General features: G+C 38.9%; 19 protein-coding genes across 52 annotated transcripts; 4 read left to right on the top strand and 15 right to left on the bottom strand.

The window, feature by feature from the left end:
- Positions 1 to 101: 101 nt before the first annotated feature.
- LOC130545748 (calcium/calmodulin-dependent protein kinase type II subunit beta) lies at positions 102 to 32,669 on the bottom strand. Of its 10 annotated transcripts, none has more exons than XM_057320466.1 (20): positions 32,384 to 32,668; positions 28,759 to 28,853; positions 25,102 to 25,161; positions 24,799 to 24,853; positions 24,246 to 24,311; positions 22,806 to 22,878; positions 19,329 to 19,431; positions 19,132 to 19,215; positions 18,507 to 18,601; positions 18,305 to 18,427; positions 18,083 to 18,166; positions 17,034 to 17,076; positions 15,740 to 15,832; positions 12,769 to 12,806; positions 7,138 to 7,206; positions 5,088 to 5,132; positions 4,287 to 4,335; positions 2,466 to 2,546; positions 1,953 to 2,060; positions 107 to 1,043 (listed from the first exon to the last, which is right to left on the bottom strand). In XM_057320466.1, the coding sequence occupies exons 1-20, from the start codon at positions 32,443 to 32,445 to the stop codon at positions 847 to 849; spliced, it is 1,623 nt and encodes a 540-aa protein (XP_057176449.1). In that variant the 5' UTR covers positions 32,446 to 32,668; the 3' UTR covers positions 107 to 846. The 10 variants fall into 10 exon arrangements, with proteins under 10 accessions (XP_057176458.1, XP_057176456.1, XP_057176449.1 ...); XM_057320465.1 differs by lacking the exon at positions 22,806 to 22,878 and adding an exon at positions 20,771 to 20,843 and having other exon boundaries at positions 112 to 1,043; positions 32,384 to 32,666; XM_057320467.1 differs by lacking the exon at positions 22,806 to 22,878 and adding an exon at positions 20,771 to 20,843 and having other exon boundaries at positions 112 to 1,043; positions 12,769 to 12,803; positions 32,384 to 32,666.
- A 504-nt stretch (positions 32,670 to 33,173) lies between these two features.
- On the bottom strand, positions 33,174 to 35,627 carry nudcd3 (NudC domain containing 3). Its single transcript, XM_057321552.1, has 6 exons — positions 35,305 to 35,627; positions 34,827 to 35,089; positions 34,529 to 34,661; positions 34,274 to 34,417; positions 33,922 to 34,110; positions 33,174 to 33,760 (listed from the first exon to the last, which is right to left on the bottom strand). The coding sequence occupies exons 1-6, from the start codon at positions 35,500 to 35,502 to the stop codon at positions 33,650 to 33,652; spliced, it is 1,038 nt and encodes a 345-aa protein (XP_057177535.1). The 5' UTR covers positions 35,503 to 35,627; the 3' UTR covers positions 33,174 to 33,649.
- A 502-nt stretch (positions 35,628 to 36,129) lies between these two features.
- On the top strand, positions 36,130 to 37,568 carry mrps24 (mitochondrial ribosomal protein S24). The gene is made up of 4 exons (XM_057321553.1): positions 36,130 to 36,202; positions 36,389 to 36,457; positions 36,572 to 36,683; positions 36,815 to 37,568. The coding sequence occupies exons 1-4, from the start codon at positions 36,152 to 36,154 to the stop codon at positions 37,096 to 37,098; spliced, it is 516 nt and encodes a 171-aa protein (XP_057177536.1). The 5' UTR covers positions 36,130 to 36,151; the 3' UTR covers positions 37,099 to 37,568.
- A 32-nt stretch (positions 37,569 to 37,600) lies between these two features.
- gnsb (glucosamine (N-acetyl)-6-sulfatase (Sanfilippo disease IIID), b) lies at positions 37,601 to 47,722 on the bottom strand. Its single transcript, XM_057321551.1, has 14 exons — positions 47,589 to 47,722; positions 46,986 to 47,175; positions 46,325 to 46,384; positions 46,032 to 46,235; positions 45,306 to 45,371; positions 44,833 to 44,931; positions 41,766 to 41,933; positions 40,877 to 40,959; positions 40,684 to 40,802; positions 40,503 to 40,606; positions 40,315 to 40,416; positions 40,040 to 40,150; positions 39,847 to 39,954; positions 37,601 to 38,541 (listed from the first exon to the last, which is right to left on the bottom strand). The coding sequence occupies exons 1-14, from the start codon at positions 47,594 to 47,596 to the stop codon at positions 38,392 to 38,394; spliced, it is 1,572 nt and encodes a 523-aa protein (XP_057177534.1). The 5' UTR covers positions 47,597 to 47,722; the 3' UTR covers positions 37,601 to 38,391.
- A 905-nt stretch (positions 47,723 to 48,627) lies between these two features.
- Positions 48,628 to 53,751, top strand: polm (polymerase (DNA directed), mu). 3 transcript variants are annotated; one of them, XM_057320974.1, is made up of 11 exons: positions 48,628 to 49,047; positions 49,169 to 49,346; positions 49,433 to 49,531; positions 49,614 to 49,784; positions 49,861 to 49,932; positions 50,154 to 50,259; positions 50,377 to 50,509; positions 50,584 to 50,686; positions 50,768 to 51,031; positions 51,241 to 51,324; positions 53,352 to 53,751. In XM_057320974.1, the coding sequence occupies exons 1-11, from the start codon at positions 48,866 to 48,868 to the stop codon at positions 53,487 to 53,489; spliced, it is 1,530 nt and encodes a 509-aa protein (XP_057176957.1). In that variant the 5' UTR covers positions 48,628 to 48,865; the 3' UTR covers positions 53,490 to 53,751. The 3 variants fall into 3 exon arrangements, with proteins under 3 accessions (XP_057176957.1, XP_057176956.1, XP_057176958.1); XM_057320973.1 differs by having other exon boundaries at positions 48,634 to 49,047; positions 50,154 to 50,274; positions 53,352 to 53,737; XM_057320975.1 differs by lacking the exon at positions 53,352 to 53,751 and adding an exon at positions 52,125 to 53,197 and having other exon boundaries at positions 48,643 to 49,047; positions 50,154 to 50,274.
- Positions 53,752 to 58,393: 4,642 nt separating this feature from the next.
- Positions 58,394 to 60,336, top strand: ved (ventrally expressed dharma/bozozok antagonist). The gene is made up of 3 exons (XM_057320877.1): positions 58,394 to 59,149; positions 59,617 to 59,876; positions 59,991 to 60,336. The coding sequence occupies exons 1-3, from the start codon at positions 58,882 to 58,884 to the stop codon at positions 60,333 to 60,335; spliced, it is 873 nt and encodes a 290-aa protein (XP_057176860.1). The 5' UTR covers positions 58,394 to 58,881; the 3' UTR covers position 60,336.
- A 1,352-nt stretch (positions 60,337 to 61,688) lies between these two features.
- Positions 61,689 to 63,363, bottom strand: LOC130545942 (histone H2A.V). Its single transcript, XM_057320878.1, has 5 exons — positions 63,223 to 63,363; positions 62,618 to 62,695; positions 62,316 to 62,429; positions 62,108 to 62,237; positions 61,689 to 61,986 (listed from the first exon to the last, which is right to left on the bottom strand). The coding sequence occupies exons 1-5, from the start codon at positions 63,223 to 63,225 to the stop codon at positions 61,925 to 61,927; spliced, it is 387 nt and encodes a 128-aa protein (XP_057176861.1). The 5' UTR covers positions 63,226 to 63,363; the 3' UTR covers positions 61,689 to 61,924.
- Positions 63,364 to 63,918: 555 nt separating this feature from the next.
- purbb (purine-rich element binding protein Bb) lies at positions 63,919 to 69,023 on the top strand. Its single transcript, XM_057320876.1, has one exon. It carries the CDS (start codon positions 64,452 to 64,454, stop codon positions 65,496 to 65,498), a length of 1,047 nt encoding a protein of 348 aa, XP_057176859.1. The 5' UTR covers positions 63,919 to 64,451; the 3' UTR covers positions 65,499 to 69,023.
- Positions 69,024 to 74,258: 5,235 nt separating this feature from the next.
- On the bottom strand, positions 74,259 to 76,769 carry il1b (interleukin 1, beta). Its single transcript, XM_057320415.1, has 6 exons — positions 76,636 to 76,769; positions 76,435 to 76,492; positions 76,171 to 76,348; positions 75,115 to 75,273; positions 74,869 to 75,011; positions 74,259 to 74,773 (listed from the first exon to the last, which is right to left on the bottom strand). Exons 1-6 carry the CDS (start codon positions 76,671 to 76,673, stop codon positions 74,558 to 74,560), a joined length of 792 nt encoding a protein of 263 aa, XP_057176398.1. The 5' UTR covers positions 76,674 to 76,769; the 3' UTR covers positions 74,259 to 74,557.
- Positions 76,770 to 79,266: 2,497 nt separating this feature from the next.
- Positions 79,267 to 88,651, bottom strand: LOC130545716 (metal transporter CNNM3). Of its 4 annotated transcripts, XM_057320412.1 has the most exons (10): positions 86,900 to 88,651; positions 86,550 to 86,693; positions 86,318 to 86,476; positions 85,118 to 85,287; positions 84,848 to 84,944; positions 83,502 to 83,632; positions 83,287 to 83,413; positions 82,974 to 83,038; positions 81,899 to 81,916; positions 79,267 to 81,274 (listed from the first exon to the last, which is right to left on the bottom strand). In XM_057320412.1, the coding sequence occupies exons 1-8, from the start codon at positions 88,254 to 88,256 to the stop codon at positions 82,989 to 82,991; spliced, it is 2,235 nt and encodes a 744-aa protein (XP_057176395.1). In that variant the 5' UTR covers positions 88,257 to 88,651; the 3' UTR covers positions 79,267 to 81,274; positions 81,899 to 81,916; positions 82,974 to 82,988. The 4 variants fall into 4 exon arrangements, with proteins under 4 accessions (XP_057176395.1, XP_057176396.1, XP_057176397.1 ...); XM_057320413.1 differs by lacking the exon at positions 81,899 to 81,916; XM_057320414.1 differs by lacking the exon at positions 82,974 to 83,038 and having other exon boundaries at positions 79,268 to 81,274.
- A 240-nt stretch (positions 88,652 to 88,891) lies between these two features.
- LOC130545715 (metal transporter CNNM4) lies at positions 88,892 to 105,219 on the bottom strand. Of its 2 annotated transcripts, XM_057320408.1 has the most exons (8): positions 103,440 to 105,219; positions 101,756 to 101,899; positions 101,522 to 101,656; positions 101,263 to 101,432; positions 97,216 to 97,312; positions 94,998 to 95,087; positions 92,405 to 92,580; positions 88,892 to 92,309 (listed from the first exon to the last, which is right to left on the bottom strand). In XM_057320408.1, exons 1-8 carry the CDS (start codon positions 104,866 to 104,868, stop codon positions 91,911 to 91,913), a joined length of 2,640 nt encoding a protein of 879 aa, XP_057176391.1. In that variant the 5' UTR covers positions 104,869 to 105,219; the 3' UTR covers positions 88,892 to 91,910. The 2 variants fall into 2 exon arrangements, with proteins under 2 accessions (XP_057176391.1, XP_057176393.1); XM_057320410.1 differs by lacking the exon at positions 94,998 to 95,087 and having other exon boundaries at positions 103,440 to 105,218.
- A 950-nt stretch (positions 105,220 to 106,169) lies between these two features.
- On the bottom strand, positions 106,170 to 109,679 carry sec14l7 (SEC14-like lipid binding 7). The gene is made up of 12 exons (XM_057321492.1): positions 109,626 to 109,679; positions 109,366 to 109,441; positions 108,486 to 108,529; positions 108,259 to 108,321; positions 107,992 to 108,180; positions 107,781 to 107,876; positions 107,588 to 107,648; positions 107,412 to 107,495; positions 107,226 to 107,332; positions 107,016 to 107,155; positions 106,653 to 106,822; positions 106,170 to 106,456 (listed from the first exon to the last, which is right to left on the bottom strand). Exons 1-12 carry the CDS (start codon positions 109,677 to 109,679, stop codon positions 106,350 to 106,352), a joined length of 1,191 nt encoding a protein of 396 aa, XP_057177475.1. The 3' UTR covers positions 106,170 to 106,349.
- Positions 109,680 to 111,509: 1,830 nt separating this feature from the next.
- Positions 111,510 to 116,153, bottom strand: vps37bb (VPS37B subunit of ESCRT-I b). Its single transcript, XM_057320957.1, has 4 exons — positions 115,961 to 116,153; positions 114,807 to 114,978; positions 113,772 to 113,842; positions 111,510 to 113,226 (listed from the first exon to the last, which is right to left on the bottom strand). Exons 1-4 carry the CDS (start codon positions 116,063 to 116,065, stop codon positions 112,804 to 112,806), a joined length of 771 nt encoding a protein of 256 aa, XP_057176940.1. The 5' UTR covers positions 116,066 to 116,153; the 3' UTR covers positions 111,510 to 112,803.
- An 831-nt stretch (positions 116,154 to 116,984) lies between these two features.
- slc4a5b (solute carrier family 4 member 5b) lies at positions 116,985 to 134,959 on the bottom strand. 2 transcript variants are annotated; one of them, XM_057320956.1, is made up of 26 exons: positions 134,923 to 134,956; positions 133,002 to 133,069; positions 132,688 to 132,888; positions 129,638 to 129,764; positions 128,375 to 128,535; positions 127,648 to 127,797; positions 127,463 to 127,546; positions 126,786 to 126,841; positions 125,764 to 125,921; positions 124,884 to 124,971; positions 124,641 to 124,795; positions 124,431 to 124,559; positions 124,182 to 124,356; positions 123,668 to 123,801; positions 122,964 to 123,235; positions 122,629 to 122,693; positions 122,211 to 122,402; positions 121,964 to 122,077; positions 120,205 to 120,366; positions 119,804 to 119,982; positions 119,660 to 119,732; positions 119,426 to 119,494; positions 119,098 to 119,271; positions 118,713 to 118,883; positions 117,896 to 117,989; positions 116,985 to 117,775 (listed from the first exon to the last, which is right to left on the bottom strand). In XM_057320956.1, coding segments are annotated over exons 2-26 (3,252 nt in total). In that variant the 5' UTR covers position 133,069; positions 134,923 to 134,956; the 3' UTR covers positions 116,985 to 117,773. The 2 variants fall into 2 exon arrangements, with proteins under 2 accessions (XP_057176939.1, XP_057176938.1); XM_057320955.1 differs by lacking the exons at positions 116,985 to 117,775; positions 121,964 to 122,077 and adding an exon at positions 120,487 to 120,600 and having other exon boundaries at positions 117,888 to 117,989; positions 134,923 to 134,959.
- Positions 134,960 to 136,651: 1,692 nt separating this feature from the next.
- gltpb (glycolipid transfer protein b) lies at positions 136,652 to 139,261 on the bottom strand. Its single transcript, XM_057321418.1, has 5 exons — positions 138,744 to 139,261; positions 138,243 to 138,301; positions 137,989 to 138,122; positions 137,622 to 137,772; positions 136,652 to 137,451 (listed from the first exon to the last, which is right to left on the bottom strand). The coding sequence occupies exons 1-5, from the start codon at positions 138,844 to 138,846 to the stop codon at positions 137,269 to 137,271; spliced, it is 630 nt and encodes a 209-aa protein (XP_057177401.1). The 5' UTR covers positions 138,847 to 139,261; the 3' UTR covers positions 136,652 to 137,268.
- A 73-nt stretch (positions 139,262 to 139,334) lies between these two features.
- git2b (G protein-coupled receptor kinase interacting ArfGAP 2b) lies at positions 139,335 to 151,842 on the bottom strand. Of its 3 annotated transcripts, XM_057321414.1 has the most exons (21): positions 151,676 to 151,842; positions 150,337 to 150,470; positions 149,749 to 149,861; positions 149,555 to 149,660; positions 149,364 to 149,450; positions 148,340 to 148,470; positions 148,159 to 148,253; positions 148,019 to 148,064; positions 147,766 to 147,817; positions 147,622 to 147,694; positions 147,117 to 147,214; positions 146,913 to 147,024; positions 146,688 to 146,830; positions 146,462 to 146,614; positions 146,180 to 146,389; positions 145,741 to 145,830; positions 144,723 to 144,799; positions 143,915 to 144,073; positions 142,954 to 142,977; positions 142,207 to 142,270; positions 139,335 to 142,096 (listed from the first exon to the last, which is right to left on the bottom strand). In XM_057321414.1, exons 1-21 carry the CDS (start codon positions 151,725 to 151,727, stop codon positions 141,917 to 141,919), a joined length of 2,199 nt encoding a protein of 732 aa, XP_057177397.1. In that variant the 5' UTR covers positions 151,728 to 151,842; the 3' UTR covers positions 139,335 to 141,916. The 3 variants fall into 3 exon arrangements, with proteins under 3 accessions (XP_057177397.1, XP_057177398.1, XP_057177400.1); XM_057321415.1 differs by lacking the exon at positions 142,954 to 142,977; XM_057321417.1 differs by lacking the exon at positions 145,741 to 145,830.
- Positions 151,843 to 153,453: 1,611 nt separating this feature from the next.
- Positions 153,454 to 203,588, bottom strand: gramd1ba (GRAM domain containing 1Ba). 16 transcript variants are annotated; one of them, XM_057320643.1, is made up of 22 exons: positions 196,807 to 197,030; positions 190,410 to 190,954; positions 189,217 to 189,294; positions 170,071 to 170,287; positions 169,217 to 169,237; positions 167,743 to 167,763; positions 163,442 to 163,526; positions 163,017 to 163,120; positions 162,833 to 162,928; positions 162,679 to 162,759; positions 162,482 to 162,597; positions 162,058 to 162,241; positions 161,663 to 161,861; positions 161,448 to 161,594; positions 160,822 to 160,940; positions 158,961 to 159,103; positions 158,771 to 158,874; positions 158,437 to 158,631; positions 157,625 to 157,715; positions 156,975 to 157,070; positions 156,769 to 156,889; positions 153,454 to 156,694 (listed from the first exon to the last, which is right to left on the bottom strand). In XM_057320643.1, the coding sequence occupies exons 2-22, from the start codon at positions 190,757 to 190,759 to the stop codon at positions 156,605 to 156,607; spliced, it is 2,658 nt and encodes an 885-aa protein (XP_057176626.1). In that variant the 5' UTR covers positions 190,760 to 190,954; positions 196,807 to 197,030; the 3' UTR covers positions 153,454 to 156,604. The 16 variants fall into 16 exon arrangements, with proteins under 16 accessions (XP_057176626.1, XP_057176623.1, XP_057176625.1 ...); XM_057320640.1 differs by having other exon boundaries at positions 156,963 to 157,070; positions 196,807 to 197,029; XM_057320642.1 differs by having other exon boundaries at positions 156,963 to 157,070; positions 161,448 to 161,591; positions 196,807 to 197,029.
- A 2,684-nt stretch (positions 203,589 to 206,272) lies between these two features.
- LOC130546608 (CXADR-like membrane protein) lies at positions 206,273 to 253,031 on the bottom strand. The gene is made up of 7 exons (XM_057321972.1): positions 252,761 to 253,031; positions 216,360 to 216,517; positions 215,236 to 215,434; positions 213,339 to 213,506; positions 211,941 to 212,063; positions 209,916 to 210,057; positions 206,273 to 209,573 (listed from the first exon to the last, which is right to left on the bottom strand). The coding sequence occupies exons 1-7, from the start codon at positions 252,789 to 252,791 to the stop codon at positions 209,225 to 209,227; spliced, it is 1,170 nt and encodes a 389-aa protein (XP_057177955.1). The 5' UTR covers positions 252,792 to 253,031; the 3' UTR covers positions 206,273 to 209,224.
- A 15,707-nt stretch (positions 253,032 to 268,738) lies between these two features.
- On the bottom strand, positions 268,739 to 271,271 carry smfn (small fragment nuclease). The gene is made up of 7 exons (XM_057321333.1): positions 270,997 to 271,271; positions 270,280 to 270,363; positions 270,101 to 270,178; positions 269,895 to 270,006; positions 269,685 to 269,793; positions 269,352 to 269,405; positions 268,739 to 269,246 (listed from the first exon to the last, which is right to left on the bottom strand). Exons 1-7 carry the CDS (start codon positions 271,252 to 271,254, stop codon positions 269,120 to 269,122), a joined length of 822 nt encoding a protein of 273 aa, XP_057177316.1. The 5' UTR covers positions 271,255 to 271,271; the 3' UTR covers positions 268,739 to 269,119.
- Positions 271,272 to 271,796: the final 525 nt, after the last annotated feature.

Raw genomic sequence — 271,796 nt, 5'->3', positions numbered from 1 at the left:
GAGGGGGTTGGGGGGCACACACACACACACAGTACATAAATCATGCTACATAACTCACTCAAAACTGAGGACTGTCAAACAGTTAAAGATGATTCATAACTTTGCTTCTCTGATATAAAATATAAAATTGCAGGTTATTTACACATTTTAATGTACTTTTCAATAACTGATTTGTATTTTTAATCAAGAAAAGTTACAGATAGCAGCTTTAACAGAAACTACTTCCAAACTTAGACAATTTCACTCATTACATGCAGAGGAAAAAAATAAAGTTTTGTGGTTTTTAATAAGCATTTGAAAACAAACCTTTATTTGCATTTAAATAATTATCTTCCTGGTAAATGGATGCAGGGACAAATACATGCCCAATAAATTAGTCAGACTAGCAATTTGTCAAAGCACATCATTTGTTTAAAAACCCCCGCCAATTTCTCCAAGTTGTTTATGACAAAAATGACAAACTTGACACTGAGGTCAAACATGGGCAGAATCAGTGAGAGTAGTACTGACTCTAATCCTGAACCCTCAGATAAGATGTTCTCCACGCTTCATTCTCTCTCTCTTCTAATGAAAACACTCATCTCTTTCCCTTCATTCACAGCTTTCTGCTCCATTTTCAAGGAATCATGACACGCTCTTCATTCTCTTTACCAATCTGACAGCGCATATGCATTAAAGAAGTCAAAGGTGGGATACGGCTCACCCCTGCCGATATGCAAGCAGTGAGGTCATTTCAGCCTCCCACGACATGCACACAAAACTGAAAATGGGACACTCCAGCATGATTGGCTGCCTTTACGAAGTATACTAGAGTAAGAACGCACAAGTTTTAGTTGTGTTAGTGTTTCAAGACTTAATTTCACACACACAGGCACTCAGCACGCTGTACTCACTCTGTACAGACACGGAGGGACCGGAGGGGGGCAGGGTCAGGGGGAATGAGGGCTGGGGAGGGGGGGCACAAATTCGAGAGGTAGTTGACTCCACCTGAGGATGCTGGGTGGGTGTTCGACCCACACCACTCACCAGATCTGTGAACCGGGCTGAGAGGGTCAGGATATGGACATGAACGCAACATGAGGGGAGAGATGGAACGATGTAAAAAATATAAAACAGACATAAAATGATACAATACAGGAGACATCTTCTGATGGGGAATCAAAAACAGCGGTGTTCAGACCATCAGACACACTTTAAACATGGTCCAAAATAAACACTCACCAATTACTGTACAGTATATCTATATACAGTACTACATTGTAAATATATTTAAATGATCTATTTCTTAAAGTCCCAGTGAAATAAAAAATTACAATGCCTACTTTTTCATGAAATACTGCAGCGTTTATTGTAAATACTGTAGTTTAAAATTCGCGTGCAGACATAATCTGAAAATGCACTTCCGTCCTGTAGCGACTATTCATCCTTTAACTCCGCCCCTTCAACTGTCAGTCTGATGCCAGTTCCATTTCAAAATGTAACGGCTGTTTTTATACATCCAATCAAATCGCAGAGAAAGACAAAAGCCACGCCCACTATTTTTCTCATTCGAAATTCCATTTCACTCGGAAATGCGTCAAAATACTTGAGTAAAAACGATCGCAACTTCCGGTTCACGGGAACTTTAATTCTGTTTTTATCTTGCTCTTTATACCTTATTTTGTTGATTTATTAGTCTTTTTATTTTATTAAACGGTACTGAGCCACACATTAAGCATTTTACATTTTCAAATTGTCACTGATATGTTCAATGCTCTCTCATTTGTGAAGCATCTTCTAAATGAATAAATGAAAATGAAGACATAAGACTTCAATTAAATTTAACAAACAAAAACGTAAAGACAAAAATAGTTGACTAAGTCAAAGCAATATTTACAGTTCATTTGGACCATGTGCACGAGTGTGTGTAGGTTGGATTGGTTGATGAGTCCTGCAGGGGGCGCTGCACTCACTCTGCGTGACGGGGGTGTGTGGAGGGGAGGGAGTGACTTCACTGTCAGACGCGACCGCGGGTCCCGAACCCCTGCGAGCGCAGCCCAGGATGTCTGTCAGTTTGGTGGCTGGATACACGTGAGAGGAGAGGAGTAATAATAACTGAAGAGAACATGACGTTTCATCAAACCCATGCGTCTCAAGAGAGCTCTGCGTGCAGGTGAAGTGTCCAAATACATGCCAAACCATCTCTTATTGTGCTTTGGCTTTGGAATAACATGACAATGAGTGAACACTGACAATTTTTTGGCTTGACTGTTAAAGTTACCTAATCCTGAGCTTTAACCACTACACCACAGCGTCATAGCGCAACAGTTAATAAAGCAAAAACCAGACAGATCAGGGCGTTGAAAGATCAAGCATATTTACTCTGCTGATGTTGTGTTTTGTTCTGGACTGTGTTGGGATGTTAGTGATGGCTAAAAGATGCAGCACACACCAAACCAAACCTGTGCACATCAGTCAAGACTTACAGAAGACGGGAGGGGCGGAGCTTAGAGGTGATTGGCTGACCTCAGAGGGGGCTTTAACTGAACCACTATCTAGGCTTTTCCCTATTGAACGGGAAGAAGAAATTGAGAAAGTAATACTGGGGCGAAGAGAGGTTGACCACAATCTGTTATAAGGGTTAAAACAATAACAAGGTTAACAAACAGTCCAGCACAGTTTTGTCATTTTTACAAATGCACAAGAAGCGCATAAAAAAATAAACTATGCAAAGTGAAGTGACATGACACACACGCACAGCCTTAGTTCACATCTCCCACGCTTCTCTTGTTCCTACAGGTAAAAATACAGTCAAGGTGCCTTTGGAGTGTTCTCAAATGTATCTCCCAGAAGAGCAGGTTGAGAGAGAATTGAGTGAACACTAAAACTAAAGCACTGAAAGGAATTCATGCGGCCTGCTGATCACTGTAAAAAATCCAACTCGAATATGTTCATCTAACAAAGGTAATTACGTTACTTGAACAAAAACATTTTTGTAGAAGGAGCCACTATTTTGTGTGTACTGAACAAAATTCCACAGCGTGTTGCTAACGAAGATTATTTTGTTGACTAGACTTAGATCCTCAAGTTTTTGTCCAAAACTTGCAAAATTATGTAAACGCAACAAGCAGAAATGTTCCCAGCATGTAATGTGGCATATTTCGTTCGGTTTTGAATCATTTTTTAAAAAAATGTGTTTTAGTGTTTCTAAAAATTATCTAAAAATTAAATCTAGTGTTTCAAAAATTCCTGTTTTAGTGTTTGCTATGGCAAGCCGAATTAGCTTTTAATCAGGATATGAATTTTTGACATCAACAATTCAATTTTTACTAGTAAAAATTATAATTCTTGATATCAAGAATAGAATTTCTACTAGTAACAATTGCTATTTTTGATATCAGTAATTACATTTTCACTAGTAAAAAACGTAATTCTTGATATCTGTAATTGCATTTTCACTAGTTAAATATCACAACAGACTGCCATTCAAATTCAATTTCAGATATCAATAATTCATTTCTTACATGTTAAAAATCTTATTTCAGATATCAAAAATGCAATTCTTACTACTAAAAACCATACTTTATAATCAACAATGAACTTGTCACTAGAAAAAAAAGGAAATTCCTGATATCAAGAATTACATTTTCACTAGTTGAAATGCTCATTCTTGTAATTTTTTACACTTCAGAAATATCAGCATATCCACATTTTCCAAGTTTGCAGTAAACACAGCAGCCCCTGCGGTTCAAAACATATATTGCGATTCGTTTTACATCTCAACCGACTTGAATCGTCCCATATTATAATCGATTTTCAACCGGCTCATGGTGATTCGTTACATCCCTAGTAAGAAAACTTAATATTTTGAGTTGGGTGGACTTAAATCCATAGTTGAGTGAACTCACGAATTTGCTTGTTGTCCAGTTATTTCAAGTTGGTTTCAATTGGTTTGTCTTTTTTGTAATTAGTAAGAAAATTTTGTTGAGATAAGCTACTTGATCAAAAGTTGAGTAAACAAGAAAAAGCTAGGGGAAACTGGTACTAAGATTTTTTGTTGTTGTGTGGGCTAAACATTTTTTACAGTGGGGTTAACATTTCAGACACAATGAAATGCATCAGGTTTTTCTTTTTTGTTCAAGTGTTTTCATCAGTGTTTTTTATACTACACTATTTGCAGGTTTTGTAGCAGGTCTTCTTTAAAAAAATAATGGATCTCTATGTCAAAGCACATTACTTGGTATAGCTGATCTAACGTCAGCTTCATAAAAAATCGAATAAAACTAGAACAAGGCAACTTCACTCACCTTTGACATCTTCATCCTCGATTGTTGTGTTGCTGCTGTCTGAAGATTCCTGCAAGCCAGACAAAACAAATTACTGACCAATCACACGCCATCACAAACACACACATCACTAACACCACACACTCAACGTACGGTCACTAACTCCACTATAACACAACCGATACTGCCACTGACATGAGTGTAATGTAACCACAAATGAAGTCGTACATAATACAGTAACAGATCCAGATCCACACCAGAGGCTTTATTCCCCCATCAGCCACCTGGTGAGGCTGTAACACTGAATATTACACCTCAATGCTTTTCTGTGCGTCTTCTTCATGTCTATGATGCAGGTGGCAGCACAAAGATCACACGGCCGCCCACATGCGCACGCTAAACAGCTCTCATTTAGCTTCTGACGCATTAAAATAATGCACGCGAGCCCACCCCTCACTAATAATCCCTGCCCCCTCTCTTTAATATGTAGAAAAAAAGTAAATGAAAAACGTAAATGAACGAACAGAATAGAATTCTATTCCTTTCTATTCTAGAAAAGTGAAAAGTAAATAAAAAAATGAACTTCAACACTGAGAATACTGCATTACACAAGCATTCTTTATCACTTTCAACTCATGTGAAAACCCCCTTTCCTCCTGTCTCAATCTGAAGAACACGCTCACCCATGACACCAAAACATCATCTCGCCCGCATCCCAGAATAAAGAGACTGCTGGCACCAGAAGTGCAGAGCAGAGCAGAGGAGAGAGGGGTGAGCATGTGAGACAGAGGGATGAGACAGGAGGGATGAGAGAGAATGTACCTTGGTCCCATCCACTGGGTTATGGATAACAGTGGTCTGAGGTTCCTACAGAGAGAAATAAAGAGAAGAAAACCAGAGAAAGAGAGAACAAAGAGAAGCAAAATGAGATGGAGGTGAGAGATGGCAAGAATAAAACGAGAAGATCGTGTTAGCCAAAGGAGATTAGAGCGAGATGAAGAGAGAGACACTCGCAGGGTTTGAGAGACAGGGCAGGAAGTTATTGGCGGATATTAGTTCAGGGCAGAGAATTGCTGAAGATCTGAAGATGACGGTCCACGGCTGTAAACACTATCTGATTCATGTAGAGCTCAACAGATATGCATCCTAATAAAAACTACATAAAGTCATATAACTGTTTTAAAGTGATTTGTTGAAAAACAAGCTCATTGAACTGACAGGAGAGTGCTTTATCTTCCAAAAAGTCACTCTGTGTTCCTGTATTTTAAATCCTTTGTGATTTAAACAGATAACATAAAGCTTTGTTTGTCTGCTGATGCTAATGGACAAGGCCGGCCTTTTGTTCTCATATTTTTGAAGCTTTTAAGAGGAGCTTGACTCTTTAAACACAACAAACAGTCAGATGTTGAAAGCCCAGAGCTGCAGCGATGCTTTTTTGACAACAGAGGCTTCAAAGATGTTAAAAAAACAATGAGAATTCATAGATTTATTTAGACAATATCCTTTTGATATTCTGTATATTCTGCTTCAAAGACATTAACCAAATTTAAGTTCATTTATCTAAATTTAAGATCTTTAGAGCTTAAGACTTATGTTTTAATGCCTATGTTTAGTGCTACATGACAAAACACTATTTAAATATTTACTATAGTTCAAAAGCACTCCGTATACTACCGTATTTACAACAGTTTACTATAGATGGTTTCGAAGTGACTGCATAAACAAAGGTTACTGCGCATGCGCGCGTTCGTGACTGCCCTTAACTTCCGGTACACATTCACAAACAATAGAGTGCCTGTAGATTATTTCTGATAACAATCAAAAGAAACCAAGAAGAACCGTTACATGGCTAAACTTGCCTCTCCAATATTATGAATGTAGACTGCGATACCAAGCTCAACCACTAGATGTCAATGTACCATATGGTATCTTAAAATGCGACTGAACTACAGGACCCATTCAACAAATTGTTTAATTAATAAAATGAACATATAACAAAATTCAACAAATCGTTTGTTTAATACAATTATTATACAATAAAATAATAATATCAATTAATATTATAAATTAAATATATATAGTTATATTATTAGACACTAGCCAAACAAACCGGAAGTTAACCGGAGGTTAGGCATATAAGTAAATTCTAAAGTCTACTAAATACATGTTGTTGCTATGGATGACTCTTTTAAAAACTTTTTAAAGTTTAAAGAACATTAAAATTTAAAGAAACACATAAAACTTGTTACAGCTACTCTGACCGAAGCAAAACATAAATTTATTTCACATTATTTATAGTTTCTATAATTCTGTTGCTATTTTAAAGCTCTAATTACTTTTTTTGTCATATCTGGTTCTGCACATTATTTCAGATTCAACAGAAAACCAAACTCAAGCATGCCAATACTTTGAGATCAAGTATTGTGTTTATTGAGAAGGATGTATTAGGAAGCACAGACACACACAGACAGACACAAACAGAGACACACAGACAGACACACACACACATATATTCAATGAAACTTTCTAACACAGCACAGTCAGAGTCGATCACAGAGTAATAAACAAGTCTGACCAGAAAAAAACACGGCAAAACACACACATTCATGCACAAACACTCACCTTCTGTATCAACACGAGAACTAAAACATGACGCTGACTAAAATGACAATCTAAACAACTTAAAAATCGGAACTGTGACAGAGGACGCACAGATTCCAGCTGTCGTTCACAAACACACAGAGTGTGTGACAGGTGGTCTTACACAGCCGGAGGCTTACACAGATAGACACTCGCGAGACAGGAGAGGGAAGCCAAAGTGACAGACGAGTGGAAGGGAAAGATGGACAGAGAGAAATAAGGAGGTAAATACCAGAGCAGGAGAGGGGACGGATCCTTTGGGACTGGTGACTATGCTGTTTTTGGTGCTGTTCGACTGTGGCTGTGCGGAACACAAAACAGGGTGTTAAAGGGTGTCTGTGGGGCAAAAGGGTGAGAGACAGAGAGAAATAAAGAAAGAGAGAGAGAGAGAGAGAGGTGATAATGTGCTCGGAGGCGTGGGGCAGTTCTGTATTATATATGTAGCACTCAATTATAGTCTGTCCTCAAGACCATTTCTTTAAGTGAGCTTTCGGGTGAATGTCAGTAAAGTTGTCTGACTCACATTCTTCCCCACAAAATCGAAAAAAAAAAATGAAATTATAGTTTGAATAGAGACATAAGGATTTTTATAGCATGCCCAATTCTTGAAACCAAAATGTGCCTGGATGTTTTTAGTTTGAAGAATTATTTTTAATAGCGACTCTCACTTCATTCTTATTTTCACTTCAATGAGTTTGAAAGTTAAAACAGAATAAAGTGCATTATAGTAGTGAGAACTTTTAGGAAAATGTCCATATTAAATTAAAAAAAAAGTTTTTAAAATGGAAATATATTGTTTTTGCTTGGGAATAAACTGTGACCTGAATAAGTTTTTTGAGAGAAATTCATACATTAAGTATTTTAAAATAAAAAAATCATCACAAATCAACCTGGGTAAAACATGACTAAGCTGGAAACCAAGTTCTGGTTTATATCGTTTGTATCCTGTCTAGATGGTTACTAACCATTGTAGTCAAGGTTGACCTGGTAGACGATCTAGGTTATAGACTTGAATCACCACAGACCACCAACGAACCATCTATCAAGCAACCTGACCACCTGAAGCTACTTTACTCTGTGTTCCAGCAGGATAAATCAGAGAAATGTAAATGAGAGTCCAGAGGACAAATGCTCACAAAAATGCCATAGGATATCTCATCCATAAAGAAAATAATTCCCAGAAAAACTACACAAGGAACAATCATACAAAACGTCCAAACAGACACAAAGCAGCACCAAAACGAAATCCAAACGCAGAGATCACCACCAATCTCTGTTCTGACAAAACACAACATTTACTAACTACTGTACACCCTCACCTGCGTCTGAAGAGTCATATAATGCCCCCTTTAAAATCAATCACTTGATATTTGAGCATAAAAGATAACAAACAACCCCAACAGAGGAAGCAAATGAAGGAGTGGATAATGAGACTGGAATAAACCGATAATGAAATGAAGATGGTAAATCATTCTCACCATGTATTGAACGGTTGAACTGGATTTCCGTTTCTGGGTGGGTGGGGATGATGGAGGGATGGAATGAGAGTGTTAAAACATGTTATGATGAACATTCGTTACACAGAACATATAATGAAGGGGGTGGAAAGTTGAGAAACGGCGTGTGTTTTGGTAAGAAATTGATCTGCTGAAAGATAAAAGACATGAATAAATGAGGTTAACGTACACAAAATATCCTCTAGGGTGAGATCAGGTTGATTGGGACACATTTTGACCCAATTAACTCGAATTCACCCCTATGTGAGTTTTAGTTTTCCCAAAATAGAAACTGTTGTCATGTCGTGCTAACCCCATTTGACTTTTTGCATGTAACGTGCATGTTTGCATGTAATAAAAATGTGAAGGAGAACTGGGGATGTCGAGCTCCAAAATGACAAAAAAGAGCCAGCATCTGTACATTAACAGAAACTATTAAACCATTTCTGATAATTAAAATCAATTCAAATATAGGCCTAAATAACATATGAAAAACTTAAACTAAACAAAATTATTAAAACGTTTAAGTTGAGGCAATAAGATTATTAAATTAAAACTAAACTAAAAATAGAAATAAAAAATTAATTAAATGTGTAACAACATTTATAAACAAATAAAGAACAAAACGACCAAAAAGTAAGCAGCTAAAATGAAACAAAAATCAATAAAACTGAAAACTAAAAATATAAAAAGTTAAATATAACAAATATTAATAACTAAAATAAATAAATGACATAAACAATAAATAAAATAAAAAATATTCAAATACACTCCAAATGTATTTAAATCCTCTGTAATAGTCTTTCCATATCAGGATATTTCTTAAAACCATCTTTACTGTTTTCAACAGAAGAATAAAGTCATTTGGGTTTGGAACGACATGAGGATGTGCGATTTATAATTTCAAGTGCGCTGTCTCTTTAAAGGGATACTTCAGCCAAAATTTCCCCATGTTTTACTCACCCTCAAGGCATCCTGACTGCATATCACTTTCTTCTTGAAGAATAATGCAGTCAGAGTTATAAAACTACGTATCCTTTTTCTTCCAAACGGTAGAATGGGCGTGAATGGGGGGCAATTTTTTGAAGCTCCAAAAAGTGCATCCATCGATCAAAGAACTGCTCGACATGGCTCCGTGGTCTTATCAAAGGTCTTCTGAAGGAAATCGATGAGTTTGTTTAAGATAAATATCTATATTGACAACTCTATTAACGATAATGTCTAACTTCCGTTATCCCTCGGCTGCGCATGAACCTGAGGCTTGTTTTTTTGGCAAATGACGGTGACAAATGTTCCCGCACAGAGGAGACGGTACCCTATTGGAACAAAACGAAAAATGCAGCTATACGTGGTATTATAACTCCGACTGCATTATTCTTCAAGAAGAAGGTCATATTCAGTCAGGATGCCTTGAGGTGAGTAAAACATGGGGAAATTTGTTTCTTGGCTGAAGTATCCCTTTAAGACTTTCCCCTCACAGTTTTTCTTCAGTATCTCTGTGTAAATGTATTATTGTGACTCGTGACCTGTGCAGGTGTTTCAGGTGAGACCCTGCGTGACTTTCAAGTTAACTTGTATTTGTGAGGGTCTGTCAGCGATAAATCACTCTAAACCACATCCTCACAATTTCTCCTGCCGTGATGTTCTGCGTGACACTGCGGTGCGAAAAGCAAGACGTGAGAAAACGAGAGCACAGAAAAAGGAGGGAAATGTCAGAATGGAGGAGTGCGGCGAGCCAGTTGCTAAGCAATGAGCGAGATGCAGCGGAGGTGTCTATTTCTGTCTCTTGGTTCCCTGGGTTCAGACTGTCAGCTATTCCTGGAGCGAGAGCTACATTCCCTACTGAGGTGGCCCACCCTCCTCTGTCATCACACACACACGGAATCGGTATGGAAAGATGTCATGGATAGAGAGCGAGGCGTAGGCGGGGAAAGCATGGCATGATTGGTGATGAGAGAGGGAAAGCGGCTCATTACCGCAACCGACTATCACAGGCCGATGAAAGTCGCACCTGCCTGAAAAGCTAATGAGAACGGCAGAAAAATGAACATTACTGTCGAAGGTGCCTGTGGGGTGGTTTTTGAGTGAATCAGTGGTGGAGTTACAGGAAGAGGGCAGAGGGAACGTTGGGAAGGGAACACAATCGGACTAAAATGCTGACAGTGGGCGGCAGGCGGTGCTGATTCAGACTAGGCCGCACAGCGCGAGAGAGAAAGAGATGAGAAAGTGTGGATGTATCAGTAACCATATCAGCATCAGGGTATATTGCCTATTGTTTATTATTGTACTGAATTCAGAATAGCGCAGAGTATCTGAATAAATCATATTTGTCAGGCTTCAGAAGCTTCTAAATCTTTTCTACATTTAAAGGCTACCATGTCTATTGTATAATACCATGAAAATAAAATATAGAAATAATATGCTCATCAACCTTCATAATTATTAACAAAAGCTGGCTGATAACGGCCTAATTTCCAATATAAAAACACGTCATCCATCACAACAAAAATTGGTATCACCAATAGGTGCATCCTCAACATCCGCTTCTTTTATTGGACATAGAAAGTGATCTAAAAACTATTATAAAAACTGGTCATATTATCTTATTCCTATATCAGTGAGAGAAGACTATGAGACGTCTTTAAGAAAGATAACTGATCTATGTAACAAATGAAAATAACCTTCAGGACTGAAACATCTGAATGTTACAAATATACAGTGATGCTGGAGAAATGGACGGCAGGATTTTCCTCCCAGTGCTTTTTAGCACCGGCCTCATAAAAACGGCATGCTAAGAGATTACGTAAAGTATGATGAATACTGGGAGAGAGTCTGTCCCGACCGACTGTAGAGGATTATTCCACAGATTATACTTCTCATCCAATCCTGAACGCACAGAGTTTCATTTCTACTTCTGCAGCGGGATGGAGGTATAAACCGACCTTTACTCTGTCTGAGAGGATTACGTGTTAACAGAACAAATGCACCTCTAAAGTGCACTTTCTCTACCAGCTCATTAGGGGTCAGAGGTCAACATCTGTCCCCGTTCTCTCCATCAAAGACCAACCTGCGTTACTTTATATCGAGCGCTGAAATGCTTAGAATGGGAATGCAAATGGAGGTACTGGGTCAAGTGATGAAAGAGGCATTATGGGTAAATGAAGTATGAGACAAGAAATTTAAGAAAGATGAGGGTGGAATGCAGGAGGTCAAACTAGTAATAAATCCAATGATAAAAAATATATAAACCACCAGACTACTGGGCACATTGTGCAATAGTAAGTTATATAAAGTTCACAATTCAGCATATATCGATTTATTTTGCAATTTACCTTCCAAATGTACACGTGAACTCTATTGCAGCGTGTTTGTTTTTGTGTGAAGCTGCGCTCGTATCTTTAGGTTTGCATTTATCAACCTCTACATAAATAAAAAAAACATTAAATCTAGATGATTTGATTTAGATCAGAACATTTTTAAAGCATTTTATACACTGGTTTTGGCCAAAAAACAAACATTATTACGGCTAATAAAGTGATGTCCAATTTGGGGCTTTTAAAAGATTATTAAAGTCATATTTAACATTTTCTATGTATGCTGAGTTTGTAGTGAGAATTGACTTTTTTTTTTAAAGAGAATTAACAAGAATTTAAGGAGGTTTTACAAAAAACACAACACGAGCAAAAGGGTCAAGGGTCAGGAGAAGGACTGCTGTAGTCAAAAACAAGAGAATCAATAAAATATTAATAACTAATTCAATCTTACTCAATGCTTTGTTTACTCTCAGATTTTTATTTATCTTAGTTTTTTTGTTTATTAGAATAAAACTCATATTCCCTCATATGCTTTTTTTGTCAATTAATTTTATTCAGTGAACACCTTAAAAGTTCAGTGTTCTCTTCATTGTGTATACCATACATCTTAAATTTTAGTTGTTTTTAACAAAGGTAAGGGGGAATTAAAAAGCAAAACTGTACAAATATGCCCTCCAGACATTTTTGGCCACTACGGGTTTTTTTTGTTTGTTGAAATTGTACACAAAACAAAAAAAAAGTATTACTGTGTTTAGAAACTACTCATACCTCTATCTATACAATTTTGGTCATTACTGCCAACCCAGTGACCAGGTCACCACAAAGAGCCCATCTATCTAATCTTACAGAAGACACAAACTGCAACCGACTGCAAAATTAACAACAAACACACATCAACCCTGTAGACATACTGTACATCAATTTGTTACCAACGCTCAAAAGTTTCAAGAATCAGTCTGCTTTATAGAATATCAAGCTAGTTGGAGGAGTATGAGGACAGAAAGAGAGAAAAAGAGCAGAGGAGAGGTATAAGAGGAGTGGAGGAGGTCTTACCTTGACATCGGCCTTCTTGTTGAGCAGACTCTTGGCTGCTGCAGATGGAGAAAGAGGAAGAGAAAACATCAGCACGATGGGATGGCAGCGACACTCAACATTAATAGAGCGTTAATGGTGCTCGGCTAAACATGTCACATAGCTGTCCGAGCCAGCCGGGAAATACCCCTCCCCTCCCTTCCCACATCCAGAGGATTAAAGCCATCAAAAACATTACGTGAGGAATCATAGTCAACAGCGTCTGGTTTGACTCCAACTCAAAGAATATGATTTAACATCTGGTACAAGAGCGAAGGGGTTAGAGACTAACATGCATGTGCAGGAGATGCACTGGTGTACATGCAAATGTCTGGAATGTGTACGCGCACACGCAATTATTTGAATTAGGTCATACAAACTCAGACTACTGATTTGTTTATTTAACGCCAATCATAATCTTTACTGACTACACGTCAACAAATCACTTTCTAATGATGACGATCCTGTTTTACTGTAAATATATCTAAACAGCCTTAAAGCAAAATATATGTACACAAAATTCAAAGTTATATAGGACAAGACATTAATTTTTTAAATATGATATTAATGTTTATAAAAAGTGTATCTTATTTTTCTTATCCGATGGCCAGTTATTAATATCTTTATTAATTTTACACATTTGTTAAACTATGACCTACATAAAAACTGTAGTATACTTTATAATTGACAATAGTAAAATTTAGTGTAATGTAGTATTTAGTATAATTCATAAACTTTAGTATATAATTCAATAATGTAGTATACTATAATACATTAGTATATTACTAGTAAGGTGTACACACTATACTATCCAGGCATTTTACTATAAGTTACTATAGTAAATACTAAAGTCTACTACAGTATTTCTTTCATGTGAGGAGGTAAAAAACTAAACTTAATTCAAGACATAATCTCAGAAAACTAGTATTCTTTTTTAGTACTTGAGAATGCTGGAAGTATGCTTAACAGATTTAAAAACTCATTTTTTAGCAGGTTTTCTTAAATTAAGCGAAATCATTGGACATTTTTCTCTGAACTTCAGCTACACACGCGCACGCACACATATCAATTTAAGTGTAATATGTTTAATTAGTGAGCTCATGCGGTAGCATGCACCTGCTCCTGTTCAATACTACATCTCTCTGTCATGAGCGAGAAGGCTGAAGTTTGTCAAACTGACTAAAAGCCTTTTAAGGCACCAGCAGGAGATTCTTACTACACTACAATGAAATCAAATGAAATGAAACTGTCAGCAAATCCGATTTTCAAACGTTCAATTATTCACATCCTCACTGCCATGGCAACACAGTGGAGAAGAGATGGAAATATTCTGTTTCTTAAGCAGTCAATTGACTTGTGCATATACAGGAGGTGTCGTGAGGAGGACGGGAAAAGCGAGAAAGAGAACCTTACCTTCCACAAGTTTTAGAGCCAGAGAGGAATGAAGAGAAGGAGAGATGGAGAAAGAATAGATTAAGATAGAGAGATAAAAGAGGTTTTCGTTCAGTGGATGAATGGCAGGGGGTTCCAATGTGTGCCAAACTGACAAAGTTTGATGTTTCTTTTCCATCTTTGGTTTCATTTACAAATCTTTGTTTTTTGCCACAACACGTTTCAAGTCTGACACTATTATAGTGACATCTAGAGGTCACAACAAACCCGATTCACCTAAAATAACAGACCAACACAAACACAGAAGAAAAACACAATCATGAAAGATCAGCGGTGTTTAGAGAATCACTATTACTGCTCATCTGTGGGAGGAGAGATACAAAACTGTGAAGACCTGCACTGAAAGTAAACCAGACCACAAACTGCTACACATACTTACACCTAAAATAATGTCGAAACATTATAGAAACTTTACCAAACCAATCACACACAGAAATAAAAACACATCGAAGTAGTGTTCGACTGATATTTTTATAAAATGGTGTGATGTTTTAGACAATTTTCTTCCTAGGCTTCAAAATGATCAAATTAATTGGCAATTGACATCACACCACAGATGTAGCCCCTAGACACTTAGGTAAAAAAACAATAATAGTACTACATTTCAAATATCACGGTAAATGAATTTCAGTACCAGAGTAAATATATTAAAGTGCCACTGTACTCCATCACCACCACAGAACTTTCTGTAAGGATATTTGGTCACACTTCAGTATAAGGGGCAATTCTCCCTATTAATAAACCATTAACTATGACTTTTCCCCCAATTAACTCTTAATTTGTTGCTTATTAACAGTTAGTAAGGTAGTTATTAGGTTTAGGTATTGGTTAGGATTAGGGATGTAGACTATGGTCATGCAGAATATGTGCTTTATAAGTACTAATAAAAAACAGCCAATATGCCAATAATAGGCATGCTAATAACAACTAGGTAATAGTGAGAATTGCCCCCTATACTGAAGTGTTACCGGATATTTCTTTGAAATCTGCTCTATACATTCATCACAGAATAAAAATGAATATAGCTTTTAAACACTGAAGGACATTGAACCCCCTTCCTGAACACAGACACACATGCACTCAGATCACGCCACACTCTTCTGCATCACAACACATCGTGCAACGGGATGCAGGCAAGAGAGAGAAAAGTAAAGAATTCAGAGATCATGGTTGAGAGAGAAAGAAAGAGAGAAAGAAAGAAAGAAGGAAGGAAGGAAGGAAGGAAAGAGAGAGAGAGAGAGAGAGAAACCAGAGAGAGACTGGTTTTTCCATCAGGGTAGAGAAAGAGAGAAAGTTTGGTGTGGTGTGCTAACTGCAAGAGAAACGGAGGAGAAAGAGTAAAGATCTAACAGCCAGCGGCGTCCACCGTGCAGAGCTCGAAACCCATGATACCGCTGCATGCTGGAAGCTCCATGCTAAATATGAACGTGATGTATGACAGAGAGAAGCGTGAAGAGTGACGGAAGGTGAGCTCCAATAGGAAGTGAGGGGGCGGGGCTACCTTGTTCCACCAGACCAGCGGTGGTACCAGCAGCAGCGGCGGCTGCGGCTGCAGCCGCAGAGACTGAGGCGGGGGCCGTGCTCTGTCTGCCCACTGCCGGACACACATAGACGGACGGGGCACATACGACGACACACAGAAAGCAAGAGGCAGAGAAGAAGAGAAGGACATCAGCGGGTTAGTGTGGAGAGCGTCTGACTGCTGTCATCTGCAACCTGAGGGACTTTCTGAGGAGTCTTATGAAAAAACCCATTACGAACATGAGAGGGTGTAATCCCCGTCACACTTTCTCTGGGAGACAGTCACGGCAACACACAGCCTTTAATACGAACTCAAGTGTCAGAGAGAAGAGAAAAACAGAAGAAGAAATCAAGGAAGAATAATGTCACAAAACAGAAGGAAACTTATCTGGATGAAATCTGTTAAAGAGGCCATAATATAAAACTTGATTTCAATCCTTGCGTTTAAGTGGCTTTGAAGATAAAATGCAAGGTTGGTAAATAAAACTTAAACTTTCTACGGAATGGTAGAATACAGCCCCTTTAAGAGAGTGAACAGAGAAGAGAAATGACACACGGAGCCAAACGCGTGGAGTGACGCTCGGACACTCCCACGCCTCCTCTACCACTGAGTCACTCCACAGGATGAGGTAATTACAGTAATGAGACCAGAGACACGATGTGTGACATGCCACGGACAGGGACAGAGAGAGAGAGAGAGAGAGAGAGAGAGAGAGAGAGAGAGAGAGAGAGAGAGAGAGAGAGAGATCTAAAATGTTCCTCAAACAAGAACACTGTGGCTTCCACCCACCAGCCTGCTGTTGAAGTGAGAGTGTGTGTGTGTGTGTGTGTGTGTGATGTGAGAGAGCAGATGCTTCATTACAGCAGAAATAAATCACATGTTATTATAAATGCCAGCTATCACATGCGGCGTTTGGCACAGCCGCACACATCCAGAATTCTCCTTCTCTCCAGACGAGACTTCCTACTGATCTGTTCATCCCTGAATCAGTCTGTCAGGAGATGACCCAAACCCAAACGACCAACTGCTCTTAAACGTGTTCTTGTCCAACGTTTTACAAACCAACAGAGCAAATGGTTTTATGTACAGTCGTCATGTTTACACTTCAGCAGAATCAAACATAAAGCTGTCTCTATATATAGAGGAGAGTATTAACATTACAAAATGACCTTCCTTTAGAACAAACATCTGATTATTTTAATGCTTTTGATTTTTGTTTAATCCTGGAGTCAAATAGGGAGTCAAAAATGCAGTAGTTTTGATGTTAACTTACCAGAGAAATTTCGTGACACCAGCATCGTTGTCAAAATCGCACCCTGTGCATGTTGAAAAGACGTCAAACAGTTACCGTCGTGTCCAGCAGCACCAACCATAGATATACACACACACACGTCTCATTATTGTAGTACATTGGAACAGTCAAAGCCAGTCTGTAAATCCTTAAAAGCAAGTTAACTTTGCTTCTGTAACCCTAGTTATACACATGTATGACTATCAAATGTGCTGTTGTGAAGACACAAACATGATCAAACTAACACAACAAAAAATAGGTGTTAGATAAGATGGCATTAAAAAGTGACCGTAATGAAAAAACCTGTAAAACTGAAATGCAAAAAGAAACACATGCTCTCTTGTGAAAAGGTTTCCCATAATTTTGTTGAATTTAAATTTGGTGTTTTTTTTAAAGAAATAAAGGCTGTGAAATGTTGCAGGTTTTTGACTGTGATTGACAACAGAACTGTAAAGTTGACTGTTCCAAGATGGCAGACGGGTGTCTGGAGCGGATCATTTCAGAGACTGTTTATCTGATTTTAAAATGTACTATTTATAGGTATGTTTTTAGGTCAAATTTATTTTTTTGTTTCATTCTGTGAACTACTAATCATATTTCTCCAAAATTTCAACTAAAAATCTTGTTTCTATTTGCAGAAAATGAAAACTGGAGAAACAGGTCAAAATAACAGAAAAGAGGCTCTCAATTTTCTCAGACCTCAAATACTGCAAAGACAACAAGATTAGATTCATTTTTAAGCAAAACAACAGTAATATTTCTACATGTACTTATAATTTTTTTATGTGATAATCTGGATTTTAATCACAGTTTTCATGCGTCTCGTCACGCTGTCAGTCTTTCACAATGCTGTTAGATAACTTTGTCACTCCTGAGGTTTGATTTGGTTGAAATTCAACAAACACTGGACAGGAACGACCACAATACATCTAGAAATGATGATTAAATAACATTTTTGGGATGGTCTATATCTATTCTGCCAACTAACAATCATATGACAAAACAACCAATCAGAGAAGAGATCTGCAGACCTTGAGTTTCCTCCTCGCGTTAAATTTCTTCAAGCACTCGACCGTTTCTTGTCTGTGCATCATGGATGCCACGGTGGATCGTTGCTGCGGTAGAAATGAAGATCAGAGGTCAATCATTTGGTTTCAGATGTTGCGCTCTGGTGTCTGTATGCGATGATGTAACTTCATAAACAAGTCTGAACCCTCGTTCAAAACATAGAACTTGCGGCTGGAGATACTTACGCAGACCCACGGGTGCTTCAGGGCCTCCTGGGCTGTGATTCTCTTCGCCGGATTGATGGTCAACATTTGATTGATGAGGTTTTTGGCTTCAGGCGTGACCGTGTCCCACTCTGGAGAGGGAAACTGCAGGACACACGGATGCACGGTCACATATTTGACGTGACAACAGGAAGTTCAATGGCGTAAGAGAGAGAGGACTCACGTCATAAGCGCCGGCTTTGATCTGTTGGTAGAGTTTGTGCTGGTCTTCATCCCAAAACGGAGGATAACCCACCAGCAGAATATACAGAATCACTCCTGCAATGACATGATATTTCACTTCTGTGCTACTCTTTGGACACAATTCTCCAGCAGATTAACACGCAACGCTAAACGTGGAGGGGTTAAACGTTTAAACAACAGTTTCAGACACAATTTAGACTTAATCTAATCCAAAACAACACCTATTGGAACCTATTTGATTTAGCACATTTATTTTTTTAATTACTGATCCGTAGAACGTCATTTATTTAAATGGCTTTACTCTTACTCGACCTCGGTTCGTTTTAAAAGTGTTAAAAATAGTTTGACTGATTGAATGAAATGATTCACTTAAACAAAAGGCGACGTCTGACCTTCTGATGTGTACAATTAACAAAAAACTAGATGATGTATGAAGCAGTGGACGCAGAACAGGGCCGTGACAGCCGAACACTCCAGAGACAGCACCAGAGATAAGAGCCCTCAACATCTGAGAGGCGCGTGTCTGAAAGTGCGTGGGGCGTCGAGAGAGAAAGAGCGTGAAGATGGAAATAGATGGACGGATGAGGGGTTAGCGTGTGACTCACCGCATGCCCAGATGTCCACAGGTTTACCGTACGCTTCCTTTCTCAGCACTTCTGGGGAAAGATAACCTGGCGTTCCGGCAAACCCTGTGTGTAAACACATCTCAACTTCAGACAGGTTAACTTGACCAAACCATCTCCGCGTGCTTGTAAAAGCCATGCATACCAAATTTGAAAGAATACAGAGGTTGATCACGTACCGAACCAGGCCTGCTGGTCTCCCTGCACCTCGATGGCCAGGCCAAAGTCGGCCAATTTGACGGCTGCGTTCTTGCATTTACTGGCCAACAGCAGGTTCTCAGGCTGAGGGGGAGATCACACTCATATTACTAAAATCTGATACATGTCACCTTTAAACACGGAACACGTGACAACCACAGCTGCTCGCAAGCTTACAAACACTATCATCGCCCAAAATATATATATACGCTGTCCTGGAAATATAGCCGTGTTCTGTCACCTGAAGAGTTCACTAAAAGCTAAAGAAAGTAAAAGCAAACTGGACCAATTTCAAAGGCTGCGACGCAATTTATGATATAAAAATGTGCACGTTTATACTGTACAAAATGTACATTCTATCCCCTAACCCTCACAAAAATTTTTTCTGAAATTTCACTTTTTTTCATTTCAGAAGGAAAATCCATATTGATCAAGGCGGAAATGCTTTTGAACTTAAAAATAAAATTACACATATTTTACCCCAAACAGAATAGACAATTTGGGTTAAGAATCTACTTAAAAAAGTAAATGTTTTGTCATTGCATATCTTCTATACTTTTATTTGTCTCAGTTATAATGTTGATGACTTTATCATTGTGGATAAAACGATCCGGACCCCAACGTGTACAGTATCTCTTACATGTAGGACGTTCAGATTGTACAGTATATGGTTGAAACACTTTGTGCATTAAGTAGGTTACATTCTCTCTGTTCTGGCGCAAGTGAAACCAGGTGGGAAATCAGGTCCAGAAGAGCAAAGCATCATGGGTGTTTAAATAAATCTCAGACGTCTTTCTTTCTCCGCTACAGCTGCTGCCCTCCAAAGACATGAAAACTGTCAGCGTTCTGTCGCTCAAGCACCGCCGTCACCTGCCGGAGCTATTCACGGATCTCAGATGTGGCATGATTTGGGTTGAGAATCAGTAGGACGGTGTCGAAACATTCAATAACCTTGAGCTATATCTGGGAAAAATGACACCAGAAACGCAGCCCGACAGGATGGCAGAGATTTTCAAAACCTGATTTAAAAAAAATGTCACAATTGACTTGAATTAAACAAGATTAGGAGGGGAACGACATCAAAATGTTCAAGTGACTTTTTCTTTTGTCTTTTAAATAGCTTGTTGCTGGTAAGAATGTGTATGATTCTTCCCAGTACAAAATAACATAAACATACATAAACATCCATGCACAGCACTGCCCCCCCCCATGCCAAACTCCAAGCTAATCTCTTCTTCATACTGGAGTAAGCCACGCCTCTTTACTTTTCCTCTAACTCTCCAAAATCTCATCATACTGTGGTTGTATAATATATACAACACATTTTGACAACACAAACACACACACACACAAACAGAATATGCAAGCATGCTTAACACAAGCACAGACAAACGGAGGAATCTGAATGACACCTGTCACTCACCTTGAGATCTCGGTGCACCACACCCATTTGATGACAATGAAGCACCGCCTCCAGGATCTGCTGGATGCAGTGACTGCATGCAAACACCAGGGGGCGCACGTTAGTGTGAGCAATGCATCATTCACTCGTGCACAGGCACAGGCGGAATATTAGGAGGAGCTCATTTTCATTTTGAATATTTTTAAGTGTGAGAGTTTTGAGTAAAACTCATGAAACATGTGCTGGTCATTATTCACCTCAAAATCTTTAGAACATTTTTATTGAAGTAAATTAAACCTGCTTTTAGAACCACTTTGTGACGTGACACACACATTTTAATTTCTCATTAGCGGTTGTTTTATTCGTGTTCTTTGTCATTTAAAGTTTTCTCAGTGCTCAATAGATTTATTATTGGGAAATATATTTTTACTGTTTTTAATTACAAATGCACAAATTAATTCATATTCAATTCAATATTTATAATTAAATAATAACAACATGTATGAAAATATATGCTCATTACAGTAATACAAGTTATTTTCTGCTGTAATGCGAGTCATAGGGTGTTGCTGTATAATTTCACCAATACAAAAAAGCTTGACGTTATTCCTCGTGTTCATATCATTTTATTTAGATTTGGGGTGAAATATGAACCAGACATCATATTTTCACATTTTATCTTTAACTAGTTTGCACTTAAACATTCACTGAAAATAAACAGCACATCAGTAAAAGGAACTACATGGGGCCTAAGGAAGACTGATAATGACACCCCGCTGGACATTTACTATCTTAAAGAGACAGTTCACCCAAAAACATTCCTCTTACATCATTCCAAACCTGAGTGACTTTCATAAACGAAACACAAAAGACGATGATTTTAAAACAGTCATTTTTAATACAATAAAAATGTCCCCGTGTTCCAGAGAAAAAGAAAGTCATATGGGTTTTGTTAAAACTCGACTGAATAAAAGGGTGAACTGTCCCTTTAAGAACTATAATAAAATCCGTTCTTTCGAGATGATAAAGTCAGTACAAGTATTCAAATGTGCACTGTATGATGACGTGGAAGCTGGTTTACTGACATAGGAAGCTCTAGCTGTAACACTACAACACTTAAAAACAACTCTCAAGGGTGAGACCATCTCACCACCCACCACAAGAGCGACAGGAGAGAGAGAGAGAGACTGGAAAGAAATGAGAAAGAGAGACAGGACTGGCAGACAGCCCTGGAATCTGCGCAGACACTCCAGCGAAGCGCAGTACGTGATGTGTGTGTTTTGGCAGTGGTAGCAATTGTGTGGTGAGATAAGGCTTGAGGAAATGTAACTCTGTGTAACTATGAGGAGAGGGAGGTGGACGGCGTGAGTCAGTCTGTGTAGGCGTCTGCTGCTGATCTAGAGAGAATGGATCTGTGTGTGCGCGCATGTGTATGTCGCAAAACTGGAACATACAAAGTCATTTTCCAGTTAGAAATAGAGATAGAGTTTTAGTGGTGGTACGCGACCCTGTTTTCTGTTTTGGTGAAGTAGCCGTGTGGCCAAACGCTGTGTGTGCAATGAGCCGCTTTTCTCTGACAACAGGCTGAATCAAACTCCAGAAGAACCCTTCAATCAAATGACGATTAAACAAAACAACTTGTCTATCCTCCAGCGGTCTGTCACGCTCAATATGGTGTCAAATAAAACAACATCTTCCACAGCCGAGAGCTGCCCAATGACAAAGATAAATGACATTGTTTTTAAGCAAAAGAAAGAAGATATTCCCAGTGTTCCAGACGGTTGGAGTACTAGGGTGAAAAACACGTGAACGGTTCACAATAGGCGTACTTTGCATCTCTTGCTAATGCGTCCTAAAACGAAAAAACAAGACAAAAAAACAGCGCTTGTCATTTTTGCAGAAAAGAAACCTGCCAGAACGAGGGTTGTTAAGTCGAATCCTAATTCAGACCAAGCAATAGAACCAAACCTGGACAGCCACAGAGTGCAGAAACGGTTTGGAAACAAGCAGGAGTCACATGACACATGCAGTAGCCCCGTGCACTTCCTGTACTGACCTTCAGGTCCCTGTGCACTATATCATGATGGTGAATGTGACTGACACTCTCGAGAATCTGATGGATACAATGACTGCAACGACAAGAGGAGAGACAGGGAACAAGAAAAGTTGAGGGAGGCGAGCCGAGACGGAGGAGGTGAGTTAGTCACAGCGTGTGAAAGGACAAACAGCGGTAAGACAGGGGGCGTATCATATAAGACACTGATGAAATGTGATAACGCCGACCGTCGCAGAAAAACCTGATGTTACACGACAATAGATAGTCGGGCGGGCACGGATGGTTTCCTGCGAGGGAACTGACACGCACGCGTGTGGGATGGAGAGATATGGAGGGAGGTGGATTAAACGGAGCAGGTGAAAATATGGAAATGATTTGTGTGCGAGAGCATTTGAGCTGGCTTCTGACTTGCTAACAATCTCGAAATTATACAAAGAGTGTGGATGAGATTGTTTAGCCAAAGGTCAGAAATCTACTTTTTAGTAGAATAAACCCTAAAGTTATAACTTAAAAAACTTTCATCCCACTGTTTGTGTTACAAAAAATGAATTATACCTTAAAGTTTTAAAATCGCATAGTTAATGTAAGTGCTTAATTTTTTCCCCACCTGACAATTAAACTGGAAAAAGATCAATTTCATGCAACGTGATACAGTGGTCAATGAGCATCCCCTTAGCAACCGCATGGTGACACCCCGGCAACTGCATCAGAAAACATTATAATCTAAACATTAATCCTGTTTCTCTCTGTGGAAACACACAAAGCGAGTAGAGGTGTGAGTATGTGTGCATGCCGGAGCTGAATCTGAGTCGACATCATTATGTGTGTTAATGAGAGCCCTACTTTCACTCATATGGGGGGCAGGTGGAGAGGCTCAGGACATCGGGGACGGCTTCATTTCACCATCTTGAAGGGGGGGTGGGAGGCATCGCGGCGAGTTTGCACCCACAGATACGGACGATGAGCTCTCATCACTCGGCGGCTCTTAGTAACCGTCTCTCTTTCTCCACTTCTCTCTCTATTTCTCACCGCGTCTCACTCCCACGTGCTCGAAAATCCACACAGTCAATTTGATTAAAGCTTTCTCCGGAGGGCGACTGCGCTGTGTGTGCATGTGCGTGATGGAGAGAGATAAAGACAGCAATGGATGGATGAAACATATGAAGCGGATGGAGACGAGGGAGTGCAGACACACGCTCACACACAGGGTGAGGCAGAGCTCTGCTGCCCACGCTCAAACGGCTCAAATAAAAAAAAATAGCAAGCACAGGAACATTATGCTATAACAGTAGAAAATATATATTTTTATCTGGTTAGGGTGGGAATGGAAATGAAGGAGAGAAAGCTGTATGTGGGTGGGAGGGAGGTTTGGACGTTAATTGGCCACGGGGAGGATCTGACAGAGGAGACGGAGACGAGAAAACGGGGAGAGCGTTTTACCTGGCATCAGCTTCGCTGTAATATTCTCTGGCTACGATATCTTCGAACAGCTCTCCACCCGTCACACTGCAGGACGACACCAGAGAGACTTTCATGAGCTCAATTTACATCCCGAAATTTGCACTCGTTCAGTTTGTCGACATCTTGCATTCATATTGCACATATGCATTCAATGTGAATTGATGCGCGCAAAACATTTGCTCATACGTGTTTTTATAATTGCGCAACAGTTTTTCCACATGCGTGTGTATAATTCAACATGACAGAAAAATAGAGCAGTGCACAAAACAAGCGAGAGAGAGCGAGAGAGAGAGAGAGCATTATAGGATGGGGAAATCCTCAAGAAGAGAGATCACAGGGGCTTCGGGGGAAACCCCTGCTGCAGGATTTCTCTTCAGCTGGGCACCCCAGCTCTGTTGCTATGGAAACTGGCTCCCGATCGAGCGAGAGGGAGAGAGCGATGCTGGGGAAAGAGTGGGCGTCTGTGGCGAGCACAGAGGCAAAAACAAAGCACAGCGAGATATCATGCGCCACATTATAGAGAAGCACTTACAGGTCAAATATGAGGTAATGAAAGCCCTCTTCAGATATGCTGTCATGGAGCCGAACTGCATTCGAGATAAAACAGAGATAATGTCATCACGTCCATTCATTTCAACGTCCATCATGATGGTAAGAGCTCTGCTTGATAGAAATGAAATCAGTAGGAAGTACTTTCTATATAAATGTCCCGTGTGGTCCGTTCAGCTCATTCACATCCGGCCTGAGCTTTAAATGATGACTGAGAGTTCAGGTGGGTTTGGGGCTTTAATGCTCATTTAATATCATGTCCTATGTCACGCCGCCTTCAACTCACCGATGTTGGGATGCTTGAGCAGGCGACAGATGCGAGCTTCTCGTTCCAGCTTCTGGTGATCTGGAACAAAGAGAAATTCAGTTCATTTGGGTTTGAGAACGTTGCTTTTTGGTTGAGTTGACATGGGATGAACCTTCTGTGATGTGACGTATTTATGGATGAAACGAGAGAATCGTGTACAGTTAAACTAGCACTTTGCATGAAGAGAGAAGATATGCACATTATCACAACACATACATTTTGAGTGTTTAAATAAACCCATTTCACATCCATCATGCTGCATTCACATCCAAACTGATTTCGGTTCTTTTAAAGTACACAGTTTTCAGATCAAACATCAAAGCGAAGGTCACACTCAGCATCAGCCCGACCACACTGTTGACCACACAGTACGAGCACAACGGCCAACCGCTGGCTGAAGGTTTCACGAGCGCTGTAGCTGACTTCAGCTGTATTCTTGTTCGTGTGCTGCTCTGCATGATCTGCAGATATGAAGAGACAGACGCGTCCTGCCGACAGGCCCGAATGCTCCAGCGCACCCTGCAGAGGAAGCCTGCTGTCTGCCATGCGTGAGTCATACGGGAAAACGGACAGCTGGGAAACTGGACGCAGAACATCGCTGCCGTTTCTAAAGAGGCCTGTGCTGTTCTCCTATTGGCTGGCTGACAGGCCGTCTATCATCACAGCATCGTTTAGTCTTCAGTGGAACGGCATAGAACTGTAACTACAGTCAAACATTTCCATTCTGATGGATATTCTACAACTAACAAAATGTAAGCCTTGCTCGGGGATCCGACAGGGGTTGTGAAAAGTGGCTTCAACTAGACGGAAGGGTTGGAAGGGAGGGACTGGCAAATAAATAAAAATAGTTTCAGAATGTCATAAATGATGCATCTGCCAGACTCTTTTATTCAAAGCGACTTATTGTGCGTTCAAGGGATATCGTTTTTATCAGTGTTAAAAGGGAGGGAATCAAACCCACAACCCTTTTGTTGCTAAAGCAATGTTCAATGAGCTAAAGACGGGTTTTAAGAGAATTAGGAAAACAAATTGACTTAAAAAAACATGAGTCACCTTAATAAAACCCCACAAAATCACGTATACATCCACACACACACAGAGAGAGAGCTTGTGAAGTTGTCACATGAGCAGTGAGACTGGTGTGAAGTGATGAGAATGCTGACATCTAAACACCACAAGAAAAAAAACACCTCTGCAGCGAAAGAGACACAGAACCTCCAGAGAAAGAAACGCTGTCAGACCCACAAACCTCATCATCCATCTACAGCAATGAACACACAACTCTATAACCTGTCCACGAAACTTACATACATGAGCCTACGGTTACACAATTAATCGAAAAATGAATCAATTATGGGTAAAACACTACATAATTGCCAAAAGACATTTGCCTTCATTTCTGTTTCGGCAGTGTGTTTGGGCACCGAGTTCAGTGGCGAAACAAAGACATTAAAATTAAATGTCCTTCATTTTTTATTTTTTCTCAACAACATAACTCCCGTAATTATTTGTTTTCTTTCCATTATATTATTTAGTTTCGAATGTTTATAGAACGAATATGACATGCAGCTGCTTCACAGAACGTTATAAAACATTTCAAAGCTTCAATATAAAATCTATTAATCGGAAACAATAATCGTAATTACAATATCGAGGTGAATAATTGACAATTATTATTTTTGTCATAAAAAGCCCTACATGGGCCCAAATATATTAATGGAATATTAACAATTAAAATGTATAGATATTTATTTATAACCGACTAAACTGGCTAACATTCTTTACAACATTATCTCAAGAGTCCCCACATAACGCCCCAAAACATCAAAATGACACCGTTTGGGTAAACCGGAGGTGATTGCCAGCGTTCACTCGTTGAAACCGACTCCATGCGATCGAACATAACTGCGTTCCTGTTTGCATCCACAGAAGCATGGCAAGATAATGGGCCTGTCAGACACAATTACAGCTCAAATAATCACATTTATCAGTATTTATCACAGCAGTAAGCCGTTATAATTGGAAACAATTATGGAGTCAGTCGCTCCGAGCAGCCTGCTGGATTCATCCCTGTTAAACACTGAGCTAAACGTCTTTAAGTGTGTGTGTGTGTGACACTTTGGGTAAATCCAGGTCATCTCTGTGCTGCATTGCAGGTGCTCTTATTATGCACGTGAACATTTCACGCCAATCACAACCTCCCAAAAGCACCGCTTACATAAGAAAAAGATTCGTCCCCATAAACTTCATTTCTCAATATTGGACCATCAGAGGCAGACGGTGTGCATCACCTCTCTCTAGCTCCGCCCCCCTAACATTTGCTCTATTTTTCCACTTGCAACATGCAGCACCTCTTTCATAGCTTAACTGTGAACAATTTCTTTATTTAGTTTGATTTGTTGTGCATTCTAAAATGTAAAGGATGTTCGTTTTTGGTAACAAATGACTGTTTAATCTGTTAGAAATGTCAGATAACGCTGTTACAATTGATAAAATGGCTATAAGGAGGGATCATGGTTTACCTCTAAAACATTTATGGTTTTTAAGCCCCCCCCAAAGGGGGTATTTAAAATGCATGTATAAGATATGATAAAAATATCAGATAAAATATATTATAAATGTAATTAAATGGATGCGTGATGTACTAAAGATCATCAGTAAAGTTTCACCTATCATTCAGACGGGGTCCGCTACACACAGCCTTCACACCCCTTAGAAGATTTAACCATGAGAAGTTGAACATCACTCCACTCTCATGTCAGACTGAAAACAGGGTGTTCAGGGGACGGCGGGTGTCAGATGCGGTCGTAGGCTGAATCAAATCAAAAGTAGCGACGATGAAGCGTCAATCTGAACTTTTTCCACTTGAAGGTACCACGGCTGCACAAATGCAGTTCTTAAGCTGTCGAACAGAAAGTAGATCTGCATGCATGCTTTCGTTCTGCTGTTAAAGCCCCTCTGCACCGGTGTGGGGGTGTTTCAACCAAACACACTTTCACTTTTGACTTAAGCTTCATTCAAACTTTTTGTAATGCGACGGCGACATATTTCAAATAAAGTCAGTGTGGAGCAATGCTTCATTTCAATCAACATTATTGTCACAATGGTGATTTGGGATGTAATGAACAAATAAACAAATGAAATGATATCTATGACAGTTCAGAGACCCGTACACGCGTGTGTTTGCATGTCCCTGTGCTGGTCTCTGTGGGTGACATGAGCGTCATGCTCTTGGCATGTCGGATACACAGACATGCTGTCTGAACTGCACCAAATGGTCAGACTGCCTGTCTTGACCTGCAGATCATCTCAGTGCCGCGTGTGTGCCAACACTTCTCAAAACACACAAACATGCGCGCAGACCCTTCTCCTAAAATATCACACGGCACCACAACAAACATGTCAAACACTGATATCTGTATACTTCACCAGACTGATCCATTCAACAATAACATCTTTTCACCACAGCAACTTATTATTGTGTAGCTGTTTACAGTAATGATTTCACAGTAGTAACAAAAACTGTAGCGACTATACTATCTTGATAGAAAGAATGGTATTTATAAGGGTTATTCAGAACTGAGTTTCGATTCATTCCACACCCACCGCATTCCCCAAAACATTTTTGAGATTTACCTCTTGCCGAGAGCTTTTTGGTGTTTATGATTTTGGCAGCAAACTCCTGGCCTGTGCACAGCTTGACGCAACGTCGCACGACTGAGAAAGCCCCCCTGAGAAAAAAAAACACAAGAAGAAGAAGAAAAGCTCTGAAGATCAGCACACACACAGTGAAGATAAATAAGAAATAATACAGTTAAGGCTTGCATGTTCTGCTTAAGGTCTTATTTTGTGTTCCATGATGGCAAATAAATCATACGGGTTTGTAAGAACATACAGTAAGGGTGATTGATAGGGATGTAATGATTCACCTCGAGCCCGTTGAAAATCGATTATAATATGTGACGATTCAAGCCGGTTGAGAAGTTATTTGAATCGCAATACATGTTTTGATCAGCGGGGACCGCTGTCACTGCAAACTTGGAAAACGTGGATATGCTGATATTTCTTAAAGGGGTCATAGGACACGGCTAAAACGAATATTATCATTTGTTTTACATGTAATGCAATGTGTATACACGATTTAAGGTTAAAAAACGCTGTATTTTCCACATACCGTGCATGTTTGTATCTCCTCTTTGCCCCGCCTCTCTGAAACGCGCGGATTTTTAACAAAGCTCATGGCTCTGAAAAGCGAGGTGTGCTATGATTGGCCAGTTAACCGGTGCGTAGTGATTGGTCGAATACTGCAAGCGTGTGACGGAAATGTAACGCCTCTTACCATATTTGGAACATCAGGTTCCAAAGCAATTGTACTGACAGGTACGCCCACTTGCGTATACATTTGGGCGGTCTTAGTCAAATCATACCACGAACTGACGTGGATTTGTGGGGGTGTGGTTACACGAGGCGTTTCAGGCAGGTCGCTTTCGCATTCGCTTTTAGATAGAATGCATCTTTTGTTCCGACACTTTCATTTTTGCAATTTTACGTGTCTAATACATGCACGGGCAACTTATAACACACCAAAGACACAGAAAAACATGTGTTCGCTCCATATGACCCCTTTGAATGTAAAAAATCCAAGATAAGCACCGACAAAGCCTTAGTTCATTTATTTTAAAGAGATTTTTGAATTATTCATTTTTTATTTGATTTGGAATTTAGTTTTGTTATTTGACATAAAATATGTTTTGATTTTACAAAGAAATGTGCAGCATTTGAGAAAATAATTAAAAGGCAGTTGTTCATTTCTAGTTTGTCTCAACACATTATGTAAAAATAAATTGTGAGTGAATCATATCGTGAGATCAGTATCATGAATCGCATTGTGACCCGAGTTAATCGTTACATCCCTAGTGATTGACATTGCCAAGTGAATAAACTCAAATCAAACACAAATATAGGATCTTGCAATATTTTTGATACAGATACCAGAACAACAAATCAGATCAAAACAGAAAATCCAATAGGCACACACACACCTCCACCTGACAAAACACTAAAAACAAGCTTTCTGAAAATAGACATAAAGAGGCTCTAGAAAGAAAGAAGTGCATTATAAAATCACTCAAGACAGCCGTGACAATGCTCTGAGGTAATTCAATACAGGCTAATTTTAGCGCACCTTGTTACAGTTACACAATGCACTTGGCTGTCTTAAACAGCAGCGACTCTGTAGTGGATCTGTTACGACTGCACATGCACAACCCCCCTGAAGACGGGCACAGACCCACAGGCTCAAATGGCCTTGGAAACACCCATGCGATGATAACATGTGATAAAAACAGACATATGCCACTCTGTGACCTCGGGCAGATCACCTGCGCATCATTGGCTTGGCTAGCGGACAGGAAGAAGGAAGCCTCCGAGATGTTTGGCATCGCTCATTGAGTATCAGAGACTATTAACCTCTGCTATGCTTTTTGGATTTTTGGCTTGGGATCTTCTTTCGTTCCTGTAATTCAATCTGATAGAATTTTTTACCTGTTTGTCCACCAGGGAAACATCTTAACTCTGCTGCCTATGCAAGCACTATAATTTATTCTATTTTACGATTAACATAACATTAACATTCGTGAACATTAAACATCAGAATTATGTAAAACATTGCAGACAAGCAGTCAGCGTGACAGAACACTTTCGATACTCCGTCCAAAGTGGAACAGAAACTTCATCTATAATAAAACAGAAGGTCAAGAAAGGTTGCGGTGATTAGCTGTCACCACTGACCGGGTCAACGCTCGGAGCCGGCGAGACCTGAGATCTGTCTGCTAGTAAACGTGGAGATTCATTAACGTCTGAACCCGTCTCACAGGAGACATTGAGCTGATTTACTGGACTCTACCTGTCAGGAAAAAAATGCTTCCCTGTGCAAAGACATTCACTTCTTCACCATCACAGCAGCTTTTGTTGGCCACATCAGCTAATGTTCAGCCTTGTGTGGAGAATACTAACATCCTTATCACTGTATTTATAGTATAAATATATACAGTACATAAATACATAGCATATACTGTATATATATATATATATACCATAATGCTGAATGATAACCCAATTCAACTATCATGCTGTTTACATGGAACTCCAATGTACCTCATGATGATTTTCTTCCTCCATTTTTGGCTAGCAAGCCATCTCTCTCAACAACACTTACAAACTACACTACATTACTACACAACAAACAGACACATTTCTGAACTCTCCAAAGAAGCAATGACTATATCTGCATTTTGCAAATGAACAATAAAAATAAGAAGAAAATGTTAAATATGGTCAAGTAGATAGACAGTACGCTTGACTTCACCACAAACGGAGGATGTGGTGAAACATTCAGTATGGCAAAGATCACACACTGTGAAATGTCACACAAGCATAATATAAAAATGTATTTTTCTCCCTCAGCCCTACATTTACAGAACAGACAAAAGCACGTTAAATACTTTTTATTGAAAAATGTTGAAAAAACGTGTTGATATTTTTAACATGAACAGATGTTATTCGTGATGTTAACAGATTATTCGTGATCAATGTTTTAATAATTCAAGATTATATGCAAAAAGAAACGCAATACTGTCTGACTGTGAGGTGGAGGGAGGGAGGGGGAGAGATTGTAAAATAATGTCCTAACGTCAGGCTGCAGGCATGTTCAGCGCGCGCGCGCACACACACACACACACACACACACACACACACACACACACACACACACACACACACACACACACACACACACACACACATTAAAGACAGCAAACAGCCGCTCTGACAGCTCCCAATGTCACGGGACAGATTGACCCTTCCCTCGTGGCGGGAAACAGTTTGATACATTGTAGCGAGCGTCACACCACTGAGCGATACAAAGTATCAAACCCATCGGCACCTTTAAACTCCTAATAACAGCAGTGAACAGTGGCTACAGTGTATCTCTCTGCCCACTTTAAAATTATAGTCAGAGATGATGTTACAGGACGAAACGTTTCCTTATCTTAACTGATCTATGCATTTTGCATGAAAAGTGCCCACAAAAATATGCAAGATCCTCTCAGATTCCTCACGTTTACAATCAGAAACTGCATATAGTTACACTACTGTATTATATAGTTTCCTCGCGAGCACTCTGTCCACGTTTCATTTGAACCTCCATCGTTAAAGCAACATATGACATTAGGTAACATGCAAAGTAGAAACACAGTCGTACTTTCCAAGTTCTTCGTAAAGCTGGTACTCGTCGGTAAAGCGCGTACAGGTTGTCGTTGCCATTTCTCAGCCCTCCGCGTTTGCCTGCTTCGTGTCGATATCCGAGCCGTCTTCCAGCGCGCTTCTGTGTCTCCGAGTCCGAACTGTGGGGTTTGCAGGATAAAACTCAAATGTGGCTGTGGGTTCGAGTGCGGGAGAGGTTCTCCGACGAGCAGAGCCGACTGCCTTCCCAACCTCTCACCGAATGCGCCGTTCAGCTGCAGTCTGTTGGTTTTCCGCTGTGTGACGCGACGATGCCTCATCTCAACGGCAGAGGGCGCGGCGGAGCTTTGCACCTGCAACGTCTTGACGTTTAAAAGAAAAGCTCGTCCAAAAATGACCATCATTTGCTCACCCTGATGCCATTCAAGATGTATATGACTTGCTTTCCTTAATTTCGGCTATATCTTTGTGAGCACTGTGGCCACAAAGTTGAGCAAGTTACTGACATTATTTGCAATATTCTAATGTTGAAAGTATTAACACAATATTAGTCATCAAGGTTAATAATATGAAAAACTGAAAAAGTTGCGATAGCATCATAACATGTAAACAAAACGTGCATGTTAAATAAAGTTAAATGCAAGATGTCAAATATAAACATGATTGTGTCTTTATGTTTCACATACCTAGAACTTAAAAGTTTTTTATCTAATGCAATGAACATGTGGCTGATCAGCTTTTAAAAAGCATGTTATCATTTTACTCGTGGTTTCTCATAAGGCAAAAAAAGAAAAAGTCTCCACAAGCTCAGTGTTTGCAAAACGTTTTAATAGATTCAGGCACAGATGTTAAACAAAACTTTGACGCAAATGAGGGGAAAATAACATCTAACATCACACTTGAAAGAATTCTCACTCTCATCTGTGAATCTGAGCAATTGGCTAGAAGACAAAAGTCTTAAAAATCTGACAGACACCACTGAAATATTTCTGATGGTTTCTGTTCAATCTTAAGGAAATGCCTTTAAAAACAACATACAAATAATAAGGCTCTGCATCTCTTGTCAGAAACTGGGCAGAGTGACATAATTACTTTATTTCATAAAACACTCAAAATCGTAAATGAAAACTGGCCTAGCACCATACAGTAGCTGTAATATTTCAGACAATAGTTAAAGTGTCCATTATATATTGGCATGAGAAGGTTTGCAGTGGAAACAATGTTGTTGTTTGTTCTCTAGCATCGCAAGAAACTGTCACCGTTGATGTGTGTACTCGACTGCGTCTCAAAACTGAACAGCACTAGGTGGGATGTTAAAGATGGAGGGGTCAAACTCCTGTCCTTTAAACGGAGATCCTTCAGCGTCCCAGCCCTTCTTTAACATCTCATGAACTTTCTGAAATACAAGGAAAACCTCTATCAATGCAACATCTAGATTGTTATCTCATCAAAAAGGTAAAAAAAAGGAAAACTAGAAGAAAATGACCTAGAGAACCTTCAATTGAACCCTTCAGACGTGCTACACACACATGTATTTATTTTAAGTGATAAACTCACCATCTCGTGACTCTGTGGTTTCCCCTGGAGTTTTTGGTGGTAATCAAATGTGAGGCGGTCCAGCACGGCATGCTCTTCCTCATCCACGGTTGCCATGGAGCGCTCCCGGTTGATCTGGTTCACATCAATCTCTGTCTCACCCTTCAATACAGCGCTCCACCAGACCTCCCCGATTTTACTCAGAGAAAGCTGGGAAAAAAGACAACGTTACCACTAAGATTCTCTACAACTTCTGCTGAACACCCACAGCAAAGAATTAAAATGCACATCATTTCATTTAAGTTTGAAGGAGGTGTTATCTTTATCACAAAGGGACGGTCAATTGCATTGATGGGTCAAACAGATTCTGTACCAGCACACATTTGCCCGGCTCCAAACTCCACAGGGAATTCTCAGTGTTGATTTTGTGCGTGAATTCTCCCTCCATCAGGACCCTCTGCGATCCCCTCTCGTTCACCGCTACGCGAACTCTCCCCGGCTGCAGGTCTACAGTCACCTGCGCGCGAAAGCGGAGTGAAAAGACTTGTTTTTAAATGATGTTTGCGACCGTAAACACGAGTGCAGTCAGACTGTAATACAGTGAAATACGTGAAGAGGTAAATCACACCTGTCTGCCTTTAATGATGTCAGGCTGGACGTGCACTCGAACCTCCACGTCTGTGTAGTCCTGCGACCAGGTGTAACTTTCCCTAACCGCACCATTGTAACTGTCTGGGTCGGCCTGAAAGGCGTCGTGCCCTCTAAACAGTACACATAAAAATGTACAAATACAATTCAACAACTGCACGGTCAGACAGATGGATAGATAGTGAAGTAACAGTATTCTTCAAAGGTGTTGATGTAGTCTGTATCAAATAAACCTAGAGAGTAACTTTTAGGGCACATGGTCTGAAAAACACACATACGATGCAGCCGTCGCTGTGTCTCCCGCTGCTTGCATGTCTACCGTAGGTTCAGCGTGACTGCTGTGTGGCGTCTCTCCATCGGTCTCTGGTGCTGTGGCAGCTGTGGACTCCTCTGTGCTCCTCTCTTCTACAGGAGCTTCAGCCTCCTTCTCGGATTGAACCTCCAGCTCTTGTACCTCTGGAGGAGCTGATTTGCACTCCTCCAGACTTCTGCTTGCCCTCTCTCTGTCCTCCTCTGCCAGCTTTTCAAATAACTTAAATGTCTGAAGAAAAAAAGAAGAAATTTGCAAAAGTACAATGAACATATTAGTACCATTGTTAGAAAGAAAGTAAGTGTAAGTGTAGACTTTACAGACCCTTACTGGATAGGAAGCATATGACATCATCATGTACAACAGTACAGACAGGGTAACGTCACTTTACTGAATCAAAAACAAACTCAATCTCTCTCACCAGTCTCTACACCAGGTAACGTTACCTTGAAAACCATTTTTTCAGCGACTCCAGGTGGGAAGCCCATGCGGTCGTTGGGGCTGCTGAGGCGGCGATAAAAGTCCGTCTTCCTGTAGAGGAAACCAAAATAAACCTGCAGGAAAGTCTGAACGTTTCCAACATGCTGCAGGATCCCGAGCAGCGCGTTGTCGTACAGCTCCGTCATTTCCACTGGAGAAGACATGACGAGCAGCTCAAATCTGTCCTCAAGCTGCTTTATCTCACATCAATATAATTTCTAGACACATAAACAGCAAACGAGACGGGGGAAATCGTCTCGTACAATCGACCTTCGAGAAAACGCTTCACTTCCTGTAAGATCTGTACAAAACAAGAGTCCTTTTACAAACTAAAAATATAAATGTACAAAATCACCAAGGTTTTATTTCCGTAAAACATATTTATTTATTCATCTGTTTATTTGTGTTTTAATTATTTACAATTAAAAATGTATTTTTTACATGGCTACAAATCGTTTCTTTAAGTAGCATGCATGTGCTATAATTCGAATGCATGATGAAATAATATTAGTGTTATTTTTATTGCATTCCAATTGTGCTAATAATATCGTAATATTGTTTGTACTGAATATTAATTATTTACTATTACAAATTTTGTATTTTTAAATGACCCTACATTGTTCAGTTATATATACATATATGACATACTATAATTGTGAAAGCGTATAATATAATAAAGTTTCTATCATTGTATTTTAATTATATTTTACGTTATTAATATGTAAGTTATAATTTCTATTATTTTATAACATGTATGTAATATCGCCCCAGGGCTGTAGGTGGCAGTAATGCGCTAATACTCTCGTGCAGTTTATGGGAGAAAACATGGCGGCGCCCTTGACCAGACACACAAAATTCTTGTCGGTAAGATTTCATTTAATTTCTGTAACTTTTCAGCTATTCTGTTATCTAGGATCTTCCTTATCTTACGTTTCTGAGGAATATAACAAAATTGTTATAAAAATAGAAACAGACTGCGACCGAACATCAAGTGGCCAATGTGGAAAGCATGTTAAACTCAAATGTATAATGCCATTTATGTTTTTGCAGGCGGTGGCCAGCCAGTTTACTTCAGCTGCATGTCTCAGGAATATTCATTCCACTGCAGCTTGTTTAAAGGTATTTAATCCCAGTCACACTATTTATTGGGCTCTTTCAAGGTGTAATGTACCTTTTATGTATGCCATATGTATCTACCAAAACGTATTCTTTCATTTAACTTCTCTCTGGCAGAACCGTGCGGCTCGTATTCGAGTAGGTAAAGGTGACAGACCATTGACTTATGAACAGGCGTATCATCCTCACCACATTGGCCACAGAAAGGGCTGGCTCTCACAACACGCCTGTAAGAACCAGTCAATGTTTTATATCACATTCAGTTCCTGAAGGATTGATCTAACAACTATCACCATTGGGTGCAGAACAATAGGATTGTCCCTGTGGCAAGTTCATATGACATATTTTCTAATCTCACAGGTAATCTTGAAGGTGAAGGCGGAGCGGCAGAGAGGGTCGTGGAGGACGTCTTCATCAGAAGATTCATATACGGCACATTTCACGGCTGTTTGGCTGATGAACTGGTGATAAAACGCAGAGGCAACATCCTGGTCATTTGTGCCATGATGATACAGAAACTCTTTCCCCCTAAATTCTATTTTCTCATTGGGTACACAGAGGAACTGCTCTCTCATTTTTACAAGTGTCCGGTTAAAATGGAGGTGCAGACGGTGGAAGAGAAAGTAGTCTACAAATATCTCTGAGACAGTGTGCGCTGGCTTTCTGTAAAGTCATCTTTGTGTGTGTTTAAAATCGCATGTTGAATGAGTTTTGCATATTTGGAAATGTATGCTGTATGCACGTTAAAGATTCAAATGATGGTCAAACAGGCACCCTTACAATGTGTATATCTGTAAATTTCAAATTATACTATCAAAATACTAGTGATTGACTTGTTGTTGTTAAAGTTGTTTGTCATGGAATAAAGGTATTTTGTGTTTTTGACCAAATATTTTTAATGATTTTTATGCATGTTACAGCTGAAATTCAACAGAGATCTAACTTCTTGAAGTAAATTTAAAATCTGCAACCCACTGTATTTCCAAGTGAAAACGGATATTTCCGAAGAAATTTGTTGTTGGAATAACATCCACAAAACACAGAGAAACATGCATTTCATAAGGTCATTTTTTATTTCATCTTGACTTGATCTGTTTATCCAGAGCAGCACATTAAATAAGTTTAAAAGTGCAATAAATAAGATGATGTAAACCAAGTTTGTTTGTAAATTTATTGATTATTCAAAATTAGACATCTGTATTGTACAAAGGCACGAACACTGGTGTAGTGCAAAAGGCACAACCATTAAAGCTAAAATCAAAGACTGCAAAACGGGAAAATTCCCTTAAATATCAGATCATTCCCTTTTTGAAGCACAGTTCATTTAAAAACAATGACATCAGGTGTCGGGTGGTTGGATGTGAAGCTACGCTTCGATTCACAGCATGAAGAAAATGTAATAAACCATGCAACAGCATGGCAAACCATAAGACAAGCAGATTATTAAAACACGAGGTGAAATGTGTTTGATGGTAGTATATTTAGCACATGACAACATTTGGTTTAAGCTTTCATTGAAGGTAAAAGTGCTCAAAGAGAGACAACAACACATGCAAGATAGTAGTAAAGCGAGACTGATGACAAGTTCAACTGGTTCTCTGTAGCTGTATGACAGCCCAGAAATAATAAGGATGCATCTGAATGATCAGAATCATACTGTACGTACATTCACATTTAAAGAAGGGAAGTATGCATGACTTCACGAGATCAGGATCAACAGTTCACCCCAAAAAGAAAACACTAACTCACCCTCATGTCACTCTTAACAAGAACAACGTTTTCTTGTGTGGACATGAGGGCGAGTACATCAATGGCAACATTTGGATTTTAGGATGACCTAATGAATTTCAGAAGAATTATGTGCACAACCAGATAGATGACAGAAACACTGATCTCTCTGTTGGATTGGGATCCGGCCCGTCCCCTGACGCTGAGTTTTATTTGATGTTTCGACAGCTGTCTCCTACACATGACTGCAACTTGATCAGTCTTTGGTTCATGGTCTGTAAGAGAGCAGGGTCAACCTTCTTCACAATGTTCTCCAGCTGATGGGGATCGGCCGTCAGGTTGTACACCTCCACGAACGACTGAAAAGAGATCCAGAGACAAATGAGTGACGGTCAGTTTGATCGCACCAAGCATGAGACCATTTGAACTCAAATGGATTTTTAATTGACTGTCAATGTTTTATCATTCATTACCTGGGGAAAAATGCTATATATCATTCCTACGTTTCGTCATAGTTGTATAATATTTAAACAATATTAAATGTCTCAAACTAAATCCTAGAGTAACTTCAAAAAAAGTACGGATGAAGTTTCACAGCTTCTTTTGTTATTTTACTGTAGCATTGCATGTTTCTCCAGGACTGTGGTGCTAAGATGATTTTTCTAATACATTTTATATATATATATATATATATATATATATATATATATCAAATAATTAAATAAAGTTGAAATAAATAATAAATTAATTAGATTCAAATAAAAATGTTGTATTATATTAAACATTCAATTCAAGTAAATAAAAAGTACAAATTAAATAAATATTTTTATTAGTTAAATAATTAGTAAATAAACAACTGATAATTAAACATAATAAATACATTTAACAGAAAAAAAATCTATATTTTACTTAAAGGGGTCATATGACACGGCTAAAACGAATATTATCGTTTGTTTTAGTTGTAATGCAATGTGTGTACACGACTTAAGGTTAAAAAACGCTGTATTTTCCACACACCGTGCATGTTTGTATCTCCTCTTTGCCCTGCCTCTCTGAAACATGCAGATATTTTAAAAAGCTCATGGCTCTGAAAAGCGAGGTGTGCTATGATTGGCCAGTTAACCGGTGCGTAGTGATTGGTGGAATACTGCAAGCGTGTGAAGGAAATGTAACGCCTCTTACCATATTTGGAACATCAGGTTCCAAAGCAATTGTACTGACAGGTGCCCACCTTACTTGCGTATACATTTGGGCGGTCTTAGTCAACTCGTACCACGAACTGACGTAGATTTGTGGGGGTGTGGTTACACGAGGTGTTTCAGGCAGGTCTGGGTGAGCATTCGCTTTTAGATAGAATGCATCTTTTGTTCCGACACTTTCATTTTTACAATTTTACGCGTCTAATACATGCATGGGCAACTTATAACACGAAAGACACATAAAAACACGTAGTCGCGCCATATGACCCCTTTAATAGAATCTAATTGTAGATTTATAACATTACATCTACAGTCTATAAATTGGGCGTTTATAATTTAGATGTTTTTTTAAATTTGAAGATGGGCATCTCTCACATGAGGATGACCACCTAAAAGACTAAGAATATGTGATCTAATGCACAGAGAGGCAGTGAAACTAAACTTACACATTACTAAATGGCTCACCTCATTATCTGCAAACTCACAGTACTGCAAGTTTCCATCTTTCAGTGTCCTCACACAAGCATATGTGTTGTTGAAAGCATCTTCACACACGCAGTCCGGGAAACAGTGCTGTAGAGAAACAAAGCAGTGCTCAATACATCAGAGAACTCAGAGAGAACAATACTTTACATCAGATCATTCATCAAACACCTACAGCTAATCCAGGGCCGAGTTTAGGGCAGCTGGGATCTTCAGAGGTATATCCCTCACCGTTGTACTCCACCAGAAAGAACGGACGCTCGGTGCCGTTACGCAACGACGGAGCCTTCACAAAGAACACAAACACGTGACACTTTTATAAAAATACACGTATGGGTGTGTGTGTGATATGATGTCTTGAAATAGATTAAAAGCAACAGAAAAATATGATATGGCATAAAAATATAAATAACATAATATAAGAAACATGGGCTGTTCCAGCTCACTCACCATCTGTGGAAGAAAAGACTGTCCGTCCATATTGACGGTGGACAGATTCACTCCAGCGATGTCCAGGATGGTCACAGGCAGATCTATATTCATCACTGGAGACTAACGAACATTCAAACACGTTACACAGATATAGCACGCAAATCATGCGTGTTCATACACAAAGACATCCATCCGTGTGTGCTGACCTGAAGCGTTTGCTTGGGTTTGATTCCCGGCCCCCGAACCAAGAGAGGAATACGGATGTCAAACTCATAGAGCTGTCGCTTATCAATGGGCAGAGAGAACTGACCTGCAGACCGGACCAGACGAAAAACAATGTTATGAAAACAGGTCAGATTAAACCGTGGCATGATGATGATTTCTCACCGGTGTGATAGCCGTGGTCAGATGTGTAGAAGATGTAAGTGTTTTCTAACTCTTTCATCGAGTCCAGTTTCTTCACCAGCACTTCCACCATGTCATCCACAGAGAGAAGCGTCTGCCACCTGTATAGAGACACCACGTCATTATTTACTGCTTTCACAGCACGTTTAATGAAATGTACGAGTGCTCTCTGTACCTGCTGCGGTAAGCATTGTCAAGATATTCAATGGAGCTGTTGGGCATGGGGTTCACAGGCTGACGTAATAACCAGTGCTTGTCCTGAAACACACAGGAACCCTCAAGTTTACATGAGAAAATAATTACATCCACACATATTATAGAATACTACAGTAAGCATACTATAGTAAAAACTATAGTAAATACTGTAATATACTTTTATATTACATACTATGGTATGGTTTAAAAACACTATACACTCTTAAAAATAAAGGTGCTTCTTCAGAGGGATGAAACGGAAGAACCATTTTTGGTTCCACAGTCAAAGGTTCTTTAAATAACCATCTCTTTCTTACTTTTTTATAATCTAAAGAACCTTTATGGAACCGAAGGGTTCTTCTATGGCATCGAAGAACCGTTTGAAGTGTAGTTTCTAGGAGTTGCATAACTCTAAAAAAAAAAACCTTATGGTTCCATAGAGAATCTTTCTGTTTCACAAAAGGATCTTTGTGGCAAAAAAAGGTTTTTCAGATGATAAAAACGTAAGAAAGAGATGGTTCTTTAAACAACCTTTGACTGAATGGTTCTTCGTGGAACCAAAAATGGTTCTTCTATGGCATCGCTGTGAAGAACCTTTTAAGCACCTTTATTTTTAAGAGTGTAGTAAGTACGCGTAGTATACACTTACAAACATGAATCATGGTTTAACTACAGTAATCATAGTTTTTAGGTCCCATGGTAGCAAAACCATACTACCAAAAACTTCACTATTTAACCATGGTATTTGTAGTAACACTTTGGTAAAACAAAAGGGTATCAATCTGCCAAAAAAACATGATTACTACACGTTTACTATAACAAAACCATGAAGGCTATGATGTAAATAAATGGATTAAAGATCAAATGACCTTCCCGGGTTTGTTGAAGCTGCCGTCACGTGGAGCTTTGACGTCAATAAAGGACTTCTGATATTGAGGAGCGGCCGTCCAGGGGGAATGAGGGGACGGCGGACACAACATCATGAAGAACGGATACCTGGGGCTTCGCTCCTCCAGGAAATGCAGCGACCGGTTTAACTGATTTCAAAAAACAAGACTCGAGTTAACAACAACATGCCACAATATCGAAAAGATTCTTGATCAAGAGTAATGTGAGCATTGAGCTTCAGACGATGGAACGTGCATTTAAACCAGAGTGCAAAAAGATAAATGAATCTGTAAAAATATAATCAGGTCGTATTTTAAACTGCAGACACACAGTTTCAGTCATTTTAGATTGCATTAAAAAGAGATTAAATGTGAACAGTCACTATTGTCAGTGGACTAATGTTAATCTGTCTTCAGGACACCAGACCTTTGGTCAATAAGAGCGGTCTCAGTGACGGTTACTTTGTCTGACTGATATAAAGCAGCTGAATGAAAACGTGTCTCACAGCTTGACATGTTTTGACAAACACAGAATCTCCTACAACTGTCGTATTATAGTCATAAAGTCAAAGAAACAGTTGAAACTTGTCCTAAACATCCAACGGTAAATAATTTCGTCATTACGCTGTGCTGAAAAGTGAACGTTCAACACAAGAAAAACAAGTCTGACATGAAATCAGTCAAATGTATTGGCTTTGACATTTACCAGGAAGTAAAGAACTTAAAATGTATGCAAAAAAACCCCGTCTAATTCTCAGCATTCTCCAAAACTGTTTTCTCTTAAAGGGGTCATATGGCGGAAGTACGTGTTTTTCTGTGTCTTTGGTGTGTTATAAGTTGCCCATGCATGTATTAGACACGTAAAACTGCACAAATGAAAGTGTCTGAACAAAAGATGCATTCTATCTAAAAGCGAATGCTCAACCAGACCTGCCTGAAACGCCTCGTGTAACCACACCCCGGCGAATCTACGTAACTTCGTAACATGATTTGACTAAGACCGCCCAAATCTACACGTAGTTAAGGTGGGCGTAATTGTAAATCTCATTGTATCGTCTGTCAGTACAATTGCTTTGGAACCTGATGTTCCGAATATGGTAAGAGGCATTACATTTCCGTGAAATGCTTGCAGTATTTGACCAATCACTACGCACTGGTGAACTGGCCAATCATAGCACACCTCGCTTTTCAGAGTGATGAGCTTTGTTAAAAATCTGCGCGTTTCAGAGAGGCGGGGCAAAGAGGAGATACAAACATGCACGGTATGTGGAAAATACAACGTTTTTTTAACTTTAAATGGTGTATACACATTGCGTTACATCTAAAACAAACAATAATATTCGTTTTAGCCGTGCAATATGACTCCTTTAAACATCAACATGTCAATCAAAAATAATCGTACTGCTTTATAACCAATTCATCAATTTACATTACACCAATTAAAAAATGTTTTGTGATCATTTATCAAAATGTAATTACGGGTGTCACAATACAAAACTAAAGATGAATTTGAGCATTTTTTTATATTGTAGAAATACATATTTGTAAATAAACATAACCGTGAATTATTTTGGCCATGATAATCGTGTTGTGAAAATGTGATATCATGAAAGCTCTAAATGTAATAACTTTCTTGCAACAAATTTCAGTTTTTCTGTGACGTCATCGCCAGAGTCCACCATCCTCTGTCCTCACATGCACTTCAGTTATGGTACGAACAGACACTTGTCAAAATCCATCATCATCGTCTCGCTCTACATATTCTTTCTCCTTAAAAATACCCTATTTAAGCTGTTTCACAATAAATTTAGATTAAGAAGCATCAGGCATGTGATAAGCCAAGGACAAAAAAAGAAGGAAGACTGCACGCAACCTCGCGCAACCCCAATCCCCCCCCCCAAAAATAGTCTTTAATGTTACTAATTAAATGTTACATGATTAGAAACAGGCAACAACACAAAAACAAACTATTAAAATTACCCAGCAATAATGTATGATATTTGAACACAAAAAGTAAAGAATACTGTGGCCTCAAGAGACTTCCATACACAGCCACTAGATGGCGCATGTGATGTACGTCATTCGTACATCGTCTGTCCGCATTAATCCGCATGAAATAAAGGTATTTGCAAATGCTGCATGTTGTGGTTTTAGATCATTTTAATGTATGCATTCAGTAGAGACTTCAACGCGTTTATATATAGACAGTGACTAGATTGGCCATTTGTATAGTTTCAAGCCATTAAATTGCGGAATGGCCTATTTTAGTCTCTGTATATAGAGAATGTTATAATGTTAAAGCATATCATATAGACGTCTCAACTTCCTAGAGACGACTCTAGATTTTCTGTATAGAGAATGTGAAGCTGACGTCACGGCCTATGTTGCATGCTGCAGTGGCGCCGCCATCTTGGGAGGATCATACTCCACTGCTATTATTGTTTTTTTGATATGTACCGTTACTTGTTTTGTTTGATATATGGAGAAATCCAAATTGAAAGAACCAGGGCCTTTTCATGAACAACTCTGTGTAATGCTATTGCAGTTTTTAACACAGCAAGACCGACCTACCACAATATCAAACAAGAAAAACAAAACACTGCATTGAACGCACTAGCAGCCATCCCCCAAGATGGCGCAACATTCAACGTGGCATGACGTCGATTAACAAGCTCTATACGTTACAAAACGCTGTTCAGTCCCCCCCTTAATTAAAAATGGCGCTTTTTTGAGTACCAAAACAGCTGTGTTTGGTGTCTATTTTGCACGGACTCTCTCGATACGTAAAGATAACTCGCAAAATTATGTTCTGAATAAAGCGGTCGCTCTGCATTTATAACAAGCGTGTGCATTACGTAGACAGCGTAGAAAGGATCCTGTTGGCCGGCTGTATGATGACTACGCGCACATCCCCAAACCCCCCAATCCCGTCACGAATTAAAATAAATTGAATTTATGCTATTTACGCGGGTGATCCCAGCGAGGTCACAAAATACGGAAATCCGTATTTATACGGAAAAATCACATCCCTGAAGCATAGCAGACGTACCACCAGGTCCGTGAGGTAATCCTTTTCATAGCTATCGGCATGTTTCTCCTCTTTTCCATTCACAGAAAGTGTATAGTTGTAATATTTAGAGTTCCCCACCTGTGGATACACAATGAAAAAGACAGGTTTTTAGATCATGTAAATGTTTAAACCATCACATGCTTAAAAACTGGATCCGCTGTTGTTACATTTACATTTATGTTTTTGGCAGAGGCTTTTATCCAAAGCGACTTACATTGCATTATACTACACATTTGTTTCCAAGTATGTGCAATCTCTGGGATTGAACCCATGACCTTAGCGTTGCTAGCCCTATGCTCTAACCACTGAGCTACAGCAAAGCATGCAATGTGATCGCGTGACCAGGTAATAAAACACAGAGTTCTGCATTTTTGTTTGTCTATGGCTGCTGACAGTGTAAAACAACAATATAGAGATAGAGACGGGGGTCTGATGCTGTTCCCATGACTCACCAGAGCGTACCATTGATCCCAGCCGGGAGGAACATGAGCCACACCACCCGCTTCTTTAGAACCGTACTGAACACACAAACACGGGTTAAGTCAATTGAAAAAGCTCATACAGTCTCACAAAATCGGTCAAAAACATACGTTGACATTTGCATAATAAAAATGTATTTTTATTGTAACATTACTTCATGACATTTAAGGCTTTTAGTGTGAACATGTTATGTCTTGGTGAGATCTATAAGCTAGTCTGCTCCAAAATGTTGACAAAATTCATACTTCGAAGATAAATCCCTTCAAAACTTTTAGTATTTCACTATTCCCCCAAAAAGGATCGATGATGGTTCATTTAAAAGGGGGAGGAGCCACTCAATATGTCCCACCCTAACTTCCTGTTCCAGTGGAAATTGCATCAACACATCGAACAAAGCTGCGCATTTCACTTTAATAAATCATATTTATATGGTGAAAATGGTTTTGAACGATTTTTGCAAGCGTAGCGATTTCAACTTGAAACCCGCTGACCTTATAAGATCTTAACTTAGGACTTAAAATAGGACGTTTCTTTACTAAGAGATTTATTAAATTCATCTCACCAGTTCCCGATGACAATTTTTCTTGGCTGAGAACATTTCAATGGTTTGAAGGCTTTGCGAATATTTGACAAAGTTGTGTTTGCTTCTCATACTAGAGCAGACACATTTCACAGACCCACAGAAATGAAAGTCAAACCTGATTCAAGTATTTTCCTCCATAGAAGGTCTGGTAGCGCATCTTGCTGAGGTACACGGGAAAGGCCGAGGGTTCTGCCTCTTTCTGCCAAGATACACTGCTGCAGTTTCCAGATATAGAGTTATTTCTGACTAAATTATTATGTGGATATTTTCCAGAGAGGATGCTGCTGCGACTGGGGCAACACAGAGGACTGGCAGTGAACTGAACAGAAAACACAATGAAAAAATCTTGTTATACGTTACATGCAGATATTAGTTGTCCCCTTACTCGATGAAGGTTTGACCACTCACAGCATTGGAGAAGGTGACTCCAGAATCACCGATCAGAGCTTTGGTCTTCTTCATGGGTGTCTGTGAATACAGAAGAACTCAATGAGATGTTATACATCAAAATAATGTTTCACCTCTGACAACTACACTGCTGACAGGATGTTACAGTTCACACTAATATTAGCCCTGTGAAATGTTCATGTCAGAAAAACATGTCATATCAAACCTGTACGAGTTTCTTTCTTCTGGAGAACACAAAAGAAGATATTTTGAAGAATGTTGATAACCAAGCAACATTGAACTCCATTGACTTCCATTGTATGAACACAAAACCACTGAGACATTTCTCAAAATATCTTCCACTGAAGAAAGACTCACATACATGTTTAAAACCACACGAAGAGGAATAAATGATAACCTCAGGCTCTGTTGAAAAAACAGCATATGCTGGTTTGGTATGTTTTGATGCTGGTCTGCTGGTCATGTGCTGGTTTAAGCTGGTCAAACCAGCATCAAAACATACCTAACCCAGCATATGCTGTTTTTGTCAACAGGGTATACAATTTGAACTAAATGACTAATGCACCTTAACCCTAATACTATAGTACTTTAATATTTAACATGGTATGCCAAGGAATCCAACATGTTACTTTAGTAAATACTAAAGTATACTTCAACTTACCATTCCACCCATCTCAATATCCTGGTCATCGGTGAGAATGAGAATGATGTTGCTGGGGTTTGCACAGTCTGAACACCTGAACGTGCAGGTGAGCAACGTGACGAACAGACAGATGGTCAGAACACCTGCGCTGGACCTCCAGTGACCGATCCACGAGCTCGCCATGACCCGAAACCTGCGATCTACCAGCCTGCAGAGAACGAGTCGGACACGTGAAAGAGATTTAGAGTGGGATGGGCCGAGAAAGTTTGAGGAAGTGAGACACTAAAAGTCATATGACTGCAGCTGATCAACAGATGATACATCATACGACAGTAAAATAAATCTGGTTTCTTTTATAAACTCTGAAATATTATTTAACGGCTGAGAAGAGATATTACATATGGATAAGTTACACATTTTTATAAAGAAACAAAGTGGGGGAAGTATATCTCTCCAACTTTAACAAAATTAACAATTAACAGACACGACACGTGCTTCATTACAAAGGTCACTTTGTAACAAAAACACTTGCGTTTTTATAGTTTAAACATCATGTGTTACACGCGTCTAAAACTATTTTTTTAAAGTGCGTTGTTTAAACTGGGAAGCCATAAAACATACCCGTACATGACTGCTGCTTCTGTATGAAGTGCCACATTACAAGCGATAGAATGTGATAGTGTCTTAAGTTTCGCTTTTATGGTTTGTTTATTGCTGTAATCATGCAACTGCTGTAGGGCAGGCTAAATGTGGCATTTAGTCGGATCTTGTGAGACGTGCCTCTGTATCCAGCCGGAGCTGTTTTACAACGCACCAAAACCTTTCAAGCCGTGCCAAAGATTATAGATATTAACAAGACGTTGCAATGCTACTTCCATGAACGAGGTCGAGCGAAAATAGTTCTGTTTTTCAGTAAAAGAGCCAAAAAAGTAAAAAAAAAAACTATTGGTCGGGCTCTGTACTGAAACTTGTGAGGTTCTTGCCAAGCTTTGTGCATGCACAGTAGCTGGAGCAACCTGGGAATGGTGTTTTAGCGCAATTTGAGTTTAGGAAACAAAATATGCTACATTTTATGTCAGGCTTCATTCCTGGACGAAAGTATGCTGACATATTGTGGCCTTAACGAGCAATTTTAGAGTTATCAGTCTTATCTTAATTAAGTAGATTGGACTTGGTCTTGTTTTGTCAAAACCGCTACCCGGATGTGTTGCAAATACGGCAGCCGAGTGCGGAGACTTTCCATAGAGGGACTTCGTTCTAATCCTGCACGATACATATATTTCACAAGGGGGCGCTCAGCGGCTCAAAAAAACAAACATTCATGATGTGATCATCAAAAATCAGGGCCAATGCTATAAAATACTGTGCAATAGCGAGGAAATTAGTAATGATGCCATCCCTGTTTAATGCTTCAAAACCTACCTTACCAGCACATGCTGTTTTTTGTTTATGCTGTATCTTAATAGCATCTTTTTTTTGTCTACTGCTAAAAACTCGTTTCAGTGCGCTACTTTGCAACAATGTATAGCAACAAAGCGCTATAATAATACTTTTGAATCGAATCATAGTTTGAATGTACTAATTCGCATAATTGATACCTGATTTTTTTCGCCCCCGTCGCACTTGACCATTTAAAGATAACTTCCGGGCCAAGTCACGCGCGCTGCGCAAACCGTTCGTCATATGACATCAAAATATCGCGAGATCAATTCGAAAGCACAGATTTGAAGCTTAGCGTTCGCATGTTGTTCCTATTTCAAGAAATGTCCCACCCTCGACATCTTCAATGAGGTACAAGTGCAGATGTACGGGGGCAGGTGCAGAATGTGATTTTACCCGACATGTGCTGATAGACGAGAAGTGTTTTTAAGCACGCGGGGAGCTGAAATAGTTACACGATGATCCCATTAAAACGCAGGAAAGTAACGTTATCTGAAACTGTACAGCAGCCAAAACAACAAACCTGTAAGTTTCCTCATGTTTGTGTTTTCATCCTGGAGAGGAAGATGGGATCAAGCAGACGAGCGTTTCTCACGAGACTAGGACGAAGCAAAGGATTTCTCATTACAGACACGTACAGGTAGAAAAACGTTACGTTAAAGTTGTATTTAAAGTACATTAAAGAACAATGTAAATATCAGGGTATTTAGGAAAGTATAGAGAAGTGTCCTGTTTTCATCAGCGTGTGGTTATTATTCCAGTTCATCCGTCACACATGTGGTGTCAGAAAACAACAGTGGAGATGAAGTTCAGACCTGGCTGGACCACCAAACCGCACGAGACGTTTCCAGTTCAGAGCATCTGCTGGACATCAGCTGGTTTACAGAGAGCATGGAAGCTGGACAACCAGTTCCAGTCGAGGACGGACACAGATTAAAGGTGCTATAGCAGATCTCAGGTGTGGACTCTTGTTATGAACACCTTATCTTGTATCTGCCATGATTTACTTTACAGTGTTATTGCAGGTGACCCCAAAGCAAAATGTGAACGTAAATACAATTCAGATGAAAAGTTACGCCTGTCAGAGACGAACACCCTTGAAACACCACAATTCACTTCTGACCGTGAGTTTCTAAACGTGCAGCTGCTTTACTGTGCATTTCAGTTGGTCTTAAATGTTAACGTTGTTCTGTCTGTGTGCTGCAGGAAGCTCTCGAACTTCTGGCTGAAAATGCAGGATACAGTGAGAATGAGGGCAGGAGTGTGGCGTTCAGACGGGCAGCGTCAGTTTTAAAGGCACTTCCCTATCGAGTGCACACTATGGATGAGCTGAAGTGTTTGCCCTGCCTGGGTGACCATTCACAGAGAGTTATAAAGGTTCGACTTTCTGTCAAATCTACCAGAAGCCAGTGTGAACGCATTATTCACGTGTCACTCCCTGCGATTCTTTCAGGAGATCTTAGAAGACGGCACATCGAGGGAAGTGGAATCGATGCGACAGTCTGAGCAATTTCAGGCCATGAAGGTGAAGAATGGGCATGTGTGTCATTTTATGGATGTTAAAATACGATTCTAGCTTAATATGCAAAGACAAGAACAAGTTGTTTGCAGGTCTGTTGCAGCTCGTTTGGGTTTGACCGTTCTTTCCCATAAGCCATTCATTTCCAGTATGCAGCGTTGTTTGAAATATTGGTTATTGCGTATTGTATATGGTTTGTTTGATTTCGTATCCGTCTCTTTCAACAGGCGCTGACGGGGATTTTCGGGGTAGGTGTTAGAACGGCAGATCGTTGGTTTAGGGAGGGTTTGCGTTCTCCGTCAGATTTGATCCGTACTGGACAGCCGTTGAACCGTGAGCAGCAAGCGGGTGCTTATTTTGAAACCAGTTTGTGCGATACGTTCATTAATGTCTGTCTAAAATAATGAAATCAAACGTGAGCTGGTTTGAAGGTGAATTCCTTACTTTCAGGAGTGCAGTATTACGATGAGCTCAACAAATCTGTGACTAAACATGAGGCGGATCTGATCGGTGATATCGTGAAGGAAGCTGTCGGCGCGGTGCTGCCCGGGGCAGAGATTCAGCTGATGGGAGGATTCAGGAGGTGAAATCGCTCGTGACGCACGGCCATAACCCTGTGCTTCTAAAGCAGATCTTTACAAATGAATGTGCTTTTAGGGGGAAAGAAGTCGGTCATGATGTGGACTTTCTCATCACGCATCCAGAGGAAGGCAAAGAGGAAGAACTTATGCCAAAAATCATCAGCTGGTTGGCGGAACGGGTACTTGGATTTTTTTTTTATGACAAATGACTTTTTTTTGTCTTTTGAACTGTAATGATGCTTTTCATTTTGATTTTCCAGGATTTACTTTTATATCAGAAATCCACCAGAAACTCTTATTTAGAAAAGAAAGATGCCCCAGGACGGCCACCTAATAACATGGATCGCTTCGAGAGATGCTTTTCTATATTTAAGCTTCAGAGACCTGCAGAGGCCGCAGGAAGTGACGGCGTAAGACCCAGCGACCAATCAGAGGCTTCAAACTGGAGAGCCGTGCGAGTTGATCTAGTGGTCAGTCCTTACAGTCAGTTTGCCTTCGCTACTCTTGGTTGGACGGGATCAAAGGTGTGAAAAGCTTATATTTTGCAATTTGTTAGTTTTATTTAGTTTAATAAGTGCACTTGATTTCACTGTAATTTTGTAAATATTATGTTGTTGTTGGAAATATTTGCACTGGTTGGTTTGATTTACCGCCGGTCAACTGTGATGATGTTTTCTGTGTTGACGTGTGCTGTTTCTCTCGTCTCTCATGATGCGCTCTGTTTGTTTTGCAGTTGTTTGAGAGAGAGTTGAGACGGTGGGCGGGGCAAGAGAAACACATGTCATTGAGCAGCCACGCCCTGTACGACAGCGTTCAGGTGAGTAACGTAAACACTCAACATCCACTATTAATTCTATATAACTGTACATTTATACATTAATAACATGTAGGTTTATATTGATAATAAAATGCACAGTTCTGACTTTCTGAATTTCTCCACTGAGGAAATTAATAGTTAAGTGTTATTATTGTTTTCTGTCATCACTTTTGGAACACCTCTCATCCAATCGCAAGCACAAGAACTTACTGTCCAATAAATAAAGTTCAATAAGTGCAGATCTGTTTCTTGAGCGCTGCGCTAGCAACACACAGAGGTCATGGGTTTGAGTCTCAGGGACACATACTGATAAAAAATGTATTCCTTGCACTTTGGAGAAAAGCTATTATAGTTTTGATCTTGGTTTTATTAGTATTTTTAAATTAGCTTTTATTTTTATGTTAATTTTAGATACAGTTTTAGCAATCTTGGTATAGGCTTTTGTCATTTAGTAATGCATTTGTTTATTTTTTATGTTGCTATATAAGATTCATACATTTTTATTTTTAAAAGTTTAGTTATTTTAATTAAGTTTCATTTTAGTTTTTTAGTGTTTATTATTAAAATTTTAGTGCTTTAAAGTTAATTCAGTTTATTTTTGAGGCAACATTTAAATTTTTCATTTAGTTTAAGTTTTTCCAATAATCTTTCGGACAATATTTGATTTGATTTCAATGAACAGAAAGGTTTACTAAACTAAAATAACCTTGGGGAAAAGCTTCTATGAAATGCATGAATGTAAATGTAAATACATACAGTCATTCTCTCAATGTCTCTCTATCTCGTGCAAAATCATACAGAGGTGTTATGTCAGAGCTCAGTCAGAGGAGGAGATCTTTGCATATCTGGGTCTGGAGTTTATTCCTCCCTGTGAACGCAATGCCTGAATCTACAGATGAGCCTGTGTGTAGACTCTTCATTTCTGATCTCAAACCGCCTGATCAGATCATGTGTCCTCCATAAGCCTGTTTATGTAGTAAGTAACGGAACAAGACAAAGCAAAGATCAGATGTCGGACACTCTTTTAATGCACATGATCTGATCAGGATTCTTCAGCACTTCATGTCCGGTGCTTTAATGACTTTGTGTGAGGTTTTAACCCTTTTTGCAGGTAAAACTTCAACCGAGATACAAAAGAGATGCATTCTTTACCTTTTTAAAACCTGATTATTAAATTATTAGTACTGAAACCGTTTCAGAATAAAAATGTTTGTAAATGAAATTGTTTCTTCATGTTTATCTTCATATATGCACCGTAAAGCCGTTGTTAAATAGCTGTATTCTCTGTTCTCACTGGCACATCTTAGTTTGGTCTAACAACTATTTTATGCAACACATACTGTAAGTGATCATCTCACATATACAAAATCTAAATAAAGATACATCCACCAAAACTATACGTTTTTCAATTTATCAGCACGTGACATGTATATGAAGACCAACGTGAGTATTACGGGGTGGTTTACCGGACAGGGTTTATACTAGTCTCAGACTAAAATAAATTTTAGAGTTGTCTTAACTGAAAAGTGCTTGCACTTACAGATCTTTAAATATATCTGTGCCATCTCAAGATGCACACTATTAATGTTTGTTGCTAAGGAATGTTTGTAAAACTACCTAAATATCCTAATTTAACTAAGGCCTAGTCCTGGTTTAAGATGATCCCTGTCTGGGAAACCACCCCTACAAGTCTCGACCTGTTTTAAAATAACAAATCTTAAATAAAAACTTCATATGTTTAGTTGAGTCAGCTTGTGGAGTTTGAATGCTATCAGCAGAATAATACAATCGACATCGAATTAACAAGAATTATGAAGACATTGTCAGGACTCTTTCTGCTTCAGTCATTTATTTTTTCCAGTTCAGTATCATGTAGAGACATGTATGTACATATGTGTACATATATGCTCATGTCGGGTCTACAGGAAGCATTTGAGGTTAAATGATGCTTGACGTTGTTTTAACGTTCTGTGTTTGCACCTGGATGACTGTGACCCGTTTTCTTCAAGCACTGTGTATCTCTACAGGCTTTACTGTATACAGACACCCACCGCCTCACTGTAAAAGGCTGTCTCTGTCTCTGCTGGGGTTCTTTCACCTCTTTCATCGTCTCCAGCGGTGTTTGTTGTGTTTGCATAAGCAACAACTGTCTCATGACACAATGAATGTTTGTATCAGACCCAGAACACCAGCAACATGATCTGTGACGTTTAACATTGACTGTGCTTCATTGGGTTTAGTTTATTTACTGGTATTATAATTCTGATAAATATATTTGACCTGAGCTCTTAAAATTTAACACACTGGTGTACGTTCAGGTTTAGTCATAAAATGACTGTGTAAAGAAACAACTTCTCAGATTGCAAAGATTCATGTTAAATCAATGTTGAAAGTGACCAATTTAATTAATTGAGTAACATTAAATCAATTCTCTTTGCTATCTGGGTTGGATTACATCATTTTATGAAGATTATTACAATTTATAATATGTTTAAAAAGTCTAAATTATCCTAATAATCTGTTATAATAAAGGAATTTACTCATCTAAATTTGAAATAGTCTATGAAAGTCGATTATTAGGGTAATTTAGAGGATTTTTGGTAATGCTAATGACCATCTTATGAAAAAGTTGCAACAATACCATGTATTTTCCTGTTTTCTATCATTTTATCATCTATACAAATAAGTAAATAAATAATTGCACAGTTTTGAGTGGAATTAAACCACTTAATTTTTTTATTGATTCATTTATTTATTTTGGAAAAAAAAGATTGCTTGGAGTTCTCTGTTGTGTCTCGGATGTTTCTCCTAAAATTAAAATGAAATCAAATGAAAGTGTCATTGTTGAAACACATGAAGGGTATGGAGGTGTAAAGAAATCGATTATCGAGGTAAAATAATCTGGATTTGTGTAAATATGATGAGAAATGTTTGCATTCATATTGAGATCTTCAATAATATTGACTTTTGATTGCGGACTTGACAAATCTGAGCTCAGTTTGACACATTGCTGACATCTCTTCTGAAACTCTAATGACAGACACATTTCTGACTTGTTCTCAGGAGAAATATTTCAGACACAGATGAGATTTAAGCAAAAGTTTTGCTCTTCTTTTTTATGGAATAATTTAGATTTAGATCTCATCTGTGATGTAAATCATCTTTACTCTAGCCTCCTCTGGTAACTGGATGTCTAATTTCAGGTTAAACCACCTCTCATCTCATCCGTCTTTAAGTCGGATTTTACGCTGGTTTCAAGCAGCAGACGCCTTCTGCTAACAACATAATTGACCTCTAAATGTCATTTTAACTTCAAAGGGCGCACCTCTGGGTTCACACCTCACGCCGGCGTTTTCATGAGAGCCCTAACAGGAACAGGAAAGACCCAAATGTAGTTTTCCCTCCTCCCTCGTCTTTCTCTGCAGAGATGCTCAAGTGTCCATCATCTGCAGGCATTCACAAACATGGCTAACTGGCCCCGGCTCCTGCACGCCGAGCGTCGTAACAGACGGCTGTGGATGTGTGTGAAGGGTGGGTGGGGATCAACAGTCATGCTCAATAGAGTTTAATGTCGTCTTCACACCACAACAACCCCACCCCCCGAAACAAAAGTCTCCCGAATGGGCCGTCGGAGAGTACTGGACACCTCTGGGCCTGACGTTCTGCCAGGGTTCTGACGGTCCGAGTGACCCGTGTCTTCACAGACCTGCTTCACCGACCTTGCCGGTTCCACAGGTCTGATCCCTCTCTTTGGAGTGATCGAAGGGTTACTGGACGTGTTGCAATCAAACTGATGAGATTAACCGGATTAGTAGCTTTGATGGACGCTCTTTGCATAAGAAAAGAGAGAGAATGTTGCAGAAACACTTCGCCTAAATCCAGCGATTGTCCAATTGAGGGATAAACACATGCATGACTGTATTCTCTGATGGGACGGTTGTTGTTGAACACATAACACATGTCTGATAAGGTTGCTCTCGAATAATATTTATAATACTAAAGAAAGCTGTGTGTTTTGATATACAGATTTGTCCTTATGTTCAAAAGTTTTTTCGTATTTTCCACGTGTACTGTGGATTTAGCACAGCTGGTTGTGTTCGGAGAGACACAATACATCTGCCATCATAACAGAAGAGCAAACAGGCCTATTAGAGATGAAAGAGGCTCATTGAGGACAATCAAAGGCTGTGACCGTTGGGGGTCATTACTGTGAGAGACCGCCGTCTGTAGCAACACTTCAGACTCAATGTGAGGGAGGAGATGTCACTCGATCATCTCCTCAACTGACATCCCATATTCTACTAACAGCTGAAATAATGGATGCAAATACGTCTAACTGGACTCATGATCACAAACGCATACGGCAAAACAGAAAGTTCAGTTCTGTAAAGCGGTCCTGTTAATAACAGAGGACATAAGAGATGCACGGACGCTCGATTCATATAATCCATTATTGTTGTTATGGTTCATAATGGCTTTATAATACGTTTCAATTCATAGATCAAATTTAAATCGGACGTCAAATTATTATAATAAACTGTTTATAACTAAGACGGAGGACTGTTTAATACCTTTGAAATCTGCCAAAGAGAAAGAGAAAAAAACTGTCTTGAAGTAAATAAATAGGCACAAAAATAAATAATTTAGTAAGCATCAAAATTAAGATTTAAAGGGATAGGTCCCTCAAAAATAAAACTCCTGTCATCATTTTTCCTCCTCATGTGGTTGTAAATCTGTATGTGACCCTTGAGTGGAACACAGAAGAAGATATTTTGAGAAATGCCTCGGTGGTTTTGTGTTCATACAATGGAAGTCAATGGGGTTCAGTGTTGTTTGGCTATCAACCTTTTTCGAAATATCTTCTTTTTTATTCTGAAGAATGAAACTCTTGAGGATGATTAAATAGTGACAGAAGTCTCATTCTTGGCCAAACTATCCCTTTAAATGGTCTTTAATCACAGTTAATCCAAAACCGTTAGCAGTATTTTGTTTGTGTAATTCAGGGTTAATTCCACTGTATTGTTCTGGAATAAAGAGAGTCGGTGACACGCTGTAATCTGTGTATTTTAATGACAGTGTTGGTGAGATGAGAAGCGGCTCTGTCGTCTCCAACCCCTCCCGTCTGCCCTCCATAAAACCAGGCTCCTGTCTGCAGCGCTGCCTCATGCCTCCGCTGACACGCACATCAAAGTCACATATCACGGCCCGAGGAGAGCGGAAATGCAATATAGAAACCACACTGATAGATAGCACTGAGTGATAAGACAGGAATGAAATTGGCCTGTTTGTTTGGTGTCTCAGTGAATGAGAGAGAAAGATAGAAAAGAAGATATGATGAGATAGTGTCAACAAATGATCTGCCCTTTGAACTTCGAAATGGACTGAAGAGAGGAATAAATTCCGACTCAACCCTAAAGTTGAAAGATTTTATTATTGCCGTGAACGACAGATTATAGAATTTCAAATACGATTTCGATTGGAAGGAGCCATTGTGAAATTGGATGAAGTTTGTACGTTTACTTTTCAGAATTTGTGTTGTGGCAAAGTCTTTCCAAAGAAAGTACCGAGATAAATTATAAACATGAATCAACAAATACCCTGCAATACAAAACGTCAATAAAATAACATTGAATTATACTGATTTCTTTCATTCTTTCCATTTTTCTGTCTGTTTTCAGGTTTAAATGATCAAGAAAATATGCTTAAGCTGCATTTTATAATAAGCACACAAACAAGCATCAAATAAAAATGCAAACAAACAAATGAACTGTGAGCGACGTCTGGCGGACGTCTGCTCAGAAAATCTCCACCCGTGGCGCCGTCTCTCTGTTTTATTCTTTTCTTCAGTGTTCTCATAGGGGATCAAACCCTTCAGGTCTTTTAGAAACAATAACAGGACGATCTGTGGCCGTTTTATTGGCTTGTCTGCTCATCAGGAGTGTCTGACGGGCTTTCTTTAAAACTGCAACTGATCAACTCAATCTTCAACAAACAGCTGATGAATCAGATCAGATGTGTAATGATCCCGTTTGGGAGGGGGGTGAATGGATCCTGGGCCTGGAAGTTATCTCCATCAGTCTCTACAGACTACTGTCTCCATACTCGTGTTGTGTTTCTAAAACAGCCCATTAACTTCTACCTGCCACTTCAAAAGAGCCGCGTGCTTTGATACCAATACCCACTGAAAAGAGTATAAACAAAGACTGTATTACACACATTTACAGCCACTCACAGGAACATTAAGTGTCTATGAGAGAGAGAGATTTTAAAACAACCTTGTAATATTGTAACAAAATGTAACAATAAACCAGATACATTTCAATAAAAACAATACAATTTACTTTGTACTTTAAAAACGTTTTTTAAAAAAATGTTGTGCACAATCAATTTGGCTTTAATAGTTCTTCCCACATACTTTTGTCTTTACAAGAATGTCTTTACATTACCTCACAGCTCATCAAAGAACATTAAGTAATTTCAAATGATTTTAAGTTACATCAGCCCAACCACCTCACAAAGTCGAAATAGTACCTTGAATAAAAAAGACAAATTGATTGTACTTAAAAACAAGGCAGAAAAAATTGTTTTACAGGTTATATGTTTGTAATAAAAAAAATCCAGAGCATCTGTCAGTATAATATAAGTATTTAAATAATAATAATAATATTTTTAAAAAGTTTACAAATAATAGGATTTTTAGACAATCTCCTTTTAATATTGCATCTATTTTTGTATATTTGCAGGGGTGATAGATATAATATAAGATAGATGTCATGTATAAAATTATACATTTTTTTTACATTTCTTTTCAAGACAGAAGGTACAAAGGGACTATAAAACACTTTATATTTACTGCTATGCTGGAATCAAAGTCACTCTTTAAAATTGAGTCAAATATTTCCTTTTTTAAAGTGTTTTTAAAAATGTTGCTTTATTGAGGCTATGTTTTGTTTGACATTTTTGTTGTCGTTTTTTTTACATCAGTTTCTGTGGTTTACACTGGTTGTCCTGCAGCACTTATGAGAGAAATAACTCAAAACTGCTCAAATATAAGAAATGCAAAAAATCACAGCTGCTCGTGAAGTCCAGTTCAGTACAAACAGATTTTAACCTTGAACTTCAAGCATCCGAGTCCTCATGTGAATATATGAAACACACACACACGTCAGAGAAGAGGCCGGATCAGAGATGGGTTTGGGGGGGATTACATCTCCAGACTCGCTGGTGCCAGGAGTTAATGGGTTCACTCAAGGCCGATTGAGACGTCTTCATTACCACACTTGTGAAAACTGAAGGGGTGGAGATCAGGACAGGGGAGGATGTTTCCTTTGATCTCGGGCGAAGTGAATTGTAAATGAGCCGGGATTATCCCTATAAATACTTGAGCCCCATACTGAAGGTGTGAATCACTGAAGCCAAAGCAGAACACAAACACATCCGACACCCTCGCTCATCACAGACACATCCGCAGGAGTTTGGAAAAGCAGGACTGCTGATTCTCTCTGTTTTCTGCTGGATATTTCTCTTTCTTTGCTGGATTTGGACGTATTTGCGGAGATGAAGGGTCAGTTTTCCATCGAGTGGCTTTCTCAAAGCAGTCAGGCCTCGTCCACAAATGCTTCCAGCTCTTGGATGTCTTCTGGACAGGAGGGACCCAGCACGTCTGGCACGGCTTCTGAGAGCCTGCCCGGCTTCTACAGCAGACGGAGAGCAGAAAACATGGAAAACCAGACGCATGCCGAGCAGCCGACAAACACTTCTTTGTGTACATCTACTGAACAAACTGTGTCCAACAACAGCAACATCAGCCAACAACACACTCACGGTAAAACGCGGTCTTAATAACTCAATTCAATGTGCTATACTGTAAGATTTGTGAAATTATTATAGTTCTCTGTTGTCTTTTATTGAAGTATTCACTTAGTCTCAGATGTTTCTCCTAAAACGAACGTTGATTGTAGATGTAAAAAATCTGGATTTGGATCAATTTGACGAGATCTTCAATCATATTGACTTGATTGCAGACTTGACAAATCTGAGCTCAGTTTGTGAAATTATAGTGACATTTCTGACTCTTCTCGGGAATTAATATCTGAGACGTAGATGAGACTTAAGCAAACGTTTCCATTTGCTCTTCGTTTATTCTCATTGATGTCTATGAGAACGTATTGAGATAATAAAAGAGATCTCATCTGTGATTTTTTTGCCTGTTTATTAGAATCCTGTGGCTTTTTCTCCAACTGTTTTTCTTCTTTCAAAACACTATATTGACGTGTTTTTTGTTTCTCACAGCATCAGAAGTGGGTTTCAGCAGCAGTACAGAGGAGGAGGAGACGTCGGGGTACGAGAGCGAGGGTGGACGTTCCCTCTCACCTGGAGCACCGAAGGAACCGTCCGCTCCATCTGTTTCTCCGTCTATCGGCCGCAGACCTCGAACGGCTTTCACAGCCGAGCAGATCAACAGTCTGGAGAAAGCCTTCAAAAGAAACGCTTACCTCGGAGCTCAAGACAAAGCCGAACTCTGCAAAAGACTAAACCTGTCCGACAAACAGGTATGTGGCGCGCATTTACTATACAGCTACATCAGATGGGGAGTGGGGAGGTACTGCAGATAAAAGTGGCACAAAATGAAGTTTTCTAATTTTCCACATTCTTGTCTCCATCAGATTAGAAACTGGTTCCAGAATCGACGCATGAAACTCAAGAGGACGGTTCAGGACAGCCTGGCTCACGCGTGTCAGGTGAAGGTGGCGTCTCATATGATGCATTACCCTGAGCTGCACAGTTTCCGCCCCGCCCCGTATCACAGCTATTACACCGGGGTGCAGGAGAGCTCGACAGCGTACGCTCAGTTCCCTCCAGCGTTCCACTACAGTCCTGCTACAGCGGCTCTACCTGTGGAAGCTCTGTATCAGTACAGCACCCTACAGAGTTTACCCGTCCATCCCAGTAACCCGTCCATGCTGACACCGTACCAGCCTTACCACTCCCAGTACTACAACACACAGTAAGAGAGCGGACAGTCAAAGAGTTTTGTTTACATTTGTGAATACAGGGTGAAGTGCAATAATGAATGTGAAGAACCCTTTTCAGACTGTTTTAAGCGTTTGTAAATCTTGAGAAAATGTATTTCATTCATGTCTATTTGTACAAGAGGATTGTATAATAAATCATCATTTATTTGACTATACGAGTCTGATTTCTAGGGGGAATAAAGTATTTAAGTTCTTCTACTTTACTACGGAGTTATTTTAGAACTTCACTTAAGTAATAAGTTAAATGCTCTCACCCAATTTTGTCAAAAGCATGTATTTAACTCCATAAAATTTCATTTAGGCTGTTGCGCGCATACTTGATAGTCGTCACAACTTTAATCTTTCACCTCGATGTATATTGTAGGCAGGACTCATAATATTCACTTCAGTTGATTGTATTTCTAAAAAAACAAACTATTAGCATCGAGAAAACGAAATGGGTTGCTTTATAAAGTAAAAAAATAAAGTTTTATCAGGTTATAATTTTAAAGGAAAGGAAAACATTTAATCTTCAACGCAATGTGGAAATGTTTTCACTTCAAGCGTGTATTCATCTTGATACGATTTAGACACAATAGACGATACCGATTTTAACCAGAATTCCAATCTGAGCTTCTTACAGAACAGTTCTTCAGAATAGGGCTGTCACGATTATGAAATTTGGCTGACGATTAATTGTCTAATAAATCATTGCGATTATGACGATTGTCTGTTTTAGAGCTTTGACTTTTAATTCTCATACATTTTTTATTCAGCTTTGAAACAACCATATTGTTCTGAATATAAAGACTTTTGGGTCATCATACTTAAGGTTTAGGCTTTTACCTGTCAATAATACAACCGCCAAATACTTGTAAATTGATCAGGAGTGAATTGAAGCCACCATTAAAATGCTCAGTTATAGAAAAGCTTCTAGTCTGTTTTTTCTCTCACTTGCAAGACTACAATAAAAGTTTACTTCTATGTTAATGAGATTTTGGTAGACTGGTTTTCACACTGAAATAATATTAAATTGTACTGCAGGTTATTTTTATGGTATATGCTTTGAAAGTGATTGTGTTGTGGTGGTACATTTTACAAGTATTACCATGCTTTAGTTACAATGTATACAATAAAATATGCAATATGCAGATGCACTACAGCTCCCCCTAGTGTCTTCTATAGAGATGTGCATTAATTGCGATGATCTGAAACCATCGCGATGAGACGATTATTTAATAATCGTGACAGTCCTACTTCAGAAAGATAAATACAAAAGAAATGTGTCTTGTAAGACATGACATGAGTTTACAGAGTCATTATCAAACGAATCACAGAAAGGCATGGCATTTAGAAAAAGGTTCTTTTTATGTAAACCGATTTTCAAAAACACCTATTCCTTAACACACCTACAAAAAAAGATTTACCCCACAAGTATTACCCTCCCACTATGAACACAGTATATGAAACTGGAATCAAACTATTCTAAAAACAGAACCACAAAAAGAGGAAAAGTAACAAACAATTTCTGTCTCCATATTGACTGCCCCGTACAACACAGAGACCCGGTCCAGAAAGGATGCGTCTTAAACGGTTTTCTGCTGGCCCTTCTTTCCAATCAGAGACTTGTGGATGTGTGGAATCACGCCTGTAAGAAAAGGAAGAATAAAAAAGTAAAATGATTAAAGTTCAGTCATGAATACTACTACAGCAGTTAATCAATAATTAATTAATAATGCAGGTGTGTGTATTATCAAAATGAAATTCACCTCCTCCAGCGATGGTGGCTTTGATCAGTGAATCCAGCTCCTCGTCTCCACGGATGGCTAACTGTAAATGTCTGGGAGTGATACGCTTCACCTTCAGATCTTTAGAGGCATTGCCAGCCAACTCCAGCACCTGCAGATGTGACGTTACAGTGTAAGAGACGAGGGAACTGCACAACTACGTGAAAATGTGCTCATACAGACACATTACCTCAGCTGTGAGGTATTCCAAGATAGCTGCGCTGTACACCGCTGCTGTAGCACCAACACGACCGTGGCTCGTGGTTCGAGTCTTCAGGTGTCTGTGGATACGTCCTACAGGGAACTTAAATAGACCCGTGAAATTAAAATCAGATCTTATATATAAATAAAACATACAGTTCACAACTTCGAAGTAATGGCTATTGGATACATAAAAAAGGAGAAGAGCCCTTCCAGATGTCCCGCCCCACCTTCCTGTTTTAATAGGAAATACAACACAAGAAAGAACAAAAAAACAGCTTTCATACATACCTGCAGACCAGCTCTCTGGGATCTGGACACTGCTTTGGCTTTAGCTTTACCGCTGTCCTTTCCAGCCTTTCCTCCTGCCTGTGGAGACAGAATTACACAAAAATCACTCACACACAAAATCTCATGGAAACAACATGATGCTCACTGTAAGTCATGCACCGTTATACATATAAATCAAACCCAGAAAAAAAACAAGCAAATAGGTTCATCAAAGTTGTTTTGGTAGTTGTTCTCTGCCATTTTAAACGGAACTTCACACAGAGATGCTTTTATGTCTTAAATGTAACTCCACTCTGCTCACTTTCCATCTCTCAGTGCATTTAATAATGTAAATAGATAGAAATGCACAGTAATTAACAGAGATATGTTTAATACTAAATGCATAATGCATTTTCTGTCTCTTTTAACACAGAACGAAGATAAACTACATTCATTTTATTACCATGGTAGGCGCTCTTTCACCAAAACACAGCAAAAACACGAACACTGCGAGCCTATTAAAGTCATCGCGCGCTTAAACCTGCAATCGTGCTTTAATACAGTTTACACCAAACATAGACGCCGTACACATGATGATTATGAATAAAAAACAACACATATCTTACCATGTCGCCCGATGAACTTCTCTTTCACTCGAAACGGAGGGAAAACACAATGATGTCCACTTCACCGATAGCGCGGCACAGGGCAACGTACCAGCCAATCAGCAAGCTCCTTCTTGGTTTGAAAACTCACTTTCAACCAATCACTGTGCTTTTTGATGTGTGGTAGCTTTTTTGGTTTTTTTATTCTTTTTTGGATCACCAGCGCAGCGTTCTTGTGCGCATGCTCTCTGTCATCCCTACAGTAAAACCGATTACATGTGCATGCATTTATCATGTTTGATGTGCTTGCCTTGATCGTTCGTTCAAAATAAAATCTGAATATATTTAACACGTATAAAAGCGGCGAGGGAATGACAGGTAATTGAGGGCAAATTGAATGTCTTAATGATTTAATAAATTGGTTTCAGAAGTGATAGTTAGTCAAACATACCGTTTGTGACACAGAACAAACAATTATAAGATTACCATGAAATATGTTCGTCATTTCGAAATCATGTCAAATAATTTAGCTAATTTTTAGCTAGTTATGTTTAGCTAATAGTTGTACATAAATATATAATTATGCTACAATATTTATTTTCAATTCTGAGGCATGGCTGCCTTTATAAGATAACTAAAATAAATCTTTGTTATTTGGATTTAATCGTAATTATTCATGTGCGTAGTTCGTACTTCTACAATCACTATGGGTGGCCTGAGTCCACCTAGTGGACGAATATAGTTTATTTAAATGATATTACCATATTGACAGCTTTCAAATTAGTTTGTATTTCATTTTTTTATTATAGTGTGAACGAGTTAGGTATTTTGGAGGAACTGAAATACATCATGTCACAAAAGCTCATAATCTAGCGGTCAATGAAAATAGCTGTTCCTGAATCAGATCGTAAGTACGAGGATATATTGCGTATAGGTATTGTGCGCTTTTATAATTTTTTCTTATAATTCTCATTTTTCTTTTATGATATATAATAAATGCATGGAAGGTATGATTTCGTTACATTATTTGAAAAAGTTACGTTTTCACGAAATAATGATCTAGGGCTAGGTTATTGTTTATTATGCTTCTACATTTAAAATGAGCCCCAAATTATTTTGTATTGATTAATATTAATAAAATAAGGTCAGCTGTCATGAACAGGAAATGCACGCTCACGGGGCGGAAATGTCCTTAACCAATAGAGCCCGAGCGCACCTCCCTCACTGCCGAATGACAGGCGCCCGGACCTATGACCGACCCTCCGCGTCCGCATCCCCCGTTATTGGCAGACGCGAGGCCAATGCCGTGCCTCCGAGAGCCGTGTGCGCTGACACTCGGGCAGAGAGGAGCGTTTCTCTGCGGGAGAAGTTGGCTGGAGGTGGCGAAGATGGCGGATGGAGACAGCGGGAGCGAGCGCGGCGGCAGCGGAGGAGGAGGCGGCGGCGGCGGAGGCTTCCAGCACTTCCAGCGGGAGCAGGAGACACAGGAGCTGGCGTCCAAGCGCCTGGACATCCAGAACAAGCGCTTCTACCTGGACGTCAAGCAGAACTCGAAGGGCCGATTCATTAAGATAGCGGAGGTAGGCGCCGGGGGCTCCAAGAGCCGCCTGACCCTGTCCATGTCCGTGGCGGCGGAGTTCCGCGACTACCTCGGGGATTTCATCGAGCACTACGCTCAGCTGGGGCCCAGCAGCCCGGAGCAAATCGCGCAGTCGTCCGGCGCTGGTGACGACGGCGGGCCGCGGCGCGCGCTCAAGAGCGAGTTCTTGGTCCGGGAGAACCGCAAATACTACCTCGACCTGAAAGAGAACCAGCGTGGGAGGTTCCTGCGGATCCGGCAGACCGTCAACCGTGGCCCAGGCTTCGGGGTCGGCGGAGGCCCCGGGGGCGGCGTGCAGGCCGGCCAGACCATCGCGCTCCCGGCGCAGGGTTTAATCGAGTTCCGGGACGCGCTCGCCAAGCTCATTGACGACTACGGCGGGGAGGACGACGAGCTGAGCGGCGGGCCCGGGGCCGCGGGGGGCTACGGAGAGCTTCCCGAGGGCACCTCCATCATGGTGGACTCCAAGAGGTTCTTCTTCGATGTCGGCTCCAACAAATACGGGGTGTTCCTGAGGGTCAGCGAGGTCAAGCCCAGTTACAGGAACTCCATCACCATCCCCTTCAAGGCCTGGGGTAAGTTCGGAGGAGCTTTCTGTCGTTACGCGGAGGAGATGAAGGAGATCCAGGAGAGACACCGGGATAAGATGTACGAGAGGAGAGAGGAGTCGGAGGGCGACGATGTGGACGATGACTGATGACGTGATGATGAAACAAGAAGTTGCATGAACTCGACTAGCCTGTTAAAATGTTGTGGCATACTATTCATTTGAAAAAGAAATAGATATGTGAAGTTTGTATGTGCTAAGGGTTGGGGGGGGTTTCATTGGAGAATATTGGGGGTTCGATTTATTCCCTGTCCTGTCAAACCAGCAAGTTTAATAGTCTCCACCGACAATTACACCTGTAATACATCTGAGAGCGTGAGAAACGGGCTGAAAGGGTGTGTAATGATAATTAGCTGATATTTAAAAGATACATAAAATCTATATAGTGTCACAGATCTTCATGGTGTGTGTTTTCTGCCAAGGCAGTACGGGACTCCAAATGTTATCCAAGCGTGCATCAGAAGAACTTCATAATCATGTCGTAAAATTGTGTTTTATATTCTGATATTCCCATGGGGCTCTTAAGTTATTTTTTTTATTTCATTAGGACTCGATTGACAAGCCATGTGTCCATCTTCTGTGGTGTAGAAATGTTTTAATTCAGATTTGAAAAGTTTTGTCCCCTCATTTGTTTTGTCAGCAAAGAGATTTTTAAAAAATGAAGTCTGAATCTGTCTTCCATAAAGATCATTATTGTTCTGTAGACACGATGTAGAATGGAAGTTAACACTTTTCCAGTGTTATGAATTATAAACGTTATGGCTGTAAGATGGCCTGTGAGATGTTTCGGGGTCGACGTACAAAAGAGTTTTGTCTTTTTCTTGACTTGGGTCCAAATCTGTATGCCCTTGTTGGATTTAAGAGTGAATATTTAAGAGTTATAGAAGTATAGTGTAAAACACTCCATATTAATATAATATAAAGGACAGCGTTACATGGCTGAGTGTGTTTTCAGACTTTTCCCCTTGTGTGTGTGTTTTTGTTTTTTATTTTTTAACGCAAGCTTGTTCTTTATGAGAGAATACATAAACAAACCAGCATATTTTTGAATACGCAAAATTATATATCAGAATTATTAAAACTCAAGAAACTAATTTTGTAAAAAAGTCAGCTGGGGTTGAACAATTGTCCAGTGTATTTGTGTTGTGAAAGAGTATAGCAGAATTAAAACTCATTTATACGATGCATCTTCAGATTGGCAATGAGTCATAAACTCCGTTTACATCGTTTCGTGTTTTATTGTATTATTTTGCAGTTAATAAGTCTTCAGTGGTCCTGTAGTAAATGTTTTTGCACGCCCGTCCCGCATTTTCCTTTTAATTTATTGCTTTCTCTTGCATTGTTGCTCAACAATACCAATGCTCGACATTTATTTTAGCCTTTCACCAAACTTTATGAAATAACTTAAGTGGTCCAGTGGGTCGTGATGGAGATTGTTGCGGACATTTCTTCTGTGCACTTTAGCAAGAACAGAAGCGTTGTGGGTCAGTGTAAACACTGATCTGGTGTGACTCAAGAGCAGAGATTCAAACATAATTTTTGGGAGCAATCGTGTTTTGTGCTGATGTGAGGATTCTGTGTTAACTGTCAGCTCTGTGTGTGTTTCTGTGATTTATCATCTAAAAAGTCTGTTTGGATTTAGCACCGTCTATCCGTTGGTAGCGAATGCCAGCATCCTTATTTGTGAGCCAATCCAGACTGGTTTTCTGTACTGGCAGCAGCTGGTTTTCTGCCACAGCGAGCTGACTTAGCAGGCCGGCTATTTTAATGTGAGAAGCGTGAAGAGCATTCCTGCCCCGCTGGCCGTGGATTGATTCAGCTGTGGCTTTAACTCGATTTAGCTCGATTGTTTTCCACACGCTACTGCAAATGTTATCAGCAGAGCTCTTTCACTGTGACGGACACACGCCGCTGCAGCCGAGCAGAAGTAGAGAAACGTGTTGTTTGATGAGATAGAAATTCGAAGTTACTGAAGTGCTTTGGCTTTGCTGGTTGTGTTACGGTAATGTTTCCCGATTTGGCAGCCGTGGTTGAACGGCAAGTGAAAGTGTGACACAGCAGCTGTTGGCAGGACATTCTTGCGTCCCTCCCCCAAACTGCTGTTCATGTTCCTTCACTACATTGAGCGTTTGTACTGGAGCTTTACAACACAATGGATTTGTGCTTCTTTAGCACTTGTGTCTTTAAAGAGAGAATTCAGTCCAACATGAGAATTCTTTATCATGTATTCATCCTCATGTCACGTCAAACCTGTATGCGTTTCTTTCTTCAGAACACAAAGGAAGATATTTTGAAGAATGTTGATAACCAAACAACATCGAACCCCATTGATCTCCAATGTACTATGAACACAAAACCATTGAGACATTTCTCAAAATATCTTCTTTTTGTTGAGTCACAAACAGGTTTACAACCACATGAGAGTGAATAAACGATGACACAATTTTGATTTTGGGGTGAATAATTGCTTTAATGGCAGGTTTAAATCAATAACATTGTCATCAGTCACGTCTGCAGTGTTTACTTTTATAAGCTAAGTTCATGAAGACACAATGAAGAACAAAGATGATTTTTGCTTTGACAGGTTCTTTACAATAAGCCATGTGCCCGCATTCTGAGCGGTTTCTTCACTTTAATGTACATAACGCCGTAAAATCCTCTCTATACAGGCTGCTCAATGTCGGGACGGAGTAAAATATCGCAGCACTTTTTAACCGACCCGTCCATTTAAAATGGGCACAAGCGGTCAAGCGTAAGCTCTTGCTAACATTCTGTAGGACTGAACTTGGCTGTGTTGATTTCAGATGTATTTTGTGAGTATAGATATATAAATATATGTGTGAGAATATGTGCTGTAAAGCGTCATGTTTTTTTCCGCCTTATTATGGCTAAGAAACCAGGGACAGGAAGCACTTTTCATCCAGAGGGATGGGATGATGAGGTCATTTCCTGACCGATCGGTCTTCCTGTTTCCTGCGGTTGGGATTTCTGCAAAGTTCCGTGGGGTGTCGCCATGTGTCCGAGCGCTTTGAAATGAACAATACCTCTGTACCGAACTCTCGAAGAACTTTGGGAAGAATGTTGCATTGTTTCAGGTGATGCACCCGAGCTCTTTACAGCATCCATGTGCAAACCACTGTTTATTCAACCCCAATGGAATGCACAAGCGCAGTCACTCACTGAACAATCTTTTTTAAAAGGTAGCTATTTTTCCAATATATGTTGTTTTCGGCAGAGATTTTAATGTCGGGAATGCCCTCGTCTGGTTTCAACTCAGGTTCTTGGCATTCTCACAGTATATGTATATTTGTTCAGTTCATTTTTGATCTGTTACTTGATAACGACATTTCAAACGGAGAGAGAGATTACAGAGGATTTCACGGCTACTGCAGGACACTGTCAAGAGCTCAGGTCTCAGATACTCAAAGTATCTCCGCCCATCCCATCAAGCCCCGCCCACATGTCAGACTGCATAAGAACAGGCAGTCTTCCATTTCTCCCATGGCTACACCATTTGTTTTGGCTTTTTATTTTTTGGAGATTTACAAGTCTATATTTAGAAAATGCAATGTATGTTTGTAACAGAATAAAGGAAATTATAAATGATGGAAAGCACTTCGTCTTCTGGACTGATTTTTTTTGCTTGTATGCAAACAAGCATACAAGCTACGCGGAACTTATGTGAGTTGATATAACGTACTGCAATGCAATATATCTAAAATATCTTAAAATCAAACGATAATTTAGCTATTAAATTTAGGTTATTGTGTAAAATGTAATGATGATCATTGCAAATAATGACAGGTTTCAAACATTACTATTGGGATTCATTTAGATGTGTCCAAGTCTTTAAAATTATGTTTAATAGACCGGGCAGTTGGTCTACCAACAGATCTGTAATGAAATTTAACAATCCAAAGTTTTTTTTTTTTCGTCCAGTCTAAAATGTGTCACATTACAGAAGTAAGATCCATTGCTTTGTGTTGACTTAAATCAAGCCAGTGTTAAGTGAAGATTGCGGTCGCAGCGTCTCTGGTCACACAGATGTCTGCAGCATTTGTCTGTGACGAATGACTGTCATTCTCACAGGAGCTGATGGGAAAGTAAGGATTCAGACGGGGTTGAACTGCACACAGGAGGGGCATACGGGCACATAATACCAAAGCGAGACCTCTGCCAGATCATACTGAGTTTGTGCAAATGCTGCCATCAGATGAACCTTCAACCATAAAGAGTTTAAAGGAGTAGTTGACCTTCAAAATGAAAATTCTTTCATCATTTACACACCCTCTTGTCATTTCAAACCTGTATGACTTTCTTTCTTCCGCAGAACACAAAAGAAGATATGATGAAGAATGATTTTAACAGTCCCCCATTCACTTGCATTGGTTATGAATGGGGCGCTGTGCGGTTCTGTTACCAACATTTTTAAAAATATCTTCTTTTGTGTTCTGCAGAAGAAAGAAAGTCATACAGGATTGAAATGACCAGAGGGCGACCAGAGGACAGAATTTTCATTTTGAAGGTCAACTACCTTTTAGGTTTAAAACAAACCAACATTCAGAAACAAAACTGGAGGTTTGATAGAGGTCAGTTAAATGTCATCATAAGAGGAAGCCAAAATGTTTGCATTTGGTTAAACCTCAGACTCATTGTAAAAAAAATATTTTTATTAAGTGTACTTAAGTTCAAGTACATTTGAAGTACATATAGTATGCAGACTAATATGAGTGTACTAGTAGGCCACTTTGTAGTTTATAAAATAAAACCTTTAACTACATTTTTTTGTATGTACAGGTGAACCTTTAGATGTGTACAATAGTTTACTAGTTCGATACTTGTAGCAATTTGTTAGTTCATGAAAGTAGACTTTGAAGTACACTTTAAGTTTAGGAAATGTTAATTTTATTAGTATTTGGACAACTAATCCACTATTTTAAAATGTCAGAATTTCATTGCATTAAATCATACACTTCCAAACCAAGTGGCTTCTGCAAACAGCTAAACCTTCATTTATATAAGCGGTGTCAATGTGAGTTTTAGTATGAAGTGTGTTCTCTTCTCAAGCTCAGAGAAACCGCAAGTGTAGATCACATTAATTTGGAAACATGCGACTCTATATTTGAAAAAGTATATATTCTGATGTTGTTTAAAACCTATCAAAGTGTGGATGGAAGAATTTCTTCCAGAAAGAGGACACATGATCATTTTCCAGTGCACAGAATCTCATCTCGTTTTCAACATTACAGTTGTGGCAAATGAAGTCCTGAGAGATGCGTCCAGCTCGACTGTAAATGAACGTCTGCCTCTGACACTCAGATCGAGTTCCCCGGTACACGGGGGGGTGGGGGGTTGGGGTGGGGGGGCGTTACGTGATGGGGATTCTGCGTTCACAGGAAGAAATCCTGATCCCAGCATGCTGGGCTGGCAGTGGCAGGCTATATTTAGATGGTGTTGCCATGTGCCCGGAATGTGAGACATACATTCTGCAGCAGCCGCATGTGAGCGTGCAAACGCTTCGAGGGGGAGGGGTGTTCTCAAATATTACACCAAACACTTCACATTGTTCCAATGCTTCACATTGTTCCAATGCCATGTGCCAGATTGTTTTCATCTGTTTAAAATGATTATTTATAAAACAACACTGACTGTTCATTTTAAGATAAAAGTATATCTCTTACAGCTTTATATAACAATTTATATGTTACTGGTATAGCCCAGAGAGAAATGTTATTTCTCAGATCTTACTCTTTCATAGCTCAGAAGATTTCTTAGTTGAGTTTCATTTAAATATCAGCTTAGATGTTTCTGCTAAAATTGATCACGAAAAATAAAGAGATTCAAATGAGAGTGTAATTGTGTAAACACATGAAGAGTATGGAGGTGTAAAATGAATGTAGATTGTAGAGGTCAAATAATCTGGATTTGGGTTCTTTTGATAGGAAATGTCTGAGTTCCTATTGAGATCTTCAGTATTTAGAGTCTTTAATTGCATGACTCCTCTGCGCCAATCGACCTATCGCTAAGCCCCGCCCCCTTAGATACTGTCGCTAGCTCGGACAAACACACTGAGTTCGCTAATGTCTTACGATGTGAGCTGTCAGTGTGAAAGCCTTGTCCCAAGAGGTTTTTTTCACATATTTTGCACACACTCTCGTTGCGGAGCATTCTAATGGGACTTAAATATATCATGGAGGGATTTATAAAAGATTTTACAATAAATATTAATTTGGAAGCGAGGGTTTACAGATCACAATGCAAGTGGGAGAAACAGGTGTCCTGAAATTTCATGTATAGATTTTTTTGTATAGATTTGAACATGGCACGGCATCGTGATACTACGTGGTATCGAGATACTTCAGCTGGTATAGTACCGTAAGACCAGGGACGTAAACAGACATTTTGAGGGGCATGGGCTCAAGTGGAAAAAAGGGCACTTCTCATATTTGTTTTAATTTTTTCCAAACAAAATGTTAAATATATTAAAATAACTATTTTTTGAAGTCCCTCACACTCAACCTATTGTTTCATTTTTCAATAATGGTCTTCTGTAGAATTGACAAATTTTATCACAAGAACAAACATGAAATTAAGCCACATTGTGTATGTTTTCTATGCTAAAGTTTCAAGTATATATTTAGGATAAATGACTGCACAAAGGAAAATGACATATTTTCACTAATAATTTGTTTATTTTGCACACGCCAATAAACTGTTGGTGTCCCAATTACACCAAAATAATTAAAACAATGACCTTCACATTAAACTGAAAAAGGCAGTTGGTGCTAATTTGTTATTTTACAGGAAAAAAACCTGCAAAAATAATTAAAACACACTGCAAAAAATGATTGACAAAATACAAAAATACAGCTGCTTAACTAATTATTATTATTATTACCTATAATTACACTTACTGTACCACGCACGCGCACACACACACACACACGCACGCGCACGCGCACACGCACGCGCACACGCACACGCACACACACACACGCACACACACACACACACACACACTAATGGTGACAAGAACTTTGTTTCACTTTTGAGGGAGGGCAGATTAGATCTATCAGCATACACAACATATAAAATGGATAGTTATTAGATGAGGAGTCTGACATCAAACTTATCAAGTTATTGTTTAAGGCAGGACATTTTGAGATGTTGGTCTATTTTGCTTTCATGTCTTCTTTTGCTCTAATGGAAAGGACATTTCCAAAATACACAAAGTTGTTTGTTTTAAGCCTTCTATACCCTCGTCTGTTTGCTTCTGTAGATTTCTTCTAAATTATCTAAAACAAGCGGCATATACTGTATATCTGCATATGTAAACATAACATTTTAAGGGAAAAGACTCTTGATGTAAGTCATATTAACTAATAACTGGTGGTATGCTTTAGTTATTTTGTTTATCCTGTTCATCTGAATTGCCTGACAAATGTATGCAAGTTAGCACATTTTAATTATTTAATGCTTGGTTTACATATCAATGAGGCGATTCTGATGACGTTATTCATTTGACTGTGTTCAGCTGTCGTTTCTCCATCAAGTTAGCATGTAACGTCATGCCAATGATATAGCCTACTGCCTCAGCCTTAGCGAAACTTTAGCTATTAGCTTACTCGTTAGCTCATAAGTGATGGATGTTAGCAAAACAATATCTGCAGTTTGTCTTTTGGATAATTAGGTGTGAATTCGAAAGCACATGTAGCTAGTCTGCTCATCACCACTCACCTCCACACCAAGACAAACGCTACTGGAAAGGAGGGAGGTCTTCATTTCTGCGGCTCTCTGCCTGATGTGCCAAACGTGCAGCTGCGCGTGTGCGCTATGTGCGGCTGCGCGCCTGCGTGGAGACGCGGATGGGAGAAAGGCATCGGAACTCTCAACATTTCCCAACCTGACCAGACATTTTCTAATGGTTTGCCAGGGAAAGCCGTGCGCAAATAGAAACACATACGCACATACATATATCCATTAATAATAAAATCCCAGAAAAAGTTTCTCTCGAGGAAGAAAAAGGGCCTGGGCCCGGTTGCATAAAGCACCTTAAGTTTTTCCCTTAAGTATGACACTTAAGGGGTGATTTTCCTTTACCAAAGACAATAGGAGAATAACTTAAGTAAAACTTAAGGTATACTTAAGGACACACTTAAGGGAAAATTACACTTAAGGTGCTTTATGCAACCGGGCCCTGGGCTCAAGGCCCCCAAAGCACCCCCCTCTGCACATGCCTGCGTAAGACATGTTTATGGTACCGTGAGAACCCTAGTAGGTACTACGATCAAGCCAAATTTCGGACACTGCAAGAAACGGCCGTGTTTCAGTCTCTCTCACCACGTAGGAGCAGCGTTTAGGAGCCACGACCACAGAAATCGCCACGGTTGTCATCTTTCGTCTGGGACACCCCAAAATCGTACAATTTGAACCCGGCTTAAGACGAATAACTGAGATATTAAAGAGATATCATCTTTGATTTTACTTTCTTATGGGAGCCTAGATGTCCAAAGGGCAACATGAATCTGACATTTAAAAGATCCCAATGTGCGTGAATAAAAAAAAGCTTGTTCCTTAAGCTTCCTCTCCTATTGAAATTAGAACTATATGACATTTTGGGAATTTGTTAAACTATGATATGTTCACAATTACATTTAAAGCCACTTGAACATGACTTTAGAGTACAGTGACTCTCTTATGCCACACGAGGGCGCTCTCATACTTATCAACTCAGGACAAACCTCGTGTAAGTTTGTGATTCTTAACACTTGCAATGCTAGACTTGAATGAATCACTTTCCACTCTGAACTAGATCTTATGATCTGAAGTACTGATATGAACCGTGACAAGTCATGCCCATGTTTAAGTTTTATTTTAAAAGTACAAAAACAAAATACAAAACCAAGTGCAAAATAATTAAATAAAATAAATACAAAATAAATTACAGACAGATTTATACACGTCAAAGAATTCAATGTGAATTTACCATTACTACAATATAAGAAATAAAAAAATGGAGTGACACAGATGTCCATACATGACAAACCCTCGCAGGTTAGTAATAATCAACATATTCAGATAACTCACTGTACTTGGTACATACTCGAGGTTTCTTGAATGAGATCTGTTTAACAGCTCCGGATCAGGTCTTAAACGTTCAGCATGAACGAGCTGATGTGGTTAACAGATTGCTGACACACTTCCACTTCCTCAAAATCTTCGAACGTTGTGCTAATAAACCAGCCAGGAAATTTAACAGACTCAAAAGTGTTGTAAGCCACGCCGCTCTGTTTCCTGTAGAAGAGCAGGTGATCGTAGCCCATTGGATCATTGGCTTCAATGGTGTTCAGGGTGTCAGTGATCTCCTACAAAAAAAGGATTTAGTTTAATGTCTTAATTTCTGATGTCTGAAAGTATCTTTATGTGAAGGTTTTTGGAGAAAGTGATTGATTGTACTAACCCTTAACTCCAGTTTTGGAAGATTCGATGAGTCCGATCTGCTACAAGCAAGATAGAGACTGCTGTTAGAAATTCCCAAACACACGGGTTGGGAATCAGCCACGCTGGAACTCGGCGATACGTATGTGCATAGATTAAACTGAACTGGAAAAACAGGAAAAATGTTTAGGTAAACAATTACTGGCAGCTGAATTGGAAAGAAGGACATTTCTAAAGATAAATGAGAAATCTTGTGTTCTAAAAGTACCTTTCTGATGGATATTCCCTCCTTTCAGAGTTGCTGCCTTCAGACGAAGATCTCCGCTGCTCCGAATCAGAGTTTTCTGATATTGATCACACACAGAACATTGTAAAACCTTCGACTTGGTGTAACGTGGTCCTGCTTTAGCCGAACTAACGACCCGCTCTGTGGAAACCAAAACAGAGATCGATGAGTCTTGCACAGCATCAGTCAGGAGTACAAACTAATATTCTTCGATTGATGATGTCAGCACGTGACTGATCTGCTGGATAGAACGGGTCATGCCATATGGATTCTAGCTGGTCCAAGGTGGTCTAGCAAGTTATACCAAGACCACCACTGATTATCCTAGTTTGAACCAGCTAGAAACCAGCAAAGACAGCTCCCTTACAAAAAAGAAGTATTCTTGAAGTTCATTTTATTCAGTACAAGCATATTTTATGTAGCAGCCCCAAGTGTACTTTTAAGGCTACTATTTCAATACTATGTGCTACTAAATTGACCCACGTTTCAGGCGATAAAAGTATACTTGTAAGTGTTCTTTAGTTGTGTACTCTTATGTTAGACTTTTTCTTTGTTTGTACCGCCGCAACTGAACTATAAGTGAGATCTTAAAGGTTTCGGAGTTTACTATTTAAATACTTGTAGCGGATTTTACTCTCATTAAATTAAAATTACTTGATTTATACAGACGTCAACTTTCATTTCTGAGAGGTAAATAAAGTATAGGCTTGTTCAACTTTACGCGGCGCCGCTAGAACCGACAGGCGGATGACATCACGTTATCGCGAGAGTGATTCAAAAGCATATGGAGCAGTGGGCTCTCGACTCCCTCTCGCGGTAATGTGATATACCCCTGAAGATTCTTGCGGCGCCGCATGAAGTCGAACACACCTTATATTTCTGAGAAGCACATAAAAAGTATACAAAGTATATGTTCGTGTTTTAAACTTAAAACAAGCATACTAGCATAATACTTTAGGTTGAACAACTTGTTTGTTTAAAAAACAAAGGGTTTTAGCTGAAGTCTCCAGCATAGAGAGTAAAGGTTGTCAGTGGTACCTTCAAGCACATTCTCCATGATGAAAGTGTGCAGTTCATGACGACCACTCTCAGATGGTTGTTTGTAGGACTTCATCATCTTATGCATAACAATAACGATTTTCACCACCGGCTTCATGCTGTGATGATGAGTCCTCGTCTCCACTTTCACTGCTTTATGCAGGTCACATCTTCCATTCTGAAGAGAAACAAGCGTATATTCTCACACGTGTGTTTGCTTACATGTGATTGAATACTGAAACTTGAATCAGAAAAAGAACTCACCAGAGAGCAATCCATTTCATCAAACTCCAACACGCTGTCCGAGTGAAATGCAGAGTTTCTGAAACAAATCAAAAATACAATCAGAATAACAAGAAATTTTACCGCAAATAAAAGACAATAGAGATGTTGCGTGCACTATCCGGTTACTAAACTATTAAAATAATATGAAATAATAAAAGGCGTTTAATTTGGGATACTTACTCAAAAGACACAAACAGGCTAACTCCCTCGCAGTCCATCGTTATAAAATAAACACTGAGATGGTAAGTTAGTTTAAAGTGTTCTTTAGATGCTTTGCTTTCCCTGAATGAATGACAGTCCTGTGCCCGTGTCTGTTTTATAGACACCCGACCTCACGCGGGAATTTCCCTCGAGGAAGCGGAAGCGCTTTGAAAGAAGGAAATTTACACCGACGTGACGTCACGCAGGAGCTTTCCCTGCAGGCCAGGTGACGTAAAAAAAAATCTGGACAAAAGTTCTTGTTGAATCAACATCCAGATATTGCATTGAAACAGTAGGCTATTTCTTTTATTAGCTTTAGTTGTTTGCAGTATAAGTTTATGTGCATTTGTAAATGTGTTTTTTTCAATGTGTGCAATACAATGTTTTGTAATCCTGCACGAAATAAAAACTGAGTATAAAGATTTCAAAGAGCTTTAATAAAAGCAAGAAAATCTAATCTTTTGTGTGTTTATTTGACTATTGACCTCGAAACTGCAAACTCTTAATTATTTCTTTCACCATCACTTTTTTAATGCCCCTTTATTATTCCATATCATTCGAATGCATTAATATGCATATAGTTAAAGAAGGTCAAACTTCATTTCCATGTATAGAAGGCAACAGTTTTATTAATTTGAGCTTGTTAATTGTTTGTGATGGTAAAAATGGTTGTGTTACATTTGCTTTTAAGCATTTGTTTTATTAAGGGAAATAGCCTAATAACATATTCAAGCTTAATATAAAATAGATATAGCAGACTCTCATTTTCATAGTCGTAAACTTTTCATAGACTTTCTTTTTCATGGAGGAAAAAAAACAATAATGTTGTAGGTGAATTGATGGCACAATCCAGGGAGACAATTAGTGTATTATGAAACAAGTCCAAAATTCCTCAACAGGGCTTTTAAGGTCTTCTCTGTAGTTATGCAATCGTCGTTCTCGTGGTGTTTAGGCTACTGGAGTGTCCGCTGAATTTCTACACTTTTGTAACTTCCTCATTAGAGCCTTAGTAATGCTGGAAGCACTGCGGTAAATATCAACGCAACTCAAGCAGTTGCTCATTTATCTTAAAGCACAATAGTAAAGTATCTGTGCAGATCAAACTGGCCCGAGATCAGTTATGCAATCTGCTGGAATCTGTAAACCCAAGTAACACACAGGATGTGAGGCTATGAAACACGAGATTCCCAGTCCACACCCCTGCTCATCCAGTTTTTGTCTGTTGTGATACCGTGAGTCAGTGTTTCTGTGTCTCATGCAACAGATATAAACGTCGGAAGTGGTCGTGCTGCATCACTGAATTTCTTGTATGTCTCTTCCCTGTATCATTGCAATTTAAACGTGTGACAGAACAATAATAACAGTGTCGTAAATGTAATTTTATCTTAGTATTTAATGTAAATGGTACTGTTTTCATTTGAATTTGTTGATAGTTTGTGGGCACATAAACTCTGACATGTCTAATATGAACACTCTAAGAATCAGGGTGTGATGTTGTTCGCATTTCCTCTTTCATATATGGTCATTTGTCAAATCCACATAAACATGGGAGTGTCAATTAAAAAAAAATAAAAATAAAGCCAAGCTACAAACATTTTGTGGCGTCTTGTAAATGCAATACCACATTCATGTTTGATGAAATGCATACAGAAACTTGCATCAAGATATCACCTGATTTTCAGAAGTGACCACATGGGGATGTTTTCCAATACAGATAATACAAGAATATATAGAGAAAGTTATAAGTCAAGAGTCAGAATGATGACTGCTGTAGTGAGAAGAACAACAAAATATTACTAACAGATCAAATTCTCAATACTTTGTTTTTCTATGCGTTTCTTTGTTTATTAGAATAAAACCCATTCCCTGATATATGATGATGTTTGATTTTTATGCCAAATAAATTTGTCCAGTAAATATACTGTATTAAGTTTTGTTTTCTCCATTTTGTACCATACACCTCATATTTTGATCGTTTAATCCACAAAGGGGCATTAAAAGCTAATTTTGTACATATACAACATCACTTTGCTGAATATACCTACGTGTGAATATTTAAATCACAAATAACATCAGAAATGAACTCATGGTTTGGATGAATTTAGGTAATTTGTAAGGTGTGTTCTACTATAGATCTACAGGATGGGTCATAATTTCAGGAACGGTTGTTTTATACATGGTTTTTGAATGCGTCATAAAATAAAGGAACTTCATTAGAAAGGCTGAGAGGACTAAAATAACCATTATTACATAAACTACATTTGTAAAACAAACCAAACAAAACATCATGTGGCAGCTTTAAAAAAACATCAGGCTTAATTGCTTGCAGAAGTCAAAATGAATGTGAATTTTGAATTTAAGGGAAGTCACGAGAAAGAGTGGTACTGTTATAGCAGAAGAAGAAAATGAAACCGACATTTCTTCCAATTTAAGTAACAAAGACTCTAAATATTCACTTTAAAGTTTCTGAATATCATCATATTAGACAGCAAAATATAAAACTCTTGTCTCAAACTTCTGAATCGGATGTCAAAGTGATTTTTACTGCAAGTGTACTTGCAGTATAGGCACCTTCCACTGCACTGGAACAACAAAAAGCGACGGTTCACCTTCAATTATATTTAACATTATCGTTTTATTTTTGTTAAATATTTTCCTTGAAAAGTGTGCATGGTATCTTTAAAATAAATTGAACTACTTTGTTAAATAAAGCACTCATTTTCACTAGCACTATATTGAAGCCGGTGAGCAGAGTTTCCAAAAAATAAAAAGCAATCATAATTGTATAATCTCATTGACAAATACAGGATTAAACAGCATATGGATGCTTTGAAATGAATCTTTTGATAAAAATAAAACAGTGCAAAATATATCTTATAAATGTAATGAAAGAAACAATTACTTTAGCACTGAGTTGTGTTTATTTACTATGAAACAGTTGATATCAAGATCATTGAATGGATTTTGTGCAACAGAGCAGATCTGCACTTCTAAAGTATTTAGAAAACCTGGTAAAATATGTTTGTACCTGAAGAGCTGCTATCTATCCACACCTGGTCCCAGTTTACAGCTTATATATGATTTAGTTTCATATTAATGTAGTGAAGTTTAAACTATCTGAAAAAACCCACCATTTCTGATAAATAGAGTAAAACAAGGGATTTTATAATATACATTCATTATTTTATAGAAATGGACTTTTACAACAGAACAAACAGTACAACGTGTTTTTTAACGGCAAAATAATATTTACTCAGGATCACACGCTGTTCTGAGAGTAAAGGGTGATTTTTAGATGATTGGTAACATCATTTTATGGGTTATAACCACAGCAATAAAATGAGCACGCTTTACGTAAAGTTACGTAATTCTCTTTAAGTTAGGCATCAATAAAAACAAAATATAGAAAAAACTTGAAATTCTTATAGGCAAATAAATGTCTTTCATGAAAGTCACTCATGAATCTCATATCTCTGCACAATGAAACCCAAAATAGCTTACCTCATGTGGTATGACAACTCAAAAAAAGATCATAAGAAAACAAAGTCAAATTATAAGCATTCTAGCATCATATCCAATCTGAGCTAATGGACTGCATCGCTACAGTCATGCAAGACATCGAAGCACCCAAAATACATCCGAGATGTTAAATTTAAATGCGGGCATGCAGGGAACGTTAAAAGCAGATATGGTTTTCAAGATAAAATCGAAGTGCACGTATCGAGCGAACGTCAGTGCCCTCATTTGTCTCGCAAAACTGGACGGTTTAGACCTTTTCATCACATTCAACGTGACATTTTTGAAGCTCTGACTTTTTCAGTCAGGGGAAGAAGAAATAATGTGTGGGGACACATTAAGGCATGAGTCTTATAAAAATAATGCTAGACTCTGATAATCTCTGGGACCAATGAAGACATTTCTAAAAGCGAGAGGAACACATCCCATTTCCAAAAACACTCAAGAGAAAATAACATCTGCATGTGAAAAAATCCAGCTTTCCACATCAACCTCAGTTTCCCGTGTTTAAATCCACATTGGCACATACATACAGGGCCTTAAAAGACAACACCTCTGTTCCACAAAAACGTCTCGAACAACATGAGTGTGAATAAATAATGACCGACGCTTCATTTCTGGATGAATGATTTCTGTAGGAAGTGTCTTCTGTCTATTCTCCTCTATCTGCCTCTCTCCGAACACATTTTGGCACGTTAGGGCTCGACAATATTATAATACTGCCGCTGTAATATAGCAGAAATAATAAGAGCATGGCACATCGCATGATTCAGAAGCAAATATGTTCACGCATACACCTTAAGGAAAACTCAAATGAAGATGCTCGCAGGAAGTGACATCACGGGAATTATTATGAAAGTACATTAAGAATTAGGAATCACAGCGTTATCAGCAGTCTTGAAATGACATATTTATCACCAGTCCTTTGTCTGGCTCAACCGCTGCATTCCGGGAATAAAACATTAATTTAAGACGACAATAACGAATCAGTTGTTATAATAAAACCCTGGTAAGCTCTGGAGGAGTTTAGGAGAAGGTCAGACAGCTCCTCTCTGACTGTGAAGCTCCTCATCCGGCCTGAAGTCCTGACTCTTACCTGCACCTGCGGAAAATCCAAAGAAAAAAAGAATCAATCATTCCTCAATCCATATTAAAACATTCTGACATCATTCAAGAGGACGGGGAACAGAATGTGGATGGGTCTGCGATGCTTAATATGTGTCAGATGTTCCACATCCGATGCGTTGCAATGAATCGTTGAAATTCGTCAGATATTTCTGTCATCAGCATTTAGACACACAGTTTCTGTCTTATTTAAATATAATTAATCATTATGATGTTCTGGCTGAGAACAGATAGGATTCTCGTGATGTCAACAGTATTTTTTCATGTACCTTAATGGTTTTTGTAAGTGAGCAAAATTACTAATTGAACTATTTTTCATTCCAAATCTGTATGACTGTATGAACACAAAAGAAGATATTTTGAAGAACGTTAAAATTCAAACAACACTGAACCCCATTGACTTCCATTGTATGAACACAAAACCACCGAGACATTTCACAAAATATCTTATATTTGTCACATACAGATTTACAATGACACGAGGGGGAATAAATGACAGAATTATTTTTTTTGGGTGTACAAACACATCTATATTGGTTACACTAAGCAGTTAGTTTTGCAGCAGGTTGTACAGAGGAGAGAATGACAGATCAGTACTTACCGCTCATTTAAATCCTGTCTGAGAGTTTAATGTGAAGGTATGAACAGACAGTAATAATACAGAACAGGTTATTAAAGGTTAAGACGCTCCAGGCAGTCATGCAGTGAAATGCAGGTGTTATTCACAGTCATTACTAGGGTAGGGTATAGTTTCATATTGAGATATCAGCAGATCACAAGTTAACACTTGCACAATTCTGAAAATATTCATAAAGGAATTAAAGCGATATTTCAGAGGCAAAACAAAATTTCCCCATGTTTTACACACCCTCAAGGCATTCTAACTGTATATGACTTTCTTCTTGAAGAATAATGCCACGTTATAATACCACGTATAATTTTTATTCCAAGCGGTAGAATGGGAGGCAATTTTTGAAGCTCCAAAAAGTGCATCCATCGATCAAAGAACTGCTCGACATGGCTCCGTGGTCTTAGCAAAGGTCTTCTGAAGCAAATCGATGCTTTTGTTTGAGAGAAATATCCATATTGACAACGCTATTAACGTTAATGTCTAGCTTCCGTTATCCCTCGGCCTGCGCGTGAACCAGAGGCTTGTTTTTCCGTTAACATTAACGTTAATAGCGCTGTCAATATGGATATAGAAGACCTTTGTTAAGACCACAGAGCCGCATCGAGCAGTTCTTTGATCAATGGATGCATTTTTTGGAGCTTCAAAAAATTGCCCCCCATTCACTCCCATTCTACCACTTGGAAGAAAAATGATACGTGGTATTATAACTCCGACTGCATTATTCTTCAAGAAGAAAGTTACATTCAGTCAGGATGCCTTGAGGGTGAGTAAGACAAGGGGAAATTTTGTTTTGCCACTGAAATATCCCTTTAATAAGAGGAATTTAAATTTTAAGAAATTTGAAATTCATGTATCTGATTCATATTCTTTTCGATTCCGATCCGATTCCTAACCTTTCGATTCCAGAATCGGAATTGATTTTCGATTCCCAACCCCTAGTCATGAGATGATTTATAACACACACCACCTGGTGGTGCTCTTACCATGAGGTTTTAACATGTCTTAAACATCAGCGTAACATGCTTAAAGCTGCACTTGCATTTACCTCATGCAAAGTACACTAACAGTAGTTGTCAATTGCGTCAAAGAACGAAAAGTCAAGCTGAAAGTCTGAAGGAGATAAGAGAGGGGAAGAGAGAGAGAGAGAGAGAGAGAGAGAGTGAGTCACATTTCAGACACACGGATTTCCTCCTCTCATCTTACACAGTTTCATTGACCCGTTCCAGCACGTTTAGCGTTCGCAACATTCCACAGCTCAACATTGAACAAAACGCAGAAAAATACCAAAAAAGAGTCACAGAAACTTCTGATATGTAGTGGATGACATGCATGTGCTTTACGTGCTGTTCTCGCTTTACCTTGTGTTGTGTTTCTGTCGTTCAAGAGTTTGGTTTGACTGTTGGGCACGATCTTAATTTCAGGAGGGTCGGGGCTCTGTGCCGCCCGGGACGCCATCAGGGCATTGAGGTACTGAAGACGGGTCACCTGCGGCCAGATATAGGACAGAATACATGTGAGCATCCAGTGGTTTTTCTGTTCAGGATTGTATTAGTAACCCTGTGAAAAGACTCACTTTAATGAACTGAAGGTCCGTGAGCGCTCGTACTGTGTAGTCGGGACAGTAGCTGGACGGGCTGGTGGCTTCTCCCAGCTCAAATGGGTCTCTCGGGGACTGACGCTGCGTGGACACCGGAGACTGATGGACTGTTCCAAAAACAAATTACATTAAAGTCAATATATCAGCACTTGAACTGAAATGCAAATATAATTGGCCATTCATTGACATGAAATAACACCGGTTATGCAATAAAATAACAAATGATAAACCCTATCAGCTCTATAGATGATAATCAGAGATTCTGTTCTGATAAAGCACTACTGAGACATCAAAATATCTGTCGGCTGAGTGATTTCGATACAGCCAGTTAGTTAGAAATCGTATTTTCAAGCTATGGATGTGGCAGATGTTTTTTTCCAAAACAAACTGCAGTGCATTCAAATGTATTTTATAATTATGCGTGGAAACAATCCCGTGACCTCTACAGATGAAGTTACTCTAAAAGAGAATGAAGCCGCTGTTTTTAAAACATTCCTTACTAACATATATGTCCGTAAAAGTCCTTTTTTAGTAACTTAAAGGGACAGTTCACCCAAAAATGAAGATTCTGTCATCATTTACTCACCCTCGAGTTGTTCCAAACCTGTATACATTTCTTTGTTCTGATGAACACAGAGAAAGATATTTGGAAGAATGCTTGTAACCAGACACTTCTTCTTGGCCACCATTGACTACCATAGTAGGAAAAATGACAATGGTACCAGAACGGTTTGCTTTCCTACATTTTTCAACGTATCAACTTTTGTGTTCAACAGAACAAAGAAATGTATAAAGAAAATATTTCCTAATATATAAAGAAAATAAACAACAGTGACTTCCTGATGCACATCTGTGGTTTGACTATGTTGTGTAAAATTTAGGTTGGATTGTGTTGGGTATCGCCACAGTGCTTCTCTTTTCACACGGGCAGAATTTTTGTTTACACTTTATTTTACAGTGTTATTATACATTTAAGTACTGAGTAATAAAAATGAACTAGGATTGAGGGTTAGTTACATGAAATTATGCATCATTTATAGGAAATACTATAGTAAATACATGTAACATGCGTAACAAGGGCACTGTAAAATAAAGTGTTTTTTCTGTTGCTTCAAATCTCACAAGACTTTAAAGAGGAATGATACACTTTTGACAATAACAGTGTTGTGAGAATTCAGCTCTTCTCGTCTACAGCTTTAAAACAAAACACTGTTCTACACCGGAGTGACAATCAAGTTAACTTTTACTGTTTGTTTGTTTAAGTAGTATCATTAAAACAATAACACACGTGATTCAGATAAAGATCAGAGATAAAAACACACCCGAGGAGGGAGCCGTGAGTGCAGAAACACCGTAGTAAGTGAAAGCGCCATTCTCAAACTTTAATCCCTCTTTCCCGATCTCCACCTCCACACGACCCTGAACACACACACACACACAATCATCATATATACACACTACAGAAGAGTTACTGGTGCTCATTCACAAAAAAAACCCCAGACATTTTCTCACAAAAGAACCATTTTTAACCTGAATAACATCGAGGTGATGTGTGTTTGAGATGTGCTGGTTGTGTTAGTGATGTGTCACACCTGCAGCAGCAGAATGAAGTAGTCTACAGGATGGTTCCGTGTGTATAGGTAGTGATCCGGACAGAACCGGTTCCCCGAGTCAAACCTCACTTCTTGGTTGACGCTCGGGTGACGCAGCAGGTGAAATAGAACTCGCTCAGAGACGCGCTGCGGGGAGAAATGTTCCACCTCTGAAAACAGACAGGAAGGGGCGGAGTTTAACAACAAACATCATCGACCCAGCACAGAATTACTCTTGTCATTCCAAACCTTTATGATTTTCCTTCTTCCGCAGAACACAAAAGAAGATATTTCGAAGAAAGTTGGTAACAGAACAGCGCTGGCCCCCATTCACTTCTATTGTATGGACACAAAACCAGTGCAAGTCAATGAGGGCCAGTTAAAAAGATTCTTCCAAATATCTTCTTTTGTGTTCTGCGGAACAAAGAAAGTCCTACAGGTTTAAAATGACAAGAGGGTGAGTAAATGGTAACAGAACTTTCATTTTTGGGTGAACTCCAAAAATTTCAATTCTGTCAAGGGATAGTTCATCCAAAAATGAAAAATGTCATCATTTACTCACCCTCAGGTTGTTTCAAACCTGTATAAATTACTTTGTTCCGATGAACAAGAGAAAGATATTTGGAAGAATGTTAGTCATTTTCAGTTCTGGGACATCATTGACTACCATAGTAGGAAGAATTAAATGGTAGTCAAAGGTTTTCCAAAATTCTTCAAAATATCTCATTATGTGTTCAACAAAACAAAAATACAATATTTTTTTCCTAATATGGTAGTGGATGTTGTCCCAGAACTGAAAATTGCTAACATTCTTCCAAATATCTTTCTCTGTGTTCACTGGAACAAAGAAATGTATACAGGTTTGGAACAACCTGAGGGTGAGTAAATGATGACAGATTTTTCATTTTTGGATGAACTATCCCTTTAAGCCCTTACAAAATTAACCATGATTTTATTACAAAAAATTATGTTTATTATAGTTATACCATGGTAAAATCAAATTCATTTTGCAGCAGTAACTATAGTTTAACTATGATATTTGTATTAAAACATGTTTGCTACCCTACTTTTCCTTTAATAAACCCAGGCATTCTTTTTTCCAAACAACCTTTTTCTGTATGGTGACCAGACATACACAAACACAACAACCGATGTAAAGTGTGATTTCCACAACACACCACGGTAAACGGTGAAACGCACCTCTGGACAGAAAGCGATGTGTAGCCAGTAACAGCTGAGGAGACGTGCGTATCTTGGGCTCGCCCTCCGGGGGTTTGAAGATCGAGAACTCCTCGTGGACGCCGCGGGGCTCCAGCTGAATCTCCAGAGGGGCCGTCGGACGTTTCACCTTCATGTCCACTGAAAAACAAAACGGGAACATATTTTCAACCTGTTTAAATAATGCAAAGCTCAAAAACGCATCATAACTCACTGTAACCATCAGACTCGTCCAGGATCTCAGATTTGATGATCTCTTCGATGACGTCCTCCAGCGTCACCAGACCCAGAACCTCATAGAAGGGATCTCCGTCTCCTTCATTATTCACCTTCTGAACGATAGCCAGATGAGAGTTTCCTGAGACCAATGAGCATACGGTTATTCTGACGTTATCATGGCACATATAATAAAAACACATTACAATAATAAACAAATAAAAAACGTAGAAATCATTGTTGACCTAAGGGTAAGGGTTACTGATGTATTTACTGTAAGACAGATATGAAATAATACAGATTATAATAGACGGAATTTAAAAGGATTTGTAAAAAGCTCAAATTTGCCTTTCTTGAATTCCTCGAGCATGGCGTCCAGTTTGGTGTCATTAAAAACGAAGTGCAGAGGATGATTGTAGAACTTTGTGATGGTGGTCATGGGAGTGCGGTCCTCTGGATCCACCAGCGCCAAATCCTTCACGAACAAAATTTCCACAATATTGGACCTCTCCTCCTCGTACACGGGCACCCGGGTGTACCCGCTCTGCATGATCTCTGACATGGTGCTGAAGTCCAGCACGGCCGTGGAGGGGAGCATGAAACAATCCTTCAGAGGGGTCAAGATATCCTCCACGGTTTTGGTCCTGAGCGCACCCTTGCTGAACTCCACCTTGACAAACTCATTGTACGGGTCGTTCACGCTAGTCCTGATCATCTCCATGGTCTTCTCACGGACGCCGCAGGTGCTGACGTCCCGCCGCAGGATCAGGTCCAGCAGGAGTCCGAGGGGGCAGGAGAGGGGACACGTCAGAATCAGACAGATCTGGGCCAACCATATCAACCCCGGGGCCATCTGGAACCCGTAGCCTGAGCATATTATGTGTGGTACCAAGTCGGCCAGAAGGAACACGAGGAACCCACTGGTGAAGACGGCGGGCAGGATGGACCCGAACAGGCGGTACAAGAGAACACCGAGAACCGAGTGACCCAAGGCACAGATGAACAGAAGAGAGCACACCAGAACGTTTCCTCTCCTCCGAATGGGCTTCAGACGCTTGGCACTCCTCTTCTCATCTTCAGAACCGCAGCTGTGAAGGACATACAGCTCCAGCGGGTCCAACCAAAGCAAACTCAGATTCAGGCATCTGACCACGCCGCAAATCAAAACCAGCAACACAACGACCAAAACAAGACCCCATAGCGGAATGTAGTCTGGTTGGACATCGGTTGGCACATTTATACGGAACAAGTCCGACCCGAATGAGACCCACGTCTGGCCCTTTAAGACGCACACGTGATGGAACACAGACTCCGCATCCTTGCGCTCCGATTCGGATGCTGCGAGTTCGGTGTGGACCTCTACGATCGCGCTGTCGTTCCTGTCCACCACGAGCTCACCGCGCACCCGGAACGCAGCGGACGCGCGGCGGTCCTCCCGCAGGCACGCGTCATCCGAAGATGCATCGGCGGAAGCGGCGAACGCGACCCACGGCCAGGTCTCATTGGACAGGTGGGATCCAAACAATCTCAGCTTGAACCTGGAGTCGCGCGGAGCTTCGATGTTTCCTTTGCGCACGTGCACCCGCTCGTCGGCGTCTTCTAAGCGCAGAGCGTAAACCTGAGGTTCTTGTTGGCTGCAGGTCCCGAACCCGCACAATAACGATACGATTAACGGGAGACGCAGCTTCGCCAAGCTGACCACCATATTGGAACAGGGCAGCCTCCTGGCTTTGTGAGTCACGTGATGCCGCTGTTGTTGCCGCTACGGCCCTCCTACTTTTCTTCTTGTTAAAATGTTTTTTATATATTCTGAATCAGAAAAATAGCTGTTAAACTTGTGGTGAATCTTTCGATTTTATATGGTAAATTTCATAAACGTAATATTAAAAAAGCTAAGTCTAAACCAGGTTTTGAGGTCTGAATTTTTGTTTGTTAATTATCAGCGCTATTAAATGTATTAATAACAAAAAAGAACTATGCAGGTATGAGGTAAAGCTAATTGAAGTATGAGCAAATTTTGGAAAGTGCAATCTCTGTTTTTATTGGCTTTGTTTTTACTTTATTAAACCCACTTCAAAAGGTGTTAGTATCTATATGTGGATATCAGTGTTGTTAATGTAAAAGTTTTTATAAACATTCAATAAAAATAATTTTTTTTTTTTTTTCTCGTTTTCATGACGTTTCAACAATGATGGATAACAGTCTTGCGCCGCCCGCCATGGTGGCTCGAAGATATTTAAGAAACGTGCACAGACGTGCCACTGACGCTAGAGCCGCAATGGAGGTAGTTCCGTTTTTCAACGCTACGTCGTCTCTGTTGTCGGCCAATGACAGAGCAGCTGCCTCTCGCCTTGCCAATAGCACAACGGAATGGTCTGGAAGGCCACACCCACAATGGCACTCTTTCTCAAGAAAAACAAACGTCTTTACGTACAGAGCGCGATTAACTTACTTTCAAACATCTCGGGAGCAAATTAGATCGCATAAAGTTACAGAAAACGTGTTTATGATTTGAAAACTTGCCGTAATGTTGTAGACCTGTCAAAAGTTGATTTGTTTGTGACTACAGTAGTTCACCATTGTAATAAACATCACAAAGAGGCATTTTAATAGAGACATCTTTTAGATTTACCAACTCAAACAGTATCATTATAAAATACACACATTGCTTCTTTAAAGGACCAACAAAGTTCATGGAAATAAATACGTACAGTCCATAAGCTTTTTACATTTTCCCTTTTAACAGCAGCAGTCTAAAAGAAGACAAACACAAACATTATACATTAAAAACGCCAGTAATGTACTAACAATTATTTTATGCAAAATCCAAAATAAATGATGAAATCAGAACAAAATGGCCAGACAATCTAGTAACTGAGCCAATGAATTCCATGAAACATGACTTTAATTAATGGAGGACAAGTGTGTTTCCATTCATTATGCAGTGAACCCACAACAAACCTTTCGCAGGGAATGGCACGCTGCGCTAGACCTGAACTCTTGAAAGGTCAACCTATAGGTCATCATGGCCCTTAAAAGTAAATAATACACAGTGGAAAATATAAGCAATTTCTGAAAACACACGTTCACGATCTTGAACCTCCGCTGTGGTGCAATAATAAACAGAAGAAAGTTCTTCAGAAAGTAAAAAACTTCCCTCCTGTAGTTTCAGCAGATCATTAAAAGCAGATTAGTGAAATGGATAAAAACCCAACATCCCATTCAAAGGAATTCCAGTAGCCTAGTAGTACTTCAAGTACTACTAGTACAAGTCCCTGTGCAATAAGATAATGTGGTCACAGAGAAAAACGCAGGAAATAAAACAGACAAATAAAAGTGCTTAAGGCTTTGACCGATGCGTTTCTCTCAAATTTAATTTTCATGTAGTTTAGTCATGATACAACATCTTACGCTGCCGTACAAAGTTCGAGCTTGAAACGATCATCTCCATTTTTTGGTTTTTAGTTACTAAATATACGTGAAAATGTCAGTTGAGGTAAAAATCCAACTTATTTCATCTCTCACTGTGCAATAGTCCATTAAACATCTTTAAAAAAACAATTTATTGCTTTAGATGAACTCTCTTCAGAAGGCAACAAAATGTTTATAAATAATAGTACAGTATTGGACAAAATCAATTTCGTAGTGTTCAACAAGCAAAACATAAATAATAATAATCCAATGCTGCTCTGAATAAACCATTGAAATACTTTCTACATTGACATGTCATTGGGGTAATAATACAATTCATGAAATAAAAGAACACTTGTAATACTGAGCTCAGTGCATGCACTCGTGTACTTGCAGTGTAACTAAATCAGACGAGGATTTGAAGTTTAGTGCAAGAGGCTTTAGACTGTTAACTCGTGATCTTTTCTGTCTGAAATCGACAAAAACCGTAACAGTGTTCGAGACGTCAAGCAAGAGAGATTTCTATCGTGTGCAAACAGGAGAATCAAAATGAACGTACAATTTCACTTCAACTCACAGTATGTTGTCTTTAAGCACCAGATCTGTTTCTATGGACGGAAATGTACTTTTACAGTCTAGACAGATCTTTGGGATGAACAAAAGAAAGTAGGTGAAACATGCCATGTGACAAGTCTGGGTCACATTTAACCACATAATATTTGTATTATTTGTGCCTATTTTTGCTGATTTAAATAAAAAGTATTGTATTGCAGTATTTTTTTTACTTTACTACAAAAAGAAGTTTCTGAGAACTCAAAATAAAAACACACACATTTCAGCAGTAAGATTTTTTTTAAATGTTGTGAAAGCATTACAATGAAATGAATCGTAAAAAAAGTTTAATTCTGTTTGTGCAAAACAAACTTTATTATTTACTTTAAATGTTATGATGAAATATGACTCAGACGTGTTCTTTGCAGTGTTTGTGGCATCATTTAGTTCAACTGCATGTACAGTTCAAAAACAGACACTAATTTAAACGAAATAAATATACATTTAAATATATTTAATATATATATATATATATATATATATTTCAATAATATATTGTATTTTACTTCAGTGGCTGGTTTGGTGTTTTGCTGTGCTACAAATCTCTCAGTTTTGTTTATACTGTATATACAGAGCACATAAAGTTCTCCAAATCTTGTCTGTGTCAGCTAAGTTCACATCTCCAAACTATATTTACAAAGTTTCCCTTCATGTTTGTCACGTAGAAATAAAATTTTGTTACCTAACGTCACAGAAATGAACTTTGCTTTCAAAATAATATCTGACTAAACCAAACGGCACACAAACTAGACAGAAATCTCTCTCTGAAAGGAACATATAGTTTGTGCTAAAATTGAGTTACCCATTCCACGGCGTCCCCATGGCGATAGCTCATAAATGAGACTTAAAGTGCTCTTAAATGTCCCCCAAAAATACACCAACAGCATACACATGCATGCTTTCAGCTCAGACATTATCAAAAGTGCATATCGTACGATTATTCTGGGTTATATACTGATGGAGTGTATAATGCCCCGTTAGCTATGGGCATTGCTACTTGTCGCATGGCAAACACGCACCAGATAAACGTTAAAAGAGGAGGAGAATCTATGAGGTTACACGTCTACATGACGACCATGCGACAGAATGAAAAGTAACCTCCGGCTGAACCCGCAGCCCTCAAAAACCGTTTCACCAAACGTGGAGGAGAAAAACAAGCGTACACACACCCATCAGGAGTTTTGAGACACACCTCCAACCCGAATCAAATCATCAGGATGGAGACCACTTTAAAGTTTGGAAGCGTTTGAGCCACATCATCACGTGCAGTGTTTGTGCGTTGATGTGTGGCAGTCACCTCTGGAGCCCTGCACAACAGAACCCTAGATTATTTTTGTCAAATGGTACTCTCGGTGTGCGTGATCGAGTGGATGTGAGCGTGCTGGCGTGTTTGAGTGTTGGGGATGGACGTCGGGCTTCTGTTGCCGTGGTGATGAGCGTTGGGTTGACTGTGAGGGGTTGGGCTGGAGTTCGAGTTGATGTTGAAGTGTGTTTGATTCTGAGTGTGGCTCAGCCGGCGTTTGGACAGACTGTTCTTGTCGTTGAGCAGTGAGGTGGTCTCATCAGGACCGTTCTCTTTGGTCACCGGCAGCGCCGTGGTGTGGTTCGTCGTGATGGTAGGTGTTAACGGCGGGACGGGTGCGAGGTCTAGACGTGTATGGCTGCTCTCGGGGGACTGCGGCGTGCTGTCCAGCTTTGACGCCAGGAGACCGTTTTGGTACTGCGAGCGAGTGACCTGACGTTATGAATCAAGAAGATAAAGAGTCAAAAAAGGATGGAGGCATGTTTGTGTGAGATTATTTGAGTTTGATAAGTGTACATGTAAGTTACCTTGACAAACTGCAGGTCGGTGAGGGCACGCACATTAAAATCAGGGATGTATTGTGCAGACGGGCTGCTGTTGAGCTGACTGTTACTGCCGCTGATGGACACAGAATCAACTCTCTCAGTGTAACTCAGAGACGCCGAGCGATTCAAACCGCTCATGTGAGATGGAGAGCGAAACTCTGAAACGAACATCACAACTATGTCACATCATGCTGGAACATGCCTGACTACACACACGCATATACCAACACGCAACACACAGCAGGCCTTCCCAATAAACAGTAAACACCACAAAAAACACACACATGCCAAACACCACACACACGCACGCACGCACACACACACTACACATAAACAACAAAACACACACACGCACCCATGTCACACATATACAGTACTATCACACACCTAACACACACATTAAACACACACACACATTTTTTAAGCACTTGTTAAAACACAGATAAAAACATGGATGAGAGTGAGAAAGTGACAACAATAAACCACAAATCACTTCACATGTGAATAAAAAGGTTAAAGCAAATGATTGGATGGTCATTTATCAGTGTGTGAGGAGGATTAGTTCATGTACACGATACACAAAAACCTGAATGACATTATCCCCCAGCGTCATCTAGAGGTGAAAACACAATCTGCACATTTATACACACAAATGAAATGAAGCACAAACATCCAACAGACATATCAGATGCTCGGCGGGCACACACCCAGCGCTCCAGTGAGATGCCTGTGATGAACAGTTATTCTCTGACAAAACCCCAGAATGTTCCTTTCATGATCAACAGAGTCACACTGCATTCAAATACAGTCTGTCTATCACAACAGGAACGTTCTAGTGTTATTTATATTCCTTCATCCGTCAGTTTTCAAACAACACTGATACCATGATATCAGAGAACTCAGATGATATCAAAAGATCGTCTTAGCATCTAAATATACTGCTCAAACACTGCCCAGACACATCTGAAGGAATGATTCGCTTTAAAATAAGAATGCTTTCATCATCCCCCTCATGCTATCTCAGATTTACGTGATATGACAGAGGGAGCAGTCAGAGATATTCAGAGCACACGCGTGTATAATCTGATACTAAGACAGCTCTGAAGGTTTTCGGGTGGCATGAATGTTTTATTCAGTTGTACGGGGTCAGGTGAGATGATAATACTGTCATGTGGTCAGCGTATTAGGGGTTAAAGCCAAAGACTGTCCAGCAAGCATTTTGTTCCCATTATCACACACTATCAGTGTGCTAGAACACATGTAAATCTATGAAAGTTAATATTTACAACAGTAAGTCACTGCGTATTTTTTTGGGCTCTGTTCTAAACCCTGACGAGAGCCGTTTCTCTGTTTAATCTGGCTCACTCCATACTTTAATGAATTACAAAAAACACACCGCAAATAATCATTCATCCTTCAAACGGGCTTGTCCTCGCAAATATATCGCATTAAACGATAAATTCAGACAAGGACTATTTGTCAAATACTTTGCAATACTGATTAAAATATTTACTGTAATATACTAGAGTATAGACCATTTTGCAAAATGTAAACAACAAGTCCAAAAGCACTTCCTGTTTTAGTTTTTTAACATTACATGAACGTAGAACAAAGTACATTTAACAGAATATTTAGGACGGAATTAAAATGTTTAACTAATATCTTTAAGACTGAAACAGGAAGTGCTTCTGGACCAGTGTTGTTTACATCTTGCAAAATGGTCTACGCTACAAATATACCTCGAATAATACTACACCCTGATAGCACACATACATGAATGAATGAATGAGGCATTTATATAGCGCTTTATTGTGTCTTGCTGTACACCCAAAGCGCTTTACAGTCATATGAGGCATCTATGTGATGTCTGCAAGATGTGTTTTTTTAGTGTTTGCTCAGATGTACCTGTGCTATCTGGGTATATATTTAATAAAATATTTCAAACAGATGTTAGTCTAGACTTTTGTGATTCGCTAAGAAAGTCAAGTATTAGTAGATTGCAAAGTTTAGTCTTATCAAAAGGATACGTCTGTAAGATGTCTTCTGGAGATCTGGAAAACATCTGCTGTGTAAAACTAAAAACCTCTGATAAACATCTTAGAAACAGCAGTTTTACATACATTCTAGATCATAAACACCGTACAGACATCCTCTAAATATCTATCTGACAGGAAATCTCAGAGATGTAGTGCACATGAGCAAACACTCGAAAAAACAACATCTTGCCGATGTAAATGCATGGGTAAAATATGGACAAACCCAATCCCCAAAAACAATATACATTCTTTTTTTAGAATGTATATTTTACATACGTTTGACATCTAAAACGCTGTCTAGGCAGGGCACTCACTAGGGTTTGAAACAGAGCTTGTACACCAATTCATTTCTGTAGCTCTTGTGACTAACAACTTGCACTTTCGTCGCTGTCGGGCAGAAACCTGGTTTGTCCAAAACAGCGCTGATTTTCTGTTTAAACGTGTGATCTTGCTGAACAGTGTTAGTTGTTTTCGGGATTAAAGGGTATCGACTCTACTGACTCCACCCACGTCCCCTGTTTAACATGCAAGAGATTTACCTGGGAAACGAGAGAACAGAGAAAATCTCTTAAGCGAGAGGCGACGAAGACCGTGCGACACCACAGAAGGAGAGAGCGGGGGAGTGACAGCTGAGGGGACACACATCACACATCAACATCCAACAGACACATTAAACCTCCATCATCACTGAAACACTACAGACACGTCTCTTCCTCCAGTGATTGTGTTACGCTTCCTCTGAAGTCAAACATATTAGAAAGACATTAAAGCAACAGTTTACTCATAAATGAATGGGCTGCGATTGTTCACGTCATTCCAAATCCACATGACTTCATTAACAAAATTTTTTTTCAAAGTTTTCAAAATTTTCTTCAAATTTTTTCTCTGTCATAACATGCCTTTCCAGATGTATCCCAAAATGCTGATGTTTCAAAAAGCATCCATCATGAAAGTGGACTAATAAATATCTGTTAAATTGAAATTATAGGTGTGTTTGAGATTATTTATCGAAAAAACAAACACATATCTGAGCGCTAAATTATTGGTTCTCGTGTGTCTCGGGAGTAGTCCTAAATCATATTCCTTCATGAGATGCAAGACCCAATGAGATCTGAAGCCATCACCGTGTCGCCATATTTGAAATGAGCATTTTTATGTGCTATCTTTAGTTTCGATTTCACCAGATTCTAAATATGAATTATTTTCTCACACAAACAATAGAAAAGATTTATTAACACACTTTTGGATAACGGTAATGATGAATGGATGCTTTTTGGAGTGCCAAAATGTTGGGTTCTGCTTCTAAACATTACCCAGACAGCACAGGTACGTCTGTAAAATGTCTGCTAAAGATCTGGGGCCGGTTGTTCAAAAAGTTTAATCTGGATCAGAATGATCTGTATTTGGAAGTCCCATGTTTTGCTATCCAGGATCAGATAATTTTTCAAAGCAAAACTGAATTGGATCACCCTGATCCAGAAACACACTTTTTCAGATGACCAAATCTGGATTACTAGTGCTCTACGGAAGCCCTAAAGGGACATGGTGATGGAAAAAAATATGAGATGGGAAACAAGAAATGTATATATACTGTATATATTGCAATGCTTTGCGTTTACTCCGAAACAAATTAAAATGGCATTGTGTCCGAGAAACTTTGCGCTCAGCCACAAAGAGCTACTTTTGACTGGTTCACATCACTAATGGTTGTACCAGTGTAGTTTACAAACAGTGATAAAAAACACTTTAACTTTAAATTGGGATTATTTTATGCTGCCAACATCTGTTTTTCTTTACTGTCAGCTACTGAAAAGCTTAATAGGAAGCCTAATGTCTTTTTCTAATTTTTACTTTAACAGTTAGACTTATCAAGAGAAAAATAAAAATATAATGTCCCTGTGTATATTACATGATACAAATGTTGTATTTTTGTCCAGTTTTCAAGTTTTATTACATTTTTGGTTCCTGAAATGTTTCAGTATAATCCTGTTTTTTTTTATCAAAGGTATCCCGATTTGACAAAAAAGGTTTTGAACAACACAAACTGACGATTTGATCCAGATCAAAACCTAGATTGGATTTTGTGACCTAATCCAAATTCTCAACCCATTTTTAAGATTACTTTTCAACAACCGGCCCTAGATCTGATAAACATCTTAGTAACAGCAGTTTATATACATTCTATATCATAAACATCTTACAGACATCTTCTAGATGCCAATGTGACAGCTGACAGGAAACATCTCAGAGACTGTAACACTCCAAAGAATACATCTAGCAGATGTAAATGCAGACATCAAATAGACGTCTTCCAGATGTATGTGTGCTATCAGGAAAGTTGTCAATTGTTTTTATTTAAAACAATTCAGAAATGAAGTCAGAGTACGTACAGCTTTAAAAAGCTCTGAATATCACACTCAGCTTGTGTGGGTTTGGAACAACATGAGGATGAGCAAAATCTGTCTTATACGCAGCGGTTCTTAAAGCACACATTTACACGAGCTGAGCACATAAAAATGAGACGTTGACAAACTGTCCACAACCGGAGATGAAGGAACAGAAAGAGATGTTTATCCTCCAGCAGATTTCACTGCAGGTAAATGTGTCCCGTATGCCGCTGACAGACTTCATCATTTATACTATTGCTAGACAGCACAAACATTAACGCACATATACATCAACCTATAACAAGATTCAGAAAATTCAGGAGGTGCGTTTAAAACTGTAAAGATTCGATTATATCCAATAAACACTCACCCAGCGATGGAGCCGTCAACGCCATCACTCCATAATATGAGAAAGGACCCGTCTCAAACTTCATATTCTCACTGCCTGCCTCCACCTCCACCCGACCCTGAAGAACACAACAGAACATCTAAAACAACATCATCTGAAACGGAGGTTTCAAATGCTAAAAGACATGGTTACTACAATAACAAAATAAGTATCAAATAAATATTACAGAGTTAAACTGATGCTTTGGAATGAAAATATTTTTCTGGTGTAGCTTTCATGGGTTGATTTAATTCCTGTGATGTCCTGTAAGACACATGTTGAGACATGAAATAAAAGTGTTTTTTTTTCTAAATACGCTCTCGTTTTTGAGTTCTTTACCTGCGCCTCCATAATTTAAGACTACATGACAGAAAACTCAACCAGAACTCCTGCAAGCAGCGTGAGGTCGATACATTCATTTCTTCAAAAACCAGGACAAAGCGTGACTGGCTTTTGACTCTAGATCGGCACGTGCTTGAGCAAAATTTCCGAACGTCAAAGGGGTCAAATTCACACCATTTTCCACCTCAGTGAGGATTCAACCTCTCCTCTTCTTCTGACAAACATGTAACCAGATCACTGGAGCTCAGATAGCATGACACAACCAGACCGTCACTCGATCTGGATCTCCTCTGCTGCCGGATCTATATTCACATAACCACTAACACAACACAACAACACAACGACTTCTGATGTGTGCCAGAAAATCAGAGCCAAAACTGAGACCAAATATTCTTCTGTAGATCAAAGCAAAACAAACTTATACAAACCAAATCTTTATATTCATAAAAAATGTAACCGTGAAATCATGAAATGGTAGATGTATATTTCTGAATAATTTAAGAAAAAGATTTAAGACTAAGATCACAGCCACCTGTAGGCCATAAGGAGTGTTTCTACATCTGTGAGACCATTTCAGAATTATTTTCAATACTATTTTTAGGAATGTGTTTAAGCAAAACGATCATTTTTCTTTCACTCTGTGAACTACTAACAATATTTCTCCCAAATTTCAAATAAATTATATTTGCATATATTTGCAGAAAATGAAAACTGGAGAAACAGGTGAAAATAACAGAAATTCTGAAATATTTTTTCAGACCTCAAATACTGCAAAGAAAACAAGTTCAGATTTACTAAGCAATACAATAGTCATATTTCTACATGCGTTTAGGAAAAGTTCAAAAATTATTTTTATGTGATACAATTTTTTATGTAATCACAGTTAACATGTGTCTTGTCATGCTGTCAGTCATTCACATTGCCGTTGGATGACCTGAGGTTTGATTTTGTTGAAATTTAACCAAGCGGCAACCTTCCGGTCTCTCTCGTGAAACCAAAACGGAAATGACTTAAACTACAATTCGTCGACTGGCCGTTGAGACCGGCTCCAAAACAGAACAGATTCACAGTCAGCCCATGTTAAAACGGGCAACTTTACAGCAAAAAAACCCCAAAAAACATGTTTACAGCCTGGTAAAAAAAGATTTTGGTCTATATAGCTAATTTTACCCTTCATGACAACTTGAGGGGGGTGAATTTTATATAACTCCTCCATTTAGATTATAAGCCTTAAAATTCTGCATAATTAAGGGCGTGGTCACTCGAGTGACAGTTGATTTCAGCAACCAGGCACCTCATCTCCAACCACGTCCCGCCTCTTTGCCCATTTTCGATTATCCAGGAGTGACACGTGGTGACGCGCTGCTAAGATGGCGGCGACCGGCTCCGCCCACTTTAGGCTTCAAAAAGGCTCATCAGAAACCTACGGGTGATGTCACGGACACTACGTCCATGTTTTATAGTCTATGAATTCAACAGACACTGGACTGGAATGGCATCATCTAGAACAATACATCTAGAAGTGAGGATTAATGAAATTTTGAAATGGTCTCTCAATTTTTTTCCCAGAAAATATGGGTGATTTTTTTTATATTCTAAAATTATTTTTAACAAATGCAAATGCCTGAGGTTGAGAAATCAATTAACTGAACACCGCACAAGGGTTAGCAAACACCATGTCTTCATAAAAGCAATCTAGAAAGCAAAACTTCATTTCATAATTCATTTTTAAATCTTTCTTTTTCGACTCTAGAAATCAGCAGATGTTGTTGATGTAAATGAGCTCGAGGAGTTCGTCAGACATATGGTTGCTGGTATGATGTATTGCTCGCTGACATCACATAGTATTTGCGCTCTCTATGACACTGTGCTGAACACAACAGAAACTGTGAAGGGGTTAACTTTTTCCTGACTGACCCCCTCCCGCGCGGCACCGTACAAATCCAGGATGTGATTTACTGTTCCTGGTGCCCGAGCGTAACGTTGGCCCGCTGACCTGTCACAACTCATTCCACCTCCTCGCCTGTCTTCGGTCTTAAGCCGAGGTTTGAGCCTAGTAAGCCGCAGTGCTGATATAGGTCCAGATGAGTTGGAAGTATGCCGAGGGCCAAAGGTCAGTTGCTGTTCAGATCCCTGATGTACTGTACAAGTCAATATCTGATTGGATAATTTCTGACAGTGAGGACACAGCGCACATCTTTGATTGGTCGATTAGAGGAGCACGTGTGTTGCGAGTTGGCTGAAGCGGGTGGGATTAGAACGCAATGCACAGAATGCCTTTCTTATGTAAGAGGGATCAATTATAGTGAAGGACGAGGCCTGTCCGATGCCGGCGGGCCTCTGGTAGCTAAACCTACAGTGAGGTCAGAGACACTCCACACAGACCCGTCTGTGAAACTTTATATTGCCACGCGCCACAGCTGCTACGCCAAGCTTCACTCTTTCTATTCATCATACTTAAGGGAAACCGTCTAAAATACCCAGCGTTGTGACAGAGATCTTTTTAGTACATAAAAATCCAGTATATAAAACATGAAATTCTGACCAGTGACCGGCAGAGAGAGAAATGTGCATGACTGTCACACCCCGGAGCAACATCAGGAGGGCGAGTGACCCCCACAAGGTCAAAATGTTTTGATGGGAACAAATCACATGGTATAAGCCTCAGGGTGCACACAACATTTCAGAATCATCACTGAACTCTTATTCTCTACATCCAACCTCTTCCACATACCAAAAATCACTGTAGTATACCTTAGTATTTACTATAGTAAAGTATAGTAGTAAAATTCATAGATATTACAATGTTTTACCATAGTGAATATCAAAGTATACTGCACGATTTTTTCATGGGGGCTTTCTCTAGTGCAATGAAAAGAAAATGGCTGTAGCATAAGCCACATAAAAAACAATAGTATACTTTGTTATTTACTATAGTAAACTGTAGTAAACTATAGTACAGTATATTACCATAATTTACTATATAGTATTCTGTAGATTTTACTATAGTAATTGAATAAACTGTAGTAAATACTGTGGTATGGTTTTCAAGAACAGGTTCAAAAACACTACAGTCTCTAGGAATTTTACTACAGTTTACTATGGTAAATACTAAAGTATGCTTCTTGGATTTCTCTAGCGCAATGAAAAGGAAATGGACATAGCACATCTATATATAATATAGATCGTATAATATAGTATTTACAATACACTCTTAAAAATAAAAGTAAAGTAAGTTCAAAATAAAGGTGCTTAGAAGGTTCTTCACAGCGATGCCACAGAAGAACCATTTTTGGTTCCACAAAGAACCATTCAGTCAATTAGTCAAGTAATTATGCTACAGTAATCTGTAGTGTTAAGTATAGTAAATGGTTAAAGTGTAGTTTACAGTAAATACTATGGTATACTATACTATTTATTCATGGGGGATTTCTCAGTGGTTTTATTTTTTTATTATGCTAATGAGAAAGTTCATGTAGACTTACTTTGCTCATTTTTATTAAAATTTGACTCATCCATCAGTATTTTTTAATTACACCAAAACTTTGGTAAGGCATTTACAGTACAATAGACTTGTGCAAATACACAGCTAGTGAGGTACAAGTTTAAATTGTCTGGATAGAATTTTATACTGAATTTGATTTAAATGAATCTGAATTGATTCAGTATCATGTCAGCATCACCCACCTGAAGAATGAGGACAAAGTAGTCGACGGGCTTTCCGTGCTGATATAAATAGTGCTGGGGCGAGCGCTTGTCGTTTTCATTGAACTTGAGCTCTTGGATCACATCGGGGTGTTTGAGGATTCGCAGTAAAACCTTATCTGAGATCTGCAGCGGACTGAACGCGCATACTTCTGATGAGAGATAAAGATAAGAGAAACACACAGGTTAAACTGAGCGGATGACACGAGCACACGGTTCGAGATGATGATGAAGTGCTCACCTGTGGCCAGAAAGCGATGTGCTGCCAGCATCAGCTGAGGAGAGATTTTCACCTTTGATTCTCTCTCGTGTTTAAAAGCTGAAAAATCTCTCTTGTTCTTGTCAGGATTCACTTTCTTTCTGTTACGATTGTCAGCTAGGGAAAAACACATTTTTATCAGACAATGAACCAATCATTGTGGTAATTTATTTCATGACACAATCAATGAGAAAACAAACACAAGAATGAACGTACTGTAGAGATCAGACTCGTCCAGGATCTCAGATTTGATGATCTCTTCGATGACGTCCTCCAGCGTCACCAGACCCAGAACCTCATAGAAGGGATCTCCCTCTCCTTCATTATTCACCTTCTGAACGATAGCCAGGTGGGATTTACCTGTGAACACAAACACCCGAGTCAACAGGCACTCAACACGCTCAGCGCCGGACACTCAGAAATGTAATGACAATGAAATAATTCAAAGCACATTCAGATGTGTTTTTTTGTGATTATTAATGAGATCAAACAATACAGCAGAGTCTAAAAACTGCATCTCATGAATTTTTCATCATTTGCTCTTTTAACCATCAGATGGGTTGATGGGTCAATGGCAATGATCTGATCTATTGTGGACAGCACACTTTCACGTCTGGAGTCAAGTGCTACTAAACATAGATCTAAGAGCTTTACAGTGGAAATGAAGTCTGGAGTGTCTGAAAATAAGATTAGAAACAGAGAAAACAGACCATCACAGTGTTAAGTCACGTCACTGCGCCGCTGAACGCTCACAGACAGACGACTGTCCTGAACTGTGTTGAGCTAAACAGCATTTAAAACTATTTTGAGCAACACTGCTATACACGCACTTTTACAAAAAAAGTTTTAGATGTGCAGTTACACACTCGATATGTGAAATAAATCTGTCTGAATACAAAAAATCAGCTTGTTCACAAAAAATTAAGAACACCATGTCGACTTCCGTGATCTGTTTCCTTTGAGGTATTAAATAATTTCACATTTATATGTAAGTAAATAAATAATTTGTATTTTAATAAAGAAAACATAAACAGCTTGATTGCTTTTTTGTATACTTTCTGACACGTTCTAAAGCAAAAGGGCTGTTCAACGATTCATCACATCCAGAATAAAAGTTTGTGTTTACATAATATGTCTGTCATGCATGTATATATCTAAGAAATAATTGCATGTATATATATCTATATATAATTTAAATAATATAAAAATGTATTCATTCTGTAAGAGTATGTGTATATAAATACAAAAAAAATATGCGCAGTCCACAATACATATATTATGTAAACACAGACTTTTATTTTGATATGATTACTCGCGATTAAACGTTGAACAGCCCTAGCAAAAAGACAGATTTACTTATTCAAATATTCATATATGTTCATTTACGTGCAAACATTTCAGATGACGAAAACAGAACAACAGACATTAAAAACCGCCTGTCATCATCAATACTTTTCCACAGGACTCAAATCGTCTATTGATCTGCATGTTGTAATTTGCTTCAAAACAACTGGTACAAAATTATAAAATGAATACGTTAAAATGAATAAAACAAATCATTTTCTCGTGATGTATGAGCAGTGTTGAAACACTCGGGGTGATATGAGGATAGACATCTACACTACAGGAGGTGTGGCAGAAGCATCACAGCTTGAGGTCAAACTCTGAGCGAGCCTGTGATTGGTGGAACGGATGACGTTGTGTATTTTTCATGAGCGACAGGTGCTTTTGGCAGCATGACATTCCTTTGCCATTTCGGGAAGCGCTTCGTATCGATCGGAAGATGATACGGAGCATAATGGTTATTGATTCGGCCACAGAGGGGAGGCCGAGCACCCGCCATCATCTACAGATCGGTTCAAAAACAGCTGTGCACAAACAGATACACACAGAAACAAACCTTTCTTAAACTCTTCCAGCATGGCATCCAGTTTGGTGTCGTGGAAGACGAAATGCACGGGGTGGTTGTAGAACTTGGTGACCGTTTTGAGCGTCGTGCAGTCGTCCGGGTCGACGAAAGCCAAATCTTTGACGTACAAGACGTCTACGATGTTGGAACGTTCCGTGTCGTACACCGGTATCCGCGTGTAGCCGCTTTCCATGATCTCGGTCATGGTGTTAAAGTCGAGCACGGCGTCGACGTGAATCGTGAAACAGTTACTGAGGGGCGTCATGACGTCCTCTACGGTCTTGGTTCTGAGTTCTAGGGCGCCCTGTATGATGTTGAGTTCTTCTTTGACCAGGTCGTTATACGGCTCGGTGACCTTCAGCATCTCCACTAACCTCTCCCGGTTGTACACGGTGCCGATCTCCTGGCCGAGCACGAAGTCCAAGAGTTTGCTGACTGGAAACGACAACGGAAAGGTGAGAATCATGAAGAACTTGGTCAGCACGATAGTGTTTGCGCCCACCGCCAACCCGTGGCGCGAGCAGAGCGCCTGCGGCACGATTTCGCCGAATATCACGATGCCGACCGTCGACGCCGCCACGGCACCCAGTCCGGACCCGATCAAATCGTCCAGCAGAATGGTTAAGGTGGTATTCACCAACACATTTCCCAGCAATAAAGAGCACAGCAGGTAGTTGCCCTTGTTTCGAATGGGCTCGATCTTACGCGCGTACCTTTTCTCCTTGCTGGTGCCGCAACTCTGCACGATGCGAAGCTCCATCGGATCCAAAGCCATGAGTCCCAGGTTGAGTCCGCTGAACATGCCGGAAAGCCCCAGCAGGCAGGTCACTAAAATGACCTGGAGCCAAAGAGGCAGCAGAGATGCTTTCTCCTCCACAACCACCAACTTTCCATCGTGATCACCCAACCGGTACCATTTATCATCCGGACCCGTCCTGACACACAAGCTGTACGTCTTCTCCTGCTCACTTTTACGCAGTGGCTTTACGTTCACACTCACCAAACCCGACGTTCCCCAGCTGCTCACGTTCATTTGACTGCTGATGCTCAAGTCTTTGGTAAAATCCTCACAGGTCCCGTTCGGCGCATCGCTGTCATCATCCGTGAACCTGATGTGGGATGCTGCGTCCGGGCGCAGGTGTAGCCCGTAAAACCTGAGCAGGACGCTGCTCTCCTCCGTTAACTGGATGATGCCGTCCTTTGTCGTACCGGCCGCCTTGTCGCTGCGCTCCAGCCGCATGCCCAGGATCTGACTGCCGGAGTCGTGCCTCGTCGTCTCCGACCGTCCGCTGACAGAGCTCCAGAGGACAACGATGAAAGTTAGAAGACACCCGTGTCCGCTCCGCTCCGTCGCCATGTTTGTTGCGCCCTCGCCGCGAGAGCGCTCTTTCACGCGCGGACGCGCCTCCCTCGTTTGCATAATGCAAACGTGTACACGCCCATCGTGGGAACCTGTCAGGTGTAGCAGTTTTCGTTGCCCGTTTTCCGAAAATTCCCGAAGTCCCAAGGGACTGTGCGGAGGTAGCCTATGTTAATGTTTCAATATGGCACGTTTGCGCTTAAAAAAACACGAGGCATTATAATAACGAGGCGGTGATTTTATGATAGTTTTTATAACGAATATTAGAGACAATCAATAAAAAATTCTAAAAAAATAACATGCGTTTTTGCTCGGATGTTTTCTTGCTCTAGCGCGCGTGGTGCTGTTATGTAAACTCACGTGGCACTAGCGCGGTGGCTCCTAAAATGAAAAGAAATCATATCCTTTTAAAACATACATTTTTGCATTTGATTGCATTGTGAAATATTTGTAGAAAATTTTTCAAGTTTCCATTACATTTATCAGCCTATGTAATATAGGACCTACATTAAATGTTATATATTTAATATATTATATATATATATATATATATATATATATATATTGTATTATTCCTAATGATGCTTCTTCTTCAGTTTTCTGTGATTCACTAAAGAGAATCATTCTGTGCAAACACATGGGTTTTTAAAACCTAAAGCTGAATAAATCAGACATTAGCCAACAAATGTTAATATGATGTATATGATGTATTCTTGACTAAATGACATAATGTGATCAAATGTGTTTTAGAGAAAGAACCAGACAACATTATTTTGGTAATAAGTAAAGGTGAAAGGTGGATTTGACAATGCAGATTTTTTTATTTAATCACATTAAAAGAGTACATGTATTTATAACCCAACGGATTCGTCACTTTTGAAAGTAATAACTAGTAAGGAAGTAATAACTTCATATGAATTTACATCCATGATGTGTCCACAGACTGAATCCGAATGAAAGCTAAAGCAACTGCGTCCTCTAGTGTTACAAACAAACATCAGAGTTTGGTCATGTGATCATGTGTTCAATATATTGCTTTGATTTTCAGGATAATGCATATTTATACCCGCATTTGGAAAAAATCTTGAAAATACAAAATGTCCTAGACCATTTTATTAACTACATTACGAGTCTACTGTAAATGTGACCGATTAAAATGTCCTTTAACTTACAGTCCACTGTAACAGAATTACTGTAAATCAATGACCAGTTATTATGGGATATTCTCATTGGCTCATAATCAATATATCTGCAGTTCATCAGCCTGCATTTCATCATCTTTCATACACAAACATAGTTTCTCTTTTCAGATGCGTTTATTACCGCCTGCTGAGACAGGTTTGCTTTCCATTTAACGTTGACTTAAAAAAAACCTGTACATTTACATTCCATGTTCACATACTGTATTCCATGTACATGTTCACTTACCCGATTCTGAAAAGGACTTTTTAGAGCAATCTGAATTTACACTATTGAAACAGTGTGGTCAACATGAATACATTTTGGCTATATGAGTGAAGTAATATGAGGTAAAGTGTGATTCACGCCTGCTTGGTCATCATTTGTCCTTCAGGTAGAAGCACATCCACAGTAAAGCTGATCTTCTTTGAATGAATCACACTGTATGTGTTGTCAAATCGGACCACATCTGCAGAATGAAACGATCAACAACACAAAGAATAAACCAGTGACAGACGGCACATCAAGTTACTGTAAGATTTGTAAAAATCAAATACAAGAAATGTTGGCATACTGATCATAAAACCTCTCACATATCTGAGTCACACAAGCAAACACTATAAAGCCTTAAAACGTCAAAGTGCAGAGACAAAATAGAGACTCACAGATGCCTGCATCCTCACAGGTGTGAGATCCGTCCTCTGGAACCAGGTGGGAATTGTAGCGTTGGATGGGAATGATTTCCTGCACGTCTTCCCGTTTTTTTGTGTCATTCCCTTTGGTCTTCAGGAAGAGTCCAAAACCAATATCAGACCCTTCACTCGCAAACTGCCATCTATGAATTAAAAAAACACGACAACACAAATTCTTATTGATAACCTTCATTTGACCTCACAATAAAATAAATAAAAAGATGCGAAAAATACTATGCATTGTATACGAAATACGTTTTATCTTCAAAGATGTCCTAGCATTTCTAATCTAGTAAAACAGAAGATGTCAAACTGGAAATAAAAGATGTGACTTACCGTAGCAAGCAGTTGGGGAAGAGAACCTCATACTCCAGCTGGTAGAAGGAGCCTCGACTAACGGTGACGTTCTGGTCATACTGAACTTTTATAGATTCCCTCACGTAATATGATTTCGGCACTACTCCACCATAATTTAACTGAAAGACGGATGACAATTGAGAGAGGACAACAAGAGGTCATTTATAATGTCACACCTGTAAAACTCACCATGGTCTTACAGTAAGGGTTTCCATCGGTGTCGGTCCTGGAGCCTCCGTAAATGACGGGTAACTGATCTGCATCAATATAGTTCCTTAACACCTCCTTCCAGTTAGCTGTCGAGTGGAGAGAAATAGATTTGACACGTTTTGTATGGATGATGTGTGGATTGTGTGCAAAAGCGAAACTATTTACCGCCCAGTATGATGATCTTCTGTCTCGTTTCTTCACGCAGGAAGTGTTTCACCAGGTTGTATGCAATAGGGAAGAGTTTAGGGGCTGTGAAAGTGATTAGATTTTTTGGAAATGCAAGGACTGCCATTTTACTTCGGTCATGTCATGCATTTCAGAGTGACTTTCATGTGGCAAACCTTTGATCAGAAACAGTCTTTTAAGGCTCTCTGGATAGTTCTCTTCAAACAAGGTCAGAACCTGAAGGTGAAAAAGATGATTTAAAACTATGCTGGGGACCTTGTTTGTCTGTAGACGGTAAACCTAGAATCTTACCAATGGTTAACAATCTGTAACTAGCAATAGCCAGATGCTTGTAACAATAGAACGTACCTCGCCGTACAGCTCAACAGCAGGTTTCCACAGATGTTTCATACCAAGTCCCTCGCAGTCATAAATGATGGTGATGGCTTCAATGTACTTGCCGAGCTGAAGAACGAGAAACAAACAATAATACTCAACAACACATCAACACAGAGATTCTACACATCTTTGCTGAGGTTTAGTTAATAAAACATAAACATTCATTCAAGGTTTGAAACACCTTTTCAGACTGCTTCTCGCACTCCTGCCGTAGTATTTCAGCATCTCTGACTTTGGTCCTGAGACAGTCCTGTTTGCTAGCCGACAGTAAGAGACCCTTGGGGTCAAGAGGTCCGATGATGTCATACCAGACGGGACTTCCTTCACGATCATAACCGCACAATCCACCGGACACGTAACGCTCGATGACCTGAACGGAAGAGAACGATATCTCTTTATTCACACGGATGATGAGCGGCCATCGTGGAAAATCATTTGGGTGATGTACCTCTGGTGGCCTCCAGTTCTGAATGATTTTGTCGACTTTCATATGCTTGCAAAAGTCCAGGTTCTGGGATTTAAATGCATTGTTGTTTGATGTCATTTATGTTAATCATCATTCAAATAAGAAAACCTCAATGTTAAAAACCTTTGGCGAGGTTCAATTCTGTTTCCTAAAAGTGCATTTATGTGCATCCAGGTGCTATTAAAATGCTTACAATGCTGTGACGTTACCTTCCTAAGCATGGCCTCAGCCTTCGGGACATTAAAGCTTCGGGCTGCAAAAGAAAATAAATACAACTAATAAAAAAAACTAACAAAGAAAAAACATTCAAACTGATTTTCACGGTGAAGTCCAAATGTAAGCTTATGTGAATGCAGATAGATCAGAGGGTAAAAGCAAATAATTTTGCAACACAGATCTGAAGGATTTACAAGAATGTCACCTTGAACTAAACTCTCCAAAAAACAAACTCCGATGGTTTTGGGACGCCCTATCAAGAGGGAATATTGATTTCTAGATAAAGCAGCTGTCTGAGCTCAAAATGAAGTTCATAAAAAAAATGTTATCATTTGATGCAATTTTCTTATTATGAAGTCTATAACATTATCAACGTATAGATTTATGTCATGATGTCAACATGAGGGCTGCATTGTCACATCACAAGCTATTGTTAATTCAGTAGCAAGATTTTGCAAAGGCACTCATAAATCCAGGGTCAGAGGTCAGCACATGTAACCAATGTGACACACAGTTAAATGCAAAATGCTATAAATAATATTATAAATGTGATAACATGCATTTTAAGCATGAATGAGAACATTTTATGTAGAGTTATAACCTTCATAGACAATATACAGATTCATCAAAAGTATATTCTTCAAAATAATAAACAAATAATGCATTAAAAATATTTTTTCATTTGTATAAAAAATATGAGCCGGCACAAAGGACAGAGAGTTGTATATTAACACAAAGTATTTTTTTTGTCCAACTAATGTGATGTCCAGCAGTTTTAATGTAGATAAAACTGATCTTCACTTATTAATATGATTGATTATTAATAACGATGAATTATTACTGTCTGTTTGTATTGTACTATAGTCGAGTCACCTCTGAGCCAGCGGAGCAGATAATGATCACTCTGATTGGGCAGCTGGTTAAACACATCTTCTAATCTCTCCTTAAACTATTCAGAGAAATCACAGTTAAACACAACAGTAACGTGTGTCAATCTGAAGCCATGGCTTGCATCTCTATCTTTCAAAACAATTGCATGTTATTTAATATGACATCCAAACGGGATGCCTTTGACAATTCTAGACTAAAAATCAAACAAAAAAATGTCCAAAGAGAAGATTTGTTTTATTTACCTGTGTCAAGGCCTCGGCTTGTTTGGGACTGAGATCTCCTACTCGTCCGCTCATATTGGCCGTAATGGAGAAATGGACTCTTGTCATAGTGCACCTGTTATTTATACACGACCATGAGAGCGATCAATATAACAGATGACAAATATAGAGTTAAGGTGACAAATAACAGTTCTTTAGATCATACAGAAAATTAAATTAAAGTCATTCTCTCATCAAGAATATCTAATAAAAATGGGACTTTACAACAGCTATTTAACTGGAATATACTTATTCATATATAAAATATATTAATTATTATAATTATATTATTATGAAATTAATGAGCTGTATTTACCCAGTATCTGAAAAAACATATTCTTTTACTCTTTATTTATTGTATTAGTCATATATTGAATATTTGACAATATTTGGTGCTGGTCAATAGTGACTGATATTAATATTCTATTTGCTCCCAGAAATGAAAAGTAGATTTTTAAAAGGTCTGCTAAATAAATAAATGTCAATGTCAACTGATGTAGGTTAATTTTTTATTTTCAAATTTTTTTTGACGTTTTTGCCTTTATTTGTACAGTTCAGAGAGGACAGGAAGCGAAGTGGGAGAGAGAAGGGGGTGGGATCGGGAAAGAACGTCGAGACGGGAATCGAACCTACGTCGCCAATGCGCAACCTCACCACGTGACGGAGTACTGCCACAAGGCTATCGGATCCGACACAAAAGGTTCTTTGTGGCAAAAAGAGGTTCTTTAGATTATAAAAAGGTAATAAAGAGATGGTTCTTTAAAGAACCTTTGACTGGATGGTTCTTTGTGGAACCAAAAATGGTTCTTCTATGGCATCCCGTAGGTTTGTGAAGAATAAAAAGGCTTGTTCGACTTGATGCGGCGCCGCAAGATCTGACAGGCGGATGACATCAAAGTACCGCGAGAGCGATTCGAAAGCAAACTATTTATCGTTTTTCGAATCGCTCTCGCGGTACTTTGATGTCATCCGCCTGTCGGATCTTCGGCGCCGCATCGAGTCGAACAAGCCTATTATGAAGCCTAAAGTAGGCGGAGCCATCGTCATCGTCATCGTGCGTCACTCCCGGATAATCGTAAATGGGCAGAGGCGGGACGTGGTTGGAGTTGAGGCGCCCGGTTGGCTGAAACCACTTGTCACTCAAGTGGCCACGCAACTATTTTGCAGAATTTTAAGGCTTAATATAAGTTAAACGGGTGAGTTATAAAAAAAATCACCCTCCTCACAGTTGTCATGAAGGGTAAAATTACCTATATAGACCAAAATAATTTTTTGTACCAGGCTGTAAACATGTTTTTTGTGCTGTAAAGTTGGCCCTTTTAACATGGGGCTCAATGAGATTCTGCTGTTTTGGAGCCAGCCTCTAGCGGCCAGTTGATGAATTGCAGTTTTAGTCACTTCCGTGTTGGTTTCACGAGAGGGACCGGAAGATTGCCCCTTGTTTGTGCACTGGCGTGTTTGAGGTATGGAGGAGAGAGCTCTCGAGAAGGATTCTGAAGAGGTAAAACTTAGTCAATGAATAAATTATAAGAATAGTAATAAAAAATAGCAATTTATTCAAAAAAGTATTATGCAGTGCCTGTGCATGTAAAATTATATTTGAATAAAACTTCGAAATAAAATAAATAAAAATGAAATAAAACTTATTTTACCAAGTACAACTTACTAAAATGTCATCACGTTTTCGCAGAAGGAGATAACGTATTTACGAACAATTTATCCGTTTAGGGCTACTGTAGAAACAACATGTAAGACCCGCGGTGTATGTAGATAGAATAACACCTCTGAAGACATAGTTATGGATATTATATTGCATTTCTGTCAATAGATCCTACAAAAATGACACACCGCACCTTTAAATATAGCAATGACTGTTTTTATTAGTTTTTAGGCATTTATTAACAAGCAATACAAAAATCCAGCCACGAATTAAACAGATACAATTTACTTTACAATACTTTACAGAAGGAGTGTTACAGGATAAACACATCATACAGATGAGACAAAAAGAGTTTGCACCAGTAATCATCTTCACAAACAGAAAATATCCAGATGGCTTTGAAGAGTTCTCAAAGCATTGTGTGTGATTCAATGCTTCATTAAACGTTTGTTCTGTCTCAAGGCACATTAGATATTTTTACTCTTACTCACATCAGTATTAAGTGACTTTTGTTCTCTTACCCTACACACTTGCATAATAACATCCGTCTTATAAAACATGCACAAGCATCGTCACAGCCCGGCATGATAACATCTTCCATTGATACATCACAGTACCTGAACTTCTCTGAAGAGACAGAAAGTCATCAGAATGTTGTAAACGGTGATATTTTAACAATAAGCATTGTTTGTTTAGTGATTAGAAGTTAAGAGAGTTGATCACAGCAGATCTACCGTCAGACTGCTCTGTTAATGCCACAGGTTTATTCAAACACTTCATAAAGTTTAAATCCAACAAACTTTTCATTCCATTTCACGAGGGGAACAGCCAGTATGGAGTATTCATTTATAAGATGGAGTGCTTCTTTGGTTGTTGGTCACTTTTTACCCAGAAATCGAAACATGAATATTATATAATATATCTCATTATAACGACGATAGGAAAGGTTTTCTCACAAATACCAAAAGTACACAGTAAATTCTCAGTCTTACATGTGCATATGAACCACGTTTATGCTTTTTTAAGCATCGCATCCTTCGATCTATAATCTTAAGTCAACTGTAGGGATATTTACAGAGAAATTCAATGCCCCCATTGCTCATACGTAAGTGTTGTACATTACCATTTTCTATTCAATGGTTTTTTAAATAAAAATTCTAATGTAAAACTGATCGTTTAAAAACAGTACTTGAAGTTATGCAAACGCAACCAAATGCTAAAATTAATATTACATTGTAAACTAGTAAACAGGTCCAGACAGAATCTGCAAATATGCGGAATGGATTTAAATATGGTAGAATGTGTTAAACGCGAGCTGATAGCTTACTCAAATGAGCCGAAATGTTTAGTTTGTGAAAACAAACAGCAAACGGAGAAATCTGCTAGTGCAGATTCCATATGGACCTACAAAGGAGTCAGGAACTCAAACCTGTATTTGATCAAAGTGCATTAAAAAAAAAAACATTTCACATTCTAGCGGAAGTGTTTAAACTAAGTCCGTCACTGTATTATAAAACCGGCCTGTGGAGGAAGACCAGCACCGGGTCCTTGAGCGAGGGCTTGTGGGTATGGACATGAATATGAAGGTACCGTGTTTGGTACGCCTGCGCTCTGAGGCATGTAAGAACTGCGAGCATCAGGGTATGACGACAGCTGAGGCTGACCTGATGGTTGAGATGTTGGTGTGGATCTTACGTGAGCTGGAGAACCATTAGCAAGCCTTTGGAACGGGGTGTTGGGGGTCTCCTGAGCTTGAGAATGCTCATTAGAGGAACTCTGAGGAAGCTGAACACCCTTGAGCACCATCTCTCGTAGTTTATCGATCTTCACCCGCCTCAGGTGAGCCAGCTTCCTCTTGCTCTGGTAGTCATCGATGAAGCTGTCCAGAGTCAAGGATCCGTCCAGAAATGAATCAGCCATGTTCTAGAAAACAAGCGGGAGAATCTTTAGATGTCACAGCGGCAGTAACCAATGTGGTGTAACACTTCAAACTCACAATTCAAACCCAGGGTTCCCACTCGAAGCCAAATGTCAAATTCCCTGACTTTCACCGACTAAAAAGTTGAATTTCCATGACCTATAATGAATGAAACCCAGTCTTTGAAGTGGTCGGTTTTTTAGCCAAAGCTCTTGAAATGTACAATTTCCTGGCATTTTGCCTTAGTCAAGAGCTACAGGTGACTGCATTTGACTTGAGTGATTGCCAGGTGACAAGCGGGAAGGGAATAAAATGGTGCTTAAGATAACCATAACAATACACAAAAATGTGTAAAAAAATACAGTATAGAAAGATTACATTTTGATAAATGGAAACTAAAATTTAAAGTGACAAACAAAAACCCCTGATATTCCATGACTTCGACAAAAAACATATAAAATTCCATGACTTTTAATGTCTGGAATAGACCTTTTAAAATTCCAAGATATTCCAGATATTCCATGACCTGTGGGAACCCTGCAAACCTTACCTCTGTTTCTTCTTCAATCTTTGCTCCCTCTGTTTGCAAAAGAGCCAATAATGTGTCCAATGAACTGCTGCCTGAAAATGATCACATTTAAAACAACTTCAAATGAATATTCCTCTGTCAAACTACGAAATGCTTAAAATTAGGGCTGTGCAATTAATCGAAAATAATTGTAATCGTCAATTTTGGCCTTCAACAATTACAAAAACAAAATAATCGACGTAAAATGATTATTGTGCCGCATTCCATTTTGCAAGGATCATCTCTTTTCTTGTGGTATAAATCCACAGCGCACCCCCTTCCTTTACAGTTGTTCAGCTGTGCTATTTCTTTACATTTATTTTTCAGTTGAATTCACAGTTTAAAAGCCAAGTTTTTTAATTTTTCCATGTTGTTTTAAAACTTAGTGAGTAATCATGTTAAATAATCGGGATCTCAATATTGGCCAAAATAATCGTGATTATGATTTTTGTCATAATCGAGCAGCCCTACTTAAAATGGCAATCCTCAGAATGAAACACTAGCAGAGTTTTTGTCACTGATTGTAAAAGGTATAAAAACACCCCCAGCACCTGCTCTCTCTCGTGTTAATAACAGCAGTGTTGAGTTTCTCTCTTCTTTTGCCTTTCTGGACTCATTCAAGCAGTCTTTTGTAACCAAGTAACTCAACTCTATTGACTTTATTTACCATAACAAACAACAAAACTTGCTATAAAAAGTGTTCCTCACCTCCAGGTTATATTTCAGTCTCTTGATACAGATGTTCAGAAAACACTGGTTTTAAAGAGTATTTTAGTTTAAACATTTTTAAATGTCCTGATCACATGATCAATGGGTTTAGAGCGTAAGACATTAGCAAACTGGCACGATGAAAAGGAAACAGAACAGGTGACAGAACAGGTTCACCCGGATGTTTAACTATTTGAGTTCATGCCAAAGAGAGATGACAGAAGGAATTTTAATAAAATCAAGAGGTTATTATATACAGTATATGACATTATAGTGTACAGTGTGTAAACGATGACAATGCCAGCTCACCCATGGTGGATTTGCGGAGCTGGTAGGATTCATGTAGTTCTTGTAAGCTGCAGTAGAGTTTGGTCAAGTGAACCTTCTGATGGTCCAGATCCGGCTGTAGACTGAGATTCTGTTCGGCCAGACTGCGATTACTGGCAATGGTCAGCTCTTTATTCTGCTGCATTTCACTCATCTGTCATAAAAACATGAGTCAAAAACCATCCCCATCTCATTTTCATCCAACTTACTATCATTTTTGTATATGGCATTTTACCCGTACCCATTACTATTTTGTATTTTATTATTACCTCTTTTTTTAGTACGTTACTACTTGCACAGTCTAAGAAAGCTGATCTGGCTTACATTTCACCGCAAGCTGTTTTCTGCATAATATAATATGTATGTGAGAAATAAATGAATTGAATGACAGATTTTTGGGCTCTGAATGACTGTAAAATGGAACCCACTTTAAGAAATAAAACTTCCACGAACACATACACAAGTTACTATGAGTCATTCTTCTGACCAAACCCAAGTACTGATAAACCTTTGAAAGGTATTTACTTTAGTTCTCGCTTTTCTGTGCAAGTTTTGATTGTGTAAAACAAAAAGATCTATTTAACACAATACATTAAGTTTACTAAAGTATATTTTCCAAGGAATAATTGAGAAAAGGAAGAAATAAAGAACAACAGAGCTCCAATTTAATAAAACAATAATAAGAATATTATGAATACAATCACAACGCTTTGATAACACACAGATTAACAGATGTGTTTTCAAAACAATGCTTTACAACGATTTTATTTAAAACGTTTTAAGGTGTTATTGAGTAAACCCAGTCGCTTATTATCTAGACAATTTAACATGAATAAAAATAACAATAATCACATTAAAGTAATATCAGTAAATTTCGTAATGTAATGGCTGGACAGGTGCAGTACGTTAGAAACTGACATGCTGCAGTCTGTTCACATTAACTCCATCTTTACTCATATAAACTAAAATATTATATTGACTCTGTTTTTAAACACATTTCACTGTTTTTGACTCTCTATCCAGCTTTCTTCAGACAACAGCCCCATCTAACACGTGAACAGTGTTACAAGTATAAGCTTGAACAGCACAGTAAATAAAAACAGGCAGTGAATGATGACATGAGCTCGAGCACTAACCTCGTCCATTTCACAGATCATCTGATAAAGTTTATTATCGTCATCCAGAAGTTCATTCAGCTCTGTGCTGGTATAAGAGTGAAATCTGCTGTCAAACGTCGACATTTCTCACAAGTCTTTGTGTTATTGTGATTTCTCTCAGTTTCTGTGTGTCTCCGCCGCCGCCGCAGGGAAGCTCACTCGCGTCGGTCCAACACCGGAAGTCGAGTAATTCCCGTCAAATCAGCGCGTCAGAATGACGTGACGTCACTCGCGCGTCACAGACCATTCATGGATAAAGGATGTACTCTTTGTTTTACTTTAAATTTGATTATATATTTTTATTTGTCACAGTTTTACTTATTTTACACTTATAGTTTCATTTTCGTTCAAATTTCTTGTCAAATTCTTTGTAAAAACAGGCTAAAGAATGTTTTATTTGTTTGGCAACATCTATTTAATATTTATTTTATTAGGTTATCACTTTTCATGTTCAAGAAGAGATGTTTTGTAGCAAATATAAGCACATTCTTCATAAAACATGTAAAGGAGTAGTTGACCTTCAAAATGAAAATCCTGTCTTCATTTACACGCCCTCTTGTCATTTCAATCAATTCAAAAATGCTGGTAACAGAACAGCACAGCCCCCTATTCACTTCTATTGTAACCCATCCAAGTGAAGGGGGGCTGTTAACAACATTCTTCAGAATATCTTCTTATGTGTTCTGTGGAAGAAAGTTACACAGGTTTGAAACAACAAGAGGTTGAGTATGACAGAATTTTCATTTTGAAGGTGAACTACTCCTTTAATTCTTTTTTAAATGTCAGTTTTAAATTCATACATGTAAGTTTTCAATCTGTAAAGGCTTTTGTTATTGGTTTTACCGTAAAATCACACATATTTCTTTTGTATTGTAATTGTTGACTGTTTGTAAGTGTAGTCTGAAGGGTCTCATCAACAGATTCATGATCAAATGCTGTAAAGCTCAGCTGGCTGTTAAACATTTATAGAAAAACTGAAGAGAGAACATATGCATGACGTTTAGGCAACTTTCTTTATTTTAATTAAACTAATAAACAAACAAACAAAATCCACTGCTCTCGAATGAAAATTCTTCAAAAACTGTCAAATTACAGAAATAAAATAAACATTTTGCCATTTCTAAATTACTATTATCTGATTTTTAAAACAGAAAATGTTACTATATGAACCCAAAATCTATATCGACAATCCAACTGGAACGTTTAAAAAAATGTAACGCAACATTTCAATAAATTCTATTACAGTACCTAGAATCAGTTTATATCTAACTATAAACCAATTTATTTGTGATTGTCTCACTAGATTCTATGAAATGCACATTAAATATCATACAGTGCAAATTGTACAATATGATTATATAATATAATCATAAACATAATTCAATTCTCTCATTGCTTCTTTTCAGGTATTCTCTTAGTTTCCAAAACAAGTACGTACATCAGTCTTACTGTGTTTGAATCTGAATGTAGATGTGTGAATCTCGTGTACTGACACAGCAAATGTTCTGTGTGTGTTTGTGTGCCAGACTGGCATCAGCTCTGTGGAAGATTTAATTTAAGAATCTTGAGAGAGATCCAAAGTTAAAATGACTCACTTGCAACATGGCTGGTGTGGGTTTGAGAATGTGCGTCACTTGTTGCGTTAGTAATGTACATACAAATATCACACATTTGCTTGTGTGTGAGGACAAACAGACTGTGTGAGCATCGGCCGGAAGGTTCGGGCTGGTTCATGAACGTCATCCAGGTCAGGCTCGCATGCCCTCGGGTGAAATGAGGGTGAGACTTCTACTTCTACAAACAGTAAAGAAGATAAATTAATAACCGTGCAATATAGTCTTATGAGCAAGCGTTTGGACGAGAGACGCAGACAGAAACAGGCGTAAAGGATGGTGGTGTGTTAGTTTTACTCACAGTCAGACACTGAGGGATCTGAGTTGGGAGGGTTTGGATTCATGAGATCCAGAGGAATCTTCACTGAGGGTGGGATTTCTCTGGGTTTCTTTGACTGGGGGTAGAAGACACCGTAACAACAAACAATACACAAACTAGCTAGTGTATTTCAGAAGGGAATGTAACCAGGATCCAAAACTGATCAATTAAGAAAAAAGTTCCAATATTTGAGTAACTTTTAAAATGTTTTCTGGGTTTGGTGATATAACAAAACTGTGAATTTTCAAAACCTTTCCAAACTTTAACAGTAATCAATAAGTTTCTCCGCTTTTGCTCAAGAATAATAGTAATTTTTTGTACTAATTAAAAAAGCATGATTTTGATTGAAAATTCTAAATGCTTGTGGTGTAAAAACACAGCAATACACATGGAAAACATGTAAATTAACCATATAAACTTTATGTCAAATGTAAATAGTGAAGGCCATATTATCATTTTCACATCATGATTTAAAGAACTGATTCTGTTGCAGTAGCTTTACTAAGCAAAGCCACATTTCACTCACAATTGCTGTTATTTTTAGATCCTGGATGAACAAACATCATGCAATAATATGCAAATACATGAAGTGCGTAATAAAGGGAGACTGCATTCAAAAAACAACACAAGCATGCACGAAACTGCACACGAGCGACACACACATGCAGATAGAAGTGAAATGTATTACAGTGCCTTTTCAACAACACTGTGGAGGAAGAGGAAACGCATTTGATTGGTTAAGGACACCGCGTGTGTTATTATCACATGACCCGTGATGTCATCTGAATTCCCATCTCACCTCTTCATCACTGTTCTGTTCATCCGCCTTTGCTTTCTTCTTCTCTTTCTTTTTCTTCTCGTCCTCTTTCTTCTTCTTGTCTTTGTCAGGCAGGATATCATCCAGCCAGGCCAGATTGTGCTGCGAGAAGACCAGATCCAACATCTTCCGTACCACCATCAAACCCAGAATCTGTCAAAGGAACAACACAATCGCACAATGTGCATCGCAACAACTTTCACTTTAGATGCGCTTCTTTTCCCAAAAGTTTCCCAAAGAACCTTTCATTCTAAGGTTTTTATAAGATTCATTTCTTTCTCACAGTACATTTTTTAAGTATTTTTTACGCAAAAAGCGTGGATGTCAAAGGGTCCTCATATAAATCCCTTTTTTCAGAGATGCTCACCATGACGGGGAAAATGATGGCAGCCATAGTGGACTTGAGGATCCAGAGGACGGCCAGACAGGTGACCTGCACCAGCGTGAAGAGATGAACACGACGCAGGGGGACGTGACGCAGGAACGCAAAATCCGGCTGGTGTTTGGCCGGCATCAGGTAAAGCTTTATCCTTTCCCAAAACTAAACAAAACAGCGTCTGGTGAATTCCTAATTCTTCTTAAAGGAACATCCCACTTTTGTCAGTTGACTTTTAAGTTGGACATGATTTTCATTTTCAGATGAACTATATAACACAGCACAGAGGAGGTCAGATCGAACTCAGTGTTTCGTGTACCTGAATGCCATGGAGAGATGCAACACCCATATAGAGAAACACGCCATACAACACAGGCATGGGGATGTACTGCATCAAAACATCATACATCATGTGTTTAAAACAAACAAACAAACAAACAAACAAACAAACAAACAAACAAACAAACAAACAAACAAACAAACAAACAAACAAACGTAATCATATTTAACATATAGATGAAGAATATACAGTATATTATTCATCCAGTCTGACCTGCAGTATTGGTGCAAGAAACACTGAGACTCCAGTCAGGACAAACACTAATGTGCCCGTGAGTCTCTGCTCCCTGCGGTAAACACAAACAAACACATCAAAATCCAGAAGGAAAAAACATCCCGCTGTCAGATTGAGATTTACCTTACACCGAGAAACTGCGGCTGCTCTCCGGGAGCGCTGGACTCGCTCTCCATCTTTAGAGAGTCAATGTGTGCGATGGAGATGACGGTGGCCGCGACGTACCACGGCAAACCCATGAACGAGCAAACGGCCATCAGGATGCCCACCCAGAACAGATCCAGATGATAACCGCAACCTTTCTGCTCCAGCGGACGGTTTGAGAGAAAACAAAATATGAATGGGTCTCCTTCAACTTTTGAATTCTTCCAGGACAATATCATCTGTCATATTACTCTGAAATAAAACATCTCTCATCAACAAGATGCATGATTTGATGTAAATGGAAAAAAAATCTTGAATTATTTATTTGGAGGATAAGAAATAGTGATGATGGTGATTTTGAATATTGTGTTTTAATGCACCTTTAGTTTGTTTTCTTTACGGTTGACAATGACGGCAGTGATCTGCTGATCCATGAAGATCAGGATGGTGACCAGCATCGCAGGCACAAAGCTGGCAAGACAAATCCACCACGGGTTCTTTCCTAAAGGCATGACGATCCAACCACGATCCGGTCGGGTGGGCTACACACAACAGAGTTAACACAGCGATGATGAATGACAAAGAGGTTAAAAACACAATCAGTTTTGTGAAGTACACCGGATTGATTAGTATAATCATTCAGAAATATGATCAGAACATACCTTAAATTCAGTTGGCACAATCAGTTTAGGGGTTTTAAGGCCCATAAGCATATCGAGAGCAACAAATGTCATGATTGATGTGAAGATTGCAAAATCACTGATGAGTTTCCGAAGCTGCACATTTACAGGAATAAAGAAAGATGGAAACAGATGCAGAAAACTAAAAGACATTAGATTTTAGAAGGGACTGATGTCATCACAAACTCTTATGAAACACAAAAGTGAGTCAAAAGAAGAAAAAAGCTTATCAGACTGAAATGGTCTTAAAGCCACAATATGGAAGAATTTTGTTATGAAATATCCCAAAATCACTTGCACAGTGGGATATATTTCATGCAGTTGTGTATTTACATTATCCCAAATGTTCCCAAGAATGTGCAAATCTAGAGAAATTCCTATTTCAAATAATGGCCCGTCCCTTGTCTCCCTTGTATTTGTCGCATATCAGGGACTTAATATGCGCTGCTCCGCACTACCCTCAGTTTCCGGTTGTAGAAACTACGGCAACACGCAAATGCGGAAGTGGTTGTTCAGCATCTGGGACGCAGCATCTGTTGTTCTGTTATTGTGGATCACGATTACTCTTTGGCTAGTAAAGGAAACCCAAAAACGAGTAAACGTAGGCCAAATGAGGCAAGCAGGCTTATGGACAAACGAAGAAATAAAACGAGGATTAATATCGGCGTGGTGTTTTCTAAATGGAGAGAGCTTCGCGACCAATTTGGACTCGACAGAGACTCCGCTCTCGAATGTGTTTTAATAGACAGGTAAGCACATTTTATTTATTGTACACGAAATACTCATGCACAGATTATTTGAATAGTTATGAATGCAGTTACCCTATGAAATATAGTATATGTCACACAAAAATATGTAGCCAATAACGTTACTTGTAAATGCTGTGGGTTCGTTCCAATTTACTTTTCAAACCACGACTGTATGACTGTTTGAAACAGGTAAAACTGTGTAGCATTACGCTACCAAATCAATGGATAAAGTCCAATATCAGTCGCGGGCTAACGTAGCATTACATTCCACGTTTCTTGCAAGCTAATTCATTACGATGACATAAAATAAAATTCATTCATTACGTCGTCCGTGAACATGATGGGCGATCTCCATACGCCTCTGGATGGTGAAAACGACATGTCCCATAATTCCACTCTCCTACATAACGTCATTTAGCTTCGCCTTTTGTTGTTGTTTCGAAAGTGCGCCATCTAGCGGTCCAAATATTCCATATTGTGGCTTTAATTTTTATTTATTTTTTTTGGAGTTGGATGCTAATCACATTCATTACACTTTTGTAAAACATCTTTTATGTTGGAAGAAAACTTGTGAAAGATTTGTACAGGTTTAACATAACGTGAGTGTAAATTTGTGATGACAGAACTTAGAATAAAAGAGAAGGAAAGGGATGCAGATTCTATTTAACTGAAAAAAATGAAGAAGAACGAGAGGAAAACACATTATGGACCTTAATCTGGGTGGGCACATGCAGTTTGGGCGTCTCCAATGACATCACATAATCCAGAGAACAGAAGACCAGGATGGATATAACAATGGCAAAATCTCCTATCAGTGCACGACACTTGAGAAGAACACGAGAGGACATCACGATAAACACAACACAGATCATAAATATAGACTCGGACACACAGAAGGTGTTTTGTCAGGGTTTAAAAAATGTTTAACACAAGATTGAGGGAATTATCCCGGCTGACCTTTGTAGGAAAATATCGGCTGGCTTTGAACTTCTTGAGAGAGATGGTCATGGAGTACGTGCCAAAGAACAAGAAGAAAGACAAGAGCGCCAGATCAGGAACATATTTACAGGATTTGCCCACCAGAGACCCTCCAAACCTCACACAGTCTTTCTTATTCAGCTGACTCCAGTCCACAGCCGAGAAGTTAAACTGTGTGAGAAACAGATGAAACAATTATTTTTTATTTGTAAATTTTATTCACTGATCTTAAAGGTGTCATGCATTTTCTACACCCTTACAAATGTTTATTTAAGTGTGTTATTAGTATACTGCTATTGTACTTTTTTACATACTTATGACGGTCATAAAAAATAATAAATAAAGATGAGTTTTTTATCTGTTTACTGTAACATAAACCTATGCAGTCTCAGCTCACCATTGGGTAATCGGTGATGTTGTCTATGCCTAATCCAGAAGAAGCATTGTGAGCCAACGATGAGACTACAAAAGAAAATACACGTAATAACACGTTTGTATATTGGCAAAAAAATCATGCAACAACACATTAAACAGATGTTCATGTAGCTGATACTCACTCCATCACACAGCCCATCGAATCAAGTGTGAGCAATGAAAACGCACAGTGACAAATCCATGACATTAAAGTCAACGTAAAACATTTGCATAATTTTAAAAAGTAAATAAATAAACCCAGAACATGTATTAAGACATAAAACCGACATGGCTGGAGAATGCAGCATTCAGACTCACCTTGATCAGGTGGCAGGCAGTCACATCTGTATGTGGTGATGTAATCGGGTTTAAAGTCTCGATCGATGGGGTAATAGTTGAAGGTTGATGTCATTTTCTTGATGGCGTCAGATATGAAGATGAAGGAGATGAGACTGGAGAAGCCCTCCTCAGTGAAGCGGGTCATGTATTTGATGATGTAACTGGCGTCTGTGGCCACCAGAAGCAGACACTGTAGACATGAGTGAAGACCGATCCACAGCCGGAGCTCCATGTAGTCAATGTCATTGTTTCTGAACACAACAGCACGTTCAGATCTTTACACAGCATTTGAAGTGAATGGATGGATGGATTGACGGATGGAGGGAGGAAGGGAGTGATGGATGGATGGATCGAAGGATGGAGGGATGGATGGATGGACAGACGGATGGACGGAAGGAAGGATGGATGGATCGACATATGGATGGACGGATGGATGGATGGGTGGAGGGAGGGATCGACATATGGATGGATGGATGGATGGAGGGAGGGAGGGAGGGATGGAGGGAGGTAGTGAGTGTGTGAGTGAGGGAGGGAGGGAGGGATGGAGGGAGGGAGGGAGGGAGGGATCGACGGATGGATGGACGGACGGACGGATTGATAGATGGATGGATGGATGGACAGACAGATAAATAGATAGACAGAGAGACAGACAGACAGATAGATTTAGATGATATTGTCCTCACTTGCTGAATTCATAGAGCAGTTTCTCAAAGATCAATATTGGTCCTGTAGAGCTGAGAATGATGAGAGGTTGACCACCAAACAAACTGAAGACAGCACCAGCCAGAGCCGTGCCCAAAAAACTCTCCATCACACCCTGAACATCAACGACAAACACACAAACTTTAAAGAAAAAGAAAAACTGACAGAAATTTAAGAAAAATGCGAAAAAAATGATCGAGAAAGCAACGAGGGCAAATGTAACGATCAGCTGAAATCTGATGAACAATACAAAAATCTAAAAGGTCCATACGACATTATCTAAACCTGTATTAAAGCTTTAGGATATTTTTTAGGACCAAAAAAAGCTGTGGTTTAAAATGAAAAGAAATATCAATATCTACAGTATATTATATCATACAGTATGTGTATGTATGTATATTCCAGCTTGAGTGCATGCTGTTATTTAAACAAAGCACACGAAACACTAAATAAAAGTACATGTCTATATCATCTTCTCTTAAAAAACTAAATGACCTGGTAGTTATCTGTAGCGTCTCCCAGAAGTCCTCCAAAGGTGATGGCGTTAGTGATGCAGCCCAGATAGATGAAGAGCACAGCGGAGATGGACTGAATGTGAAAACCCTCATAGATGTCACTGAGTAACCAGGGCATCTTTCTCTTGATGTCCAGCCAGAGTCCACCACAGAATCTATCAGAAACACAAACATCATCCTTCATACTCAAACACCGTCCAGAGACACAGACGGGCGGAGTGATTATTACCGGCCGGTGAACGCCAGCTCCTCTCCGAGTTCATGAGGAGCAGGCATCTCCTCATCTTCAGCGGACGCCGGACCTCCTCCTGCATTTCCATTGGGCTGTCCGAGTTCATTCAGAGAGAAAACAGACTTCCTGTGAGAGAGAGCAGAACTTAGGTTTAAGCTTACTTGACCTAAGAAATGTGAAACGCAATGTAAATGAATGATTTAATACCTCATATCTGCTGAAGGCAGTTTTTTGGGAGGCTCAATGCGAATCTTTGGGTCCCATTCTCCTGGAGGAAGAACGATCACCTCATCTAAAAACTCATCGATACCTGCGATCAGATCCTCCCGATCTCTGGCTTTATAAGCAACGTCACTGAAGAGCTGAAGATGATGATTGACGCAAGTTCAGCTCATTCCGTAACGGTGATGCTTTTGAATAGAGTATGACATGATGTTTGAAGTGTCTTACATCATCAACCATAAGAGTAGCCATGGCACGGCCGATCTCATTGTAGGATTTGGTTTTGCCGTTTGGTCCCAGCAGCACAAAGAGAAACCTGAGACACAGCATTAAACATCCACCAGAGAGTTTTCCAATCATCCTTAAAATGTCATACAAATGTGACCCTGCCTGTGCAAATCCAGCTAAAGTCCTTTTTGGTCATTTTTCTACAGAATCCTACATAGTGCAAAGAACGTTCTGTGCAAATACAACCATGATTTCCTTAATGTCAAAAATTTAAATCATAGTGAAATTAATGGTTATCTCATAAATAGCCTGGATTTCATTGACAGCCTCATAAAAAGTCTATTTAATGAACTAATTAAAGGTGCAGTTTGTAACAATTTTGCAGTAACATATCAAAAAACCACTAGTACTTACAATATCTCAAATGTTTCCAACTACTTGTAAATCGTGAGAAAATCGCCATTCTAAACAGTGACACGGGGCTGTGCAGTCGCCTGTCAATGGCGTCATGTCCGCGTTCCCCTTTGTTAGCGCCTTCACTGACGTAGAAACCGCATGACAACAGTGTCATGGACAAATGCGGAAGTAGTCTCCAGCAAGCCACTAACTTGTTTCGAGCAGTCACTTATTTACAGTATGGACCACAATTATACGCAACATTTATAAAACTTTACCTCATCTGCTAACATTATTTCTCGCTCCCGTCTGATTGATGGCCATCGGCGGTGGAGTTGAAGACAACAGATCCCTTCATTTCACGCTCCTTCACAGCATCATCAAGCTACGGCATTGTTGTTGTTTTGATTTTTACAAACTGCACCTTTAACCCATTTTTAGACAGGTTTAACAAACAAAAGCATGTGCAGAGCAGGATCTTCACCTTGTTGGTACGGGGACTTCAGTGAGACCTCCGAGTGTGGCGGCTTGAGCCAGACGGACGAATGCAACAAAGGGTTTGTCCAAAAAATCCACCTCTCCGATGAGAACATTGGACGCCTCTGCATCTCTCGGGATCTTCTTCATGAACTTGTTTTTCAGCTAGTGGGCAGAATCGCACTGTTTTAGAGAAACTTGTGTTCACGCGACAGCAGAACATCATGCGGCCTCATTCATAAATGGCTATCGGTATTAACTGTAGTGAAAGATCAATAGCATACACAATCAGAGCCTGAGCATGAACACACATGCACACATACGCGCGCACACACACACGGACACACACACACGCGCGCACATGCACACACAAACGCACGCATACACAAAAATATGCACACGTGCACACGCACGCACGTGGACACACACACACACACACACACACACACACACACACACACACACACACACGCACGCACACGCACACACAAACACACACACACGCAAGTACACACATGCGTGCGCACGTGCACACACAAACGCACGCATTTACCAAAATATGCACACGTGCACACACACACATGCGCGCACATGCACACACAAACGCACGCATACACAAAAATATGCACACACGCACACACATGCGCGCACATGCAAACACACACAAGTACACACATGCGTGCGCACATGCACACACAAACGCACGCATACACAAAAATATGCACACACACGCGCACACACACACATGCACACGCACGAACGGACGGACACACACACACGAACGCACACACATATACACACACAGGAACGCACACACACCTCTCTCAGAGGACACGTGGCCAAGAAAAGTTTTGTGCTTATGCTTAAAATCACCTTTTAATCTTTTAATTTAAGTCACTTTCTAGTGAACGAGTCTTTCTATTTTGATTCTATTATTCAGACAGTACTGAATCTGTCAAACAAGCCTTTGAGTCGCCTCAAAATACATGAGAAAATAACAGAGAAAAAAAAGGCAAGAGACTGTTGCACCTGATCAGAGCTGGGCGTGACGGAAATATCATTCATACTGCGACACTGAGATGGATCTGAAAAACATAAATCACACACGTGAATCCATTTGTTCCAGCATTTAACAAGTGTCAAACTATGAGAAAAAGTTCATTCAGAAAGAAATGAATGTATGCTAATAATATCAGATGATAATACATTTACATATTTGACTCACACCTTAATTCAAAAGCAACAGTAAAGTCAACAAATTTGAATGGACTTTTATGATCCTAACACTGAGCTCACATGCATTATCAGTAATACCACGGTATTTTTTGTTTGAAAAGCAGTCGTTGGTTTAGTGATCGACAAACAAACGAACTAGCCACAGTTCAGAGCAAATCATAAGAAACAAATCAAGAGCTCAGGAATAATGTCTAATCCTCAGAACAATGACAGAAATTTCAATCCTGCATGCAAATCGTATTCAACACACATCAAACATCAAATATTCCTCGTGCTAAGGGTCTTTCTACACAGACAGAGAAGTAAGAAAAGTGCCGAGGTGTTAAAGAAGATGCAGATGAATACACCAGAACTCAAATGTTTAGACTGAATTTGTGTGTTTTTAACAAAAATCATCAGTCAGCAAGTGTCCAGTGTACATGAAAAAACGTTTGACCGCTGGTGTACATGAAGGTTAGTGAGAGACTCACGCAGTTTACTGAGACCTCCGCTCTGTCGAGAACGCAGGTCCTCAGTGGAGCGATGAACACCTGAAGCAGAGCGAGGACTGGGGTCTGATACACACACAAAGACAGAAGAAAAGATGGAGATGAGAATCAAGAATCGAAAGAGAATGGGGAACTCTGGGACGGGTGAGGTTACAGGGAGCGCTCACTGGAAGGACTGGATTTGCCGATGTCTGCCAGCGAGCGATGGATGGGCTTCTTGGTCTGGTGACGGTGCTTCCGCAGGAGAACGAAACTGATCTTCTCGCGGATCTCTGGAGCTACAAGACCCTTCTGCACCTGCTTCTCTACAATGTCATCTGGAGACAAAGAAGCACACGTGAACATCTGCGTTTAAAAATGTCTTATAGATTTCCATACAAACTGAAGAACAAACGATCAGAGACATTTGTAGCTGTATATTTAATGGAGTCTGTCTCATTTAAACCTTAAAGCGATATTTCAGAGGCAAAACTAAATTTCCCCATGTTTTACTCATCCTCAAGGCATCCTGACTGAATATGACTTTCTTCTTGAAGAAGAATAACTCTTGAAGAGTTATAATATCACGTGTCATTTTTCTTCCAAACGGAAGAATGGGGGGCAATTTTTTGAAGCTCCAAAAAGTGCATTCATCGATCAAAGAACGGCTCGACACGGCTCCGTGGTTTTTTGCCTCCCATTCTACCGCTTGGAAGAAAAATGATACGTGGTATTACAAGTATAACTCCGACTGCATTATTCTTCAAGAAGAAAGTCACATTCAGTCAGGATGCCTTGAGGGTGAGTAAGACAATGGGAAGTTTGTTTTGCCTCTGAAATATCGCTTTAAGAACATCACGTGATCCAGTAAATGAGCTATTGTAGAGCGTGATGAACAGTGAAAGAGAAACAGACCCACGATCTGCGGCAGTGAATATCCCTCGAGGTCCAGCAGAACGCAGCCGGTCTGCAGACACGTGCGCAGTTCAAACAGACTGTGCAGAGACAGCGTGGACACGTGAGGTTTACTCCATCTCTCTCCACCCTCCTCAACCTTCTCCTCAAACTTCACCCACCTGACACAACACAACACAACACAACAAGAGATGCAGCTGTTGCCATGACAACGCTCTTCACGTCCCACCGGCAGACGCAAGAAACTCTTTTGTTTGTAATGGATTAAAAATAATTGCAATGAGATTTTCGTCATTACAGTAAAGTTCACTGTGTGTGTTTGGGTGCGTATGCGTGTTCCAGTAAACTCTACAGGATTTGAGACAGTAACAGCAGTAATGTTTGACCTGTGGCCACGTTTTTAAGTCTAACTAAATGATGTTTATTTAAAAATAACCTGCAGAAAGGTTTGCGAGAGGGTCAGGGTTAGGGGATGCAATACAGTTTGTACTTTGTACAGTATTGTAATGTATGAAAACAAACACAAGTATGTGCGTGATGAATGTTGAGTCCTGTTGAGTGTGTGTGTAAGGTTGTGTCTGAGTGATGAATGTGTGTGTGTGTGTGTGTGTGTGCGTGCGTGTGATTAAGGTTGTGTGTGTGTGATGTATGTGTGTGTGTTGTTTTGAGTGTGTGAAAGAGGCTGTGTGTTGTGTGTGTGTATGTGGTAATTGTTGAGCATGTGTTGTTGTGTGTATGTGATGAAGGTTGTGTTGTAGTCGTGTGTGTGTACAGTATGTGATGAATGTGTGTGCGTGTGTGTCTGTGCGCATGCATGTGTGATTAAAGTTGTGTCTGTGTGATGAATGTGTGAGTGTTGTTGTGCGTGTGTGTGTGATTTAGGTGGTGTGTTGTGGTTGTGATAAATGTTAAGTGTTGTTTTGAGTGTGTGTGAAAGAGGCTGTGTGTGTGTGTGTTCATGTTTGTATATCCCGGTGGGGACGGAAACCTGAATACACACCAACACATGGGGACTCGTGTCACCGTGGGGACCAAAATTGAGGTCCTCATGGGCAAAAAAGCTAATAAATTGTACAGAACAATATTTTTTACAAATCTAAAAATGCAAAAAGTGTTCTATGATCTTTAGGTTTAGGGATAGGGTTAGGGATAGGGGATAGAATATACAGTTTGTACAGTATAAAAACATTACGCCTATGGACTGTCCCCACGGGGATAGTCAACCAAAGCGTGTGTGTGTGTGTGTGTGTGTGTTTGTGTTACCGGGCCGACTCTTTCCACTCCATCTCTCCGCCCTCATGCTGCAGTGTGTCCATCTCAGTGAAAAGAGTGGGTGTGGGTTCATCGTCCTCTCTGAGAATGTGACGCAGTCTCTCTGCAGCGGGGGACACTGACATGCACGCACGCACGCACGCACGCACGCACACACAGACACAGGCACACGCACACGCACACGCACACGCACACGCACACGCACACACACCCACACACGCGCGCGCTTCTTAATAAAATGCAGTCAAGCTGTTTACTTTCGGTTTAAGGTAAGAAACGACATTCTAATGGCACGAACAGGCAATTTGGTTTAATCATTTGTAAATATAATTTCATATATGTTAGTAAAAGACATTTATATTTAATTTGTCAAAAAAAACCTGTCAAAATGATTTGCTGCAATCCGGGTTACCGTGTGTTATTAGTTTTGAGAGGTTGTTATCTGGGACTAACGAACCTGCAAATGTCGTGACTGGCCAATCAGAATCAAGCATTCCAACGCTCCGTTTAATAAACAAACTTAATGAAACTCTGAGTTTTGGGATCGTTCATGTGAAAGCAGAAACACAGAAGTCTACTGGAGCACATGATGTGAACTGACCGTCGTCTGACCCGCTTCAAAATGAAAGGTGAATATGAGGCATCAGATCATCCACATCGTTCACATCTAAACTAAACCACAATCTGATTTCTTCCAGACGAATGCAAACACTTTCACATCATCTGAAATCACCTAACATCCGTAGCATCCCTAGTTTCAAACTCAATTTACACACAAGAACTGAATCTGAATGATCTGCCTCCAGATCATTGTGAATGTTGTAAATGTGTGATCATCACATATCAAACAAACTTATGAATTTAAATGTCTGATCATCACATATCAAACAAATTTATTTGGTAGATTATTTTAGAATAATCATGTGACAATGTTTTATTCTAATCTAATGAGAGATTCGATATTCAACAGATCTTTCCTAATGTCATCAAAAATATGTTGACTTTATATTTCACTGTGCTCTGTGCTCACGAAGTCAAACGTCTTGTTGTTCTCTCAGGATTTCAGGCTTTTCTCCGGATTATCAGCATGTGTTTTTCTCCACATAATCCTTCTCACACCAAAGGAAAATCACAAATATGTAGAATGCCATGAGTACAACACAGCATTTTATCAACAGATTATACATTTTTCTCACTTTGGTTGGTCGATCACAGATGTTCTTTTCTTCTGAGATCAAGAACAGTCTAGAAATAAACCATCTAACAAGGTCTGCACATTCTAACTACGTTCGGTTGCACAAAAAAGTTCTTTAAAGTAGGAAAAGGTTCTACAGACTAAAAAATAAAGAAATAGGTCTATTAGAAACCTTTCAATGAAACGTTCTTTGGTCAACCAAAATCAGCGTGCTGTGCTAGGCATCGCTTTGAAGAGCTCTGTATTTTAGAGTAAATGGACTTTGACCAAAAACTACAAAGAGAAAGTACAATGGAGAAGACAATGAGAAAGTTGTGAGAGAATAAGAGTGTGAGATGAGAATGTACCTGTACGTGTGCTCAACAGTGTGTTCTGAGACTCCAGACTGGACGTCAAAGACTGAATTGAGGCTTGAATATGAAAAGACGACCCAGAGTGTTCCTCGGCCATTCTTCACTTCCAGAAATATCCAACAGACTCTGAATGACCCTGACCACCTGAGCTCTGTGTCTGCTGTGCGTTTAAATTGAACTCATTTTGTTTTATGCGTGTTTTATGAAAGTCTCGGTTCTTAAACCTACTCACACTGACGTAGGGTAAAACAGGGTAAAGTACCTCACACATGAAAGACCTTACAAGAGTTTTTCCCCTCCTCCAGCTTTACTGAGCATACCTCTCTCTCTCTCTCTCTCTCTCTCCCTCTTTTTCTTTCTTTCTCTCACTTTACCGTTTAGTTTTATTTTTGGTTATCAATTCACAGCAATAAAAAACAGAATCAAGTGTACATTTTTAAACTTCATTATAGATGATGCAAAAACCGCGATATAAATAACCAGGAAGAATAAAATCAGAAGGATGTGAAGTTGTATCAGTTTAAAAACAAGATCAAAGCAAGAGGACGGATTTAACATTTTACAAGATGATTACACTGCAAAAAAGGACATTCTTATAAGTTCTAGTTAATGGTTTATTAATACCGAGAATTGGACCTTAAAATAAAGTATATAAATAAAGTATGTATTTTCTTTCATAAAACAAAACTAAATGTCTTAGGTCACTTATCTGGTCAAGAAAATGTATCTAGATTTAAGAATGTTAAGATATTTGGGTCACACTTTATTTTAAGGTCCAATTGTCGGTAGTATTAATAAACCATTAACTAGGACTTTTGCTTCTGTAAACTCCTAATTTGTTGCTTATTAGTAGTTAGTAAGGTAGTTATTAGGTTTAGGTATTGGTTAGGATTAAGGATGTAGAATACGGTCATGTTGAATATGTGCTTTATAGGTACTAATAAACAGCCAATATGCTAATAATAGGCATGCTAATAACAACTAGGTAGAATTGGTCCTTATACTAAAGTGTTACCGATATTTGTACTATAAAACAAGACAAAATGCTTAGTAAGGCACTTGCTGTTTCTTTCAACACAGTGGCTTATAATGATGTAATTTGCTCAACTGCTGATAAATCTTTATTTTTATCATTCTTTTGTATTGCAGTAATGTGACGCGTGTTGTTATGATTGTTATATTGGAATTGCGTATTAAAACTGTAAAATAAATGCTTGTTTAAAAAATACAAAATTCTTTCTAACATATTATGCATTTTATTTCAATAATATTTAGGATTTATGCTTTAGTATAATTTAGTATAAGCTATTTGAGACATAAATGAACAGTTAAGGCAGATTTATTTTGGGCTGTACGGGTTTTTAATTTGAGACACAGTACTGAAGTTTTATGGTGTAAACTTTCTCAGAACATGAGCAGTTTCTGTTTTGCTCGAGTTTGTTTATAACTCATGGCTGTGTTTTATTCTGTATATCAGTAAAGTATTCTCTTACTGGTGGAGTTGATGTCTGAGAGCAGCTCATTTGAATCCCGCTCATCATCAGGCTCACAGGCTTCCTCTCGATCCGTGTGCTCGTGACGATTGTGCCGTCTGTCATGACTGTCCCGGTCGTGTGAATGGCGTGATGTGTGCCGGTGATGCCTGCGCTTCCTCCTGGTGCCCTGCGACACCGGAACACCGATGTAGACGGACTCTAGAACAGACCGAGGAACATCTGTGAACTTCAACTTCACGCAGACACACAAAGACTTACAACATGCAGTACATCTGCTGAGAAACACATGCCAAAAACAAATCTTCCCTCACCGTCCTCATCCTCACAGCGTTTACCATGGTGAGCACTTCTTCTGCTCCCGTGCCAGTCATGATTCATACTGAGAAAAAACACACAAAAGAGTCTCAACTAGTATATCACATTTACATATACACATTTTTGGCTAAACAATACCTTTAAATGTATAAATTATTTGAATGAATGAAACATATTTGCATGCAGTACAAGAATCACAAATGACATAATTGAGCAGTTACAGTAGCCAATCAAATCAAGGTCTGAGGTCTTTCAATCTGCATACGGGATGTTATTCATGGTCTCAGTTTCAGTGACCGTGAGAGGACCTCAGAGGAACCAGCACATGAGATCAATGTCTCTATCGCTGATGGGGAAGGAAAACCCAATGCAGAGGTTTAATTCTCTCTCTCTCTCTCTCTCTCTCTCTCTCACACACACACACACGCACGCACGCATGCACGCACGCACGCACACACACACACACACACACACACACACACACACACACACACACACACACTCCTATGTCACATTGTGTAGGTCGATTCACATATTCAGAAACAGTAGCTGTGTCTCCTCATTTGCATGAACAAACTCAGAAATAGTCAAAGCCGTGGCACAGCGTTTGATGCACATGTGATTGTGTTCTGGGTTTAGAAGGATGCAAGTTTAACTCTACACTCTTTATTAAAGGAAGAAAAGTCAAATATAAAAGATATGGAAATACAGTTACTGATTATAATAAAATTGACAAGTTTATGCCTTTAATATACACATGACTCCCTCAAGATTGTTTACGCTATGATTTTCTGAAAATGACTTTCGAAGGTCTTGCAATGAAACACAAGAATAAATCAGTGCAGTACATCAACAGAGATATAATGCATCCAATGAACGAACTATAAAAGATTTCAGCATTAGACGACACATACAGTAACAGTATAATGACCAGTGTCCTTCACAGCAGTTTCACATAATCACATCTGACAGTCATATTGATCCACTAAGAAACACCACTGTGACTGTGGAAATATGGCAATGCGTTCAGAGATGACCACATTTACAATTTAGATCCAAAAACTCTATGGTGTTCTAGGGTGTTGCTATGGGGTTCTGGGTGGTCTCTGGGTGTTGATATGATGTTCTGGGTGGTTTCTAGGGTGTTGCTATGGTGTTCTGGGTGTTTGTTACGGGTTACTCTCTTTTAATGCATTTATTAAAGTAATAACGCATATTTCTTCAACAAGCCACACGTGCCAACATCGTCAGTACAAACTGTGTAATGCTCAGGTCCAGGGTTCAGTAAAAGTATTAAAGACACTTGTCTTTTACAAAACGTGTGCTATTATTATACATATAATAAACTTATGTAAACTAAAAATGAGAAAAAATATTTACAGTCTACTTTTTTAGGTATTTCTCAGAAAAATATGATATGTAATATGTACTTCTCAAGTTCACCACTACTACACTTAATGAATACCCAAAAGTACACTTAAAACAGGGCCAATTAGTATTAAAGTCGTATTGAAATAGTATACGTGTGCAAAAATATAGTTGTAGTACTTAATACATAAAATACACTTAAAATATGCTTTGCTTAGGTATACATAACAAAAATGAACTTAAAGGATACGTTCTGTAAGGGTTAAGAAACACTGACATTAAAAGCATCTTTGCAAACAAAAGCAGGATTCAATGTCTTACAGAAAATATATTCATTATTTCATTTTTCTATTTCAACTCAACACACAATGTATCACTATGAAAACTTTTAAGCAATAACTACTGAATACGTTTTTGCTATTAGATTTTGGATTTTTGTTTTGCCATGTCACATAAAAGGAACTGTTTAATAAAGTTGTTAATAAACAACAACTTTAGATTTCAACTACTTCTGCAACAGCCTAAAAATGAAAAAAGACGAACTCATACCTTGTTATAGAAGTTAGATTGAGATGAGACAGGTGCGATGAGCATTTGAGCTTAGATCAGGGTTTGAACTCATGGACGCAGCATCATATCACACTGGTCTCTCTCTCTCTCTCTCCTGGTGGACCGGTGAGATGCTGCAGGCCAGAAGCGCTGGATGGATCATCAATCACATCAATTACGATGCTGTTAAACGTGACACGCAGTTCCTGAACTGATATGAACACATTGAACGACCCGCTGGCTCTTTCAGACCTGATCATGTTGATATATGATCAATCTCAGTGACCAAATACAGTCACAGAATCAACTGTATACAGGACACACAAAACTCCTCCTGCATCACACTCTTCTGATTTATTTCTTCAAAGATGCTGAGGTATTTCTCATCTCATCTATGATTTTTCTTTCGTATAGGGAACCAGCAGATGGCAGCACAAACTACATGTTTCATCTTCAGGTGTTTGTACGACACAAATACGATTGTTCATTCATGCCAGTTCACAGAGGATCAACCCATGTAAACACATACAACTTTTGATTTTAAACGCGTATTAGTACTGTTAATGCTCAAATCCACTAAGTATTGTTCAGTGTTAAAAAAATTCAACCTTATTTTAAAGTGGTACCCATTTTTTAAAGATGCTGTTGCTTGCTAAAATGATCTTGGGGTTGCTATGACGATGCTAGGATGGTTTCTCGAACGTGAGTCCATCCTCAAGTTAGATTTGATTCTGATATATTTAAAAAATCAATAATTTTATCTGCTTTAAGATGCTCAGTTGAAAGTGTCACTTTCATAAACAGTAAAGGTTGAGTTTCACTCAGTTTAACATTCACTACAAATGTCTCATAGCTGATATTTCTTTCATATAGTATAACTGACAGGCAACGAAAGTCATGTTCTTACAAACTTTTGCTTTGATGGTTCATAATAAATGAAACCCTCGTAAGCCTGCGATGTCCTCGTGGATGAGTAGAGACGGAGGATAACACGACTCTTCAGAGAAACGTCTTCATCACCAGATTCTCAAATTTGAGATATAATAACCAGGGATTACATCAAACGGAACATCTTTTATCTGTCCGGTCACCATCACCTCACCAGGACCAGTCCACAGATCTGGCCAAATAAATACAGATTCAACACATACAGTACAGAGAGGTTCACCGGTTTAATATCATGTTTGACATAAAAACAAACATTTACTTGAGCTGGCATTGACCAAACCCAATGATCCATCCCAACATAACATGCGAATAGGACAGAAAGCATCTTGATGTCAATGGATAACAGCAGATCTGACCTTGAATAGCAACACAGAAAATATATCTTATTTCTTCTTTTTACATCACAACACTACATTAAGAATACTAAAAATAAAAGTATGCTCTTGACCCGATCAGCAATGAGGTTTGTTTGTTGATCTGTTTTGTTTTGCTGGTGGTGCTCATGCACCTGTCCAGTTAATCCCTGATGTCCAAATGTGACTAATCAGAATGGACAGCAGGGAAATTTTGAGGGTTAAATTGCCTTGAAGGCACGCAGAGAATTAGATGAAACTCTCCCTCGATGTATGTGTGAAGCAAATGTTTTCACCAGCGATGTCCTTAAACAGAATCAATACAAGCCCTACTTTAGATCTTTAAATTGATTTACATTTTAATTGATCACTATCAAAATTTATCGAAAAAGAAAAAAATGTTAATCAGTATTCACGTGTTCCATATATAAAACCTTATTACATAAAATGTTTTATTTTTTCTTCGTTAGAAACTCACAGATGAGATCTCTTGAATTATTTCTTCTAGACATCAATGAGATTAAATGGAGAGAAGCAGAAAGTTCTTCTCTGTGTCTGAGATATTTCTCATGAGGAGAGAAAGAGTCAGAAATCTGACAAATGTGTCTGTCATTTGAGTTTGAGAAGAGATGTCAACAATGTGCCAAACTGAGCTCAGATTTACCCCCGTTTGTAAACCCTCCTCTGTATGTGATCAAGGTGTGTAAACATCATTACATCAGTACATAAAACATCACAGTCATCAATCACAAACAGTATATCTGTCATATAAAGCGTCGTGTTTGGTTTATTTGTTCATCATTTGTGATGTATGATAGAGCAGGATGAGGATCAGGTGAACAGTTAACACATGAGCTTCATAAATAAAATGTCAATTCCAATATCATACAGAAATTGGATGTCCGTGCTCTATATCAGAGTTCACGTGAAGTAAACAGGATTTGAAGAGTGATCTGAACAGACCTCATTTAAGGTAAAAGGCCTTGTCAAAAATAGGCCTATACATAAATGTGTGCTTTAAAGTCCAACAGAAAAAAAAAACATTTTAAACCTGGTAATCCAGTTCAGCATTCATTGTATAATACATTTCGTAAATGGCATCCACAGTCGCAGTGAAGTTTATTAAAAACTGACGAACTTTAGATAAGCAATCCTCCTCAGCAACTTCTTGATTCTTGGATAAAGCTTTAAGAAAATCCGACCGGCAGGGTGCGGCAAATAATGCAGCCTACAGCAAAAGCAAAAATATTTGGTGAACTTGTTTGTCTTTTCAAAAGTTTCCACACGCTTTGATTAGTGAATTTCTGTGACTTTTGCTTGACTTCTGCAGTAGTTTGCAATAACAAGATTGAAATGCTGTAGACTCACAGAGTAGTTTCTGTAATGTTTTAGACCAACCTTGAAAACCTTCTGGACTATCCAGCCATGATAACTCTTGAGGGCTTGATCATACGCTTTAGTGATATTGATGCGGATAAGAATGGGATTGTTGTCATCTCTTTCTCCATCAGCTAGACTTTCCAATAAAATCTGAATGAACCGCAGACCTCTGAAACCAGATCAGTAAAACTCTTTACAAAACAGTGGGACTTGAAATAAATTGTGATGATTCATAAACTGCAATGGACAAGTTTTATTTTTTAAGAGCCAAGATTTTGTTATATAATTATCATTTTAAGAAGGAACTTCTCCCAAAAAGTTTTCAAAGTACTGTAAGACAATTTGTTAAATAAAATTAAATGAGAATTTTTTTTGTCTCTCTTACCTTTTTAACCACATCAGTGCCAGTGTCGCTCCAGCTTTAGGCCATTCTGAACCATGGATGCTTTTCTCGGCTAACAGGATCTGCTGAAGGGTCTCAAACTTCACCGGATCAGAGTCATAGACAGCTTTAATTTTCTTGTGGAAACGGGAAAGAATTCAAACACTGATCAGTTTGTGTTTGGTGGAATTAAATGAAAATGTCCTATACAAAAACAATTTAAAAGCATTTTACACTAAATTAACGTTTTGACTTACTGTAATGTTTCCATTTATGTCAGCCTTAATTGGTGCAAAAACTTTGGAACCGAGACAATCTGAAAAACAATTTTTACAAGTGCTAATCCCTGTCAGTCTGTGATAACAAAATAAAGAAAACCATTATCAATACGCAAAAAAAAGTATAATTGTAAAAAAAATCACTTTACAAATAGAAAAATGTTTAATCTTAAAAAAGTCCTTTATAAGATTAAAAGAAACACTTTGTGACATTGAAATTGGCTGCATTAGGCCTACACCAGTACAGTTATAGAAGTATCATTTGGCGCCACCTTAAGGAATAAAATGGTATTGCAAACAGCGGAATATCCGTTACGCCCTCTTAATATTTAATCAGCCATTGTAGCTTCCCTAAATCGCTTTCATTGGTGTCTATTTAAAAACCAAAAGATATTTGTAGGCCTTACTCTGCTCTTGTTCGTGCTCTTTCACAAAAATAATTGAATCGAGTGATTTGTGTAAATGAAGTTGACCACTCACCGAAGAAAGACGGCAGGTGAGAGACAGACTCCAGAAAGCCCTTCGTGTCGATCTCCTTGTTTTCCGGTATAGGTGGGAATTGGTTATCCAGTAAAAGTGTCATTGCTTAACTGTTAAACACGACTTTCTACAAGCGATGTCGGTTTGAAACGGCCTGTTTTTGTTTTATTCTCACCTCGTCCGGTGTGTCGTATTCAACAGGTGAGGACGAGTCGACCGATGTGATCCGACTTTAGATTCACAGTCTACAACGTTAATAAATCATGCCAGCAGTTTAAACAGGTTCCTACTGAAAAATAATAAGGGTTAAAAAAGCAATAATATGGTAAAGGCTATGCATTTTATATTGATATTTTTCTACATTTAAGTACTGACCAGTTCAGTAAACAATAGTAGCCTAATAAAGATTGTAGTAATATTTTAAAAATAAATAGAAAAAAGTTGCATGTTACATTATCTTTACACGGAGTCAAATTATGTGACGTTTTCTTACAAAATCGCACCTGACACATTTGAGCCAAAAAAATGTCATATGGCCTCTTTAATACCTTATTATTAGCCTGTCTATTAAAATGACACATGTAGTTCGAATACAGTTAAAATGTTGTTTTATTATATTTAGTAACAAGATCAGCTGCTTAATAGATATCAACATGAAGGTGAAAGTCAGCCAGCTGCAGGAGCAGGAAATACAAGGACCAGATTTAACTCCACCAGATTAGTTGTATAGCCTACATACAACCAGCAGTTTACATAGCTTTCATGTAAATACAATGTAGTAATACATAATAGGAAAAGGTATCACGAAAACACAATGGGCTATATGTCACGTGTGCATAAAGCCAATTAGTAGCACAGCAGTTGGTGGCCGGTGTTTTTGTTCGATGACCCTGATTTTGCCAAGTATGACATGTTGCCCGATCAACATCCTTGTTAGTTCTGCCAAAACATTTTTATCAATAAACCATCTGTTAAAAGATGTGGAGACTTTAACTTAACAGTATATAGAATACCCATCATGTTTTGGGGGGAGACGGAAAATGGTTAAGAAAGGTTTTTTGACAGGTCAAACGGGCATGTCACAGGTACATATGAAGAGTTTGGTTCGAAAACGAGATGACTCATGTTTTTGTTGTGTTTTATTGTGTTAGTTAGCTGTATTTTCTTTTAGATATTATGGCTTAAATCAAAATAAACCAACAGCAGTTTGATTGATATTAATTGGAATGCACAATAAAAAAAGATTTTTGAAAGAAATTTTAAACGGAGTTCTCATTTTGGAACATAACTGTTCATATATTACTTTGCAATATCACAATGACAATTTGTGGTATTGGTATTATTTCAGACGAGGCAGCACATGAACATATATTTTTTGGACGCACAATATACATCCTTTAAACATCACATAGTTTATTCACGCCAACAGCACGGTAAAACTTTACTGTAGTTTTGCAGCAAGGTTGCCAGTAACTTCCTGTAGATTTCTTTTACATTTTTGTTTTAAACAAACTTACCTGGTTCTCATATTTTCCTTAGTTAAATAAGACGAAATATCTTAGGTTTCCTTTCTTGTTATGTTAATGTATAGTAATTTATGAAGTTTTACATATTTTTACTAGAAAACATACAAAAATGCTCAGGAAGAATGTCATTTTTTGCAGTGTAATGCCAGTAATGAGACCAGTCTCTTCTTGCTCATTTTGAATATCAAAAGTCAAAGTGTTTTAATTTTGATTAAAGTACAGTTTAACTCAAATTAAGAACAGTATTAATAGGAAAATATTAAGTAATAATCAAATCTACAGTAAGTTACTGGCAAAGTTTTACAGTCAGGATTTTGCTTCCTAGTTGTCTATGAAAAAATATATTTTGTGATGACCTGTATAAATGAAAACCTGCACAGACCCCATCTTTCAACAAAAAAAAGCAATTGCATGTGGACGTCAATCTGGAATGGACAATGATGGGAAAAAATGAAATGATTACGTAAAATAACTAGAAAGATATGATTGTTATATTATAAATATATATATATTTGACATAACAATGTTTCCAGCCAAACTCACTTCTGACTCCAGAGTATTTTAAGATCTCTGAAATTTGAGCAGATAACAGCAGGTATAAGGAGAGTGTATCTTTAAAGGTTAAAGGAATAGTTCACCCAAAAATAAAAATTCTGTCATCGTTTACTCACCCTCGAGTTGTTCCAAATCTGTATAAATTTCTTTGTTTGGTTGAACACAGAGAAAGATATTTGGAAGAATGCTTATAACCATACAGTTCTTGGACACCATTGACTACCATAGTAGGAAAAATTACTTATTTGAAGAAAATATTTTGAAGAATGTAGAACAGTTCCGGGGCACTTTTGACTAACATTGTCATTTTTTCTACTGTGGTGGTCAATGGGGTCCAAGAACCGCTTGGTTACGAGCATTCTTCCAAACATCTTTCTGTGTTCAACCAAACAAAGAAATGTATAGGTTTGGAACAACTAGAGTAATTCCTTTTTAAGAATTTGAACTATCCCTTTAAATGTGTAATTTCTGTACCACTAGATTCACATTCCTGTTTATATGTATATAAACAAACAAACATATATATCATAGCTTATTCTCAGAGCTCAGAAAAAAAACTATCACTTGTGGTACAAAAATTACATACTTTACCTTTAAATATATAATAGACACCCAAGCGCGCGCACGCGCACACAAGGACTACATAATATGACTACACATTATTAACATCAGGTGGGTAATGTAGCATTTTGCAGGGCGACAAAATGTGGTTATTGCACAGGAAATGTTGTCCGTCACACTCACACCTTTTTTTTCTTACTGAAACTCTGGTGTAAGTAAATGACTAAAGTCCTAGTTCTGCTTGCACGCACGCACGCACACACACACAAGCAACACAGACGTTCTGTTCGGTTATTAGCACCATAGGAAGCAAAAATATTAGTCTCATTAAAAAAATTCACCACAAGAAATATGCCATTGATTATCAAGGCCTTGTGCCCTGAAAGTTGAAATGATGCATTAATACTCGCAATAAAGGCAAACCAAACCGTGTCGCATGAAGGAACACAACACATCACCAATAATACTGACATAAAAGCAACAACATAAAATGACATCGGACGTAATAAACAGGAGGCGTTGAGACGTAATTCAGTTACTGTCTTTGGTTGTTACAGTAACCAGCTGTTTAGCCGCTTTGGCGATGTCATAGGCACACTGAATGACCTGCTGCGAGTCGTGCGGCGATGCCTTTTGACACTCGCACTGCAGACGACTGGCACTGGAGGTCAGCAGACGCAAGGAGCCGCGGATGGTCTCGGAGGACGGTCTCTGTACCGGGTAGAAGGTGCATTTCAGAACATGTCCCTTAACCATTTACTGCACATGCAAAATTCTAAGGATTCTATTCTCCATTATGAGAAGGTGTTGTCGAGTCTTACCTTAGGAAATAATGTGGCCATTTCTGTCACTGCATCAAGAATTCTGTCTGAACACGGGACAAAGCTTGAAAAAAAAAAAAGTCATTATCGTATCAATAAGATGATATAAAGCAAGACATTGATTACAAAAATGCGAATGAATCATGGCATGGAAATGTAGTGCAACTAAAGATATGCTCAATTAAGAGACCATTTCAAAATCAGTTTTTCTATTTATAGGTAAAATTCTCATTTATGTTTCATTCTTTGAACTACTAACAATATTTCTCCCACATTTCAAATAAAAAGATATTCACTTTTAAGCAATACCACAGTAATATTTGTACAAAGTAGAAAAGTTATTTTTATGTGATAAACTTGATTTTTATCAGTTTTCATATGTCTTTACATTAACATTGCTGTTGCTTTATGTCACTCCTGAGGTTTGATTTTGTTCAAATTCAACGGACACTGGACTAAAATGGCCACAATACATCTAGAAATGCTGAATAAATGAACATTTGGAATGGTCTCTTAATTTTTTCCACGGCAGAAAACATTTAATATTCAGTATATTACTCTGTATTAAAATTCACCATAAAGAGACTAGAATATGGAGAATATTGAATATGTTTGAATATCTCAAGCAACAGCATCGCGACTAGATCAAAACTACAGTGGAAAAACGACACAACGCCCTAAACAGAGGTTTGCTTTTGAAAATGTAAATGTGTAGTGTATAGATTTTGAGTTTCAGCTGGCGCTTACATGGCAAGTGTAGATCTGGGTATTCTGAAACACAAAACTACAGTATCATTCTCTCATGAATGCATAATGACGGTCACTGATCTCATTGAATACCGGCACAAGTTAAGCAACAAAACCTCAGTGTTCAGAATATCGGATCCATTGTTGCTTATTTTGTGCCATATTGATAATCCCTATGCTGCGTAAGACAATGCAAAACACTATCATGTGGCTTTGGATAGAAAAAAAAGCTTTTTTTATAAAAGAAAACACTGTATAAGCAGTGTTGGGTAAGTTACTCTGAAAAAGTAATGAATTACTAGTTACTAATTACATATTCAATAGTGTAATTAGATTACTGTACAAATTACTCTCTCCCAAAAGTATTTAGTTACTTATTACTAATTGCTTTCTATATCCTACATCAACCTTGATGAGTTAAGTGATTTAAGGATAGACATGAAAGGGCTCTTTTAATTCATTCAATCAAATAATATTAAACTACATAAAGTACTCTTATTAACTGACCAAAGTATTACAAATGTGAGAATTATACATTAAAGCAAGGATTTTAAAGTTAGACTTTAAAATTCCACTATTGCACACACATTACACAAAGTATTTAGTTTAATTACATCAGAAGTAACTGTAATTAAATTACAGAAAAAATTAGAGTAATCCCTTACTTTACTTTTCAAGGGGAAAGTAATTAAATTACAGTAACTAGTTACACCCAACACTGTGTATAAGCCACTGAATCAACCTCATCTCGAAGCTAGATTTTGTCTATTATCAGCTCCATGGTAATGTAGTATTGCTCTAAATCCCAGCTGCGTTTAAAATCCATTCACTCAGCAAATAGACAAAAGATACACTGTGTCAACAGGATTGAGTGCTATCCGAACACTGAACCCCTGTTGAAGACGAGGCACTTTCATTAGCCAGAGTGCCTCAGTGTAAACCATTGACTCATGCTTCATACCTCTCGTGTTTGTTTTCCTGTGCGGCTCTCAGTAACTCTTGGATGTTCTTGGTGATGAGCTCCGTCTTGCTGATGACGGCCTCTGTGCAGGGTAATGTAGGGTCACACTCGCCCTCAGACGCGCTTTCTGATGACGGGACTGTGTCGTCGGCCACCCAGCTGTCAAAATGATGTCAATAAAAATATATAGCATGAATGAATGCAGAGAAAAATTGTCATTTTCAAAGGATCATTTTAAGGAAGGTTTAAATAAAAATATGGAACGCTGATGTTTCGGGTCATTAAAAGGCAAAGACACAATTAATGCAATTAAACCTAGCTACTTTTGTTACAATAATTAAATAATTTTATCTTTTAATTTATAAATGATTCATAAATAACAACAAAAAAAAAAAATGTATTTTTGCAAGACACCAAAGCGTTGTACTAGGGCTGTCACAATATCCGATTTTCACTATTATCAAACAAACAAATAACGATATTATCACAAGGAATTTAAATGAATAAATACATCAACCACATCCATATTTAATTTAGTTTATTTTGACAATGAATTACGCTCAAAACACAAGTTGTTTGTAACCAAATTGTTAAATTACTGAATTATATCATTTAAAAAATGATTTACAGTATTTTCATATACAGCATAATACACATAGATGTGTATTTCCACAATATCAATCATATTAATATCACGGTTACTGTCAGTACCAGTATATTGTGACACCCCTAGTTTGTACTTTAGTTTCAACGCACACACAAAAAATGACAAACATGTTTTTCAGACAAAGAGAACAGCAAGACAAACCAAGAATCTTCGTTCTCGACTTGGTTCAGTGTGTCATCTCTTTCAGACAAGCGGCTGGGAGCGTCCAGGCTGCAGCCCTGAAACAGGAGAAACACAATGAACGTCTATAGAAACATGAACAGCCTGTTATTGACCGTCAGTGCTTGCTCAACAAAGCTTGAAGAAACAGCAAACCTTCATGCTTGGTGTAGAATCAGAACATCAGCATAACAGAAATGAGGCAGAAACACACTCTACTCAAGTACGCAACTGCGGACATGAACACTTGGCCGATGTCTATACCATTTAACCACATATTATAAGATTTCATTTGGGTTTACATGTATGCATTTGGAATTCAAAGAGTGTATTTAGAATCGAACTCGCGACCTTTGTGTTGCTAGCGCAATGCTCTACCAATTGATATGCAGGAACACAATTCGAGTTTATGTTGCTCGATACATTTGCGTATTGTGTAGAGATGTTTCAGGCCTAAGTTATTAAAGAGGCAGTGATGGCTCCATACATTAAGCAGAGTTGTGAGTTATGTTATTGTTTTTCGCTGTGCTTGTAAAGGCCCGGTCACAATCACTCTTGCATGGTGAAAGAAACAGCATTTTGACCTAGGCCTTATAGGGATAGTTCACTCAAAAAGACACATTTTGTTATCATTTATTCACCCTTATGTCATTTAAAACCTACATGAAGATATTTTCAGAAATGTCCATACAATGGAAGTCGACGGGGGGCCGATGTAACCCAACATTCTTCAAAACACCATCTTTTGTGTTCAGCAGAAGAAACAAAGTCCTACAGGTTTGAAATGACACGAGGGTGACTAAATGATGCAAGAATTTTCATTTTTATCTGAACTATCCCTTTAAATCTAGATTAAAGTTAGTAATCCAGCAAAGGAACAATGAGGAACATGTTGTGCATTGGACTGTTGTATAGATCTGAGGTTCATGCATTGAGTAAATGTGGGACAGATAGAGAGAGAAGCTCTTCCAGCAGCCTGATCACTGAGCAGGTACTTCACCCTTTGGGTTCTCTCATCCCTGGACCAGGACAGAGGTGAGGGGAACGAGGGGAGAGAGGAGAAGGTGGTCACCGAGGGACCCTTCCCAATCTAGAAAGGGTTTAGATCGTCTTTAAAGTGGGCAAGTGGAATTTTTTAATCTGATATGAATGCAAAAAAAGGACAGGACCATCAAGCCATACCTGAGAAGATGATTCACCCGGGTTACCGACTGAGCTAGTAGAGCGTGCACAGCGACTTATTTTTACAAATCGACTAGTCATCTAATCAAAGTTCGCCTTATGAGAATGTCTGTGCAGCATTACTGCATCTATTCCTCATGCCGTCAAACATGAACGTAAACCAGCCGACACAAACCCATCGACCAGTTGGTGCAACCGCTACATGCTAACAGAATAACAAGAAAACGATGGAATGGGAAACTTCGGTTTGGACTTACATTAGAGAGCAAAGGTTGAAGAGTCAGAGTTGTGTCGCGGTGGGCGGTCTCTCCTCTAGGGGGATACTGCCTCAGAACTGAGCTGGTCTCGTACATCGACATGGCCCGGCAGCCACGTTGAGCCGCCCTGTGCGGGAGATCCTGCGGCCTTGCCAAACTATCAGGAGTTTGCCATTTCAGAGTGCTGTTCTCATTCTGAAGAGAGTTCAGCTGAAATATATAAACACCAATCAGAGACCGACTCGATTGTACCGTAGGGAATGTGGTAAATTTGGGTCTCACTTTGCTCTGCATGATTCTCAGCTCGTCACTCAGATGACAGTTGACTTTGAGAAGCTGTTGGATTTTTGCCTCAGAGGAGTGGAGGGCATTTTTCACCTCCATGAACTCCTGGACTGTTATGGGGCTGTCCGAGAGATCCGAGGACTCCGAGCTCTGAGAGAGGAGATGAACTCACAAGGCACAATTCTAGACAGCCAAACCAAGATGCAACGTCTTAGCAACGTACCTTGGTCCGTTCGTCTTTTCCAGATGTTGGTTCCTGGTCGTTTTCCTCATCAGATGCGACGCTGTCGTAATCGGGCTGATCTATTTCTGGACTTACACTGCCGTGACGGTTACCAATGTCCTTCAGAATTAACTCGACATTATCTGGATGTAAAACAACGTACAAAATTAACAACTTAATGTACAATCAATAATTCGCCCAAAATTCTTTCATTCTTTTCATCACCTTTCACATTATCAGGTGAGCTCCCTTGTTGACGCCGTTTGGCATCGGCTAAAATGTCAATAACTAGCGTCGCAAACTCATGCGCGTTGAATCTTGCCAGCTTCTGTCGACCCTGCAACGTATGACATATTCATGCTATACTCAGATGGAAACCAAAACCGTTTCCAACCCATCCAGGTGATGTGTGGGAATCTGTCGACTTGCCTGATTCCTGGTCGAAGAGTATTCAGGGTTGACGGGGAGGAAGGGTACGATCGTAGTGTCGGTTACAAACGTGCTGTGGTTCTGAGTTGCAAGCCACACTACGACAACACAGGACAGACATTATTAAAAACATTCAAAGCAAAGGTTAATGTGAAATCAGAATTTTTGGCTTTAAAGGGATAGTTCACGCAAAAATGCAAAATCCCTCATCATTTGTTCACCCTCTTGTTATTTCAAACCTGTATGACCTTCTTATTTTCTGCAGAACACCAAAGAAGATATTGTTGTTAACCGGCACCCATTGACTTGCATTGGTTTCGTGTCCACGCAATACAAGTGAAAGGGTACCGCCATTGTTCGGTTACCGACATTCTTCGAAATATTTTCTTTTGTGTGCTGCAGAAGAAAGTCATACAGGTTTGTAATGACATGAGGGTGAGTAAATGATGACAGAATTTTAGTTTTGGGTGAACTATCCCTTTAAAGTTGGTTATTTTTCACAGACCTCCATCCGTTTCTCTTCTGTCAACTTCGTCGTAGACGTCCATGGCTAGTTCTTCAAACTGATGATTACTGAGCTGAAAAAAGAAAAATCACATCAACAAACTTCAGGTGTCAAGGAGATGTTTCGATTGGGATACAGACTTACAGACTGAAGCTTCTTCTTCGCTGCTTTGGCCAGTTCGGACAAATCAAGACTGCTGTATATAAAAAGAAAGTTTGAAAACTGTTGTCATGTGGTTCTAAACATCTCATTGTTTTAAACAAACACACGTGAATGCCACACTTACACATTTCTTATCCATGCATAGCAAAGAAAACAAATGACGTGATTAAGGATTATATTAACAAAACAATGCAGTCATTAAATGTAAACACTACAAATGAAAGTCATCGCCTACCTGTCTGCTATTTGTGGAATGATAAAGTGTTGACCGGTTTTATGATCTGGAAAAGAAAAACTAATTTCTTAAGTCCTTTATAACAGACATAAATGATACATTCACATGTAAAATCCTCCCGCCGTAGCGCATCTACCGACCTGGCTTTCTCCCGCACAGATAGAACGCCAGCCTGTCTGTCAGCTCAAACTGTATCTCCAGCAGTCTGTCTGCCAGCTCCTGGTGTCCTGCTTGCCTGCGATGGGACGTTATTGACAGCGTTAAATCTCAGTATCGATTTCTAGGGGTTTGCCTGCAGTCCGCAGTGCGGCTCTCTCTCACCTGGCGTAATCGATGGCCGTCTTTCCAGAGCTGTCTGGAGATCCAGGATCTGCTCCGTAAACTGTAAGAAGCTCCGCCTGTAACAGCTGACCGGCTTTAGCTGCCACATGTAGAGGAGTATTTCCCTTCTCCTTAAAAACAAATAAATAACATTCATTAAAATAAGTAGCTTGACTAAGGCAAATCGCTTCAATGTTCTTCTATTACTATGAGCGTCTGCTAAACGTATGAATGTAAATAACTACCAATAACTTATCTGCAATCTGAAACTTTCTACACTTTTGTCTCTCTGTTTGAAATGTAAAAATTGCACGTTACTCTATGACTGTTTATGTCAAATAATGGTCCAGTGTGTAATTTTTTGGAGGATCTATTGACATAAATGCAATATAATATACATAACTATGTTTTCAGAGGTGTATAAAGACCTTACTTAATGAAGCGTTATGTTTTTATTACCTTTGAATGAGCAATTTTTATCTACACCACGGGTCCCCTTGCATGGAATTCGCCATGTTGTTTCTACAGTAGCCCTAAATGGACAAACTGCTCCACAGAGTGCATTTCATATAATTTATCTCCTTCGGCAAAGACGCGAAAACGTGACTACGAGGGAGGGGTGGAGTGAGCCATTGGTTGCAATTCGCAGCCTCACCTCTAGATGTCGCTAAATATCACACAGCGGACCTATAAACTTTCTTATTGATTTATTTTGATCGCGATATCAGCACTAAGGGCTATTCATGGTGTCATAACTTCACACCATAATACCAACAAAAACTCAACAATGCTTTTAGATAAAACTTGTAAAAAATAAAATAACAGTGAAAGATAAATAACATTTATAGAAGTTTTATTACTTGCTAAAAAATACTTGTCTTTAAGCTTTCTTAACATCTTAAAATACACCGTTGCAGCTTTAAATGGCTACTTTCAATCAAAGAAAGTCTATACATTTTGTTTAAATACTAAACGATTCATACTGTCTTCATAAAACAAAGAAGTGACTGCCGTGGGAACTTACTGGATGGAAAAAGTTGGCCTGTGCGCCTAGCGACAGCAGCCGCAGACATGTTTCCAAATTGCCAGTTCGCACGCTTGAGTGAAGTTGCTGAAATCAATGGAAAAGTGACATCATCAATACGGTTTTTATTCTTAATTCTATTGATTTCATTTTTCAAACAAATGCTGTGTACTTTTGAGCAGATTTCTTACCTTGCTGAGGTCTTTAGCAGTAATGCTGTCATCTTCTCGGCACGGCATTCGATGAACAAAAGCCAGCATTTGATATTTCGCTTTAATGAACTCTGTTTTATTGGGGCTGAGAGGAAAGCATATTGTAAGCATGTTTACGCCGAGAGACTCGCTTGGCTTTCAATGTCAATGATATATGAGGTGCCATAGCTCACTGGATGCGGTCCTGAGGGTTGGCTTTGCGTTTCCCACTCATGATAGAAGATGGATCTAATAAACTGTGTTCCCAGATTGAATTTGCTCCATTACTGTACAGGGATTTTACCATCTGTGGATAAACACCAAAGAAAAACTAATGAACCAAACTAGTTCAGTCAGTCCTCTCATCTCAGCTTTTATTATTACTGTCAATCGCTCAAGACAAAAAACGAACATATAAATTGACTTCCTGAGCATTGTGAAAGACACACGAACACAGAAATACACCTGAAAAAAGTGTGCTTCATTAACTATGAACACTTTCAACAAATGCCTAAAACAAATTTCAGGTTATCGTTTTTAAAAGTGGAAGTTCCAAAATGTAAATGAATGAGAAGTGTGTTGCATACAGTACGTTATGAATGATCTCTAAAGTCTAAAAACAGAAGCACAGGATGTCGATGAGGAAAGCTACGCAGACACACCAAGTTCTATTTCTGTTCTGAGGAACTGAGATACAATGCCTCACATTTCCTTCCAACAAAACACAGTTAACACGCAGCGCAAAACAGGCAGCAGTGGAGTGTGTTTGTGTGTGGCTTCACCTGCAGTTGGGACAGGGGCCATGCAGCATGGGTCAGGTGCCGGACCTGAGAGCTGTGTCGACCCAGCCCTCGGTGAATACTGCAGCACTCATCGCAGATCAAAACACCACGATTGATTGAAGCCCAACGCGGGTCTGAAGAGGAAAATTAAAAGCCCGGTGATCCACACTTCGTGATTATTAATACCACACATAAGTGAGTTTCTTTGAGCGGCACAATATACCTTGAAGTCTTGCTTGGATAAAATATCATTTTTACAGTTTTGTGGTAAACTGACATAGGTTTTCAATAAACAACACTGAATCCAATATCTTGAAGGCAGGTGATAGCAGAGTGTGAAAGAAATTGAACGTTTGAATGCATCCAAGTTTGTCTAAATGCAGCAGATTACTAAAGAGTTGATGCATTTAAAATTCGGGATGCAAAACGTATGGATTTAAATAAAATTTATGAAATTTAAGACTAATAATATTCTGTGAACCCAACAAGAAATATTTTCGATTCCAAGATCATTAATCAAACTCCTTTGCACCAAAGGTCAGATTGCAGCTCTTGCTTGGGTTGAAGCACACAAATCCTCCTTGGAATAATGACAAAGCAATCTGGATTAACACGGATGAACAGATTTTGCACAAACTTGTGAAACCCCCACGCAAGTCTTGTGTGCAGTCAGCAAAAAAAGAGACCAGATTTGTTACTTCATCATTTACTAAAAACACGTGAAACAGAAACCATTCAGAAGACTTTAAAACCACAACTTCCACATCTGGGAAGCAGACAACTGGGAGCCATTAACAAAACGATGAAATTGTAGATCAATATAGTAAGATTACTTTGCCTGGTTGATTTAGAATTACTTTCTTTCTTTTGGCTAATACCAAGTTATTGAAGGTTTGGGTTTTATTATTATATTTACAGAAACTGTTGCAACTTGTTATTTATGGTACATTTTTGCAAGGTCTCCACAAAAGATGCCGCTTCGGCACAGATCAATTCATTAGGCCTGAATATAATCACGATAATCAATGAATGCTATTTATCCATTGAAAATATCATTTCTACCGCTTTTCTTACACGCAAACATGCGTGTAATTTGTGAGGATTATCATTGCGTTTGCTTTACAAGCTTAAACAAACAGAGTTTGTAAATATCTGCTTCAATAAAACCCTGCAGCACAAACAAACAAGATCGGCCTTCAACTTTTGTTTTATCACGAATCCCCCTCACTAATAAAACAGCGGCAATTCGGATACATAATCAAAGCCGTTCCCTTTGCTAAAGTAACATATGATGTACCCGTTTGTTAGAATGTGTCGATGTTTGTCTGGTTTGTCTTACCGGATGCGCTGCAGTCGGCGCAGATCTCTCTGTTTCGCGCTTTCATAGACATGATACAGCTAAAACTGACTGATAATCTGAAATATTAATGTGATTTACGCATTAATGCGGGAAAGGAACAGATGCGAGAGGAGGATGTGTTTTCCTCTTGTTCCTCCTTTTTTTTACTTCCGGGAGGAGGAGGAGATTGGGAGTAATGGGCGGAGCGTAGACGTTACGCATTGTTCACTGCAGGAGAGATAAATGTGCCATTAACGTGTGAGGTTTAACATTTATTTAATAGGATATATAAGATAATATTGTATTATATATATATATATATATATATATATATATATATTGGTGTTTCTGCAACTACGGGCACTTTGAAGTCCCAGCAGTGAAAGTATATATTTATGTCAAATTTTGTCATATTACGCTATAATATATTCACCGTGTCATTACACAGCTTGACAAAGAATATAATTAATGATTAATGTGATTTAATACAAAATTATGAAGCATGTATAGGTCCAAACACCAAGTTTGTTCATGTCCCAAAAATTCTGGTCACGATGTTAAGATAGGTAAAATAAGCTTTAACTGAATTAAAATGTCACATTATTTCAAAGGCAATTGTTTAATATACATATTCATTTTCATTATTTTAAAATTATTTGTATTATTAACTGATCATTTTAATGATTTTTTTCAAGTAAATGTGCCTGTCCCACACTTTTGAGTCCTTACCGCAACAAACCGAAAAAAAAGCTTTTATTATGACATTTTATCAAAGAAAAAAAAGTGTAGTAATAGTTTCTATGAAAACAGAAATTAGCACTTGAGAACATTGCTGACAGATCGGGCCACCTCACTACCTCAATCACAAGATCCCAAAAATATAAGGTAAATATCATATTTTCTGTGTCAGTATTTATTGTGTGTCCTTACCATACAGCTTAATTCTGTACTTTGAACTACATTTTAAAAAACCATTTAAAATACTGTTTAGTTCGTGTATATTAAGATGCTAAGAGTCAAAACTAACGTAGTAGACCTTGCTAGCTGCCAATTAAAACTGCAATATTAGCAAAAATGTCATTTCCGCAACACGTCTTTACCACAGTCAAGGTTTACTGTATATTAAATTACAAATATAAAAACAAACATGTTCCAGATTAAAATCTTAGACTCCATGCAATTTTGTTGACATTTTTATGTGTATTACAGACTCTGATGATTAAAAGTAAAATTCACAGGGGTTTATATTTATTTACTTTGGAAAGTCAAAAGTGCCCGTTGTTGCAGAAACACCAATAAACAGCCGCTGAAAAAAATTAAGAGACCATTTCAATGTTATTTTCAGCTTTTCTAAATTTACTATTTATAGGTATGTGTTTAGGTCAAATTTTTGTTACATTTTGTAAACTACTAACAATATATTTCCCAAATGTCAAATACAAAATGTTGTTTCTATTTGCATTCATTTGCAGAAAATGAAAACTGGAGAAACCGGTCAAAGTAACAGCAAATATGCTGTATTTTTTCAAACCTCAAATACTGCAAAGACAACAAGTTTATTTTCACTTTTAAGCAAAACAACAGTACTATTTGTACTTGTATTTAGGAAAAGTTCAAAATTTATTTTTTGTGTGATAACCTGGATTTTTAGTCTTCTCCTGACTTTGTCACCTTGTCACTCCTGAGGTTTGATATTCAACAGATGCTTGACTGGAATGACCACAATACATCTAGAAATGCTGATCTTTGATGGAGACAAACACAACAAAACTGAAGCCATAAAACAAACATCATGAGAAAAATATCTTAAATAATTTTATTCATTCCGCCTATTTCTTGACAACACACTGGTTGGATATATTATTTTCTGAATGTTTTGTCAGTGCGCCCAGCGCATGTAGGAAGTGCACTGTACACGACATGTACATACATCGCAGTATACTTCTGTGTATATACATTTTGTGAAGTCACAATAAAAGCATTTTAAAACTCATTCTTGTAATGAAAACACTTCTACAGTTTATTACTATATATGTTGATGAAGTTCATGGGTTGAAAGAACATTTTCGTTTTAGTGAATGTAAAAAACGTTAAAAACAATCCAGTGGGTTTCTACTTCATGCCCCTGACTTCACTTGTTTCTGTTTTTTTGGCTGAAATCATTTAGAAATTAAAATGAGATCAATCATTTCACACTAGTCTGGACTATAACAGTCACAGCCATCAACCATTGTTTAAAGGTCCAGTTATGTAATTTTGCGGCATCTAGCGGCGAGGTTACGAATTGCAACAAACAGCTCACTCCTTTAGAAGCGCTACAGTGGCTGACACAGGACTAAGATGTCGTCACGTTTTCGCTTCTTTGCAGAAGGAGATAACGTACTTATGAAATGCGCTCTGTAGAGCAGTTTGTCCGTTTAGGGCTACTGTAGAAACAACATGGTGAATTCCATGTAAGAGAATACTGTATGTAGATAGAAATAGCTCATTCTCTAAGGTGATAAAAACATAACGCTTCATTATGTAACGTCTTTATACACCTCTGAAGACATAGTTATGTGTATTATATTGCATTTCTGTCCTCCAAAAATGACACACTGGACCTTTAAGCGCCTGACAGCGTACAATGTGGCACTATTGCGGTGGCCTTCAACATTACACATTGAAAACAGTCATAAAAATCTCCATTACTTCAACAATCAGACTATAAATACACACAATGCACATTTACTGCTGCACATTGGTGCTGTATAATAAATGAAAAATACTGTGGCTAAGACTTGCTAACAGAATAAAGAAAACTGAAGTCCAGAATCTTCATCAGTCATACACTGGGGTACAAACACATACACACATTTGCTTGTAAAATGGAAAACTATAAATGGAAACATTATTAGATGGGTTGAGTATACAACTCATTATTAGACTAAAATTGATCCTTGCAAGTAGATCCAGTCCAGTAAAAACACATCTTATTTTATTCTTGAGCTTCTTTGACTCTTTTATCCATAGAGGTACTAAAGAGAGGGCAGCAGGTGAAGACTCATCTCATTCGCCCACATGAGCACCACAGCTTAACGTGTTGGAGGTAAATACTTTCTCTACTCGAGCCTGTGATTTTGTTATTTATTACACTTTGCTTGTGGCACCTATGAATCGATCTTTTTCAGGTAACTGAACTGTATTTCCAAAAGGTTTAAATACTGATAAGTTTCATATTGTAAATTCAAGCATAACATAATTCACAGTTTGGACATAAAAAAACCAATGCTGGTCTGTTTAAGAAAGGATCAAAACACGAGCTGTGCAGCTCAGTTGCTGAACAAGCCACATCAAATATGTTCTTATGACATCAGAGCAGTATGTGTAGTATATTTGCCATCAAAACACAAACATACAACATGGACAAAGTCATGGAACGACTTCGAAACAAAAACACGTAAAAAAATTGGCAATATGAAATTGTTAACAACTCTCTGCAGGACATCAATTCCTGAGGCAAAACAAAAAAATCATGTACCTAAAACAACTCATTCACAAATAGATGCAATTGGCTGGAGAGGACCTGTCAAAGTTTCATCACTAACCACTGACACGCCCCAACCATCGCTGAGCGAGAGGTTTGGTTTGACCACAACTTTGAATCTCATGATGGCTGTATCACACTTTGCCAACTATCCACCCTTAATAGTACACAATGCCAAATCATAGTAAGCATGCCAACTCGGAGTGCTTTTAAAGGTCCAAGTATGAAATTTAGCGGCATCTAGTTGTGAGGTTGCGAATTGCAAACAACGGCTCACCCCCCCTCCCTTTCGAAGCACTAGGGTGGCTGACACACGACTAAGATGTTGTCAAGTTTTCGCTTCTTTCCCGAAGGAGATAACGTATTTACGAAACGCGCTCTGTAGAGCAGTTTGTCCGTTTAGGGCTACTGTAGAAACAACATGGCGAATTCCATGTAAGGGGACCCGCGGTGTATGTAGATAGAAATAGCTCATTCTCTAAGGTGATAAAAACATAATGCTTCATCATGTAAGGTTTTTATACACCTCTGAAGACATAGTTATGTGTATTATATTGCATTTCTGTCGATGGATCCTCCAAAAAATGACACACTGGACCTTTAAAGATGGCATGAAACAGAAGTTGTGACACCGTAAATTTAAAAACAAGTTTGTCCAAGCTTTGTGTATTAAAGTATATACTTTCCTATCACCGGCAAAGTAGTACGCAAACTGTAATGCAGCCAATGACTAGTTGCAAATCAACCAATCAGGGAAAGTCGCTCCTCCACACTGGAAAGTAAATACAGTATCAGTTGCATATATCTGATGCACCATGGCGCAAGCTATCAAGGAGCCAGCCTTGATTCTCCATGGAAACCTCTTACAAATATAACTCTACTTACAAATCATATAATTTCACGTATATATCATTCAGTTCCATATATATATTTAGATTTATAAATAAAGGTTTACATGTCCCAAGCAACGCTTTGATAATTTCACCTGGTCCAAGACTTCAAGAGGTTTAAAAAAGGATGCTGTTGCGTTTGAACACCAGCTCCAGTCTTTCAAGTATTTAAACCAGCCCGTGTCCGTTTGCAATGAGGATTCAATAGAGTCGCTTTGTTTTAGCCCTGGGTGTGAGGAATACTTCATTAAGATTTCACAATCAGGTTTGCACCGCTGCATGCCATTCTATTTTGGCTCTTTGTGTAACATTCCAGAAAAGGAAGAAGTGAGGATGAAAGAGCTGTGACAGCGTAGTATGTCTGGTGTCTGCTGTCAGAAGAGATTGACTGCACTTCCAGGTACTGCTGTCGTGAGCGTGCCGCCCACTTAACTTGCCCCACGCCACCCGGCCCAGCTCAACAAATCTCCTTCAAGAGAGATGTTTGCGTTCGCTGAGCCGGGAATCCGTTCGTCAGTGGTAATGATTCTTCCTGGCTTCAGCCTCGGATTCGTAGTCTCTTAATCCGACACTTTTCTGTAGCTTCATCAGAGACTCCCTCATCTGTAAACACACAAATAAGACTTTGAAAATTTGTCGTGTTTTATTACCCAATATCATCAATGTGATAATCTCACCTCGTCTAACAACAGCACTGACGATTTTATGATTTCTCTCCATTTCTCCAGCTCGTTCTCATGGTAACGCTGCTGAGATTCCAGAAGCTGGGCCCATTCGATCTGCGTCTGTGGAAGTTTGCTGTAACACAGACGTTCCTCATAACCAACATTCTGAGAGAACAAGTGGTTTTAAGACTGATATTTTAAGATACCTTTCCTGAGACCTGAGATTGTGCCAGGAGGTCAGCGTTTGAGCGGTGTACTCCAGCATCCAGAGTTTATAAAACAGCATGATGTTTAAAAAGACCAGCAGCACCAGACTGACAAACAGCAGAAGACAAACACACGTCAGTTAAATCACATCAGACACAAATAACAATCTACAGTGATACAGAAGAAAACACTGTATACCTTACACAAATTCTGCAGGATGCAATGAAAACAACAGAGAGAAAAGACATGAACAACAGAGACAGTGTGACCGACTGTATGAGATCAAATAATTCACCCCAAAACCAAAATTCTTTCATCATTTACTCTTTCCAAACCTGTATGACAGGTTGCGCAGAACACAAAATAAGCTTTCCAAGAATGTTTCCAACTTTGGCCTCCGTGGACTTCTATTGTATGGACACAAAACCACTGAGACATTTCACAAAATACCTTCCTTTGTGCTCCAAAAATAGGTTTTGAACAACTTGAAGGTGAAAACATGATGACAGCATTTTTGTTTTTGGGTGAACTATCCCTGGTCATAGATTTGATTCACGTGGACTGACATACAGATCAAACATAAAGCACTTAAGGTCAAAAGTAAGTTTGTGACAGACGACGGAGATTAAACTTCTGACCCGTGATCAGTTTGAATACTCACACAGAGCTGACGATGAGCAGGAGTTTGGAGACGCTGTAAAGAGCCAGACCTTCAGATCCCTGAACCGGCATGTGTCTGGTTTGCGTGGATCCTGCCAGAACACAATTTATAAACATTTCTGTTGATCATAGCAATGTTTCTTAGAAAAGGGATAGTCTTTCTTCCATGGAAAAGACATTAAATGCAAGTTTGTTTTTCTTTTATGAACATCTGCTATTGTGTTCCACAGAAGAAAGACACGAGGGTGAATAAACGGCACCAGAATTGACATTTTCAGATCAACTATCCCTTTAATATCAAACTATCCTAATCTTTCAGAGGGCCCGCTGCCTGATGTCACACCTGCCCAGTGTTGGGTAAGTTACTCTCAAAAAGTAATTAATTACTAGTTACTAATTACATATTCAATAGTGTAATTAGATTACTGTACAAATTACTCTCTCCAAAAAGTATTTAAGTACTTCCTATAATTATTTAATCCTATATCAACCTTGATTAATTAAGTGATTCAAGGCATGAAACGGCTCTTTCAAATAAATAATATTAAACAACATAAAGTACTCTTATTAACTGACCAAAGTATTACAAATGTGAGAATTATACATTAAAGCACAGATTTTAAAGTTAGACTCTGAATTTTGATGTCAATTCCACTATTACACACACATATACAGTAGTTTAATTACATCAAAAGTAACTGTAATTAAATTACAGAAAAAATAAGAGTAATCCCTTACTTTACCTTTTCAAGAGAAAAGTAATTAAATGACAGTAACTAATTACTTAGTAACTAGTTACACCCAACACTGCACCTGCCACGTGTTTGATGCGATGGACGACGCTCTTCTCATCCTCAGGTGTGGTGACGGGGCTGAGCGCCTGGTCCAGGTGCTGCTGTCTCAGGGGTCTCTTCCGACGCCTCGCCGTGGCCGTGCGTAACGCTTTCGATTTGGGAGACTGTGCGTGATGTTCAGAGAGTAGCAGCGGTACTTTACTCAACTCCAGCTCTGCACACGTACAATGTAGACAGAGAAAGACACATACATCACATTCATTGTTTCACGTAGTCTATTATTGGCGTTTGGATTATTATTTGACCTTTCTGTTAAAAGATTGTGTTCCTTCCCATTCAAAGTCCACACTCACCTAAATACCTGAAATATTCGTCCAGACCACTCCAGAAGTTTCTCTCAATGAAACCCTTGACCAGCCCCCATGGGTGCTTCCTGAAGCGCAGTTCAGCCGACACCCTGCGCACGACCCACGTTTCAATCCTTATGCTCTAAACTTTATAATGTTCACATTTTATTTATAAGATTATTCAAAGTGAGTTTACCTCAAACGGCACTTGTTCTTGGCGACCCTGGTGAGCATGTACCGGTTGAGTGTGTAAAAGTAGTCGTGATACGGGACGTCGTGTGTGATCACCTCAGCGTCGATGATGTAGCACTCGCTCACCTGACTGGCCCTGTGCAGAGTCTAGAGAGAACAACAAATACAGCACAGTTGCATTGTCACAAATGTGTTTGTGTCCTCTGGTGAGACCGCGTGTACAGTACAGTAGTGTACAGGGGGTGTAGATTAGGGTGAAAGAAGCATGTACAGTACAGTGTACAGAAGGGTGAAGACAGGATGTGTAGTAGTATGTAATGTACATTGTACAATAGGGTGCACTGTCGAGTGTAGGGTGTACTGTATGGTGTATGTACAATATGTACAGTAGGGTGTTTATAGGCTACATACACTCACCTAAAGGATTATTAGGAACACCATACTAATACGGTGTTTGACCCCCTTTCGCCTTCAGAACTGCCTTAATTCTACGTGGCATTGATTCAACAAGGTGCTGAAAGCATTCTTTAGAAATGTTGGCCCATATTGATAGGATAGCATCTTGCAGTTGATGGAGATTTGTGGGATGCACATCCAGGGCACGAAGCTCCCGTTCCACCACATCCCAAAGATGTTCTATCGGGTTGAGATCTGGTGACTGTGGGGGCCATTCTAGTACAGTGAACTCATTGTCATGTTCAAGAAACCAATTTGAAATGATTCGAGCTTTGTGACATGGTGCATTATCCTGCTGGAAGTAGCCATTAGAGGATGGGTACATGGTGGTCATAAAGGGATGGACATGGTCAGAAACAATGCTCAGGTAGGCCGTGGCATTTAAACGATGCCCAATTGGCACTAAGGGGCCTAAAGTGTGCCAAGAAAACATCCCCCACACCATTACACCACCACCACCAGCCTGCACAGTGGTAACAAGGCATGATGGATCCATGTTCTCATTCTGTTTACGCCAAATTCTGACTCTACCATTTGAATGTCTCAACAGAAATCGAGACTCATCAGACCAGGCAACATTTTTCCAGTCTTCAACTGTCCAATTTTGGTGAGCTCGTGCAAATTGTAGCCTCTTTTTCCTATTTGTAGTGGAGATGAGTGGTACCCGGTGGGGTCTTCTGCTGTTGTAGCCCATCTGCCTCAAGGTTGTGCGTGTTGTGGCTTCACAAATGCTTTGCTGCATACCTCGGTTGTAACGAGTGGTTATTTCAGTCAAAGTTGCTCTTCTATCAGCTTGAATCAGTCGGCCCATTCTCCTCTGACCTCTAGCATCAACAAGGCATTTTCGCCCACAGGACTGCCGCATACTGGATGTTTTTCCCTTTTCACACCATTCTTTGTAAACCCTAGAAATGGTTGTGCGTGAAAATCCCAGTAACTGAGCAGATTGTGAAATACTCAGACCGGCCCGTCTGGCACCAACAACCATGCCACGCTCAAAATTGCTTAAATCACCTTTCTTTCCCATTCTGACATTCAGTTTGGAGTTCAGGAGATTGTCTTGACCAGGACCACACCCCTAAATGCATTGAAGCAACTGCCATGTGATTGGTTGATTAGATAATTGCATTAATGAGAAATTGAACAGGTGTTCCTAATAATCCTTTAGGTGAGTGTATATATACATTATATATACATTATAAGTATATACATTATAGGCTACAGTATGCACTGTAGGGTCTACATATGTACAGTAGTGTGTGCAGTATGATATACAGATTGTGTACAGTAGGGTGTGCAGTATGTACAGTAGGTTGTCCAGGTGGTGTACATTATAGAGTACAGTATGTACAGTAGGGTCTACAGTAGTGCATACAGTATGTACAGTAGGGTGACCTGTAGGGGCTCACCTGTGTCTCTGTGACTGTGGCTGTCTTTGGGGCCAGTGGGTTGGAGAGAGAGATGGTATACATGATCTCTCTGGTCTGATTGCCAGCTTCCTCTTTCATCCAGGGGTGATAGACCACACCTGTAGAGAAATCACCATGTTAAAATGAAGGACGTACTTACGTCGGCCTAATTGAACCACGCCCGGGTGCGTTTGACACCTAAAGCCTGGTTCGATGAACTAGTGCGAGTTAATCGCAATCGGTTCACCTGGTTGGAAGAGGTTGGAAGAGGTGGGCTCGCGCGCAGTTTGGTTTGGAAAGGGGGCAGTATGAGGGCAAACTGAACTGAAAACATGACGTAAACTATGCGACTGTTTATATTCCTCCCTGAGATTCAGCGGTCACCCTAAAAAATATCTAAATCACGCAGCGCTATTACGTGCAGGCGTGTGTCACAGTGGCCAAAACTACTCCAGATATTAGGTTTGTCAAACATAATGCAACGCTGTGTGTAACGATCGGCTTTATGGTAATAAAGTATGCGAAGGGGATTTAAAAGCATATTAAGGCGTTTACTCTCATATTGCTATCTTATGACAATAATATCAAATAGCAGCCTCGGCCATTCAAGCCCTACAGGTGCTCACCTGAGAAGCGTCTCTGCTCCAGGAAGTCCCTCATGAATTGGGATTCTGTGAAGAGGATGTCATAGAGTTTGTCCACGCTGAACTTATACACTTCATTAATGTACAGCTTCCCATTCAAATCCTCCTGGAAGGCCTGCACTTCACCTGCTGAGAACACACACGTATAAGACCACGGCTGTAGTTTTCTTCTGTAGGTAATGTTTTGTTCGACATACCCTCGTCATGTGTTTCGGAAGAGTCGCTGAGCTCGGTGGGCAGGTCCTCGTTGTCATTGAAGTCAAGGGAGGGGGCGGGGGAAGGGGCGGAGACAGGGGCAGGAACACTTGTTTCTGACAGCTTGTTGTCAGGTAAAGGCAGGGGCAGGAGGTCTTCTGGGGCACAGCCAGTATACTCCTCCACCGGGGGCACATCAAACTACACAGATAAATACAAATATTGTATATATAAGTGTAACAAATAATTATTAGTGCTACACAGTGCTCACAGTCTGGCTGGCTAACAAAAAGAGATTTTTTCTTAAAGGTACAGTAAGAAATACGCCTGGAAATGGTTCACAATTACATTTCTGCTAAAACATTATATACGTTTTCTAAAGTGACCTGATGCTTACATTGACCGGTGCTTCTGTGCTGTCCGTGGAATTCAGGCTGTTATTGGGGAAAACTTTCCTGTGGAGCTGCGGGCTGATGTCCATTTTGGCATCCGGGGGGCAGTTTTTGGGGCAGTTGTCATTGGCCTCGTTGTCTTCGGGGGGAATCTCCTCACAGTACCTGCACCAGGGAGATGGGCAACAGCTGCAGGTCAAGATTACCAGCTCGGGCACCAGGACAGACCCTCTACCACACATTGCAATGAGAAACCTACGGCGATGACTGAATACCGGGTGTGATACGTTACCCAGAAACCCTCCTATTCCAGATACCCATAAATGACTGAATACCCGGCTCTTTAATCATAAAGCTGTGAAAGATGGTGGATGATGAATTGTGGACCTAGATGAAATAATGCTTATTTTATTACGGGGCGAGACTCACCCCATGGTGTTGAAGTCATCATCAGGAGGCACATAATCCTCATCGTCACTGGTTAGACCGAGTTCATTCCCGTAACACTGATGGACAAAATGCCACAGCTCTTTGGGACATAATGGCTACATTGGGGACAGAGAGAGACACCGAGTTAAAAGTTAGCAAGAGAAATCATAGCAACACCAGAAACAGTCATGTCTAACCTTGTCCAAGAGAGCGTTCTGCCAGAGTCTGAACATCATCATGTATGTCCGATCTCTTGCCCCAAATGAGGTAAAAAAGTGCTGTAAAAACCATGGTTTTCAGATCACAGAGTTCATTCCACTCATGTTTTAACTGGTTGTGTATCTAGAGTACCTTCTCACTGTCTGTGCAAAGCTGGATGGCATTGGGTATGAGTCTAGCCGTCTTTTCTTTCGTCATGGAGCAGACGTCTTTCAACCTTATGGTCAGCTACACAACGAGAAACAAAGAGAGTAGTTTTCAGCACTAAAAAAGTGCTTTTTCTCCAGATGTTATAGATAGTAATATGTTAACTCACCAGCGTTTCCCAGCGGAAGATGTTGCTATAGAAACAGATCCAGTTCTCGGAGAGGTAGAGGCGACCCTGGAGGAGAATATCTCTCTGCAGGGCACAGGAGTAGTCTGTCATGGGACAAGAGGTCAGAGGTCACGCGTTAGGATTTATTCTCTACTTTCATGATGAGCCTAAATTGCATTTTGTTTAAGACTGCATGCTAAATATAGACTTCAAGTGTTTTCAGGTCAAATACAGTATATATTTACCCAGGCCTCTCTTTCACATACAATGAAAGTGCATGGTAACTGGGGCCGTTAAGAAATGAAGCATTATAAAAGTATTTAATAGTATTTAAACCCGTCTTTTCCAACATGAGCATAAAGGTCTCCGGTGACGTGAACAGATGACGACAGAACTTTGACTATCATTGAGATTCCTCCTCTTACCCACGATGAGACGCTCCGTATCAGGCAGCTGCTTAAAGAGCTTCCTGAAGTCTTCATTCCGCTGCTTATATGTGGGGCTCAAAACCTGACCGAAAAAAAGAGAGAAAATGAAATCTACACACAACCTCACACAAACACAGGCGAAATATAAAGAATGCATCAGAAGTGCAACTTTACATCCAACTTTATATACTGGAGAAGAACTCTAAAGAAGTAAAAAGACTGTGATGTTGGTATTTATCTTTCTAATTTCAAATATAAAAAATGTACTCATTTGAAAAGCTAAACACACTGTTCCAAACGTATGACAATAAAAATGCTTTTCCTTTTGTTATTGGGTCCTTTAAATACAAACATAAAACTCACCCAAATTCACGCACATAAGGCCATACATCTGTTTATGATTGTGTGCTTTCTAAAACCAAACCCTAGTCAGACCCCCTCAAAGCATCCGGCATACACAGGTGGTCTCCAGACCTCCAAAAAGCCAAACATTCATCCCTGAACAATCCTGAAGGTCTATCATAATCAATAAAACCCACACAAGTTGCGCAATAGACTTAATGAAAGTACCGCCCCCTTTCTCATCTGCTCTCTGATTGGTTGCTTACAGCAGGAACTCTATCAGAATCCCAGTCCCAGTCGGTCCAATGATACCGGTCCCCATCATGCTGATGAACCGTCTCCCAGTCTGACAACCAATCAGATTCCATGTCAAAGCTGAGGATTTCCATCGCTGCCAGTCATGAAGCTTTTACGGAGATGTTTGCTCTGATCTGATTCTTTATAGCACGTGCGTTGCGCTCCACTGGGCCAAACTCCGAAGTGACCAGGAGTAACCTCTGCATCCCCCGAGGAGTCTTTGTCACTTAAAGAACGCAGCCTGAGCTCCCAAACGCTTTACATGTACATAAACAACAACCAAGCAACATCATTTCCTCAAGCTTCTCACATTGATAAGAGGCAGATGTCTGTTATCACGGTGGTGACATTGGAAAACATTTTCCTCAGGAAATGAGTCAAACACGAACAAGACCAACAGGACAGCGACTGGTCCGCTTTAAAAGGATAGACAAAGCATACGTTTGTCCTTATGTCCAGCAAGAGAAAACACGTCAGTTTTTTCTAGATATATCCAGAAAGAGACAACGGTTTTTAAAATCCAAAAAATTGAAAAGTTTAGGACTCCTAAAAAGAAGATGCACCGGTGGAAAAAAGCAGCTTCTTCATGTTTTCTCGTAATATATTTTTTTAATATCTCATCAAAGAAAATTAATTTATCGTTTGTACATAAAAGATATTCCAAGGTGAATTTCATCAGACATCCTGAGATCAGACAGCCATTGACTACAGCAGTCCTCGCTGAGACTTTCTACAAAACAATTCTGCAGAGAGGGGTGGGAGGAGTTTAAGAGATTATTTGCGTGTAAGGGGAGGGGCTTTGGGCGCCAATAGGATGCCCAGGAGAGGAGAGGGGAGGGGAAGTGTCAAATGTAGTGGGCTTTTGACTTCAAGCACAACATTTTTCTCACATGACAGAGCTGTAAGATTTATATCCGTCTCTTAAGGCTGTCATAACATTCCTCTCACAGATATAGAGTAACTTCTCTCCAAAACAAGTTTCCAATGTATTCTCTTCTCACCCTACGGTACAATTTAACGTTGTCAGCTGCACATACCCTGAGGGGCAGATGCTTTCAAAACATACTAGACACAAAGGCTTTCATTATATTGCGAAACTGGAAAAGCAGCAAGAGCAGTTTTTTTGTTTTATGAGATTGCCGAAAGAGATGAAAAACAGCTGGAGGTGAAAAAGAAATGAAATAAATAATGGATGGAGGGAATCACAGAGACCTCTCTTGTGCTCTGGAGCCGTGTTGAGATGTTGGTGTTGAAGCTCGGCCAAGGACAACGCCTCAGCCTTCCTATTCTCCCTCGTTCTCGCACTCTCACGGGGTGAACGAACTCCAGTAAACTTCCTGCACTGGAGGAGGGGAACGGAGAGGGAATGCTAAACAGTGAGTTATGGCTCTCCCTCGCCCTCTCTCTCTCTCTCTCCAACCTCACCCCCATCGCCTCTCCAGAAAAAAACAACTTGTGCTTTAGCACAGTTCAACTTTGTTCAACAAATAAAAGATTGAGCTCTTTCTCTTGCGGATTTGTGGAAAACATCAGAGGTCATTGAACCTAGAGGGTATAAATATGCCCTGAAAAGCACAAATAAACACGGTACTGTCCGGTTTGGTTCAGCTACTAAATCAGACATTAAGAGACTACAACGAACACTCAGGACTGCTGAGAGGATTATTGGTGCCCCCTGCCCAACCTCCAAGATCTGTACACCTCCAGAAAGAGAAAAAGGGCTAAAAAAAATCATTTTGGACCCCACTCACCCAGCTCACTCCCTCTTCCAACTGTTGCCATCTGGCCGGCGCTACAGAGCACTGACCACCCGGAACAGCCAGACACAAGAACAGTTTTTTCCTGCAGGCTATACTAAGCCTGAACAGTTAAAAGCTCTTACTACCCACAGTCCATCACATTGCACACTGCACATAGCATCTGGAAACTGTACATTGTAAGAAACAATAGGTTAAACCTGTAAATAACACATCTGTACACTTAAAAATCATATGTTGTTTTTTTGTCTATATATTTTCACTTTTTGTATATAGTGCATTATTGTTTTTATTTAATTTGCACTATGTTTGCACCATGTGTACACTTTCTTCTGCACTGAGCTCCTGTCGCCAAGTCAAATTCCTTGCGTGTGTGTAAACATACTTGGTAATAAAGCTCCTTCTGATTCTGATGTAGCAACATAAAATGATAAAAGCGCATAACAAAACTGCTAAAAATGTAATTAAACAACATAAAGACAAATAATAACAAAATTATAATAACTGCTCGTGTAGAACATTGACCAGCTGACAGCTTGAGGTCATTCCCCACCCAAGAAGAACAATGAATAAAAACATAAATCCTATTCTCCTCAACATAAACTGTGATCTGCTGTTTCCCACACAGCTGGTTTTCCATCAGAGCACAAACAATCATGAATCCATAAAGACCATATTGGGACATGTCCAAAAGACTGGAAAAGGTCAGGAACTTCGAAGTACAGTCAATTTTGCATTTCAAGTATCAAAGTGTACACAGGATCCATAGAAGTGAATAATCAATAAGATGCCATTAATATCTCAGTTATTCCTCTCAGGCAACAATGTGAATAAAAAATGCTCAGATTATGGTTCTAAAAAAGCAATCATATTAATCTCACAGGTCCCCCTCCAGAGTTTTAAAAAAGGTCTTTAACTGTGCTCAGATTTACCAAAATACCAAAGTTAGCAATCAATTGAGCTTTTAAAATAAGCTCCAAAAACTCTCATCAGATTTTTCTAAAACCAGATTATTAGTTTTATGCAATCCACAAGAATCTTATAGCTATAGGTGCTAATTACTGCATGTCAACAACTGCCCTGTTTTTGCGTATTCTAAGGAAGTTTAGAAAATTCTGTTTAGAGTTGCTGGTGGTAATGCTGGTTTGACCTGATCTGAGAAAGAGAGATGGTTTATTTCTGAAGAACAAAACATACGTTGTTATGACTGCAGTGCATACCGTATCTCTCAGGTGTAATTAAGAATCCCAGAGGACCAGAAAAAAATCGATGCTTTCCCATGGGAAAAGAAACGCTGTGAAATGTCGGGTCAAACGTGAAGCTGTCCAGGAGAACAGTAGAGGGCGCCACCCTGAGAGATTCACACGACATTGCAGTGAGAAATGAAGTTTCTCATCATTCTACAATGGTTAACATCATGTGGATGACTAATCTCACACTGACAATATCAGGAGATCAAAAGAGATTCTTAAACTGAAATAACGCTCTTCACACAAGACCAGAATCTTTAATCTGATTCAGAATATCAGAAAATAGCATTCTAGCCACAGAGCCACAACACTACATTTAAAGGGATAATTCACCCAGATCATGAATATTTCTTTCGTTTACTCACCCCCGTGTCATTCCAAACCTGTATGACTTTCTTTCTTTAGCACAAAATATATTTTTAAGAATGCTGGTAGCCAAACAACAGTGACCCCCATTGACTTTCATTGCATAAACACAAAACCACTAAGACATTTCTCGAGACATCTTCTTTCATGTTCCACAGAAGAAAGAGTCATATACAAGTTTAAACCACATGATGGTGAGCAAATGATGACAGAATTTAGATTTCTTTGGTGATCTATCCTTTTAACATGATCAAGAAGGACAAATGAAGAGTTAAAACAGACTTACGTTATACCAGCTTTGACTTTTCTGGACGTGGGAGGAATCCAATTTTCATGTGGATACAGAAAAAAAGACATTGCAACAAAGTGAGATTTAAAATTTCAGTCCGAGTACTTCAAATGTGTCACACAGATCCCACAAACCACAGGGTGTCATTTTAAATCTGCACTTATACCTGTGTGTTGTATAGCAAAATGTTGATCTGTCTGTCAAAAATGTGTAAGGTTCTTGACCAGCACAGGTATAAGTGCAATTCATTTGGGTATATTAAAAACAAGGGATTATGGGAAAGCTCTGCTTGTGTGTGGGATATTTAGCACAGACCAACATAACTTTTGTGCATGGACAATAACTCATATGACCCATACACAAAGCTACCACAAGAGGGCAGTCTTCGCACAAAATCAAACTTCAATTCTTTGTTTCTTTGGAATTACAGATACACAGCTTTGCAATGATACCATAGATTAGATCAGCGAGCACGCTTATCCTAGTGATCTTAATACGGTATTATGGTATAAAATCATATATGAAGATAAACATACATAAAAAGACCTAAACCAGTATCATAGAGAATTGGACAGTCTTATAACACACTGGCTTTAAAACTACAGTGGACGAATGGCATCGGAGGAGGGCACAAGCAGATATTAATATCTTACTTTAATCAGGTTTAGTCTGTTATACTAGAGAGAAAATTTATCAAGAGTGTCAAGTGAATGACGCAAATAAATAAACACATTATTTGGCTGTTAACCAAGACAGCAAATGGAGAGACTCGATCATTCGGAAGAAAACGTATAGCAACATACTAGAGGTGTTAAACAGAAATGAGTGGTTATGATGCACCCAAGTTTTTTGGTATTTTGTCAAATTTAGTGAAAACAGTACACACGTAAAGTATCATTTTTTCTCAACAAGTACCAGAATTCTACAGTGGAGACTGCACAGATCGAGATACTGTAAATGATGTCACAGATTAATGAGGTCACTCATAAATTCAGTTATAGTGTAATGAGGTCACAGATAAATGAGGTCAGCACTAAATCAGTATCTTGGTGACTTAACTAACAGCAATGATGCTATGATGTCAGCTTTTCATGACAAAATTAAATGGACATGGAAGGAAAATTGAGCTTTTGCATATAGAAAAGTAAAGTGAGGAAAGCACTGACAAAATACTGCAGCTGCTGTTATAGTTAATAGCTGTGGTATTTTATTAGGTGTAAAAACATAGTTGTCATTTTCTTTAATATCTTTACAAACTAAAACCATCATCATTATGGTATTTTGGTAAAAACTACAGTTACAACAGTATATTTTGTAAATAACTTGAGTGTAGGAACTTTCGTTAGGCACTGACACTATTTAGTCATTTCCTTTTTACTTAGCTAAACAGGTTAGTGCATGCAGGTGAAGCAGAGCATTGTGGGATATGTACAGGGAGGGCGCAGACAGAGCAGATAAGAGTGATGCTTACTTTAGACAGTCTCTTGAGTGACTAGCATGCATGAGGCAGATATCAGAAACAAACAAACAAAAATCAAGTTGAATTTCACGCAGAGACAAAGGCAAATTTCTCCACGTACTGACGTACAAAAGACGTTCTGCGTTAACAAAAAGTTTTATTGTTTTTCATGAGATGCTGATGAATATGGAATGGCAACAAATACTGACTCATAACATACAAGCTACACTAAAATGTCTTTGTGTTTTAAACTATCAAAATGACTTTTTGTGAATCTGTTAAATGTACCACAGAACCCCAGTATCCTGAAAAATATACACTATAAAATTTAAACATAAAATATTTCAGTTGAAGCTGCAATATGTAACTTTTGCCTCTTTATCGCCATCTTTGTTGGAAACACAAAATTGCAGGTCCTCATTTTTTTTTGTTGAATACAAATAAGGGCAAGCTGACATTTCCCCTGAAACTGTATCTGACAACTCATCTTGCGAATCATAATTTTAAGCTTGCTCAATTACTTTTTGGATGTTTTATCAAAAAAAGTTACAGAGTACAGACTGCAACTTTCTGCAAGCAAAATGATTGAATATGAAATAGGAGAAATATTGCCTATTTTATATTAAAATTGATTCCCAGAAATCTTCTCCTCCATCAAAAGGATTGTTTTCATGTAAAAGCCTGTTAGCTACTATATACGTGGGTGCAACTCAACTGAAATGTCGAATTTAGATTCGGAATTGAGTTACTCTGAGAAAAATAGTTTAAAAGTTATGAGAAATGTGATCTCACGGCAGCAATAAACATGCAGCTTAAAAAAGCTGAGAAATGTGAAGTGCACACACAGAGGCGTTACACGCGTGTACCTTTGAGTTCTTGCCCGTGGGACGGGTGGTGTGAAGCAACTGGCTGTAGGTGCGCTGGACAGCTTGTTCAGGGGTGGACGGGGACTTGTCTGAGGAATGATCGGAGCTTTTTTCTACCATGTTCTCTCCCTCCGGACTCTGGTGCGTTGGGGAGCGCGAGCGTTTACGCAGGTCGGGTGAACAGGCCGGCGTGCTGCGGTTCGAGTTACTTGCAGTGCTGAGGGGAATCACAAGGAAAAGGAATAATTATTATTTACAATTGAAGAGTTCCGGCTGACATTTTTCTTTAAAATGATCATTTCTACCAGGCTCAGATGTTTATATTAAAAGTTATTTTACTTTAATGGCAAAGAGGACATATTAAAATGGCCATTGCCACTGCCAAACATATAAGCCTAAAAAAACCGCTGATTTTAGAAGAAATTTTCAAATTGCAATTACAGGTTTTTGCATCTGAACTCTTCAATTATTATTATTAAATGACACAAATGACAATCTATATTTCAAATAAGAAGCATTTAGGGCACTGGCTTCAAACCTCTTGAGCCGTGGTGCTAATACAGGAGACAAAGTTCAGATATAGACTAGTATTCTGAATCTTAGAATTTCAGTTTCATCTGTCTACTTTTTATACAGTAACACATGGCAAATGGCCAAAGTAAAATACAACAAAAATAAAATGGTTTGAAATACTAGGTTTTAAAATACCAGTCATTAAATTTCAGGGTTTTTCCTGGCTCAAAATGAGGCGGAGGTGGTGCCATCCTGATCTTGTACACACACGCAGGCCTACCGTACCTTTAAGTGGCTTAACCAAAGTGACTTTGAGTTTGACATATTAAAAGTTCTAATAAAATTAGATAAAAAAGACAATTATTAAGTTATTATATTCAACCAAACAGAAATGTTTTTTTAATCAAATAAAGCTTTTTTATCATTTCAACTAACTTTTCAGCCCACAATAGCCAACTGACTTAACCAGTCTTTCTAAATAAGCAAAGCTCATTCACATCTTGCATTCTCTGTGGTTCACTTTAAATGATTCAAGGATCTCTTATATTCGCTAGTGACTAAAAAGTTCAATAGTTTAAATGAATCGGTTCAAATGAGTCATTCGTGTGCGAGTCGTTCTGAACGCAATGTGCGTTCATACTGGCGAACTCGCTGTGTACAGTATACGCTGATTCAACGATCCAACTGCACAGCAAGACATTACAATGATGTACGTCATGTTAATTTAAGAAATTTCAAGAAATTAAACGTACTTGGATACAAAACAAACAGCCATGAAACACGGGCTGGCTCTTGTTCTGCAACTCTTTTTAGCGCCTCAGTGTGCTGATAACGAAACAGCGCCTCCACTGTGGTGTAATGTCGCAACTGCAGTTACAAATGACAGTCTGTTAAATGCATGCAGCATTTCTTGTGAAGACTCGCAACATAATTTTGGCGAGAGCCTGAGGCGGCACGACATTTGACGGAGGCGGCCGCCTCCAATTTCTCTATGCAGGAAAAACCCTGGATTTGAGAAATGCGTCGTTTTTAAATGCATCATTAGATCTGAGATAATCTGAACACACACACGCACACGCGCATGCACGCACACACACAGGTCTTTCAACTCTGCACTGTCAGCTTCCAGGAATGCATTCAAACTGACATATGACCAAAACACAGCAGTGAGTTAAGGTGGACATTTCCACATCATTGATAAAACCTGATCAGCATTACGAGCAAAATCAGATTCATGGGAACGTTTCTTTTTTTCAGACATAAAAACTTCATGTTTACACTATCAATGTTAAGGATTCACTGTATTTACAAACAGGTGTAAGTTTTCAACTATGCAATATGAACAACAGAACACAGAATAGTAAATTAAAGGTTTAGTTCACCTAACAATAAGAGTCCTGTCATCATTTATTCATCCTCGTTTCATTCAAAACGTGTCTGTTTCTTCGTTGAAATACAAAAAAAGATATTTTGAGAAATGTCTCAGTGGTTTTGTGTTCACACAATGTAAGACAATGGGGGCAATGTTGTTTGGTTACCAACATTTTTTAAAATATCTTCTTTTGTGTCTTGCAAAAGGAAAAAATCATACAAGTTTGGTATACAAACACCGAAACTCTGAGCTCTTAAAACAACAAACATATTGGAAAAAATATGACAATCTCAAGCTGCGGTGGGAAAATTGAACAAAAAACACCCGGCACGGAAGAGCAAACGTCAGCAGCTCGCCGCAGAACACATAAATCTATCGGTTAACATGCTTCATTTGCTCACGGAAGTCAGGATGTGGTAGAGCTTTCAGAATGATTGGGAAACTCCTCTCTATCTATCATCACCTCTCTCTTTCTCTCTCTGTCGTCAAAGGCCACTGAACTATATCTTAATTATTAATGTTCTGTACCTGAGCTAAGAGCTTCTCTGTGGAAAAACAAACACGGTGTGACAAAAGTGTGACAGAGAGAGAGAGATAGCACAGAAGTAGCAACTCAAAAAACACCTCACAATCTCGATTGGCTCATGATATAAGCCTAATGCATTTGGGATTGGGTTCATGCATCCACACTCGAGCTCTCACACGTCCGCATTTTCCAGAAGCGGCTGTGTGTGAATGAATCACTGCTAATGAAACTGGCATCAGATTACCTGTGTATAGATCTACATCTGTCATTCTGTCTGAATATGTTAGGTCAGCTGCCCGTGCATGCTTTATGTATGTAAATGACAGGTAGAAACACATCAAGGGTAAAAGTTAATGGCTGTTGAAAACAATAATACAGCAATATAAAACAAAGCACCGAGGCACAGTTTATGGAATGCGATTTCCCACAATGCAATGCGCTCCACATGATTTTCTGGATTACGAATGAACATGACGTAATTGCAACCTGACATTTGATTCAGTATTTAATCATACAGGTCAAGAGATTTATTGACAAAAATGCTAAATAACTATTCGCAAGATTAGAAATACAGCCGCGGAAAAAATTATTTCAGTCCAGTGTCAAACCTCAGGAGTGACAAAGTCATCCAACAGCAATGTGAAAGACTGACAGCATGACAAGACGCATGAAAACTGTGATAAAAGTCAAGGTTATCACACAAAAAGATACATTTTTCCTAAATACATGCACAAATATTACTGTTGTATTGCTTAAAAGTGAATATGAACTTGTTTTCGCTGCAGTATTTGAGGGCTAAAAATACAGAGAATCTTTTCTGTTGGTTTCTCCCGTTTTCATTTTCTGCAAATAGAAACAATGTTTTTATTTGAAATTTGGGAGAAATATTGTTAGTAGTTCACAGAATAATTTCACCCAAACACATACCTATAAATAGTAAATTCAGAAAAATGCTCAGTCGGTAGAGCATTGCATTTGCAATGCAAAGGTTTTTGTCTCCCTATCGCCCTCTCTGTTTAAAACACAAAATTGCAGGTTACTTTACCTACAAGTCTGTACATGTAAATGCAACCGCTGTGTGTTTTTGAACACTGTTTTTTTATGTAACTCCTCAATAACTGACTTTTGTTGATTTTATAACCAAAAAGTTTACAAATGGCAGATTTAAATATTAAAATAGATGCAAACACACTTCACACAGAGCAGTAATCAGCAAGCAAATATTCAATTTTGAACATACAGTCTCTCAAAAGCATCACCCACAATAAGACAGCGTCTGATCTTCACATGAGATACGTGCTAAAAGCACACGCAGAGCTTTTCCTCCCGTCACACACCTATGAGTGATAAAATGGCTCGCTGTGGTTAACTTCTGACACAGCTCTATAACTCTCTTCGCCTCTCAGCTGTCATCTCAGTGCTTACAGCGCACAAGAGGACCAATGACAGGACTCAGAAGCATATTTGTGTGCATTTGGGTTTAAGCTGCATTATGGGAAAGATGACAATCCCTTTATTGTGATACCAATTCCACTGTACCTGCAATTCAAACATAATAACCGTAATAAACAATGTCTTAATGGAAATGTAAAAATGCCAAAAGGCATCAGGGAGGGGAAGGGATATCATATGTCATTAGCTCACTATAAACCAATGGAAAAAACTACAGAAAGACAAGACTATGAATGCGTGTTGCCTTGTACAGTATATTGAGAGAAAACCGTCAACCCACATCCCTTCTCACAATTATCTTGAGAGTCACACATCTTTCTCACACTTGTTTACACACTGAAAACGCTCCCTTGAGATGCAAAACGTTTACCATGCAAACCAAAATGTGGTGTGCTGCTTTGATCAAACCCTTCTTAAAGCATCACCAACCCATGCAGATATTTGTGTGAAATAAGATTATACATTCGACCAAGAACCAAATGTTGTATTAAAAATAACACCCTCACTGAAGAATCATTGGAAGTCAAATGGCAGACATGATATCTAACGCCCATGCCAGTATTCGGCATCACGCAAATGCACCAAAAATGACTTCTCATCACTAAATTGCATGCAGAAATCACACACGGACAAACCTGGAGGCCATGAGGGGCTACGCGACAGCTCGGCTTCATTCATTCATCCGCGGCCGCAGTGCGAGTATGGGGTGATGTGAGCGGAGCATCAGAGAAGGTGGAGCTATCATCTCTCCATCCAGCATCACAGCGCTCTCACACAAGCATGCTCCTTTCCTTTCAGCCTGATCTGTTTTGATGTATGTTTGTTTCGCTGTCTGCCTCGGCTTCTCAGGGTCAGTGGTCCGGCCGCCGGCGTGACAAACAGAGGCTGTGTGCTGCAGGGTAGCCAGTCGGCTGATTTAATATCAATGGATTTCTTGAATGAAGCTGCTCACGTCAGCAGATGAAACATCAACAAGCCAGTCTCTGCCTCGCTACCCCTCCCCCGTTCAACCACACCACACCTCTCTCTCTCTCTCTCTCCCATACATCTTCTGTCATGTATGCAGCATTACATACTATACACAGATTTTACACATACAGACATATATTTTAAATATATATAATCCAGACTGTTTCATTTAAATATTCAGTTTTTTAAATAGCTGTCAAAAGACGAAATTAATAAGTGGCGTTAGCTAATGTACCATTCACAGTGACAGTGGTTTTAATTATTGGAGGTCACACGGTCATTGAAGCGTCATTGCAGGTCATAGATTTGAAAAATCCGACCCCAAATGAGACGTCAGCCTATTTTGTTAAGGAATCCGTTTTTTAGTGCTTTAAAAAATCTGCAAGGTGATACACACCTGCATATAAATGTTATATGAGCTGAAATTGCGTTTAAATATATTTTCTACTTTTGGTAAAGTATTTTTAAACAACAAAACGCATTAAATGCATTTTAGCAAAGCACTATACAATCTGTTTTAACATTAGCTATAATGTTTATAGCTCTTGATGTATTTAAAGGAGCAATGTGGAGATTTTAACGGCATGTAGCGGTGAGATTGTGAATTGAAACCAACGGCTCACTCCACCCCTCCCGTTCGAAGCAGTACGGTGGCTGACACAGGACAAAGATGTAGTAACGTTTTCGCTTCTTTGCCGTAGGAGAGAACATATTTATGAAACGCGCTCTGTAGAGCAGTTTGTCCGTATAGGGCTACTGTAGAAACAACATGGAGAATCACATGAAGTGGACCCGTGGTGTATGTAGACAGAAATAGCTCATTCTAAGGTAATAAAACATAACGCTTCATTACGTAAGGTCTTTATACACCTCTGAACACATAGTTAAGTTATATTGCATTTCTGTCAATAGAAGCTCCTAAATATTACACACTGACTGGACCTTTACGTTTTTACATATCAGAGGACCTTTAGTGACCCTTTATGCTCTGAAAAAGCAAAACTTACTAAAGGGAAGAGAAACACCTCCCTTATTCTAAAAAAAAGCCTCACGATCATGTAAGCATGCTAGTGTGTTTTAAGGGCACTTTGGTCTTAGGTTAGTCTTCATGCAATATTTTGCATGAACAACAAAGTTACAAAATTGCTTTGCCAAAAACAAATGTAAATGCACTACAGAGAAGAATAAGGTATTTCTGCAGAGACACATTTAGTTTGATGAAACGCAGGAGTTCATTTAAAACCACAGTGCCTGAAAAGCCTGAATAGCTAGATATTGAGCTTTAACAGGAGAGAAGGGGGGCTTTTGGCCTTGTTTTATCCTGAACATGTGATATAACCGGGTCTGATTGAATCAATCAGATCAGACCAGAGTCTGATAACAGAATAATCAGATAAAAACAATAAGATGAAAGTCCAGAGTCCAGAGATCAAAAATCAGAGTCAGATCAGAAGCCGGTTACGAGGAGAGAGAGAGAGAGAGAGAGAGAGAGAGAGAGAGAGCAACACTTTGCTTAAAATAGGCCTGTAATCTGCCTCGACAGCACCGCTGTGTTATTGCTACTGCAACAATTATTGTCACATGTAAACAAATGTTAACATTCTTAAAACTATAGTCTGCACTAAAGTAAACAGTACATAAGTACTCCAATATAAACAGCCTTCGTCTGTGACACACTGGCGCAGTACAGAGCAAGTACACAACCTCTGTATAGGGTACTGTGACATGCTAAGAACTAAAGTAGGATGTAGACAACACACTGAACGGACATAAACCTAGATTAGTGAACCAGAGAGAGAGAACAGAGACAAAAAAACAATACAATCTCATCTGAAAGTAACTAAAACAGCACATTCTTCTAAAAGAGATTGCTGTCTCAAACCAATAGAAACACGCCTCTTGGTTTCAAAATAAACCTGTCCCCTCATCCGCCATTTTCGTAACATCCCCAGATAGTTATTTTTTCGAAGACACAGATATGTACATTAGTGGAAGAAATCAGAACGCTAAATATAGAAATTGATGCATTTTCTTAATTTTGCTTGATTGAATGGGAAAAATCTGTTGACAAATTGCACGCTGGAAATCTGGCATCACACAGATGAATACATTCACATTGTGGCCTTTCAGCTCAAATCATGCAAAAATCTGTTACTTCACTGGTCTTAAACAAACAGGCACTTTTAGCCGTTAGCGTTCGGATTCATCTCACCGATGTCCATACCTGTGACCCTCCTCTGCTGACACTGAGAAGGTGATCTGATCTAGGGACACACGCTGCACAGCCGCATATGTTGAGATGGTCTATGACAGGGGTCACTAACTAGCGGACTCCGGTCCGAATGCGGACCGCGAGATGCGTCCGTCCGGACCTCAAAGACTTTTGACATAATAAAAAAAATGAACGCCTAACATTATTTTCTAATGCAATCAAATTTATACCAGGCACATCAAGGTCTGCTCAGTAGCAGTTTGTGTCCTACGGCGCCACGGACAGTTAACATATGCGCACTGTCGCTAGTTCAGACGTCGATGAGCGAAGAGAGTCGAGAGAGACTCGCTGCACAGCGCGCAGACAGATGTAACAGTCAGTGACTGAAAAACAATGTCCTTTTCAAAAGTTAGAAAAGTTGACGCCGAAAACCATGTTTTCCGAGATGAATGGGTCGAGAGATTTGCATTTATTCTTCCTGCATCGACATGCACGATACCGGTTTGTCTCATTTGCTGGGAGTCTGTTGCGGTTGTCAAAAGTGGAAACCTTAAACAGCATTATGAAATTAGACGTGGACACTTTGAAGAAACTTACTCGCAGCGGTCCGAGGTAAGGACACGGAAAATATATGAGCTCAAAGCCCAGTATGAGCGATCTACACGGGTCCTCCCTCACTCACTTACCGCCCAACAACCAGCATATGAATGTTCCCTAAGAATACAGTGGATCTTAGGAAAACATAACAAGCCCTTTACTGATGGGAAAAAAGTAAAAGAGTGCATGGAGGCTTTTGTGAAACACCTTTAGAAGGATAATAAAGACATGAACTAAAAGAATATATTAAACAAACCCCCCTTTCAGCTGCAACAGCCACAAGAAGAGCTGAAATGTTATCAGAGGATGATCAGTCACAACTTGATGCTGCTATTTGTTCATCTCAGTTCAGCAGAAAACAACACTTTAGTTTTCTTTTAAAGTTGTTAATGTTGAAATGAATGTATGTTCAGTGCAGGTTTGGAGATTAGGGCATTTTGCACATGTTCCTTCATTATATTGTTGTCAGACATCGTTATGCCATCGTATAGATATAAAAAAAACATCTATTCATATTTTTAGGTATTTAATTGTCCGGACCTCGGCAGGTAAGGAGGGTTCGTTTACTGGACCTCAAGCAATTTTAGTTGAAGACTCCTGGTCTATGATGTGACCGCAGAGCAGCCAATCACCAGATACAACTACCTGAATGAAACAAACCAGTGCTGTGCTAACATCATATATAGTTATCGTTGATTGAAATGCACAGTTTTGTTCAAAGTATAATTTCCACTGAAACAGGAAGACAGGCAGGACATGTGGAGTGGTCCCGCCCCCTTTTAAAGTGATTGTTTACTCACCCTCTTGTCATTTCAAACCTGTATGACTCTCTTTCTTCAGCATAACACTAAAGAAGATATTTTGAAGAAAGTTGGTAAACGAACAGCGCCGGCACCCATTCACTTCTATTGTATGGACACAAACCCAATGCAAGTGAATGGGGGCCAGTTAACAACAGCTTTGAAATGACAAGAAGGTCATCAAAAAAATTGATCAGTGTTGCGTGTAACATTCTCCAAGATATGTTTTTTAAACCATATTTTCCTACAGATCATTGACCAGGACATTAGTGATGCCAGACAGACGTGTCTCATAATGACAAACACGCAAAGTTTGTATTTGAGGACCCTAATCCACATTCTTTTTACACAGCTGTGTGGTAAAGAGCCGCATGGACGTTCTGCATGACAACTCGTTTTAAATCTCAGAGGACAGCAAGTCACGCGGGCACAACACGAGGGTGAGTAAATCATTGTTGGGTAACCTATTCCTTTAAAACACTAAAACTGCAGCGTCACCTCGCTCCACGTCTAATCTGCATAAATCCCCTGGCACAAACTCAGGGCCCCAAAAATAAGCTTCCATTAGCCAACAGGGGGAAGTGATTCTGCCATCTACGAGGGCACCGTTACATAAGGAGTTATGCCATCTTTGCTTCACCTGTGTGCCCGCCGCTCACCAACATAAGAGACATTTAACGGTCTTCCTTCACATATTTAAATGAATTAAAAACATCAGAATAAGTCGATGTTGTACTCGGTTACGGTAAACACTAAAAATAACACTTTAGTATTCCGAAAGAGTATTTCAACCATACAAGAAGCAGAAAAAAAGGAAAGCACAAACAAAACAACGTCATGAAGAGGGTTTCAGATAGGCATCAGATCCACAAGCGACAGGAAGAGTCTGTCTGTTCGTATCTGTCAGACAGATCTTACCAGGCGAGCCTGAAGCCTTTCATTAGTGCAGTACGGGCTGTCCTGGTTCCATAGTGTCATCTTCCCATTTCACGGGCTGCCCTTCCCGAAGCATCCCGAGCGGGCAGCTGTTAATCTGTCCGAGTTCTGATGATCCCATGCACTGGCGATTAGCCTGTATCTGAATGATTCATTTAACTGTCCTCGAAAGTGCCGGGCGAGCCACACTTCCACATTCTGAATGTGTGTGGGAGAACACAGCAGTGGCTCATGTGCCCCAATCTGAAATGCAGCAGACTCTCTCTCTCTTCCTGCAGATGAGAGCGTGAGCTGCTCTTGTCACAATCTGGTACAAACTGAGCATGCTCAGTTCCCTTAAGCCCCTCCCCCTGGCTCGCCTTCCTGACTCAAAGAGATTTCTGTCCTGTGTCACTGCTGCAGTCCACGGAAGACTGAGTGTGTGTGTGTGTGTGTGTGTGTGTGAGTGGGGGAGACTATGGGCCTGTCGACAGCTGGTCCTCTAATCCGTTAATACAGGATGGACACAAAAAGTGTGCGAGTGTGTGTGGGGGATAAGAGGAATATGCGGTTTCGGGTGTTTGACCAGCTAAATGTCACAAACACACACATAAAGCTTCAACAAATCAATAGTCTGTGCTTAAATCACTATGCATAATATATCTTTTCATACCCCACAGACACACAGGCAAACATCCGCAAGCTGTGTCTGACCACATTGATGTCTGAATGTTAAAGGGGCAGTTCACCAAAAATGAAGAAAAGAGAAATTCTGAAAACTGTGCCGGTTGGTGTTTCACATGCAGTTGCCAGCACTGTAGTTACTAAGTACAGTAGCTTTTAAAAGCTTCATTAAGTTATAAAAGTGTTAAAAAACACACCTCTAATTCTATAGAATGAGGACTAAGGGTCTGCGAGACCTGAGAGAGATACAGAATGAGTTGTTTTCTTAAAGCAACTGTAGCAAGGACACAGTTTTGTCCCAGCGTCACAAAATCCCACAATCACGAACATATTTACATAAAACCCACAAAACTAGTCATATAATTCACTTTTGTATTACAAAAACAACCAATAAAACATTGAGATTACAGATGATTGGCCAATCAGAATGGGGCTGTGTTAAAGGGATACTTCACCCAAAAACGAAAATTCTGCCACCTTCAAGTTGTTCCAAATCTGTATAAATTTATTTGTTCTGATGAACACAGAGAAAGATATTTGGAAGAATGCTTGTAACCAAACAGATCTTGCCCCCCATTGACTCCTAAGTAAGAAAAAATACTTTTCCTTTTTGTTTGTTCTGTTGAACACAAAAGAAGACATTTTGAAGAATGTCTCAGTTCTGGGGCACTTTTGACTACCATTGTTTTTTTTCCTACTATGGTAGTCAATTGGGGGCTAAATCTGTTTGGTTACAAGCATTCTTCCAAATATCTTTCTCTGTGTTTATCAGAACAAAGAAATGTAAACAGATTTGGAACACCTTGAAGGTGAGTAAATGATGACAGAATTTTCATTTTTGGGTGCAGTATCCCTTTAAATGTTTTGCCCAATCAGGGCGAGAGACTGTCACAGTGGTGCTGAATGGACAGCTCCATCACAGACCTGTCAAAGCATTTGAATCCAACACTATTCATGTCTTCATATGCGCAGTTGTACATAGAACTAAAAGGGAGAAGGTAATTTTTTTCCACAATTAAAAAAATTACACAGAATTGGGAATTGAATTATAGACTGTTTCAGCAACAACAACGTAAACAAACGTTATTTGGTCCAAACTTAACTTCCGGTAGACCTTCGCAAAGAATCAGTAACTGTTGAGTCATTTTAATGTAATTACATACAATTAATACACAATAAAATATCCATATAAATGAATATTAATATAAAGAATTTGCTGATGATGCACGTTCAAATTGTGTTAGTTCAAAGTGAATTTCACAATCATTTCTTCATGACCTATTTTCAGCAACTCTATAGAGCCGACTCTTCTGAGTTGATTTTATCGGTTATTTGTAGGTTTTCAAAATCCAGTACCAATATCTAGACAGACAGAAAGACAGGTGTCTAGAGATGATTCAGTCTATGTAAGAGTCTGTTTAACTGAAAGTTAGCAGTGCGCATCAGCTCACTATGAGAGAATCTGGCAACTGTTCAGTGGAAGAAAGAGTGAGAGAGAGACATAGAGTGATTAAGCAAGAGAGTGAGCAAGTGAGCAAGCGACAGATCAAGAAGGACTCAAAGAGTGAGCGAATGAGAAAGAGTGAGAGAGTGAGCATGCAAGAGAGAAGGTGCTTCATGAAAGAGAGTAAGAAAGAGAGACATAGAGTGATCAAGCAATAGAGTGAGTGAGTAAAGGTGCGAGTATACCTGACTTTCCGCATCCGCACAGCTTCCTGCGCATACTCAATCTCGGACACATGCGCAGTACAAATGAGTATGAATACTCCACCACACCGTCAGAGGGCAGCGCTGAGCTGCGTTATTCACAAGCCCACTGCAAATTAATGATAGAAGAAGTGCGGCTCCACCATTGCAGACGACAGATATTACAATTAGCCGCCCTGAACACATCTTTATACTCTCTTATTGCAGTAATTGGAATTACATAAATGCAGAAATTTTCGAATCTCCTCACACAAACGCTCGTTGAATTAGTTCTCCATTGTACTCAAACTCCTTGTTGTAGTGTTTTGGCTCCTCCGCTTCGGCGTGTTACTTTTGTGTCGGTCTTCTTCGACAACTGCACACCGCATACACGGCAATACCGTGTGTGTATTGCCACCTAGTGGGCTCTTAACATTTTGTCGCGCATGCGATGTTATACGCGTTTCGTCCGCGTGGTCTCAAAATTTGGGCTTCGCGCGGACGCTTCTGATGGTGAAAATTACGTCATACGGACGGACAGACTATACCTGCGGCTTAAGAAAGTGCGCGAGCAAGAGAATGAGAAAGCGAGAGAGCAAGAGAGATCGAAAGAGTGAGCGAAAAAGAAACCGTGAGCATGCAAGAAAGAAGGTGTTCAGAGGAAGGGAGAGTGAGTTAGAGAGACATAGAGTGATCAAGCACAAGAGCGATCAAGAGAGATCGAAAGCGTGAGCGAACAAGAAAGAATGAGAGAGTGAGCAAGCAAGAGAGAAGGTGAGGGGGCCAGCAAGCAAGAGAACAAGAGATGGCGAGCTGTGAGCAAGTAAGAGCGTGAGCGAGCATCTGATTGGGGTGTTAGATAACATGGGTCTGCAGTTCTCTGATGAATCATCGGTTCTGGTAACAGGACACTGCCGCAGGTCTCTCATCTGAGCTGAAGGAGTCTGCGCATCTTTTACAGACATCTGGTGAATTCAATAATAACAAAGAAACAAGTGCGAGGCATCCGAGGCACATTAAGGTTAGAGATGAGAGACCTGCAGCACATTACAGGAACAACAGTGTGCTCGCTAGGCATGGGCCGAATACCGGCGCCAGGGTATACCGTGGTTTGAAAAAGTAACGGTTTTAAAACCACTAAAAGTTTATGTTATACCGATCCAAAGGTATGAGCTGTTTTATGCTGAATTCCAACAGGTTCTGTGCTATATTTTGTTTATGCTTAATTAGTTGTTTGCTCATCTGCATTTAATTTATTTATGTATATATTTATGGATGAATGCATGTAAGTTTAATTACTGGAAATGCATTTAAAAGAAGACTAGAAAGGTGTGCCATGCTTTCAGAATGTTTTTGACATACTGCTCATGTTTACTACAGTGCCAAATATTTTGTGTTGCTTAAAAATCAAATCTACTGTGTTCAATGTTTTTTAATCACATTTTAAATCCGCAACCGAAATACCGTGAAACCGTGTTAGTTTGGCTTAAGGTTACCATACCCATGCCCATGCCTAGTGCTCGCACATGTCAGCTTTTTTTCTAGATTTTGTCTCCAAATGTTGACTTTAGTTTTCTTCTGAGCTGTTCTTTAGTATAAAAAGACTAACTAAATTCAACTGCATAATAAATCAAAAGCTCAGGATTTACAGCTTTAATACTGTACTGTATGCAAGTAAAGCACATTATGTAGTTAAAAATACGTTTTTCTTCTTTTTGGAAAGAAAGCAGAGAATTGTGTGAATAATGTACGTGTGCAAGGAGAGCAGCAGCACTTTTCTTTTGCTGGGTAAGCATTCCCTAACAAACTACAACAAAAGGGCAACTCTGAATGTTGCTGAGTGTGTCAAAACAAGAGCCCTCTCAAATGTACACCGTCTGATTTCACCATAAAAACACAGAGAGAGAGAGAGAGGATGGTAGAGAGACCTTTCCTCATTCATAACGCTATGAATGACTGATAATCAGACAACAGGCACACATACGGACACATGTACACAGCATCAAAGCTTTCTGCCTGAAGAGAAACAGATGCGGTTACTGTGACAGGAACACAATGACCCTGAACTCGTGCTAACCAAAGAACATGAGATGACGTTACTCTCTCATCATCTCACTCAAGTGTGTGTATGTTCATCTGTCTACCAGCTGATCACAGTTGATTTCTCTGTCTTGTCTTGTTTGCAGGCTTTTTTAACTGGACAACAAAACTAAACTAATGCATTTTATCACATCATTAACAAATAATATTGGCTGTCGGTGTAAATGATTAAGTGTTCGGTCTCTAATTTCAATCTTTAACCTTTAATTTCAAATTTAGATTTGTTAAAATTCAATCTATGTCAATGTAATTTCAATTGCAATTTTCAGTCCTTAATTTAACATGTTTTTGTATTTTTTCCTAAAATTAACATTTTATTTGAAAAAGTTTCGTTCACACCCTATAGAGATGACTGAAATAACATTTCGCTGCAGATTATGTACAGTATATAACTGTATATGTGCCAAATAAAAATCTTGAATAATATATGCATTACACTCTTTAATATGAACAGTTATTGTAATGTATAACTGCTGTTTCTGTTGTTCAAAGGACACTTACAGTACAACTAATATAACTATAATTTGTTTAAATAACATGACGATACTATATATTACAATATAATTAAATATAATAATATAATATAATTAAAAACCATAAAAATGGCTGGCTATACATGCATAGATACTTCAAGTAAAAGGATAACAAAAATATTTGCAGAATTGTTTTGCCATAAACCCTCTTAATAACGTCTCTTCTTAATAACATTAAAAGATCCAGCAGCTTTAAGTCCAAAACCATATGACAAATGATTGCAATAAACATGGTATGTTTCAATAAAGTGAATAATCAGCATTTTTACTCAACTTCCTGTCCTTTCAGTCTCTGAGGATAAAAGTAATTCAATAGTAATTCGATAGATTACTACAGTAAATAACTGAATCAGCTGACCATTCATTTCCGTTCAACAATTACAGTCAGCACAAAACACACTTCTTAAAGTCTTGAAAGTAGACAAAAAAGTTTGTGTTAAATGACTCACTGATCCCGGCGGAAGTGGAGGCGTTTCCTGAGCGTGGACACTCGCGGGTGACAGCCCAGTTTGACGGGTGAGGTGCATAACAACGTCCTGCCCTGAACCATGATGTATTAAACGTCAGCGCCCCTACACGCCGTACAAAGACTCCTCGCTACTAAACTCGCCTCTCCCACTTCTCCTCTATTCTCTTTCTCTCTCTCTCTTTACATGGCTTGTGTCCTGCGGTGACCTAGATCTTACATCTTTCTCTGTGTGTGCTGCACAACAGTACAGTTTGTTTCCTCACCTGAGGTGTGGAAGCAGTTCCACCATCACTGGAAACACACATATTACCCCCTGTGGCTCATTTTCTTAATCTAAGTTGCTTATAAAGATTCTTTCAAAATTGCCTTTTTTGTGTTGCACAGGAAAAAAAATGCATATTGGGTGATGATGAATTTTGGGTTACATGTTCCCTTCAAATCCAAAGCAATATGATTGTGTGCTGATGGTCAAACAAACATATGATCATAATCAAAAGAAGAGAAAAATCTTGTCTCACGAGTGAATAATCTAAAGTTGATCCAAGTGTGTGTAAATGAGTGCTGTGTTTCTACACCGTGATTCAGTCTGAACATTCATCACCTGTGACAAGCATTAGCTGTTCTTACGTCACAACATGAAACAGATTTAAAAATAAGTTCAGGAACCAGCTGAAATCAGGCTGCTGAGCGCGCAAAAATGATGTGCTAGCTGCTGCGCGCATACAAAACCGATCTTGGCAGGTATAAAGATGCACTAGCACCCAAACTAAAGCAAAATGTGTTTTTATGAAGGAGTCTGTAAAGATCTCCTTTACAGAAGAGTAAGTGCTAAAGATCAATTTCATACACGTCGTATTATGTCGTTAAAATGACTGTACTGACTCCCACATCAGTCCAAACCTGCATTCTTTTTTAGAGGAACACAAACAAAGTTATTTATAGGAAAATGTTTTTCAAACAAAACTGAGGTTGTCTTAAAAAACATAAACGTGCCATTAAATTTGTCAATCTGGCTCATTCACTGAAGCCAGGAATACAGGAACAGAACATTTATAGTGGACAGACTCAATTACCTTTCATTGTGGCGTCAACTTTGCTTTAAGCATGTAAAGTCAAAATGCACAAACAGTGATTGAACCATATTTTATAGAAGAAAAGAACGCAGTGTTCTGACGGGTCTGATTCAACATCACCAATAAACGGCTAATGCCCAGTGGAAAAAGACTTGTGTGATATTCCGGCCGAGGATCTGCGTGTTCTCTGGACCAGCTGAGGACAAGAACATTTGAGCACAGCTAAAAATCTGAGCTTTCAGATATTTTCACTAAAATACTTGCTTATAGGGATGCACCGAAACGAAAATTCTTGGCCGAAGCCGAACATGATGTGAAACACTTGGCCGAATAATACCGAACACCGAACATGTTTTTTTGCATTTCTTAAGCTATTTTTTTCATGCACAAACTGAATAGTCAAAATGTGCTTTTTATAATTTGTCTTGCATTTCAATACAATACAACTTAATATAAAATTGAGCAAAACAAAGTACATTTTTTTAACTGGACATTTTCGGTGGCCGAACATTCGGTGCATCCCTACTTGCTTAGCTGATTTTAACCTGTGCAGCATCTGGTTTAACAACAGAAATTCTGCTAAATGTTGTGTATTACGGGAAGGTCAAAAACACACTGACCTTTTTTTGTTTTTGTGCCACAAAAAGCAGAAGACAGAAAGTGAGATCTGTGGTCAGACTCTCAAAACCAATAAGCAGAGGTGTAAAGAGTACCTGAAAACCATACTTAAGTAAAAGTACAGATACCTTGCAGAGAAAATGACTCCATTACAAGTTACAAGTCACCAATTCCAAAACGACTTCAGTAAAAGTCTTCGAGTATCTGATTTTAACAGTACTTGAGTATTTTACTCATACTGAATGTAGGCTCAAAGCAGCACTAGTCCTCAACACTTAAGAGACACGTCAGTGAAAAACTAGAAACAGTTGATTTGTGAGGAGAGCAATCGCATTTATTTTCTTAAATCATAATAAGACTGAACACCTCAAAATTGCAACAAATCATGGTCGACACCATAACCTACGTCATTACAAACACCCAAGTCTCATTTAAACTCAAGTGCTCATAAGTAAGCCAACATTCTTCAAAAAGGTGTCTTCAATATAACAGATAAATAAAATAATGTTAAGTAAAATTAAAAAGTCAAATCCTTTTTGCACTGGACATGCTGGTTTGGGCCTCATCGCCAGCTGCAGTCATGTCCTCATTTCACATACACTGTTAGCCCTTACCTGCCATTTCTACAGTAATACATTGGCAACACTGTTGCCAGCTAGTTACTGTAGGTGTTTTACAGTAAACTACTGCAATGGCTGTTTGAAGATACAGATGTAAATAACAGATCAACACAATAAATCTGTCAAGATTTCACCAGAGGAGAATTAAAAACAAACATCAATAACATCTTCACATATTACAGACACCACTTTCACTTTATTTCTGTCATCTGTGTAAGATCTTATTGAGATTTAACTCTAGTTCATAGTGGTTCAATTATGTTTTAAGTCACCATTATGGCGATCAGTGTTTGCTTTGGTTGGACTCTTTGACTTTCTTGTAGCTTTAAAATGTACACTTATACAATAACACTGAAAGGGACTTTTAAAGATTTTTAAAGATTTATTAAGATATGTTTGGTAAAGTGATTACATGTTACAATGGATAGATCTCTGTCAGAAAATCTTTCTTTGCAATTGAGACACAGTTAGACACTTGACATTCTATCCTCATCAATGGTGACAAACAATCATGAATGAGTTTTGTACTATGTACCCAGCATGCATTGCAGCATGAAGCTGTTCAGTTGATTGTCACCATTGTTGAGATTCATACGTGGATTGTTCATTTCTCTGTGTCCGACTCATTCTATAGGTTAATATTTTGTCTATATAGTGTGAGAGCACTTTTGAAAATTGAAATACTATACATTCTTTTTACTGGTGTACATCACTTCATGGCAATAGTCCCACCACATGGTCAAATTTTGAGCAAACATGTTTAGAGCACATTTAGGAAGAGTTAGTTTTAAAAATAAGAGCTTTTGTAGATGTGTGACCTACAGTAACTAGCTGGCAACAGTGTTGCCAATATATTACTGTAGAATTAGCGGGTAAGGGCTAACCGTGTATAAACCGCCAGCGATTGACTTCTACCTGATACTGCACTCATATTCATATAAAGAAGCCATGTTGACAAGTTTTTGTAAGTTATGGTAAAATCCACAAGATTGTAGTACCTTCATTGCCCTGTAAATGGCAATATTAATTATAAGATAGGTGCCATGCAAAATGTAATGTGTAATTGCATTAGTCATTACAAATGTAGTGGAGTAAAGAGTACATATACTTGTTCAAAAATGTAGTTAAGTAGAGAGTAAAAGTTGCTAATATCTTTAATACTCAGTACAACTACAAAGTAGCCAAAAAGATACTTAAGTAAAGTAACTAAGTACATTTACTCCAATACTTTACACCACTGCCAATAAGCAGATGCAGAACTTCAACTGCCATGAACCATGAAAACAGAAACGTTTTAACCACGCATGCGAACTCATTCATATCATACAGACATCTTTTTAGCCTCTATGAGAAAGGCAACTCGTGGACTGTTTACCAACTATCTGTCGGATATCAAAGAAAAATGGCAATAAAGTTGGCAAGCTCAATGAAAATTCTTTCATCATTTACTCTGAACACAACAGGAAGATATTTGGAAGAATCTTAGCAATTTTCAGTTCTGGAGCATCATTGGCTATAGTAGGAAAAATTTAAGTAGTAGTCAATGGTGCCCCAGAACTGTTGGTTTTCCTGCATTCTTCAAAATATCTTGTTTTGTGTTCAACAGAACAAAAAATACAATATTTTTTTCTACTATGGTAGTCAATGATTAGATGAGAACTCAACAGTGTTACAAGCTGAGCTCAGATTCGTCAAGTCTGCATTCACAAGCCAAAATGATTGAAGATTTCAATATGAACTCTCGTCAAATTGACAAAATCCAGGTTATTTACCGATACAATCTACATTGTAACTGCCTGGCCAACTGGGCTATCAGTGCCCTGACCACCAACATCCCCCTAGTGGTCACAGGAGAGAAGTGCAGTAAGATGCCACTAATGATGGACACAGAACGCCGGACCAAGAAAATATATTGAGATTAAGTCTAATAAATAAGCTGTATTTTTAACATACAAAATAGTGACAAACCAATAAAACCAACACACAGACACGTGTGTAGTAGTGTACCTGTCCTCGCGGGTGTTGGGACTCAAGTAGCGTGTGGATTCCTCCTCATGACTGCTCTGCAGGCTGCTCTGCTGACTGCTGTAAAACAGAGTGCAAGATCTGAATCAGAACAACAGAAATACACACACAGATCTGATGTTCTCACACCAGACAATCAGATACAGACAGTGTGGTTTAGACGCATACTAACATGTTTTAATGTCGGCACAGGCTGTAAAGGAAAACCTTGGTACACCACAGCTTCAAAATATTTTTTATCTTCCTACATTGGTGACATTTTAAGTCTTCTCACGGCCTGATAAGGAGTTAAGATGCTCAAAACATCACCACTGAGCTCCACTGACCATGGTTGTCATCTATGTGTGCATTTTTTCGTTTGTTGAATAATTACAGCAAGAGAAAATGTTGTTTTAAAGTTCATGTCTGACAGCCGCTCAAGACACAGATTGAAAAAACTAGTTACACATTTACACAATGAAATGAAACCAGATCTCAATATGATACACTGCCATATATTGAAACTTCTCCACTAGAGGGGAGCGAGCGAGTGTGCCATTTAGAATGAACGTTAACTATAAAACAATACATTTAAAGCTAAACATGATGTTAGACATCAGATCTTGACAAAGACTCGTCGGTAGAAGAGATATTGTATCTCGCCAGGACTTCTTCTGGATAAATCAATAAAAAAATAATAAAAAAAGACCTTTACTGCCCCCTGGTAAAAAAAGCAAGGTGTGCTACTGCCACTTCCTTGAGAAAATACATCACACACATTTAACCACAAAAGGTGGTTACATATCATTCAAGATGTAAAATTAAGTTCCAAACAGAGATGTACTGCATGCATTTTTTTCCCTAATCCATTAAAATAAAAATCCAGCTAGCTACAGTAGTGAACATTTAAGAAGTCTCTAGACGAACTTCTGTCTGCCTTCCTGGCAGAAGCAGGCGCCCGTATGTTCTTCCCTTCAATCTATAAATGTCACAGCTTCACTCCTTCCAGAGTAAACCGAACACACACACAAAGGCATCTCCTATGCCTAATGTACCACAGCACGCTCACACGCCGAAGACACAACTGAAATGATGCATTAATCATGACAGACAGTGAAAATGGATGAGATGCAGACATCAGGCAGTGATGGAGTCAGGGTTGGTTTCTAGGACAGGGTGGACGTGCTCATACAGACCTGCTTTCACTGCCATGCTCTTTTTTGTCGCCTCCCCGCAGCCACTTGCGCAGGAGGAAGCGTCTGCGTTGGGGAGAGGTGCTGGGGGTGGAACAGCTGGACCACGCCGCATCTTCGTCGCTGGATGGTGTGATCTCAATGGACGGAAGCTGCAGGTACTCCTTGGAGCCGGATCGCTGAAGCTGTTCCTTCTCGCTCATGACATTCTTCATACGTCGCATTTTAAAGCGCTTGCGCCGCAAAGACGGGCTGAGAGAGCTGGACAGTGCTGGATTCCCCTCCAACCCATTGCAATCTCCATCTCCCGGACCATGGATCTGCAGCGCGGGCAGCTGCAGGGTCTCCGACATGGTTCTGCTTCTGCTCAGTCTCGCATGAGTCCGGAATCAAACCCAGGTACGGATCAGAGACAGCAGGGAACTTAGTGAGTCCACAGCCAGGTTGGGCAGAGTTCAGCGCTTTCTGTGAGATGGGTCGGCGGACTCGGCGCTGACATGTTTGGTCAAATAGGTTTACCTCAAATACACTCCTTCCAGAACAACCCCCTAGAGGTCACAGGAAGGTCAAACGGTGTGCTTAGGGAACAAATCCAACATGCACACAAACATTTACAGTACAGGGAGGGCTTTATGTCATAAAACAAAAAGTAACTCAAAAACAAACCAGACCAAAAAAAGGCACATTCATTTCCTGCTCTGCTCTGGAGTTTTAGTGTAAACCCCTTCGATAATGAGGCCCAAAATGTGCTCATGCAACGTTTTAATGCTACTTTTAATGCAAACCAATTGCAAAACAAACAAATATGAAAGTAGCATTATTTATTATTTGTGTCTTCTACAGTCAGTTTCTCTTTTAGGCCAACTTTTGTAATTAAGGAGCAATAGTTTGAAGACAATCTTGTTGAGCGTTACAGTTAAGTAAACTGTTGATGCAATCCTGATTTGTGTACTTGTCTTGCATAGTATCTTTCCCAACAAGTGATCAATGCTGCACATTTCACCACATCAGAAAGGCACAAGCCTATTGCACATTTAATTAGGGTCACAACGTGAACACGAATCAGGCAAAATCCTTAAAATACTTCAGAGCCAGCAGTGCATGCCAATGCTTTGTGTACTTCAGGCGTCTGTGAGAAAGTCGGGCATAAACATGTAAACGTGTTACAGGAGGAAGCCGCAGCCCACTGAGAGCAGACACATGCTCACAGGATGCCCATCTGCCTGCTCAACACATCACACCTGCCAAATACTGCCAAGGTCGCTCGCTCCTGCCACCACTCCACTCAAGATTATTACTTTTTTATATTAAGGTTTTGACATGCTTGTCTATTGCTATAAATACCAAATGCAGCCGTTGAATGCAATCTGCCTATTATTAACAAAACAAACCTTAAGGTACCCAGGCAAGGGCTCTGAAATGCATGCATGAGTGCATGGATACACGGGCACGTGCGCACACACAGGCACGCACGCACGCGCCCAAAGTACACAGACTACCAACTGTAGTCTGACCTGTAACTTCCTGTAAGAATGTGTGGTTCTAAAATGAGGTCAACTTTCGCTTTCTTTCTTTTAACAAAAAAATTAATAAAAGTACATTGGAAGTAAATTTGAAATGCAGTAACGTTACGTGTACGTGTTTGTCAGTCAGTGACAATGAAATAAATAGCATTGTATGACTGCAAAAAACAAAACTGTAATGTCATTCTGCAACATGCAACTACATGACATTTAAAAAAAGCAATACATTATTAAAAACAAAAAAAGAACAAATGCTCTTTTTTAATTGTGTTAAATTGGTTTATAGCCGTGTGTGTGCACGAACGCTAGGCTTTAAAAGTAGGTAAAGTACGCGAAAGAATCCTACCTTTAGTGCATCCCGAATAAAGAGAAGTCGTTTTAAAATGCAGTCGTTGTCTTCATGTTTGTAACGGGTGGAGTGAATGAGGTACAGACAGGTCAGCGTTAATTCCGTCACTGATCCGTTATTATCATCTTCAAGTTTCCTTTCCCCGGACGAGTCCAATACGACGAAAGGGGTTGATTGATTGTGCGCAAAAGAAAGACCCCGAATGCAGTTTCAAGGCAGGACAAAAAATATTTTAAAAAATATTTATTTATAAAAACCTTAAAAGTATTTGTGATGATACTAAAGTATCTGTGTGCGTAAACGAAAGCGTTTTATCCACGCAGGTGGACGCTGCGCATCACCCCCATTTCTGCGTTTGAGACGCTTCGTCTCTTTAAAATATCCACTGTATGTAAAGCTGACATACTCGTTCGGGATGAACTATGATCGATCTTTAACGTTACAACATAGACAGTTTGTCATCTGTAAACACCAACCAGAAGGTAGAACTATGAAAATAACACGAGCAGGACAAACTTATCAAAAACGAATTTTATAACTGAGGTAAAATTACGGCTAGCATATAAGGTAAATCACGCGCCACTTAGACGGCTGTTTTAAGCGCACCACAAAATAATTTCGTTTTCATGGATTATAATGGTAAAGTTTGGCTATATCCTTGAGGGAAGCGCTCGAGCTCAAACCCTATCTGTACACAGCAGGACAAATTCGGTGAATTAGACGATAAAGAGAATGGTGTAGGAAGATTTTGAGATGATTGGCATGACCGCACGATCAAGCTCCTCCCAAATTTACATCAAAGGACTTTTAATTCAAAGTGTAAAATCAAAATGTTTGACCCACGCTCGTGTAAACGAAAAATATCGTCGTCAGACAATTTATGATCAAAATAACACTGTACATTAAATTTCGAAACTACAACAAATATGAGTGAACAAATTTGCTCACACAATTAAATAGAGGGTATGCATTGACGTCACTTTCCCACGTGAACAAGTCAGACATGCTCCCCTGGGTGGCAAAACACCCAGCAAAATGGCTGAGGAGAAAAGGAGAAACAAAGAAACGGGGACTAAAATACGCAATTATTTGGTGAAATTACAAGCAGCTGGACTCGACGGTGATGCTTACGACTTCCCTACGACTTACAAAGGAATCACGTGTTCCTGGACACTGAAATGGTGCGCGGAATAGCGTTTCCTGATATTAAGCATTCATTCTGCTGAGTGTTTTGCCACCCACGGGGCCGTGCTCACGTGGTGATCAAGTGGTAAAGTGACGACACGTCCTTACCCTCTCTATATGATATATGATAAAGGTTTGGCACGTCATCATTTATGAGCACAAACCCAAAAACACCAGTTAATCTAACTTCATTTCCCAGTTTGTTAATATATCCTGCATTTCATTATGTTGGCTACTCTGTTATGATCTGATTCTTGACATGTTTTTAGCACGGCAATATTTTATATCATGAGCTTAGTAATTTGCTTCAAAGTGTTAACTTTGGGAAATTTAAGGCACATCATACGTTGGTTTTATTTAGCAGATGGCTGTTCATTATAACAGATGAGGTTTTCCCACACTACAGCATTGCGTACTTTCCAGATGTCATTATTAAATAGTGAAGAGTGAAAGTATGTGCCAGCCAGATTGTGAATGAGACTGCTGCTCCATTCAACATCACTGAGGGGATATCAGCTGAGGCCGACTAAGAACACCGGAATCATGTGATATCAATTTGTGATTAACACCTTTGGCCATCTGCACTCACACCCTCTCTTCTGTGAAGAAAACACTTCTCGTTTCTGAGTGTAAACGAAACACAAAACTGGAACTGCTTCTTTGAGCCCACATCTAGACTGAGTATACTTCAGCAACACTGGCTTTGTCATCCGCCCGGTTGTTGAAACACAAAAGGACATAAACTGCATTTTTATGCTTGCCCACTGGTTTTGAAGGTTATATAAGGTCTTACATAAAACAATGTCCAAGTGCAGATGAAGTGGGTGTGGATTCATTCAATAGAGCGAACGGTTTGCTTACAGAATCTTCCATAACTACTGCAAATGATAAAAAAACCCAATGAAAAACAACATGTTCAGAGTAATGAAGCAGAAAAATGCCTTACGTATGTTTCAAATTGTGGCGTATAAATTAAAAGAAATGAATACATAAATTCCACCATTCAACATCAATCAAATTATTAATAAATCTAAAAATGGGAACACACTAAATGCAGCATTGGAATTAAGAAGGATCAGGTTTTGGAATAAATATGGAGATAAAGACTAAACACAACAACTGAGAACCTCCATAACTTTCATTTCCCAGGGCTCAGATTAAGAATTGGAGAAGTGATTTCAAAAGCCACTTTCACACAGATGAAAGACCCGCCAAATCAACCGTTTAGCTAACAAACTTTTTTAGAAAGTTCAACGGTTTAATTTTTTTTTTACAATTTACTCCTAAACTAATTTGAGGGCGACAGAACGCACACATGCAACGTCATGTGGCCTTTTAAACTCACTACAATAAAACCTGAGACCTTACAAAAGGGTAAAATGATGCCTGGAGGTATGTCTGAGTGCCCTTGAGTAAATCAAAAGAGACTCTTTACAAGTAAAGAGTGCCGGTCACCACATCCAGAAGAATCAAACACTGACAAAAAAACCCATAACTTATCATAACATAAATAAAAACTACAAAAACCTCACAACATTAAAATCTGCTTCGAAACAATGCAACATTGTAAAAAGCACTATATAAATAAATAAACTTTCTTCTATGGCGTGAAGAAAAAGATGAAAACTCTAATACGGTAAATGCTCCTGACAGCATGTGCATTGGATGAGAAGTCACTGCCGGTTCACATGTCATATCTTGTTGTGCACATGTCAGTCACCGTGTCATTATGTCATGAATGTGCCAGACTATGAAAATTGTAGTTAGACACGTTTCCACAGGTTTTAATAATATGTCTTACCTAGAGGGAGATTCCATTACAACAACTCAAAACATAGCCATCCACAATTTATTTTGATTTTGAAGAAATATATTTGCACGTCCTGCAAATACCTGCCTACGTATTCTGATCTATAATGACTGGTTCACCAATTTTTGTAACTCTGAATGTCAACCTCGCAACCGAGCTCTGTTCATGTAAAATATATATTCCTCAGCTCAATGTTACCATGACAACTATTCTCAAAATCGTTGGGATTTCTTTGGGAACTTAAAAAATGGTTTAAGCGTTGGGAGTTTGTAGTCATATGGATGAAATAAGATTAGGATCAAGAATAAAAAGAATGGATTAATATGCACCCAAAACTATATCCCAGATGACCTACAGTAAATAACATCCACATGCAAGGGTTTTTCAGCATTAAAAGTAAAAGTAACTTTTAATGAAAATGTATACGATACAGCACGTTCACAATCTTCCAAAATGTCATTTGTTTGAAGTTTTTCTAAATGAGCCAAGAAGAATAAAAGACAACATAGACAAATCATTAACTTGACTGTCCCTTCCACCTTAAGCTAAATTTTGTGTGTCTTTTGTGTGTATAGACCTTTTTTGTTTAGGTTAAATACAACATTAACTGTTGTGTACACATAATCACATAAAACATCTTATCTATATGTATATGAAATTAATTTTAGAACCTTTAAAAAAAAATTGTAGCTAAGGTTAAATGATGCTAGCCCCTGTTCGCTGCCACAATGCTAGGGGGTTGCTAAGGTGTTGCTATGTGGTTGCAAAAGTATTCTGACTATTATTCTCGCCATGCAAAACAAGCCTGATTGTGGAGAAAAGTAAAGGCTCAAGATTAATACCTAGGGCTACCAATTCTGAATATAAACTAAGGCTAAAGAACTAGGTAAACTAATCAGCATGGATACAGGAGCATCCCTGTCCATGACAGCTGGACTGTCTCAGACTGCTGAGATGTGAACACAATGACCTCAGTGGGAGGCCAGACGTTAGCTCACCATTCAGGGACGTAAACATGTGATCTGATGCATATGGTATAAAAAGCTACCAGAGGGTTTGAAATGTGTCTGCCCAGCATTATTCTGAATAACGCACCAACAGCCAAAGGGTAACAGGAAACGATAAACTCCATCAGAAATATGATGCTTTTACGGATACAATACTGTACACCGCAAGGCATTGGATGGACCCCTGGCAATGACTAAAAAAGAACACTATCTTCTCCCTCCACAGACTGGTAAACACGCTGCTGATTCTGTCAGGATCAGACCCAAGCTTTCGTTCAAAATATTCACTACATTAGAAATGTGTCTGACTTTTTACGTGTTACAAATTTGGTTACAGATTGAATGCACTCCAAAGCAGTGGAGGAATTGTTACATCACTTTTGTGATTCATGATGAAGTCATGCCCAACACATGCACAGAAAACTGAAAAGAAAACATGCACACCAACATCAAACAAAAAGGTTCGCATGCATTAACAAAGCAGCTCATGCACAACATTTTGGATAAAAAAATGTGTTACTGTTACCTGACCCCAAATCATGTGAAACAACAGCCAATGTGTCCGATACAAGGCAGCCTTTGCTTTTCTGTCCACATCATGAGAGAAACAAAGCTCTGAGAGGTCGCAGCCGAACCACACTGAGCCCACACGCGCTGGCACGCAGAGAAAAGAAATGTTGCAGCGCTTATTCATGAGGCATTGAGCACACGTCACATGACGCTCGGTCTGCTGCACACGCTCTCTCCCTCTCCAGGTATCCCATTCCACCCTAATCTAACTTGTCTCTCACAAAACACCATTCCTTTTGCTGATCTGGCTAAATCTCCATCATCTGGTCGCAAAGCAGCCTTGCTGGAAGTTGACAGACATCTGGAACTCAGAGTTCTGCGGTTTTGCAAGAGCACTGTAAGAACTCTTTCAAAAAGGGAAACAAACCTCCAGTGAACGAACACTCGGTCTCGGTCAGAGGCAGCGTGGCGATAAATTCACGTTACAGAAGCATTCTGTATAACTGCTGATGTCCAAAATCGTATAAAAAAAATATTCTTCACGCGCCCTCATAGTTTGGGCTGGAACTGGCTCATTTTTGTGATGTGGGTGGTTTGACTCTTCAGGGCGAGACAGAAATAAATCAGCACCATTTGAAAGTTTCAAGTATCTGGGGAATTGACATTTTCTGCCAAGCCTTTTTATTGTAGATGTGTTGAGTGAGAGCCCTCAAACAGATGTATCGAGAACACAGCATTAGGATGCAGCTCACACACCATCAGTGTTGAAAATAAAAATCCCTGATCTCAAAAATCTCCCAGCTCTCAACAAAACACAACAGCAAGATCGAGATTCTGTTTTTCTTTAAAGAAATATCTCAGCCACAAAATGTATATCGCATCATTCACTTTCCTTTATTTTCTTCCAAGCATGATTTTTACGTTTTTCATGGAACACAAAGGTAGTTTCTTTCGACGCCTCCACCCCCTATGATGCGCAAAAATAACAAAAAAACCAACGTAAAAGTATGTTCAATGTAAATGTACACAAACTCATATAAACACATGGAGGAAACAAAGTCATAACTCATAAGGCTCTGGAACAACATGAAAGCAACTGACGGGGGACAAAATTATTTTACACAAAATCAATGTGTTCTATGCTATATAGCTATTTTAGAACCAAAAGTAGTAATTTGCTTTCTTTCCTTATTATTAAATGCGTTCCTTACAATAAATGACTTACAGCACTACAACTCTTTGAAAGCCAACCCCTCTCTTTAACTACATTTCGATTTGAACCCTATACTAAAACACCATTTACTTTGCAATATATTATGACTTTTCGTTCTCAGGTTTAGAACGAGTTTTACTTACACTGTGCATCACCAAGAAGAGAAAAGTGTGGAGATGGCACTGCTAAGATGAAGTCATACTCTGAGACCTGAGAACATTAACTCAAAGAGGATTTTTTTCTGAAAACTTATTTTGGTTCAAAGGAGGATTCAGCCTATTTCCATCAAAGGAAAATATGACCTTATATTGTATATAAGAGATATTCTGATTACATGTCGACTTTGAGACCCACGAGTCGAGCACCACTTTGTACTGGAATGTGGTTCAGTAAAAAACTATTCATTCTTTGAAACGTTACCTTTAATTTAATGTTCTCCTCAGATGTCTTCTAGCAAGTTTGCTGGTTGACATTTCCATTGTGTTAAAGAGAAACTTTTAGATTTTAAGCAACCTGTTTGACCTTATTACCAACATTAGCATATTTCCATAAACAGAAGCCCACACAATGTTTCTTCAGCTGTACAGAGGGCGGACAAACCGGCCTCTGTCCCCAGTTCTCTTCTCATGGAGGCGATTTAAACTTCTGGCAAAAAATGCAGTTGGCAGGTAATTAAATAAGTATTTATTATGCACAAAAAGAGAAGCATCTCATTAAAGCATCACATAGTGTAGAAACTTCACAGTGGGTAGTAATCTCTCGGTTTCCTTCTCTCTTTGTCCCTCCCTGATTGGGGGAAAATAATAGGTTTGTCACACAACCTCTGCCGGGCAATTTTTACCAACATACACAGAAATAGATCAGTCCAATATAAAAACAGAAAACTATAGAAAAAGTTAAAAGAGCAGTCCATGACTCACGTGCTATATTTTTCATTTAAGAAGCTTGGAAAGAAACTTTAGGAAACTGAGCGCATAAACTTTTATGTCTTTTGCCCACCATCTTGCCGTGACAATTTAGCATTGAATACCTGCTGAGAGCATGGCATTATAACCCAGAGTTAAAACCGATGTTGATGCCTTTAAAATAAGGAGTGTGATGCATTGCTTAATCCAAGGTTAAAGAAATATTTAACCTGGGGATGTGAAAGGCCCATTTATAAGAGAGAAATGTGAAAATAAATACATGTTGTGGTCCAATGCCTCTGACCTAGCCCAGTGAAAAGCAGAATGCATCCAAGGCTCTGAAAAGCCACAGGGACTCACCCGAGGTCTTAAACTATATTGGATAAGACAGCATAATTGAATACATTAAACTCTCGAGGGGTGATCTGTCTAGAGCTTCCACCATCTTAAAATACTGTGAAACTGAAATGTGAAATTCAAAGTCAGGCACCGGCGGCATAAAGACCAATGTGTGCGATGGCGCTTTACCTTTGGTCACATTTAATGAACTGAAAACGAGAAAATGGCACATCACAGTGGGACGATTTTCTGCCCAGCTCAGACACGACACCAATGTATGTGCACAGCAGGAGAAAATCAGTGAGTAGAGACTCAAAGAGAGAGGATTAAAAAAATTAACTAATCAAAGATGATGTAGTCTATATTGTTGAGAAACATCACAGACCTGCACTCTATGCATACAAGGGTCTATGGAATACTTGATTGTGATTGGTCAATTGTGACATCAATGAAAAATAATCAAATCATTGATATCAAATCAATCAATTTAATGTCTTGTACTGATGACTTGAATGAGGTGAATTACAGAAGTTGTTCCTGAAGCTCAATTGGTAAATCAATGCATAAGGTCTTTTTGTTCAATCCCCATGGAACACTTTTGGATAAAAGTATCTGGAAAATGCATAAACGTATGCACAGAAATCTGCGGCTGATGTGAGAATGCATCAAGCTGTGTTCAAATAACACTGAATGTATGGGAATGTTACGAAACATTGTGAGGACAATCATAAAAAAGCTTTGCCTAAAACTCATCCACCCACTCAGCATTGTTCATGCAAGTTTTTACAATGACCTTATTTGGGTTTCGTGTGTAGTTTTAGTTCTGTCTAAGTTGCTTGCCAGATTTTTTGTTTGCATGCAAAACAATAAAATATGCCTATTTCTATAGCCTTCCATAATTAAATATTAGACAATAGTTTAGCTGTACACTAAAAAAACATAGGTTATTTTTAACACAGTCTTGAGTCAAAAAGGGACGAACCCAGCATAGGTTAATTCACAACCCAACAGTTATAAGGGGTTTGTCCCTTTTTGGCACAACATTGGGTTAAATATAACCCAGCATTTTTTAGAGTGCATTGACAAAACTTGCATGTATCAGTGCTGCCCTCTGGTGATTGTAAGCCGACCAGGCCCGTTAATGAAAGCTAAATAACCAAAAAACTGTTTCCAGCAACAAACTGCCATGAAAAAAAAGTTCTCTCTTCACGCTGATTTTTTTCTATCTATCACTATGCTGAAGGAATAAAGGCATCAAACATCACAGGCAAAGCAAAGAATTTATGGCGCGTGAGAGGCTGCTGTCCAAGGTGCTGATTGCTCTCTTATCTGTGTGGCAGTAAGGCTGAAGGTCCTCTGGCAGGGGTGAGCTTCTCAAGGCTCTCCGCTAAATCTGACTCACAAAGGCTTATCAAGGACACATTTCTGAAAGTCTGTGATAAGGACAATCAACGTGACGAAGCGGCTTGATCTCAGATTTTCCATCTTTGTGCGGTATGAAACGTAATCAGTCAGCTACATGCAACAAGAAGCCATTAAAATATGACAAATGGCCTAGAATAGTTCTAGAAACACAACACAGTTCATGTTCCTATTCCTTTCTATTAAAAACATTCAAAAGATGAGGATACTTTATAAATATTTGCACATATGGAGTTGCTTTGTGATGCTTTGATGGGACCAATCACAACACTGGAGTATATATATATATATATATATATATATATATATTGTCNATATATATATATATATATATATAAATGAAATATATAAAACATAATTAACATATATAACATATATAAACGTAAAAACTACTCTAACGAACATTTAACCAGAACTGGCTAAAACCACACGAACAGCCCCCCAAAATGGGACATGAGAAGTGTTTACAACCAACCTTTCCTAGAGCACAAAATATTCTCATTGTTATCAGGTCTGGCTCCATGATGCATTTATTATTTTCCAAAGCCAGTATAACTTTACTGCGAAGGATTTAATGCACAAGCTGCAAAATATGATATTGCTCCATTGCACTGCTACAATCTGTCTATACTCCAGGATCACATGTCTAATTTTGTCAGGACGTGTTGGGTGTCTCATAGAGGTCACAGGTAATGGACAAACAATCAATAATGTGCATAAGACTGTAATGGCCCGCATTGCGCAATGAGATCCAGAATGAGGCTTTGGAAATAATGATCCATTTTACTGTGTGTTGTTTATGCAGTTCAGTCACAAAGGATGACAATGTCATCTTCGCCCAAAGTGGTTAGATTTTGCTAGGTGGATTTAAGTCAAATGGCTCTACTCTCTACCCAAGACTGATATTCTATACCTGAACTGGGACCCTCTTCCAATGTAAATTAATTTTAGTTTACTGTATCCTCTGCTGAGTGAAACAACACATAGAAAAGCACATAATAGCGTACATCTTTTCAAGAAACCACAATTACCGTTTCATTCTGTAACACAAAAATGCATTAAATTTGACTTATATGAACAATATGCACAATAATAACCGCAATAATAATATGCAAGTCAACATATCAACACAAGATTATCCACGGACAATATGATCAAGCCCCGAACAGAGGGCAAACCAGGCATGGAATCGGTACATTCAGAAGGTCTTGTCATGATGTAACAGCATCAAAATAGAGATTCTCTGGAGAAAAGCCAAGAAAATGTCCTTTAGAGCCTCAGATAGAACGTCACGCTTTAACCGAACAATGTTGTCCTTGAGTTTCTGGCAATCTCAAAATCAAAGGTTACAGCATCTAAATGAGCTGCAAAACTACACACAATTTCCAAGTAAATCAATCGTATGATTTGGCAACGCCTCTGACCTACAGGTCACTTTAACTATGTGCAAACTCTACTGACTGTTCAGATTATAATGAAGAACTTCACTATAGATATCCTCCACTGTATCTTTTCCCGCATAACCTCCATCAGTCTTCACTGCACTAGTACATAGTCAGCAGCGTGAACATGATTTATATGGCAGGGTACAGTACAAGGGCAAAAAGTGGCACTAAGCCATTTAACTACAATTCCAGCTGCTTTGAGCATGTAGTCAACATAAAATTGCATTTAAAACCAAATTTACTTCAATGGCATAATGTATTTCAAAGTAAAACAAACCATTCAATTAAAAATGTGTCGGGTAAGGCATAATTTTATACTTTGAAATTACATTATAACATTGACATTAAAACAACAAGCATTATACAAAAACACAATAAATGTGGTTAATTATGATGTCATGTTGAGCTTAATCTTATTTCACTTTGAAAATCCATCTAAATGACATAATAACCTGCTTCAATCTTAAACATATCAATCAAACACACTTTAAATGGGTCATAAACGTTAACAAAGCATCAAGTCATTCAGACCATCGCAGCATCCACGCATGTCCATACAGTCGTAGTGAAGGTCAATCTGATACAACAGCAGATGGGCTCATTTCAGACAGATCTGATGTCCACGTCTCCTTCTGAAAACACTGCAGCTTCCATTCTCTATGCAGTGCCCTGTATATCTACTGCTCAGTGTTCAATCCATCGCTTCACCTGCTGGTCCTGAAACTATCACATATATGTTCCCTTTGGTGGCCATGCAATCTGTTCTCATACTGAGAGGTCATCCTAGAGCCCAAACTAGACTGAGAAATATGTGCTTACCACATGTTTATTTACAGATCTACTAAAAGCATTTAATTAAATAGCCGGCTAATGAGGTTTTGGAAGTCCTCTGGTGCATTTGCTATAATTGCTCGCAATCTAATTTCAGCAGATTGCTTTTGCTCTTCTGCAAGCACACAATGTTTGGACGCCCCGCAGATTTAATAAAGAAGCGCAGACTGAAATGACTAGATGACATGCAATATCAATTTGGAAAGCTTTATTCTTTTTCATTTTCCTCTTTGATGCTGAAATTAAATGTGAAGGGTGTGAGAAATGGCTTGTGTTTGAGGATGTTTAACCAAAAGTCTTTGAAGTTTGTAATTTCAGACAAATGAGTGGATGAAATTTCCCATGGTGATGCGCAAGCTGTCAAATGATTGATGTCAAAGATGTTAAACAAGAGACCGTTTAACCAATTATATCAATTTCATCAGCTAAACCAAGGCTTCACTAAGATCACCCGAATTCAACGCGTCGCTTACCTCTGATGTTTCCGTGAACTGAACGGGGAGAAGGAGCTTTTGGTCCGCCGCGAGGAGATGCTCCGGGACGGGCTGCCGTCTTCCACCTCCTCCACGTTTAACCGCGGTATGATCTGTCCGCCTACGGTACACGCCATTTCCCGCGATTGTGTATGTCTCTCTCTATCGTCCCGTGAGAACTGAGAAGTTCAGCTGTGGACTCGATGAGAACGGGGAGTGCTGTCTGTGGGTCTGGACATGGGCTGGACTGCGGGGGTTGAGACACAATAAGTTAAGAGGTGAAACGACTCTAGATATTTCGTGATATAGTCGTGACTCCTTAAATTACCTAAAAAAAACCATGGTCGATTATAACAACATGACACGTCTTATTCTAATAGAAAATAATCGTTTCTATGCATTACTACTTACCATACTCAACACTGTCCCATAATTCTTTTGATGCTCTTGGAGTTTCATCTTTTTGGCTGTAATCGTTTTCACTCTTTTAATAACTCTTGGAGCACTCCTTAGGAAATGACATACGTTTTATTAAAGTCTTTAATGGTTACAGTTAATGTTTTATGGTTACTATAAGGTAAACATGTGGTTGCTATGGTTTTACTAGAAATATCACAAACCACGGCAGATTTTCGTAAAGCACTACAAGTGTCAATGTAAACAGCGAATATATTTATTTTTTGTTTAGATGGCAGTATCACGTCAAGATAACATAAATTGTTAACTGAGTGAATGTTAAAGAACCAATGTAGATTTGATACCTGTTTAACGGATGAAAAACAATCTCATATAAGTCAGGTGTCTGGGAGTGCTCTTCGAGTCTCGCCATATTTGTGTTCTCCTCAATTATTTATTGTTTAAACGGGACATTGGCTTGACTAAATTCAGTCAAAACGTTGAAGGTTTCTCTAAATTCAGTATTGTTTTTTTCCATAAGTGATGTGTGTAAAAAACGTCCTCAACGGGAACCCACAACTCGCAACTCTGGGGGACTTTTAATTTGTAAACATACAACTATAAAAAGCGGTTCTTATGCAATTTGCAAACTCTGTTTATATATATATATTTCATTTATGATTCCCTTGTTGATTTCTGTTGTGCCTGGACCATAAGTGAAATAGTTTTAGTTTCAAAAGTCTATATAAATTGTTTAAACGTTTTATAGTATCACTTCAAAGATGATTGCGCCTCAGTTTTGTTTCTCACTTTATCAAGTCGCTTTAAAAAAGCATCTGCTAAATAATGTAAATGTAGTCTTTTTCTCGGCATACAGTAGTTTTCTCGGCTAGTTTCATTATGACTTTAAAGTCACCATGAAATCAAACGGGACATTTCTAAGTGTTTTACACAGAGTTGCAGTGATTATTTAAATGATTTATGAGTGCACACCATTATTTTTTCAAATTGTAATCTTTAATCAAAAACATCAAGCTCCTCTCTCCCTCTCAACAACAACTCTTCACCACATGACGTCAGCAACAAAAAAGAGGTAGGACTATACTGACTGCCCAATGGCCAGGCATTTTTAGCCCTCCTCTCCAGGCCCAACTTACAACAAACCAATCACAAAGGGAAGGGCAACATTAAGCCCCGCCCTACATTTTTTTCTAATTTCAGAAGCCGTTTCACTCGGATATACGTCACGATACGGAAAAGAAGTCAGTCGCAACTTCCGTCTCATGGTGACTTTAACAATAGCACTTTCTGTTCTATCATATCCATTCTTAAAAACATATAGGCTATATACCAGCTAAGTATACTGCGTTTTAGCAAATTGTGCTCAGTTTCTGAGACACTTGTCCATTTTGTCTTTGGCTGTCGTGATTGCATCTATTGTTCCTCATTTTGCAAGTGGCTTTAGATAAAAGCGTCTGCTATGATGTAAATGATTCCGAAGCAGTAAACTGTAAGTGCAGACATTGGCCGGTAGAGGGCACCGTTGCACTGAGACTGACACCACTTCGTGAGATGATCATCCTGTAACAAGTGATAAAATAAAGACGGCGCAGAAAGATTAAATATTTCGTCAAAGTATCTCTGAACCGAATAGGTAAAAAAGTTATCGATTGAAAAATGGATTACATATTTCTTTTGTTTTGCAGATCTGGGTCAGTCTTCTGTATGCCTAAGCTTTGCTCACGAGCTCTGCGTCAATCATTTGTTAGACTGCATACTGAAGAAACATGCCTGAATCACAATGAGAGTGAGAGAGAAATTACATCACAATGGGAGGATTAAGGAATGAACAATTAACTCTTTTTTTTTTATTCTTAGCTCATCAGACGCTTGAGAATTTCAGAAGCTTAAGCAAAACTTGCTTTGTAGAGAACATAAATCTTGGATGGAAATATGAATGTCATCATGTAAGAAAGGCAGTTTCCTGCTGCACTTGGCAATTGCCCTATTTGTATTAAACCCTATGCACAGATACATCTAATACATAGAAATATTACACAATAGTTTTTTTTATTTATGACAGTAAAACACCTGGTATTTACACTATCACTTCATAGTTTAGGTCACTTGACTGAAATTTTTCGCATGATCTTACAAATAGTTTCATCTGAGGTGTACACCTATTTTTTAAATCATTTTTGTAGACATAAATGTAATCATGCCTACATAATAATCTAATTTCTCTCTTTTGTTTTCTTATATCTCATCACAAAACAACATAAAAAAAGAAAAGCAGCCAATAGCTCAAAATAGATCGTCTCATGGTGATACCTCAAGGAGCTGGATGATACCCAGCCTGAATGATGCACATATTTCTGTAAACAACTCAAGTAGTAATAGATTGTAATGAAAACCCATGTTCTCTTTTTAATACAATATAGTATCCAAAACATGTTCATATGTGACCTTATATCAGATTGTTTTTGTCTGGGTGTCTTTGGTTTTTCTGAGTATATAGAAAAAAATGATCAAACTTCCAGTAGTTCCTAAAATTTTCATGGAATTAAATGAAGCACTGAGCACATTTCTCCACCAGTTGAGCTACTGTGCATGAACAAAAGAACAATATCTTCATTGGTTTGCCATTGAATGCTTTATTACAAACCAAAAGAAATTCATTAAGATACTGTACAAATATACATTTGAAATGAAGGGAAATATGTACAAGGCTTTTGTCTTTTGACAAACCAGTAACATTTACAAAAATACTGGTGGTTTCCTTACTCATGCGGTCTTAAAACATCAGACTGACCCGACTAAACTATAGAGAGCACAGCTGTGAAATCATTTCATTCAATCTTTATTCGGTATGTTGAAAGTTCTGAGAACGAAAAAATCTGTATTTACATCAAAAACATTTGAACCCAAAACCTTTTCATTATAAGACTTTTAGAATATAATGTACTGCTATAGCATGTAGCCAAAATACTCTTCTTTCTCTAGCTATCTGTGTCATGCAGGTCCATTGCCAATAATGTTTAGATGCACATTCTCTCAAGCAACTGTATGCGGAGGGTTTAACATTAGAGCTCAGCTGGAACTGACCAAACACAAACTCAGCTGAACCATGCGTCTCAGCACATATCAACAGCAGCACATTCACAGCGGGGGGCAAAGGAGGACTAATAAACATTAGTCCCTTCCGTACTTCATCTCCTCACTTTTCCTGTGCGCCGAAAGAGACTTCAAAGCCGGAGAATCGCCCGGGCTGTGGGCTAAATCAATGAAACTCGGTGCTCATCCATGTGTTCTTCTGCGCTGACCCTAAGAGTTCTTGAAGGATTTAGATAAATAAGGTCAGGCTTTAGTGCCTCTTCAAGCATAAAAAGCTGCGACAAGTCTTTTTCCATGCATAGAGCATCGGGATATTCCCAGGTTGTCTGGGAAAACAACATTGTTCTGTCCTTAAAGGCATTGCCCACACGATCTGTCACTTTGAATCAGGTCGGACATCTTGTTCAGCCATCTAATTCATTCTGATGAAATAAAAAACAAGACGGTCTCTTTTGGGGGAAGAAACCGAGGTTGTGTCCCCTGCTGTTGCTAAATGTGGTCTCAAAACACAGCTGGTTGTGTGTTCGTGGATTCCGGTACCCCTACAAGCACTAGAAGTCATTCAAACGTATAAAATATGAGAGGGTAAACTGAAAACAAATGATTAGATATGACATTAGTGAGCTGATCAAATTAAAGGGATTGTTCACCCCAAAATAAAAATTCTGTCATCGTTTCCTCACCCTCTTGTCGTTTCAAACCTGTATGACTTTCTTTTTTCTGCAGAACACAAAAGAAGATATTCTGAAGAATGTTGGTAAAAGAAAACCGTTGGTCCCCATTGACTTGCATTGGTTTGGTGTCCGTACAATAGAAGTGAATGGGGACCAACAGTTTTTGTTTACCGATATTCTTTAAAATATCTTCTTTTGTGTTTTTCAGAAAAAGAAAAGTCATACAGGTTTAAAACGACAAGAGTAAATGATGACAGAATTTTCATTTCGGGGTGAACGATCCCTTTAACCTGCTGGTTGAAAAATAAGTAAATGCTATTTAAACAACTGAAAGTTTCTAAGCTACTGCAGATACAATAATATATTGTTTGCGAAAAAGGCAAAAATCTTAAAAGAGAAAGAGAAATGAAAATCGCCAAAAGCCAGCTATATAATATTGAACACATTCAAAAGATAGCTCATTGATCGATCATTAAATTTTTCAGATATTCTTCACCTACTTGGGGGAAAAATCTGTATGCAATTAATATAAATGTCACAAAACGTCTTTAAATGAGCTGAAAGTACTACATACGTATCTAAAATATCATCAAATTAGGCAAAATTTTGAATAAACAAACATGCATGGGGAAGGGGATGCGGAAAACTTTGAAAACTGATGTGCGTTCCAATTCTGTGGCAATCTGCAACATGTTTTGGGCCCGATCGTTCAGTTTCATTTAGATCATTCAGACAGATTGAAAATGGAGCGATTCGTTTCTAACATACCGTTGCTGAAAAAGCCTGGACCGACCTCATCTTACTTGCATCCAATGGGATACACCAACAAGAGATATGATTTCAATTGCAAATACCAGACATCATAACCGGAGCCAAACATCCAAAGCATTTCCCAGTCGACATAATCAACCCCATTACTGAAGATCCTGTTTATATTATCATAAAGAAACATTTTCAGCTATAAATGAACGTTTTAAAGGGAACGAAACACATTACAAATGACTTAGATGCTGCTAGTTGATGCTTAAACACAATATTTATATGCAGTTTTTATAAATGCCTACTAAAGATGAACATTTATATCTCTATAGAGGATCAAACAAATCTACTGTTTTGTTGGTTCTCCATGTTTGGGGCCAATCGTAGCGTCTGTGCCCAGCGGGTGACCTGCCATTGGCTGTTGAGGTGTAATGCCCGCCGGGCTGCCTGGCAAATGGCGATTGGCCGAGGAAATGAGTGACAGGTGTGAATCCTTGTGGGGCGGATGAGCGGGTGCTGGAGAGAGTCCTCGAGAGCACTATATTTCTTCAGTTTTGAAGCTGTCAATTTTATCCAAGCGTGGACAGTACATGTTTGGTAAAGCCAGAGCTGTGTTTCTGCTTCGGTTTGTTCAAACATAACGTAACAAGTCACAGCCCCCCTCTCCACTTCAGGTCAACCTTAGCGTGACAATAGAAAACATGAAAGGGATTCGACGTTCAAAATAAAAAAAGGATGGTCTGATCCCTGCAAAGAATTTGACACGTAGAAATGAAAACTTTCCTGATTTCAGATCTGCGCACTGCAGTGTGTGTGTTTATCTGTGTGTTGTGTGTATTTGTGTGTTTGGTCCGCAGGTGTTCTTAAACAGTCTGGAATGCCTTGGTTTGGGCAGGAATCATCACAGGTGTGGCACCCATCCTTGCCAGGTTCCCTGGGTTGAGCTTTGCCGGGCTGGGTTTGGGGCTGCTGCCAGGCTCTGCAAGTTTCGGGACCACGTGGTTGTACGCAGGTGGTACCGGAGAGAATTTTTCGGGATGTCCGCCCTCCTTGACGGCAGCCACAACGGGCGGTCGAGGCCTGGGCACACGGGGGGCGCTGTTGTGCACCATAGACTGCGTGGAAGAGGCCCCAGAGCGAGAACTACCGGACCGGGAGGAGGAGAGCGAATTGGGCTTCACCAACTTGGCCTTGGGAGCCTCAGCATCCTCCCTGTAAAACATAGAGAGAGACTGTGAGATCACACACAATCACATAACTCACAAATGTGGCACTGTAGCTTTACAATAGAAGCACAAAGTTCATGAGTTTGAGTCCCAAAGTACACATACCGTATACTGATAAAAATGTACACTGTTAGTAACTTAGGGTCTGGAAAATATATAATTGTTATGTAGGCCTAAATATTTTAGCGTGGTAAATATTAAAGCACTTAATAATGTTCTGACATGTTTCCGAATGCAACAACACATCAAATATTCAGTGATAAAAGTGTGCATTGTGTATCTTCCTGTTGCTGGCTCTGCACTACTTTCTGTTTATTTATGCTTTTACCTTATTTCATTGGGGGCATCCTCCTCTTCATACTTCTTTTTCTCCTTTTTGCGGAAAACTAGCCAGATGATGAGGATAATGAGGAGCACGCCGAAGGACACGCCCACTATGGCGCCAGCCACCACGCCCATGCCTCGGACATCTGTAGAACAATGACTGTTTCAATTTTGTACTTATTCTAATTAGTGATGATTAACACATGTATCAATAAATTCTATTCTATTCTTCAGTCTTGTTCTATTCTATTCTATTCTATCCTGCTCTTCAGTCTTGTTCTATTCTATTCTATTCTATTCTATCCTGCTCTGTTCTGTTCTGTTCTTCAGTCTTGTTCTATTCTATTCTATTCTATTCTATTCTATTCTATTCTATTCTATTCTTCAGTCTAGTTCTATTCTATTCTATTCTATTCTTCAGTCTAGTTCTATTCTATTCTATTCTTCAGTCAAGTTCTATTCTATTCTATTCTATTCTATTCTTCAGTCTAGTTCTATTCTATTCTATTCTTCAGTCAAGTTCTATTCTATTCTATTCTATTCTATTCTATCCTGCTCTGTTCTGTTCTGTTCTGTTCTATTCTTCAGTCTATTCTATTCTATTCTATTCTATCCTGTTCTGTTCTGTTCTGTTCTGTTCTATTCTTCAGTCTTATTCTATTCTATTCTATTCTATTCTATTCTATTCTATTCTATTCTTCAGTCTTGTAATATTCTGTTCTATTCTTCAGTCTTGTTCTATTCTATTCTATTCTTCAGTCTTGTTCTATTCTATTCTTCAGTCTTGTTCTATTCTTTCCTTTCCTTTCCTTTCCTATCCTATCCTATCCTATCCTATCCTATCCTATCCTATCCTATCCTTCAGTCTTGTTCTATTCTATTCTATTCTATTCTATTCTATTCTATTCTATTCTATTCTATTCTATTCTAACATTTTAAACACTCAGAGACTTGGTACACACTATTATTGAAGATTCACAAAGAAATACAAAATAAATATCTCATGCTTAAAACAGCCTAACAGCCAACAAACAACCAGTAAAAAGCGAGTCCCTCTGCATTGCAGATACCTGAAGGAGTGTATTTCACCATGAGAATACTCCAGTAAACAGCCGAGCATTAATCAACGTACTGCACTCACTCTCTTCCTTTAATAATATGCCATTTTTTGCATGAATAAATTTCTGTTACAGCCACATAATTAATTATTTCTTCTAATTCCATCATCTGATATTAAATTATGCAGCGGAGCTGTCTGAGAGAGGAATTAAATCAGTGCACGCTATGATAAAAAAGGGGAATGTTTCTTTGGGAACAAATGGCGCTGAAGGATCGCGACGCTCAGCACAACAGGTTGTGGGTTAGTGATAAAGCAATGAATTGTGTTGACAGTAATTACTAAAAATGTTGAACTGAAGAAGATGAAGACAGACAAAAATATTTCATGCTTTAGAAATATGATTTGCATGGACTTATTTAACACACACAAGTATCACACTACCATACCATATGTATACTGTGCACAGTTTTACTGTATGTATGTACTGTATGTATGTATGCGTACATAAATATATGTATGTGTACTGTGTAGATGACCTACTACACTTGCCAACATGTGCAATACAACCAGAGCACACTTTGTATCCCTCTCAGCTTAGGCTTCTATTTCGAAGTGTGACGAATAAACAAGCAGCGATATAAAATGCAATCTTGTTTGTGACTCGCTGAGTAAGGCTGGCAAACGCTACAACACGTTTTTGGGGAAAATCAACATTAAAAAACAAATGTAATGTAAGAAAAAATAATGTAACGACAAACATTTCCTACATAATGACTAGATATCACACGCTGCATTAAACCTGCAATGCAATAAAATAAAATGACAATACTATGACATACCACTGAAACATTTATTGTTGCATACTGTGTACTGTGGTAACTATTTTTAGAAAACATCAGGCAGTCTTTACTGTGCTGTGTGCAGTATTATTTCAAACAGAACACATCAAACAGAGCGATAGATACTCACAGTGAACTTTGACCTCTAGAGTGCAGCTTTCCTCCCCGACATCATTGCTGGCCATGCATTTATAGACACCTGCGCTTTCCCTTGACAAATTTCTCAACGTCACAATCTCCGGGTTCTTTAGATCTGCAAAACATTAAGGTACTCATTATATTTGATATGTCAATATTTTACACAGATTTATACTCATTTGATCAAAACCTCATTTCCGACATGAAAAGGCCGCTGTTAGCGTTCAGGTGACTGAGCAGAGCGCGTTCGGGAAAATGATCTAAGAGGCTGGCGAGGAGCGTACATTACTTTCACATAAGTCATATCTCGTATCCGATCTCATAAGAGGGGCTAATTGAGGAGGTAGTGAAGCATGTGGGGTGAAAAGTGCTGATGGAATTGGTGTAAATTTAATTTGAGAATGCTTGCAGTGTTAAATTGGCCCTCTAGTGTCTTCATCTATTTTCTGCTCCTCCAGAGAGGAGACGTCCACATGATTTACTCCCCACGCTTGCGAGATAAACTTAACGCTGCGTTTTCTTTCTACAGGAGAAGAGGAGTATAAAGTGATCGGAGCAACACAAATTACATATGCAACAGGTCACACTCAAAAGATGATCTTTGGATTGATGCAAACATTAGGATGTGTGAATGTGGCACAGATGTGCTTCCATAATTACTAGCGGTGCTTGCTAAGGCATCATTATTATTAATGCTCATCATTTTTAGACGTAAATCATCTGGTTTGTTGAGGAAAGGTGTGCTATAACATTTATGAGAGATCTGACTTCTTTACTCCTAAAAAAACGTGCCACATCTGAGGACCAAAATATCATGTAGACATGAAAGCTGACTTTGGTCAGTATGCAGTCACTTAGAGCAACTACCAAGAGATGACCATGCAACCAAATGTGAGTTTTTAAAGACAAACCCCTCTCACTTTTCTTAAGAAATGTTTGAAATCTTGTAAATAACAGACGTAAAGTCACCCAAAAGCGTTGTGAAAGCCAGGACGCATCAAAGCTGCGACTGAAAATCAATGTTATTCCTTCAAATATTCATTTTCGTAAGCTCTTCTTAAATGCTGTACATCTAAAAATATTAGTTTTGTGTTGTTTTAATATGACACATTTTTCTTTGCAGTATGCAAGATCTGAAAAGATTGTATTTTTTTTTATTCTTTATTTGGACAGTTTGTCTGGTTGCAATTTTGCGCGACGTAAAAAATAATATTTTTATTTGGAATTTGGGAGAAATGTGACAGCATGAAACAAACAATATCAATCACACACCAATAAATAGTCAATTCAGACTGAAAACAACCGTTAAGTGGTTTCTTATTTTTTATGTATATTTAATGCAAGATGTCCATGTTAGAATCATTTTAACAGGTGTTTAACATGAGCTCACCTATGAGGGCCAAAGGCGGCAGCTTGCCAGCATATTTTCCCTTGTCCAACACTCTCTCCCATTTGTAGCTAATGGGGTCAGAACCATCTGTAGACTTGCAGCTCATTCTGACATCACTTCCTTCCAGGAGACGACCTTCCATCCAGCAGCGTGGTTTTGACGGTTTCACTGTATGTTAAAGAACACACAACACACATGCATTAAGATTAAAACGTGACATTTTCTGCAGTATGACCATAATCAAAATGTTGCATTTAATGAAACTGTTACTTTGAGAAATACAATAAAGCATTCAAAAATGTGAAGATGTTTTTGGATTAAAATTCCTTAAAAAAATGTTTAGGTGCCATTGTGTATTTTTACAAACAAGTGCTCACAACAATTTAAAGCAGTCTTGCCCGCTGATACATAGCATACAAAAATATCTTGCTCAGTAAATATCATTACACAGCATGAAGTGATGCACACACACACAAAGCAACAATGGCCATACGTTTTATGATGGATTATTATGTTATGTGCATTCGTAAGCAAAGACAGATCTCTACTCTCGCACACCAAACACAATCACACATGCACTTTTGCCCTCTCATTCATTCTTCCCCATGCAAATCAGTTTTCCCCACATTGAGAACCTCTTTAAACCCAGCGTGATGCCACCGATCTCTATAACATGAATCTGTACAAGAACCCGTTCACCGCTCACTTCTCGACCCCCCGCTTCTTCCCACCCCGGCCATCAGCATCTGCTCCCGCCGCCTCTATCTGCTGAGCCAGGACAATTCTGCCCCGGCACTCACGGGGGGGATGCAATTACAGTCGCTGAGTGGGATGCAGGTCCCCTCCATCTCCCGACACTGTCAGGATCACTTACGGCACGCCGAGGAAGCTGCAGTCGTCTGCCAAGCCATTATCTTTGTGTTGAACAAGACAAATGCTAATGTTTGTCCCTCGGAATCGAACGTGTCGTTTGGGAGCCGCGAGCCATTTGTACAAATGTATGCGTAAATTTGCGGCGCTCTTAAATGTCTTTGTATGGCTATCGGACGAACGAGGGAATAAAAAAACAATGGATAAAATGCAGAAGGATAATGTTTTTGCGCAGCGAGGGTTGTTTATTTAACAAGTCATGGAGTTTACAATGGTACGTGTTGAATGAGGAACAGCAAACTAAAAGTGGCAATTTAGGTGCATCCCTGTGCAGTATTTTATGAGTTTTGTGTAGGGAGATATTTGGTTAAATGTAGCACCACTGTTATTGACTCACGGGTGTAGTTTTACATCAGTAAGGTATTTAGTGTAAAATAATTGATTCCAGTTCAATGCTGTCGCAAATAATTAGGCAGATAAATTCTGCTCTAATTGTGAAGATAAATTGTTTAACAGTTTAAAAATAAAATTAATTTATAAACAAAACAAAACAAAACAAAACAAAACAAAACAAAACAAAACAAAACAAAACAAAACAACGAATGAATGAAATTAAAGATGAATTTACATTGTTTCTTAAAAAACATTTTAGCAGATATTGTAACAATTTACTTCACTTATGACAGTCTATAGACTAATTTACGTTTTTTTTCACAATAATTGTGTAGCGAAAATCTGATATTGTCACAGCCCTACATCAAATTGTACGTTTTTTGTAGCTATAGTTTCAAAGTGGTTTATTTAAACTAGATAAATGACAACTATCTTAATACACAGAATTATGATTATGTCACAGAATATTATTTCACATTAAGATTGACCGCAACTCTCACTCGATGCAAAGGGATGACGTCCTGGTGCTATTTTTGGACCCTTACTCCATGGCATAAGTATCTGTCATGCCTTTATCGTTTTCTGGGCCTACGAAGGCAGTTAATTAAAGTCAAGCCGCGGGCCAAAAACTCACGGAGCACGATGAGGTTGACCGTGTTCCAGTAGTACTTTCCTCCGTTTTTGACCTTGCAGATGTATTCTCCAGAGTCGGTGAGCAGGAGGTCGCTGATCATAAGCGAAGCGTCGCCCTTCAGGTAGTCGCCCGTCAGGGACAGCCGCCCCGCCTCGCTCTCGTTGGGGTTATAGATTCGACCCGCGAAGTATGTGATCAACTGCGAGGAGAGGAAAAACAGATTAATGTTGTGAAATTCTTTGCGCTGAGGGCACTCGGCGTCTGAGACCGAGAGGTGAGGGTTGAGTCACGGTCCATGCCTGAAGTAGGTGCTAAATTTTGTTGTCATTTTGAATCAGGCTTGGTTACATAAAGTCTTTTGGTTTCCCTGACTCATTTCTTTCCACAAAACAAAAGCAAAGCTACTCAGCTGGCCAGAAACTGACCTTTTAGCTGATTAATGTTTCTTGACTTTTTCTTCAACTTTTCTTACTTATTTCAAGGAGAATTTTGAGGAAAAAAATGATGTATGTTCTGCAAATTTAAAGGCAAAAGTACACTGTAAAAAGTCACGTCACCACACCCATATTTTGGTTTTATCTAACCTGAGGGGGCAATAAAAACAAATTTTGTACAAATATCCCATCCGGACATCACTTTTGGCCACCCAGCACATACCATTAGGTACTTATGCACATTCAGACCGTGGCGCTCAAACCCACCTCTCCCTTTTGTGACACGCTGCGTGCTTTGTCATCTAGAAAAATAGCTCTGAAATGATTCGTCACTGGCAGGAAGTTTATTTGGCTGAAGGTGCAGGTTTGACCCCTCTTGTCGGTTACATTGTGTCAGAAAGCACCTCGGGGACCGACTTGAGCCGCGGCCAGATTAAAATGCTAAACTTGTCCCTCGGCCAATTCCATGAGGTCATAAAAGTAATTGTTGGGGGTGATACGAGGGAAACCGGTGACATATTAAATGTGAGCGGTTTTAACACTGCAGTCTATAGATAACCCTTCCCATCATACAGTATCATAAAAAAACGCCTGGGTAGCGTTGAAAGCACTGCAGTGCAGATCAGGGACTCGGGCGATCGGCAAAGGCCAGCATCAGCAGCACGCTGTCGCAGTGGCGGTACATCTTACCACTTTCTGCCGTGTGCTGGATTTATGCAGCATCCACTCGATGTCCAGCAGAGAGATGTCGGCCTGCCACAGCTGATGGTGGCACGGCAGCGTGGCGTTGTCACCGACCACCCTCTTCATTTCCGTCTGGCTGTTTGCCTGAAGCACACTCAGCAATACTGTAAGGAGAGAGAAAGAGAGAGAGAGAGCAAGTGGTTAAGGCCCGATGCCAGGGAGTGGTCAGGACGATCGTTACTGCAGGATGCAGAGGTAGATTGGGGGATTCGAAGCGGGCCGAGATATTGTGCGACTGATCCACTCGTTCTATTCATCCTCACACACAAGGGCACAGCGGCACAAATCTCCAGAACCGAGAGAAGACGATTCAGGCCCAAGGCCAAAGACTAAGCGCAGAGGCTCTGCGGAGACAATCGGCACATAAATTCCTAGAATTGGACAATGGTTTAACAGCTAAGCAGCCGCTTTTCTCGTTGAACAGAAAATCAGCTCTAAAATGCAAGAATGGAGCATTAGGGGGTTTTTTTTGGAAATGAAAGGGCTGAAATGCTTCGATTCGAACACTGAATATAGATAACACACTGATTTGGGTGCGCAGAATGTGTATTATAAACCCAATTGTCGCAATCTGACTCAGCCTCTGAGCTTTTCCCATCAAGAGGCATTTTCCACTCATCAAGCAATAAAAAGCTGTGGCCATGCAGAGAGTGAAACTCCTGCAGCGTTTCTACGGTATTAAACACCGTTTGCTTTTGAACTTCTCCGCATTAACGCAGGGAGGCGGCTAAATGAAGGGCAAGCAAATTAATTCCCAGCATGCATTGTGATCACAGAAATAATGCCCACAGAGCCTGTGCGCGGTTATGACAAGCACACAACTACACCTGAGACACTTATTTTATCAAATGTCTTTGCAGTATACAAGAAAGTCAGTGTTATATTTCAAATGAAATATTTGGTGCATTGTTTATGAAACAGTATGCACAACGTAACATTTCAAACATTATTATAGTGATTGATTCTTGTTACGGCCTTAAAAATAAATACAACATTATCGTGCCGTTTAAATTTTATTTTATGTCAAACATACAGAAAAGCGCTTGGCATCTAGAAATCATTAATATTGCTTCTGGTTCATTTATCACATTGTAAATGGAAGGTCAAGTAAATTGCATTGCGGGAATATTCCCCGCAGGCTGCTTTGGGTAAATGCTGCACATTAAAAATGTTGTAAGTCAACTGGGTATTCCAGGCAGAAAATGTGGATACGGTGCATATAGTGCATATTACTTTCTGTAAAAATAGCAGGTAGGCGGCATGCCATTTCAAACGTGCATAAAGTACCCAAATATTCGGAGAATTCTCTTTTAGAAGTGTAAGATATAACATGAACTACATGTTTAGTTCAACAGAAATAAATGTATACATTATCTGTACACTTGGACACTTCCCACTGAAGCACCGTTCACCCGAAAAAACATTCTGTCATATTTACTCACCCTCGAGTTCTGGGGCACTTTTGACTACCATTGGCATTTTTCCTACAATGGTAGTCAATGGTGGCCAAGAACTGTTCGGTTACAAGCATTCTTCCAAATATCTTTCTCTGCGTTCATCAGAACAAACAGATTTGGAACAACTGGATGGCGAGTAATGATGACAGAATTTTTTTTTGGGGGTGAACTGTCCCTTTAAGAACCTTGAGAAAGAGTAAATGACTACTTTCAAGGTTCAGCACTTAATGTCCCTGTGTGAGCTAAATATATCTCTCTTCTATCTTATTACACATGTCTAAGAACACATGATTAACATTTAGCATTGCAGTTATTCGAAAACACGCTCATCACATCACAATACATTTAATAACTGAAAAATAGATTTCATTTTCCCGTTCGACATCATGTTTTATTTCAGAACACGAAAGAGACTCATCTGGCTCTCCGTTTATTCTGCACAAGCATCTACACACACTATGTTGGTATTAAATGGGTTAAAATGCAGGGCAGCTAAAACAGGCTCTGACAGAAGCAGGTGAATTCCGCAGGCCAGAGCTTTAATATGGGACACATTAGAGATGATCAGAATAGGCAGTCATTCTTCAAAGGCGAAGATAAGATCAAATAAATCCTCATTTGCATGTCATGAAAATCTCTTTGATACGCAATAAAATCTGAGAGATCTGGCGTTCGCTGCCTCGAAGTTAAGATTAACAGAGTAACACTTGAAGTGAGAAGTTTTAATAATAAAAAGTGTCCTGATGCTGCACTTTATATTTGGAGATGAGATGAAAAAGCCAGACGTCTAGGACTTAAATATGAAAAAAATCACTGAATAGCAGACTGTCCGGATTTGTTTAGAATGAAATTGTACCTTAGTACTCAATGAACGCTTCATAAAATAAATTCATAAATAGACATCAAACAGTAGATTTTGCATATGAGTGTGTAGTTATCATCTTGAAATTAAAACGAAATACTTTTTTCAATTCAGATCAAATAACATTACATTGGGCACCGCACATTGCGTTGCAATTCACAGTTGAACATTTTTAAAGCGTAAGAAAGGGACTTGTGGATCAGATCATGCTCAGTTCCTGTTGGCTTGGGATAAAATGGCCGTGGTAATGCCAGCAGAACTGGAACGGTTTACCGTTCATCCGTCATGTTCTGCCTCTCCTGGACTACCATCAGTTTCAGAGATTTTCTGGCCCCTTCTGGCGCATTGAAGCTCAGGCTGGGGTGGGAAAAGAATCTGGAGAGTGGCTCATTAACAATAGGAACCAAGCAGCTTGGACGAGATGCACCAAAAGCTGGTGGAAAAGCAGATTTCTATGAAGATGCCCTAGGGGGAGTTGTGCTCCAGTAAATTCTCCTCCCTGCAGATCACAGCAATCTTATTATAGAGCAGCCAATAAGCGCACATCACATTCGTACCCTTCAAACTGTCCAAAGTCACGGTGCATATCCTTCCCAGTCTTTACACTGGCTCCTGGGCTTCGCCGCGGGAGATAGCTGTGATCTCCCACCCAATAGCAACTTAAAGCGGGAGGAGGAAACTGAAAGAAAAATCCGATGTTTGGTTCTGCTGAGATCCAATTAGTGCTGCCGGTGCAGCGTGACTGTTATTATTGTCCACACTCTGAGGGTTAAGGATTTGAGTATTACAGTAAGTGTGTACTTCAATGATACAGGTGTGCTGTTACTTTGAAATCGTAGACGTATATTAAAGGAGAGAGCCAAGCCAGAGCTGGCAACCATATCATGTCTTGAAGAGTATGAACTCTTGAATTTGGGCTGGGTATAGCAACATGCTAAAAAACATTCAGAACAGCTCAGAAGTGCAACATCCCCCCCACAACAACAACAACAAAAAACACATGAGAACTTTCTGGCACACGGCAGGAAAGATAAATCTAAAAATCACCATGAAATCAAAATGGCAAAATGGCAATTTTTTGGCTTTTATGGATATTTTACATAGCACTAAGGACATCCAAACAAGTGTGCTTAAAACAATTGACAAAATTCACAATAGGGCTGTCACGGTATCACATTTTCACTTTGCGGATATCATCGCCGAACATTCTGGTGATGGTATTATCATGATACGTATTTCAATTAGGGCTGTCAAATGATTAATCGTGATTAATCACATCCAGAATAAGAGTTTGTGTTTACATAATATATATATGTGTACTGTGCATAATAATTTTGTATTTATTAACACATACATGTCATGAACGATGGGTGGTGAGAGACACGAAGACAAGGACAGAGGACCCAAGTGCAGACAGCGGGTAAGGGGTTAACACAAATTTTAATAAATAATAAGCAACAAAACAAAGACTCACGTGGGGGTAAAGTAACAAACATGGAAACAGGAACAAGACTAACTAAACTAACAGGACTAGACTAAAACACATCACAACTACAAAATAAAATAAACTAACTCAAAGACAGGAACTCACCACATTACACAAACACGACACAGTACAATGAACCAGCATGAGACAGAAGACACAAGGGCATTATAAAGGGGATAAATCAAGAGGGGACAGGTGCAGGACATGAACTAATTAACAAACAATAACGAGGAGACGAAAGGGCGGGAACAGAGACGCCACACCGGAGAGTGGAAGACCATCAGGGACAAAACGTCACTCTCCACATAAAACAAGAGGTTCTATCATGGTTCTGCCACTAGGTCAAGAGAAGCAAGACAAGGTGGGGCAGAACCATGACAGAAGCCCCTCCTTAAGGAGCAGCATCCTGATGCTCCTCAAGGAACAAACAAGACTAGACAGACTGTGACTAAAACACATTATACAAAACACGACCAAAAACGTGATACATAGGAAAAAAAAGTCCAAACAAAGACATGGTGCCATATACATGCATATATTTATGAAAAATCTCAAAATGAATAAACATTTATATATAATTTCAATTATTGGTAAATATAAATAAACACATGTAAATATTTCCTAAATATGTTTCATGTGTTTGTATTTATAAATACAAAATTAATATGCACAGTACACAGACATATATTATGTAAACACAAACTTTTATTCTGGATGCGATTAATCGTTTGACTGCCCTAATTTCAATGTTTTATTTTAATAAACAAGCAGTCAAAATCATCTTTAATTTTGTTTATTTGGTGGTTTTCTCCCTTTTTTGGCCAAGAAATCACACCTAAAATTCAAGCGTAAGGATAGGAGAAAAAAATTTAACCACTGCTGAATTATTTACGATATTATCACATGTGTAGGATTAACACAATATACATCATCATGGTTTTTACGTAATATCACGGTTATTGTCAATGCAGGTTTATACTGTATATACTGTATTATCCTATAATGTGACAGTCTCTTCTGACTCAAGTAAATAGCTTACATAAGGCTAAAAACAGACTACACTGTTAACCTCAGACCTTATTTTAACATTTAACAAAAACCCAATCAAAACCCATTGACTTTGGGGTGATGGAACCGGAAGTTCTAAAATGCTAGCTCGCTCCCTGCGGTTCTCTACACAGATCAAAGATTTTCAATGACATCAGACTGTAACTATCTTATCACATTCCAGGCCATGAGGTGTACTAAGCGTAATAAGCTTTTTAAATAGGGAGGAGCCACTCAATATGTCCCACCCTAACTTACTGTTTCAACGGAAATTATGCCAACATATCGAAAAAGCTGCGCATTTCAAGGACTTTCAGTGGGTCTTTTATCAGTAGGTTTGGTATTCCAATAAAAAATATTTCGGCATCCTTAAAACAAGATAAATTAAAATGAGAAGTTATATAAGATATTCTAACTTTTTTGTTTACCCCATTGTTTACCCCATTAGCAAATAGTTTTGTTTTTCCTGCATAAATCTAACAAAATTCAGTGAGGTTGAGAGTTACGAACAAGAAAAAATAAGTTAAGAAAAACAATTAATTTAAGTTACATTTCAGTGTCATTATGTTGCACTGTTGTGCTTCTCGTGTAATTATATCTCGTTTTAATGATGTTCTAATATTTTACTGATAAACAAGACATAAATAATGATGAAGAACTAAATGCAATCCAATCACCCACAGCACTCCCACATCATACATACCAGCAAGCATCACTGACAATGATTAAAAAACACAAAAATTTAGTTGTTTGTGCATTTTTTTTAGATTTCGAGACATCTGGAGCGTAAAGGGGAGTCTGGAAATCGGGAAAATCAAAGAAGGCAAACAGCTCTTTGTTTTTCTTTAAAGTCTGTTCTTGTGGAAGCTCAGCTTTGCTGGAAAGGGAGGTGTGTGTGTGTGTATTTGAGAGGCGATACATAAAAAGAGGCGAGAACATGCTTCATATTAAGCTGATTTAAACTGCATTTATCTGTCTAGATTTGGGCTTCTACTGGCACAGTTTAAAAGTTTAATATCACACATGAAAGACGGAAATCTCTCATGTGAACATCTTTCAAGAGTGAGAAGACCCACACTAAAGCTGTATTTTATGCGTGCACTGCCCGATAGGTCCGTTGAGCTATAAAAAACACAATGGACGGGTGTTGCATTACACCGAGTGTCCAGAGACGCAGCAGTAAATACAAACGCACTTTGGCTGTCAGGTTCAGGGTTTCGCTGTCCCATGTGGACCAAAGTGCTGCTGGCTTAGACGCAAAATGTGAAGTGAAAATTGACTGAAAATATACCTACTTAGTGGTGTTTCCTTAGGTAACCATCCTTTATGTTCTTTTAACCTACATAGGCCATTAAGAAACCACCTAGAAACTACCCACGATGCAACTTCATCTAGTTAAAGGCATAGTTCACCCTAAAATAAAAATTCTGTCATAATTTATGCATCCTCATATCTATGACTCTTTCTACTGTGAAACACAAAAGAAGATATTTTCTTTTATATGGTATTCATTATATGGTTTTGTGTCCATATAATGGAAGTCAATGGGGGCCAATGTTGTTCATTACCAACATTCTTCAAAATATCTTCTTTTGTGTTCTGCAGTAGAGAGAAAGTCATACAAGTATGCAATGACATGAGGATGAGTAAATGAGGACAGAATTTTCATTTTTGGGTGAACTGTCGCCCTAACGAGAACTACACACAATAGATACAGTATAGATCAGAAATATACAACCATCTAAAGAGAAGCCCCACCAATATTTCTCAATCAAATATTCTACATTAATGCCAGTTTGCATGTGGCCTGTCGGAGCGAGGTTATAATGTTAAAACCCAAGCTTCCCTTTTACAGTCTGCAGGCGACACTTTGATGGCAGGAAGAATTCTTTAATCCCGCCTGCTGCATGAGAACACAACCTGATGTCCTGGTACCACCCCATCCACAGTGTGCCTGATATACTGTACCTAAAACCATCTTGAGGCAAGGATTTCACTTCTCTCGCATTCCTCGCTGTGCTTCTGGTGGTCGGTGAACATCTCATCTGAATTGGAGATGCTCAAGCGAGCAATGACATTCATGTGAAAAGCTCATTATCTCCCACTGAACGCCGCGCGTCAATCACTCTGAGCGACACGAGCAGAGAAAACAACAAGAAGACAGCGAACAAAATGAAATGAATGTTTTATAAAGAAACCTGTGTTGTAGGAGTCAGTTCCACGGGTTAGCTGATGTATCAATGTTACGGTGAAAGCTTTAGGAGTTTTTAGCACTTACTAAACTAAACTCATGACTCTGTGTTTAACCTGGGCTTTGCTTAGTCAATGCAGTGTGCATATTGCCATTTTAAATTATAAAATGTTTACGTTCTTACTATTGCTACTGCTATAGATGTACTTTTTACATAAACCTGATCAGCCTTATGAGGGTTTTAAAGGGATAGTTCACCCCGAAATAAAAATGATTTCATCGCTTATTCATCTTCGTGTCATTTCAAACCTGTATGACTTTCTTTCCTCCGCAGAACTCAAAAGACGATATTGTGATTTCCATTTACTTACCATTGTATGGACACAAAACCACTGAGACATTTCTGAAAATATCTTCTTTTGTGTTCCACAGACAATAGAGTCATATACATGTTTTGAATGACATGAGGGTGAATAAATATGACAGAATTTCCTGGAGCTGGGTTTAAAAAAGCTGTTCCTCCCTTCTAAGAACACACAACTTTCTGCAGATGAGGACAAATGCACACGTCCATGAACAAACACACACACACACACACACACACACACACACACACACACACACTAGGTGCTGTCCTGCTCGTCTTTAATGAGGAGATCTTGTACGGCTGCAGCACTGCAGAACTCATCCCGACGGATCATCCATCACCTGCAAAACCAGCATGAAACACTGCAATATTGACTCATGCACATGCAATATTTCACACATCTGAACTAAAAAAAGGTGGTATAATTTAGGCATAAGGTACAACTTCACTCCCTTAGCAGATCTTTACAAACCCGTCAGGACTCAAAAGCATGAATGAAAAGGAAAGATTCATCACAAGAGAACTCGGCTCTCTCTCTCTCTCTCTTCCTACCTGGTCTGAATGATACAATTTCTGACATCATCAAATCTGCTGAGTTTTCACCTGTGAGTTCTACTTACTAGAATAAGTTTCTGTCAAAGTTTTTTTCCTGAAATTTAAAGCTTCAAACATTTAAGGGAGAGTTTAAAGGCGGGGTGTCCCATTTCTCTTAGCTGTTGTTGATGTTCAAATCACCAGAACAGACACACCCCATCTTTCGCTTTCGTCAGCGCTCGGCTCGGCTAATGTCCATCCTGTGCACTGTACACCTTACTGCTGATTGGCTACAAGGTTGTTTTGGTACTCGGCCCGACTTTGTCTAAACAAGCGTAATTCGGAAATCGGACACCCCGCCTTTAAAGGGAAAATGCTGCGTTCTGTATTAATTTTGAACACAAAAACTAACCACAAGTGAAAACTGTTTAACCAGCCAGCAGTAAATGTAATTTTGGTGAAAGAAGCTTTTGTACTTGCCACACATCTCTTTAAGCCCGATCTTGGAAACCCCTAAATAGCAGGAGGATTTGGGGGCTTTTAAAGGGATAGTTCACCCAAAAATGACAATTCTGTCATCATTTACTTACCCTCATGTTGTTTCAAATCTGTATAAATTTCTTTGTTCTGCTGAACACAAAAGAAGATATTTGGAGGAACGTTTGTAACCGAACAGTTCTGAAGCACAATTGACTTCTATAATAGGAAACAAAACTACTATTGTAGTCAATGGTAGCCTAAAAGAGTTTGGTTTCCTATATTATTCTATTTATATTTTTGTGTGTTCAACAGAACAAAGAAATGTATACAGGTTTGAAACAACATGAGGGTGAGTAAATGATGACAGAATTTTCATTTTGGGTGAACCATCCCTTTAAAGCAATTCCTTCGTCTTTAAACATCCATCAGCCACAATGATAATTTCGACAACAGTCTTTCCTCTTTTATGTTGTTTTCCTCTACAGGAGACCACACAATCACATTCTAATCAATAACTTCTGTATGGCACTTTTCCCACGGAAATCCTCAAATCAATAGCTAAACATATCTATCAATGCAGGACACAAACACTCAACAGGAATCCAAAGGCAAACAAAAGAGCAGATGAGATTCTCTCCCCGCATGATGCCGGGCTCAGTTCAGCATTGACCTGACCGGATTGATACTTTAATGCACGTTTTCCCTGCCACCTTCACTTTGCTGCAATTTGCAACTTTCATGCCCATTAGGTAGAAAATCTAGCTGACTGTGGGGGAGAGAGGAAAAGGCAAAATGCATCTTTGTCTTCCCGAATCCATTTCTGACTGCTCGACACAAACGGCTCGGCCCGCGCTACAGCTATATTACAGTATTGCTCGCGGTCTTGTTGGCTTTCCTTTCATCTGTAATGTAATTGAATATGCTGGAGGTTAGACAGTGCGGCTGGGGTTGTTTTACCACATGTATGCAACTATGAAAATATGGATAAATACTATTGGGAGTTTAAGCTTTATAAGGACCACCGAATATGTGGACTCCCTTGTCTCTTTATAAAAACAGCTAGATTTATATATACAGCCGTGGAAAAAATTAAGAGACCATTCCAGGTTTTCATTTAATCAGCATTTCTAGATGTATTGTGTCTGTTGAATTTCAACAACTCAGGAGTGATAAACTTATCCAACAGCAATGTTAAAGACTGACAGTGACAGCATGACAAGACACATGTAAAAACTGACAGAAAAAATATATAGTTGTACTTTTTTTAAATACATGTAGAAATATTACTGTTGTATTACTTAAAAGTGATTATGAACTTGTTTTCTTTGCAGTATTTGAGATCTGAAAAAATACAGAGCAGCTTTTCTGTTATTTTGACCCGTTTCTCCAGTTTTCATTTTCTGCAAATAATGCAAATTGAAACAATATTTTTATTTGTAATTTGGGAGAAATATTGTTAAACAAAAACGATATTTTTTCCTAGAAACAGTAAAATCAGAAAAACAAATTTTTTTGTTTTTCATTATATTAAAACTTTAATTTAGCTTTAATACACAGTAAATATTTTATAGATCAGTATTTTGCAGACTTTTTTAATGGTGTTCCCCTCTAAATAATAAAAATTCTTCTGTATCGCCTCTGGGCAAACAGAGACTTCAGTCAAACAAAATATACAATATACAATATTAATAAGCAGCATATTGTACAAGAACATGTTTAACTTTATACAAAAATACACATTATATGAAAAACCTTTATATCAGGTTATTTCACAATATAATAAAATTGTTAATAAAAGACACATCTAATAATGAAAAGATGTGAGTTGAGTGTTAATTTCAATGTTCTATATATTATATTTTACAAAATATTTCTTTTTTACTACCCAACATTAGTTTACATTTTTATTAAGCCAGTAATCCAAAAGTCGCCTTAAAGTAATAAAGCCTTACATAAACGCACACATATAAAAACAATTTATGAGCAAGAAAAACAAGATCATAAAAAGCAGAGACAAACACTTTTTGCAGATTCCTTACTGTTAAAATGCATTTGCATCCTTTTGCTTCTCCACAGACCCCCTACCACCCTCTCGCGGCCCCCTGCCAAAAACTGCCAAAGACAATGGTGTGTAAAACTTGACTAATTGGAATGGAAGCCCTGAAGTCAAAACTGTTTTGCTGTAAACTTGCTGATACGCACAATAAAAACGAAGGAAAAAAAGGGTGGTTTGGATCATCTGGTTGGACCGCGCAGTTTGTGGCGTGAGGAATGACAGATGCTCTTAAAAGCGTGCGGCATGGGGCGAACCACTTCAGTGACAAAACCAATTTGTCATGTGCTTTTCGCTATTGTGCCAGCAAGGCCAGCCACGGCGTTCTGGGTGCACTCAGCAAGAGTGATGTGAAAACAACCCTACTGCTGAATGTTCAACATTCCACATTAATTAAAAACAGACTTTCTCTGCTCGTATTTCTGTGCCGGAGAACCCAAAAGCACAACTTCCATTAGGACCGGCTTTAGGGGCGCATTAAGATATATCTGATCCAGATTCATCAGAGTCTTGGCCACGTCGGGGTAAAAAACGTAAAAAATGTAGTATGTCAGTGTAACTCGATAAATACCCAGTGTCTCTCGGTAGAGAATAAGATGCGTCTCATCTCCGCGTCTCACCCACACACGGCTCTCAATTACGACAAAATGTGATTACTGCTGTAAAAAATGGATGTTGATCCCAATCATGGATGGGGTTCTTAAAATGAACGTAATTCAAGGCCAGCTTTTTGAAAGTGCATTCAGCAGTGGGAATGAGAGAATAATCAGATCTGAAGTGGGCTATGTCTCGATGACATCATCAGATATGCTGCTCATCCGAGGTAAATGACGGGTCACTGCAACACTCAAACATTTGTGTTTATGCTTAGCAAGTTTTACTGCACCAAGGACCATTTATCACTTTCTCTCTGACCTTCCCTTACAAAAATGAACCATGATTTGTGGTATAAACAGCACTTGTGGTCTTAATAACCACAAAGGTATAGTTCACCCCAAAATAAACATTTTGTTATCATTTCTGCACCCTCATGTGGTTCAAAACCTGAATGTGATTCTTTCGTATGTGGAACACAAATTTTGAAAAAAGTCTCTGTGGTTTTGCTTTCATACAATGGAAGTCAATGGGGGCCAATGTTTGGTAACCAACGTTCTTCAAAATACCTTCTTTTGTGTTCTGCAGAAGAAAGAAAGTCATTACGGTTTGGAATAACACATTCATTTTGGGGTAAACTGTCCCTTTAACCATGATATTTGTAATAAAACTACAACAACTACTTTTGTCCATATAGTGTATGTCCCCATTACATTAAACAGCATTAGTTTCATTTTCCAAACCCCAAAACCAGCCCATTTTTAAACTCTCTCTCACACCAGCAGGATCATGACCTCATTTGTCACGCAGGTAAGCAACTCACAGCCCGACTGGCTCCACATGCGAGGGGTCCAAAAAGAGCCGGGGCGAGGTGATGGGAGGTTGGAAGCAGATGAATGAAGCTCTCGTGTTAAGCCCTCGCTGGGTTAGTGTTTCAACTTCTGCAGTTAGATTGAAACAACGTGTGGAGAAAGCGGGCCAGAGCTTCTCGTTCCTGCAGGGCACGCGGTGGAATAAAGCTTTTAACCAAAACAACGTTCTGAGAGCAGTCAGAATTGACTTGTGAAAGGCTTTTCCAATTTCTTCAATCACTTTTCCTGTAAATGTGGGTGCCGGTAAACAAGGCAAGCAAGAATTTTACCGTAAGAAGACTTGGTAATACGAGACATTTAAGTGATGAAATTTCTGTGCGTGGAAAGAATAAGTCAAGCCATTAAAGGTGTGATTGTTATCCATCTTCACCCATGAAAACAAAAGCCTCCATCTCGATTCATCATCAAATCCGCAGCTGCAGGATGATGGTGGAGCGTGCCAAACATTCCAGCCGTCAGATGAAATCAGTCCAGAAAACCTTTCAGCTCTCAGAATGTGCTCTTACCCACAGCAGGTTACAAAAAGTCAATTTTTCTTAAAAATCGCTTGTGTTGCTCATTATAAGAGTGAAGAACTCGACAAAACTGCGCAGGCAAAAATTGTCTGAGTTATCCTAATTGGACACATTCGTTTGGTACAGATTCTGTTCCAAGAACAGAAACAAGGCCACTGGTTGTAAAATTAATAAGAGTTTCTTGTTGCCGAAAACAGTCAACAAAGAAACACAACACATCTTTCTAGTGGAATCAGTAGTAACCCCTGGTAACGTGCAGAAATGCACAGAACACTGGATGTTTCCACACTGCACAAACTACACAAAAATGCGCAGAGTAAAGGAGTTTTCATTTAAATTATAGCAGGCAAAGATTTAAAGGGGAAAAAATTGACGTATTACATAATTTTGTCTGCTGTAAGTGCCACAGCAACAATGTCTTGACTTTATTCTTAGATATTGTCTGTAAAATTCTTTCTGATAATACGATGCATGGCAACTGTTGCTAAGGTATGACTGACTGGTAACATTTCTAAGGCAGAATGAAATGAAACTTTTACTATGATTTCTTATTCCAGAACTGTACAGAATGTTTGGAACTGCTTTTACATAAAGCTGTGGCTAAAAGTGATGTCAGGAAGGCATATTTTGACAATATTTGCTTTTAATGCCCCTCAGGTTACACTATGAAAAATTCGCGTGAAACACCTTAACATGTTTTTCATGTTGTTTTACACCCAGTTGCAGTTTATTTGAGTAATTTAACATTTTTACCACATTTCAAAAATACGTTCTATAAAAATTCTGTAAAATAAAACCATATAAAACAGTAAAAATTTTACAGTGCAGATTAAACCATTAGGTGTATGGTATGAAATGGACAAAACAGTAAACTTTTAAGGTATTTTGGGACAAAAATATTTGGCAAAAAGGCAAACTGCAGCATATCAGGGAATGTAGAAAAAATGCACAGAAAATCAAAAATCTTACAAGAAAAAAGCAAACAATGACTAAACATTAATCATTTATAATAGTTATTAATATTTTGTAGCCATTTTCCTGGGCCTCGACCTATTAATCTCTGTACATGTGTTTTAATTTTTGTCAAGCCCCCAATGGGCGATTCACATTTCGCGTCTTTTGTGCGCACAAGTTCGTTATTTTAAATGTAGACACGCGGCAGGCGCGCGTGAATAGGGAGCAACGCGGTCGCGATCCGCTTGCGGTGTGACGCTCCCGTTTTTCCAGCCACGTCGGCGCCGCATCGAGATGAAAATATTTCACCTTTTCAGAATGGCGCACGCGCACCGCATGAGAAAGCAGTGCGGCTCACGTTTTCCGCATGGTCTTAGACGCGAAATGTGAATCGCCCCTTATTCTGTCATCATTACTCACTCTCTTGTTATTTCAAACATTTATGACTTTCTTTCTTCCGCAGAACACAAAAGAAGATATTGTGAAGAAAGTTGGTAACTGAACAGCACTGGACCTCATTCATTTCCATTGTATGGACACAAAACCAAGTGAATTAACAACATTCTTCAAAATATCTTCTTTTGTGTTCTGCGAAAGAAAGTCATACAGGTTTGAAACGACGAGAGGATGAGTAAATGATGACATTTCGGTTGAACTTTCACTTTAAATTCTTCTCAAAGTTGAGCGTAAGTTTACATTCCACATACAACTAGTAAGCCTGAAAAATGTTTATACATCATTAATAACATATTTGAAAAAAGACGTACATTTTCCAAAGAAGGACATCACTTGTGGCTATGACTGCTATGATACAAGACTCTCTTCACTAAACTAAACAGCCCTCTACAAAACAAACTCTTTTAGTTCAGCATTTGCTTGGATCTGTGAAAACAAGCGCTCAATGTCAGATTCACTTCAGTGAACAGCGTTAATTCTGTTGTCATCACTCGACTCATCAGCACTGAATCACTTTCCTCTGGTTTATAAGCATTGAAGCGTGAGGAGATACAGTAAAACTCTGCGCTCCCTCATGAACAGGTCACTTACTGTTAAAACGTGCCTTCTGTCCACCTGGCCTGCGTGACGCACATGCGGACGGGTTTGTTTTCATCTGACAGTTTCTACATCACCGACCACATTTGAAATCCCCCATGGAGACGTCAACCAAAACAGTTTGAAAGAACATAAATGTTGTATTTCTTCATTAGGGAATAAATGCCAGAATTACTCCATTTAAGTTGCGATTGGTGTGACACAAATACGTCAATCCCTGTCGCTCTCAATCAAGGATCTCCGGATGAGATGCAGTCGGCTTTGCCAAGAGAATGACAGCTTTTTTACCCTATTGAACAATTGCAACAAATGATTCAATGTTTTTAGTGAGGCGGTTGAATGGGAATGAACAACCTCAAATAATCGCAGTATTTACAATGTACTTCACTAAGAGCTCAAACCAAACTTCTTTCCTACCTACATTTCACAAGTCATGAGGTCAGAGGTCAGTTGTTTATCACCAACACATCGCTTCAGAAATATGAATTGCAAGCTGTAAACTCTGAGCCGTGTCACACTGCATTTCTGCACCGCGGTGTAGTTGACCTTACAAGGGTGGGTGGAATTCCTGCAGGTCTTTTATGAGGACCATAAAGATAAGGGTCTCTTAGGACCGACTCAAATGTATATCGTTCACATAGTCCTGCACAAAACACACACACACAGTATCTCTAGTGAAGTCCCCCTAAAGACCGAGACATTAACCAAAACCAGCCGTGCAATACTGTAAGCGTGACCCCACCCAGAGCCGGGTCTAACAATCCACTGCAGGCCGTTTATCATCCAGAGTTTTCCAATCTGTTCAGACTTCTGTCTCGTCCCTGGAGTCTGTCAGCTGTCAGGCCAAGAGGAAGTCGGCTCTGATGATAATTTACAACATATTCATGCATTTCCAAACACCTGACACTAGGGGGCGCTGTGCTTGACCTGAGAATAGTCACAGTTGCACGTGAGGTTTTGACCATGCGGAAACCTTCCGATCTCTCTGGTAAAGCCAACGCGGAAGTGACTTAAACTGCAATTCATAGACTGGCCGTTAGAGGCTGGCTCCAAAAGAGAGCTTAATCTCATTGAGCCCCATGTTAAAATGGGCAACTTTACAGCAAAAAAAAAAAACGTGTTTACAGCCTGGTACAAAAATTGATTTTGGTCTATATAGCTAATATTACCCTTCCTGACAACTGTGAGGAGGGTGAATTTTATATAACTCACCCGTTTAACTGATATTAAGCCTTCTGCAAATTAGGTGCATGGTCACTTGAGTGACAAGTTCAGCTCCAATCACATCCCGCCTCTTTGCACATTTTCGATTATCTGGGAGTGACTGCTAAGATGGCGACGGCCGGCTCCGCCCACTTTAAGCTTCAAAAAGCTCCTCAGAAACCTGCGGGTGATGTCATGGACACTACGTCCATGTTTTATAGTCTATGGTTTTGACACAAGACGGTTGGTCGTCTGGATTTCAAGGGCTAGTAGATGCCAAAACTACACCGTTCTGCTGTAAAAAAAATGTTTAACTACATTGACGGCCAGTTCTAATATGTTTCTATCAAATATTACAAAAAAAGGTTATTCAAGTTTAGTTTCTTAGGTGTTCATGGTAAATTAGCAGCATTGCTTCATATTATAAGACGCGGTTGATTTAATAAGAAATTATAAATGAATGTTAGTGATTTTAATGAGATGGTGTAAATAACATCCACATTATTGGCGGACAGAAGCATCTGTCTGTAGGGAAAAACAGACTCCAGGTCTTAATCTGGTTGTGTTCGATGAGCTGAAGGAGACTGTAACAGTATAATGGGGTTTCGCTTTGGGTGTCTCTTGAGAAAGAACTAAATTTAGAGCCGGTAGAATATAACTGGGCAACAGCGCATTTGATATACTCTAGACAAGATACAAACTGAGCCGCCAACACTGACAAATAATGTACATGTATCTGTAAAAAAAACATTAAAGTTTACAGGGTGACACTTCACGTATACAAAGAGCCAAAAATAGAATAATGAGAGCAAAAAGTTTTGTGTGTGTTTATGTTAGTACACTCAAACTTAAACGTTTTCAACATTTGTCAGTCTGATGCTCATGTCGCCCTGAGAGGACACTACACTTTCCAGCTGTGTTTAGATTGCTTGACCTCTGGAGATATCGGCAAATGGTACAAAGCTTCACGGATGCTGCAGGACTTCACCACACAGTCCTTATAGAGGCATCGTCAAAAACGGCCCATTAATGGGAAAAAAACTTCAAGCAAGCACGTTTTCATTGGCAAACAAGAAACCAAGACTTGTGATGACCATAAAAGCAGAACTGACACTGACAACACACGCTTGGCTTTGAGGGCTTATTGATGACGAGTTTTTTTGTTTGTTGCAATTTTAACAAAATTACTACACAAAAATGTTTTGTAATACTAAAGCCAAATACAGTTACCCACTGAAAAAAAACGATCTAACTAGTTGTATCACCTATAGGGAGCATTTACATGACACCATTTTCAACTAAAACTGTTTCAGTCGTTCATTTACACAACAACAGCGTTGCATGAGCCTGAAAATGCAAACTTTGGCTGCCGAATACTGGCCTGTAATGCATAACACAGTGGCTCTAGTCATTTTCACACATCTGATAATTTGGCAACGTTGTCGTCTATATGTGAAACTATAAGAAAAAAACTTTTCCATTTTAACGAAAATTATGAAAATGAATCACGGTTTTAATATAAATACAAGCAAAAAATGTTACTGTAGTTAAACTACTGTATGGTAATTTGCCATGACTTTGCAACAGTAACCACAGTTTAACCATAGTATTTGTAGTTAAACTTTGGTTATACAATTGGTAATCAATCTGCCAATATAAACATGGTTAATACACTTTTACTATACTAAACCATTTTCATAAAGGGTGTTAACCCTTAGTCAGCAATGAGATTCCATTACTTGAGATAAAGACCCCAGTATCCTCATTTCATAAGTGTGTCTCCTATAGACTTTCTTCCTTTGACCTTTTTCCTCAACAAATTTCTCCAGGAATTGCAAATTATCTGAGCTATGCAATCCACATACATTTCACTGTTCGTCAACAATGGCCTTATTTGTTTCCATAAAAAAAATCGGAGACAAAGTTAACACGTAAATGAAACCTAACTGAGATCTCCGGAGTGATGAAATAGCAACCGCCATGCAGTAAGAATTCCCCCCGGCCATGAATCAAAATCAAAACATAAGGCTTTATTGTATTTAATGCACCATTAATCGTTTTAACCCAATGACTCACGACAGCACCCCACCAAAGCATGCATATTGCAGCAAGCTGCAGAATCCCCCCTGCGCGTTTCCCTCCCAGTCCTGCTGCTGCTCCGCCCCGGGATCGACTGCGTCTGCGGTTGCCTTTCCTCCAGATGAATTATTGGGTAATGGATCTCCAGATTTTCCGGCCTCAGCACTTCTGCTCACCCTGCTGGCCCGCGTTTATTAGATGTGGCCCCTGTAAATTTCTTCTGCTAGATTTTCTGCTAATGTTTGATTCATATCACTAGCAAAGGTCAAGCTATCCACTTTCAATAATTCAATATCCACATACTCTCAAGTCTGGGTCATATTAAACGTGCGGAAGATGTTCGGCCAGCCGTGTCGAAGCAAAATTCCTTTTGCACCTTAAAGATGAAACAAAACAAAATCCTTCACAGAAACGCAGCATTGCGGGTAACAAAATCCTACTGAAAATCACAGGCTGGTTCGTATTGGTGTGGTGATGGTGGATCAGCAAAGCAATGCGGAACCAACGAAACCTAACTGGTGATAAATTAGATCTCTTTAATATTGCTCTCATTGTCTACGCCAGAGGTTCAGTAAACTGCGCCGACATGTTGTGCAGAGTTCGTGTCCCGGCTCCTGTTCCCCTCTCTCGTCCTATAATTTCCTCTCTCACTCTTCACTATCCTATCAATATAAAGGCAGAAAATTATCTCTCTCCTACATTTTGTTTTAGAGTTATGAAATTTTACAACATGGTGTTTTTTTATATAAAAGAGACATCACAAGTTGGAGTTAAAAGTAACACTAGACACAAAGATTAACTAGTTCAATTTTAACTAGCACAAACTCCCCACTGGCCGAAATGTAAAATTGTACTGTATGTTGAAATGACTCGTAAAGCCATTTGTGCTTTAAATTTTAAAGTGACGGTTCACCCAAAAATGAAAATTTTGCCAACATTTCCTCACCCTCTTGTCATTTCAAACCTGTATGACTTTCTTTCTTCTGCAGAACACAAAAGAAGATATTTTGAAGAATGTTGGTAACCGAACACCGGTGGTACCCATTCACTTCTATTGTATAGACACAAAGCCAAGTCAATTGGCACCACCGTTGTTTGGTTACCAACACTCTACAAAATATCTTGTTTTGTGTTTGAAATGACAAGAGGGTTAGTAAATGATGGCAGCATTTTTATTTTTGGGTGAACTGTCACTTTAAGGCAGCGAAAAAGTCACAGTGGAAAAAGCAGAGATTCAAATACAAACATTTCAAAGGCAATATTTGCCGTGTTGTCCTCTCCACATTCATTTTTATAGCTCTATACTTTCACTCTCTGTCAACATTTACCGTGTTCCATTACTGCGTTTATGTTTATTTCTCCAAAGAAATGTTACGGAACAAAAAGACATCTACAATAAAGCTGATATTTACATTAAACATAACCGAGTGCTCAAAAAGTTCATGATGCTATAAAAACCACCAACAACTATTTCCTCTTGGTGGTGATGCTAGCTGACTAGAAGAGTCAAGATGCCACCAGCGTACCAGCAACTCAAGTTGCGTGCAGCATCCATACACAGCATGCTTTTCAGTAGGGATTATCTTGGAATTATGGGTAACGTGAGAAAAAAGACACACGTGAAATTTTACAGCCCCCAATGACGTATCCCATCATGCACTATGGTGCCGTTTCATATCTTGCCAGGTTTACGATTCCGAGTGCGGTTGGATTTATGTTCTTCCGCTGAGCTGTTGAGCCTCTCTGACGCGTCGTAACTCAAGCGCAGTGCACTAGTGGACAATTCCACTCTTAATTCCCTCTTCACTTCTCTCTTTCTACCAAGCACACATCCCTGCAAGTCACCAAAGATGTTTTCCACAAACATTCTTATGTAACACAAGCCTTCTCTCCGCAGAATGACAGCGCGCTCCCTGGAGATCTATGAGGAATGCGACAGACTTCATCGGCTGACCTCAGCTTCACACCCACGGGCCGAGGCGTCGCTCCCCATGAAAACAAAACAGCATCTTTGGAAGCCGCCCGCTTGTGCAGTAAATACGATTGGTCACGTAGTATTTTAATCAGCCTGGAGATTGATAGCAGCGGCTTGTCATGTTAACTGTGATCATCATTCAAAGCCCCGGGCATTTCACGTCTGTCAGGTGGGCGGAAAGTCTCCAGCGCTGCCGTGAGTTAGGAGACCCAAACCTGAAGTTAATCCACCTCCGCCCGCCACAGAAGAGAACATAGATCAGCCTGGACGTCGGTGCTGGCAGTTTATCCGAGAGGGAACCGGTTTAGATGGATATGGAAATTGATCGGGCTTTTGTGCCGATCGGGGAGGTCTACGGTCTAAACTGCGGTAAACTGCAATTACTTCCCTCACAAGAAGACAGTTTAAACCAATCAAAGTTGAATATTATGAGCTACAGTAGGGCGGTAACGGGATATTGAGTTTAGACAAATGCGAAACTCGATGTGGACAAACGCTGGTTAAATCTCTTCATCCTGAACCGCACATAAACTGTGTTCAGTGGCGTGGGACGGATTCGATTCATGAACGCGGATAAACAAATAAATGAATCAATGAAGGGTTAGAATTGTTAAAGTACTGTTTGCATGAACAGAGAAGAATGGAAGACATCAATGGAAATTTGCATCCATGTCTTTAAGAACTATTCTTTATTGAATTTTTTTTTTTTTCAGAGGGCATTTAACTTTTAATAGGTAAATATTACATAATTAAAATGTAAAACATATTATTTACCTTTATAAGATTGTTTGTTTTTTACATACAGTGTGTCATCAATTTGTATTGTAACGAATTGAAATGTTGTCTAAATTATTACTGTTGATATAGGTCTAGAATGTCATAATATCATATGAATATTATAAAATATCAAAATAAAAAACGGCTTCTTCTTGCAAGAAGCCGTGTACACTGAGTGTCCTAGATGATGTAGAACCGAACACAGGAACATTGAAACATGTCGTTTGGAGCAAAATGTTCTTTTAAAAGTCATTTTCAGATTTAAAATGTTCAAATTATTTGTTGTAAGGGAATCTTAATGTTTAATAAAATATGTACTCTTTGCTTCTGACACTTCATTTTTTTAAATTCTGTTAAAAATAGCACCATTTTTCATTTTTGTCTGTCAATGTAACCTTATTCTTCTCTTATTGAGCTTTGGAAAAGAGAGATTGGTAGAGAGGATAAAGCATTTCCTCCTTTCTTAAATTGGATCTTCTCTGTGCGGTGGAGAGAGAGAGGCCAAAGAATAAACTTATAGAAGATGAGGTCAGAGAGAGCATTAGATGAACAGACTGAGATATCCAGCCGGGCTGGAGAGGGAAGAGATAGAAAACTGTGAGTGTATCAATTCATCCATCTCTGTTAGTCTGAAAGCTGTCAGAATTACAATGACACCTCAGACCGTGTGCAAACAGCTTTCTCTCTGCATTCAGCGACACAACATGATACTGTTTTCACAGCATGTCTTTTTTTTTAACAATGGCATGTGGACTTACTCTCAATACTATATAGAGAGTTTATGCACTATTTTACCTCACAATACTGTATCTAGACAAGACTGTATTTATATTGGAGGAATATAAGATGACACCATCTATTTACATTTATACATTTGGCAGACACGTTTATCAAAAGCGATATTGAGTACATTCAATATACATTTTTTTTATATCAGCACAGTTTGTGTTCCCTGAGGATCAAACCCATTGACCGTTGCATTAAAGTCCCAGTGAAACACCTTGGAACGTGCAGCATTATTTGATGTGTTGACGTGACGTCCTTAAGGCTAAGGATTTCCTTTGTAATAAAAGGGAAAAAAAACGTTCATTTTGATTTCACTGAGACTTTAAATGTCCAGTGTATGAGAATTAGCGGCAACTAGTGGTGATGTTGCGAACTGCAACCAACGGCTCACTCCACCCCTACCTCCTCGAAGCACTATGACGGCCGACACAGAATTAAGATGTCATTCCGTTTTCGCTTCTTTCCCGAAGGAGGTAACGTATTTACGAAACATGCTCTAGAGCAGTTTGTCCGTTTAGGGCTACTGTAGAAACAACATGGCGAATTCCATGTAAGGGGACCCGCGGTGTATGTAGATAGAAATAGCTCATTCTAAGGTGATAAAAACGTAACGCTTCATTTATTATGTAAGGTCTTTATACACCTCAGAACACATACGTAGTTATGTATATTACTGTATATTGCATTTCTGTCAATAGATCCTCCAAAAAATTACACCAAAGCTCTACTAACTACAGGAACAGATCTGAGATCTTAACACAAACTCAATGATTTCTGTTCCACCAACATCCAAATTCAGAACAATCTACTATAACTGAAAATATACCGTAAATAACCTAAAATAAAGTTATAATCCAATGCATGAGAAAAGATCAATAATATAGCCTACATTAAATAACTATAGACCACAAAAACTAATAAAAGAACCAAAATAGTTAGACGTAATATACAGCTTCCTGCTGTTTCTCTACTGTCAACCCTTCCGGAACTCAAACGGATACACTTGTTTGCTTTCCAAAACATTTTTCTAATGAGCGTCATGTTATGCTTTTTGAAAAGGACAATTTTCAAGCAAACGTCCCATCAGCATCATTTTCCGTTCCAGCCATCAAGCTTGATCAAATCAGTGAGTCTCTAATGAGAAGCCTGTTCACAATCCAATTATTTTTTTGCAGGACATCTGCGTTTCCAGCCAGTGCCCACAAGGCACGTGCCACGCTGGCTTATCCGTTTTCATCTGGTGTGGTTTTACACCCACATTTTAACAGAACAGAATCATGGCACCAAATTTGGCGCACGTGCTAGCCAATGAGGGGTTCTGGCTGGCATGTTTGTGAACATATGTGACTGATTTGAGACACAAACATCAGAGACATGTTTTGTAGACCCTCCAGCTCACGGCAGGTCAATGTGCAATGTCTGGGCTCACAGAGGCCTAGAGACGTGCCACCAGACCAGAGCTGAACATCTCCAATGCCAACATCGGTGACACAGATCACGGGCTTACCAGATTTATCCTGCAACACACTGGGACCAGACTCTATCTTGCTGTCTTTCTCTCAGAGCGGTTGAGGTTCTTATTACTGAACAAAGAGATCAAATGCGCTGGATTCAATACAAGTTAAGCATTGGCGTATAGAAATGCAGTATTGGTGGCATATTGTCAACAAGGAGATTTAGGGAAAGAAGATTATAGTAAGGCAACGCAATGCTAAAATAAACATTCGGTCATTATTAATTACAAACCAGTATGACACAAATAGAGATGTTGGGCAGAATGTTGGTGACTGACAACTGTAGTCACCACTGACTTTGAGTGTTTTTTTATCGTACAATGAAAGTGAATGGTGACCATATGTATTGCCTCACTGTAACCTTATTTGTGCAAATGAAATTTTTATTTTACACCATTTATATCCATTTATGCATTTGACAATTTTCAACTATTCCTGTAACATGTGTTAACATAAAACAAAACGTTGAAACAATGCTTATCTATGCAAAAATCTAATATCCCATATCTTAGTATGACTATGTAAAGCGGGTAATTTTAGCATGAAACATGCAAGGATTTAAGAGAAAGATGTTTAACATTGAAAAACGTAAATACATCATTGATAAATAACTAAATGCTTGTCTGTCTAGAACAACAATCCCACAGCAAAAATAATGCACATTTGAATGAAAAATTACGGCTTAAATAAAAATACATGGGCCACATTACTGTTTGCATTTACATTTATTCATTTAACAGATACTTTCATGCAAATTAATATCCACAGATGCTTTCGGGAGCTTAAATTCTCTGAACATTTCTCTAAGACGCCTTGATATTAGTGGAACTTATCGAACTGAGTAAAAGTTTTGCAGTGCACCATGGATCTCTTTAGACAAGAACATAACCAACATTGTTCATCGTGTATAAGCGCTAAACGCTTGAATTATATCATTAAGCAGAATTATAAAAGAAAGGCCCAGAATTACTGCAGCATAGAGGGTCTAATGAAAATCTTTTCACAGCCGAGAGCAACAAAGACCCGATTACTTCTGTCAAAGCATTAATATTACACACTAAATGTGCGTGGGACATTCAAATAGAGCTGTACAAATACCATGTGCTCTCACCCTGAACAATGTCAAACAAGAGAGCGAGATTATTTCTATTCTCACTTTCAATGCTTATAATATATATAATCAGACATAAAGACTACGGTAAAGGTTTGTCCACACTACAAAAATAACTTCAAGATGATGTCAAAAATGTAAAGGAATAGTGAAGTCCACACTATAACACTAGGAACGATATCGTTTGGATCACATTCAGAGAGGTTTTTTTCCAGCTAATAAATGCATCTACCTTAATTCATTGAGGTGAAATTGTTTTATATTAAATATTCATTTGAGAGCAAAGAACGCCTGCAGAATGCTTGCATTAGAACAACTGGAGCAGCTGAGCATAAATCCTTTTATTGGATTTATCTTAAGATAATGGAAGCTCATTTTAAAACATTATAAAATACTTTTCTAGCCAACATTAAATACGCAGCGAAGAGAAGAAACCTTAAAAAGACAAACAAATCTGCTTGTCATACCATTAGTGACGGTGCCACTAAATCTGTCGCGTTTCCTAATGAGTTACCGAATTAATTGGAGCTCAGACGCTTTCCTTCTGTTCTTCGGTTCAAACGTGAGGTAAAAACAGAAGCATCTAAAAGCGAAAGCAAATGAGTGAACCCAGAACAGTGCAAGAACTTCAAAGGCTTGTGCTGATATTCGCCAGAGACCGGAGAGAGATCGAAACACTCGGGGAGTCATTATGAGCCAACACAATAGTGCGGCTCATTACAGTGCCATCAAAATAATCCCCAAACCTCCAGAATTCCTACCGCACAACAGGGAAGAGAGAAAAACAGTTGCTGTTCGCACCAAATGCAGATAGAGCAGATAGTTTAACACAACGGTTTTAGCAACGGGTATTCGTGGCATGCAAGACACCTGGGCAGTGACATCACCTCACCTGCAGCATCTGGTCAGCGTGTTCTCTGGATTATCAAAGGATTGATGGGCAATTAAAGGAACAGTTCACCCATAAACTGTAAATGAGAAATCGGTCATGATTCGCTCGCTGTTGTTGTTATTTTTGCTACGGTACACAAAGGGAGAAAAAAAGTACACAAATGTAAATGAATGTTTGCAAATAATACCTTGCATGCAAGCATTACCAAACAGTTAAATTCATAAAATTCAATTTTGTATGACTTTTAGGTTTGTTTGTTTACTGTATTTGTAGAAAATCTTTACAATAAGGTTCTATTTGTAAACATAGTTTATGCATTAGCTATCATGAATTAACAATTAAGAATCTTTGCTAAAGCTGCAATCTTTAACTTTTTGTTTGGTAAAAAAAAATCAGTATTCAAAACTACTGTAAAGTTAATAGAATATTATTGTTAGGCGTTACCACTTAAAGGTCCAGTGTATGACATATAGCACCATCTAGTGGTGAGGTTGCAATTGCAACCAATGGCTCACTCCACCCTCCCTTGCAGTTGTCAAAGCTTCATTAAATTACAGGATCTTCTCTCACCTAAACAACTCTTAAATTGAAGAACTCTGTGACTGTGAATAATAAATATAACTAAACAAATGTCTCTGACCGGTCAATCAGTGCTTCTCTTTATACATCTCTAAAGATATAGTTACTGTATGTATATTATAGTGCATTTCTGTCAATAGATCCTTCAAGAAATTCCACACAGCACCTTTAATGTAGCTGCTTCCTTGAGTTTTGCGAAACAAAATTATTTTCTACATTTAAAAATTCATTAAACGGTTTTTAATACATATTTCCTCATGAATTTCCCTAAAGCATTTACAATTGATAGCATTATTCAGGGAATTGATTAAATTAGAAACTATATTCCAAACATTCCTCATACAAAAAAAGAGTCTTTGCTTTGCTTTGGGGATGTACTGATATCCTGTTACTATGAAAATGGGCTCAATAAATGACCTTTAGCAATTACAATTTATGTATTATTGATCATGCCTCTCAAAAGCCAATTTATACAAGAGTATGCGACTGTCAAGTCCAAACACAGGAATGTAGCGTTTAACTTCGGTTGAGCGAACATCCGACGATACAAAAAATGGACAAAATTCAGGGTCATGCTGAGTGCTGAGTTCTTTTTTTCGTTTCACTACCAGAGAGAGAGAGAGAGAGAGAGAGAGAGAGAGAGAGAGAGAGAAGAAATAATTAAATCAGCACAGCAGTTTTGCATTGATTTTGCGAGGACTCTTGCAGCATTAATTGACTTGAGCAAGCACATCTGAAGTAAAACAAACAAACAAACATTGAGAAAGGCATCAATTATAAAAGCTGCTGACTTCAGGTGCATTAACAAATGGATTCAAGTCTGCAATATAACCGCCATTATGATTTCACAATGGCTACTTTACACTTAAGACCGACTCGAGGTCAGAAAGCTGCACACGTTAGAAGAACAAATCAAGGTGCTGTTAAAAATAAAAGGACACGGTGTGTGTAGGAGGAGTACAGAATGTCACACTGTCAATTTATGCTGAGTTTAAATGGAAAAACTGCATTACAGTATTGTAGTACAGACACAAAATGTGCTTCATTTACATGAAAAGGAAAAATATTCTTTATTCAATCAAACGTCATTACAAAACTCTTCCTTCAGTGGAACACAAAAGAAGATGTTTTGAGAAATGCGTCCATCCATATAATGCAAGTCAATGGAGACCAATGTTGTTCCCAACGTTCTTCCAAATATCTTCTTTTGTGTTCTGCAGAAGAAAGAGTCATACAGGTTCGGAAAGACATAAGGGTGAATAATTGATACAAGCATTTTTATTTTTGGGCGAATTATTTCTTTAAAGCCACAATATGTACAGTATATTTGGACCGCTAGATGGCGCACTTTCGAAACATCAACAAAAGGCGAAGCTAAATGACGTTATGCAGGAGAGTGGAATTATGGGACATGTCGTTTTCACCATCCAGAGGCGTATGGAGATCGCCCGTCATGTTCACGGACGAGGTAATGAATGAATTTTATTTTATGTCATCGTAATGAATTCGCTTGCAAGAAACGTGGAATGTAGTGCTACGTTAGCCCGCGACTGATACTGGACTTTGTCCATTGATTTGGTAGCGTAATGCTACACAGTTTTACCTGTTTAAAACAGTCATACAGTCGTCGTTTAAAAAGTAAATTTGAATTTACAAATAACGTTACTGGCTACACATTTTTGTGCGACATATACTGTATTTAATTACACTACAATAGACTTGTTCATACTGTGTCATCGAACAACACCTATTCCAACAATAATAACTAAAATACAGACATATACTGTATTTCATAGGTTAACTGCATTCATAACTATTCAAATAATCTGTGCATGAGTATTTTGTGTACAATAAATAAAATGTGCTTACCTGTCTATTAAAACACATGCGAGAGCGGAGTCTCTGTCGAGTCCAAATTGGTCGCGAAGCTCTCTCCATTTAGAAAACGGCACACCGATATTAATCCTCGTTTTATTTCTTCGTTTGTCCATAAGCCTGCTTGCCTCATTTGGCCTACGTTTACTCTTTTTTGGGTTTCCTTTACTAGCCAAAGAGTAATCGTGATCCACAATAACAGAACAACAGATGCTGCGTCCCAGATGCTGAACAACCACTTCCGCATTTGCGTGTTGCCATAGTTTCTACAACCGGAAACTGAGGGTAGTGCGGAGCATCGGATATTAAGTCCCTGATATGCGACAAATACAAGGGAGACAAGAGACGGGCCATTATTTGAAATAGGAATTTCTCTAGATTTGCACATTCCTGGGAACATTTGGGATAATGTAAATACACAACTGTATGAAATATATCCCACTGTGCAAGTGATTTTTGGATATTTCATAACAAAATTATTCCATATTGTGGCTTTAATTGTCCTAAAATAGACTATCATATTCTTTATGTGACCTATACGTTTTCACACTCACAGACAAGGCAGTAAGTACGGGTGTGTGTCTGTGATGCCTCGCATAAAAGTGTCACGGATGGAGGACGAGATCATACTGCAGTGATGGCATCTTTAGTCCAATTGACATTTAAATGGGAAACATGACATGCTATAATAAAGCGTGTGTGTGGGGGGGTGATGTCCTTTCAGAAGTACCTTTCCAGCTGAGGCAGCAGTGCAGAGAGAGAACACATACAGATGGCAAGGATGAAAGAGAGAGAGGAACAGAAAGAGACCTGCTTACAAGAGAAGAATTTTTTAGCTTCAAAACAACAGCATACTACTTACAAGTATGAACGTTCTCTATATGCATTGTTTATGCGCTACTTCTTTCAAACTACATACTTTAAAAAGTAGTGCACAGCATGCTTTATACTGTATACTGCGCTTTACACTGTAGGCTTGTTTCTCTTTTTCGCTCCTTTAAAGATCACACGCTGTCTGCAGAATGCACTGCGTCGGCACGTCAGCCAACCTTGACATCTGTCTCTCACGCATTCACAGCATGAGATGAGCAATCCGCACTCACACAGAGACATTCCCCCCGGCCAGCGTTCTGATCGCGCGCTCACGGATGTGCCTCCGATCCATACAGTCATTCTATTACGTATAGAGAGAAGTCACGCGTTTGCATAACGCAAGGTCACCTCGCATCTTCTGATGTTCTCCATGATCTGTCATCCAAGAATGCGGACTCATTATCAACAGTGGCCGTATCAACGAGCGAGCCGAGATCAGACGGCTCTTTCAAAGTTCATACAAATCTCTCACGCAGATTCCTGCACTGCAGTTTAACTAGAGGAAGACGGGAACCTCCCCGGATGATGTATTTAAGGGATGGATGGCCAAACCGAACCAAACAACGATCTCAACTTCTAAAGTCGCCTTACCGAATCCAACAGAAGCTCTTACATTGAGAAAAGCCCATGGGAGGCAGAAGAGTCAGAGATGCTCTTCCATGCAAAGCCAAAAGTCCGTGTGTAGCTGAGATTTCATCTGCCGACCAACAGCTACTTTAAAAGTGCAAGCCACAGACTTAATGAGCTCATTACGGAGAGGCTGTGGAAACATCGCCCTGGTTTCAGCATTACTCAATGTCACAGGAGCTGCAGAGAGGTCAATGGATAGAGAGAGAGACTTACATTGTTGACATGAGTAATGTTGGCTTAATAAAGGAATGTTCGGATGATGTTCAGATTCTCGTTTGCTCTGGTCGCCTCTGGACTTCTTGTTAGTTTGACTTCAGAAAAGACCTCGGGTGGAAGCAATGAGAGTAATGAAACCACAGTATTCCTCCGGGATCAAAACTCAAATTTGTGTGTCATTAAATTAAAACCTTGTCTAATATATATTTATCCTGGCTTAAGAAAAACAGAATAGACAGCTGTGGCCAGAATTGATGTCCTACTGGAAATTAGACGTCTTTGCGTTTTTGATTTAAATATATTATTAAAGATGTCTTGGGGGGGGGGGCGCAACGGTGTTTCATGCATTCTGACTTATTTACAATGTTAAACATGCTGGCTTCTCATGCTTAACATGGTCAACTTGTCAAAAAACGAATTGGACGTATGACGTAGTATTTCTGTGCTCGATACACTCCCCCTGCGTTCGTATTGGTTTCGGAAAGTTTTTTTTGAACATGACAATCCGTTTCGTAACAACGTTTCTTAGTTCCTTATTGAACAATTCTCCCGGAAAAGCACGCGGCACGCCCACGCTTCAAACAAGGAAAGCGGGAGAAGGAGCATGCGCACACGTCACTTTCACTTACTGTATGTGCAGGAGAGAGAGAGAGAGCACGTTCGTGAAGTTTAGCTGTGTTTGTTTGTTCACTGCATTTGGGTGATGAATGTTATATAAACGGTGGATATAACGCTGGATTTGGAGATCGTTTGAAACTGATAGATGGAGCGGTCCCAGCGCTAAAAGATGCCGGACATGAACCGCACATGGTAAGTGAAATTGATGTCTGTTTTGTTGGCAATGGGTGCGCACGTGCTTTAGTTCCGCCTACGCCTCCCAACCCATCCCCCAGCACACGTTTTCGGAAAAAATCGTAGAGCTGTATCTGTCTTTTATAAATGCGATCAAATAAAGACTACTGATATTTGAAGGGTACGATACTATTCTGTAAGTACAATGAGAAATGCAGAAACTGTGTCAGTTATGACCACTTTAAAAACGTTGTATTAATGTTGCACTTGGAATGTAAACCGAAGCTGAGCTTTGAAAACGATTTAAAGAGATTGTGAGAAACTTTAGGTTTCTTTTGTCCGTTTTGTGCCATACAGTTCGTATTTTGACGATTTAGTTTTACTTAAGGGGGCATTAAAGGCCAACATTTTACAAATATGCCCCCCAGACATCACTTTTGGCCACTTCTCAGATAGTTTTGTTTACATTTTTTTTCACAGTATATGATTTTGCTTTTCTAAAAATCAATGTAAGAAACACACGAGGTTTCTTGTTTCCTCCCCAAAATAATCTAAGAAGCAAAAGTCTCCATTTCCTCTCCATCCGACCTCACTGCAACAACAGAGACATCAAAGAGATTTCATTTGCATTTTCTTTCCAATGGACACCCCGGTCTATAAAATCAAACAAAAAGAATGACTTTACCATCCTAAACTTTATCCCTGATTTCTATCTGGATCTTGTTCGTCCTCAGTTGTTGGCTGCAGTAAATGGCATGCCTTTCTTTAAATGCCAGATCCCAGCACACGCTGAGGCGGGCCGGGCATCTGAGCGAGACCTTCGCCTTTCGTCTGTTTCAGCGGGGACGCACGCTGCAGTTAAGCTGTCACACCGCATGAGCACTAAGGTAAAGCTTCTCAGAATAGACGCAGCAGGAAACAGCAGCCCGACACGTGGCCGAGGAGACAGCCGCAGCACCTGTATCGGCCCGTCCTCCTCCGTGAGGCAAATAACACCAGACAGACCTTTTAAAACACAGCTTTTCAAAGCACACTGTCACAAGCCCTCAGTATTTAACTAACAATAGGAGGAAGGTGTCAGCTCGTGAAGGTTAGGGAGGGTGAACTCACTTTTACTGAAAGGAGATTAAGGTTATCTTCGGCAGGCCTTTCACTGGTCCACTTACGTGCTAATGCTGCAGTTTAAAAGTGGAAAGTGGGTAAATTTAAAGGTGGGGTATATTTAACAGAGCGACTTTAGATTGCTCTATTTACTGCGTCTGATTCTGAAGTAGCAGCATTTTGGCCAAGCGTTCATGCGCTTAAGAGCCAATTTGCTATCTTTGCGATGCACACTAAGGCTGGAAACGTGCATACTTTGGAAGAAAAGACTTTACCTTTAGGCCTTTTTATTCAGTCAAAAAGTCAAAAAGAACCATTAAATAAAAAACATCTTGTTGTGTGTAAGGTATTGTCATTATTAAGCATAAAGTATACACACCTCGGAAATCCTATGCATACTATTTAGGACAGAATACATATCGCTGCTGTCCTTCTGAAACCTTGTGTCTCCATATTTCGTCATTTTTTTGCTATAAATCATTATTGTTAGTCACTCCTTATGTTTGTTACCGGGTTTTGCAAATGTCTAAAAGTATTAACAAGTGCTTTCAACTTTGTCAAACTATTTAAAAATTATTGTTTTATTTTCATTTCCTGAATTTGGACAAACAAGGTTTCAGAAGGACAGCGACGATGTATTAAAACTGATTGACGTGTTTGCAGCTGTGTTTTTAACTAGTTCACTTTTAACCCCTATAATTTCTGTCAAATTGTATCAGTAAAAAACGTGCCAAACATCTTTATTATTTAAATGAACCCCTGATATGAATTACAACTCGAATCCTAAACCATAACCAGAAAATTACAGAAAACTCAGTGTGTGATATATTCCTCTGAGTGCTTTTATCCAAAGCAACTCGCACATTTTTTTGTTAAATTAGCTGTGAATGAATGACAGGTTTGAGCTGGGGGAAACTGGTGTTTTTGTTTCTGTAGGTGAACAGAATGCACTGATGCAACAAGACAATTAGAGCAAAAATACACAAATGTGCAGTGCAGCGGAACGGCTCAATTTCATTAAGAAGTTATGTCTAATCACTTGTAAAAAAAAAAAACTGAAATAAATGGTGGTGCCATCTGTTCAGTAAAAGCAGGAGAGAGAGAGAGAGAGAGAGAGAAAGAGAGAGAACCTCATTAGCTTCGTGTGCCAACATACAACATTATGGGTCGAACTATTTTCTTAGTGAAAAAATCTAAGAAAAGTATCTCGACCTAAAAAGGATTGAAAGCGTCATACCGGTTCGAATGAACAAAGTGAATAAATATTGTCAGAATTCACTTTTGAGTAAACTTTTCAGTGATCAAAATGGACAAAAATGGACAGCAGGACACAGATGGTGACTTAGTGACGCTAAGTTAAACAAATAATGCAGAATATTCCTTTGACATCAATCACTCTTTGTTTGTCGCGCTGTTCATTTAAAAGGTTTTGCACATTTATCAAACGGACACCACGTCGCAGTGGACAGGCGAGTTAATAAATGTTTAGAACATCGAGAGTGTTGTTTGCAATCCTAAAGGTTAAATCTCTCTTTCTTGCCACTAAAAGCTTAGTCAGAATAATACCGGGTTCTTGTTTTCCCTCCCTTGTTTTTCAAGAAACACGAGTCTTACAGAAACAACCAGATGTACGCGGTCATCTTCAGGGTGGTCAAAAGTGAATGAAAAAATGAAACGAAAATCAAATCTATTCGTTACACTTAAGAAAAACCCTCCCATGAGTGTTTTCTCAAAAAACACCCTTCAAATCTCTGCCAGGTAACATAAATCCAGAGGTGACTCTTAAACAAAACCCCTTCAAATATTCCTAAAAGAAATATTTGCTTTTCCACAATGAAAGCATGAGGTGAGAGCATGTGGTTTGGATTACCGTAAATCTAAACCATTTCACGCCGTCTCAGGAAACAAGGAGTGAAGCGGATCTTTCCAGCTCTGGGCCTGGAACGCTCCTCCACAATCTGCTCACCATCGCTTCACTTATGTCTCTGACCGCTGGGAGATTTGTAGGTCACACTTTGGTCAGTGCCAGGAGACATTTCAAAGCAACATCATTAAAATCATTAATCAAGGTCTTAAAGTGTTTAGCACATCTTTGTTACCTCTCTCTCTCTCTCTTTCATTAGTCACATCCTGTCCCACCGGAGTGATGTCTGATTTTGCTGTGTACACTAAAGCTGTGATTGACTTCAGCATTTGTGTACGTGTGTGTGCTTGTGATAAACTGTTGTGATTTGTGTGTGTATAGAGGAGGTAAGTGGCGGTGCTCTGTGTCTGGTGGGTTAGAATAGATGTCACAGTGATTTTTCTGAACAGTATGACACAGCCTTCAGTGTGGACCGAGCCTGCTGTGATGTGCTCTACTAATTAAAGACAGCACTGGGTCCCTGTGGGGAAACACACACACAAACGCACACACACAGATGACATGGTCCATGTTAAGTTGGGCTCATCAGGGGCTAAATTAGAGCTAGATGCTGAAAAAACACAGTACAGTTTCTGACTTAAGCTTCTAAATGACCAAATTCATCCTCAAACACGCACACACACACACACACACACACACACACACACACACACACACACACACACACACACACACACACACACACACACACACACACACACACACATTAAGTTCCTTAAAGTACAAACAAAAACTACCCTGTTACCCAATTCCAGATGGAAATATCCAATGCTGCATGTATTGAGACATATACCAGATGCTAAAATCTGATTGTAGAAGCTCACTGTGATCGAGTCGTCGACTGAAAATCTGACCTCATCATGGTTAGGTGTAAGAGACACTAAGGTCAAGTTAGCAGATATTTGCATTTCAGAACTGCTAAACTTCAGCTTCTGTTATTAAAGTCAATCTGACAGCAAAATCACAGAGAAAGAGAGAGAGAGAGAGGAGAGAGAGAAGAGGAAAAAAGAAGACGAGGAGAGGAGAGAGAGAGAAAGAGAGAGAAGAAAGAGAAGAGAGAGAGAGAGGAGAAGAGAGAGAGAGAGAGAGAAGAGAGAAGAAGAGAGAGAGAGAGAAGGAGAGAGAGAGAAGAGGAGAGAAGAGAAGAAGAGAGAAGAGAAGAAAGAGAAGAGAGAAAGAATAGAGAGGTCAGAGAACAGAGAGCAGAGCGAGAGAGAGGAGGAGAGAAGAAGGTATAGAACGTAGATAAAAACACAGAGAGAAGTACACTGCGGAAAGGACACAGGAGAAGAATGAGAAAGAGACTGAGATGGAGAGAGGAGAAAGAGGGAAGTGAGAGAGAGCTTCCCAAAAGACCACAGAAGAAAAAGAGAAAGAGCAAAAAAAGAGAATGCCATCCAAGAGGATGAACTCACGTGGGGAGAGAGAGAGAGAGAGAGAGAGAGAGAGAGAGAGAGAGAGAGAGAGAGAGAGAGAGAGGCAAAGCAGCACAAAGCATGATGTCGCGTCCTGACCTCTGGTTCCGAATGCCCATGTCATCTTTATACTTGACAGATATGTTGCTGCCCCTGGAGATTGTGTCTTAGACTAGATTTAACTAGATTGATCTTAGATCTGCTTCCAAAAACACACACATGGAATTGTAGGAACGATTTGTGAGCTTTTGTGTATTTACGTGTCTAATGTTTTGTTGCGCACATCCTTTAAATATTAACATTATAATAACTATAATAATCTAAAAGTGCATTTACAAAGCTATCTATTTCCATTCACCTCAAACGCAGTACAACACTGCGTTTCCATTTGCATAGTATCTGTCCTAAATAATATTTAAAATTAGAATTAGTTAGAAATTGGAATTGAGTTAGTCCCAAATCATAGCATGTTGAAATGAGTATTCTCGTACTCTACTGACCACAAGGGGGAGGAGTTTAGTGACACTACATTAATAAGATCAAATAAGTGATACTTCATAAAATTAATAAATTAAATGATGTAAACATTATATTAGTAAGAATTAGAGTAGAATTTGGTCACCACAGGAAAATGAAATTATGACAATTGGATGGTGAAGAACATGCACAGTCCCAAGCCTTCCACTAAAGAATCAAATATTACTAACATACATGTAGCTCACATGCATGATAATAATATTTTATCATAATAAATGGCTTATTTTGAATGGCTGTCAATAAAAAAGTCGTTTCTGCCTCCAGGTGTGCCAGAAGAGTCATGCTACCCATCCAACCTTGACCCGTTAGAAATAAATGAGCTTTGCTAGAAAACTCTTAAATCCTTTCAGCTCCAAACAATAAACCAGTGTGTGTTCTTCAAAAACTATTTTCTTTGAAGTGTCTCCTGCAGATGTCTTTTACCATTAAGCCAATCTACTGTTAATAATCAATGCATTTGTAGACAGACAGACAGACAGACAGACAAACAGTCTTACTCTCTCGGGTTGCTGTGTCTGCGGGGGGATGATGATGCTGTTGTGAGATGTTGTGTTGTTTTCACGGCTTGTCTGGCACAGTTGTTTTAATGCAACTAATGAAAGCACACATCATGATAATTTCTGTGGCGTTTGCAGTTATGTGTGTGCGAGTTTGGGGACACAAGCACCTTTCATCTCTCTACCGCTTATTGCACAACATGTCAGTAAACGGCATACAGGTTACAGTATTTTTACGCTGTAGAAATAAAAACTCGTGATGAATACACATTCCTGTTATTATTGTGAAGGAATCTTGGTGCACTAAAACGAAGCTTTCTTTCTTTGTGATCTTTTAACAAATTGGCTCCACCTCTAAAGCAACTTTCCTTTTTAGCTGATGTAAGCAGGCCCTGTTATGTCTTTACTCCTCTAACCACCTGTCACAAAAACAATACTTTGCGTATTATTACTAAAGAATACTTTTTCTTAAAATAGCCTACATTGTTCACCACAATTCGAAACGTTTCCAACTGATGATGACGTCATGATATTTGCATACCTACTGTAGCCTACTGAAAAACAGGACAAAACAGTAGTTTTGAAATCGCTTTGCATTTGTTTAATTGTAATTGGTTTTTCGGTTCGTATAGTTATTGCTCGTCTAAAGACTCCTTTACACTGCAAACGAGATATAAATAATGATTCACATTCACAGCTGACAAAAAATAAAACACACTGATAAAGTGCTGACAGTTTACACAAATAGTTAACCCTTAAAACAATTGAAACCATTTGAAGTCACTTGCACATTTCACTAAGCACATTTCGTTTTAATCCCTTCCAGCATCTTTAACTTTCATGTATTTGTAATGTGGACAGTTTGTATAGTGTACTTTCACATGCTTAGACTCGCGCTCACAATCCCCACTAAATTGTACATTCATGCATAATACGTTAGGATGCTCAATAAAATAGTTGCGCGATCCAGCACTGCGGTCACACATATCTGGTCGGCGTCTAAAAGTGCTTCGTTAGCTAAACCAAGTCTACCAAGCAATCTGCTGCATCTCTACAACTAATCTCGTAACACGACATGCACACCAGAAACAAAAAACGCAACTTACCCAAGAACACGGAAGAAGTGCTCGTAGACATCACGTCTCCGGACTGCACTGAGAATCCTACAGAAACGTCTCCTTTGGTCCTCAGAATAAGCACATTGAGTCATTGAAATGATCTCTTAGTTTTGTTCTGAACGCAAATAGAGCGACATCACCACCGGAGATCACGCAAAGCATCTCTCAGAACTCCAAACGTCCTTGCGCGCCTCCAGAAACGCCCGAAAGATACCCGAAGTTCTCATCCACTTGAATAAAGATGCGTATCTCCTCCTCCTCCCCCTCCTCTCTCTCTGTGTGTGTATGAGGAACCACAGGCTGCTGGAGGTGTGTTAGGGGATGTGGGGACCTCTGCAGTTAAAGGAGAACACTTTCTTTTTGCAGAGATCCTGACGGACGCATTGGGCTTAAAATGAGGATCTTTTGCAGGATCCCGGGTACAGTGGAGTACTCTCAGGGGTACTTTAACTGTAGTAAACACAGCATTTTAATTAATTTAGGTTATTAAAAACAGTATGCAGCGGATGAGTAGTTCATTTGAATTAAAATAATGAGTATTTATAAAATCATAAATCAAAACGTCATTTTAAATGAAGTGATGATAACAAGCATTACTGTTAGTTAAAGCTTTTTGTATATTTATCTTTAAATTAATTACTCTAAAAAAGAAAGGAAGAAATTTAAAACAGACAAAAGTTATAGTAAACATTTTATTTAAAATCACATCTTGGTCAGCACAAATTTGTTTATAGTAGTTAAGATGATATGTGTAGTAGTAAAACTATGGTAATACAAATAGCTATCCATAAAAAAAGGGTAAAAATGGTTCATCCAAAAATGAATATTCTTATATTTACTTACCTCTTATCAGTCCAAAGTCATAGGCCTACTGTACAGGAACAACACAACAGTGATGAGCTGCTAACTACGAAACGACTGAATGCGAAAGGAACATTTTCCAGTTTCATCCAGTTACATAGACCTAAAACTCAAGCCAGTTTCCAGACAAAAACAAATCATTACTCTAGATCCTCAACTAATTCCATCATGTATCCGTTTATCGTGTGCCATCACCACCATTAGAAAAAACATTTAGACTCAAATTGAGTTGCTAACCAGCCCTAAACTCCTCAGAGTTCATCTTTTCGGGGATGACTGACCCTAAACGACCGAACGCAACCATCATTTCCAATTTCAAGCACACGTCCTCAGCTTCTCTCCAAAACCGCAGGATTTAAGTTTGTGTGCGTGTACAAGCAAATAAATTCTGAGTACATCTGCAGTGACACAAGCAACAAATGGTTTCGAATTCGAATGCATTATGGGATTATTTTTAGTTGCGTGAAAAACTTCAAAGGCCAACCGTGGCCTGTTTTTCATCTGATTATTCATGAAAGCAACACTGCAGGAGGATAGGACTTATTGCCATGACCTGATTACAGATTGCGGCAGATGCCGATGTTTAAAGTTACATATCTTGCATGGCGTAAAGGTGTTGAGGAGGGAAGATGTTGATGCTCTTAAAGCAGGGACAACAATTCAAGCTTTGTTTATTGACTTGTGCTGTAGCCTACTACAAAAATAACTATGTATTTTCCTCCATAATCGATCGACTATTTTAAGTTCTGAACATTGAGGACAAAGTTCTCTTCGCCATCATTAATTCATCATGGCCTCAGTTACAAGACACTCAAGTTCATCCACTAAATTTAGGTCAGACAGAAGGAAAATGTCTAAAAACAAAATGCCCATGTGTTCCAAACACAGGGAGTCTGAAGCTCTTTTAGAACATACCGAGGTCTTTTCATTATTCATTGGCCTTGAAACTTTAAAACAATCCATTAATCCGTTCATTCATTTTCAAGAGTGAAAAATGTCAGCCAATCCAAGTTCAGCTGCAGACTTCAATGCAAAAGGCCTTTCTGTATAAATTTCAACAGCACAATAAATGGAGAATAGACCACGACTCTCACCCAAACGTTCTCTGGTTTAAGCCTTATAGACAAAGACGTTAAAACATCACCACACCAGGGAGAACGCAGTAAATCTGCAAGCTGCCGAGCACCATAATTCAACAGCAAGTGTTCATTCATCAAACCATTTGAATAATAACCTTCTCTGAGAGCATGGCTGGGATTTATCCACATCCTTCTCAGCTGAATGATCTCACCTCTCTCCTCCACGTCCCTGGTGGAATTGAAACCATATCCTAACTTGGAACTGGGAATTTCTGTGGAGTTTTCTAAGGCACTCAATCTTCCCGGTCCTGATAGAAACCATGCTGATGACAAATTTGAAGTCTACACCACAGTGTGGAGTGCTGAGGCTCTGATGGGTCATCTTTATATTGTCTCTCGGTTCAATCTGAGAGCACAATCAGAACACAGCCATGAAGAGGCTGCCTGGATGACCGGAGTGAATCAAAGCTTTTATGGAGCACTCTTGGAACGGAATGATTCCTATAGCGACAATGCAACCTCAATATCCCTGGAGCACCAGGAAAATGAAAGGAATGCAAGAAAATCCAGAACCCTGAGATTCAATTCCTTTGAAAGACGAGGTCTATTTCCTTAAAGGCCACCCTCGAGGTCTCTGAGAGAGAGTTGTCTTGCTGTCTGGTTGTATCCAAACAAAATTGGAACCTTTTAAGCGACTCAACTTGAATGCTCAAAATGTGTCATAACAACACGATCTCATGGCAATTTGTATCTATTTCACGAGGTGGCTAATTCATATGAATTTGTCCGATCTCATCTGATGTGAGAACAGATCCTAAAACGTAACGGTTTAGGGGTGGTGCTTCATCATTGCCTTTTGTTGAAATACGTTTTTGTACAAACGCATATAAATAAGTTTTTGTACAATTCACATTTACCCAAATTATAGCCACCAGTTAAAATCGTTATGAATTTCCGTTAATTTTTCGTTATACAAACAGCCTAATGCAAATGACAATGGAGACTCCAGTAACACTTAAAGGGATAGTTCACCCAAAAATGAAAATTGTGTCATTATTTACTCACCCTCATGTAATTTCATACCTGTATAAATTACTTTGTTTTGATGAACACAGAGAAAGATATTTGGAAGACTGTTTGCAATTCTCAGTTCTGGAACATCGTTGATTACTACAGTAGAAATAATTAAATGGTATAGTCAAAAGTGCCCCAGAACTGTCTGTTTTACCAAATTCTTCAAAATATTTCATTTTGTGTTCAACTGAACAAAAATTACACAATAATCTTTTTCTACTATGGTAGTGGATGATGTCCCAGAACTGAAAATTGCTTACATTCTTCCACACATATTTCTCTGTGTTTAACAGAAAGGTGAGTAAATGATGACAGAATTTTCATTTTTGGGTGAACTGTCCCTATAACGTCAATAATAATGTCTGTCATTTAGCAAACATGATACTTTAATAAACATACAATCTATTACATTGTTTATTGTAAACAGATAAATAGAATGTTTTTTATCATATTTGCGCTAGAATTTTTTTACTGTAAACTCATTGCAATGCATTGTGGTATTGCATTCTCTAGAATCTTGTACTGTTATTTAGTCAGGATAACCTGAAGAAACATTAAGAGTATTTTATATGGCAAAACAATGCTGCCTACCTTTTAGCCTTAGAGTTATTAGTGGACCTATGACGCCTTAAGATGCGGCCTACATAGACAGCTCACTAGATTTTGGAGCACACTACTTAAAAATAAAGGTGCTTCATGATGCCATAGAAATCATCCAAAGAATCTTTCTGCAAAAAATGTTCTCAGATTATAAAAAAGTAAGAAAGAGATGGTTCTTTAAAGAGCCTTTGACTGAATGGTTTTTTTGTGGAACCAAAAATGGTTCTACTATGGCATCGCTTTTAATTGATTGTTGTTGTAAACGCTGTAATTAAAGTGATTGCTTTCAGAGAAAATCTGGAGTATTTTCTACAACTGACATGTATTAAATCATTAAAATTTACTGTTCGTCAAACTGACTGGAAACAGATGCTCAGTCTGAGCAAGGGCTTAAAGAAGTCATTTCATTTAGAAAGAAGGAAGCCCACACACTTACACAAGATATAAACGACATATGACAGTGAGTTATCAAGTAAATACATTTTAAAATGTAATTTTATAAAGCAAAAGATAGGAAATAAACAGCTTTTCATACCCTAACAATAATAGAACTGAAAATAATTGGCTACTATTACTACTAATGAAATACTAAATGCCTGTAATTCAGATAATATACATTTTTGCATTATGAAAATTAAGGCCATTCTGATTTTCTCTGCAAGGAATTTACATGATAATTATGTTCTTGTCTAATAAATAAAATATTAATATTTTATTAAACATCATATGGTAACATTGCAATAAGGTTGTTTTTGTTCACTTTAATGCACAGTAAGAATATAATTGTATTGGCTAAAATGAACAGAGATTAATAAATGCTAAAAAAAACTACATTGCTCATTTTTTCATGTTAGCTAATGCATTAAATAAATAATAACAAATATGATCTTACTGTAAAGTGTTGCCAGTTGTATTCAATACAAGAACTGCATGAGCGAACATCAGTTTGGAAACCAAACAACCAAGATGGTAATCATTTCTAAATGGCATACTAGGTTTTGCACTAATTTACAGTTTAGTAATGTCCTCATCAGTACACGCACACTGTACATCAAAGGTTGCACGAGCAGTTCATTGTGTAAACCAGAGAGAGAGATCCCACATCATCAAACAAACCTGCCGTAACTGACAGGCAAATCAATCTCTCAGCGCATGCACGTCTTTGTTTAAATTGGGTTATTTAAATTCATTAAATACTGCAACGGCATGAACTGCCAACGCCATTAGACTTGCAGATGAAGTTAACGCAGTGGGCCGCTTCTAATGACCACGGATTTTACATCTCTCAAAGCGGCGTGAGAATATTCTACTCACACGCTGTTTATGCTCGCCAGCCGAACAACTGATGAGTTCGCAGGACAGAATAGAAGAGAGTCATGTTAAAGACAGGGGTGTCCAATATTGCCTGCTGGAGGGCCGCCGTCCTGCGGAGATAAGCTGTAACACAGATCGAACACGCCTGAGCCAGCTAATAAAGATGTTCAGGATGGATGAGAAATGCAGGCAGGTGTATTGGAGCAGAACTGGACACCACTGATTCAAGAAGACAAAGGTTTTGCATTAGGCAATTGGTTGAATTGTTATCTCTTCATGGGAAAAAACGGATTTGTCAATTGTTTGTAAATAAGTATCTCAGGAAAGATGCCCAAATTCAAAAAAGAGACTTCATTTTTATGTTGACATCTGTTGGGTGAAGAGAGTAAAACATTTTAAAATATTCCTATTTATATAAAATTTCTGACTGAACTAAATGAAATAGCGAACATGTATTTGGCATATTGGCATCTCTCATAAGAAACACATCTGCTGGGTTTCTGTACAGTGAAATGTGATTATTTCCTGACCTCTCTTGCTGTTTAAAGAACATCTCCCGTATACGTTTCTATGGCTGTGAGACGGTGGTTAAAGAGGACAATGAACCGCTGACCCAAATTGTTGGTGAAAATAGCTCAGAAACTCCCGCGTAGCTCCACATGGGACCCCTGGGTTGCATTAGAGATGTTATACTTTTCAAATGACTCAATACTAGAGAGACTAATGCTTCCAGGCATCGCAATTAAACGTGCCACTCATTTACAGCACCCCTGCTATTTGAAAGAAAAAAATCTAACATTTCAGAGAAGAGAATCATTTTACCCATTTCCATAATGATTCGGAAAAATAACAGTTGAACTTAAACAGATTCGGTGCAAAGTGTGATTCATCTAAACTGAACTGCTTATTGCGCACATTGAAGTGCATATACTGTATAACTTGAGAAAAAAATGTAATTATATAATCTTATATTAAAATTCATGATAACTTAATATTTTGGATTTCATTTAAAGGAACACTTCACCCAGAAACGAGAATACTGTCATCATTTACTCATCTGTATAAATGTCTTTGTTCTGATGACGACAGAGAGAGATATTTGATAGAATGCTCGTAACCAAACAGTTTGGCCACCATTGACTACCATAGTAGGAAAAATTGCTTAATTTCTTTGTTCTGTTGAACACAGAAGATATATTGAAAAATGTGAAGCAAAGCGTTCTAGCAAACTTTTGACTATACCATTGTAATTTTTCCTACTATGTCAGTGGTGGCCAAGAACTGTTTGGTTACAAGCATTACAGATTTTAGAGTGTGAGCATCATGACATTGAGGTCTCAGTGAAAGGAAGGCCACAGAGAGAGATTGAGAGGAGTTATTGTGATGCGCTGCTGTAACTGATCGGCCTCACATTCAGAAGGTCTGGCTCCAGCGCAAAACCAAAAGTCACCTTGAAGCTCAGTGTCCTGTACAGCTGCACTGTGAAGAACTGGCTGTGTGTGCGGACCAATGCAGCTCTGCACATCTGCCCTGCATTATGAGACATAATAAACACCTGAATAATGAATGTCAAAATGCACATTTTGCATTACAATCATTTTGTCAAACTGTGCTTTTCACCTGAACAGAAATACTGGTCAACTAGCATGATCTTGCTGGTAAAGCACGATCATCAATAGATGCAATTGTATTGTCTGATATCCCGCATGTTTGGCTTTTACAGAGAGCTCTGCATTTTTAAAGAGTGTTGTAGCCGTGCTGAGAGAGTAAAGGGAGATATTGACTCGGGTAGAGTGTGCTGAATTGACTGGTGTAGTAGAGGTGTCCCTCATGGACACACACATTAAAGCAGATGGTCAGCAAAAACGCAGTGACTCAGTGTGACACACACACACACACAGATGTGTTGCCGCTATAAGGAAGCGACATAAAGACACCTGCATAAGCTCACAGACCAATCATAGCCAGATGGAGTGTAGGGGGCGGAGATACAGATCTGAGTTTGCATGTTAATGAGTTAGATTTATAAAATGACATGATTTTACAAGCTAATGCAACATTGCAACTAAGAACGTTTTGAAATGTACAGTAGTGCTGTATTTCTGTTGGGACCACTGTCGTCAATTATTTAACGATAGCATATATTTAGTTTGGCAGAATGAAACTGTTCTGGTCAAACTCTTTGCCCGTCCATGCAGCCTTGCATGCACACCCCACCTGGGGAACCAGAACAGATCCTGATGCGTAACAGGATTAAATTAAATGATCTGAAGATACAGGCAGATATGGAGGAGATGGGGATGGAGGTGGGTTTTAGGTGCAGCACGATTAAGCAGATGATAAGGAGCAAAGAAATGCAGTTTAAATAGGACGCAGTCTAGTGTGTGTTGTATGACTATTGGTTTTAGCTGCACCTGATGTGATCAGCTGATGCAAGCTGAACTCACGTGACCTGCCAGAACTAACGCTACGCTTGATTTGTTTTGTTTTGACAGATAAAGTTAAACTCAAAGCTGCAAAAGTTTTGCCTTTATATCTCGCTGTTTGAAACATATATGTTGCAAGTTACTTTACATACTTATCTTTACATGGGTTGAAATCAAATGACGTCAAATTTATTTTCTGGCAAAATCATACCCAGCGGCTAAAATTCTAAATCGTTATATATAATTATACATATCGTTATATAATCGTTATATAATCGTACATATATAAGCTCAATAATTGTTTTTGGTTTATTTTTGACCCAATTTTGGATTGGAGCTTTAATAAACTAATAAAACACTCCAATTATCTATATCCGGAGTAAAAACATGTAGAACAGCAGTGTTTAACAAAATAAAGATTCATTTTGGTAAGAATATAATAGATACGTTGTTCAATTTCATATTTTTTTTCATCTTTATATTTCCTGGAAGACCTTTAATTTGGCTTTATATATATATATATATTTTTTTTATTCTGTGTAGTGTTATTTTTATGCACCATGGATCTGAGAGTAACGCAATTTCAGTCTTCTGTACTGTACATGTGGAAGAATTGACAATAAAGCAGACTTTGACTTGGCTCTTGTACAATTTTAGTGTTAGTATAAAATGAAAAGTCAAAAATGCATATTCCTATGCTTTTCATCAATCACATGCTGCCACAAAGAATTATGGGAAATGTAGTTTTGTCTCGCAAGCCTGTTTCTTGATATTGCCGTACACAAAAGAAGATATTTTGAGAAATTTTGGTAAGCAATTAACATTGGACTCCATTGACTTCTACTGTATGGACATAAAAGCACTGAGAGATTTTTTTTAAATATCTTCTTTTCTGTTCCACAGAAGAAAGACTCAAATAAAGTGTGTGAGGGTAAATGACATGAGAGTAAATAAGTGATGACAGAATATATATTTTCAGGTGAACTATCCCTTAAATACATTAAATGTTCAGAAATAGCCTACAGACTGGGGTTTTGAGCATTGGTTTTCAAAGCCCATCACACTCTGCAGGTTGCCCACTCCACCCACACAGGGAACTCTTAAAAACCATCTGGCAGATCCTGAAGAGGCTAAAGAAAGTTAGACGCTCAATTAAAGCAGTGAGACTGCAGGGCCACTTTACTCAGGCAAAGCAATCTTTAGTCAGTGAGACATGGATCGTTTATTGATCACTCAATGGCCACCGGCCCAGATGGGTTGGGCCATTCAACACTTTAACTATTAACAAGAGGCTTCATCTGGTTCAGACCGCAATGCCTCAGACTCTAGCGCATGGAGGAATTTCATAACAAAAAAGCGAAGTGAAGATTAAAATGGGTCACAGGCAATAAAATATTGAATACTGAACTATGAGATGTTTAAGTCCCCAGGAGTGACAGCAGACAATAGCTGTCGTCATGGCGATATGGAGACACAGGAGCGCAGAGTACAGAGGGATATATTCAATTCAGCAGACCTGCAGGCAAACTGATGCAGTCCATCAAAAAGCCATTTCAGACCAGTCCATAAAAACAACATCACTAGAGCGGCGGAGTAAAGATCACGCTTAGAAAAACACCTCAAGCTCCTGTAAATCATTACAGAGGAAGTTTTTCATCTGAAGAGAAAGATGACTGACAGACCTTCTCACCAATAATCAGTGCAAACCAAGTAAACTTGAAATTAAAATGCAAAATAATGCATTTAGACTGTAAAAACAAGCATTGGATCAAAAAAAGTTTTTTTCAGAAAGCAAATCAAAATTCGATCAGTTCTGCTCTTTTTATTTATAAATTAAGATTTGACTGTTTTTTTTTGTACAGATTTTTAAGTATTTTTGAAATACGTTTTAAAAACGTAAAATTACAGAGAAAAACTGCAAGAAACAAGAAAACATGAAAATTTTACATGAAAATCTGTTGTTTTACGATACATTTCTGGCGCCCCATGCAGCTGCAGGAAAATGTAAGGGTTTTTACCAGATTTTTTAACATTCTATTTTTGAGATACGGTAAAAAAAATCAAAACAAAAAATATTTTACGGTGTATTTCTGGCACCCCAGCTGCCAGAAAATGTAAGCATTTTCACTGGATTTTTTTACAATATACCATTACAATCCAAGTAATAAAATGAAAACATTACAGTGAGTGAATTTTGAATTATTGGATTGGCTTTTCGTCGTTTGTTTGTTTTATCTGAATAAAGCTGTAAATCTTTTGTCAGCAACTATAGGTGTTTTTTGTTATTTTCCTATTGTGAACAGGCCTTAAAATTCAAAGCTCATTGTCCAATAGCGAATCACCAAATGGAAACCCCAGCCAATCAATGAAGACCAAAGACATAAAATAAAGTGTGGGAATCATTCTACATTTGCATATAATCTTTACGGAATACTAACAATCTAACGCACAAGAAAATGAAAAGTAGTTTTGAATTCTGGGAAACATAAATGTAAAACTGCAGTTTCTATCCTCCCAGGCTGGATTCCACTTTGTTTAGATATTGAATTTTCATTCAATTTGCAGCGAGACTGAAAATATATGAGCTCTTTTTTTCATGTATTGCAGCCTGCAGACAATTCTTCAAGCACAATTCTCATTTATCCATATCCTCGCCTACATTTTTATGGCTCTTGTAATGCCTACCATTAGCCAACGCAATTGACCAAAGTAAACCACTCGATGTGTTCTGCTTACACTAAACATTTCTGTTGTGTTGGTCCAGGCTGCATGAAGACATTTATCGAGCTAAAAACAGCGATCAGACCCAACACCATCATTCAGGGCACCTAAGGTGCAGCGCTGACCACAGCAATGTCCAAACCGAGAGCTGACGTGACGTCTTTTATAAACAGCACTGATGTGACAGGATCCCCCTTCTGTTCTTTTCCCCCCAGTCCGTCTATCTGTGTTTCCTGTCCCACACAGACATACTGGCATCCTGACTCTGTTTGGCTGGCCCTGCATAATTTAAAACCTCCTGTTCCCCAGCGAGAACCTTCACACGTGCTGCAACCTTCCCTTAATGCTCATATCTCCTTAAGCAGAGCTGGGAAAGCTATTTTGAAACTGTAGCCTCCCAAGCTTAAAGCTGCTTAAATTTAAAGGAGTTTAACTACAACGTACATCATTTAAAAAACCTAGTTACATTACGAGCTAACAAAAAGAATATTGCAACTGAGAGCTTTTTAAAATAGCATGTGGTGTAATATGTATTTTTTGCACAAAAGCATGAGCTCAATTGGGAAAACAAAGGGTGATAAAGTTACTCTTAAAGAAACAGTTCACCCAAAAATGAAGATTCTGTCATCATTTACTATCCCCTCGAGTATTTGGATGAATGAAACCAAACAGTTCTTGGCCACCATTGACTACCATAGTAGAAATATAGTCAAAAGTGACCCAGAACTGTTTCTTGTTTGCTTTTCATAAAAATCTCTTTCTCCGTGTTCATCACAACAAAGAATATTATACAGATTTGGAACAATTTGAGTGTAAGTAATACAAGACAGAATTTTCGTTTTTTTTGGTCAAAGCTGACAAGCACATTTTAAGACGTTTTATGGGTTAGATATTTGCAACTCAGACACAAACATAAAGGCTTACTAAAAATAATGATTTATGGCAAAAAAATCATGAAAAATGGAGATTTAAGGACAGCAGCGATATGCACAAACTTACATTTTCCACAAAATCGTACCCGACAGATCAAATTATAAATCATTATTTTACATTGACCGTTGTGAATCGTGGTAAGGATTCTATTGTATGGATAACTATTGTATGTGATTGTATATGTTTAATAAACTAATAAAACAAGAATGACATTCAAATTTACATCCAAGCTGATAACATGCAGCATTTAACTAAATAAAAAAAATGGAAATTAGTTTTCAATATTTTCAAACACTGTCAAAACCAACCACTTCAACAATGTAAATCTGAAATACCCCAACAGTCAGATTCAATTCAGAAGCCTATTTCATCCTTTCTTAATATTGCTCAACAGTGCGCATAATACAAAAATCCATGAAATCTGTATTCGAATCGATTGTTTAATTGTATTAGTTGTTTTAGGCAAGTTTGGTTTAGGTAAGGAGAGCGGCCCTCAGTGAGCTCAATTGGTGACCTGTTTTAGTTACTCCACAACACGACTCGTAACTGCTTGGTTTTAAAAGATGGTACACAAACAAGCATCTTTATCCTAATGCTGCGGTCCTTGTGTTCGCTGCTTCAAGTGCATGTCAATATTCCATCCATAACATCACTTACAATATGAGACAACCACAAAGAACAGAAAATCACGTCAGCATTTTCCACAGCTCTCTCTCTCTCTCTCTCTCTCTCTCTCTCTCTCTCTCTCTCTGGCATGCTGCACTCCTCTTGTCCATTACTCTGCCTGAACTTTCATCCACTGCTCTTCGCCTGCAAAAATCGATGGGATGTAATTTTTCAGTCGCTCTAAAGAGGTTGAGAGTAAATGGAGGTGGGGGGGCTTCCTGAACAGATGGGGGTGCGTTTCACCACCAGTCACAATAAACTCACGCTTATTTTCGCCTGACGGAATCTAAAGGATTAATCTAATTTATATCTAGCACACATCTAAGAACTTACCTGACAGGCATTAGTGACTTCGACGGTACGGTTCAGGATTTTTGGAAGATTTTCCGATACCAGCTGCAAATCACTCTAAAATGAGATTTTTTTTAATCCTTCCGTCCCAGAGCCCCAAGACAAACTGAATAGCTCAATGCTGCTCTAATGTTTCAGATGACCTTCAGAGCTCTTTTAACACAAAAAGAAAGGGGGAAGAAAAGGCGAGACATCAGATTTAATAACTTCATTATTCTTTAAAGGTCTGTTCAGACTGACACCTGTCTCTGTTACCTGCCACCGCTTCAGTTCTACTGCTCCTTATTGCGAGTATATCTTCTCTGAAAGTAAATGTTCTTTCTAGTGCAGGAGGTGTGAGACAGATAGGCCCCACGCTGGTGGTATCGTGTAAACCAATAGGACTGTAATAGCTGGAGCCAGCGATCCATTAGCATTCCCACTCATCTTAATGGGAGTTGATCCACTCCACAACCAACAAACCATCCCGCCCGTGCATGAACTGAAAGAAAGCAGTCAGGAAAACTTCAAGTGAATTTCATTCCAAACAACAATCTCCTCAAGAAGAAAAAAAAGACGAACTAAAGACGAACAGACTGCTGAACTTTTCCCTTTGTGTTTCTCAAAGGAAAGTCATACAAGTTTCGACCAACACGAGAGAGACTAAATGAAGACAAAATGTTCAACTGCCCCCTTTAAGTAATGAAATCATGAGAGATTAAAACGTACTGTTTCTCGCTGTCTGTGTTTTTGAACTGTTTGTTTTCTGCTTATTCTTTGTCATAAAAACTATTTTTACCTGATATTTGTAAAGCTTTGCTTTAAATCATCTGTAAGTAATGATGCAACTCCAAAGCAATGTTTTAAATGTTCTTTTTTGTCATAAGTTTTTCAGATGTACATATAAAAGCCATGTAGTGTAAAAGCTTTTGGAAGAAATAATTTAGTGCATTAGTTACGCATATTTCCTTAAAATATATACGCCCCAAAATGTATTTGGACATTTAAGATGAATTTACAAGCGTAGGAATGTTACAACACTAGATAGCAAAATAACAAATCAAATTCTGTATTTTACAGAAAGCAACAGAAACTATAAATATCATCACATACAATACTTGGATGGATACTCGTTGTCAAACGGACTTCATGCAGTCATATAGAAATGATCTTCGGTTAAAAGCTTGATCTAAGAAAATCGATGTTGTGCATGTAATAATGCAAATACATTTATAATTCATACTCAGTCTGGCAAACAGGTGTCCAAATACTTTTTGGGACCAAAGCAAATGAAAGGAATACTAATCTTGACTTTGGATCTATTTCAGTTTGAACTCACAGATTGTGCAAACGTTCCTTCCGACACGTTTCCTCTGCGTTCAGAGGTTGTAATCGCAGTTGTCTTGTCACTCAGAACATTCCAGTCAGTTGATATTTCAGGTCTTGCTGGAGCGTTGGTTTGAAGGGAGGGTTTGGTCTGTTAGGGGTAAGTGGCATCTGTCACTTTGTCCCTGCGCATGCTGCTCTCTGGATGAATCTCCTCATAAAGGTCTGGACTGCGAGGCCGGCTGGGAAAACAATGCTGACATCAGCACCGACTGACAGCATAATAGAACTTTATGTTTTAACACTAGCATGTTTCCCCTCGAATGAATTTACAATGACAAATGATTGATGTGGAAATTCATGGTGCTTAAGACTAATTTTGCAGTTAAATGTCATGTGCTGCCAAAAACACCACCAGTGCTTGTCTTACCAGTACTGAATACTGTGAAGTGTACCCTTTATACTGCCTACAATTTTAAAACACATTACATTACATTTACATTTCTGCATTTCGGAAACACTTTTTCCCGAAGCAACTTAAGTATGCTGTGTATATATTTTATCAGCGTGTGTGTTCCCTATAAACAAACCCACAACCTTTGTGTTTCTCTACCAATTGAGCTATATTATGGCATTATATTATTATAATCATGTTACATTGTTGAAAATAAAACAATTATATTGCATTTTTAATTGTTTTGTGTAAAACAGTCTTTTATTCATATTATATTATTTGACATCCCTATCAAACAAAAATGCAAATAAGATCTCAGCTGGTTATTGTATCTAATTGCATTGTATATGAAAGATCCAACTGGGCAACAATAGAAGCAAAGGGGCAATAATGTGCACATAGATGAAAAGTTTACTTAACACAGTACACATAACTATTATATTTTTTGTATAAATTGAAGCATTTTTGCATAGAAATACATACATACTACAGTATATATACTACATACTGCAAAAATAATGGGTATCATGTTTGTATGCAACTACATATTTATACTCCTTAAATATACTCTATACTATTTTTCGAGTCAGTCTGAGTGTTTAAGTATCACACTTAAAGTTAAGCAATAATATTTTTAGATATATAGAATACATATTTTTTTATGCATATTTGCTGTGAAATGTCAACACAGAGAGCTCCAAATTTAATCTTAACATGAACTAAAATCAACTCAATTCAACTGATGGTAATTGGCAGGTGATTAAATTAGAGTAAATGCCATCTATTTTTCCGAGCACAAATTTAATGGCGCTTTAATGAGCGTACGGAACCTGCCAGAATAAAAGTGATGAATTACGAGGCTCTGTCAGTAATTATCTCAGCTCCTGTTGGTTCAACTTTATGAATTCATGATGGATTGATCGGTTCTCGCACCATCACCGCCTCCTACATTTCTGCCCATCCTTCTCTCCTCTGCTAAAGAAAGGTAAACAAAAACAGACATTTTATAATATAAGAAATACAACAAATACTTTTTTGTTGTAGTCAATGGTGGCAAAGAACTGTTTGGTTACAAGCATTCTTCCAAATATCTTTCTCTGTGTTCATCAGAACAAAGAAACGTATACAGATTTGGAACAACACGAGGGTGAGTAAATGATAACATAATTTAAATTTTTAGGTGAACTGTCCCTTTAACAAACCACTTTGACTGCATATTTTAAAACACACCATTATCATAGAAACAATATCTTTTTGGCATTTGAATGGGTTTAGATCTACACCATCACATTTCAGATATATGAAATGCAAATTCATGTGGGTCATATTGCACTCGTGTTACTGTCATTTGTCAATCATTTGACAGGAAAAGAAACACTTTTAACATCAGTGAGCAGATGTTAGTGCCACGCTGGGATTCTTAAGATCAGAAAGTCTGTGCTGACCACTAATGAGGGTACAAGATCTTCATCTTCATGGGGATGCACAAAATAAGATGTTCAGGATTATGCACAAAATAAGAGATCACTACAGGTAAAAGCAAGTTTGTACCAGCATTATTACATCAGAAAACTTGGCAAAACATCACCTCTGATAATAGCTTGGTCTCAACATTGTCCCTATTTACTTCAATGCACAATTCTTAGCTTACTGTGCGCAACTCATTTTCATTAAGATGTTAAAATGTCCATGCAAAGATATTATAACTTACCCTACTTTCCATTTTGGATTCAATCATCAAGTCCTCCAAGTTTTACATCCTCACCTCTTCAACCGCATGTCTAGAGACTGAACACACTGTTTCTCATGAAAAAAACCCTTCTCATTAGGGAAGTGAAATATTTTTTTTACAATTTCAACATTGTAAAAAGTGATAGTTCACCCGAAAAAAAGAATTCTGAAGAATGTTGTTAACTGGCCCCCATTGACTTGCATTGGTTTTGTGTCAATATACAATCGAAGTGAATGGGGGCCAGTGCTGTTCGGTTACCAACTTTCTTCAAAATACCTTCTTTTGTGTTCTGCGGGAGTAAAAAAGTCATAAAGGTTTGAAATGACAAGAGGGCGAGGAAATAATGAGAGAATTTTTATTTTTGGGTGAACTACCACTTTAATAGTACTGTACTTAATGTAACTCTTATCTGACTGTATACTGCCATCTATCGGCTGGTTTACGTTACTACTGGCATTTCAGATGGCAACACTAAATTGAAACAAATTACAAACAACCAATTTACAACAAATGATTTTATTTCAAAAACGTGTGACGAAAACACTCGTAGACATAAGAACTTCAATTCAAACACAATTCAATTTCGTGTCTTTACTGCACACCAGCATGATCTAATGAAAAGCAGGTAACAAATCAAATTCCTAAATTTGGATAAAATGAACTTGGTCAAAATCATTTACATCATTTCAAACCTCTTTTTTTAAACCAAGTTATTCACCGAGATGAGAACTAAAACAAGAAAAAGAACCGTGAGGCCGTCAACACCCCCTGAATTCAACACCAGATCCTAAAAATCACTCCAGATGGATTTTTCTCTCCTGTGTTTGCAGATTAGCTCACAGACATCTTATTTCCATTCTCGACTACTTTTCTCTTCTTCTCCTCCAAAACAGGTTTGAAAACATTGGCTCTGTAAAACTTCAGCTCTCTAATGCTCTCTTGGATGTCCTCCAACGCTCTGGAAATCCAAACAGACAGCATTTTCTGACCAGACAAACAGCTCTTATAAAACACATCAGAAGAACCTTTTTAATGCAAAAGCGCATTTAAAATAAATGCATACCTATGAGATGCTTTTTTCTGTGGCGTGAGCTTGAACTCTTCAGGATACCATCGTCTAGGCAACAGGAAGAGAGAACCCCAAGAAGAATTACAATTTAAAATGAATCACAAGTCGCATAATCATTCAAATGAGCTGAGAAGTCCTGCGGTGCTGGGTAAGTCACAGTGTGTCGGCTCTAATTAAGTTTTATGTTCTGTTCATTTAAAAACAGTCGCAACGTTTCATGCAGCGACACGTCTGCGGCTACAGCGGTCGATAGGTCATCAGATTACACCGAGAGGAACATTCGGCACATGCCCCGTTGACCCCCAGCACTGCACCTGCGTCACGTACCTGCACAACTCTTTAATTGTGCTCACGTCTATAATGCGATAATGCAGGTGTCGCATGAACTGAGTCATGTACTTATCCAAAAACTTCTTATCCGCATGGACAGAGTTCCCTGTGGATGAAGAACCACACAACATATTTATCTTATATTTTTCCTTTTTTTAATGTTTTAAACTAAACCATCATTACCGATAGCGTCGTGTCATTGGTTACCTGCGAGAGGACACTGGCCAGGTGGCGTGTGCTGGCGAATGAAGGACAGGAACTCATACTCCGCTTGCTGAAGAGTGATGTCACTGTCTCTCACGGCCCGAGTCAATCCTGACTGACGCAGCAAATAAAAATAATCAGACAACACGTACCAGAAAGAGAGGGGAATTGTTAAGGCAAACACCTGGCAGGTAACAATCTGTGCTTACCTCGCCATGATGCTCTTTGCACCAGTCTGACATGCTGTCAAGCAGCTCATCTGGTTGATTTATTATCAAATTAGGGCCCTATGGTGGCAACATTAAAGATTAACGTTCTGCAGCAAAACTCCTTTTGAAATCCGCTCAAGTGAACCAAAGGGAAAGGTTATTTAATACAAATCACCCACCTCTGCAACGATGTTCAGGTCCGAGTCGGTAATGATACAAGCCATCTCAATAATATGGTCCTTATCGATGTCCAGCCCTGTCATCTGAGACAGAAAGTACATCAGCAATGAAGTGTAACAGAGTAAAACAGTACATCCCAGAACTGCACAATCACTGTGCAGATGGAATCAGCTGTGCATGTAAAACCAACTAAATAAATAAATATATATTATATATAAATATATATAGTATATATTATATATATTATAAAAATATGTAGGATGGTTTCAAACTAGTTTCCTTAAACACATTGTAAATGCCGTATAATCACCTGACAACTAGTGAATGTTAATATATTCTGGTGATTGACAAAATAATAGATCGAGCTGGATGACATGTCATACTCAAAGACCAAATGACCACAGGCCTGAATAAACCTATGCTAACTCATCCAGCTATAAAAAAAAAATTAATCCTTTATCTCGTTGATTTGTTCTTTGCTATATATCTGGTCTGATGTTAATTTCTTTCAGAAATCAATGACATTTAACAATGCATAGACTTTAGAAGGTAACGTTAAACGTGTAAACACTGCAAAAACTATTACGTATACATCCTGCTATATGTATATAAAACAGCACAGATATGAACGTTGTGGAGAGATTAAACAAAATCCACATCCTCGTCTGACATCAAAAGTCTAATTTACTTTTATCTTGAGATTTTGTTTAACGTACCTCCAAATCCACCCAGACCATCCGCTGCGCCATGAGCTTTGACATCTGCCTGCTGTCTGATCGCTTTGACATCTTCCTGCTGTCTGATCGCTTTGACATCAAGCCTCTGGAGAGTACAGAGGCACATGGACTGAAGAGCGAGAAGCTGTGGGCAGATGACACGGGTGGGTATCGTCTGACCCGCTGTGATGACACGCAGGATCGAGTCAGGAGTCTGAAACCAGTAAAACAAGCCGCGCTCGACATGTGCGCCCGCATACTGCCGTCTTCCGAGCGCGAGTGTCGTAAAAGACAGGGACGGACGACAGGCACGTCAGAAGTGAACGTAAGGGAAAAAAAGAGTACGCGCTTCCTTACGTGTTATTTACCTGGGTTGTTAGTAATCTATAGTGATTACTGAATTTAATTTATTAATTTGATTATTAATAATAATATCATTATAATAATGATATTATAATTTAATTACCCATCATCTCTCTGGAATACTTAAATGGTCAGTCGCGACTTTTTGAGGTTATTGACGATAACTACAGCGATAAAACCGCTCATTCAGGTACCGCGATTCATTTTGACCGGCACTACTTATATGGTTAATGTATCCCTCCACGGCGCCTTTGATTTGTTACATGGCTAATAAAATATAAAATATAGTGTCCAATTATTATTTTTATTTTTAAATATGTATTAATTATAATGACATCCAGCCGGTTGTTACCGCAAAATAAACCCCAACATGGTATCCACCTGGACTTTATTGTTCATTATCTTTTACATAATATTGTTGTATATATATATATATA

This window comes from Triplophysa rosa, linkage group LG22 (assembly GCF_024868665.1).
Source record: "Triplophysa rosa linkage group LG22, Trosa_1v2, whole genome shotgun sequence".
NCBI classification, from domain to species: domain Eukaryota; kingdom Metazoa; phylum Chordata; class Actinopteri; order Cypriniformes; family Nemacheilidae; genus Triplophysa; species Triplophysa rosa.
Note: the sequence above shows the minus strand (reverse complement) of the source record. Positions and strands in the feature narration are given on the sequence as shown.

What these genes read in the sequence shown, in the direction of transcription:
- LOC130545748 (XM_057320466.1), bottom strand. Translation starts at nt 32,445, where the DNA reads ATGGCAACGACAACCTGTACGCGCTTTACCGACGAGTACCAGCTTTAC. An exon ending in TACAGCGAAGCTGATGCCAG is followed by an intron (nt 22,879 to 24,245) that starts GTAAAACGCTCT and finishes TTGTCGTTGCAG; the next exon opens with TCATTGTATCCATCAGATTC. An exon ending in TAGTGCACAGGGACCTGAAG is followed by an intron (nt 19,432 to 22,805) that starts GTCAGTACAGGA and finishes TCTCCCCCTCAG; the next exon opens with CCTGAGAACCTGCTGTTGGC.
- nudcd3 (XM_057321552.1), bottom strand. Translation starts at nt 35,502, where the DNA reads ATGTCTTCTCCAGTGGAAATGACGGAGCTGTACGACAACGCGCTGCTC. An exon ending in CTGAAAAAATGGTTTTCAAG is followed by an intron (nt 35,090 to 35,304) that starts GTAACGTTACCT and finishes TTTTTTCTTCAG; the next exon opens with ACATTTAAGTTATTTGAAAA. An exon ending in ACATCATTAAAGGCAGACAG is followed by an intron (nt 34,418 to 34,528) that starts GTGTGATTTACC and finishes TTTCGCGCGCAG; the next exon opens with GTGACTGTAGACCTGCAGCC.
- mrps24 (XM_057321553.1), top strand. Translation starts at nt 36,152, where the DNA reads ATGGGAGAAAACATGGCGGCGCCCTTGACCAGACACACAAAATTCTTG. An exon ending in GACACACAAAATTCTTGTCG is followed by an intron (nt 36,203 to 36,388) that starts GTAAGATTTCAT and finishes ATGTTTTTGCAG; the next exon opens with GCGGTGGCCAGCCAGTTTAC. An exon ending in CTGGCTCTCACAACACGCCT is followed by an intron (nt 36,684 to 36,814) that starts GTAAGAACCAGT and finishes CTAATCTCACAG; the next exon opens with GTAATCTTGAAGGTGAAGGC.
- gnsb (XM_057321551.1), bottom strand. An exon ending in TGACCACGGCTATCACACCG is followed by an intron (nt 40,607 to 40,683) that starts GTGAGAAATCAT and finishes TCCGGTCTGCAG; the next exon opens with GTCAGTTCTCTCTGCCCATT. An exon ending in AACCCAAGCAAACGCTTCAG is followed by an intron (nt 40,417 to 40,502) that starts GTCAGCACACAC and finishes AATGTTCGTTAG; the next exon opens with TCTCCAGTGATGAATATAGA.
- polm (XM_057320973.1), top strand. Translation starts at nt 48,866, where the DNA reads ATGATCCCATTAAAACGCAGGAAAGTAACGTTATCTGAAACTGTACAG. An exon ending in ATTCACAGAGAGTTATAAAG is followed by an intron (nt 49,785 to 49,860) that starts GTTCGACTTTCT and finishes CGATTCTTTCAG; the next exon opens with GAGATCTTAGAAGACGGCAC. An exon ending in GAACCGTGAGCAGCAAGCGG is followed by an intron (nt 50,275 to 50,376) that starts GTGCTTATTTTG and finishes CCTTACTTTCAG; the next exon opens with GAGTGCAGTATTACGATGAG.
- ved (XM_057320877.1), top strand. Translation starts at nt 58,882, where the DNA reads ATGAAGGGTCAGTTTTCCATCGAGTGGCTTTCTCAAAGCAGTCAGGCC. An exon ending in CAGCCAACAACACACTCACG is followed by an intron (nt 59,150 to 59,616) that starts GTAAAACGCGGT and finishes TGTTTCTCACAG; the next exon opens with CATCAGAAGTGGGTTTCAGC. An exon ending in TAAACCTGTCCGACAAACAG is followed by an intron (nt 59,877 to 59,990) that starts GTATGTGGCGCG and finishes TGTCTCCATCAG; the next exon opens with ATTAGAAACTGGTTCCAGAA.
- LOC130545942 (XM_057320878.1), bottom strand. An exon ending in CCCAGAGAGCTGGTCTGCAG is followed by an intron (nt 62,430 to 62,617) that starts GTATGTATGAAA and finishes GGTCTATTTAAG; the next exon opens with TTCCCTGTAGGACGTATCCA. An exon ending in AGCCACCATCGCTGGAGGAG is followed by an intron (nt 61,987 to 62,107) that starts GTGAATTTCATT and finishes CTTTTCTTACAG; the next exon opens with GCGTGATTCCACACATCCAC.
- purbb (XM_057320876.1), top strand. Translation starts at nt 64,452, where the DNA reads ATGACCGACCCTCCGCGTCCGCATCCCCCGTTATTGGCAGACGCGAGG.
- il1b (XM_057320415.1), bottom strand. Translation starts at nt 76,673, where the DNA reads ATGGACTGCGAGGGAGTTAGCCTGTTTGTGTCTTTTGA. An exon ending in AGCCTGTTTGTGTCTTTTGA is followed by an intron (nt 76,493 to 76,635) that starts GTAAGTATCCCA and finishes GATTTGTTTCAG; the next exon opens with AAACTCTGCATTTCACTCGG. An exon ending in CATGGAGAATGTGCTTGAAG is followed by an intron (nt 75,274 to 76,170) that starts GTACCACTGACA and finishes TGGTTTCCACAG; the next exon opens with AGCGGGTCGTTAGTTCGGCT.
- LOC130545716 (XM_057320411.1), bottom strand. Translation starts at nt 88,256, where the DNA reads ATGGTGGTCAGCTTGGCGAAGCTGCGTCTCCCGTTAATCGTATCGTTA. An exon ending in GCTCGAGGAATTCAAGAAAG is followed by an intron (nt 86,694 to 86,899) that starts GCAAATTTGAGC and finishes CATTGGTCTCAG; the next exon opens with GAAACTCTCATCTGGCTATC. An exon ending in ACTTCATTCTGCTGCTGCAG is followed by an intron (nt 84,945 to 85,117) that starts GTGTGACACATC and finishes GTGTGTGTTCAG; the next exon opens with GGTCGTGTGGAGGTGGAGAT.
- LOC130545715 (XM_057320408.1), bottom strand. Translation starts at nt 104,868, where the DNA reads ATGCAAACGAGGGAGGCGCGTCCGCGCGTGAAAGAGCGCTCTCGCGGC. An exon ending in GGACGAGTCTGATCTCTACA is followed by an intron (nt 101,657 to 101,755) that starts GTACGTTCATTC and finishes GTTTTTCCCTAG; the next exon opens with CTGACAATCGTAACAGAAAG. An exon ending in GTTGACGGCTCCATCGCTGG is followed by an intron (nt 95,088 to 97,215) that starts GTGAGTGTTTAT and finishes GTGTCCCCTCAG; the next exon opens with CTGTCACTCCCCCGCTCTCT.
- sec14l7 (XM_057321492.1), bottom strand. Translation starts at nt 109,679, where the DNA reads ATGAGCGGACGAGTAGGAGATCTCAGTCCCAAACAAGCCGAGGCCTTG. An exon ending in GCGAGAAGCAGTCTGAAAAG is followed by an intron (nt 107,877 to 107,991) that starts GTGTTTCAAACC and finishes CTCGTTCTTCAG; the next exon opens with CTCGGCAAGTACATTGAAGC. An exon ending in ACCCTTACTGTAAGACCATG is followed by an intron (nt 107,156 to 107,225) that starts GTGAGTTTTACA and finishes TCCGTCTTTCAG; the next exon opens with TTAAATTATGGTGGAGTAGT.
- vps37bb (XM_057320957.1), bottom strand. Translation starts at nt 116,065, where the DNA reads ATGTCGACGTTTGACAGCAGATTTCACTCTTATACCAGCACAGAGCTG. An exon ending in TGATCTGTGAAATGGACGAG is followed by an intron (nt 114,979 to 115,960) that starts GTTAGTGCTCGA and finishes TTTTTATGACAG; the next exon opens with ATGAGTGAAATGCAGCAGAA. An exon ending in GCTCCGCAAATCCACCATGG is followed by an intron (nt 113,843 to 114,806) that starts GTGAGCTGGCAT and finishes GATCATTTTCAG; the next exon opens with GCAGCAGTTCATTGGACACA.
- slc4a5b (XM_057320955.1), bottom strand. Translation starts at nt 133,068, where the DNA reads ATGAATCATGACTGGCACGGGAGCAGAAGAAGTGCTCACCATGGTAAA. An exon ending in CTACTCTTATGGTTGATGAT is followed by an intron (nt 124,796 to 124,883) that starts GTAAGACACTTC and finishes CATCATCTTCAG; the next exon opens with CTCTTCAGTGACGTTGCTTA. An exon ending in ACGCTACAGATAACTACCAG is followed by an intron (nt 123,802 to 124,181) that starts GTCATTTAGTTT and finishes GTTGATGTTCAG; the next exon opens with GGTGTGATGGAGAGTTTTTT.
- gltpb (XM_057321418.1), bottom strand. Translation starts at nt 138,846, where the DNA reads ATGACACTTTTACTGGATAACCAATTCCCACCTATACCGGAAAACAAG. An exon ending in TCACCTGCCGTCTTTCTTCG is followed by an intron (nt 138,302 to 138,743) that starts GTGAGTGGTCAA and finishes ATTGTTTTTCAG; the next exon opens with ATTGTCTCGGTTCCAAAGTT. An exon ending in ACATAAATGGAAACATTACA is followed by an intron (nt 138,123 to 138,242) that starts GTAAGTCAAAAC and finishes CGTTTCCACAAG; the next exon opens with AAAATTAAAGCTGTCTATGA.
- git2b (XM_057321414.1), bottom strand. Translation starts at nt 151,727, where the DNA reads ATGTCTATGAAAGCGCGAAACAGAGAGATCTGCGCCGACTGCAGCGCA. An exon ending in CTGCTAAAGACCTCAGCAAG is followed by an intron (nt 149,451 to 149,554) that starts GTAAGAAATCTG and finishes CATTGATTTCAG; the next exon opens with CAACTTCACTCAAGCGTGCG. An exon ending in TGAGAATCATGCAGAGCAAA is followed by an intron (nt 146,390 to 146,461) that starts GTGAGACCCAAA and finishes TATATATTTCAG; the next exon opens with CTGAACTCTCTTCAGAATGA.
- gramd1ba (XM_057320640.1), bottom strand. Translation starts at nt 190,759, where the DNA reads ATGTCGGAGACCCTGCAGCTGCCCGCGCTGCAGATCCATGGTCCGGGA. An exon ending in CCCAACACCCGCGAGGACAG is followed by an intron (nt 170,288 to 189,216) that starts GTACACTACTAC and finishes GATTCCCCTCAG; the next exon opens with CACTGCAAGTAACTCGAACC. An exon ending in CCACGGGCAAGAACTCAAAG is followed by an intron (nt 169,238 to 170,070) that starts GTACACGCGTGT and finishes CATGCATGCTAG; the next exon opens with TCACTCAAGAGACTGTCTAA.
- LOC130546608 (XM_057321972.1), bottom strand. Translation starts at nt 252,791, where the DNA reads ATGTCTACGAGCACTTCTTCCGTGTTCTTGG. An exon ending in CACTTCTTCCGTGTTCTTGG is followed by an intron (nt 216,518 to 252,760) that starts GTAAGTTGCGTT and finishes CTCTCCTTACAG; the next exon opens with TATTGCTGAGTGTGCTTCAG. An exon ending in GGTCAACCTCATCGTGCTCC is followed by an intron (nt 213,507 to 215,235) that starts GTGAGTTTTTGG and finishes TTTAACATACAG; the next exon opens with TGAAACCGTCAAAACCACGC.
- smfn (XM_057321333.1), bottom strand. Translation starts at nt 271,254, where the DNA reads ATGCGGGCGCACATGTCGAGCGCGGCTTGTTTTACTGGTTTCAGACTC. An exon ending in TGGTCTGGGTGGATTTGGAG is followed by an intron (nt 270,364 to 270,996) that starts GTACGTTAAACA and finishes TTTCTGTCTCAG; the next exon opens with ATGACAGGGCTGGACATCGA. An exon ending in TGGCCAGTGTCCTCTCGCAG is followed by an intron (nt 269,794 to 269,894) that starts GTAACCAATGAC and finishes CTTCATCCACAG; the next exon opens with GGAACTCTGTCCATGCGGAT.